Source organism: Pecten maximus, chromosome 4 (genome assembly GCF_902652985.1).
Source record: "Pecten maximus chromosome 4, xPecMax1.1, whole genome shotgun sequence".
Taxonomy (NCBI): domain Eukaryota; kingdom Metazoa; phylum Mollusca; class Bivalvia; order Pectinida; family Pectinidae; genus Pecten; species Pecten maximus.
The window spans coordinates 12,263,593-12,537,835 of record NC_047018.1 but is presented as its reverse complement, the minus strand read 5'-3'; the positions used below and the strand labels follow the sequence as shown (position 1 = coordinate 12,537,835).

Here is a 274,243-nt window from a genome sequence, read left to right as displayed (position 1 = left end):
TGACAGATCTAATGCTCTAAGTGTAACTGGACATGCCATTCCTATAAAGGATTCCAAACGGCGAGCTTGGTCAGTTGACGATGTCGTGCTGAGACTGAACAGGCGGAAGTAAGACTAACATGAAATGACATTTGCCTTGGATATTTGTATAATATCTATCATCAGTATAATTGTAAAAGTATTCAGACTGATGTCTCTTTGATATCCTATTTTGTATATTTTGTTCGGTGCACTAACATCCTACTAAGTATGGATGCCAAGTTTGTACTATGGTCTGAAGATTATATTTTTGTCGTAGTTTTACCAGTTTATTGTTTCAATGGTAGTTGCTTTTAATTCTCCATACCGACAACTGTATATATGTTAGTATGTTTACTTGTGTTTAAATGATTTTCACACATATTGATTGTTATTCTTCTTCCATTAAATATGACGGTTTAGAGTTATGGTTTATGATATATGTTGGTTTTCATCTCGGCTCAATCCTCAATGTTGTGAAAACAGTATATGTGCCTTAAAGGTATCAGTCGAAATTTCCATATTGCTATTTTTCATCAAGTATTTAAAAATGAATGTGTATTAATGGTATGATACTCGAATAATACCATTCTTCATTTTTTCTAAGAACTGTTTTGTCTTTGCGATGCCTGATAGTGTTTTTACATATTCATATTACATATTTTAGTCCCTAGGAGTCCTTTGCTTGTCGAAAATTTCTGTCACTGACCCTTGACCTAGTATTATAGTAACATTTCTGTTCCTGTATTTTTTATTGTAAGAACATTTCGTTTAATGTTCATTTACCTATTATTGTAGCAACATTTCTGTTCCTGTTCCTATACGAAGCATTAAGGAACATTTCTATACTTGATCCTTTATCTAGTATTATTGTAACATTTTTGTTCCTGATCCTTTATCTAGTATTATAGTAAAATTTCTGTTCCTGATCCTTTATCTAGTACTATAGTTACATTTCTGTTCCTGATCCTTTATCTAGTATTATAGTTACATTTCTGTTCCTGATCCTTTATCTAGTATTATAGTAACATTTCTGTTCCTGATCCTTTATCTAGTACTATAGTTACATTTCTGTTCCTGATCCTTTATCTAGTATTATAGTAACATTTCTGTTCCTGATCCTTTATCTAGTATTATAGTAACATTTCTGTTCCTGATCCTTTATCTAGTATTATAGTTACATTTCTGTTCCTGATCCTTTATCTAGTACTATAGTTACATTTCTGTTCCTGATCCTTTATCTAGTATTATAGTAAAATTTCTGTTCCTGATCCTTTATCTAGTATTATAGTTACATTTCTGTTCCTGATCCTTTATCTAGTATTATAGTAACAATTCTGTTCCTGATCCTTTATCTATTATTATAGTAACATTTCTGTTCCTGGACCTTTATCTAGTATTGTAGGAAACTACTTTTTATCTGACTCAATGTTTTTTTAGGAATGTGTCGCTATCCTTCTGTTGTGAACTAGTATTAGGTAATGTTCTTTATTTGAAGTAACTACGTTATCTTAATTGGTAAATTATATATTTATTGTTTACTTATGTACTTAATTGTTTCAATAGTCGTGTAATTTCAATTTCGTTCATATTTTTATTTTTTCCAAAATTTATATGTTGTAACAGGAATGAATCGAAGAATTGAATGTGTACGATATTACTACGATTTTTTTCTTGCAGTCTTTATGTAATAATTCTAATTAAGAGAATTTTATTATCGACGAAAGAATTCTATTTTTTTCAAGATGATATCAATTTAAAAATGTAATAAACAATTTTATATCAAGATTGCTTATTTTGGTCTTCATTACAATGCTATAAAACAAAAAGGAAGAACTATGACTTTGTTGTTACACCACAACAACTGGTTTCACGGGAAAACTGGCCTTACGAAACAACCAGTCTAACGAAACAACATGTCTAACGAAACAACAGGTCTAAAGGAACAACTCGTCTTACTCTAACGAAACAACTGGTCTAACGAAACAACTGGTCTAACGAAACAAATGGTCTAACGAAACAGTTGGTCTAACGAAACAGCTGGTCTAACGAAACAACATGTCTAACGAAACAACAGGTCTAAAGGAACAACTTGTCTTACTCTAACGAAACAACTGGTCTAACGAAACAACTGGTCTAACGAAACAACTGGTCTAACGAAACAACTGGTCTAACGAAACAACTGGTCTAACGAAACAACATGTCTAACGAAACAACAGGTCTAAAGGAACAACTTGTCTTACTCTAACGAAACAGTTGGTCTAACGAAACAGTTGGTCTAACGAAACAACTGGTCTAACGAAACAACTAGTCTAACGAAACAACTGGTCTAACGAAACAACATGTCTAACGAAACAACAGGTCTAAAGGAACAACTCGTCTTACTCTAACGAAACAACTGGTCTAACGAAACAACTAGTCTAACGAAACAACTGGTCTAACGAAACAACTACTCTAACGAAACAACTAGTCTAACGAAACAACTGGTCTAACGAAACAACTGGTCTAACGAAACCTAGATGTGATTTTACTGACGGATATTTTTTTGATATTTCCTTGTGATCTTCGTGTGTTTGTCTGATAATGTGATAAGATTCTTAATATACAAATAGAACAACAATTATATACAATTAAACATCCATCAATGTGTATTTGTAACACTGATAATCGGCGATCACTGGTGATTTCCGCGTGATTTCCTCTGTGTAGAACAATAGCTGTACAAATAATAACGTCATCATATCAGACAGCCTACGCAAATAGAGATGATTATAGCTCTCAAATGTACAGCTGGTCTAGTCTAAAGCATTGCTGATTGGAGAACAGTATGTATTCATATATCTATTGACAGATGAAGGTATTTCTAAGATTTATCAAACGTTTAGGTATGTTTCCATGGTTCGTGGGTATTAATTTAGTGTATAGAAGTAGCCTTGCATAATTCCTGTTCATCTGAATGACCAATAAGTGACAAACCGATAAAAGACTAATTGGTAGCTAGCTGATCAATGACTAACTGTTGGTTAGCTGAGTAATTGGTGGCTAGCTGATTTATACCTAACTGTTGGTTAGCTGATTAATTGGTGGCTAGCTGATTTATACCTAACTGTTGGTTAGCTGATTAATTGGTGGCTAGCTGATTTATACCTAACTGTTGGTTAGCTGATTAATTGGTGGCTAGCTGATTTATACCTAACTGGTGGCTACTTAATTTTAACTAACTAGTGGCAAGCTGATTTATACCTAACTGGTGGCTAGTTAATTTTAACTAACTAGTGGCAAGCTGATTAATAACTAACTGGTGGCTAGCTGATTTATACCTAACTGGTGGCTAGTTAATTTTAACTAACTAGTGGCAAGCTGATTAATAACTAACTGGTGGCTAGCTGATTTATACCTAACTGGTGGCTAGTTAATTTTAACTAACTGGTTGCTAGCTGATTAATGAATTAGACACCTCACAAAACGTCGGAACCCTGCCGTCGTTCTAATCAGTATTAACGGTCTAACACAGGAACTAGACGAGTCGCAAATTGGAATACTGATTTGAAACATACATATTCCTTGTACATATATCATCAACGGATAATACTTGTGTAGATGGAGACATCAACTCTAGTGCATCCTTTTACTGATATGGAAAGATTGACAATGGGAAATACAAAATATCGCTCGGTCAAGAACAAATTTCAACTGAAAGCCCAAAATATACGCTGGTATTACTTTAACGAAATTCGAGAAGTTCTCTAACGATATGTAAATCCATTTGTAGGAATAGAAAGAAATTGAACAACTTCATATCAATACTAGTTCACCAAAATGGAATGATTCCCTTAACCAGCGTTTAAATATGGGAAAGAGTAGGTTTACCATATCTTTTATTTGGATGTGAATTGTAGAAAAACTTTTCGAACTCAAAGTTGAACGACATTGAAGTAATTCAAAGTAGATCAGCGCGACGAAAACAAGAGTTTGATACACGTTCTCAAAATGCCGTAACAATCTTTTCGTTAGGATTACGTAGGTTTATAGGAGAGGACCACAGACCATAGCCGCTCTAAACACTGTACAGGAGAGATTCGAGGCAAGATTTAGATATAGTATGTCGATCTCTTGGGTCCCCACCGGACGAGATTATGAAAAAAAATACAACATTGAAACGTTTTTTTAGAATATTTCACCATGATGACGAAATTCCACTTAAAGCTTCATGGAAAAAAGTTTGTAAAACAAGTAATACAGACGCATGCAGAGAAAAAAATGGAGATACACCCTTGCAGCAAAAGATAATCTGCATATTTTCTCAATTATTCATTTAAAGCTAGATATGTATACTTGTGGAGTTTATCCAAACTTCAAAGGAAACGTAACAATGTCTTATCAGAATCTGCTCCTGGTAGTCTTCAAACTGTGTGAGAACCGTTATTGACTTAGATATAAGATGTAGCAGGAATAATAATAAGTCACACAAATAATCAAACCTGAAAAATGCATATTTCATTCAAACTCAGCAGTTGAACATTTTCCCTACAAACAGTCTTGTTCAGAGTTGTTTGAAATGCTTTCCTATATACCATATTTGTTCCATATTATTTACTACCGCCTTTGCGTTCCAATATCAAAATAGAATCAGTGTTTATACAGGCATGAAGTAAAACCCGGTCAAACCAAAGCTCCTATTGTGTGCTGTAGAAACGACATGTTTATATGTGATGCAAATGAACTAATTTGTCTCTCCGAGACATTCATTTTTGCATGTTTTGTTGAAATCTACAAAGACCTTTACAAATTAAATGTGAACAGCAAGGCCCGTGGTTAGCCATAATGCATACTTACAATTGATAGGTTACTTCTTAAATTGCACGATAATAGTGATTTACAGGCTTGTAAAACATCACTGATATCACAGGATTTGCTATTTAGAAGACCCTTAAAGAACATCACCTAGTCTTCAAACGCATGAAGTTTATAATTCATATCAATATGCCCTAATGATCGATACTTTGCTATTGTCCTCGTGGAACAAAGCGAGGACATTAGTTGTTGTACGTCATACTCAGGTAATATGAAGAACTTGGGCGTTTAATAACAATCGATAATATACAGGTGGGAACCACAGACATCGAGACGTATCAGTATGTGTGATGCGTGCCGAATGTCTACAGTGACTACTGATCAAGGTCATCTTTTGACCACGGATCAAGGTCATCGTTTGTACTGTTGATTTGATTAGAAATGACACAAACGTACAATGGACCGGCACAAGGTATTTCTATAGCGACACATTCCTGGAAGTCACCAGAAAACATTTTAATACTACGTTACTGTGTTTATGGGATTATTGTTTTAGCTGATTCTTAGGTTGACTTATAAACAAAGCGATCTCTGTCTATTAAAATGTCAGCTTATGACAACTCTACAGATATCAGTTACTTAAAGTGGATTTGATTATTGTTATCGGTGATAATAAGACCGACATATTGCAATAATAATGCTCGATTTACCATTATGTTTATATATAATGATTAGTCTAAGGTGACATCAAAAGGGGATGGCGTTAATAATGGACATAGTTTGAACAACATCAAACAAAACCAGTGTACACATGGACAGAACACATTAAAATTCCTACACCATTTGGTAACTGGATCATCCCTCTATCCCATTCTCAATTTGGTAACTGGATCATCCCTCTATCCCATTCTCAATTTGGTAACTGGATCATCCCTCTATCCCATTCTCAATTTGGTAACTGGATCATCCCTCTATCCCATTCTCAATTTGGTAACTGGATCATCCCATTCTCCATTTGGTAACTGGATCATCCCTCTATCCCATTTTCCAGTTTGGTAACTTGCATCCCTTTATCTCATTTTCCAGTTTGGTAACTTGCATCCCTTTATCTCATTTTCCAGTTTGGTAACTAGAGGATCCTCTATCTCATTCTCCATTTGGTAACTTGCATCCCTTTATCTGATTCTCCATTTGGTAACTTGCATCCTCTATCTGATTCTCCATTTCAATAACTGGAGGATCTTCTATCTTATTCTCCAGTTTGTAACTGAATCATTCCTCTATATCATTTTCCAGTTTGGTAACTGTGCACCCCTCTATCTTATTTTCAAGTTTGGTAACTGTGCATCCCTCTATCTCATTCTCCATTTTGTTAACTAGAGCATCCTCTATCTCATTTTCTAGTTTGGTAACTTGCATCCCTCTATCTCATTTTCAAGTTTGGTAACTGGAGCATTCGTCTCTCTCATTTTCCATTTTGTTAACTAGAGGATACTCTATCTCATCCTTCATTTGGTAACTAGAGCATCCTTCTATCTCATTTTCCAGTTTGGTAACTTGCATCCCTCTATCTCATTGTGTAGTTTGGTAACTAGATGATCCTCTATATCATTCTCCACTTGGTAACTAGAGGATCCTCTATCTCATTCTCCACTTGGTAACTAGAGCATCCTTCTATCTCATTTTCCAGTTTGGTAACTTGCATCCCTCTATCTCATTGTGTAGTTTGGTAACTAGAGGATCCTCTATCTCATTTTCCATTTTGGTAACTTGCATCCTCTATCTTATTCTCCAGTTGGTAACTGGAACATCCTTATATCATTCTCTTTTTTATTATTTTTTTTAAACCTTTCTGCAGGTGAAGTATGTCTTATTTTTAAAATTGATTATTGACGAATGATAAGAACGAATACAACACTTTTAAGTATGACAGACACTTTACCATCGATAGTGCCTTCATCCTGCTTGTTATCCGAACGGATTATTTTTCGAAGAAAGGTCAATTACCACAGCAGCTCATGCTTCTTTGGTATAACCACTTTTATCCAATCAGGTTTTTCTACTCAGAGTACGGAATTATGTTCAGTTGTACAGTCCTAACGTGAAATACTCCTATTCCAAATTAACCAGGTGTATTGAAGGAATCGGAGACAGAGATTTCAATATCAAGAAACAAAACAAAGTTACAGATAGTTAAATGAAACCACAAGGACATGAAAGAAATTATTCAGAAGTATTCCCATAGACATCCACTCTCACGATATAGAATTGTAGCTTGTTCAGATCGTCATCAACTAAGCAAAGACATACAGGTAGGTAAGGCCTATAGAGAATAGATAATAGACGCGAGAATACAGAGAGAGAAAGGGTGAGGTATATCACATTTCACTGTTTGCTTATGTGTTTTAAAATCATTCAGATTTATCATAATGTTTGATATTCTAATTCAGTTTAATATGAATACGTTCGACAAGGATGAAGTAGTATAGATAAATAGCACGGCTGTATATAAAAGAAAAAAGAGGCGTATGACAATTGCCTGTCATAAAAAGTCCGCAGTACATAATTACAGACAGTGCAAATATATATAAACAAGTTTTATTAAAAACTCAGTGTATATTATTATCATACATTTGAATTATAATATCAATATTTGTTTTATTTACAATCAGACCAAAACTTATATTTTAATTGCCTCCTCAATAGTAAATTTGTTAGCTCTATGATGATCTTGTTATATTTCTTCCTTTCCATATCATCCATTACATCATACCAATGAAAGTATTGATCAAAATGGAAAACATAATCTTTCTCCGGATATCCCTGAGTTACATTGTCCTCTCTATCGAGTATTTCTGTAACATAACCTGGTACAATATCCTTCATTATGGTTTCTACATGATTCAAAATGCTTTGTTTTGTCTAAATTAATTAAACCTTCCATTCTTTCGAGCAAAGTCTGACATCACTTCTACTACAGTGTGTTTCCTGCAACGCAATTACGTCAATTTTCTATTTGATTAACCAGTAGAAAGAGTATTTCTTTATTGACGTCTTTCAAGTCATTGATGTTAATTAATCGATAGATATAGACATTTTTTGCATTAAGGATTCATATTTCGTGTGATACAACATGTATACAATGTATTGTGTGATAAAACAGGCTAGCAAAACCTGAACTTTGAAAATACATGGCTGACTGGAATAAGCTCCCACCAGATATTGTCTCATCCCACCAAAGATTCAACTCGGCATCTATCACCATTACTCAAGCACCAATTAAATCAAAATGTTTCATCCATGTTTTACCTATATACTTAAAACAAATACTTAAAAGGAAATCTTTTCCAATCCCACTCCTCTGACATTTCAAATTGTTGAAATTCGCCAGTATCATGTCGAAGTAAACGTCGTGGCCTTTCCACTATCTACCTATGAGATCATGTTTGCCTATCTGATGTTTAATAATCAAATATACCCAATAGCCTTGTAATAGATCGTACTGGCAATTAGGTCAATTTAGTAATAAGAGTTTAGAACCACTAATATGTTTTCTTTCGACGTAATCTACACTTAAGAAACTCCCAGTTATTTGACTTCCTCGTGGGTTTCCTTTGTGATTGGAATTTAAGAACCAGTTGAAGGTTCTTTGTCAGCTGTTACTATCGGTGGACAGAATATATCATTAAATTTTGTGTAGGTTGACAACTATTGGTACAATGAGGTGATAATTCTATTGTACCACGCTGTTGTTGATTTATCGAGAATCCAAGTGACAATATCTGCTAATATTAGCATAACAATACTGGAATCAGCGGTATTGTAAGAGTTAGCTTTGGTTTTGTCAGTTAATGTACAGGCCTACACACTTTCCCGAGTGTGCCCTAGCAGTGACCTAGGAACAGCTAACAGCAGCAAGGACAATCAAGGACGAAACATTATACATACCAGTGAAAGAATCCCTGAGACTTTCGGAATCAAATGTTGGAAACCTTAAAATTATATAATGCTTTCCTATGGAAAATTCTCAGTTATTATGGATTTCCGTAAGTCAAGGAATGTTGAAGAAATTGGCCCCAGGTTCTGATCCGACACCACACTTTCATTCTGATGATAACAATAAGGTTACTTTAAATATGAAGTACAGAAAATTTCATCCTTTTTAGACGTTAAGATGTTGACATTATACTACTACTGTATCCTACTTCATCACTGTGTACGAAGTTCAATGACTCACCTCCATTTGTGAAGACAATGAGAGATATATGTGGCACCATACCGGAACGAAATCATCCAGTTTCCGTTTCTTACGTTGGTTCAATAATACGTACCCATGTATACTTGTGCTTATAAGGAAGGGAACTGAGTGGTTTAAATGGGTAAACAGACATTATTACTCATCTGTGCTTCTCAGTAGTGTCTTATAATCTCGATAAAACATAATGACACTCACCATTCCGGAACACCTGGCCTGTTTCTCATTGTACTTTCTCTGTACTTTCTGTTGGTGTATTTGTAAGCGATATCACTTTTTAGTAAGTCGTGTGTATGCTGGCATTCTCTGCGTTTGATTTGGTAGTAATGTGTTTTGATTTAAAGAGAAGTATATTGATGGACAGATGATTATGCCAGTATATTTGATCTTCTTCATGTTTATGTTTAAATATTTTCATTTAGATGGCAAAGTCACGATATAAACAATCTACATGGATTTGAAGTCTACGAGAGCATGACTGACACCCAAATAGTGACATTTTATTTACGCTCAACAGCCATATTTGAATGATCGAAATTTCAAGATGCGACATATTAAATGTTCCGTCTCTGTTAGCAACGTTAAGACCTACATTGACATCCCTGATCAATCGGACCGCGTTCCTGGCTCTTTGTGTAAAACTCGAGCTGTTGTAGCTACTACCTGTTTATAACTCAAGCTATACTTTCAATTCCAAAAAACGACACGGGAGTATGCCAATGACGGCTCGACGGTGTGTAGCGAAATTTTCCGCGTGACCATTGGAAAAAAATATGTATTTCATAATTTATCATCACGTTCTTCAATAAAACACAAGATAATAGATAAACACCATTTATCCTTTTGATGATAGAAAATAAAAACTTTTATATCAAAATCATCATTTCCATGCACTATTTTGTTTATCAATCTGCAAGCAACTACAGACTGTTCTGGACAGTTGTTGAACCCAAACGTTGGAGCTGTCGGTAAGAGGCTGGGATGTTTAACCATAACTTGAATTTTATTGACATATCTTTTCAAAAGTGACTTTGAAAACGTAAACATAAGCATTAAATTGTCCAGATAGCGCGTAATATGAAGTTTGTCTGTATATATCTGGTATTAAAATCGACCATATATACCGTATCAGAACAGTTTGATGCTTAAAGGATCATAACAACTGTTGATTCAAAATGCAGTAGTAAAGGAAAGTTATGCCATGTATGGAAACAGAATTATTCTCTATTTAATATCAGTACATGGAATTTAACATAAACAATGGTAAAACATTTTAAAAGAAAATTTCCATGAATTCCTGAAGATAATATGTTTTCAATAAAAAGGCGTCACGTCATGTTGTCAATGCCATAAACAATATGTGTACTATCTGTCATTACACTGCTGGGACTACACCTTCGCAGTTCTTCTTCATGTACGTCAAAGTATTCCTAACGTATGTCACCACGAGAAATTATACAATATACGTCGCGTTGAGAGCTCCATTATGTCAAATCTTCGCACGTAACACTTGAAACAGTAGAGGAATATTTACATTTACTCAAACGATTTGACACTGTCATGAAATCGTTACGGAAACAGTTATGCGATACAAGGATAATATCAGTGGAAACCCCAGACCTTGAATGTGTGATGCAATATGTTCTTTCTGGATGTAATGCCGCAAGTCAAATTAATTCAATTTGACAGAAATTAGTTTGACTCAGTAAAATAAAGAACGGCATCATGAGTGCTGTCAACAATTACCATATTTTACAGCATTGTGATTACAATGGGAAGGGCTGTAACATGATCGAGTACGACAAATTACAACTAACCGCACCTAACTGCCCCAAGAGAAACAGTAAAGTACACATAACGTATTGAAATAAATGACTTCTCTTGTCATCAGGTCATGTAATGAAGTACTTGACAATAATCGGATGTAGGATGACACCGATACCGAATGGGTTCGCCGTTAATCCCTATCTGCTTTCGTCCAATTAGACCTGTTTGAATTAGACTTAATTCGTAGAAGATTAACCCTGGAAATTGAACTTTCATTTCGATATTGCTTAGTAATATGCTATTTTACATTGTAGAGTGCCAGAGGACGTGTGCTATAGGAAGGAGAGGAAGATGAATTGATATGAACTGGGTTAAACAGCGTGCATTCTCTGATTAGGATTAAGGATATTGTCCAAAGGTATCGAACGAGTGAAAGGGCATTGTTCTGAGCAGAAATCCATGACCAACTCCAGGGACTGGTACATGTAGTATGGCGGCCTACTCATTAACAGAACAAGCAAACGCTAGATGACGAATATCGCTGATTTCAGCATTTCATTGTTACCCTAATCCGACATTCATTTGGTTGAAAATTCGATCAATCAATAGTTGAAACTAGAATTCGAAAGGAAGACATCATCTTAGCTGTAGGAATTTGGTATGTCAAGCTCAGCATATTGCATTGTATTAGTGATTGATTGGAACCTCCCGCAATCCCCGCAACCTCCCGGGACAGACAGAATGAAATAATTTACAGGAAAAAAAGAGATAAGGATCCCATACGCCGCAGAAAATGATAACATAGGATATAAAGTAGATCCAATTCTGCAACGGGTTGGGTGGTACACTTTAAGATATGCTGCAGAAAACAGCAGACTTAGGTTGTCTCTGCTCCTTAACAGATATTTTCTTTACAATATCTACAGGAACTGATATAAGAATAACATATTTTGCGGATACCCATCAGTAAAAACATTGCTTACCAGGTGTTAATTGGTAACAGGTTGGTATTAACAAGCCGTGTCCGACAATCCTGGTTAAACATTACGCACAACAGAATCTTTAAGATCCTTTTCAGAAAGCATTAATTTAACCAGCATTTAGGGCTGTAGGTAAAATTCGGTACAATTATGACTATGTGAGTATGCTAAGTCATAATAGACCAACACGTCAGCGCTAAAGAGGACCAAACCTTCATAAGGTTTTAATCAGCAGAGGTTTGGCGAAAGATTCAAACATTTCATAAACATTGAATGGAATCAAAGGTTACTGAGGTGAAAGATACCTAGTTTATCTCAGCACGTTATCGACGATGGCCTGTCCTCCGAGGCCGATTCCAATTGATATCCGACACATGGAATGTGTAGTATCGTTATCGTGAATATTAAAGACCTATCACCCTTCAGCACAGGCGACCCACATCCGGTGACAGACACTGACAGGGAAATAATCAGGCATGCATAACTAGCTAGGTGAGTCGGTGCATATTTCCTGTATAGTTAATCACTAACTCGAGCGGATGGTGGGTATTAGACATACGACACCAACCATGGAGCAAATACTATACCAACATGGGGCAAATGTTATACCAGCATAGGGACAAATAAATGTACCAACATAGGGACAAATAAATGTAGAAACATGGGGCAAATGCATGTACCAACATGGGGGAAATACTATACCAACATGGGGACAAATAAATGTACCAACACAGGGACAAATAAATGTACAAACATAAGGACGAATAAATGTACAAACATGGGGCAAATGCTATACCAACATGGGGACAAATAAATGTACCAACATGGGGAGAAACAGATATACAAACATGGGGACAAATAAATGTACTAACATGGGGCAAATGCATGTACCAACATGGGGGAAATACTATACCAACATGGAGACAAATAAATGTACAAACATGGGGCAAATGCTATACCAACATGGAGACAAATAAATGTACAAACATGGGGCAAATGCTATACCAACATGGGGACAAATAAATGTACAAACATGGGGCAAATGCTATACCAACATGGAGACAAATAAATGTACAAACATGGGGCAAATACTATACCAACATGGGGACAAATAAATGTACAAACATGGGGCAAATGCTATACCAACATGGAGACAAATAAATGTACAAACATGGGGCAAATGCTATACCAACATGGGGACAAATAAATGTACCAACATGGGGAGAAACAGATATATATACATGAGGCAAATACATGTACCAACATGGGGAAAATACATTTATCAACATGGGGACAAATTACCGTGCAAAAATGGAGCAAATACATGTAGCAACATGGGGCAAATACATTCATCAACATGGGGACAAATAAATGTACAAACATGGGGCAAATGCTATACCAATATGGGGTAAATGCATGTACCAACATGGGGCAAATACTATACCAACATGGAGACAAATAAATGTACCAACATGGGGCAAATACTATACCAACATGGAGACAAATAAATGTACAAACATGAGGACGAATAAATGTACAAACATGGGGACGAATAAATGTACAAACATGGGACAAATGCTATGCCAACATGGGGACAAATAAATGTACCAACATGGGGAGAAATAGATATACAAACATGAGGCAAATACATGTACCAACATGAGGAAAACACATTTATCAAAATGGGGACAAATTACCGTGCAAAAATGGAGCAAATACATGTAGCAACATGGGGCAAATAAATGTACCAACATGGGGTAAATACATTCATCAACATGGGGACAAATAAATGTACAAACATGGGGCAAATACATGTACCAACATGGGGACAGATACATGTATCTACTGGTAACTTGCGAGTATTCAAGTTAAACAAACATGGGGCAAAAACCAACTGTCAGTTTTCGGGCATTACTTGTTATAACGACACGTACCTACTGGCGGGTTGCGGATACGGGGTTGCAATAAGGGACAACAACTTTTACCGGATCAAACAAATGCATCAAATCCATATATTTCAATGAGAACCAGGACAGTGACCACGAACATCGAGAACGTCTGAATTCATATTGCATGTCTTTGAATCTGTCAAAATCATTGTTATCTAATTTCGAAATTTCGCTCCAAAATTGAAATGCCAACCCCGATTTCAATGAAAGTTAGTAAATCGGTGATTTAGGGATTGCGAACTTAATCGCATGGGGTTCGTAGCCGTAGACACATCACTAGCATCTTCTGGACTATGGGGCGGGGGGGGGGGGGGGGGGGGGGGCGTTTTGGGGACTTCTGTAATGATTTCCCATCACAATTAGCACTTGTGTAACGTGCAAGTAAAGTCTCCCATAACTAAATAGTTTGCTTTTGTTAAAAAATAGTCCTATCTGCACACGTATTTGGTGTGTAAGAATTTAGAACTTAGATACAGGGACGTCGTCTATTTAATAAAAAAAAACATTCCAAAAGTCTTCCTTCAACGTCTTGATTTGATTAAGAAACGTTATAAATATGTTTTTCCTCTTGACAATTTAGAACTTATGTCATAATTATGAGGCTAACAAGTGTAGGACAAGAATACCTAGTCTGACAGGTACAGTCTATAGGCAAGATTTAACTTCGGCCAGACTCTCTGATGTTTTATGTACTCATTTGAAATACAGGCAAGATTTTTACCTAGCCAGACTCTCTACTGGTTTATGTATTCAGTTGAAATACATATTGTAATTTTGGACGCTTGCAGTGTTTTCTTACAATTTTCTTGCTAATGTGTACTACAAGGATATTACAATGGTACTTCATAAGATCATGTATGTAATATCATTTCATAACTTGTAATAGTGAGGCCAACTCTTTAAACACATCATTTTTTGAAATTAAGAGTTGTGCGTCAATATCAATTATTGCTTCCATTAGAAATAAAATTAGCTAAAACTAAACGGAATACCTTACGTTATACCTTAGTACCGTTGTGGAGAAGTATAAAAATCAAAAATCGATCTGGGATTTGCTATGACATGTATATCTGAAGTATACAAGCCAAGCCTATACTAATTACAACCGATATGGAAGCTAAAATCATTCCAAGTTTTGATAAACCTGCCAGTGTTTCTCCTTTTATGGCAGAAAAGGTTCGTGATGAAAAGGCTGGTGATGAGAAGGCTCACAACGAAAATGCTCGCAATGAAAAGGCTCGTGATGAGGGTATGATATGTCATTGCGGTTGTCCTTTAATTCTTTTGTTGTTGCTTTTTGTTTATTTGTCTGTTCGGTTTTTTTTAGTTTATATTTGTCAGTTGCCCTTTCCCTGTCATATTATTACCACGAGAATATCCTCAATCTTATCCAGAAGAAACGCAATAACCTTTACTACTGCTATATATAACATATTACCAGCCCTACACTACATTTACAATGTTTGTAGTCAGCAATGTTATGGACGTTATCTTATCAGAAGACTCCGGCTATTTCAAAGATACTTGTTTTCCTTATCTCTTTATATATACGTATGCTATGCTTTGCAGTGCAACTATATCTAGTTCGACTCTTATCGCCGCCTTTCCATACACTGCATATATAACTGTATGTCTACACCGAGACTGAGTAATAAAAAGAAATTAGGAATCATCATCTGATATCTCCTCTAAAATCATCATCTGATATCTCCTCTAAAATCAATATCTTTGGTCATACCGGTGATATATTAAAGAATATTCATTGTCAGAAGTGCATATCTATAAAACGCCAATAACGTTTTAATGTCAGACGCGCTGAATGTTAACATCTGTCATTTCATAAAGAAGACTAGTGGGTAGAAGTAATGTCGATACCTCACACTGGGTATAGCAACAGAGAAAAATCATCCTACATTGAATCCATTAATGATTTCAATTTTGAAAGTGATACTCATTTGTATCTTTGGTAAACTATCAATATGGCACCAATTAAGTTAACCATACGGCGACGTATGTATCATGCAAAACTTATCTAGAGCAATCTGGTATTTTATCAAATACAAACTGAAACTTCATCTAGAACAAACCGGTATTTCATTAATTCCAAGCTAAAACTTCATCTAGACGCAATCTAATATTTTATTAAAGACAAACAGAAACTTCGTCCAGAGCAATCTGATATTTTATTAAAGACAAACTGAAACTTCATCCAGAGCAATCTGATATTTTTGTGATAGTTGAGCGCGTGATTGATTATGCGTCTGTGTGACAGGTTAACGGTACGGTTATGGCCGGAAACGTGAGGCGACATTGTGTACAAGGTCAATACCGCCACCAGGTTGTACATACTCTCCTGTGGCCTCTGGAGTTCCGTTTATTGTTAGGAGAGTACAAATTTGCCTGGCTGGTCAACTTAAACCACATATTCTATCGTGAAGTAATACCACTGTTTACTCTGGTTTCACTATAATCATTTGCTCCAGTTATAGATGTTTCATTATAAGTATTTAACTACTGTTTCTAACAAGTTTCCACAGAAAAAAAAGTAAAATTATTCATTTTCAAAATCAGCATGATGGGAATGTTAAGCATAAAATTCATTTCTTACATTCGTAAATCAGGATGTTGTGTTTACCGATCGTTATGTGAAAATGTCGATTCCACTGCCAGTAAAAATATTATGACAGGAAAACAAATATTACTGCTGCTTTGTTATTTAGCTTTTTTTCTCCATTTATGATCCTGGTGGAAGCAGCCTATCCAGAAATGATTAAACGAATACCAATGGGACCTGTAGTGTGTTATAAAGTTAAGCATTGGTCGAAGTTTATATAACCTTGTCTTTCATTGGCTAGATGCTGTTTAAATTATTTGTATTAACTGAATACGCTTGAGATGTATAGATAACTTATAGATGAAAGGTTCGCTCCATCAATACAAGGTTTTGAATTCGCAATTTCATCAGGGAATATGCCATTTTTAGATACGAAGGTCAACGTTTTGATAATGTTGACGCAACTTATTACACGTGTTGCATAATATTGTTTCAATCTAATTTACTAGTGGTTGTAATCCATGGAAGGATGGCTGATAGCCTTCCGGGGACCTGATGAATAGTTAATCAATCCAAAGTTGTTAATATTTCCTTTACTCAAATAAGATTATTTAAAAGACACTTATTTTATTATTTAAGCATAAATCTTAGGGTACTGTTATAATTGCTTGGATTGCTTAATAGTCTACAAAGCAGAATGGATAAATCGAGTACATGTTGGATTGTACTCGTTTTCAGAGAGGAATAGGATCATCGAGAGCAAAATATAGTCTAGAATATGTGTTTGGTCAATGAAACGAGGGAACCACATAAACAAACATGCTGTCTTACTCATATCAATATTGGAATATAACAGTTCAGAGAAGGCCGAGATGGATTGTTTACCGTTCTTGATTATAGAACACGACAAATTCTAATATGGCAAAGGTAGGGTTCTATGTAAAACGAGAACATGCAACATTGGATTCGTAATTAGTATTTCAAACAGACGAAAGTTGGTATTTATTGATCCTTAAAATCACACATGATAATCTACATGCAAGGTACATGGTAATGTCTTCTGATAAATATCCAAATTCTTCACCCTTTATCTGCAGAAATGATCAAACTACGTTGATTGCTTACTAAAGTAAAGTAAAGTAATACTTACGGCTACATCTTTTTCAGATAACTGATTAATGAATGATCATGCGAGTCTGTTTCGTTTACACAAGATTTCCAAAACCCATATAATTACTTATAAACCCCATATTATTACTTATAAACCCCATATAATTACTTATAAACCCCATATAGTTACTTATAAATCCCATATAGTTACTTATAAACCCCATATAGTTACTTATAAACCCCATATAGTTACTTATAAACCCCATATAGTTACTTATAAACCCCATATAATTACTTATAAACCCCATATAGTTACTTATAAACCCCATATATTTGCTTATAAACAACTTCTCATTGATTACTCGGCCTGGTCCTCAATTCAAACCTTCATATTTGATATAAATCCAACTACAAACATCTTACAAAATTCAAGGAAGTAGTCGCCTTGTGATACTATTTTCTCTAGCAGTGAATAACTGGACCTGGATATCTCGGTAGATATATAATAACTTTTGAACACCCCCGATTGTAAAACGTCTCTTTTATTAAATATTGTACACTATCATACCCAATTACAAACTTAAGGTAAGTCTACATCATGTACACTACCATAGCCACACCTACATGTACCACGGTTTCGTCTTTCTAGGACTCATCAGTGATTCTAGGGGCTCAAAAGTGATATTAAAGTATTAAGTACTTAAATAAAGAAATGGTAAATTAATACTGTATTACTCAAATAAATGGTAAATCAATACAGTATTACACTAATAAATGGTAAATTAATACAGTATTACACAAATAAATGGTAAATCAATACAGAAGTAATCAAATAAATGGTAAATCAATAGAGTATGGTAAATCAATATAATACTACTCAAATAAATGGCAAATCAATACTGTATTACTTAAATAAATGGTAAATCAATACAGTATTAAATAAAGAAATGGTAAATTAATACAGTATTACACAAATAAATGGTAAATAAATACAGTATTACACAAATAAATGGTAAATAAATACAGTATTACTCAAATAAATGGTAAATCAATACAGAATTAATCAAATAAATGGTAAATCAATACAGTATTACACTAATAAATGGTAAATCAAAATAGTATTACACAAATAAATATGAATCAATGCAGTATTACACTAATAAATGGTAAATCAATACAGTATTACACTAATAAATGGTAAATAAATACAGTATTACACTAATAAATGGTAAATCAATACAGTATTACACTAATAAATGGTAAATCAATACAGTATTACACTAATAAATGGTAAATCAATACAGTATCACACAAATAAATATGAATCAATGCAGTATTACACTATTACAGTATAATTCAAATCAATGGTTAATTCATACTTTATTACACAAATAAATGTTAAATCAATAATGTATAACTCAAATGAACGGTAAATCAATACAACATTGAGAAAATCAACTTATATATGCACTGATATAAATCACTCTGTAGCTGGCTCGGTACGCGACCTTTAGCGCGAGCCGTACATTTATTCCGTTATTCATATCAAATATGCCTGAACGTAATAGTCAATGGGTGTTATCTCGTTTACCTGGTTTGGTTTTAGTCCACAGACATATCCTTTGCATTAACATATCCCATGTTGTCACAATTAATTGATATCATGTCTCTAGCTGTTGTCGTATCAAAACAATTCGACTTGTGTTTGCCAGATAAGATCCAGCTAATTGCTTTGAAATCAGATATGGTATACTCTCGTGACAGTTGACGTATTCTAATTGATTATTAAACAAATATATTGTCGCATGTTGTCTATCATACTGTAATCTATTCTCGACAGATGCATGCATGTTCCTTAGAACTACATGCGAGATGGAAAAACGATGATTCGTATACATGTTAAAGGAACAATAGATCATGTGTTGAGGAGACATGTCGATGACGGGAAATAAGGGAAATATCAGTAAAGTTAGAATGGTGAAGCGTATATAGAAAGCTCCAGGAGGTATTGTTTATACAATACTCGTCACTTGTAAATTTGTGTGACGGAAATTGTGATATTGACAATATCGCTTACCTCGATATTTACTTACAACGTAACCAACAGGGACAGCTTACGTCTAAAATGTTTGATGAGCATAATGATTTCAATTTCCTACTTGTCATTTTATCCATTTCTGAATTGTAACATCCCTGCTTCCCCTACCTTTGACGTTTGCATGTCACTGTTGATTCGATATTCAAGATGTTTGATAGTCAACATTTATTATGTTATTTACAAATATTCTATTTTCTTGTACGATAAGAAGTAAGACGTGATACGCATGCTGAAATGTCCTGGGGTTCCGTTGTACCCACTGTTGGTCCAATTCTGAGGATGTCACTAAACCCGGGTACGTCCTCTCGTTTTATCGATACGTCCTTAAACTTAGTGAACACAAAGTTTTGTCACACGAAAATGATAATATATGATTTATATAAAGTGTTCCAAGCAATCAGGGAAAGTTTTATTTCGATCCTCATTCAATTGGCTTTAACACAAAGAAAGCAAGTGAATACAAAGAACATTGATGACCGCAGTTTTTATATTGTAAAAATAATGCTTCCCGATGCTTTACATTGAAATATGGTATCTTGATGGCTTGTTGTCATCAACTCACTAGCCGTTGGTAGTGTGATATAACTCGATACAGTAATGTGAGGTTATCCTTATTCTCGTACTTCTCTCACCCTGGACAGGGATATCCGCAGTTTTACCGAGATGAGATTTTCTTACCTCATCCTAGGGAAAAGACAAGCTGCGCGTGCGTGCTCTTTGAACGTGCTCATGTTCTCGATAGGGTGACGTCACTATGACCTGACCCGGAACGTTTGAATGCTAAATATCAATATTATTCACAAAAGAAATTAAAATAAGTATTAATTATCAGAGTGAACTGAGTGTTTGGTGTTCTTTTTGGCAAGCTAATCGGAACTATATTTTATATGAAATCAACATCGTAAGGTGTAAAGCGTCTGCTACAGCCTTATCACAACTGTCATCCACCGTCCACGTGTTGTTGTTTACATACGTTTGGATGCGGTTCACACTTCGATTGGAAAACAGGGTAAGAGAAAAATAATCATTCACTCCTTTTTGGGATGAGATAGGGGGATCTCAACCCTCGGGGGAGATTGTTTACTTCCCAAACACCCGGCAAGTCTCGTGTTTGGGAATTTAACAATCTCCCCCCGAAGGTTGAGATCCCCCTATCTCACCACAAAAAGGAGTGAATGATTATTTTTCTCTTACCCTGTTTTCCAATCGAAGTGTGAACCGCATCCAAACGTATGTAAACAACAACACGTGGACGGTGGATGACAGTTGTGATAAGGCTGTAGCAGACGCTTTACACCTTACGATGTTGATTTCATATAAAATATAGTTCCGTAGTGCTGGGAGGGCATCATCATTCCAGTAACAATTGAGGATAGGCTTGTCTCTCGTAGTGTTGGGAGGGCATAATTATTCTCTTACTGATATAACACGCTACAATTGAGGACATACTAGTCTCTTGTAGTGCTGGGCGGGCATCATCATTCCAGTAACAATTGAGGATAGACTAGACTCTTGTAGTGCTGGGCGGGCATCATCATTCCAGTAACAATTGAGGATAGACTAGTATCGTGTAGTGCTGGGCGGGCATCATCATTCCAGTAACAATTGAGGATAGACTAGACTCTTGTAGTGCTGGGCGGGCATCATCATTCCAGTAACAATTGAGGATAGACTAGTATCGTGTAGTGTTGGGAGGCCGTCTTTATTCCCGTACCGATATCACTCACTACAAGCATCCACAATGTTGTCTTTGACCGTCAACACAGAGTCTGTAAATAACTCCTGCTGTCTCCCGTTTTAATCTGTCATGTCTGATGCCTCGGGGTTGTAATTCCATTTTATGGGCCACTAATGCATTATTGTAGGATAAGAGGTCGTTGTATTGGTACCGCAGTCGCGATGGAACGGATGTGCAGGGTCTCCATGCACGATTACGTTTCATTAAATAAAACACCAGTAGGTAGACGTCGGATTAGACCCCAAGTCCACATCGGAACGAAGACCTATTTCCTTGCGTAGTCAGCTAGAAAGAGGCACGCTGTACAGACTGGTACCTGTAAGTCCAGACGATATATTGACGTGGAGGTCGATACGTTAATTGGCTCGTGCTTTGTTTACCTGCTATCTTACTTATTTGCAGGTCGATAATTCATTCTTTTTATACGCCCTTGGTTTCTATTTTAGTGTGGTGTTTTCTCTAATATCCCGTCAATTACGCACAACACATATAAAGAAACATTCTACTGATAAAAATAAAACGCAGAAAACAATACCTGGTCTACAGAGACCATATACCTTGTCTACACAGAGCTTTGTCAGTAGTCATAAATAGAGAAATATTTTCATTTAGAATGTTTTTTAATTTTCGATTACATCTTCAGTTATTAACTTGGGTCATACCACAAATCAATAAACAATATAGTATAGGTGTTCTTTTTTCTGAAATATCCCATAGTGTAAAGGTAAATTCCAAGATAAAGGGTTGTATAATCTTTACTTGAGCCTGAAGGTTTCGTATGGTTAAAGATTGTATAATCTTTACTTTAGACTGAAGGTTTCGTATAGGTAAAGGTTGTATAATCTTTAATTGAGACTGAAGGTTTCGTATATGTAAAGGTTGTATAATCTTTCCCTGAGACTGAAGGTTTCGTATAGGTAAAGGTTGTATAATCTTTACTTGAGCCTGAAGGTTTCGTATAGGTAAAGGTTGTATAATCTTTAATTGAGACTGAAGGTTTCGTATAGGTAAAGGTTGTATAATCTTTCCCTGAGACTGAAGGTTTCGTATAGGTAAAGGTTGTATAATCTTTAATTGAGACTGAAGGTTTCGTATAGGTAAAGGTTGTATAATCTTTAATTGAGACTGAAGGTTTCGTATAGGTAAAGGTTGTATAATCTTTCCCTGAGACTGAAGGTTTCGTATAGGTAAAGGTTGTATAATCTTTAATTGAGACTGAAGGTTTCGTATAGGTAAAGACTTTTTATAGCTAGATGTTGTATATTCTTTAATTGAGACAGAAGGCTTTGTATAGCTAGATGTTGTTTATTCTCTGATTCAACTGACAGTTTGTCGTTACACATTGTATAAGTTTAATGAGTTCGTTTTGTGATACGAGACCTTTCAATTTATCTGACTTTACATAATGGATCGATAATCGTGGAGTGATCATAATGATAATGTAATTTCCCGAAAGTTATTTGTTCAGGCAAACGACATGAAAATTAATAAATAGATATAAATGAAATGTATTGATAAATAGCTTTACTTCATCTAACAGCGCTCGGGATAAGTCATTAATTCAATATTGGTATTAATCGATAATATTGATATATTAAAACGCCAATCTTCTGCGTGCTATCGACATGTAGGGTAAATGCATCATAACGTCCTCCTTCCAACTTCTCTACTTTTTTCAGTCAACTCTCAACATTTATGTTTTTATTTACTACAAATATTAAATTATTTGATAGTTATATAACGTCAAGTAACGGAGTCCTAGTTTCGATGGAAGACCTGTATACTACCAAATCCACCGTCACCAGGTAATATCAGATATAATATACATCCCGAAATAAACGTGGTTGTATAGTCGAATGTCGTTTAGGTAGGTTATATTTTTGGCAAATTTAATTGTTTTCAAGACTTTGAAAACCCAAATTCTATGATATAATTACTAAGAATAAGATAACAAAAGAGTATATGTAGATTGAAAAGCTGCCATTGCTTACAAACTGACTTTATGTTAGTGATATCCACTTCAAGTTCAAGGTATTGGTGCTTTCTGATTGCACACACTTGGTATTCCTTTTTTGAGTTGTAATGCTAAGCCAATAATAAATGGGATGTATTGTTCATTACACTTGTAACCAGTTGTGTTCCAACCACATACAATGTACTATACATGTATGGTCTCATACTGATTATTTTCATATTGCACTATGGGATATGTTGCTTAGCCAGTAAATTTGAGGTGGTTAAGGTATGGTTTTATTCATGATATATTACTATGTTATGATTGTGAATACTGACGCTGTTTGTTACTCAGTTACAGGTTGTCGTGTTTATCCAATAAATATATATGGTGCTTAATATACAATGTAGTCACTAATGCTGTGCTACATGGTATGATGCTTATCCGATAAACCTTTGGTGCCTAATATGGTCACTGATGCGGTTAGTTACTGGGTTACAGCTTAAAGTAGGTTATGGCGCTTATCCGATAAACCTTTGGTGCCTAATATGGTCACTGATGCGGTTAGTTACTGGGTTACAGCTTAAAGTAGGTTATGGTGCTTATCCGATAAACCTTTGGTGCCTAATATGGTCACTGATGCGGTTAGTTACTGGGTTACAGCTTAAAGTAGGTTATGGTGCTTATCCGATAAACCAATGGTGCCTAAGGTATGGTCACTGATGTGGTTTGTTAGTGTGTTACGCGTTATGGTGCTTATCCAATAAACCAATGGTGCCTAAGAACTGTGTTGTAGATTATGGTGCTTATCCGATAAACCCATGTTGCCTAAGGTATGGTCACTGATGTGGTTTGTTAGTGTGTTATGCGTTATGGCGCTTATCCGATAAACCAATGGTGCCTAAGGTATGGTCACTGATGTGGTTTGTTAGTGTGTTACAGGATATACTCCCAAAAGACAGGCAAAATAATTATAGACCGGTATTGCTTTTTGCGTCTTATTTAAACTTCCGGAGAAGGTGATATAAACATGCGTGATACGATGGGAAATGAAACCATTACGTTTCCTAAACAACAACAACACCAACAACAACACCAACACCACCACCACCACCAACAACAACAACAACAACAACACCAACAACAACAACAACAACAACAGGGATTCCAAAGAGTTGTATAAACGCGTCATTGAACCTACACGAAATCATAAACAAGGCCCTCGAACAGGCAAGGTGGAATTACTTTAAAATGTCTAATCCACGTAAACGGCAATCATTAAATGCATGCTGTAGTCCATGTAGAACAGTCGATATTACCGAAGGCATTGCAGACTCTCCCAGGTAATTACTAAGGTAGAACTTCAAACAATACCAGTCCATATGCTCTGTACTTGACTTTAGCGGTAATTGCTGTATCTAACTTGAAGTGTTCTGCCGCAATTGAAAAACTCATAACACGCCATAACAAGAATATGTACATTTGTACTTGTGTGTATGTGTATATAATTTCATTAACTCTTACACTCTGTAAAAGAATTTATAATACAATCATTTTGTCATCAGTATCGTATAGTTGTACAATATGGACGAAATGGGATATACAGAAAATTAGAAATTTCCAACGTTATGTTACGAATATGAACACGAGACCATCCACATACTTAGACATTCAATTTTTAGACTTAAGGCCTTACTGCCCATCAGTTCACATTATATAATACGGATGTGAAACGGCCAGACAAAAGTGGAGTACGAGCTAAAAAATACAGGTCTTATATTATTTGCTTAAAGAATATTTGCCGAGACGGATTAATCCTGTATTGGTATTGACACATAATAACTGTGTTTATTTAAAGGTTAAGTATACCAGTCTTCTAATATATTTATAACGACCGGTTTCAATTGCTAAAGAGTTTGCAGACATACGAAGTTTTGTTGAGCATATTCTAAATGTCTTCTGCGTGTACTTGGTTATGCTTGTATAAAAACCAACAATCACCAGACTCTGAAATACCTTCTTCTCGGAAACTGTCTTAATGCTTTTAAAGATTCTTTACATAGAAAATACAAATATCCTCCGCACTTTTTTTACCTCGCCACCTTCATCTTAAAATTCTACTTACTAAGCTAAGACACCATTGCAGTGCATCAAACAGTGATTTCCATCGTGAACATTTAACTGATTCTCCTTTTTGTGCTTGTAGTTATCCCTCTGAAAATTCGTATCATTCTTTGTGGGAATGTCAACTGTATAAAAACATAAGAAATGATATGTTTATTCAGTTGCGTTGGTATCACCCATTCTATCTTGATATGTAAGAAAACAAAGCTATTGTTAAAACCGTCCAAATATTTATTCAAAGAAGTGATACATTTTAATATGGTCTTGAAGCGCAGGTGGGTTATCCTATAAACTATCCTCTTGTTCTCTGTCTTTCTATACCACATTCCTATCTTATCACTACCTCCCCTGAAACACTGTATCACAAAAATAGAGAGGACAACAAATTGAAATCGATTTTCCGCCTGGCACAAGGAAACGATACCTAGAAGTAACACGAGTGTGCATTAGAGAAAGATTACTATGTATGGGCATTTACATGGACAATTTGAACAGAGAAAGTAACTGGAGTGTGTAGCTAGTATGTGCCAGGCAGATATCTTATTTTGCATTTTGTATATTATACATAACTATACAAAAAATTGTTGTAAATGATAAGAATTTCTTTATGATATCATTGCCATCTCCTTGCACTTTCAATCTCTTCTTTCACTCCACTGATTTCAAAATTTGTTTCAATGTTTGCAATATACATATATGTGAAATTGTAGAGGAGAGGGCTTCTATAAGTTGCCATAACTTGTGTCTAATTATCTTACTTGATTTTAAGAACCAATAAAATATGTTTAATTTTAAGTAAACTCTTTGAGAAATAAATATGTACATATTCAATATCCACCCCTTTAGTCAAACCCCACACAAAGTGGTACGATAAATATACTATCTAAACTAAACTGGAAATATATTGTCAGAGGTTGGGGTAATTAGGATCGATTTAAAAAGGACAGACTGTTTTATTCGATAGCCAAAACGCTTTTCCCATCAACGAAATGTCTGAGCTTCTAATTCATCTTACTTTAAAAGTTAGAAAGGAATTAATAGGATCCAGAAGAATTTATATAATATGTTTGCCGTGTCGACTTTTTTGTGGGATGTGTGTATGTATGTCAACTTGTTAAAATTATAAATATTTCCCAAATAAAAACAAAAGGATCTTAATGAATTAATTTTGAATTATAAAATAACATAAAGCTTACTTAGTCACATTTGTTGGTGTTGATTAGATATTTTTATACCGTGGGTACCAATATATGTTGTTGATTAGATATTTGTGGTAGATCATGGGTGGAATTGTATGCATTTTGTGACAAACATTTTATAGACTCTCGACGATGTAGCATCTCTAAAGAAAATGAGTACTTATCCTGTTGTCTGGAATTCCACGGAATGTACATATCACAATAAATATGTTACTTCAAAAGATATTGGTATCAATTGTGCGTAACGTTGTTGAATCGTTGAGTATGTCCGCTTTCACTTGCTCCAAACTCCGATAGCCGATCATGAAGCAATTTGACATTGCAGTTCCTCGATCTGTAATACCTCTGGATGGGATACAAGAACTTCCTCTGAAGGAAGGAAGTGCTCGCTTATACCAAATCTATGTCACTAAGGACATATCCTATTTTCTCTTGCATGTCTGTCTGCGAGGGAAATGACCGAACGACTATGGGACTACGTATCTTTATTTATGCTGATGACCTCACAGTTTATTCCAATGGACATGAAAACGTAAAGTCAAATCTCAACAGTGTTTAATGATCACTGGGCCCGATGAATATCCTCACATCAAGATACAATACCCTCATAGTAAGACACAATACCCTCATATTCAGATAAAATACACTTATACTTAGTTACCATACCCTCACATTCAGATACCATACCCTGATACTATGTTACCATACCACCGTAGTTAGATACCATACCCTCATACTACGTTTCTATACTCTCATTACCATTTCTCGTACCAAGATATCAGCCTAGTTTGAGACTTTGGTATTAATGGAGGACAACATTTGATACATTGGTATAAATGAAATAAACGTTTGGAAGAATGCACAATATTTTTATGTCTGTGACAACGTTTTCTACAAATATTATATTACCGTTCTCGATGAATTTCGGAAAAGCGTGGGTTGCCGAAGGGTAGACAATAACTGTCTCCTGTAGGTTATTGTCTTCTTTTCTGGTAATACGATACATTCGATAATGAGCTATCAGTCCCTTGTTGTAGATTCGTCGTGATATTGACACATTACGAACCTAACAAAGGGTAAACGCCCTTAGTACCTTGTTATTTAAGACATGTTTTCTCATTATCTTGTAAAAGTAGGGTTCATATGTGAAACATCTACAACCTTAAAACAAATATTGAATACGCCCACACGGAACTCATATTCCGTTCCTGAAGTAAAAGAAGATAAGGATAAAGGTGGTCCTCAAAAAACAATATCGGTAAGTAAGTATATATTTGCAAAAGCCGTCAATGGCTCCAATTCTGCCGTTATATTTCACAGGAAGAATCAAGATTGTATCAATATTAAATGTACATGGATTTCATGAAACATGATATTCTGTCAAGAATTTTTTATATTGATGTAAGAAATGCAATTTTCTAACGACATTCTTTGAAGTTTTTACCTATTTTTAATATGCATATAATGTTCATGTATTCAAGGGTGAAACTCATTTCGACCCTGTTCATAATGTTGTTTTTGACGAAGCAATGCTGAAAAAAATAACAATAAAAAAATAATAAAAAATGGTGCCCGAAATATTGACAAGACAATGGTGCCCGAAATATCGAGATCGACAGCAAAAGCAAGGATTGTTTTTGTTTCATCGAGATACACCTTATGAATTGATGAAATTAGACTGTTAAACTACAGACGTGGAGTATACGGGGGTATCGATATCTAATGATAGCCTTCCACATTCTCAATCTTAAACAATTGCCGCATAGAAAAATACAACATGGTTTGCCAAAATTAACTATAAACATATTCCCAATTTTCCTGACTTCAAATAAATTATATATCCCTATATGTTGATAGAATGAACACATGTAGAGTTAGTAACATGGAAAGTAAAATTGTAACCAGACACTGCGATTTCATAGCCACAAAGATGTAAATTATAGTTTTCAAAACAAGTATAAAAAACTGATTATATTATTAAAGTTTTTGAAACATACTAAAGTAGGTACCAATAATAGATGAACAATTAGCACTTCTCAGCCTGCCAGGTAACTAGAAACTCAACTAATATGATGGTTAACACGTTGTGCCAGCATATCAAAATAGTGATAACTGTGAAATTGAGACATATCTTTGCTAACAAAAAGGTTTTATTAAAAACAAGTCAAATACAAAAGGCCATTATTAAATTCCACACCATTTGCTTACGAATTAAATACATGAATCTATTTGCTCTATTTGACAAAACAAAATGCAAATTCAAATCTCCTAAAATACATACAAAACAAAACATGAAAGGACTGAGTATGTACGAACGATACAATTAAATTCAATCTAAAAAAAAGTTTAAAAAATGTTGAACATTTTTATCACATTGCCGATATATTGTTTTTAAATATTACGGCAGGTGGTTTATTTGTTCCTTTACCTTATTTCGAAAACTTAGAGTACCGTGTTATGACGTCGCTGTTCTATTTTCGTGATTTTCCTGTCATGGGAGTTTTACGTTACAAGGGATGATGAAATTGACAGCGTTGGACGGGAGTTTTGTGTTACAAGAGTTGAAATTGAAAACACCGGACGGGAATTCGTGGTTTGTTTTTTTTTTAGATTGAAATTGACAGCGTTGGACGAGAGTTTTTGTTATAAGGGTAACTTTGCAGTGGTAGCTTTGTACTACAAAGGTCGACATTGACAGCATTGGACGTGAGTTTTATTCCGCTCCTTTTAGCTAATTAAGTGTTCACATAAAGCAGTACATTGTCATCCATGCCAATGTTGGGGAAAAATTCTAAGAAAGTCACCATTTGAGGTCGTAGTATTGAGTGACCGTGTTGCCCATTAAAACACCGAGTAATGACTCCCTACATTATACACTTCAACGGCCTGGGAAAAGGTAAATTGTCTCTAACGGAAAGCCAATAAGGACACACTTGGATTTCCTTAAATCGATTTATATTGAAAGCAAAAAGCAGAATAAAAGAAAGTGTGATAGCTTTGAGGCGCCACATTTAAAACATTGTCCGTAGTGCTAGTGGTGCTGGAAATGGACAGTTTAGTGTTAGCAATATTACTCCATATGAATACCTATGTTGCTACTACAAAATTAATAGATGCAATTTATTAGTATGAATGTAGGGTGAGAAATTATCACGTGTTTTGTTGTGTGTATTTTGAATCTTTCTGTGATGGCGTTAGATCCCTATGCCTATCAGGGCCCTGCCAACACCTCGGCTTCTACAACACGACTGGTTATAGGTCCAGGTCAGTTACAAGGAGTTTGTCACCTTACTACGGTAATCTATTTACCTGTATCACGTGATCTATCACACGCACGGCGCGAGTAGTTCGAGCCGTTTATATAACATTTCCCGGCTTATACTAGCAAAACGCGAGAAAATTTAATTGTATCCTCTTTGATGTTTTAAAAGTGAGGGACCATTGACATCACCTTGACATACAACTTTGATTATTTGAATGTTTTGCCTCTGACTTTTGGGCCGAAATGACCTAATTACATTGCATTGCACAATGTTGAAGTGTGATATGAGTATACCACAGGTTCAGTTTAATCACTTTATTTTTTACATAAATGAATTTATTGTCCAAAGAAGAAGTAGTGAAAAAATAGCATTTATTCGACCTTTGACCTTGTTATGGTCATAGTGACCTAATAGAAGTACACTGCATATCCTCTTTAGGTGATGCAATTATGCCTTTCAAGTTCTGTCCAGATCTCTTCAACGATTTGGAAGTTATGGTCCGGACAAACATCACTATAAGAACCAGAAACAGATAAAGAAACAGAACCAAAATTTAGCAAAATACGAACGGAGATATTATTAGAACATGGCATGATATATGCAGTTGTGTATTGTTTATATGTGTCTTTAGGCACCAAACATAATATATATGACATAATTGGCATTTATCAAATTGGGTCACTTTGACATTCTTTTTGACTATGGGTTGAATTGGTTTTATTTAAAACATATCTTAATGCAACATAATAATGATGAAAGATTCTAAAAACATCATTAAATTTTGTCAAAATCGAGAAATTGACCCTCCACTATAACCTCTCATAACTCGAAATGGTCTCTGACCTTACCTTAATTTCATGTCATTTCTTGACCACCTAGCCTCAGGGTAATTGGCACTACCCCTTTAGTTTATGTACGAGTCGTTAAACACAGCCAATTTCATGCGTGAGGATCATTGAAAGATGAACGCCTCTAAATATCATATTTTGTTTTTTGCAGCAGTTTGTGCCTTTTCAGAACCCATTCAATATATATATATATATATATGTGTGTGTGAGTGTGTGTGTGAGAGTGTGCGTGTGTGTTGCACATCTTAAAAATGGTATCATGCCAGACCCTCCCGCAATCGTTTCTATTGTCACCAGCATATTTATTGATTCCATGGTAAAATAATGTGTAAAAGTTTTTGAGCGAGGTTTAGTATTTAAGACACGTGCACCAGCTGTTTTTGAGATAACAGCTAAAGGTATGAATTCTTATCTATAGTTCACCTTGAACCCCCTAGCTTCAACATGTAGGCACAGTGGATCTACAAATGGTATTAGGGTATTACTTTACATGATGTACACTTTGTTATGTAACCAGAGATTGTATACACCTAAAACTTAACGTGTCTACAAAAACAACAAAGAACGCCGACACAATTACGAAATCATCAGTTAAAACAGTGCAAAATATAAAAGAAATATAGATTCACATGGAGACTCCTGAAAAAGTACAAGGACACGTTCCCTGTCTCATCAAATTCAAGTAAAGAATTGGCACCTATCACCCTAATGACCATATTACTAAATATATGATATTTGGTATAGTTCTTGAAAAATAAGTACACGGGTGAACAGACAACCAAAGTTATTGTACTACCAAGCTAATCAAAGAGCATATCTAAGATTGGAAACAGAAAGATAAAAAAGAAAAAATATTGATCCTATCTGTAAGTATTTATAATTTGTCTTTAGTTTCACAGCAATCTGGCTCGGTTTGAGATCTGTCGTGAATTAAAGAAGGATCGTTTTCCAATAATTGTAATACATTTTAATGACGAGTGTTGACGTACCCACCAAATGAAATCATGAAATTCATATTAACAGGAAACTCACACATTATTATTAGTGACTGTTTACTCATCAGAATGATCGCTTGCTTTTACATCTCACTCGTCAACGTGCAATTCAATATTTAAGTTCATTCAAAAATGTCAAAATCATCTAAGCATGAAAACTTTAAATAGGTTTGGTTTTTATCATTATAAGAGGTCAATCAAAATAGTAAATCAATACAATAAACAATGACGTAATCAAACCTAGAAGAACTAAAACGAAATGGAACTCTTTTATTCACGGAAAGTGTCAGGTGTGCACTTTGTACTCTGGACTTTGACCAGACAGATAGTGATAGCCTTGTCTCTCTCTCTCTGGTCGGCAGACACGACGTACCAAAGACATGAAGCCTCTACTCCTCGTCTCACTCTCCCTTCTCCTTACGACAAGCCATGGTAAGGCAGTTTCATTAGAATTCCTAATTTGTATTTGAAAGAATACCTCTTTAGAATATTTTTCTCGAAACTAAATTGCCCATCGGAGTAGATAGATATATTTCAGTAGGTTGAATATCTGGTGATTATATTTTTGAATTTTTATCCAAATGAAAAAGGTTGTGTTAGAAACATGTCGTTAAAGCCCAGCCTATCAAAAGCTATTGTGTCATGGTATATAAAGCATTGCTATGGTTTTTTAACATGAGGAAACTTAAATCCTTACTTACGAGATATCAGACTTGTCTAGCACCAGTGCCAGATTATCAGCATACAGGGCAATGCATAGCCTGGAACCACTGTCGTAGTGCTCTGGTAATCTCCTAGTTGGTGCGGTGAACGTTCTCTCGTAGTTGGTACTGTGACCGTTCTCTCTCAGTTGGTACTGTGACCGTTCTCTCTCAGTTGGTACTGTGAACGTACTCAGTCAGTTGGTACTGTGAACGTTCTCTCTCAGTTGGTACTGTGAACGTTCTCTCTCAGTTGGTACTGTGAAGGTACTCTCTCAGTTGGTACTGTGACGGTACTCTCTCAGTTGGTACTGTGACGGTACTCTCTCAGTTTGTACTGTGAATTTACTCTCTCAGTTGATACTGTGACCGTTCTCTCTCAGTTGGTACTGTGAACGTTCTCTCTCAGTTGGTACTGTGACCGTTCTCTCTCAGTTGGTACTGTGAACGTTCTCTCTCAGTTGGTACTGTGAACGTTCTCTCTCAGTTGGTACTGTGACCGTTCTCTCTCAGTTGGTACTGTGAACGTTCTCTCTCAGTTGATACTGTGAACATTCTCTCTCAGTTGGTACTGTGAACGTTCTCTCTCAGTTGGTACTGTGAACGTTCTCTCTCAGTTGGTACTTTGACCGTTCTCTCTCAGTTGGTACTGTGAACGTTCTCTCTCAGTTGGTACTGTGAACGTTCTCTCTCAGTTGGTACTGTGAACGTTCTCTCTCAGTTGGTACTGTGAACGTTCTCTCTCAGTTGGTACTGTGAACGTTCTCTCTCAGTTGGTACTGTGACCGTTCTCTCTCAGTTGGGATTGTGAACGTTCTCTCTCAGTTGGTACTGTGACCGTTCTCTCTCAGTGGGTACTGGCTCTCTCAGTTGGTACTGTGACCGTTCTCTCTCAGTTGGTACTGTGACCGTTCCGTATGGTCTTGATGTATGTTTGACCGCTCAAACATGTCTATGGAACGCTATAACTTCCACATATGGCATAAAATATCTGGCTTGAAATTTTCAATATATTATATGATGCTATCTTTAAATGATTTGGTTTGCCAAATGATACTTGCTAATAATATAATGACGAGATGGTTTAACGATACAATATTGAATGGTATAACGATTACACTAAATCATCAAATTAACCAATTATATAATATAACGTTTACACAAAATAATATAACCATGGAAAAAATATTTTAAAGAAACCGAAATATAATTAGAAGTTTTGTTCTAAAGATAATTTCAGAACATATGATATTGAAATGCATGGTAATACATGATGTAGAAAACTGGCGTACAACAACTAGATTGAAGTTAACTGACAACCAGTCAATATTCTAATTAAAATTTCTACACTCGCAAAACAGCACATAGACTTTGAAACATGTTTTGGAAATCCAAACGACCTTGAGTCAGCCTTAAGCTACAGACACGTGTCGTATTCGCTAGGTCGTCAGATAACGTATACTGTTACAAACAGTTAATATACTGGAATAGGTGACCTTTCAGAATGTATTTTTACAATGATAGTATGTGAATAAGGAAAAAATATCTTGTCTTAGAACATTTAAAACCTGAGAATATATAAAGACTAGCTGGTTGATGATGAACTTCTTTATAAACTAGAACAATGGGAATGAGTACAGAAAGGAAAATAAGCAAGCCCCCAGATAACTCCTTAACGATGAGCTGTTGTGATTATCAGATAGAAGCTCAACCTGAGGCATATTAGCGTACGTTTAAATGTAGAATTACCTGCAGCTGGTGAATTAATTGTTAATGATAGTACTTAGATAGCGAAACGAGTTATTTTACTATTTAAGGGACATAGTAACCCTATATAGTATATATATTGTGTGTAGGGGGCTACATATTACCATACTGGGCAGATATAAACAAGTGATTGGACAAAACAAGTTTTAGCACATTTTTAAACAAACTGAGAAAAAGAAAATTATACAGACGTTTAAGGGTAACGATGTTATATTCGTATTCTGTGTGGGTTAGTAGCGACATTGTGGATATCATTGTTGATATTGACAACTTGATATACTATATATTGTTGATTGTTATCTATATAGGACAATAATGTTGAATTTCAAACACGAATAAATCTCTACACATTTGCACCCAAATAGTCATGTAATATACCAAAATGTTTAGACAGGTAGTTTCTAACAATCACCAATTGTTTTCTGTAGATGCTAACAGTTGCTTCTATAGAGTAACGTTATAGTAAGATGCATGTAGAATGGAATGATTCCAAGTCACCTAAATAATAAAACCTGAAAAAAATAGCCATTCTCTTATGCTCACGAGTGTCTATAACACACGATATAGGAACATTTGTTTGACCGGATTTAACTTAAATCTTAAACTTAAACTATGAATAATATTGCACAAATATGGCATATAAGGAGGCATTTCAATCAAGAAAAATGCTTCAACATCATACTTTTAAGACATCTGATTATAATATTAAGAAGAACGTTTTTAAGACAAACTAGCGAGTATGGGACCTTTTTTCAGAAATATGCATCTTTAACCCCAAATCAGCGGTTGATTCCCCCCCCCCCCCCCCCCCCCCCCTAAAAGCAGTCTTCTTGCCATGTCTAGGGTTCTTGATAGCGTATAAACAGAGCATTTTTGATGTTTGAAATACCTCCTTATATGCAAAACTGTCATGTACATACATATCATAAATTCAAATTTTGTCAAACCAGTTTGTGAGAAAAACGGCATGGCTATTTTGTGTGCATTGTATTTTCGAATGTTTTGCTGAAACTTACAAACATAACGTATTGCACAAATAAGGCATATATGGAGGCATTTTATACTATTTATACTATCTGGGCATCTGAGCACAGTAAGAGGAATGTTTTCGAGACAAATAGTTAAACCGTGGAGTTTGGGGCTATTTTCAGAAATCTGCATAGTTCACCTCATAATATTTACATTTACACTGCAGCCCCACTATATAACTCTACCAAGCTCACTTGAAGGTTACGAGTCCATAACTTCCTAAATCTTTATTATGACGTCATTACTATAGTGACGTCATAATTGTTACGTCGGCGATAACGAAAGATGGCTGTTGAAAAGGCTGTTCCGTCTTTGACGATAATAAATTGTTCATTCATCGTCGGAGAAAAATTCCTGGATATAGGCTTTAAAATCTTTATCAAATGTAAATATAAGAATTGAACTGCTTTCATTTGGAAGTTATGGGCTGATGAATGCCAACTGGACAAAGGCAAATATGATTAAATATCATTAAATTTGCCTTTGTCCAGTTAGCATTCATCAGCCCATAACTTCCAAATGAAAGCAGTTCAATGCTTAACTCTGCGGGTTTGTTGCTATACGTCATAGTGTCTAATAAGAAAGTTTTTGGTGATCGAAATACCTCCCTATATGCCATAATTGTTTTGTATTATTCACAGCCGCCATTTACACTTCAAGGTCAAAAGAGAATCGATGTTTGTGCTTTAATAAAATCAAATCTGGTCAAACAAACGCACGAACTACCTGCTATAGACACTTGTGCGCATAACGACATGGTTATTTTATGCAATATGTCTGATCCACATGGGCTTTCTGTGTTCTACTGAATCATATTTTGCCAAAATTAAAAGGTTGCTTCACAAATAAAGTTCAAAAAGAAGACCCACTGATAGCCATATTAACAATATGACAAGTTACTTAAAATAGTGATTTATAAGATTGAAAAATATCACTCTATTTGCTTTTTACATGAACCTTAAATTGTATATTAGTATGATTTTTTTAGGCTTGTAAAATATCACTGTTTTACTAGATTTGCAGTTTAGATACTCTTTAACGTTGTGATCATCCCATATACACTGTTTTAACCCTTGATTTTGATGGTTATAGGTTTTATATTGGATAGTATCACCAATAAGAAGGTTTGTTATGGAGAACTAGGATGTTTCACCACAGACGCACCTTTTAATGGCCTACAGCGACCTATCACTGTGGTACCGGCGTCACCAGCCGACATTCAGACCAAGTTCCTCCTCTACACCAGGTCAGTATGGGGTAGTTATATATCGCATGGTAGTTTATATACTATAACATGACAAAACTAAATCATTTTCATCATAACCACAACAAGTAGTAGGACGAAACATCTTTAAGATGAAGTTTTATTATCATTCTCCGACATACAGAACATCTATTAGTTAGTTCTTATCATTTAAATTTGTAAAACCATAAGACGTCACACTATATTACATGCCAACCTCATAACGTAATAAACAATAATGAATGAAAAATACTCGAGTGTGGTATTCGGGGAGGTGAATGTTTACAGGAGAGTGGAATTCTGGGGGGTGCATGTTTATACGAGAGTGGAATTCTGGGAGGTGAATGTTTATACGAGAGTGGAATTCGGGGACGTGAATGTTTATATCAGAATGAAATTCGTGGAGTTGAATGTTTATACGAGAGTAGAATTCGGGGAGGTGATCAGAAAAGGACACATTCATTGAGATAAAGTTTACATGTTATACCAATCATTCTCAGCGAATTTCTTTTTTAATTTTCAGGATTTTACATTTTTACATTTTACATCAAAGTCTTCTAACTACTAAATGTCTACTTTCAGTTGTCTGGTAAAAATCTAGCCTATCAAATGCATTGATAATTAATGTCCGTGACATTTCCAGAGACAATCCTACATCAGCCGAAGAGCAGGTATTGTCATACACAGACGCGTCGACTATAGCGACGTCCTTTTACGACGGCTACAAACCTACTAAGTTCATCATTCACGGCTTCACACACAATGGTCACCGCCAATGGATCCTAAATATGAAACAGGCCCTCCTGAAAAAGGTTGGTAATGTCCTTAGCCTGCAAACTCACGGTAGTCCTGGATGTAGATAGAAAAGGCCCCGTAATTTCAAATAGAAATAAGCCTGTTTGGCGTATACAAGGATGCTTTTTGCTTTCTTCATTACGTGTATAATGAGAAGGCGTGCTCTTAGACAATTCAAAGCTGTATTTTTGTGAATTCGTAATGAATTTAAGTAAATATAAGTATTAAATGTCACTATTTGGTCACCACCTTAATTTTCAACTGAAATGCATTCCGATTGGGGAACCCACCGCCATGTTTGCAAGTCTACGTGCTTACGTGACAAGTGATCGTGACATGTAACAGTGATTTGTTACAGGAGGATATGAACGTGATTGTGGTTGACTGGGGCCATGGGGCGGCTATCCCGTACGCTCAGGCCACTGCTAATACCCGTGTAGTGGGCGCACAGACTGGCCTACTCATCCTCAAACTCATCAACGTCACGAGTACCACAGCTGCACGGGTGCACGTCATCGGCCATAGCCTCGGAGCCCACATTTCAGGGTATGCTGGGGACAGGGTGCCACACCTCGGTAGGATAACAGGTAAGAAATATAGAGGTGACAAATGTGAGAATAGGCAAAAGATATTGCGGTCAGGCACGTGATAACAGGTCAATAAGACTGAGGTAAAGTACGTGATAACAGGTAAAATAAGACTGAGGTAAAGCACGTGATAACAGGTCAATAAGACTAAGGTATGACACGTGATAACAGGTAAAATAAGACTGAGGTAAGGCACGTGATAATAGGTAAAATAAGACTGAGGTCTGACACGTGATAACAGGTAAATTAAGACTGAGGTAAGGCACGTGATAACAGGTAAAATAAGACTGAGGTCTGACACGTGATAACAGGTAAATTAAGACTGAGGTAAGGCACGTGACAACAGGTAAAATAAGACTGAGGTATGACACGTGATAACAGGAAAAATAAGACTGAGGTAAGGCACGTGATAACAGGTAAAATATGACTGAGGTAAGGCACGTGATAACTGGTAAAATAAGACTGAGGTAAGGCACGTGATAACAGGTAAAATATGACTGAGGTAAGGCACGTGATAACTGGTAAAATAAGACTGAGGTAAGGCACGTGATAACAGGTAAAATATGAGGTAAGACACGTGATAGCAGGTAAAATAAGACTGAGGTAAGGCACGTGATAACTGGTAAAATAAGACTGAGGTAAGGCACGTGATAACAGGTAAAATAGGAGGTAAGGCACGTGATAACAGGTAAAATAAGACTGAGGTAAAGCACGTGATAATAGGAAAAATATGAGGTAAGACACGTGATAACTGGTAAAATAAGACTGAGGTAAGGCACGTGATAACAGGTTAAATAAGACTGAGGTAAGGCACGTGATAACAGGTAAAATAAGACTGAGGTGAGGCACGTGATAACAGATAAAATAGGAGGTAAGGCACGTGATAACTGGTAAAATATGAGGTAAGACACGTGATAACAGGTAAAATAAGACTGAGGTAAGGCACGTGATAACTGGTAAAATAAGACTGAGGTGAGGCACGTGATAACAGATAAAATAGGAGGTAAGGCACGTGATAACTGGTAAAATAAGACTGAGGTAAGGCACGTGATAACTGGTAAAATAAGACTGAGGTAAGGCACGTGATAACAGGTAAAATAAGACTTAGGTAAGGCACGTGATACCTGGTAAAATAAGGGGATCCTGAAGTTGGTTCCGAGTCCGAGTTCCGAGTTCCGTTTAAGTAAAACGGAACTCGGAACTGGTTAAACGGAACTCGGAACTGGTTAAACGGAACTCGGAACTGGTTCCGAGTTCCGTTTATCATAAACGGAACTGGGACCAAAACCAATAAAGCTAATACATAGTATTTCAGTTTTTCTTAAACGGAACTCGGAACTGGGACCTTAATCAATAAAGCTAATACATAGTATTTCAGTTTTTCTTAAACGGAACTCGGAACTAGGAAACAACTTCAGGCTCCCAAAATAAGATTGAGGTAAGCCACATGATAACTAGTAAAATAATATTGAAGTTAAGCACTTAAAAACAGGTAAAATAGTCTGACATGATTACAGGTAAAATTGATAATATAGATATGTTGATATATATATAAAGGCACGTAATAACAGGTAAAATAACATTTGGGTAAGGCACGCGAGAACAGGTAAAGCAATATCAAATCGGGTTAAGGCACGTGATGACACGTAAAATGATATTTAGGCAAGGCACGTGATGACCGGTGAATTAAGATTTGGGTAAGGCAAGTGACAACAATAAAATAAATCACAGATTATAATTGTTTCAAAGTAACAAGAGGCGAACTTATATCAGGTAGAAGCGAACTTCATAACACTTTACTCAAGGTACAGACGACCTTACCACATTATATAAGGTGCAGGCGACCTTACCACGTTATATAAGGTACAGGCGACCTTACGACATTATATAAGGTGCAGGCGACCTTACCACGTTATATAAGGTACAGGCGACCTTACCACATTATATAAGGTACAGGCGACCTTACCACATTATATAAGGTGCAGGCGACCTAACCACGTTATATTAGGTACAGGCGACCTTACCACATTATATAAGGTACAGGCGACCTTACGACATCATGTAAGGTACAGGCGACCTTACGACATCATGTAAGGTACAGGCGACCTTACCACATTATATAAGGTACACGCGACCTTACTACATTATATAAGGTACAGGCAAACTTACGACATTATATAAGGTACAGGCGACCTTACGACATTATATAAGGTACAGGCGACCTTACGACATTATATAAGGTACAGGCAACCTTACGACATCATGTAAGGTACAGGCGACCTTACCACATTATATAAGGTACAGGCGACCTTACCACATTATATAAGGTACAGGCGACCTTACGACATCATGTAAGGTACATGCGACCTTACCACATTATATAAGGTACAGGCGACCTTACCACATTATATAAGGTACAGGCGACCTTACCACATTATATAAGGTACAGGCGACCTTACCACATTATATAAGGTACAGGCGACCTTACCACATTATATAAGGTACAGGCGACCTTACCACATTATATAAGGTACAGGCGACCTTACCACATTATATAAGGTACAGGCGACCTTACCACATTATATAAGGTACAGGCGACCTCACGACATTATATAAGGTACAGGCGACCTTACCACATTATATAAGGTACAGGCGACCTTACCACATTATATAAGGTACAGGCGACCTTACCACATTATATAAGGTACAGGCGACCTTACGACATCATGTAAGGTACAGGCGACCTTACCACATTATATAAGGTACAGACGACCTTACCACATTATATAAGGTACAGGCGACCTTACCACATTATATAAGGTACAGACGACCTTACCACATTATATAAGGTACAGGCGACCTTACGACATCATGTAAGGTACAGGCGACCTTACGACATTATATAAGGTACAGGCAAACTTACCACATTATATAAGGTACAGGCGACCTTACGACATTATATAAGGTACAGGCGATATTACTACATTATATAAGGTACAGGCGACCTTACCACATTATATAAGGTACAGGCAAACTTACCACATTATATAAGGTACAGGCGACCTTACGACATTATATAAGGTACAGGCAAACTTACGACATTATATAAGGTACACGCGAACTTACCAAATTATATAAGGTACAGAAGACCTTACGACATTATATAATGTACAAGCGAACTTACCAAATTATATAAGGTACAGAAAACCTTACCACGTTATTTAAGGTACAAGCAACCTTACCACATTATATAAGGTACAGGCGACATTACGACATTATATAAGATACAGAAGACCTTGCCAATTATTTAAGGTAGAGGCATCCTTACGACATTTTTTCAAGTAGAGGCAAACTTACAACATTTTATAAGGTACAAGCGAACTTACAACATTATATAGGGTCAAAGCGAGCCTACCACATTATTCTGGACAAGGGACCTTAAAACGTTATTCAAGGTAAAGGCGAACATACATCTGGTGTCCAGATGCTGCATTGTGATTGGAGACATGTATTACGCAGGACTAGAGAGTTTGTTGCGATTGGGGACATGTATTGTAACAGGGAGCGGCTCGTAAAACGGGTAATAATGACAGCACACAGCCAGTGTGTAATGATGTCATCGCGGAAATGAATGATAGATAACGAAGGGAGAACAATATCGTTGTGTTTTGAAGGAAGAATCAAATATTGAAGATGGTTTAGACAGGAAGAAAGCTGACGAAACAGAAGTCAAACAAATGCTGGCAACATGTAACCTGAAATACGAAGAAAGGATTCAGAAAGTCATTAGACGTGGGAAATATAAAAGGACAAATGAGAAAGCTAGACAAGTATTAGTGACTTTTGCATCCTCAGAGGACAAGAAGGATTTCTTTGAAAAAGGATGAGAAATATACCAAAATTAGGATCAGTAACGATCTTACAAAAAAGGAAAGTGAACAGAAAAATGCATAAAGGAATGAGGCAAAACAAAAATAAATAAATAAAACGCGATGGGGACATTCATGTTTCAGGTACGGGGGCCGCTCTGAGACCGACAAATTGTCAGACTGGCGAAAAACAAAGACAGTCGTGCTTAAAAGAAATTGATGAACAAAACTTCTTCCTGATCAGTATCGTACAAATATAGGAACAATTTAGAATGCTTATTTACTAATGCGGATTCACTAACAAACAAATTAGAAGAGTTTAGATCTAGAAACAGACTGGAAAAATAATGATTATTGGTATGAAGTACTCTTTAAAACAGTAGATTTGTGCCAATTATCTTTGAGATGTCGATAGAAGGATATGACTTATTTATAAATTACCTAAGCGGGGAAAGCGGAATTCGAGAAACATCAATTCAGATCTTCAAGCAACCGCAGTATTCATTTCAACGGCTTTTAAAGAACACATCTTTGTAAACGTCGACTTGACCAAAGGAAATAACTTTTTGATTGGTTATATATACCAAAGTCCTGGCAGTAGGGAAGAAAACAATGACACATTAAATAATCTTTTAATTGGAGTCGGAAATACAAAATACGAGGAAAGATTGATTTGTTGTGAGCCTCGTATTGAGATTCGTACTCCAGGATGTTCTTTTTAAGTTCTACTATTCTCTGACTATATAGGGCCGTGTACCCAAGGACTGGTCTCATTTGGTTAGTTTATATAGACGAGGTGGCACTCTAAAGCGGCTTTTGCAAAAAAGGATAAAATCGGTGAAAGAACAGTGATCCAATATTTGCACAGCACATAAGGATATCCATAATGATATGGTAGCAACACTAGGGAAAGATGCCCCTTCATATGCTACAGTGAAAACGTAGATGGCGGAATTTAAGCGAGGCCGACACAGCCTTAAGGATGACCTCCGTCCTGGAAGGCCTGTCAATGTTGCAACTCCAGAAATGGTCAAAAAAGCTCATGATATTGTTATGACTGACAGACGAGTCACAGAAAGATACATAGCCAGGAGTTGGCATTTCACAGAAAAGAGTACATTCTATTCTGACCGAGGATCTTTCGGCCAGATGGGTACCAAGACTTCTGACAGTTGATCAGAAGCACCCAGGTGCACATTTTTTTTATCGCGTGCTGATCTTAATCTTTTTGAGGAAGATGCTTCCAACTGTCTTCAGAGATTTGTCACTATGGATGAAACAAGGGTCCATTATTTTACCCCACAGGCCAAACAACAATCGAAACAATGGAAGCACCCTGGCTCTCCCTCGCGAAAGAAGTCAAAGACTGTTCCATCAGCTGGGAAGGTTATCGACTCGCTTTCTGGGATAAGATTTATTTTGCTGAGAGATTATTTCCAAAAGGTACAAACAATCAATGACACATACATGTATTATGCTTCACTTCTGAGGCAGTTACGGGAAAATATTAAACTTGAGCGCCGCGAAAAGCTCACTAAAGGTGGTTTATTCAATCAGGACAATACTTCTATTTACAAGTCTGGCACTGCCATAGCTGCCATTCACGATCATTGTGGCTTTAAATTGATTGAGCATCCGCCGTATTCACCTGATCTCGCTCCATTAGACTTTCATATATTTCAAAGACTGAAAACAGCTATTTCAGGCACCAACTCTCAGTCCGATGATGTCGTCATACATGCAGTGGATGACTTTCTGAACAGCCAAGAAAAGGAGTTCTATAAAAGTGGTATTGGGGCCCTTAAACGCCCGCTGGCAAAAGTGTATAGATACTGAAGTATGTTGAAAAATAATACAATATGTCCGGCCAAATTCAAATCCTTCAATATGAGGCTCACAACATATCAATAAGCTCTCATACTCACATAAGCTGATCATGGGAAATTTCAAATGTAAGAATATCAATTAGGAGAACTACACAACGGAGCACAAAAACAAGGCTGAGACAAAATTCATCGAAACCATCAGGGACACGTACCTCTTTCAACACGTGCAAATTCCAACGGGAATTAGAATAAATCAAGAGCCAAACGTATTGGACCTCATACTCACAAACGAGGCAAATATGGTTGCCAGGCTAGAAGTAAAAAGTGTCCTGGGCAAAAGTGACCATGGCTGAATAGCATTCCAGTTCTTATGTGAACATATTACACAATCTAGTGATACAGTGAAACTTAATTATAACCGTGAAAACTGTACTACGATTAGGAAAGAGTTAAACATATATTGGGAAGCATGTCTAAGACTCGATAACCTGGATGATAACTTCACTGCGATCGAAATTCACATTCCACAAATAAATGTAGGAGAGAAGAAACGTTAACTGCCATTAGATCTCGAAACAGTGGAATCGGACAGGAAAAAGCAAAAATGTTGGAGAATGTTCAAAGGATCACAACAAGTATGTAGACTACGTGAAGGCTAGGAACAAAGTAAAGTACTTGGTGAGGAAAGCTAAAAAACAGCAGGAACAAAACATCGCAAATGAGGTAAAATCAAATCCAAAGAAATTCTGGAAATACCCAAATTCCAAATCAAAAACTAGGACCAAGATACCGTAAATACAGGTAAAGGAAAATGATGAAACTCGTATTGCGAAAAGCGACAGTGGAAAGGCGAGCATATTGCCATATTTTTTCAGCAGTGATTTTACAAGAGAACCAGGAGACGTACCTCAGCTACCTTTGAAACATAATGAAACAAAGTTTGTTTGGAAGAAAATTGAGGAACAGGATATTGTTAAACTAATTAAAAATCTGAATTCAAACAAATCTGAAGGCCAAGACAACATATATCCAAAAATGTTAAAAGGACTTAAACCTGTAATAACTAAACCACTCCAAATACTTTTCAATCAATGAATGCGTACTGGCTGTGTGCCATCAGCTTGGGAAGCGGGGAAGAAAACAGCATTTTTTAAGAAAGGAGATAAGCGTTATGCTGGCAACTACAGACCAGCTAGCTTAACAGGTATCGTAGGAAAAATCGGCAAAATTAAGTCGTATGGTTTTTCAGATGATTCAATACGTTGGACAGAAGATTTTTTGTCTGAAAGAAGACACCAATTTGCTGTAAATGGCCACACTTCCAAATGGAATCAAGTCACCAGTGGTATACCTCAAGGCAGTGCACTGGGGGCCTTCGTTGTTTGTTATGTACATCAATGACCTGGCAGATGTCGTCGATACCAACGCCCTACTGTTTGCCGACGATACGACATTTATAAAGACCACGGGTTAAATGGGGATCTTCAGTGGGGCCTAGACAACTCACAAGAATGGTCAGATACCTAGCTGCTAAAATTCCATCAGGACAAATATAAAGCAATGAATTAAGGATTGAAGAGTAGATCAAACAATTTACATTGATATCAGGATGTTGATGGTCTGAGAACAACAGTAAATTTATTAGAGGTAACGGCAAAGAAAGACCTTTGAATATGACCTTTGGACATGAGGAAATATTCGTTCGCTCTTTTACAGAAAATGTAGTTCAAGCCCCAAATTTAATCAATTTCGAAAACCGTCTAGACAAATTTTGGAGTAACATCACAACATAAACCCTTATAGATATTTGATTATTATATGGACAACGATCTGTACATAGAGGCAATTATGCCTGCGTTCAGAGTATACTAAGCAATACTAAGTTAGGACTAGATTGGGGACATGTATTGTAGCAGGACAAGAAAATGCGTTGTGGTAGGGGAACATATATTGTAACATGATAAGACAATGTGTTGTGATTAGGGAAATGTATTGCAACATGACTAGACAATGTGATGTGGTTGGGGACATGTATTGTAGCAGGACTAGACAATGTGTTGTGATTGGGGACATGTATTGTAACATGACTAGACAATGTGCTTTGATTTGGGCCTACATTTTCGTAGGACTAGACAATGTGTTGTGATTGGGGACATGTATTGTATCATGACTAGACAATGTGATGTGGTAGAGGACATGTATTGTACCATGACTAGACAATGTGATGTGGTAAAGGACATGTATTGTATCATGACTAGACAGTGTGTTGCGGTAAAGGACATGTATTGTATCATGACTAGACAATGTGATGTGGTAAAGGACATGTATTGTATCATGACTAGATAGTGTGTTGTGGTATGGGAACATGTATTGTAACAGAACTACACATTTCATCCTTGTTGGAAACGTGACTTTTTCTTGTAGCAAGGCTAGAAAATGCGTGTAGGAGACGATGGATTTTTGCATTAAAATAAAAAATTCAAAACTTCTGTAACAAGAATAGTTTACAAGTGACCTAAGATATATTTACATTCTTTAGTAAAGATTGTGTTGTTAACATACTTAGGTCATTTGCCCATGCTGAAGTCACAAGCCAATACCACGTGTTTACCATACTCATGGCACGGCTACGACAAATACAGTCGTAAACAACATGCAATTTTAATGAGCGAATAATTAGAATGACAGTTGCTGTCGTAATGATCACCATTTACGTGAGTTTGCTTAGATAATGAACATAGTGATGTCGACAGTACGACGTCTTAATGCCACAACAGTCTCAAGTAAACAATTGGTATTGTGTGGAAGACAATATCGGTCCATAAAGTACATAGGGAAAATTCAAGTAGATTAGTAAAGGTGTACCACGTAGGCTTTGTAGTCAGGTTATTAACGGAACATGTTTCTATCTGCTCAGCATTGTGACTATATAACCTTACCAAACAAAGAAGGTTATTAGATGAGTCTTCCCAAGTAATTCCTTTGGTGTATTGATAGGGGGAACAATGGAATCGTGACGTCTAACTGAATGACTTCGTTTTGTTTGACGTCACTATATTTAAAAGTTTAATTTTGATGTCACGAAATTTCTTGATTCCGGATTAAAATAACCGATTGATCAATATAGCTCCCAAAAGGTTTTGTTGTTATGGTGGATAAAAGGTGAATATCTTCATGATGGAATATATTGATGAAAACGTTAAAATTAAATTCATGATTTTGTGTTTATTTCACAAACAACATTTTTGTCGGGAAAGGTTGCGTCTACACGTGCAAGCACTGCCAGCGACACAGCCCTTAGATAATTAGTGTCAAAATGGACCTTTCTGATATGTTTTACTGCTTTTTATGAAATATAAATACCTTTCATTTAATGAACTGCAGTATGTAATTATAAATATTAAGAACAAACGTCGAATGTTAAAAAATTCTCGACTGATACACATACTTAAGAAAATGATGGATTTTGCAGTGGGTCACTACAGCAAAGACAAATATGCATCTACCTTCATCCTGCTAGTCGTTTTACTGTGTTAACTCCATGAAAGAAAATTATTTTTACCGTGATCCATTTTAGGGATTGAACGTCGCAACAACCGGGGAGATTTCGTTTTATAATTATATTGTTCATTAAATCATTGAAACAGGAACATCTTGTGATGCAACAAGTGTCCGCCATTTTACCTAGATTTATATACACTTGTATTATAACTGTTATAAATGTGTTTTAACTTATACCTTAAATGCCTTTTGAAGGTCTTGACCCCGCTGACCCCTACTTCCAAGGCGGCGATCCTATAATTCGCCTTGATGCCACTGATGCTGACTTCGTTGACGTCATACATACGGATGCCTCCAGTATTTTGGAACTGGGAATGGGAGCCATTCAGCAGATGGGTCACGTGGATTTCTACCCTAATGGCGGGATGGACCAGCCCGGATGTGACTCGGGTTTGCTGGGAAAGGTATCACACACCGTCTGGAACGCCGTCACACAACTTGATTACTATGGTAAAGTGCCACGACATCGAGGCTATGTTACATTATTCTTTTCTTCACCGAGTTAAAAACCAAACACTGAGCACTCTAAAACAAAAATGTACAATTGGGGCAGCAAATAAGTCGATTCTCCCAAAATGTCTTATTGTGTATTAAGCTCGATAACAATCCTACGCAATGTGGCAATAGTGTAGAATAACAGTAGTAAAAATATATCAGTATACAAAAAAAAAAAATCTAATGGGAACACATCAGGATTATAACAGCTTCTATAGGTAAGTCCGAATACATTACTAATCAGTCATTATACATGGCATGCTCTGGGGATTAACATTGTCTAGAGACAAGTGACAAGTACGGTCGTACTTATAATTAAATCATGTATACCGCGTGCTGGTATTAATAAGGCGACCTGGTGTCCAGTACCGTAGACTGGGTCGATTGGAGGTCGATCGGAGTGTGGCAGATAAAGGTCATCGTACTTCAGTTGATTCAAGGAAAGCGACATGGTTCGATCACATGTACAGTTCACAGGCTAACATAACTGTACATGGTTGTCATGGTAAAACAGAGATTCAATACTGACTTTTAACTTGTTTGCTTAAAGTTCTAATTGCCACCTGTCATACAAGATACAAAAAACTTTATTTTACGTCGAATATACACAACAGAGTAGCATATGCTCGAAAGAACTTGTATTTAGATAAACATAAATTAAAACAGATATACAAGCAAGAACATAAATATAACACAGTGCTAGTTAATTATATAATAATTAAGATAGTTAACAAGTTAGGAAAGTGATCACAACTTTAGTTTGTATCTACATCACAGATTTATGGATGAAGAAGAGTAAATCTAAGAATGAACACGTGTATAACGTGTTAATTAAAACACTATTGAAAAGTGTGTACTATACATAAATTATATGCTAATGAAGCGAAAAGAAAAACTTTCCAAAATACACACTTGTTTATTGTACATAATAATAATCTTAATAGTAATTTAAATAAACGAAATTAAACTAAAATGCAGAAGAATAAAGTTAAGACTTGGAGACAAATCTATGAGACAAAAGCATAAAATATTTAAACCAATACATCACAAATAATATAAATCAAGTATAAAAGAATATATGAAAGCACACTTCAAAAGCATATGGAATAGATTAAAAGTCGTACCCCGCAGGACAAAAAATAAGTTAATCATATTGTACACTTACAGTCCTGGCCGTCCCACATACGGAGCAGCCTCCGAAATTCTGAGTAGTTTTCAATCTTTGGCAGGGTATCAGTTAGGCTGTTCCATATGAAAGACGCCTCGTACATGAAGGACATGTTGCCATACCTGGTGGTGTTTACCTTGGGAAGGTGTGCTTTGTTATCTGCCCTAAAATTATACAAAGTTTCTTGTATGTGAAAGAGGTTGCAAATATAGTATGGAGCATATTATTAAAAATTTTAAAAAATGATAAAAAACAAAACAAGAACAAAACATCACAGGCCTTAAGTTTCATCCTGTGAATATATAGGTAAGATAAATTTAACAAACGGTTCTCTATGGTCAGAAGTATGGTCATTTAAGACAAATCGCAAGCCCCCTTTTTGCACCTTTTCAATTTTTCTTTGTGACAGAAATATTGCAGAAATGCCAAATCAGGAGACAACAATCGAAATTAGATAAAACAAAACATTTGTAGATCAAAATGTTGGTTGATGTTTACCATCTAAATAATTATATATACAGAAAGGCTACCTTAATGTAATAAAAATATCATTCATAAAAATATTAAAAATGAGAGGCACGAGGATGGAGCCATCGGGTACCCATTTGATGAGAGATATCCGCTGGCTGATGTTGATTCCCTGTCCCACTCGCTGCTTCCTGTTCCCAAGATAGCTACTCATGATGAGAGATTCCTGAGGAACAGGTCATGTGGAAGATAGCTACTCATGATGAGAGATTCCTGAGGAACAGGTCATGTGGAAGATAGCTACTCATGATGAGAGATTCCTGAGGAACAGGTCATGTGGAAGACGGTCAAAGGCCTTGTGGTGATCCATAAGAATGGCCCCAACCCAATTGTGACCATCCAAGGCCTATCGCCAGTCCTCCAGTATGCGCAGCAATGTAGTTTGGTACCCAAAGCCGGTCCTATAGACTGGTTAATAAGGATGAAAAGTGTCTAAAATACATAGACAGCTGATCATGCAGAATTCTTTCATAAAAAATGTTAATACTGAGAAGCATGCTGACTGGCCTTTTATCCAAAAGGGTATTTTTTCCTGAATACTGGTGTTACTTGAGCATAATTCAAACGATATGAACAGGTACATTTGAAATAGATCCGAAAGAATTGGACTAAGGGCATTACTACAAGATTTAAGCATTCTACATTCTCTGAACTATAGACGAAATATCTGGTCACCTGTGATCGGCAGTGTCCATTCTGCTTCTCTGCAACATATATACATTAGTAAACGTCTGCTAATTCCTTATGCCTTCCGTAATGAGAGGAATGTATAGACACGAACGGGGGTACACCCATATTACTGGTTTGTACAGTATTTCTACTGTGATGCGTGTACTGGTCAAGAAAGAGTATAGGCTCCTAGCATGCAGTGTAAACATATATATATTGTCGTGCTTTCTCTCTAGTGACATTTGTTTCCTTTGTTAAAACAAAGAAACCCTCCTGCTCAAAATTCAATAAAATTATTGTTTACACCGAAAAATCAGCCAATGATCGCAAAAACTCTTGTATTTTATACGTTTCTTTCCAGCTGGAGAAGCAACCGTCGCGTGCAGTCATGAGCGTTCGTACGAACTGTTTACAGAGTCCATCTCCAGCACATGTCCATTCAAAGCCTATCCTTGCACGAGTGCAGCTGAATTTAACCTAGGTCACTGTCTTAGGTGTAATGGCGACGAATGCTCCGATATGGGTTACAATTCAATCAACTTTACCGCGCGAGGGTCTGTGTACCTTCAAACTCAGGGCACTGCACCATTCTGTAGTAGGTATCTTATTACTTTATTTCCTATTTTGGATATCTTAAGATGACAATACGGTATGTTTAAAGGCCATCTAAATAGAAGAACGTTTAGAATCCTTATAAGTCTGATTTCGCTATTAGCGACAAATTTCACAGAAATAACTTAATCAATTCTTAGCATGCATCAGGCTTTTTACCCAGTATTTCCATTACTTTCTTCTCGAGTTTGCTATTATAAATACATTCTGTGTATTTGGCATTGATAATTGTTGTTCTTCATTCCATACTATTGTAGCATTGAAGAATCGGCCAGTAGAATACCCTCACCTGTATGACTATTAGCCATATGCATGTGTTAACAATCTTTCCTTTTGAAACATGTATTTCTATCATTTTCCAATTTCCAGCAGCTATGCGTGTATACAAGTCACGTGTGTTATGTATCTGTTACATTCCCTGTTTCATTAATAATGCCCTAACAATGCTTGTTTTTCGTATTTTTGTTTTTGGTTTAACATCTCTCTAACAATTGTCTGATAATTACTTTACATGTCCCCACCCACTGTTAACAATCATATAGTATTTGCCTCGCATATTTTTTACAACGATACGTTTATTTTTGACAATAATACACGTCTATATCATCCTCGTCCGTATGAACAACGATATGATGGGTGTTTCTTACCTGTCGATTACCTTCTTCTTCCTGCTTTTCTTTTCCTTCTCTAACTGTTCTGAGTGGGCAGCATTAATTCACTGATGTCCATTACATATTTATACAGCATGATGTATTGAAGAGAGGGCGTTACTAAGTTGACCAAACCTGTGCCCAATCCTGATTATCTTTGTTTATGTTTATTATGTTTAATATTATATTAAAACTAAATCACATTTGTTTTTCTGGCAATGTTGTAACTACTTTTCCTCGCCTATGTCACATATGGATAAAAGTTCCGTTGTCGCGATCTCGGATTTACTTTTCAGAAACTTACATTACCAGTGTTGGTGTGGTCGTCGATGAATCAGAAAAACATTTACTCTTCTAGAACACCTGGTTTAATACTCCTTGTTACAAATATTTACGTATCAAACTATAATTCTGATATTTCGAGTAAAGAATAACGGCTCCATTAACAAGCCGGTGTTGTCTGTTTACAGATTACCACTATCAGTTCAATGTGACGGGGAAGAACAACATGGACGGTGTACTGACTGTAGTACTACAAGGTCAAAACGGCAACTCAAGCCCGGTCAAACTGATGAGGTATGGCTAGTTATACAGAGTAAAGGTCAAACTGATGAGGTATGGTTACTTCTTATACAGAGTAAAGGTCAAACTGATGAGGTATGGCTAGTTATACAGAGTAAAGGTCAAACTGATGAGGTATGGCTAGTTATACAGAGTAAAGGTCAAACTGATGAGGTATTAGTTCTAGTTATACAGAGTAAAGGTCAAACTGATGAGGTATGACGACTAGTTATACAGAGTAAAGGTCAAACTGATGAGGTATGGTTACTAGTTATACAGAGTAAAGGTCAAACTGATGAGGTATGGCTAGTGATACAGAGTAAAGGTCAAACTGATGAGGTATGGCTAGTTATACAGAGTAAAGGTCAATTGATGAAGTATGATAACTAGTTATACAGAGTAAAGGTCAAACTGATGAGGTATGACGACTAGTTATACAGAGTAAAGGTCAAACTGATGAGGTATGATTACTAGTTATACAGAGTAAAGGTCAAACTGATGATGTATGATTACTAGTTATACAGAGTAAAGGTCAAACTGATGAGGTATGACGACTAGTTATACAGAGTAAAGGTCAAACTGATGAGGTATGGTTACTAGTTATACAGAGTAAAGGTCAAACTGATGAGGTATGGCTAGTTATACAGAGTAAAGGTCAAACTGATGAGGTATGGCTAGTTATACAGAGTAAAGGTCAAACTGATGAGGTATGACGACTAGTGATACAGAGTAAAGGTCAAACTGATGAGGTATGACGACAAATGATACAGAGTAAAGGTCAAACTGATGAGGTATGACGACTAGTTATACAGAGTAAAGGTCAAACTGATGAGGTATGACGACAAGTGATACAGAGTAAAGGTCAAACTGATGAGGTATGACGACAAGTGATACAGAGTAAAGGTCAAACTGATGAGGTATGACGACAAGTGATACAGAGTAAAGGTCAAACTGATGAGGTATGACGACAAGTGATACAGAGTAAAGGTCAAACTGATGAGGTATGACGACAAGTGATACAGAGTAAAGGTCAAACTGATGAGGTATGACGACAAGTGATACAGAGTAAAGGTCAAACTGATGAGGTATGACGACAAGTGACACAGAGTAAAGGTCAAACTGATGAGGTATGACGACTAGTTATACAGAGTAAAGGTCAAACTGATGAGGTATGACGACAAGTGATACAGAGTAAAGGTCAAACTGATGAGGTATGACGACAAGTGATACAGAGTAAAGGTCAAACTGATGAGGTATGACGACAAGTGATACAGAGTAAAGGTCAAACTGATGAGGTATGGTTACTAGTTATACAGAGTAAAGGTCAAACTGATGAGGTATGACTAGTTATACAGAGTAAAGGTCAAACTGATGAGGTATGACGACTAGTGATACAGAGTAAAGGTCAAACTCATGAGGTATGACGACTAGTGATACAGAGTAAAGGTCAATTGATGAGGTATGACGACTAGTTATACAGAGTAAAGGTCAAACTCATGAGGTATGACGACTAGTGATACAGAGTAAAGGTCAAACTCATGAGGTATGACGACTAGTTATACAGAGTAAAGGTCAAACTCATGAGGTATGACGACTAGTGATACAGAGTAAAGGTCAATTGATGAGGTATGACGACAAGTGATACAGAGTAAAGGTCAAACTGATGAGGTATGACGACAGGTGATACAGAGTAAAGGTCAAACTGATGAGGTATGGCTAGTGATACAGAGTAAAGGTCAATTGATGAGGTATGACGACTAGTTATACAGAGTAAAGGTCAAACTCATGAGGTATGACGACTAGTGATACAGAGTAAAGGTCAATTGATGAGGTATGACGACAGGTGATACAGAGTAAAGGTCAAACTCATGAGGTATGACGACTAGTGATACAGAGTAAAGGTCAATTGATGAGGTATGACGACTAGTTATACAGAGTAAAGGTCAAACTCATGAGGTATGACGACTAGTGATACAGAGTAAAGGTCAATTGATAGAGGTAAGAGTAGTGTCTTCCTGCAATATGGCGCATGTAAGCAGTGTAAGTGAAACTGATGAGGTACAATCTCGACCCTCAATGCCTTCTATGCAAAATCATTATTTCGTTATCCCAAATTGTATCTAAAAATAAGTCCAAATTTTGACATAGAACTGTTTCATAATCCTTGGGCCGGAGATGAGTTCCCACGACTAGATTTTTTATTGACCAGTTCTGTAATTAGGGCATGGTTATTAATGAGTAGAAATATAACATGTGGTTAACTAATAGTGATTGATATATCTTAATCACCAGCTGATGACCATGATGTCATCTAGCAAAATTAGTGACAATTCATCAAATAAGCTTATACATATAATACGGATCCATAACTCTGGTATAATGCTTTACTGCAGTGACAACGAGGTCCACACACAAGGGCACACGATCTCCAAATTCATCACGATCAAAGAGGATATTGGGGAGATCGTGGCTGTAGCTATGCAGTACGATAAAACATCCAGTACACTGACAGGCTGGGCGTATCCGGAGGAATGGGTCCTGTTAGGGGTCTCTCTCATGGACGGTTCTACCCAGCAACTGTGAGTAGAAAATAATGTCATATTCTGAACATATATTAACAAGATTTAAAGATTTATTCATAAACTCAGACACCCTGTTGTGTACAACAAGAGGTCACATACAGTATAGTCCATTGTAATTAACAATTTATAACATATTATACAATGGTATTATGTATACTATTACAATCATCATAAAATCATACACTGACATAGACACAACTGCCATCCATTATCATCATACAATAATATAAAGTATTACACTTTTAATACCATTTCACTTTATACCATACAGTATTATTGACGACACAAGGTTTTCATACTGTGGTATAATATACACACTTACATTCCTAATACAATCCTACACCGACATGTGTACATTAACAAGATAGATATAGATATCCCTGATTGTTATCAGAGCTCGCATTTAAATGTTGATGGGAGACGAATTATTGATACATCGTGATAACTGTTAATGGTCATAAAGCTGTGATATAATAGTGTTCATCAATAACAGCCATCTGTAACAAGGATAATGTGATGATCGTCAAAACATCCATACAAAGTAAGAAATCACATGATCCGGTGTCATTAACCCGATGTAGAATGCAAAGAAATGTCAAAAGAATGAGAAAAATAAACAAAAATAAACAGTTTCTAGGTCTTCTGTGAATAAGTAAAGCAAAAAGGAAATACTAAAACAACTTCTAGGAGCCCATCAGAGAATGTAATGCGTTTTTTTACGTGAGTGGTAGGGATGGCTATCTTCATGATAAGTAACGAATTAAACTATCCTATTAGTACCCCTCCTACGACAACAACGGCGGACGTGTGACCCGTCTCGTTGATATTTTTTGAGGAATTTACCTATTGTTACCTGAATATATGCAACAAAGATTTGACAACGCATATTCCATATCACTTGTCAGGTGTGTAGATAACATTATGTAATGTAATTCTCTATTTCTGGTTTTCAGATCATCGTTTTGTGGCTATGGTAAGAGCGTGAGTAACCACAAAGCTATCAGCATGGGTGTCTCAGGCACCTGTTAGACGGACACTCTTTGGACGGACACCTGTAAGATCTACACCTGTTAGACTGACACTCCTTAGACGGACACTCTTTGGACGGACACCTGTAAGATCTACACCTGTTAGACGGACACTCTTTGGATGGACACCTGTAAGATCTACACCTGTTAGACTGACACTCCTTAGACGGACACTCTTTGGACGGACACCTGTAAGATCTACATCTGTTAGACGGACACTCTTTGGATGGACACCTATACGACCTGCACCTGTTACACAGACACCTGTTACACGACACCTGTTATACAGACACCTGTTACACGACACCTGTTACACAGACACCTGTTACACGACACCTGTTACACAGACACCTGTTACACAGACACCTGTTACACGACACCTGTTACACAGACACCTGTTACACAGACACCTGTTACACGACACCTGTTATACAGACACCTGTTACACGACACCTGTTATACAGACACCTGTTACACGACACCTGTTATACAGACACCTGTTACACGACACCTGTTACACGACACCTGTTACACGACACCTGTTACACAGACACCTGTTACACAGACACCTGTTACACGACACCTTTTAGACGGGCACCTTTCATAGAGACACTAAAGTAACACTCGTTAAACGAATACCTTTTGGACGGACACCTATCAGACGGACACCTATCAGACGGACACCTATCGGACGGACACTTGTTAGACAGACATTTGTAAGACGGACACCTGCCAGACGTACGCCTGTTTGACTGAAACTTTTAGGGCTGTACCTGTTAGGAGGACACCGGTTGGACGGACAGCTGTTAGAGAATGACTCAGTAACTGACACCTGTTAGACGGACGCATGCTTTACAGACACTTATTAGACGGACCCCTGTTAGACAGACATCTATTGTATGGACACCTGTGAGACGAACACCTGTTGGAGGACACCTGTTAGACAGACATCTATTGTATGGACACCTGTGAGACGAACACCTGTTGGAGGACACCTGTTAGAACATAGCACATGTAACTACACTCCAATAAAACACTTTCATACTTGAATTTTAGTGTTTCTTATCAATGTTCGCTCAACAGGGTTTCCCCTTAATAACAGAGAATTCTCCATCTCAGAACTAATAGCCGGTACCAATATTTCGCAATGTTCTGATCGACAAAGTAACATCGAAGTAACTAACACTAATTAAACTGTTCAGTAACTTCCCTTTGTCCTACAGTTCAATGTCTCAGTTCACTATTGTTTGTCTGCAATGGGTACTTGTGCTTGCCATTTTAGTGTCAACATCCTCATTTCTCCACATAGTATACCACCATCCTCACTTCTCCACATTGTATACCACCATCCTCACCTCTCCACATTGTATACCACCATCCTCACCTCTCCACATTGTATACCACCATCCTCACCTCTCCACATTGTATACCACCATCCTCATTTCTCCACATTGTATACCACCATCCTCACTTCTCCACATTGTATACCACCATCCTCACCTCTCCACATTGTATACCACCATCCTCACCTCTCCACATTGTATACCACCATCCTCACCTCTCCACATTGTATACCACCATCCTCACCTCTCCACATTGTATACCACCATCCTCACCTCTCCACATTGTATACCACCATCCTCACCTCTCCACATTGTATACCACCATCCTCACCTCTCCACATTGTATACCACCATCATCACCTCTCCACATTGTATACCACCATCCTCACTTCTCCACATTGTATACCACCATCATCACCTCTCCACATTGTATACCACCACCTCACCTCTCCACATTGTATACCACCATCCTCACCTCTCCACATTGTATACCACCATCCTCACCTCTCCACATTGTATACCACCATCCTCACTTCTCCACATTATATACCACCATCCTCACCTCTCCACATTGTATACCACCATCCTCACCTCTCCACATTGTATACCACCATCCTCACTTCTCCACATTGTATACCACCATCCTCACCTCTCCACATTGTATACCACCATCCTCACCTCTCCACATTGTATACCACCATCCTCACCTCTCCACATTGTATACCACCATCCTCACCTCTCCACATTGTATACCACCATCCTCACCTCTCCACATTGTATACCACCATCCTCACCTCTCCCACATTGTATACCACCATCCTCACCTCTCCACATTGTATACCACCATCCTCACCTCTCCACATGTATACCACCATCCTCACCTCTCCACATTGTATACCACCATCCTCACTTCTCCACATTGTATACCACCATCCTCACCTCTCCACATTGTATACCACCATCCTCACCTCTCCACATTGTATACCACCATCCTCACCTCTCCACATTGTATACCACCATCCTCACTTCTCCACATTGTATACCACCATCCTCACCTCTCCACATTGTATACCACCATCCTCACCTCTCCACATTGTATACCACCATCCTCACTCTCCACATTGTATACCACCATCCTCACTTCTCCACATTGTATACCACCATCCTCACTTCTCCACATTGTATACCACCATCCTCACCTCTCCACATTGTATACCACCATCCTCACCTCTCCACATTGTATACCACCATCCTCACTTCTCCACATTGTATACCACCATCCTCACTTCTCCACATTGTATACCACCATCCTCACTTCTCCACATTGTATACCACCATCCTCACTTCTCCACATTGTATACCACCATCCTCACCTCTCCACATTGTATACCACCATCCTCACCTCTCCACATTGTATACCACCATCCTCACCTCTCCACATTGTATACCACCATCCTCACCTCTCCACATTGTATACCACCATCCTCACCTCTCCACATTGTATACCACCATCCTCACCTCTCCACATTGTATACCACCATCCTCACCTCTCCACATTGTATACCACCATCCTCACCTCTCCACATTGTATACCACCATCCTCACCTCTCCACATTGTATACCACCATCCTCACCTTCTCCACATTGTATACCACCATCCTCACCTCTCCACATTGTATACCACCATCCTCACCTCTCCACATTGTATACCACCATCCTCACCTCTCCACATTATATACCACCATCCTCACCTCTCCACATAGTATACCACCATCCTCACCTCTCCACATTGTATACCACCATCCTCACCTCTCCACATTGTATACCACCATCCTCACCTCTCCACATTGTATACCACCATCCTCACCTCTCCACATTGTATACCACCATCCTCACCTCTCCACATTGTATACCACCATCCTCACCTCTCCACATTGTATACCACCATCCTCACCTCTCCACATTGTATACCACCATCCTCACCTCTCCACATTGTATACCACCATCCTCACCTCTCCACATTGTATACCACCATCCTCACCTCTCCACATTGTATACCACCATCCTCACCTCTCCACATTGTATACCACCATCCTCACCTCTCCACATTGTATACCACCATCCTCACCTCTCCACATTGTATACCACCATCCTCACCTCTCCACATTGTATACCACCATCCTCACCTCTCCACATTGTATACCACCATCCTCACCTCTCCACATTGTATACCACCATCCTCACCTCTCCACATTGTATACCACCATCCTCACCTCTCCACATTGTATACCACCATCCTCACTTCTCCACATTGTATACCACCATCCTCACCTCTCCACATTGTATACCACCATCCTCACTTCTCCACATTGTATACCACCATCCTCACCTCTCCACATTGTATACCACCATCCTCACCTCTCCACATTGTATACCACCATCCTCACTTCTCCACATTGTATACCACCATCCTCACCTCTCCACATTGTATACCACCATCCTCACCTCTCCACATTGTATACCACCATCCTCACCTCTCCACATTGTATACCACCATCCTCACCTCTCCACATTGTATACCACCATCCTCACTTCTCCACATAGTATACCACCATCCTCACTTCTCCACATAGTATACCACCATCCTCACTTCTCCACATTGTATACCACCATCCTCACTTCTCCACATAGTATACCACCATCCTCACTTCTCCACATTGTATACCACCATCCTCACTTCTCCACATAGTATACCACCATCCTCACTTCTCCACATTGTATACCACCATCCTCACTTCTCCACATAGTATACCACCATCCTCACTTCTCCACATAGTATACCACCATCCTCATTTCTCCACATTGTATACCACCATCATCACCTCTCCACATTGTATACCACCATCCTCACCTCTCCACATTGTATACCACCATCCTCACTTCTCCACATAGTATACCACCATCATCACCTCTCCACATTGTATACCACCATCATCACCTCTCCACATTGTATACCACCATCCTCACTTCTCCACATTGTATACCACCATCCTCACCTCTCCACATTGTATACCACCATCCTCACTTCTCCACATTGTATACCACCATCCTCACCTCTCCACATTGTATACCACCATCCTCACCTCTCCACATTGTATACCACCATCCTCACTTCTCCACATAGTATACCACCATCCTCACTTCTCCACATTGTATACCACCATCCTCACCTCTCCACATTGTATACCACCATCCTCACTTCTCCACATAGTATACCACCATCCTCACCTCTCCACATTGTATACCACCATCCTCACCTCTCCACATTGTATACCACCATCCTCGCTTCTCCACATAGTATACCAGCATCCTCACTTCTCCACATTATATACCACCATCCTCACCTCTCCACATTGTATACCACCATCCTCACCTCCCCACATTGTATACCACCATCCTCACCTCTCCACATTGTATACCACCATCCTCACCTCTCCACATTGTATACCACCATCCTCACTTCTCCACATTGTATACCACCATCCTCACCTCTCCACATTGTATACCACCATCCTCACCTCTCCACATTGTATACCACCATCCTCACTTCTCCACATTGTATACCACCATCCTCACCTCTCCACATTGTATACCACCATCCTCACCTCTCCACATTGTATACCACCATCCTCACTTCTCCACATAGTATACCACCATCCTCACCTCTCCACATTGTATACCACCATCCTCACTTCTCCACATTGTATACCACCATCCTCACTTCTCCACATTGTATACCACTATCCTCGCCTCTCCATATTGTAACATTCCAATTTCCCGGTGTGAAGTAACATTCCAATTTCCCTGTGTGTAGTAAAATTCCAATTTCCCAGTGTGTAATAACATTCTAATCTCTCTGTGTGTAGTAACATTCCAATTTCCCTGTGTGTAGTAACATTCCAATTTCCCTGTGTGTACTAACATTCCAATTTCCCAGTGTGTAGTAAAATTCCAATTCCCCGGTGTGAAGTAACATTCCAATTTCCCAGTGTGTTGTAACATTCCGATCACCCAGTGTGTAGTAACATTCCAATTTCCCAGTATGTAGTAACATTCCAATTTCCCAGTCGGTAGTCGCATTCCAATTTCCCTGTGTGTAGTAACATTCTAATCTCTCTGTGTGTAGTAACATTCTAATCTCTCTGTGTGTAGTTACATTCCGATCTCCCTGTGTGTAGTAACATTCCAATCTCCCTGTGTGTAGTAACATTCCAATATCGCTGTTTGTAGTAACATTCCAGTCTCCCAGTGTGTAGTAACATTCCAATCTCCCTGTGTGTAGTAACATTCCAATCTCCCTGTGTGTAGTAACATTCCAATCTCCCTGTGTGTAGTAACATTCCAATCTCCCCGTGTGTAGTAACATTCCAATCTCCCTGTGTGTAGTAACATTCCAATCTCCCTGAGTGTAGTAACATTCCAATCTCCCTGTGTGTAGTAACATTCCAATCTCCCTGTGTGTAGTAACATTCCAGTCTCCCAGTGTGTAGTAACATTCCAATCTCCCTGTGTGTAGTAACATTCCAATCTCCCTGTGTGTAGTAACATTCCAATCTCCCTGAGTGTAGTAACATTCCAATCTCCCTGTGTGTAGTAACATTCCAATCTCCCTGTGTGTAGTAACATTCCAATCTCCCTGTGTGTAGTAACATTCAATCTCCCTGTGTGTAGCAACATTCCAATCTCCCCGTGTGTAGTAACATTCCAATCTCCCTGTGTGTAGTAACATTCCTGTCTCCCTGAGTGTAGTAACATTCCAATCTCCCAGTGTGTAGTAACATTCCAGTCTCCATGTGTGTAGTAACATTCCAATCTCCCTGAGTGTAGTAACATTCCAGTCTCCCTGTGTGTAGTAACATTCCAATCACCCTGTGTGTAGTAACATTCTAGTTTGTCTAATCGTCATGTGTAAAATACAATATAAGGGAGAACACTCTTATACAAACTGATTACATTTCCTGAAAGATCGCAAACAGCAGCTAAGGAGACACAATTAACGTGACATGTTTCCGCAATCGTGTTATTTTAGTTTGTTCCCAAAAAAAAAACGATTATTACATTTTGATATGGTCATCCTTTTTTGTTTACTTACCCTATTTGGACCAAATTTCGAGAACGCTTGTCGCGATAAATGATACGGTAACTGGTGACCACGATTCTATTTATCAACAAACTTCCAGACGTTTCGGGGCTAGATCTTCCTCAACACTGTAGGTGAATCGTTGTGAGCCTGTAGAGCATAGAACATCAACATGTTATATCGTTTGGTAATTTTATCCGCAACTAGATAATGTGGAATGATATTTATATTTAACACAAACATTGATCGAAACCTGTGTTTTCGGCGATGGGACTAAGTGTAAAGTCAGCTGTCAAATGTAAGACGTATACTAGTGGATGATGTGTTGTATCCATTAGTCGCCTTATTGGATATTAAAGTGGCATAATTAAGACGATCCTTGAGACCTGTGCCGAAGCTTCGTCCAGTTTAACCATATTTCTGTGATTGCAGCTGTTGACACCCCGGTGACGTATGGTCGCGGTGAAATGTCTCGGACACCCTTGTGCCGTTTCGATGACTACACTGTCACCTTCATCATACTAATGACAATGTGAAGCGTACTAGCATTGTCTTACTTAGTGTCCGAGATGGTAAAAGATTCGATCTACTCTGAAAGTGTTTTGTCTTTATCATGTTCCTATTGACACGAAGTTCGAAAATAGTGTGACGAGATGGTAAAAATGAAATAGAATCAAACAATTGAGTTCAGCCTTTCGGAAGATAAGTTTCAACTTTTTAAATGACCAAGAAAATAAGGAAATCACATATCTGATCATTTTTGAAGCGTATTGTATAAAATAAACTGTATAACAAGCCCAAATAAACTGTAGTACAGATATTTACCAAAATTTACAGCAGAGATGTTGTTACTAAAATTTACAGCAGAGATGTTGTTACTAAAATGTTACAGCAGATATGTTGTTACTAAAATGTTACAGCACAGGTGTTGTTACCAAAATGTTACAGCAGAGATGTTACTAAAATGTTACAGCAGAGATGTTGTTACTAAAATGTTACAGCAGAGATGTTGTTACCAAAATGTTACAGCAGAGATGTTGTTACTAAAATGTTACAGCAGAGATGTTGTTACCAAAATGTTACAGCAGAGATGTTGTTACTAAAATGTTACAGCAGATATGTTGTTACCAAAATGTTACAGCAGAGATGTTGTTACTAAAATGTTACAGCAGAGATGTTGTTACCAAAATGTTACAGCAGAGATGTTGTTACTAAAATGTTACTGCAGAGATGTTGTTACCAAAATGTTACAGCAGAGATGTTGTTACCACAATGTTACAGCAGAGATGTTGTTACCACAATGTTACTGCAGAGATGTTGTTACCAAAATGTTACAGCAGCGATATTGTTACCACAATGTTACTGCAGAGGTGTTTTTACCAAAATGTTACAGCAGAGATGTTGTTACCAAAATGTTACTGCAGAGATGTTGTTACCACAATGTTACAGCAGAGATGTTGTTACCACAATGTTACAGCAGAGATATTGTTACCACAATGTTACTGCAGAGGTGTTTTTACCACAATGTTACTGCAGAGGTGTTTTTACCAAAACGTTACTGCAGAAGACCAAAAAGGCAGCTATTCTGCGCGCGCGAAGGAGTTTGAAAGGGACACGAACTGTGATTTTTGAAGATCTCACCAGAGTTAACCAGGGAAAATTGCATTAAATATTGAACTATCAAAATGGCTCACAAGCTTTTAGAACTTGGCAATAACGACTTTTGTTGTCTTTTTAAATGCCGAAAATGCTATTATTTACTCTCAGTAACAACATGAGAATATATTTAGCTTCTTACAACATAATATTATATCTAATTCTAATGTATTAAAAATCATACATTCACATACAAAATGAAAATATATCAAACATCTTATTTCAGCAATTGTGCAGATTTTGGCTGATTTCGTGTTATCTTAAACTGAACAAAAAAACTATTCTGTAACATCTTATTTGAAAAAGGTTATTACGCAAATAATAGCAAGTAGATTAATTAGATCCGTTGCATTTGTGTATTTGCAGCATATATTTGATATAAATATCAGATAGCCCTGTAGGTCAACGTTGAACCTTCATGAAACTTAAATACGCAAATAGTCTTTCAGAGTATTTCTGTAAAGCCAGTGTATTCTGTCTTACAGATATACAACAAAACCTAATTTGTCCGACATTTGAACGACTTATAGCGATATTCATTGCGTGTGACATTTTTTTCAGCGTGATGGATCTTATCGATGTTTTGGCTAACTGTATTGTACATTGGTGGGTCTTTCAATAGAGTTAATTTCTTCTAACCTGAGACCCACAAGAGATAGAAAACCAAACTTCATAGTCCAATAAGCAATTATTCTTATTTTTTCCGAACCTACATCTTTTAATCCGTGCGAGAAAAAAATCATTATTTATTGATACGTGTTTCCTGTTACAGAAATACCAATCCGTGTAAAAAAGTGTTGCAATTTGTATACTTGAAATCGATGTACATGCCAACAATGTATTTGAGGTCCTTTTCAAAATTATCCGTGATCCCAAACTTACTAGATTTATTCAATTAGGGTTGGATTTCTATACGAGAAAATTGATCAGTAATATGTTTCAAACATTTGTTCAGGCCCGTTACACGATTCGATCACGGGCTTTCAAGATTTGCTCATATTCCTTTCTGTTTGTTCTCGTGACATTGGCGAGGAATATCATTATCTTTTCAAATGTGACCATGTAAATGTTAAACAATTTAGACAAAACTTGATTCCTAATTATTACCGTACTAATCCTAATATAAACAAAATGCAAGGCCTTTTTACCATATCCAATGTTAAAGTTTTGTCAAATGTGAGCAATTTTTTGTTGTTGTTGAAAAATAGAGGCATTACTAGAATAACATTAGGACAAAGAATTACCTTAGATATACAATACTTAAACATACAATATATCACTATTATTAGTAGTACTGTGTTGCGCCATGTTTAAAGTACCTTGTAAATGTAGCACCTCTTGTTGCGCACAAGAGCGCGCCTGAGTTGAATAAAAAAAATCTTGGATTTTCACATTTTTGCCCAAATTAGTTCTAGGAGGCCGACAAAGCTTGATGGGGAGGTTTCGCGTGTACTCTTCAGGTCAGTAATGTACATATAGGCCTAAGTTATGGGAAGAAGAAAAAAAATCCGTGTGTGACATAGAACATTCAATTGTTTATTTCAATAACATTATTAGCATAACACAGAAAAGCTTATTAATGTGTAAAACAATAAAATAAATGTTTATTTAATTGGTCATGGACTTCTACAATAATAAGAGCGCAGCTCATCGCGCCCGAAGGGCGCGAGAGCGAAGCTCTCTTTAAGACAACACGTGTATAAGCTATATTTCCAATAAATTCTATACCCCTTCAACTTTGAAATCGTGTCCCGCGGGAAAAGTCTCGCACCTCCAGCATTCGGAACACCTCGGCCGATTCTCTACGGTTAGATGACCGTAGAGAATCGGCCGAGATGTTCCGAATGCTCCAGTAGAGGCGGCCATGTTTGAAATCTCGTTCCCTACACGACGAGATCTAAATGATTTTTCTCTCTGGTCGAAACAAGTAACTGAAAGATAGTTCAAATCGCTTAAAAGTTACCATTTCTATTTTTCTTTTATCTGACGAGGTAAATGTATTTTGCGAATTTGATTGACTTGAGATCATGATTTCGTTGGTTACCTAAATCGGAACCTTCCCACGTTCGGTGCTGATCAAATTGGATCCGAGAGTAGAATAAGAGTTTATTTTGCTGCATATGTGCATGATCATTGGATAACAACATTATAAGCTCAATTTTCCAGGTTACAACCGAAAACCCTGAAATATTACTGAGTTGAACATCCCATTCAGAATGGTGCTGTCGTTAAGCGTGACGTCATAAGAATTCAACGTCAAAGATTATGCCACGGATTCCCGCGCTTTATCAGCACATATATTTTAAGAGTTTTTCGTCTTCCAGATGTCTGAAATATGTGATATTTTACAGGAAACTATTCAATCTCTTCTGTATTTTCTTAGTGGGTATAGCCTGTTTAACTGCAGTAGTTGCTGCAAATTTTTGTCATAAAATTTTATCAAAACTTGTATTCAAATAATAAAATACAGTTCATAATTTTAAAAATATCTTACTGTGTCGATCTCTTTACACCTTGAACTTAAATTACTGGATATTATGATTAACAAGGCATCGTAAAAAGGAAAGGATAAGTTATCATTGTACAATGTACAGCGTGTATCAAAGCATTTACGTGAATGAGGAGTTTCCATTCTGTTTATATTAGTCTAACTTTCCAAAATCTATGTGATGTTCAATTACAAACTTCCACATTATAGTTCTCATTGTATAAGTATACAGTGAGGACGTTAAGTATACCAAACATTCACAGGAGTAAACAGACTTTGCAATTTGGTTCTTTATGTAGAAAATGAAGCCCACTCACCTTCAGATTTAAATAAAAACATACTTGTTTATAATATATCTCAAAAAATAGTTAAAGCGAGTGATTTTGCTTCTTGTTACTACAACCATTGACTTTGATATACATACTAATATATGCCCGTGCTTCAATAAAAACAAAACAAATACCAAACCCATACACGTGAATAAAATGAAAGATATAGATAAACGTCGCTAGTTTTAATTGTAAGTAGTTTATAGTGATACGATTGCCTTCTAGCATCGCGTTAGTCCCCTTTAGCTCAGTCGGTAAAGCAGCTGTCCAGTAAAGCCGTGGGTCGCGGTTCGATGTCGGTGGAGGCACATATTACTTGCTTTTCTGTTACATCGGTTAACCACTCCAAGTGCAAGCTATATGAAAATGAGAGGCTTCGTTGTGGATAAAAACTGGGTTAATGTGCGTTCGGGATGAACACGTTTGAAAAGTGAGTAGTGAGGCAGGTTTAATTTTAAATTGTGTATGTATAGCGATTTCTAGTGGGGGATTTCCCTTTAGCTCAGCCGATAGAGCGTCGGACCAGTAAGCAGAGAGTCACAGGTTCGATCCCCTGTGGAGACAATATATTCGCTTTCCCGTTATATATGAAAATCTTGTTGTATCGTCTGCCCTTTTATGTTGTTAGTAGCATATGAAATGTGGCAGTAGAATAGTGATGCCATTATTCAGTGCACATGTCATCACGGACGGGATATGATCGATATGTACGATCATTTGGAATTCGGCAAACTAAAGACAATGACAGTCACATCGGGACAAACAATAAGAATTTCAGGTGATATACGTCTTGATGTAATACATTGTTAATTTTGAAAGGTGTTTACATGTTTTTGTTTTTTTTAATGGGGATGTATAATTAACAGTCTATATGACATTGTATTGTATTAGGACTTAATATTTGCCTTGTTTTAGTTTGTAGCATATTTTGCAGACGCGTTGTGTCATTTTTTAAATTAACATCCCCCCCCCCCAAAAAAAAAAAAAATTAATTAAATCAAAGAAAATATGGTACATGTTCTTAGACTGTTATTCTCATGTCCCTGTGTTTCCTTCTTGATTAACGGTGAGTGAGTCAGGTGATTATAGCTGCGCTCTTCTAAGGCTTTGCCTTCATTCATATTATCTTATAACACGGATATAGATTGATAGATCCGTAATACATAGCTGGGGAGCTTCGCAAGGGCGAGAGCCTGAACACGTTGTATTCTTCAGGATATCGTTCGATGTTCAATGAGTGTCAACCTTTAGAGTTAATACGCTTTCGGAAGTACATAAGATTATATATGATAACACCCGAGAACATCGAAAATATTCCACTATGGCGGCGGAGGGAAATTCTGAATCTCCGGATATATTTTTGTTACCGGCTTATACGTCTGACAACCCGTTCGACAATGTTGGGAAAGAAATCACGGATGAAAATTGGATGGCATGGAGCGAGGCAAGTTATCTATTTACATTAACTTTTGAAAGTGGACTGGTACAGTAAGGTCTTACTCTAGAATAGTAAACATTCGGATGTCATTTCGACAGATTGGTGCCTCGGTAGCCGGGGTTACTAATTATATAATGAGCTGACAGTTCGTTCGTTCAATTACCCAGGCGTTTTCCTCTCCTTTCCATGTAAGAGCTGACCCTGAAGATATATAAACAGGTTGGACACAACCCCGTATATGGGTAATAGTCCTGCATTTGAGTAACAGTTACTAGCTACTTTGAAGAATACATGATTATGATGCATCAGACCCATGCCATGTAATCCCTCTTGGAGTAGACTGGGTATATGTGATATCGTTATACCGTTGACCATAAACAGAATATAAAGAATAAGGTTTAGGACAAACTTAAAATGTGCACTCTGCATAAATATATACATGTCCATTGCAGACTCCAAATGTAAAAGTTTAATATATTGTGACAAATGCTGTTGTCATCATATTGAATTGGACTCGGCCAGTGGCCATGTTTCATGGGACGAATAGTTGTATATCGGAATAACGACTCAAAGGCCTGTGTGTTACTTAAAATAATGTGTATTCAGTAAAACATGTACGAATACAATGTCATAAGCATGGGCGCAATAGGATAAGACATGAGCAATGATAAAACAGAGTGTCAAAAACACGTCAATTCATCACAACGAACAGGCTCAGTCTGTCTGAACAAAGGCAGACGATTTACAAAGAAAACTCTGACGACTTGACCTCACACTATTACACACGTTACGACTTGACTTCACACTATTACGTTAAAGAACACAAGACATCTCGACCTCATAGATTGACATCTCTCTCTCGTGACAAGACATTCCGGCCCACACACACGCTAACAATGAACAGCTACCATAGCCGGTTATCTAGGTGTGACGGCTAAATATAGATCGCCTCACCTAGAGAGCGGCACGTGCACATGTACACGACAATAAATAAAGGCACTCGTTCACTCACATAAACACACGTATCTATACATACATACACAGACTAATAATTACATGTCATACATAATTAAAAACTAACTACGTGACAATATATATGAATACACGGTTTGGCAAGAAAAGAATCTACAGAAACAGGATACAATGTACTTGCAATTGCCCAACAATAGGTTGATAATTATTATAAACAGCAACACTTATAAATGGCACTAGAATTCTGCTGTCATGATCATGATGACGCAGTCATCTTGTCAAGTGTGAGCTTTAGATAACCCTCCCATTAACATGTAACATTTATCAAAAATAGCTCTGAAAGATAATGTTATCTGATTTTTTTTTTAAATAACCAGGTCTGATTTTTTTTAAATAATCAGCTTTTAGGTAAAATTTCTTGTATCTTTACTTGTAACATGGGTTTGAGATACATGTACACTGGCGACAGGGGGTCTGTTGGCTAATTAGTTTCCCCACTCATCATGTCATGTTGATTTCTCCCGTGGGTGATCTTCCTCTATCATCCCAAAAAATATTAGTTTCCTTTACAGCGTTGTAATGTAAGCTCTACATTATTCTATAGACTCCTGTACCATCTTAACTCAGCATGATGATCAATATTGTGAACTTATTTGATGTTAGTTATAAACATCTGTTAACTTTTTAAAAAATATATTTGTAGATTTGTACCGAATAACTGATATTATATATAAAGTAAGAAATCAATCTTTTGACAAATTTGGTTATTTTGACAGACTGGGGGGTTAGTGGAAGTTCATTATGATGATGTGGAAAATACAGCAGACGAGGTATCAACGAACCTGGACCTGCTGGCATCCCTGTCTGTGTCTGAAGAGGTTGTTCCTAGTACATCACGCATGATGGAGGTGTCAACAGAGTCTGGCAGTAAGACTGTGGAACTCATCATTCCTCCTTCCACCATTCAGGCTGAAAGTCAGCCATCAGCATCTCAGAAACTTCCCCCTAATGACTTGGTTATGTTGTATTTATCAGGTGAGGAGGATAATACAATGTTAAGATTATACAAGGGTATGTGGAACCCTTTAAATGGTATGGGTTATCATGATCACCAGGTGGCACAGATTCTGTTAACATTAAGCGAATGGAGTGAGCCAATATCATAAATTTAATTTTGATTTTGAAGCATGAGAGATAAAGTTATCATATCATATCCCTAATGAAGTGATTGTATTTGATTACTAATTGAAGTACTGTCTGTATTGCAGATACATGTCGGTATAATTTGAAAGGAAGTTTATTCTATTGATTTTTTAGAAATGAGTTTTTTTAAATATCACTATACAAACTTAAAACCTACATGTTATTTGAAAAGAACAGTCTCTTACAGAGCCAGTGGTACATTGCTGACCAGATCTTGTACAGTATCTTACAGAGACAGTGGTACATTGCTGACCAGATCTTGTACAGTATCTTACAGAGACAGTGGTACATTGCTGACCAGATCTTGTACAGTATCTTACAGAGACAGTGGTACATTGCTGACCAGATCTTGTACAGTCTATTACAGAGACAGTGGTACATTACTGACCACATCTTGTACAGTCTTTTACAGAGACAATGGTACATTACTGACCAGATCTTGTACAGTTTCTTACAGAGCCAATGGTACATTGCTGACCAGATCTTGTACAGTATCTTACAGAGTCAGTGGTACATTGCTGACCAGATCATGTACAGTTTCTTACAGAGGCAGTGGTACATTGCTGACCAGATCATGTACAGTCTATTACAGAGGCAATGGTACATTGCTGACCAGATCTTGTACAGTCTATTACAGAGACAGTGGTACATTGCTGACCAGATCATGTACAGTCTATTACAGAGGCAATGGTACATTGCTGACCAGATCTTGTACAGTCTATTACAGAGACAGTGGTACATTGCTGACCAGATCATGTACAGTCTATTACAGAGGCAATGGTACATTGCTGACCAGATCTTGTACAGTCTATTACAGAGACAGTGGTACATTACTGACCAGATCTTGTACAGTATCTTACAGAGACAGTGGTACATTACTGACCAGATCTTGTACAGTCTCTTACAGAGCCAGTGGTACATTACTGACCAGATCTTGTAGTCTCTTACAGAGCCAGTGGTACATTACTGACCAGATCTTGTACAGTCTCTTACAGAGCCAGTGGTACATTACTGACCAGATCTTGTACAGTATCTTACAGAGCCAGTGGTACATTACTGACCAGATCTTGTACAGTATCTTACAGAGACAGTGGTACATTACTGACCAGATCTTGTAGTCTCTTACAGAGCCAGTGGTACATTACTGACCAGATCTTGTACAGTCTCTTACAGAGCCAGTGGTACATTACTGACCAGATCTTGTACAGTATCTTACAGAGACAGTGGTACATTACTGACCAGATCTTGTACAGTATCTTACAGAGACAGTGGTACATTACTGACCAGATCTTGTACAGTCTCTTACAGAGTCAGTGATACATTACTGACCAGATCTTGTACAGTCTCTTACAGAGTCAGTGATACATTGCAATTGCTGACCAGATCTTGTAGTCTCTTACAGAGCCAGTGGTACATTACTGACCAGATCTTGTACAGTCTCTTACAGAGTCAGTGATACATTGCAATTGCTGACCAGATCTTGTAGTCTCTTACAGAGCCAGTGATACATTACTGACCAGATCTTGTACAGTCTCTTACAGAGTCAGTGATACACTGCTGACCAGATCTTGTATAGTCTCTTACAGAGCCAGTGGTACATTACTGACCAGATCTTGTACAGTCTCTTACAGAGTCAGTGATACACTGCTGACCAGATCTTGTACAGTCTCTTACAGAGTCAGTGATACACTGCTGACCAGATCTTGTATAGTCTCTTACAGAGTCAGTGATACACTGCTGACCAGATCTTGTATAGTCTCTTACAGAGTCAGTGATACACTGCTGACCAGATCTTGTACAGTCTCTTACAGAGACAGTGGTACATTACTGACCAGATCTTGTACAGTATCTTACAGAGACAGTGGTACATTGCTGACCAGATCTTGTACAGTATCTTACAGAGTCAGTGGTACATTACTGACCAGATCTTGTAGTCTCTTACAGAGCCAGTGGTACATTACTGACCAGATCTTGTACAGTCTCTTACAGAGTCAGTGATACACTGCTGACCAGATCTTGTACAGTATCTTACAGAGCCAGTGGTACATTGCTGACCAGATCTTGTACAGATTCTTACAGAGCCAGTGGTACATTACTGACCAGATCTTGTACAGTATCTTACAGAGACAGTGGTACACTGCTGACCAGATCTTGTACAGTATCTTACAGAGACAGTGGTACACTGCTGACCAGATCTTGTACAGTATCTTACAGAGCCAGTGGTACATTGCTGACCAGATCTTGTACAGATTCTTACAGAGCCAGTGGTACATTACTGACCAGATCTTGTACAGTATCTTACAGAGGCAGTGGTACATTGCTGACCAGATCTTGTACAGATTCTTACAGAGCCAGTGGTACATTACTGACCAGATCTTGTACAGTATCTTACAGAGACAGTGGTACACTGCTGACCAGATCTTGTACAGTATCTTACAGAGACAGTGGTACACTGCTGACCAGATCTTGTACAGTATCTTACAGAGCCAGTGGTACATTGCTGACCAGATCTTGTACAGATTCTTACAGAGCCAGTGGTACATTACTGACCAGATCTTGTATAGTCTCTTACAGAGGCAGTGGTACATTACTGACCAGATCTTGTACAGTATCTTACAGAGCCAATGGTGCTTTGCTGACCAGATCTTGTATAGTCTCTTACAGAGACATGTACAGTGGTACATTGCTGACCAGATCTTGTACAGTATCTTACAGAGCCAGTGGTACATTACTGACCAGATCTTGTACAGTTTCTTACAGAGACAGTGGTACATTACTGACCAGATCTTGTAGTCTCTTACAGAGCCAGTGGTACATTACTGACCAGATCTTGTACAGTCTCTTACAGAGTCAGTGATACACTGCTGACCAGATCTTGTACAGTTTCTTACAGAGACAGTGGTACATTACTGACCAGATCTTGTACAGTATCTTGTACAGTATCTTACAGAGCCAGTGGTACATTACTGACCAGATCTTGTACAGTTTCTTACAGAGACAGTGGTACATTACTGACCAGATCTTGTAGTCTCTTACAGAGCCAGCGGTACATTACTGACCAGATCTTGTACAGTATCTTACAGAGCCAGTGGTACATTACTGACCAGATCTTGTACAATCTCTTACAGAGTCAGTGATACATTGCAATTGCTGACCAGATCTTGTATAGTCTCTTACAGAGCCAGTGGTACATTACTGACCAGATCTTGTACAGCCTCTTACAGAGTCAGTGATACACTGCTGACCAGATCTTGTACAGTCTCTTACAGAGTCAGTGATACACTGCTGACCAGATCTTGTACAGTCTCTTACAGAGTCAGTGATACACTGCTGACCAGATCTTGTATAGTCTCTTACAGAGCCACTGGTGCTTTGCTGACCAGATCTTGTACAGTTTCTTACAGACCCAGCGGTACATTACTGACCAGATCTTGTACAGTATCTTACAGAGTCAGTGGTACATTACTGACCAGATCTTGTACAGTTTCTTACAGAGCCAGTGGTACATTACTGACCAGATCTTGTACAGTATCTTACAGAGACAGTGGTACATTACTGACCAGATCTTGTACAGTTTCTTACAGAGACAGTGGTACATTGCTGACCAGATCTTGTAGTCTCTTACAGAGCCAGTGGTACATTACTGACCAGATCTTGTACAGTATCTTACAGAGACAATGGTACATTACTGACCACATCTTGTACAGTATCTTACAGAGACAGTGGTACATTACTGACCAGATCTTGTACAGTATCTTACAGAGACAGTGGTACATTGCTGACCAGATCTTGTAGTCTCTTACAGAGCCAGTGGTACATTACTGACCAGATCTTGTACAGTATCTTACAGAGCCAGTGGTACATTACTGACCAGATCTTGTACAGTATCTTGTACAGTATCTTACAGAGACAGTGGTACACTGCTGACCAGATCTTGTACAGTTTCTTACAGAGGCAGTGGTACATTGCTGACCAGATCATGTACAGTCTATTACAGAGGCAGTGGTACATTGCTGACCAGATCTTGTACAGTATCTTACAGAGACAGTGGTACATTGCTGACCAGATCTTGTACAGTCTCTTACGTATACAGAGACAGTGGTGTTGTACACATGGAAGCATCTGGCAATGTTATTATTATATTATTACGGCCTAGATATTCTGTCCTGGTTGAGTGAAATTAATTTATTGTATTTCCTGGCTACAATGTTTTATAAAATTTTATCATCAACAGAATATTCTAATATGGATATGGATTGAAATAAATAAAAACAATCTGCATTTTTAAAATCCACCTGTTGTATGTATCACTACACTTTTTTTCACTATCAGGTAAAATTAGCTTCCTGGAATTCAATGAAATGGTAAACAATGCAAAGGAACAAGACGACGATGAAAAGGATGATGACAACGATGATGATGATGATGAAGATGATGATGATGAAGATGAGATTGGAATTAATCAAGATGATGACCCTGACTATAAACCAAGTACAAGTTCTCTCCCTTCACAATCAAAGAAGAAAATGGAAGACAGTCAGACATCAGATGGCTCACTATCTCCCGTGAAGAAAAGTAAGCTATACACTTTTTTGTCTTTCAGTACTATATTTAATCTATTAGAGATGCAGTGATTTTAACTAATTGTAAAAATTCAGCATAATACCTGAGTTAAGAGCCTTAATAATGCTATTTAGATCCTTCATGAGGAATAGGTTTCATCTTAAAAGATCTGATTACAGTAAATTTAAAGTATCTATGAAATGTGATAATCTTACTGTAATTGCCAGTAAGTATCCACTGGTCAAAATAGCTTAATGGCCCAATGCACTAGGAGTAGAAAGCTGGGGTTGAAAAGTGAAAGTATTGATTAATATTTCATAGAATACTTCAGTCTGAAGATGCGTGAAGGAATGTTGATTTGATTTTCATGACTGATTTAAAACAATTGCATGACATGAAAATATTCAAAGAGTTACCTTAACTTATTAAAATTAGATGCTGATAATGTCTGTATTCTCAAAGAGAAAATTGTGATAATCATAACAAAACACAAAAAAGATGTGATAAGATTATTAAAAAAAAAGGTAATGACAGCAAAATAATTTATACCTCCCATTTAACTTACATGTCATATGGAGATTTGACAGAGTCCCTTTTGAATCACTGTTCTGATGAGCCAAGGTCAATCATTCACCAACCAATCAAATTTGTACTGTCAGTACCAGATAAGTTCATATGAATTATTGTTGCTAACAAAGCCTATGAAGCAGTGGTCAATTTGGTCATGTGGCTACACCAATGAAATTGTGTTTGAAAAAAAACACATCTATTTTTATCTGCTGGTTAAATTTGATAAAAACTTATTTTTTACTGGATGATATGTCAGAGCTTTCGACTGAAAGCTTTAGGAAGACAATCGTTTGCCTTCTAGATCATTTTTTCTTACTGGTAAGCTCATCTTGAAGTCAGAGTGGAAGAGAAGTATGATTGGTTAATACTGGAATTCATAACTTACATTGATTATAAAGTCTTCAGAGCAATGATTCCCACAGGGCTGTGTCAGATCTTCATGTATAGAAGACTAGGAAAACAGTGGAACGAGAGATCTTGTAATTAGATAAAGAAGTAGAATTAGAATTTTTTAATCAGATTGTCACACAAAACATTGAGATCAAAATGGCTGCCATAAAACTCCTTAGTCATTGACCAGTAAGTGTTGTTAGTTTGTTGTCAGTGTTCAGTATTTTCTATGGTTGTGATATAGATAACTCTTGTAAGGTAGATAGAAAAAATGTTTTCTTTGTTTCTTCTGTTTACAGCTGTGTATCATTAAATATAGTTTCGGCTTATAATATTACTCTTAGGTATTGAATCGTAGTGACAATAGTAAAATACAACAGTTTGTATGTATGAGTAGTTAACCATGTGCCTTCCTGTATTTCAGGAAAGTATGTCAGAAAAAATGTAAGTACAAATAACAGTTTTCTGTCAAATTATCTTACAAAGATCTTTATATTTCAGAAAGTAATACAAGTAAGAAGTTGAGTAAAACAAGCAGAAATTCACAATGTTTTCAAGATTTGAAAAATACACTCTGTCTCCGTGACTGTATTCTTATAGCTACCATGTGTTTAAAGACGAACCAGCAGTTTAATAGCTATAAATGTATAATTAATTAGATTGACATTTAAATGTTGAATAACATAACATTCCTTAGAATCATTTATTGAGTGCTGTCACTGTCTGCAGTCAAACAAGATGATCCCAAAGCACTTGAAGGGCTTGATGGGAGAAGCGAACCTGAAATTTGCTCGAGGAGAAACTGAAGAAGCTATCCAGATTTGTATGGACATCATTAAAGAAGGTACATTACAACTGGCATACAACATACACGTTTATTATAGTAGTCAAGTATGAGCATTTGAATCAAGAATCAACGAGGTTACCTCTGCTCATGCATTTTGTTAACATTTACAATGATGTTAGCTTATCAGTATTGTCATAGTTAAAGAAATGTCAGAAAATTGATATATAGCTTTCACAAAGTTTATGTTGTCACTGTTTCTGTGAATCTGCTGACTCTAAATAGGCTATGTCACATGGAATTCAGTAATTTAAAAGATTCAGTTTATCACTTAAAAACCTGAGAATGTAATTAGTGAAATATCGCAAATAAAAAAGTCATATTAAAAAAAAATTGAATTTTCACTTGTAAATTGGACAGTATTATTTAAGAAAGGTGAATTTTGGCTTCTAAATTGGATAGTATTATTTAAGAAAAGTGAAGTTTGACTCGTAAATTAGACAGTATTATTTAAGAAAGGTAAATTTTTACTTGTAAATTGGACATTATTATTTAAGAAAGGTGAGTTTTAACTCATAAATTGGGCCAAATTATTTAAGCAAGGTGAATTTTGACTCATAAATTGGTCAGTATTATTAAAGAAAGGTGAATTTTAACTCATAAATTGGGCCAAATTATTTAAGCAAGGTGAATTTTGACTCATAAATTGGACAGTATTATTTAAGTAAGGTGAATTTTGACTCATAAATTGGACAATATTATTTAAGCAAGGTGAATTTTGACTCAGACATTGGACAGTATTATTTAAGTAAGGTGAATTTTGACTCATAAATTGGACAATATTATTTTAAAAAGGTGGATACTATTATTGCACATGTGTCTTTGGATATTTTTGACATAGCTATATTACAGCATGTAACACGGGTTATTTTTTAGAGACTATGCCTAGGATATATAGTATGTGACTATGGTATAGGGAGAGAGTAAGTGCTGTGCATTGTTTTCACAGTGATTATGATGATTTAACGTACTGATGTTAAACTTTAACAAAAGTATGAACTGTAAGTGGTAGATAATATCTGTATGAATGATTCATTCAACATACAGCATCAACATATTTTGCTTTTGAATTTTTGTATCAGCTCCTCGGGCCATCCTTCCCTATCAGACATTGGCTGTGATATATGAGACTACTGGTGACATGCAGAAGGCTTTAGAGGTTTGTACACTGTTTTTCTAGATTAATATTTCTATTGTTTACTAGAAAGGCAAAGAAGTGTTCAGTTTTCTTAACGTATATGTATAGTCATAAAATCTATGTAACAAACTTTGCAAGATTCATGTTAAAAAACAAAACAAAAAACACACCAATTACTAAACAAAAAATAAAAACATTCGTGAAATGATGTTGATCTAGAAATAAGAAGACGATTGCATGATAAGTTTTTATGTTTTGATCAGTTTCATACTCTGGCTGCGTACCTGAACCCTAAAGATGCTGAACAATGGGGTCGTTTAGCTGAGATGTTTCTGGACCAGAACCAGACTTCACAAGCTGTTATAGCTTATTCTCAAGGTATGAAATTGCTCGAATAAACTGTAGTCGAGAGCTATCTGTAATCTTCTCTACAGTAACAAACAAATCACTCATTATATATGTATAACTAGGTTGTTGGAAATGTCTTTTACAGTTGTAACCTTTGGTATTCGTATTGACAGAAACTACAACATATATAACATGGACGCAGTACATTGACTGGAACAATAACAATGTATTTAAACGACAATGGTACACTACACGACACGGTTACAATACCGGAACAATTACAATGTATTTAAACGACAATGGTACACTACACGACACGGTTACAATGATGTAATGTAGATATATTAAAAGTTACATTTATGAAATTTACATGAAGACAGACTTACCAGGGCTTGTCGTCTGTACTGTCTGATGGCATGATGGAGAATGAACTGGGAGCGGGGGACAGGAATGATATGTGCAGGTAATAGAACAAAAGTCAATGCAACACTCTCATCCTATCAAACCTCTCTACAATGACATTCGACACAAATCCTTGCACGGATGGGACGTACATGTAGTTGACACATACATGTCTCGAGCGCCCAAGGGCTACATAGTGATACGTAGTGACCCTAAGAACACCCACTACATACTGACTGTGTTACAGCGATACTTAGTGACCCTATGAACCCCCACTACATGCTGTGTTACAGCGATACGTAGCGACCCTAAGAACCCCCACTACATACTGCCTGTTACAGCGATACGTAGTGACCCTAAGAACCCCCACTACATACTGCCTGTGTTACAGCGGTACGTAGTGACCCTAAGAACACCCACTACATACCGACTGTGTTACAGCGATACTTAGTGACCCTATGAACCCCCACTACATAGTGCCTGTGTTACAGTGATACATAGTGACCCTAAGAACCCCCACTACATACTGCCTGTGTTACAGCGATACGTAGTGACCCTAAGAACCCCCACTACATACTGACTGTGTTACAGTGATACATAGTGACCCTAAGAACCCCCACTACATACTGCCTGTGTTACAGCGATACGTAGTGACCCTAAGAACCCCCACTACATACTGCCTGTGTTACAGCGATACGTAGTGACCCTAAGAACCCCCACTACATACTGCCTGTGTTACAGCGATACGTAGTGACCCTAAGAACCCCCACTACATACTGCCTGTGTTACAGCGATACGTAGTGACCCTAAGAACCCCCACTACATACTGCCTGTGTTACAGCGGTACGTAGTGACCCTAAGAACACCCACTACATACTGACTGTGTTACAGCGATACGTAGTGACCCTAAGAACCCCCACTACATACTGTGTTACAGCGGTACGTAGTGACCCTAAGAACCCCCACTACATACTGACTGTTACAGCGATACGTAGTGACCCTAAGAACCCCCACTACATACTGACTGTGTTACAGCGATACTTAGTGACCCTAAGAACCCCCACTACCTACTGCCTGTGTTACAGTGATACGTAGCGACCCTAAGAACCCCCACTACATACTGCCTGTTACAGCGATACGTAGTGACCCTAAGAACCCCCAACTACATACTCCCTGTTACAGCGATACGTAGTGACCCTAAGAACCCCAACTACATACTCCCTGTTACAGCGATACGTAGTGACCCTAATAACCCCCACTACATACTGTGTTACAGCGATACGTAGTGACCCTAAGAACCCCCACTACATACTGACTGTGTTACAGCGGTACGTAGTGACCCTAAGAACACCCACTACATACTGCCTGTGTTACAGCGATACTTAGTGACCCTAAGAACCCCCACTCCATACTGTGTTACAGCGGTACGTAGCGACCCTAAGAACCCCAACTACATACTGACTGTTACAGCGATACGTAGTGACCCTAAGAACCCCCACTACATACTGACTGTGTTACAGCGATACATAGTGACCCTAAGAACCCCCACTACATACTGACTGTTACAGCGATACGTAGTGACCCTAAGAACCCCCACTACATAATGACTGTGTTACAGCGATACGTAGTGACCCTAAGAACCCCCACTACATCATGGAGAGGATTAAGCTGTATGAAGAGCTTGGAGAGACAAAGCGAGTTATGGAGGGCTACAGGACAGTGCTCAGTCTGATCCCACCAGAGGAGGGAGAGAAGTATATAGAACTGGCCAGGGACCTGTCCATGGTAATTCTGTGCTATAATCAATCTTTATACATCCTCCAGGAGGACACTGTTTTAGAACTAATCCTGCTGATGTTCTGGATCTCATTGGATCAATGAAAATGGCGATGGTTTATATATAGTAATAAAAAACAACAAAGAATGCCGACATAATAAGGAAACCATGACAATTCTAGCACATATTCGATAAAGCAAAGGCAAAAATATAGACAAAAATGATTTTGCATGGAGACTCCTGAAAAAAAGTAGACCAGGTATTCTGCAAAATTCTTCATTAATGACACGTACCATACAAATCACGAAATGAAGAAGTTCTGTGGTAGATGATGTGCTTTTTTCTATTTAGCTCAATGTTGTTTTAATAGTATTTGTTGCATCTTAAAATTGATTTAAAATGAGCTTTGGTCTCATTTCAGCAATACTTTAATCTAGCTGACAGGCAGAATGCCATAAAGATAATGAAGAGTGCATTTCAGCTTCATCCTGACAATGTGACATCAGAAGGTAACATTGTTAATGTTTGATGATCCTGTGATTAATCAGTTTTTATACTCCGCATCTACCTGGCCCTCAGTTGGTGATCTGTTTTCATACTCAACATCTACCTGGCCCTCAGTTGGTGATCTGTTTTCATACTCAGCTTCTACCTGGTCCTCAGTTGGTGATCTTCAATATTTAAAGCCTCTCTATGTTTTTGTTTATAGATCTAAAACTTTATCAATTATCTTTAAATCTGCTGAGTTAAGTCAACAATTTACAAGTAAAATATGTAATAAACATCTAAAAACAGAATTTGAATCCCCAGATGAGAAACAGAAAAACATGGGTTTGTTCATCAAATGCTGAGAAGTTTCACTGCCAATTCATGGTGGCTTTTCACTTTTAACCTAGCTATCTGAATTTTTTGTCTAACAGACTCATAATTTGAAAAACAAGATGGTCAGCATGCAACCATCTTGGATTTTTAAAATGCCAGATTATTACCTCTACTTCTTAGAAAGAATTGGATAGATATCATTTTATATAAATTTAAAAAGTTTTCCCTTGGTTGGTACTGTATCATATCATATTAATTCCTCATAAATTATAGATAATGAATACATATTGACACAATAGTAATACAGTTGACAAGTCAAACATACTATGGCCGAAGCAGGTCCCTCTGGAATTATTCATTAACATGCAATTAAATATGGCTGTTTGTTTAGATTATGTGAGTTTGTGTTTGGTTCTGTTTATACAGATGTGAACTTGTACCTGGAGTTACTGATAGTAGAGAAACTGTTTATGGAGTGTGTTGAGGTAAACAAATATTATTGATAAGTGTGTTCATTACCTATATTCCTTTGACTTTTGTAATAATAAGTACATTGATTTTGTTTTGTATTTCTGATCATTGAAATACTCATGTACATTTCCATGGTTTAATAATATATACCAAATCAGTCAAAGTCACACATTGGATGTGCAGACTGTGTGTATTTGATAACTACAGGTAGACATTCATTTGTTTTATCTTTTATTTGAATATTTGTTAGTTATTGTAACCAAAAATCACTGAACCTTGAACAGTTATACTCCCAAAATTTCATTCCATTTCATAGCCATATCTTATGGCTATTTATCTTATGGCTATTTATCTTATGGCTATTTATCTTATATCTTATGGCTATTTATCTTATATCTTATGGCTATTTATCTTATGGCTATTTCAGCATTAATCTAGTCTCTAGAGGACAATATTTCAACCCTGAGCACCCATAAATCTAGAATTGTGGAGCGTTTGATTGAATGTTAGGCGAAAAGCCTTTTAAACATACTGTATTGCAATTGGACTGAGGAATGCTGAAACAACTAAATTTCTACTGTAGAGTATTTTGAAGATATTGCTGTATGATTCGTCCATTAGAACATGTGTTAGGTCATATATAGAACCCGCAAATAGTCAGGTGTAGTCTCTGATCAGGACATCACTGAGTAGGAACTAAATATTCCTAATGATAAAAGAAGTCAATGTCACCTCGAATTATGTGAGCAATTCAATAACTTTTACTAAAATATAACTTTGACTTGTTTATGTTTGGTAGGTGTTGGTGAAGCACTGTGGCGTGAGCCTGATATTCAACAACAAGGCAGTTTGGGAGAAGAACCATATTGACACTGTTGACCCTGATGCTCTAGTCAGTGGTCAGGTAGCCATAGAAACGTAAGACAAAGAAACTCTATACTATGTAATTACTTTTCCTGCATATTATTGTGTAGAGTTGTAATATAAAACTCAATGTAGAGTTGTAATATAAAACTCAGTGTAGAATTGTACTATAAAACTCAGTGTAGAGTTGTATTATAAAACTCAATGTAGAGTTGTATTATAAAACTCAATGTAGAGTTGTACTATAAAACTCAGTGTAGAGTTGTACTATAAAACTCAGTGTAGAGTTGTACTATAAAACTCAGTGTAGAGTTGTACTATAAAACTCAGTGTAGAGTTATATTATAAAACTCAATGTAGAGTTGTACTATAAATCTCAGTGTAGAGTTGTACTAAAAAACTCAGTGTAAAGTTGTACTATCATAAAACTCAGTGTAGAGTTGTACTATAAAACTCAGTGTAGAGTTGTACTGTAAAACTCAGTGTAAAGTTGTATTATAAAACTCAGTGTAGAGTTGTACTATAAAACTCAGTGTAGAGTTGTACTATAAAACTCAGTGTAAAGTTGTACTATAAAACTCAGTGTAAAGTTGTACTATAAATCTCAGTGTAGAGTTGTACTAAAAAACTCAGTGTAAAGTTGTACTATCATAAAACTCAGTGTAGAGTTGTACTATAAAACTAAGTCAGTGTAAAGTTGTACTATAAAACTCAGTGTAGAGTTGTACTATAAAACACAGTGTAGAGTTGTACTATAAAACTCAGTGTAGAGTTGTACTATAAAACTCAGTGTAGAGTTGTACTATAAAACTGAGTGTAAAGTTGTCCTATAAAACTCATTGTAAAGTTGTAATATAAAACTCAGTGTAGAGTTGTAATATAAAACTCAGTGTAGAGTTGTAATATAAAACTCATTGTAAAGTTGTAATATAAAACTCAGTGTAAAGTTTTACTATAAAACTCAGTGTAAAGTTTTACTATAAAACTCATTGTAAAGTTGTAATATAAAACTCAGTGTAGAGTTGTAATATAAAACTCAGTGTAAAGTTGTACTGTTTACAGGTGTAAGATCCCAGAGCTGCTGCCTATTGATCTAGGTGTAAAGTTGTCTGTGTGTATGATTCACCAGCGACAGAAAGCCATTGTGTCGGTGAGTGTTATAGAGGTAGTTCATTTTAATGTAGAATTTTTTTTTTTTTAATCTTTTTTATTTCTTCGTAGTTAGAACACATGAAATTTCTCACTCGAGATTAATGTAGAGATTAGAATTAACCTTAATCGATATTTCTGGAGAAAATACGTAATATATTGTGTTACATATAGATGAAAGAAATACTACAGAATATTACATTTAAATGAGTATCTTGAAAGGAAATGATTCAGTGAATAATGTCTGTTGCGGTTATTTTAGCCCATCATCAGCCAACTGACCTCAGAGAGTATAGATGATATGGGCGACCTTTACATCGATATAGCTGAAGCCTTGATGGAGTCTCATTACTTCAAAGATGCTAAACCTCTGCTCGTAAAGTTGATCAAATCCTCACGTTACAGCACAGTAAGAATGAACTCTAAATTTCCTTTATTCTCCAAAATATAAATCCATACTTACTCTAGATTGTCTTATATCGGATCCCATTTTAATATACAGAATTATTATACACCTTGATATTTTAAATTTGTTTTTTCGTTGGTTACCTGTTCTGTTTGTTTTTTCATTGGTTACCTGTTCTGTTTGTTTTTTCATTGGTTACCTGTTCTGTTTGTTTTTTCATTGGTTACCTGTTCTGTTTGTTTTTTCATTGGTTACCTGTTCTGTTTGTTTTTTCATTGGTTACCTGTTCTGTAAGTGTTTATCAGGCTATATTGAAATGACGTAAGATATTAGGTAGCTTGTAGCATTAAGAGATTTTATTTGTACGGTGGCAGGTAAGAAATAAGGTAGGGACCATCATATTTGTGTAAACAGATAGGTGTAAGGATACTGATAATCTTTCCTTTGTTTCATCACTACTCTGTCTTTGTATGCTTTGTTTTACTCTATAGGTATCTCATTGACAACCTTCCTCTTATGACCCTGGCTGTTGCTAGGACGTTAAACAACTAAAAAAAAACTCTGTACTGATAATCATCAGTTTGTATTTCAAGGATTCAGTAACAAATATTTAATAGCTTTGTTTTAACTGCTTTACCTAGGCTGCAGCTGTGTGGCTGAAGATGGCTGAGTGTTTGAACAACCTTGGCGACCTGGAGGAGGCAGTACAGGCCTATGGTAATGTGGTCGAGATGGCTCCACAACATGTGGGGGCCAGGATGGCTCTCTCATCTCTCAATCAACAGCTAGGGAAACATGAGGAGGCTCTCATGGCCCTCTCTCAGGGTAAGGGTGTATTTTGTAGATTTTGACATCATAACACTTGTGTAATTATCAAACCTGGAGCTCCTGTAAGGGATAGAAACTGATTATATGATACCGTAATACCTTGTCTGACCCCTAATATAAACCTGGACACTCTGTAAAACTGATTATAGAGGTATGATACCGTAATACCTTGTCTGACCCCTAATATAAACCTGGACACCCTGTAACTGATTATAGAGGTATAATACCGTAATACCTTGTCTAACCCCTAATATAAACCTGGACACACTGTATAACTGATTACAGAGGAATGATACTGTAATACCTTGTCTGACCTGGACACCCTGTAATACTGATTATAGAGGTATGATACTGTAATACCTTGTCTAACCCCTAATATAAACCAGGACACCCTGTTTAACTGATTATAGAGGTATGATACCGTAATACCTTGTCTGACCCCTAATATTAACCTGGACACCCTGTATAACTGATTATAGAGGTATGATACTGTAATACCTTGTCTGACCCCTAATATAAACCTGGACACCCTGTATAACTGATTATAGAGGTATGATACTGTAATACCTTGTCTAACCCCTAATATAAACCTGGACACTCTGTAAAACTGATTATAGAGGTATGATACCGTAATACCTTGTCTGACCCCTAATATAAACCTGGACACTCTGTATAACTGATTATAGAGGTATGATACTGTAATACCTTGTCTAACCCCTAATATAAACCTGGACACTCTGTATAACTGATTATAGAGGTATGATACCGTAATACCTTGTCAGACCCCTAATATAAACCTGGACACCCTGTAATACTGATTATAGAGGTATGATACTGTAATACCTTGTCTGACCCCTAATATAAACCTGGACACCCTGTATAACTGATTATAGAGGTATGATACCGTAATACCTTGTCTGACCCCTAATATAAACCTGGACACCCTGTAATACTGATTATAAATGTATGATACTGTAATACCTTGTCTAACCTTTGTGTTTTACTCCTTACAGGTGATTTGGGGGAAGCACTGATGTCTAAACAGGTAAAGAAACATGTGACTTGATGTCAGACCTGTTTACACGACACTATAAACTTACAGGTGTATTAAAGTATAAATTCACCGGGTCTGTCTGTACATATTACCCATTTTGACCATTATCTACTGTTTCAAAAGAACATTTACTGTCACAGTGGCTAATCTTCCGGATAACATCTGCTTCCATTACAGTTAATGTTCAATGTTGATACAACTTCTAATGATACTGTAATCCAGAAAAGACCTGACACCATGAGATACTTAGCTGTTTTTATAACCTCAAGCCATGGTTAGAATGTCTTTATATTAATACCTATATCTATGTTGACAGTACATGTAATGTCTATATCTATGTTGACAGTTTATATAATGCCTAAATCTGTGTTGACAGGAACAGATTCTTCTGCTACAAAAGTGCCATCTTTTGCACTCTCAAAGTCGACATGATGAGTTCATATTTGCCTGCAAACAACTTCTCTTTCACCAGTTCAAGGACATTACAAAAGCCTCGTTCCTAAAAGGTAAATAGTCTTCTCACTCGAGACACTTTAAAGTCAAATAGTAATACCAAGTTACAACATATTTTGTATCATTATCATTGTAACTGTCCTCAAATATTTATATGAAACAGTCATGAAAAAGACATTTTCTATAAATTTATCTTGTGGAGCGTATTTACAGAATAATTATAATTAGTTGTTTGGAAAAAAATGTGTTTGAAAAAAAGAATAGAAAGCAAACCTAGAACTAGTGTTTGAAAACAGTACTTTAAATAGAAAGGAAAACAAGAACTACAGGAATGACTTGTTGGACCTTAATATGACCTACTGTGCACTCCAATTAGGCTGTTCTCTTTTAATTATCAAAAAAAGAGATTAATGTATTGGCAAGGGAAGTAAATTTAAGTCGCAAAAATCCTGAAGATTTCCTCTGTATTACATACCTATAGATAATGATAGCTAACGTAGTGACAAAGACATCAATCTATCTTCAGTTCCAACATTTAGGTTCTTCCTCAGATATTTATAGATTTATTCTCTTTCCTGGTAAGTATGATTTACGGACACTTAAGAGACATACCCACTTCTGTTGAAGATAAAATCTAAATGTGATATTTATATCTTAATTTCCAGTTGTGTTTACCTATAAAACTCCTAAACACAAGATGGAGGATGTGGTGAAGCATATGAAGGAAGGTTGTCAAGTTCAAACAGAGCGCAATGGTAATTGTTGTGAAAAGCTTAAATGCTTTATGCTTTATTAAAAACTGGAACACTTAAGAGTAATTGTCATTATACACCCAGCACACAACTTGAGTTCTGTTGGGTCAATTTCACTCAGACTATCTAGTACTTTAACAGAGAATGTGCTTCCTTGGAATAGCTTTTTAGACTTGTAGGTCAAAGTTAAATGTCACTGTTACTAAAAATTGAAAATAAAACAATTCTTGCATGGGACAATACCTTGAATTCTGAAGTGCCAATAGCATTTCACTTTATTCAGGGCCCTTAGAAGGTCTGAAGGTCAAGGTCACTGTTACTGAAAATAGAACTAGGAACATACTGTGAAAAGGGTCAAATTTTCTGAAGTTCTACATGATGATAAACTGATCTACAGGTGTACAATTTGTATATTTGGGGAAATGAAGCAGCAATTGAGTGTCAATGTAACACTTTGGTTCAGATTTAGAGACACATGTTGCAGAGACATTAGTGATGTGTCAGTATTCTAGTTGTTATGTAAGTCCCCATATAACCATATAACACATTCATTTGTTAACCTTTATCAAAGTAGAATACCAAATTATTGTAGTCCATACCAGGTATCAGTGATGAAATGTTTATAATATCTATACATATTTCAGGGATATACAAAACTGACTTGCCAGTTGATGATCTGTGGGATTTATTTGTCAAGGTAAGTGTAGACAAGCTCCAGACCTTCTCAGTGAAGTGATGTAACTATAACAGGTAATTTAAGAGAGAGGTTTCCTATTTATAGGATATAAGTACAATATCTGATTATATGTTCATTGTTAGTAATGATACACTTTATTGTATTTGCCAGCCTTCTCTACAATGTTAGTGTATTTACAGTTATGTGACCTACTGATGGATCTTCAGAAGTACCATGAACTGATGGAAGTGACCGGAATAGCAATGTCCTGTCCATTCTTCATGGCTGATCCAAGGAAACTCAAGGTAGAATTGATTATGCATACCCAATATAACAGGAGCTAGCTATATTTCTCTCAGCTTACAGCGCTGCGCGCTGAAGTGTGTACGGTCAAAGTGTAACACAAGTACGACAGGTATTGGTACTACATTACTGTGTATCGACAGTACTCTAACAAAGTCGATTGCGCTGAGTAAGCGTTGATTTGATTGGTCGAACTGAATGCACACACCTTTCTCAGCACTCGTGTGCACATGAGTAAACTTGCGAGAATGGCGGGTTATGAAAATGTTCTACAAGTGAAATATTCAGTGACAAGTTTATAAATGAAGGTCCATATATGAATTTATCCTGCAACTGCCACCGCATTGTCGGAATACACCCACCGTATATATATTTTTGCTGTATATACGGCAGTGACGGAAAACAGCTGTATTTTGGAATCTTAGCACGTGCGTCAGTTCGACTGACCTACTTCAAAGTGAAACTACGTTTAAAAGACGAACATATTTATGTGATATTTGACACCGTTTCACATAAAAATGATTATTTTTGATGATTATTTTCATGACTGTTGGAGAATAAGTAGAATACATAGTCAGTGTTTTAAAATATAAGCTGTATTTCTGGCTCGGGACAGAAAGACAAAAGTGGCGATTTCTTTACCCTCGCCAAAATACAGCTTATATTTTAAGACACTGACCATGTATTCTTTATGTATATACTATACATACATATATGGAACGTCATCACCATCGTGCCAAGCCCCTGTGCTCCGGAACCCAGTTTTGTCTGATGTTTGACCCTTCCAAATTACATGTAAACTGAATCGCTATCGTGACCCAGATAGTTTAGCTTGTACACGAGGTGTGAAAGGAAGTGCAAATGCTATCTACCCTATACAATGGACTTTCCCACTCTCAAATCAGTGTATTGCGAAAATATATCACCGAACTGAAGGGTCGACCTGGTCAGCTGGTGACAAAGTTCGAAGGGCTGGTTAGCTTGACGATCATCAATCAATACGTGCGTAATTTTCAAAATACACTGACTGTGTTGTCCATATTGAAAGAACATCTGCATAATAAACATTTAAATGTATAAATATTAGATATATTGTAAATTTAGCTGGTTAAACCTTGCAAGTTGCAGTTATACACATGTAGTTGTGAGCTTATACATGTAATGCAAATCACCTTGGTTAGTTACATGTCTGACAAAAAAACAGGGAAACTATAGGTCTAGACGGTGTACACGACGGTACGCATATAACGTACTACTTCAAACATGTAAAATTCCAAGGGCCGTGTTTACACCAGAGGGAAAAGTGAAGATAAAAAAACGAGAAAAAACTGTTTATAATCTACATTCAGAAGGACTCTCATATTCAGCCATCAGTGATAAGACCGGTTTGTCTAATCAGGATGTCGCAAAATTATGAAGATTTTTTATGCAACTAAGTCTTTAGCGCCCATCGTCAAACGGAAACCACTGAAAAGTAAAAAGGTGACTCAAGATGTTATGGAATTCATCGAATTCAAAAAGAAATGTAAGCCAAGTATTTAAGATGCTCTGGATTTCCCTGCTTCGTTCTTGTCTGGATTTTTCCGACAGTGTGGATATGTATAATCACGGAAGGTATCATATAAGTTGTTCATAACAACATGGCATATATATGTGTGTAACAACCCATGTGTTCAACGAGTACCAGATCTTTATTAAATGCTTAAAACTTAACGTAAAAGTTGTCGTTGTTTTGCATAGTCATGTAATTATATATAATCGCACACGTGTGTATACACAGCCACGGTCCTGGTACAGTACATACTCCGTGTTCGCCCCGCCCCTTTCGGCATAGAACCAATCAGGAAGGTCGATACATTGTTTCAAGCTTATCAGTTGGCGATTCAATACAATCAACAGTTGCTGTACTACTATTGAAAAAGTACCGTACACACTTCAGCGCGCAGCGCTGTAACAGTATAAATAGTTATATTTCACTCACAGAGCATTCCTTGTTGTATGCTAATATTTTATACCCCCATATCCCTATCAGACAATTGCACTCACTGCATTCTTTTATCATGATGTGTTACAAATGTCCAAAATCATCATTTTATTAGATATTTGTCAAAACGATTATTACTAGAAAAGTTATAATGTAGATTTTGTTCCCATTACTTGCTTTAGTTAAAACACTAATTGTTATCATTAGCATTAATTTGCTGCTTAAAGTCCAGTATTTATTGTAATATAAACCCATCACAAATAAAGTCCTGTTAAAGCTTTTGAGATTAAGAGAGTTGTCTCCTCTTTGACCAGCACGTAACAGTATTATGGCAGGTGTTTCTATTTGTCATCAACATTGACATTAAATTTTCATTAAATTTGAAATCTTCATTTGTTTTCTGTTGTTAGTCCAGACATTACGGGTTAAATGCTGATGCCAACAGAGGGTACATATATATGTACCATGTACATACTGTCGTGTGAATTATCAATACATATTTTGTGTGAATTAACAAGACAACTACAGTCATGATAATGCACACTACAGTATATAGATATACATGTCGGTAGATATATATGTCTTGTTAATTCACAGAACAGTATATAGATTTGCATGTCTGTAGGAATTAATGAGACATGTGCATTTGCATGTATACTGTCATGTTTATTATCCCTATGTATTCAAGTGATTAATGAAAGGAATCTGTTTTACAGCAAGCAGAGTTCATGTGTTTGGTGGCCTGTATCATGACAAAAAATGGATTGATGGCTTTCACATTTGTACGTGAGATGTGCCAGAAGGTAGGTTACCTAAACCATACTACAACTAGTTATCAAACATCACACATTTATCACCAGGATTTCCATTGTTTTTATAGAGGCTGTATTGATCCTGTATCTTATAGAAGCTTTTTTGATTCTGTATGTTTAGCCCACCATCATCAGATAGTGGGCTACTCAAATTGCCCTGCTTCTGTGATCCGTCCGTCCATCCATCAGTCCGTCCTTCCGTAAACAATTCTTGTTATCACTATTTATAGAAGGTCCTAAAGTGATCTTTCTCATATTTCATATGTAAGTTTCCCTTGGTCTGTAGTTGTGCATATTGTATTTTGGGACCGATCGGATATCAACATGGCCGACAGGTGGCCATCTTGGATCTTGAAAATTGAGGTATGTTGGTGCTATTTTTTAGAAAGTACTAAAGGGATCTTTCTCAAATTTCTTATGTAAATTCCTCTTGGTCCCTTCTTTTGCATATTGCATTTTGAGACCGATTGGAAAACAACATGGGCGACAGGCTGCCATCTTCGATTTTGATAATTGAAGTTTGTTATCCTATTTATAGAGGCTGTTCTGATCCTGTTATTCATGAAGTTTTCTCCATAATGAACATAAGCTATTTCATTTCAAATAACATATCAATAATTAGGGACTTTCACCAACTGGTGAAAAGACCTATTGTTTCTGTTCTGTTGGATGGCATATGTCAAAGGGATGTGGTCATCTTTTATGAAGTAGGTCAAGAATCCAATATGGCCACCATGACGTCCTACCTAAAAAGTTTTTAAATGGCCATAACTTGAAAACCATTGAATTAACAGGGTTCATGCAATCATATTATTTGTAGAATATCTTCGGGGCTAACCATGTCATGTAAATACAAAATATGTTTAATTAAAAGACTTGTTAAGAGGTTCAGTTCATCTATTTTTCAACATTTTTCAAAAATTCTTTCATAGATTGATGCAGTATGTTATTCCGATGTCTTTTGTTTTTCAGTAACATTTGCCTTTAACATGGTATGCCATTTTTGATATTTCCTTTGATCTTTGAGTTTGCCAACCATTCACATTTTAAACTTCTTCTCATGTTCCATCAGTTAGATTCAGCACAAACTTTTATAACATGCCTATGAGATGGTCATGATTAAGTTTATTATTTTAGGGTCTATCTTAAATCCAATATGGCCTCCATGACATTGTACCTAAAAAGTTTTAAATGGCATAACTCAAACATACAGCATACAGAGGTCATGTAATCATATTATTTGTAGATGATGTCTTGGGCTAATTTTTTCTCATTAAAACTGTTAAGGTCAGAGGTCAAATAAAAAAGGTCACTATGGGGTGAAAGGTCACCAATTTTTCAAAACTTTTAGAACGATGCGGTTTATGTCATTCCAATGATTTTGATGCCTTTGGCTTTTCGATAGCACTTCTGGTTCAGGTAGTACACCATTTTGAAAATTTCTAGATTGTGCAATCATTATTTAACCAAGAGGCCCATGCACTTGATAATGGGCCTGAAGTATGCTTGGGTGAAGGGCTTCCAAGTTTGATCAAATGATTGACCTTGACCTACATTCAAGGTAACAGGGGTCAAATAGGGTTAAATTTTCAATCAAATTGTTAATAACCAAGAGACCCAGGGAATTGATATTGGGTCGGTAGCATACGAGGATTAAGAGCTATAAGGTTTGTTCAAATGAATAACCTTGACTTACATTCAAGGTCACAGGCGTCAAATAGGCAAAAATCTTTAAACATTGATTTCTTGGTAGCCAACAGACTCCCCAGACCTGCTATTGTGCCAATAGTATGCTGGAATTAAGGCTTACAAAATTTACTTTTATGAATATCTAGCCTTCTCTGATTATTTAGTAAAGTGGTAATTAGCATCACTTAGTATCTGTATATAGATGACCTAGATCAACTTCAAAGTTGCTCTAGAAGCAGATGAGCAATTCAAGCCTATTGGGCCTCTTGTTGTATTTATAGGAAGGGGATAAGAATCAAGTTTGGAATCTACTAAACCAGCTGCTGACACTCTCTACAGAAAACAAATACAACAAGTTCTGTCTGCGCTATCTTCTGTCTGTAAGTACAAACTATTATTATATCTACAGAAAAAAAGAGTCCATGGACAATATTTCAAATTCTGTTTGGCTGATTGCACTCAAAAATCAGGTTCTTTCTCAAAGAAAGTGCTTGCTTGGAATAGGGCCACTGTTACTATAGTATAGGCAATCGGTTTAACTCGTTGTTCTCAGACTTTATCCAGTGCTTTCTCAAGAAAGACCTTGTTTTGGACAGCTTTTCTAGTGTGATGGTCAAGGGTCAAGGTCAGTTACTATTGATAGAAAAAAAAAATTGCACAGTAACTTGAGTTCTGTTAGTGGCATTTGCTATGTAACTCTCAAGATTAGCACAGGTGTAGAGAAGGACATTGTGGGTCCCTTTCTGACTTGTCAGCTATTTGAGTATCTACAGAAAACAAGTAGGTAGGAGTCTTATGGGATAGGTAGATGTTCTCAAAGTTGATATCAATACACACATCTAGTTGAAACCTTTCATGTATTTGCAGCATCCGGACCATACTGCCATCTGCTTGTTGAATGGACATAATGCAACTTTATCAGGGACATACAAATATGCTTTAGGTAAGTATTGTTTACACAGATATCTGGAAATGTGTACAATAGGTAAAGTATTGTTTACTTAGATATCTAGAAATGTGTACAATAGGTAAAGTATTGTTTACTTAGATATCTAGAAATGTGTACAATAGGTAAGTATTGTTTACTTAGATATCTAGAAATGTGTACAATTATAGGTAAAGTATTGTTTACACTGACATCTAGAAATGTGTACAATTATAGGTAATGTATTGTTTACTTAGACATCTAGAAATGTGTACAATAGGTAAGTATTGTTTACACTGACATCTAGAAATGTGTACAATAGGTAAGTATTGTTTACACTGACATCTAGAAATGTGTACAATTATAGGTAAAGTATTGTTTACTTCAACATCTAGAAATGTGTACAATAGGTAAGTATTGTTTACACTGACATCTAGAAATGTGTACAATAGGTAAAGTATTGTTTACTCCAACATCTAGAAATGTGTACAATAGGTAAGTATTGTTTACACTGACTTCTAGAAATATGTACAATAGGTAAGTATTGTTTACACTGACATCTAGAAATGTGTACAATAGGTAAAGTATTGTTTACTCCAACATCTGGAAATGTGTACAATAGGTAAGTATTGTTTTATAAGTTGGTACATTTGTTTGAAAGTTTGAAGAATTTTTCACAAAATAAAACCATTTTTTGTAACATCTGGAATTGTATTTTGTCTAGCGATTCCAATTTCTGGTAAACAAGAATTCAGTTGGTGCATGTGTTTGTATGCTTGTCATTACATTAAAGAATGATAGTTATAGATCATAATAACATATAATGCTAGTATGTAATTGGGAGATGATTGTAAGGTGATCTTTTTACAGGGGAGTATGTGTCAGTTCTAAGGACTTGTCCTAAAGACCCCCTAGTCAGTCTGTGTATTGGGCTGACTTTCATACATCTGGCTGCCCAGAAGTTTTCTGCTAAGAAACATTTTCTGCTGACTCAGGTAGGCCATTTACTACTTCTAATTTTGATATATTCTATATTCCATTCACTCAACGTCCATTGTCTGTTCATAATTAATCCTTGTTATCACTATTTCTTAATGAGAAGTCCTGAAGGATATTTCTCAAACTTCACAATTTTGAGTTAATTGGGATGAGAAAATGGCCGACAGGCTGCCAAATGGATGTAAACAATTGTCTCTTAAATGGAAAACAGCTGTCGCCTTTGGTAATGAAATGCAGGATCCATGGCCAAAAGTTTGGTTTTTTTTCCCTTTGGTAAAGAAATGCAGGATCGATGGCCAAAAAGGGAGGCTTTTGTCCCCTTTGGTAAAGAAAGGCAGGATCCATGGCCAAAAGGAAGGCTTTTGTCCCCTTTGGTAATGAATGGCAGGATCCATGGCCAAAAGGAAGGCTTTTGTCCCCTTTGGTAATGAAAGGCAGGATCCACGGCCAAAAGGGAGACCTTTGTCCCCTTTGGTAATGAAAGGAAAGATCCATGGCCAAAAGGGAGGCCTTTGTCCCCTTTAGTAATGAAAGTCAGGATCCATGGCCAAAAGGGAGGCCTTTGTCCCCTTTGGTAATGAATGGAAGGATCCACAGCCAAAAGGGAGGCCTTTGTCCCCTTTGGTAATGAATGGCAGAATCCATTGCCAAAAGGGAGGCCTTTGTCCCCTTTGGTAATGAAAGGCAAGATCCATGGCCAAAAGGGAGGCCTTTGTCCCCTTTGGTAATGAAAGGCAAGATCCATGGCCAAAAGGGAGACCTTTGTCCCCTTTGGTAATGAAAGGCAGGATCCATGGCCAATAGGGAGGCTTTTGTCCCCTTTGGTAATGAATGGAAGGATCCACAGCCAAAAGGGAGGCTTTTGTCCCCTTTGGTAATGAAAGGCAGGATCCACAGCCAAAAGGGTGACCTTTGTTCCCTTTAGTATTGAAAGGCAGGATTGATGGCCAAAAGGGTGGCCTTTGTCCCCTTTAGTATTGAAAGGCAGGATCCATGGCCAAAAGGAAGGCCTTTGTTCCCTTTAGTATTGAAAGGCAGGATCCATGGCCAAAAGGAAGGCCTTTGTTCCCTTTAGTATTGAAAGGCAGGATCCATGGCCAAAAGGGAGACCTTTGTCCCCTTTGGTAATGAATGGCAGGATCCATGGCCAAAAGGGAGGCCTTTGTCCCCTTTGGTAATGAATGGCAGGATCCATGGCCAAAAGGGAGGCCTTTGTCCCCTTTAGTATTGAAAGGCAGGATCCATGGCCAAAAGGGAGACCTTTGTCCCCTTTGGTAATGAAATGCAGGATCCATGGCCAAAAGGGAGACCTTTGTCCCCTTTGGTAATGAAAGGCAGGATTGATGGCCAAAAGGGAGGCCTTTGTCCCCTTTAGTATTGAAAGGCAGGATCCATGGCCAAAAGGGAGACCTTTGTCCCCTTTTGTAATGAAATGCAGGATCCATGGCCAAAAGGGAGACCTTCGTCCCCTTTTGTAATGAAAGGTAGGATCCATGGCCAAAAGGGTGGCCTTTGTCCCCTTTGGTAATGAAATGCAGGATCCATGGCCAAAAGGGAGACCTTTGTCCCCTTTGGTAATGAAAGGCAGGATTGATGGCCAAAAGGGAGACCTTTGTCCCCTTTGGTAATGAAATGCAGGATCCATGGCCAAAAGGGAGACCTTTGTCCCCTTTAGTATTTAAATGCAGGATTGATGGCCAAAAGGGAGGCCTTTGTCCCCTTTAGTATTGAAAGACAGGATCCATGGCCAAAAGGGAGACCTTTGTCCCCTTTAGTAATGAAAGACAGGATCCATGGCCAAAAGGGAGACCTTTGTCCCCTTTAGTATTTAAATGCAGGATTGATGGCCAAAAGGGAGGCCTTTGTCCCCTTTAGTATTGAAAGGCAAGCTCCATGGCCAAAAGGGAGACCTTTGTCCCCTTTAGTATTGAAAGACAGGATCCATGGCCAAAAGGGAGACCTTTGTCCCCTTTAGTAATGAAAGACAGGATCCATGGCCAAAAGGGAGACCTTTGTCCCCTTTGGTAATGAAAAGCGGGACAGAAATGTATTGTTAAGAATGTATAAAGTGGGAATACTTTGAAAAGATTATTATTATTATTAAGATACCCAGGTGAGCAATGCATGTCATCTGTGCCTCTTTTTAGGTCATCTGACCCAAAGGGTCAGGATGACCTATAGTCATCGTGCTTCGTCCGTCGTCGTCCGCCGTCCGCCGTGCGTCGTGCGCCGTGCGCCGTCCGTAAACTTTTTCTTTCAAAACGCTACTCCTCCTTAACGCTTGGGTGGATTACTTCCAAATTTGGTTTGAAGCATCATTGGGGGAGGGCAATCATATTTTATATAAATGAGGCTGGTCTGACCCCTGGGGCCAGAAGGGCGGGGTGCCAAAAAGGGAACTTAGGTGAATATTGCTATAAAATCCTACTCCTCCTTTACCCTTGGGTGGATTACAACTAAATTTGGTGTGAAACATCATTGGGGGAGGGCGGTCATATTTTATATAAATGAAGTTGGTGTGACCCCTGGGGCCTGAGGGGGCGGGGCCCGAAAAGGGGAACTTTGATGAAATTTTGCTATAAAATCCTACTCCTCCTTAACCCTTTGGTGAATTTCAACCAGATATTGTGTGAAACATCATTTGGGGAGGTTGATCATATTTTATATAAATGAGGCTGATGTGACCCCTAGGGCCTGAGGGGCGGGGCCCCAAATGGGGAACTTTGATGAAATTTTGCTATAAAATCCTACTCCTCCTTAACCCTTTAGTGGATTTCAACCAGATATGTTGTGTAACATCATTTGGGGAGGGCGGTCATATTTTATATAAATGAGGCTAGTGTGACCCCTGGGGCCTGAGGGGCGGAGCCCCAAAAGGGGAACTTTGATGAAATTTTGCTATAAAATCCTACTCCTCCTTAACCCTTTAGTGGATTTCAACCAGATATGTTGTGAAACATCATTTGGGGAGGGCGGTCATATTTTATATAAATGAGGCTAGTGTGACCCCTGGGGCCTGAGGGGCGGGGCCCCAAATGGGAAAACTTTGATGAAATTTTGCTATAAAATCCTACTCCTCCTTAACCCTTTAGTAGATTTCAACCAGATATGTTGTGAAACATCATTTGGGGAGGGTGGTCATATTTTATATAAATGAGGCTAGTGTGACCCCTGGGGCCAGAGATGCGGGGCCCCAAAAAGACAACTTTGATGAAATTTTGCTTTAAAATACTACTCCTCCAAAACCCAAAAGTAGATTATTACAAAATTTGGTGTGGAACATCGTTGGAGGAGGACAATCATATTTTATATAAACGAGGCTGGTCTGACCCCTAGGGCCAGAGGGGCCGCGCCGGCCCTAAATAGGGAACTTTGGTGGATATTTGCTATAAAATCCTACTCCTCCTTTACCCTTTGGTGGATTACAACTAAATTTGATGTGAAACATCATTGGGGGAGGGTGGTCATATTTTATATAAATTAGGCTGGTGTGAGCCCTGGGGCCAGAGTGACGGGCCCAAAAAAGGGAACTTTGATGAAATTTTGCTATAAAATCCTACTCGTCCTTAACCCTTTGGTGGATTTCAACCAGATATTGTGTGAAACATCATTGGGGGAGGGTGGTCATATTTTATATAAATGAGGCTGGTGTGGCCCCTGGGGCCTGAGGGGCGGGCCCCAAAAGGGGAACTTTGATGAAATTTTGCTATAAAATCCTACTCCTCCTTAACCCTTTGGTGGATTTCAGCAAGATATGGTGTGAAACATCATTGGGGAGGGTGGTCATATTTTATATAAATTAGGCTGGTGTGGCCCCTGGGGCCAGAAGGGCGCGGCCCCAAAAGGGGAACTTTGATGAAATTTTGCTTTAAAATACTACTCCTCCTAACCCCCATAGTGAATTATTACCAAATTTGGTGTGAAACATCATTGGAGGAGGACAATCATATTTTATATAAATGAGGCTGGTTTGACCCCTAGGGCCAGAGGGGCGGGGCCCCAAAAGGGGAACTTTGGTGAATTTTTGCTATAAATCCTACTTCTCTCTAACCCTTGGATGGATTAATACGAAATATGGTGTGAAACATCATTGGGGGAGGGTGGTCATATTTTATATAAATGAGGCTGGTGTGAGCCCTGGGGCCAGAGTGACGGGCCCAAAAAAGGGAACTTTGATGAAATTTTGCTATAAAATCCTACTCGTCCTTAACCCTTTGGTGGATTTCAACCAGATATTGTGTGAAACATCATTGGGGGAGGGTGGTCATATTTTATATAAATTAGGCTGGTGTGGCCCCTGGGGCCAGAAGGGCGCGGCCCCAAAAGGGGAACTTTGATGAAATTTTGCTTTAAAATACTACTCCTCCTAACCCCCATAGTGAATTATTACCAAATTTGGTGTGAAACATCATTGGAGGAGGACAATCATATTTTATATAAATGAGGCTGGTTTGACCCCTAGGGCCAGAGGGGCGGGGCCCCAAAAGGGGAACTTTGGTGAATTTTTGCTATAAATCCTACTTCTCTCTAACCCTTGGGTGGATTAATACGAAATATGGTGTGAAACATCCTTTGGGAAGGGTGGTCATATTTTACATAAACGAGGCTAGTTTGACCCCTGGGGCCTGAGGGGCAGGGCCCCAAAAGGGGAACTTTGGTGAATATTTGCTGTTAAATCCTAATCCTCCCTAACCTTTTGGTGGATTACAACCTAATTTGATGTGAAACATAAGGTGACGGCAATCATATTTTTTAATGAGACAGGTTTGACCCCTGGGGAAAAAAAGATGGGGCAAAAGGAGCGCTTAGGTTAAACATTTCTTTAAAATGCAATTCCTCCTTAATGCCTTAATTGATTACAACCATATTTAGTATGAAACATCATTGGGGAAAGGCAATCCTAATTAATATAAATGAGTCTTGTCTGACCCATTGGGACAGAGGGGCATGCCCCAAAAATGGGAACTTGGCTAAAATTTTGCTTTATGATGCTGCTCTTCCTGGACAAGCTAAATGGATAAAAACCAAATTTGATCTAAAACATAACTGGCTGCGATAAATAATTTATGGTAATAATGCTGGATTGAGGGGTGTGTCCCTGCTGTAAGTGTAAGTGTTTGTCAGATGACCGTTAAGGCCCATGGGCCTCTTGTTTTTTTTTAAATACCATTTACAGTATTGTAGAAGTTGAACATTGTTGATAGAGACAATTTTATTCATGTTGAAGGGAGGGGGGATTTATTGACCAGCAGTGATTCACCACAGAGAAAACAATGTGTGGGTAGAATGTTATCAGCTGCATACAGGATGTTCTCATTATCTCAATATGATCTCTATCTGTCCGTATTATGCCAAAGAGCTGAACCGTAAAAGTTATATCTTTTTTATTATAGCAATCAATGGCAGTTATTTTGTATTAATTTTGTTTGTTTCATCAAAATCTCAGTATTGTATTCATTTTGCCAGAATCGTTCTACAACAATTCACTTCATCAGAATCATACATATTATTCTCTAGGTCTTAAATGTAGGGAATTGGATTTATGACAAGGTATACATTATGACTTTTAACTAAATATAAAAAGTAGTGATAATCAATAATAACCAGTTGTTACTGTGGTATTACCAACCGTTATTGTGTAATTAAAAATGATTCATATGGATTAATTAAAAATGATTCATATGGATGTTGGATATTAATATCAATAAAGGAACAGCTGACATATATAATGTTGAACCAATGTACTATGAACAGAAAAAATTTAAGTAGATAAAACACTTATTAAAACTCCTGAAATTCATCAGTGATTACTTGTCAGACATTTCCATCACTGATGACCCACTGGTGATAGGTAATCTGGATTATATCTGTTGTGATTTTGTAGGGCCTGGTGTTTCTACACAACTATGCAGAACTACGAGGAGAGTGTCAGGAAACTAACTTCAATATTGGGAGAGCTCTCCACCAGTTAGGTAAGTCGGCTTTCCATACAATTCTCCATGATGGAAGTAGAACAAGTTGATCCAACTGCATTCATAGTCCTATAGACATCCATTTCTTCTGGTACTGTTGATAAAAGCATTTTGGCCATGTGTTTTGTTCACTAACTAGTAACTGCTTCACCCAAGATTTGTATACATTTTGATAATGGCAATGTATGACTTGTTGTGTCCCACTGAAGACGAGGTCATGATCTTGATTAACTTTATTAATACATTACATAATTATATAAGTTATCAAGGATCAAGGTCTACATTAAAATTGGTTTGGTTTCAGGTTTGACATATGCTGCCATACACTACTACAGGAAAGTGCTGGATATGAAGCCAGTTTTAGAAGACCCAGATGTAAGTTTGTAAATGACATACCTAATTAAAAAAGTGTCCCCCTAATGTATATAATGTTACAGGGTATCCTGGACCTGACATCCCCCCTTGGTGTCCCCCTAATGTATATAATGTTACAGGGTATCCTGGACCTGACATCCCCCCTTGGTGTCCCCCTAATGTATATAATGTTACAGGGTATCCTGGACCTGACATCCCCCCTTGGTGTCCCCCTAATGTATATAATGTTACAGGGTATCCTGGACCTGACACCCCCCTTGGTGTCCCCCTCATGTATATAATGTTACAGGTTATCCTGGACCTGACATCCCCCCTTGGTGTCCCCCCTAATGTATATAATGTTACAGGGTATCCTGGACCTGACATCCCCCTTGGTGTCCCCCTAATGTATATAATGTTACAGGGTATCCTGGATCTGACATCCCCCCTTGGTGTCCCCCCCTAATGTATATAATGTTACAGGGTATCCTGGACCTGACCTCCCCCTTGGTGTCCCCCTAATGTATATAATGTTACAGGGTATCCTGGACCTGACATCCCCCCTTGGTGTCCCCCTAATGTATATAATGTTACAGGGTATCCTGGACCTGACATCCCCCCTTGGTGTCCCCCTAATGTATATAATGTTACAGGGTATCCTGGACCTGACATCCCCCTTGGTGTCCCCCTAATGTATATAATGTTACAGGGTATCCTGGACCTGCCATCCCCCCTTGGTGTCCCCCTAATGTATATAATGTTACAGGGTAGCCTGGACCTGACATCCCCCCTTGGTGTCCCCCTAATGTATATAATGTTACAGGGTATCCTGGACCTGACATCTCCCCTTGGTGTCCCCCCTAATGTATATAATGTTAAAGGGTGTCCTGGACCTGACTCCCCCCTTGGTGTCCCCCTAATGTATATGATGTTACAGGGTATCCCGGACCTGACATCCCCCCTTGGTGTCCCCCTAATGTATATAATGTTACAGTGTATCCCGGACCTGACATCCCCCCTTGGTGTCCCCTAATGTATATAATGTTACAGGGTATCCTGGACCTGACATCCCCCCTTGGTGTCCCCCTAATGTATATAATGTTACAGGGTATCCCGGACCTGACATCCCCCCTTGGTGTCCCCCTAATGTATATAATGTTACAGGGTATCCTGGACCTGACATCCCCCTTGGTGTCCCCCTAATGTATATAATGTTACAGGGTCTCCCGGACCTGACATCCCCCCTTGGTGTCCCCCTAATGTATATAATGTTACAGGGTATCCCGGACCTGACATCCCCCTTGGTGTCCCCCTAATGTATATAATGTTACAGGGTATCCTGGACCTGACATCCCCCCTTGGTGTCCCCCTAATGTATATAATGTTACAGGGTATCCTGGACCTGCCATCCCCCCTTGGTGTCCCCCTAATGTATATAATGTTAAAGGGTATCCTGGACCTGACATCCCCCCTTGGTGTCCCCCTAATGTATATAATGTTACAGGGTATCCTGGACCTGACATCCCCCCTTGGTGTCCCCCTAATGTATATAATGTTAAAGGGTATCCTGGACCTGACATCCCCCCTTGGTGTCCCCCTAATGTATATAATGTTACAGTGTATCCCGGACCTGACATCCCCCCTTGGTGTCCCCCTAATGTATATAATGTTACAGGGTATCCTGGACCTGACATCCCCCTTGGTGTCCCCCTAATGTATATAATGTTACAGAGTATCCTGGATCTGACATCCCCCTAATGTATATAATGTTACAGTGTATCCCGGACCTGACATCCCCCCTTGGTGTCCCCCTAATGTATATAATGTTACAGTGTATCCCGGACCTGACATCCCCCCTTGGTGTCCCCCTAATGTATATAATGTTACAGGGTATCCTGGACCTGACATCCCCCCTTGGTGTCCCCCTAATGTATATAATGTTACAGGGTATCCTGGACCTGACTTCCCCCCTTGGTGTCCCCCTAATGTATATAATGTTACAGGGTATCCTGGACCTGACATCCCCCTTTGGTGTCCCCCTAATGTATATAATGTTACAGGGTATCCTGGATCTTACCTATGAAGCTGCCTACAATCTGTCCCTGATTTATCAGACCAGTGAGTCCCATGACCTGGCCACCCTCCTCGTCAACAAGTACCTTGTCATATGACATATGAACAGTAAGTCACTTTATTTTACTTGTATCGGTATTTTTGATGTATTATTATATTTCATTAGAAGATATAAAAGTGTGGGGGATAGTTTTGATTAAACTTGCAGAAAGAAAAAAAAAAGAAAAAATTGTGAGAATAGTTCTACTGCTTTGGACATGAATTGATAAGTGACACAGGAAGAAACGGTTGATCACCAGAAACCACCGTAGATAGATGAATGAGAAAGTGAATTATGTGTCTCATCTTATCTCTGTTGGCAGAGGTGACAGTATCATTGACAATACTTGTAACCTGTTAGATGGTTATAGTGATTACTTCTATTCCTCTGATAAAATAAATCATTGACTTTGTAATGAAAGAAGTGAAAGATGAGGCTTAATTCAAGTCATCATTTTAGACATCTCCAGTTATAGACGTACGCGGACTACGTGCACGGAGACGGAGACGTACTAGGCAGATTTCGGGGGTCGTATCAAAAGTGAAGAACACTTTCCTCGACGTCTAACTTAATAGGGATTTGTTAGAATTAAAACGCATTCTGAATTTCAATGTAATATGTGATATTTGTATAGAAAAAAGTTTCACTTCTTCTTATTGCAGCGTAACCAGTAGCAGCTTGTTTGCTTGTATTTAATATCATATTAGCAGCCTATTGAAAATTCGATGTTCATTATCTACTCCGTATCGGCGTATGGACATCTAAAAACATCCCATACGAGTCATGTCAGGATGAACATTTCTTCACTAAGAAGACGAAATTGTGTTTGACAATGTCACACACATTAAGTTGTTTTGTAAACACTTGCAGATAACTGCATATGTCACTTGGAATGACTTAACAAACAAATATGATTCATATTGTCTATGCAATTCATTTCGCCAGACCAAATTCACTCTAAGATTCTGGAATTAGCAATTTGATTGGTCAATTCAAAAGTTCATCCTTACTTGACCCTCAATGGGATATAGTTATTTTATTAACATCTCAAATTTTAATTAGATTGGTTAAAAGCAAGAGACGTTTAAGGGCATGTCAGGTTTTTTAGGTGACGGAAAGCCGGAGGACCCCCCGAAAAAAACCCATCTCCGCAACAGTCCCACGTGGTAAATAGTGGTGTAGCTAAACAATATAGCTAATTTTGAAAAGATCGAACATGATGATTCTAAACAGATTAAGAATAAAATACACATTTTTTTTTTATAAACTCCCGAGTCCTTATGTGAAATCGTCGGAGACTTGCATATGCGTAGGAGGTCTAGACAAAGACATATTTTGTCTCCGCGAAATAGAATTATACTATTCATGTTGTGGCTTCGGTCTTATCCTTGTTATGCTGTTTTGTCATTATTGTTTGATGTTTCTCCTGCGACAATCGGGTGTGAACTAGATGAACTGTGTCCTATCATGCACAATACATACGTAAATGCTATCAGGTGGCCATCGGTAGCAGAGTGGAGAGATGCTCGGGGAATCTGGCAGAAAATTCCTGATGCAGTGGCTGCCATCGACGGTACATCACATCATATCTATAGACCCCAAAATGAACCACAACAAGTTTACTATAGTGGCCATAGACATCAACATTGCATGCACACTATAATCATCATAGACAATACAAATACACTGCGATATGTACATACTTTACTTGGTGACAAGATTTTCCCGAACCGATACCCTTTGATGACGAGTGTAGGACAAAAGCCCCCCCCCCCTCGGACATTAGCCCCTAGGACAAAAGCCCCTCCGGACGAAAGCCCCCCTGGACCCTGGACATTAGCCCCCCCCCCCCCCCCCCCCCCCCGCCGTTCTTTATAGCTGGTATACTTTATATAAATCTGTACTTTTGAAAAACAGAAACTGTATATATATATTGTTATTTTATCTCTGAAATTTGGAGAATAATTGTGTGGAAAATGAAAGTCCTTGGTTCAATGTCAGAGTGGCATTATATGTCTGTGGTTAAACATCATAATTTATTTTTTTCAAACTTTATATGATTAAGTAAGCTGAAAATTTCAGGAAAGTTCTCCAGGGTGAACAAATTGTTACTGATTACACATAATTTCTGACCTCCTAATATATTACAAATATTGATAACCAAAGAAATGCCTACAAAAGCAATAAACATTTCATACCTATTTGCAGTGTCTCAAATTATAATATAATAAGTACCTAACCAAACATGTTGCACTGTGTTGTAATAATTTTAATTTTAGGAATGATTTTTTGTCCGTACCTCTTTGATGACACCAGACCGGAAATAGCCCGGCAACCTGCACATCACCAACAATTATCCCGGAAATTTAATCAAATCCATAGTACCTATAGAGTAACAATTGAACATGTAATACGTGAAGTAAAATTGTATAGAGCGATAGGGACACTTTGGCGCCATCCACGTTATAAAATTCGACAAACTGTGCAGCTATGGCATACAGACGAAAAAACCTGTTTTCGTAAAAGAAAACCCAAGCTTGGCACCGACGTTCTGTCGTAGATCCATATGGTTCAGTGCACGTGATAGTTACCGATTGATCAGACACTACAGTACAATTATGTTACCGTGCACGCTCTGAGTCTATATATGTCTCTGGTCTAAGTGACAATTTGCTGTTATTATTCTGTCAACTTTATTGACATAATTCTCCTTATACATAGAAAATATAAAAGACATTTGTTACCTTTATAACGTAAAGGAGGACAATTTATTTTATTTTTTTTAAACACTATCACTTCTTATTTCAGAAAATCATTATGTATCATAATATAGCCAAAGACTGTAATAGCCAGGTATACATGATAATTATTCGTATGTGTGTCTCGGATATACACATTTACTAATGTAATTTAGGAAAACCTTATTTTATACTTTGTGTTAATTGACGTATATGTATTGTAATGTGGAAATATTCTATTCTGACGTACACCACGTGTTTGTTTACTTTTTATTTTGATACGACCCCCAGAAACTACCTAGTACGTCTCCGTCTCCGCGCACGTAGTCCGCGTACGTCTATAACTGGAGATGTCTACAAGTTGTGCTCCCCAAAATACATTTTGATCAGACCATGTTTGTTAAACTTACTACCCCACATGTTCATGTCTTTATAGACTTTGCTCTGACATGAAATTCTACTTTCTTAGTGGCATTTAGATTTAATCTTGCTTTTCAATGCATGTATTTTTATTCATTTGATACAATAAAACCTATCTACGGTCTGTCTAGAGCCTATCTATGGCTTGTCTATGGTCTATCTAGAACCTGTATATGGTCTATCTAGAACCTGTCTACGGTCTGTCTAGAGACTATCTACGGTCTGTCTTGTCCTGTCTACGGTCTATCTATGGCCTGTCTATGGTCTATCTATGGTCTATCTATGGCCTATCTATGGCATATCTATGGTCTATCTATGGCCTATCTATGGTCTATCTACAACCTGTCTATGGCCTATCTATGGCCTATCTATGGTCTATCTATGGCCTGTCTATGGCCTATCTATGGTCTATCTATGGCCTGTCTATGGTCTATCTTTGGCCATTCTATGGTCTATCTATGGTCTATCTATGGTCTATCTATGACCTGTCTGTGGTCTATCTATGGTCTGTCTATGGTCTATCTATGGCCTGTCTATGGCCTATCTATGGTCTATCTATGGCCTGTCTATGGTATATCTCTGGTCTATCTATGGTCTATATATGGCCTATCTATGGTCTAACTTTGGCCTGTCTATGGTCTATCTATGGTCTATGGCCTATCTATGGTCTATCTACAGCCTATCTATGGCCTGTCTATGGTCTGTCTATGCTCTTTCTATAGCCTGTCTATGGTCTATCTATGGTCTATCTACAGCCTGTCTATGGCCTGTCTATGACCTGTCTATGGTCTATCTATGGCCTGTCTATGGCCGATCCATGGTCTATCTATGGTCCATCTATGGCCTGTCTATGGTCTATCTATGGTCTATCGATGGTCTATCTACAGCCTATCTATGGCCTGTCACGGGTCTATCTACAGCCTATATATGGCCATCTTCGCTAGCCAAGGCTTCTGATTATGTTACACTCCACGAACCCTTGGCAGATATAGGCGTCAGTTCTGGCCCTCTAGCGGAGATTCGAAATTACCCCCCTTTACGCGTGAAATTTTCTACCAATCACAACGAGCGTTACCGATTAACTTCATCGGTGATGTTTACACGCACACATGGAGGCTTGTGTCATTTTGATGAGATTTGTGATCAATGACTTATATAAATTGATCAAACACTGTGAATATTTCCCCAATGATTGTACGTCTCTGTATTTAGGTAAAATGCAATGACATAGTCGACAATGTAGCTCAGTACTGGGTGCCGCAATTTTTGTTTACTGCAGAACCTAAATATAAAATGGGATTTGATTGGATGCCCTGGGATTCCAGGGCATGATAGTTTAAACACTACTATATCTGCCAAGGTTTCATGGAGTGTAACGTAATCAGAAGCCTTGGCTAGTGAAGATGATATATGACCTGTCTATGGTCTATCTATGGCCTGTCTATGGCCTGTCTATGGTCTATCTACGGTCTATCTATGGCCTGTCTATGGTCTATCTATGGCCTGTCTGTGGTCTATCTATGGCCTGTCTATGGTCTATCTACGGTCTATCTATGGCCTGTCTATGCCATATATATGGCCTGTCTATGGTCTATCTATGCCATATATATGGCCTGTCTATGGTCTATATATGGTCTATATATGGCCTGTCTATGGTCTATCTATGCCATATATATGGCCTGTCTATGGTCTATATATGGTCTATATATGGCCTGTCTATGGTCTATCTATGGTCTATCTATGGTCTTTCTATGGCCTGTCTATGACCTGTCTATGGTCTATCTATGCCATATATATGGCCTGTCTATGACCTGTCTATGGCCTATCTATGGTATATCTATGGTCTGTCTATGATCTTTCTATAGCCTATCTATGGTCTATCTACAGCCTGTCTATGGCCTGTCTAAAGCCTGTCTATGGTCTATCTATGGTCTATCTATGGCCTGTCTATGGTCAATCTATGCCATATATATGGCCTGTCTATGATCTTCTATGCCATATATATGACCTGTCTATGATCTATCTAAGGTCTGTCTATGGCCTGTCTATGGTCTATCTATGGTCTATCTATGGTCTGTCTATGACCTGTCTATGATCTATCTAAGGTCTGTCTATGGCCTGTCTATGGTCTATCTATGGTCTATCTATGGTCTATCTATGACCTGTCTACAGTCTATCTATGGCCTGTCTATGGCCTATCTATGGCCTGTCTATGGCCTGTCTATGGTCTATCTATGGTCTGTCTATGACCTGTCTATGATCTATCTAAGGTCTATCTATGGTCTATCTACGGTCTATCTATGACCTGTCTATGATTTATCTATGGTCTATCTATGGTCTATCTATGGTCTATCTATACATATCTATGGCCTATTTATGGCCCTGTCTATGGTCTACATATGGCTTATCGATGGCCTGTCTATGGCCTATCTAAGGCTTTAAGGTCAGAAGAAATTGATGGTAGAAATGAGAACATCCACCATGGCACCGATACAAATAGTAAAAAATGCTCCTTGCATGGTGAAGAAATGGCTAAAATGATAATACTAGCCCTGTACGTAGTGGATATCTGAAAAGGACCTGACCATATTTTAGTTTTCCTTGTGTATCAATATAAATCCTTTGTAACATAGCCTGTTTTGTGTTTTATGTCAATGTTTTCATGTTTCTGCTATATTTACCGTTACATACTACAATGGTAATAAAAACTTCACACAAAATAGGCAAGAACTATATTCAAATTAGAATTTCAGAAGAAAGGTGAAATCATCAAATTGGTATACAGTTCCAGTAACATGATAGGACTTAGGTAATTTTGATTTTGAAGCATAATTTGTATCAATATTGATCCAACTTATTGTCTATCTAATATGTGGAGATAAAGACACTGGCTCATTAGATTGTGGGCAGCTAAGGGCTGAATAATATGAGCCTGTTGATCTATTGAACAGAGGGCGCCTGTTGTTTGTCCACGTTAGTTAATGACTCTGTCTATCCAACATTGATTTTCTTGTGAGGCAATTACTGTGTTGACATTTGTCATGCCACCAGTGGCTAATCATTGATTGTTTTATCTCTCATTGTCCCAGAGTATTATCTTCAGTTTCACAGATTCTTAAACATTGGCCTCTGGTGAGCTCTATATATGTGCAGGATTATATTGCAGTTTGATGTTACTTGTTAGTATTCTCAGCAATGCCTCTATGGCCCTCAGAAAAGTTAAAAAAAAAAAAAAAAAAAAAACAGCCAACACTACAATGATGGCAGCAAGCTCTGTCTGTAGTGATAAGCCTACTACATTCAATAATGCTGTTCAGTACAAAATATGAATGCTGTTTTGTTGGCCTGTGATAAGCTCAAATTTTAAGTTAAATTAATCTAATTAGTATGCAGCATCAATAAATGAAGAGGACTAGGCATAGAGCAAGGATTTGTTGTATGTAAAAGTATTAACACATCACATCACTTAATAAGGGCAAAAAATGAATTGCTGAAAAATACTGGTAACTTTAACTGAAAACGACAAATCAATGACAGGGTTAATCACACTGACAGCCTTCATCAAGTAAAAAAAAAAAAAAACATGCAACATCGTATATTTTTTAATAAGATAAGTTAATTAAAGTTTTATTCTGATTCAGGACTACATAAAGTCCTCTATACCAGACTCACAATACATACATAATAGATCAATACTTTTTCAGATCACATGTATATTGTTCTCTATGTTCTGATGGTAGCTTTATAATTGAAATAAAGTTCTTGATTTTTCCAGTGGTTGTCCAACTTATTTTTAAAAGAATTAATATTTATTGCTGACACCACATGTTCTGGCGGTTCATTCCATATTGTTACTGTTCTGATCAAATTTTTTTTTTCTTAGTTTGTAGTTTGGTAGTTGCTTGTTTAGGGAATATTCTTTTTGTGTGTCCTCTACAGCTGTGGCAATTGGTTACATCTTTCCAGAGTGATATGGCAGTAAAACATTCCTTATCATAAATCTGACTTGTTATTTTGTTTAGTTCAACCATATCGCCTCTGATTCTCCAAAAGGCCAGTGTTAGTAACTTTAGTTTCTCCAGCCTCTCTTGATTCTCCAAAAGGCCAGTGTCAGTAACTTTAGTTTCTCCAGCCTCTCTTGATTCTCCAAAAGGCCAGTGTTAGTAACTTTAGTTTCTCCAGCCTCTCTTGATTCTCCAAAAGGCCAGTGTTAGTAACTTTAGTTTCTCCAGCCTCTCTTGATTCTCCAAAAGGCCAAACTTTAGTTTCTCCAGCCTCTCACTTTAGGTTAGGTTCTTCATTCCTAGTACATACTTTGTTGCTCTCCTTTGAACTCCATTTACTTTATCAAATTGTTTTTGTAGGTGTGGTGCCCACACAGAACTATCATAGTCGAGCTGCGATCTTACTAAACATTTAAAAAGTGGAATGAAGGACTTTATGTCCATGAACTGAAAGGTTCTTCTAAGAAGTGCAAATATAGAAGTTTAAAAAAAAAAAAAAAAACATTTTCCGATATCTGTTCATCCAATGCGAGATCTGAGTCTATAATTACACTGATGTCTTTATCTTGGTTGGACCTCTGCATACTGTTCCCGTTCAGATGATATACTGGTTCAGCATCATTATGACAAATGTTTCTTCTCCTGCCTATCCTCATTTAATTAATTTTCCATTGTTTGTACGCAAAATGCGGCTTTCTGATTGGTTGAGATTTTTTTTTCATACCACTATGAAAAAAATTCCGAGATTGGCGCGAAAAATGTGACATTACAATACGACAATTGACGTTGCGTATTGATTTGAGAAAAAGAATCCCATATGAAACCAGTAAGATTGTACATAAAACATGTTTTAAATTAGAAGATTATTTTCAAAAATTAATTATACACGGATTCATACAGTTTGCAAACAAAAATTTTTTCATACCCCAATGAAACTAAAAAAAATTGACATCAATGCTTAAATGTTTACACTTTTCTGGATGCATTTTCAGTAGCCAGGTGTCCCTTCACTTACACATAGTATCAAAATCTTTCTGAAGCTCTAAACTGTCTTGTTCGTTTTCTATTATTCGAAATATTTTTGTATCGTCTGCAAATAAGTACACATCAGATTTAACTGCTCCTGAGAGGTCATTAACGTAAATTACAAACATCAGAGGTCCTTGTACTGAGCCTTGTGGTATTCCTGATGTAACGTTGATCCATTCGGAATCTGCACAATTTACAGATAATCAATTATTAAAATTAATAACTTGATTTTACCATCAGAGACAAGTCTGAAAATGGTGATATGTAAAAATAGAACAGCCCTGTGAAATATTCTTTGCTACTTACCAGTAATATGTTCCTGTGCCTTTTGCATACATTGAGATATTTCGCCTTTTTTTTATTTTGAACAAAATATATCAATAAAAAATATTTTGTTTAATTTTGAAATTACAATAATTATTTTTTAAAGTTCAAATGAGTAAACTTTCTGAAATTGCTTTATTTTGGAAGGACCACTTGGAAATGCAACGTACCATTTGTTTGGATGATAACAATGAGACCCGCTGTCTTATGTGGCTTTTTTTATCTGTTCTTTCGGGAGGTCGTTGATGAATGATTTTTTATTAAGCAGAGTTTCAATATTACCTGGCATTAGCATGTTGTGAGGCATCATGATATAGAATATAGGTATAGTCTGTATACACTGTCATTATACAGCTGTACAGGTAATATCACCACAGGAAATTAAACTGTATTATTGGTACCCTGCAGATAAAATATAATAACCCGTCTTTATCTCGCCACAATTTGAATGTCAATACAAATCAATGTAGTGTGTGTACAGCCGTCGCTGACTGCCTGGTAAGTCAGCTGAATGCAGTAGAAAAGAAAGCTCTATCATATTAACACTGTTTGTACATACATAATTATTTAGACATTACCCTCATTGTGTATGCTGGAGATCATCAGTATAGCAATGGTTAAATTGTCACACTAATACAGTTTATAGAAACCCTGAATATGTGGTGAAGCTGACCAAATCTCCTACATTAGTCTGGGCCCTGTTACCATGCTGGCGTGTCGTCGGTAAAATTGCCTGGCTTCCTAGTAAAAAGTTACTGGCTTGAAAACAAATTAATTCATCATTCCTGGTCATATACAGTCAAACAGGATCAAAGATCACCCATAGCTTGTGTTTCAAGGCAGATAAAGGGAAGCTGAGTATTAGCACAAACCCTCGATGGTATTGATGAATTTAGATTCAGTGTAGGTTTAGGTGAAGAACAGACCTGCCTATTCAACTGCATGATTGTATATGTTGATTGAAATGTGGGCCCTGTTTATGTTTATTGAAATGTGGGCCCTGTTTATGTTGATTGAAATGTGGGGCCTGTTTATGTTGATTGACATTTGGGCCCTGTTTATGTTTATTGAAATGTGGTCCCTGTTTATGTTGATTGACATGTGGGCCCTGTTTATGTTTATTGAAATGTGGGGCCTGTATATGTTGATTGAAATGTGGGGCCTGTATATGTTGATTGACATGTGGGGCCTGTATGTTGATTGAAATCTGGGGCCTGTTTATATTGATTGAAATGTGGGGCCTGTTTATGTTGATTGAAATGTGGGGCCTGTTTATATTGATTGAAATGTGGGGCCTGTTTATGTTGATTGAAATGTGGGGCCTGTTTATGTTGATTGAAATGTGGGGCCTGTTTATGTTGATTGACATGTGGGGCCTGTTTATGTTGATTGAAATGTGGGGCCTGTTTATGTTGATTGAAATGTGGGGCCTGTATATGTTGATTGACATGTGGGGCCTGTTTATGTTGATTGACATGTGGGGCCTGTATATGTTGATTGACATGTGGGGCCTGTTTATGTTGATTGAAATGTGGGGCCTGTATATGTTGATTGAAATGTGGGGCCTGTATATGTTGATTGACATGTGGGGCCTGTATATGTTGATTGACATGTGGGGCCTGTATATGTTGATTGACATGTGGGGCCTGTATATGTTGATTGACATGTGGGGCCTGTTTATGTTGATTGAAATGTGGGGCCTGTATATGTTGATTGAAATGTGGGGCCTGTATATGTTGATTGACATGTGGGGCCTGTATATGTTGATTGACATGTGGGGCCTGTTTATGTTGATTGACATGTGGGGCCTGTATATGTTGATTGACATGTGGGGCCTGTATATGTTGATTGACATGTGGGGCCTGTATATGTTGATTGACATGTGGGGCCTGTATATGTTGATTGACATGTGGGGCCTGTATATGTTCATTGACATGTGGGGCCTGTTTATGTTGATTGACATGTGGGGCCCTATCCCTTTGCAGAGTCAGCTGTCTTTCTCAGAATGTCCTACTTGGGAGACATTTAAAGACAACAAAAACAATTGGCTATGCCTGATGTAACACTACAGAATTCTCATATATATATTTTTTTCTTTCCTACCAACTACTTCTTTTTAGTGTTGCCTTCAAGGTCATTTGATAAGATCACCTTAGGAATAATGTGACCATTGTAATGTACTGTTATACAATGCCCATGAGGTTGTGTCATTGTCATGAGATGGTACTTTTGAGTTGTCCTCGAGTGGCATCTTCTATTGTGTATATATGGATACTGTCTTCATATTCATATAACTGGATACCCTGTAACTGGATACCATATAACACTAACCAAGAGACCTAACGTCATGATATTTGGTGTATAGGTCCATCAGATGAAGCCCTACAAATTGTGGGAAAATAAATGACTTTGACCCATATTCAAGGTCACAGGATCCAAATTTCTGAAAACCTTTAATCAACGTCTTCTCACTAATCAGGTGTCATACAGTCCTGATACATGGCTGATAGGTTAGGCCTGACAAAGTTTGAGAAATGGCCTTGACCCATATTCAAGGTCACAGGAGTTATTTTTTTAAAGCCCATAATTTCTCTTGATTAGCTAAAACATGTCAAGAATAAAATGCCCAATAGAATTTGTTAATGAAATGGCCTTGACCCATTTTAGGTAGCAGTGAGGAATTTGTTAAAATACAAAATCAGGTTCTTTTGATGAATGCCTCTTGTGTAATTGAATATGATATACAATATGTATTTATATAAATGGATAACGTATTCATATTACTCCAGGATACCCATTTTATTTAATTGATACCATTTTTATATAACTGGATGCCATATTAAATTATAAGTCCAAGATACCATATTCACTAGGTATTACTGGATTCCTTATTAATATAACTGAATTATGTACCATCCTGGATTGCTAGATCTCTTCCTTTTTTAAAGGTACAGGATTCAATTAACGTTGAAATCACTTCAAAGATAATGTTGTAAATAGGTATTGATAAATGAACACATTATTTCCATGAATTAAAGCAATGACTTGATGGCTCATTATAAATATCTGGATAGTCCGTCTGATTTAGTAAGAAGGGATGTTTTGAAACTTAAATCTGAAGCTGTACCTAAATTATGGTGTATTGATTTTGTGAGACGGCCTCCATTCGTCACTGTGTGGTGTTTCTGAACACACTGCTGCTATCTAACAAAAAAAACGCTTGGGTCATCTCTGTCTCCAAATCTCGGCAGCCAGATCCACCAAGCTGTTGCTTGACAGACAAGCTTTCTCCGATATTCTCCAGGGAAAATAACTCTTTATACAGGTAAGGTGATTTGTGTCTGACATTATAAGTACAATAGTTTGATTCCCTGTAGTACAGGTAAGGTGATTTGTGTCTGACATTATAAGTACAATAGTTTGATTCCCTGTAGAACAGGTAAGGTGATTTGTATCTGACATTATAAGTACAATAGTTTGATTCCTAGTAAAATAACTGTAGTACAGGTAAGGTGATTTATGTCTGACATTATAAGTACAATAGTTTGATTCCTAGTAAAATAACTGTAGTACAGGTAAGGTGATTTGTATCTGACATTATAAGTACAATAGTTTGATTCCTAGTAAAATAACTGTAGTACAGGTAAGGTGATTTATGTCTGACATTATAAGTACAATAGTTTGATTCCTGTAGTACAGGTAAGGTGATTTGTGTCTGACATTATAAGTACAATAGTTTGGCTCCTAGTAAAATAACTGTAGTACAGGTAAGGTGATTTGTGCCTGACATTATAAGTACAACAGTTTGATTCCTAGTAAAATAACTGTAGTACAGGTAAGGTGATTTATGTCTGACATTATAAGTACAATAGTTTGATTCCTAGTAAAATAACTGTAGTACAGGTAAGGTGATTTGTGTCTGACATTATAAGTACAATAGTTTGACTCCTTGTAGTAAAATAACTTTAATATCTATTTTAACAGTGAATTGGTTAACTACTCATTTTTATCAAAAGATAAAACTGCTAATATTGGGGAAGTCACCAGCCAGTTAAGAATACTACTTTATTTTGGTGAAGAATGCATGAGGAGAGAAGTTTTGTGAGAATGGTATTCTTCACAGTAGAGGAATATTAAATTGTGGGTATTATAAATATGATGACTTCACTTCTGTAATGATAATATCAAATTCATTGTGATTACATTGAAGTAATATTGTTAGCTTGTCTCTTCGAAGAGGAAGAGTTAATGTTGTGTTGGCGTTGGTTTTCTGTTATTAACATTTTCATGCAAGTGTTAAAAGGCATATTGATATTTTATATTAGGGTCCCTGCAGGGTTTTACTATCCCATCTCCCGGCGTCAAACTAAAGATTTTTTGTGGACAAAATTCTTTTTGACATATTTTAGACTTAAACTCTTTATGCGGATAAAAACTTCAAGTACCAGGGAGAGGAACACAAATTAATTCTGTCAACTACACAATGTAAATCTTATTTATTCAATATGCAAAAAAATACCAATTTTTATCATTAATTATTTATTGACAAACATTTGCAAGACAAGCTATGCTGTTCTACAACAGCTCTTGTTTAAGCTCATTGGCAATATTCCGTCATTTTAGGGGAAAACAATAGGTTAGAGTGGCAAGTACTCTTTCATGACAGATTTAAAATCTGTTTGTACTTCAGGTACTCAATATGCCAGAACCATATGTGGAAGTTGTGAACTGTATATTTATATTAATATGCATTTAACCTATATCATTGTATGTATTGTAATTATTTCAATGAACAAAATATTAATAGAGTAATCAGAAATAAAGAAGTTTTGCACTCCTGCTACCTTGATGATCTTCAGCGTCAGCCTTTGAGAACTAAAAGTGTTTGGGTCATAACAGTTCAAAGTTCAACCCTTTAAGCAAAATAAATGCTTAGCATCAAGAGACAAATAAACTCATGCTACCATGACTGCCCTACAAGGTTCTGTGGTGTCTGAAGACCAAAATATAGTAAAAATAAGTCCTTGGTTATCTGTATACCGTTAACAATTCATACTTTATATCAAAAGATTAACTCATGCTATCTATGGTCCTCTTCAAGAAGCAGGTCCTGCGGAACATGAGGACAGAAAAAAAAAATCTTAATTATAAGGTGAGAATAGACTTGAAATGACAAACACACTCCATATGGTTGCCTCCCAAGGTCCTGCAGTACATGAGGACCAAAAAAGTCCTTAGTTATCAGCTGAGACCAGACATTTAACACACTCATGCCTCCATTGGTTGCCTCCCAAGGTCCTGCAATTATTATAATTGTAAGAACTAGGATCAGATAAAGATGCAAATACGTTTAAATTGACAAGATTGATCCTGTGGTATATGCCTTATGACTTAGTTGACAGGGCGATACAGCTCTTTCAAGTTTGAGTACAGTTATGTCAAAAATAAAATTACTAATACTTAAAAAGTCCATTAAACTGGCATCATACTAATATTGCACTGGTAGTGTTATGTACACATTGACAGGGGAGATAATTCTAAACCAGGAGAGCAGACAGAGGAGATAATTCTATACCAGGAGAGCAGACAGGGGAGATAATTCTATACCAGGAGAGCAGACAGGGGAGATAATTCTAAACCAGGAGGGCATTTTGTTATTGGTATACCTTGTGTGTATAAGGGAGAACTCTTTTCAGTAAAAACCTCTGTATATAATAGTATCTAATGTTTTAATAGAAAACTGTGTTACGTTATACTTTGAAGATAGATTCATTTGCATTTCTATTATTCTTGTCTTATTTGCAATTCAAGTTCTCCACATTTTCCCAGACTGCCGAGTAGTGTTAAATTCCCAGATGATCAGGAACATTTCTAAAGAGTGAAAACCTTTCATCCTATCCAATAAGTGCATTGGTGTGTTATATGGTGTGTTAAATCTGAATGTAGGTGGAGGTGTGGGGGTCTCATTACACAGGTTACACACAGGAAGTTTAATTCTATCTGACTGATGTGTTGGAGGTCTCATTACACAGGTTCCACACAGGATGTTTAATTCTATCTGACTGGTGTGTCGGAGGTGTGGGGGTCTCATTACACAGGTTACATACAGGAAGTTTAATTTTATCTGACTGGTGTGTTGGAGGTGTGGGGGTTTTATTACACAGGAAGTTTAATTCTATCTGACTGGTGTGTTGGAGGTGTGGGGGTCTCATTACACAGGAAGTTTAATTCTATCTGACTGGTGTGTTGGAGGTGTGGGGGTCTCATTACACAGGTTACATACAGGAAGTTTAATTTTATCTGACTGATGTGTTGGAGGTGTGGGGGTTTCATTACACAGGTTCCACACAGGATGTTTAATTCTATCTGACTGATGTGTTGGAGGTGTGGGGGTTTCATTACACAGGTTACATACAGGAAGTTTAAATCTATCTGACTGATGAGTTGGAGGTGTGGGGGGTCTCATTACACAGGTTACATACAGGAAGTTTAAATCTATCTGACTGGTGTGTTGGAGGTGTGGGGGTCTCATTACACAGGAAGTTTAATTCTATCTGACTGGTGTGTTGGAGGTGTGGGGGTCTCATTACACAGGTTACATACGGGAAGTTTAATTTTATCTGACTGGTGTGTTGGAGGTGTGGGGGTTTTATTACACAGGAAGTTTAATTCTATCTGACTGATGTGTTGGAGGTCTCATTACACAGGTTCCACACAGGATGTTTAATTCTATCTGACTGATGTGTTGGAGGTGTGGGGGTTTCATTACACAGGTTACATACAGGAAGTTTAAATCTATCTGACTGGTGTGTTGGAGGTGTGGGGGGTCTCATTACACAGGTTACATACAGGAAGTTTAAATCTATCTGACTGGTGTGTTGGAGGTGTGGGGGTCTCATTACACAGGTTACATACAGGAAGTTTATATCTATCTGACTGATGTGTTGGAGGTGTGGGGGGGTCTCATTACACAGGTTACATACAGGAAGTTTATATCTATCTGACTGGTGTGTTGAAGGTGTGGGGGTCTCATTACACAGGTTACATACAGGAAGTTTATATCTATCTGACTGGTGTGTTGGAGGTGTGGGGGTCTCATTACACAGGTTACATACAGGAAGTTTATATCTATCTGACTGGTGTGTTGAAGGTGTGGGGGTCTCATTACACAGGTTACATACAGGAAGTTTATATCTATCTGACTGATGTGTTGGAGGTGTGGGGGGTCTCATTACACAGGTTACATACAGGAAGTTTATATCTATCTGACTGGTGTGTTGGAGGTGTGGGGGTCTCATTACACAGGTTACATACAGGAAGTTTATATCTATCTGACTGGTGTGTTGAAGGTGTGGGGGGTCTCATTACACAGGTTACATACAGGAAGTTTATATCTATCTGACTGGTGTGTTGAAGGTTTGGGGGTCTCATTACACAGGTTACATACAGGAAGTTTAATTCTATCTGACTGGTGTGTTGGAGGTGTGGAGGTCTCATTACACAGGTTACATACAGGAAGTTTAAATCTATCTGACTGGTGTGTTGGAGGTGTGGGGGTCTCATTACACAGGTTACATACAGGAAGTTTATATCTATCTGACTGGTGTGTTGGAGGTGTGGGGGTCTCATTACACAGGTTACATACAGGAAGTTTAAATCTATCTGACTGGTGTTTTGGAGGTGTGGGGGTCTCATTACACAGGTTACATACAGGAGGTTTTCCACACAGGAAGTTTATATCTATCTGACTGATGTGTTGAAGGTGTGGAGGTCCCATTACACAGGTTACATACAGGAAGTTTATATCTATCTGACTGGTGTGTTGGAGGTGTGGGGGTCTCATTACACAGGTTACATACAGGAAGTTTAAATCTATCTGACTGATGAGTTGGAGGTGTGGGGGTCTTACTACACAGGTTACATACAGGAAGTTTATATCTATCTGACTGGTGTGTTGGAGGTTTCGGGGTCTCATTACACAGGTTACATACAGGAAGTTTAAATCTATCTGACTGGTGTGTTGGAGGTGTGGGGGTCTCATTACACAGGTTACATACAGGAAGTTTAAATCTATCTGACTGATGAGTTGGAGGTGTGGGGGTCTTACTACACAGGTTACATACAGGAAGTTTATATCTATCTGACTGGTGTGTTGAATGTGTGGGGGTCTCATTACACAGGTTACATACAGGAAGTTTAAATCTATCTGACTGGTGTGTTGGAGGTGTGGGGGTCTCATTACACAGGTTACACACAGGAAGTTTAATTCTATCTGACTGGTGTGTTGGAGGTGTGGGGGTCTCATTACACAGGTTACACAGTTTGTCATTCTACCCTTGAATTTGTACGAGTGCCATCTCCTACATTACTCCTACATAAGTAGAACTTCATACTTGAGTCATGGGTTCACTTAGGTGTGGTGAGGGGGGTTGTGTTCCATGTACCAAAAGTAGGTCACTCTGACCTAAATTTTAACCTTCGACCTACTTCAAAGAAAAGTTTGTCTAGGCCTGATCTGCCCCTCTTCTTGGGCCATAGGTCTTACTTGGGATTCACATACATTGAATTTCTGATAGTGCTAATAAGTATGTAGAATCAGTTCCAACACAAATTCATTATCTGTGAATTCTTGGCTTATAATTTCACATCTGGTGGGGACTGTAATTCTCTGAATTGTCTTGTTTAGTATGTGTGTCTCTGTATAGACTGGTGGTCCCCTGTATTGATTACTATGTTGTACACAGTTTACCATAACAACCAGTCAGATTTACAACAGGTCTCTGCTGCCTTATGTAGGTATAGGTGACTGAAGGCATTTTAGTTTGGCAATGAATTTTATAGGGAACGATGAATCCATCAGTTTTGGATCAAGGCATTTCCTGTGATGAATAGCTTGATATCACCTGTCAGTATGTACTTTACAGTGTAGTTTGGATGTTTGTGTGATTGATTATTCACAAATTTTACAGTTCCCTTTCATTGCTATTGATCAATATTTTGACTCTCAAATCTATCTTGCCATTTGATCATCGTCGTTTTAGAATCTATGATCTAGGTTTCCTGATCTGTACAAAGTATGACACTTATTGATCATTAGGTCACCAGGGCTGCTGAACAGGATGTTAGATACAATGTATTTGATGGTTATGGAATGACAGTCGGCTGCACATTTACAGCGAAGACAGTTGACTGTTGATGGGATTTAGATGCAAGTTAAAAAAAGAGACAATTTTGTACAGCCTATACTGCTCCAAGGTTTATGGATGGATTTCAACGAAACTTTGTACACATATTATTCATGACATGTTTTTGTATTTCGCTGAAGTTCTATCAATTTTCATCTATTTAAGGTGTTTCCAGAACTGTTACTGAGGAATCATTATGGAGGCTTCTGATTGGTGAAAATTATAATATTGTTGGATTAAGCTGAAAATTGCTTAAGATTTTGAGGTTTGGCAAATACAATGGTACTATTTTCCGAAATGATTGATGTCATTTGGTTGCCTTGGTAACCAAGTCACCACAGGTTTTGTGTACTAGCTAGTATATATCTCATCAGTCCTGGGATTAATTTTATTCAAGCTTGGTCCATTGGTGTATTTACTAATGCCAATTGTTTGAGATATAGGGTGTTTCCAAATTAAAACCGTTACTATTGAAACATGATGGAGCCAAAATTGAGATATTGTCTCATTAACCTGAAAATTGGTATAAAAGTGTTTTGAGGGGTAACTATTTTCCAAAACAAAGAGGTCATTTGGTTACCATGAAGTTGCAAATGAAGGTTAGTGGAGGTTATTAGTCAGGCATTGGCTTATAGTTCTAGTTGTATACCAATACCTACCTATGTTATGGATTCTAAGTTCTTTTGACAGTTTGTATTTCTCAGACTTCCAAGATTTTGGGGTAAGGTTTGCCAGAAACAATGTTATACATTGTAATAGTATAAGGAGATGCTTTCACCAGGGGCAACATTGATTATGTAAAATGAGTTGTTTTCTCTCAATATTCTTTTTTGGGGTCAGATTTTATGTTAAAGTTGATGTAATAATGATATTGAAACATCCTTTGTATTTTTAATTCATTTGAGGGTGTTACAATCCCAAAATTAATCAGGATTTTTTTTTTTGTCGTATTTTTCAGGGATACACTCGATGCAAGCACTGAAACCTAAAACAAAAGTGATATACGGCCAACAGGACCAGACTGACGAGGCAAAACTATCCAGACCTGGGCAAAGTCTTCCCATTAAAACCTAACAGCCCTGGAGGGACTTACTACCAGCGACTGATTACTTGGTCACGCTGAGTTTTGGTTAGATCTGTCGGTCATCGGCCAGCCAAGGTCGGGTGAGTTGTGAAGGTGTCTGAAGTGGAAGCCCCAAGCGTGTTCAATTACAGACTTGTTGCCTATAAGTGGAGAAAAGTTGGAGTGTTCTGTCACTACAATCCCAGAAATACAATTTCCCGGGAGAAGTTCTTCTTAAGAAGACAGCTAGCTATGAGTGGTAATCCACTGGGCATGATTATCATCGTTATGGAAGGTAAAATGTGTGTGTTACACAGTCGTTACATAGAAAAGGATACACAGTGTCTGTGTGTTACATTGTCTTCACCTTATGTACGATGATCGACTTTATACCAATGGAGAACACAACAACAACAAAATGTGGTTCTCTGCTGATAGAAGCAATGACAAAAGACCTAGTTACTTCCCCTGAGATAGGAATCTCCACGACGCGACCTACCAAAGATGCAAATGATGCTCTGTTTTACATCATTACAGTACTGCTGTTTTATGCTTGTAGCATTGTGATCTTGATGGTGAAGTACATACGACGCGATAGACAAGAGGCAGACTTTAGCAGTTACATGTATTACATGTATCATGACTGTGTTTTAAAAGACCAATTTCATCAGCCTCAGTACCAAAATTTAGGATACATGTGTCATAGTAAAATATCTCCAATACTTGAAACAAAATCAAATGAAAATCCTCGCGACATTTCAGAAGTGCAACGAAATCCTAGTGACATTTCAGAAGTGAAACAGACATTTCTTAATGAAACACCTGTTTAATATGCTATCTTTCCCTCATACATATGGTTTATAATAAATAGTCTTTATCCAATTATGTCTTCTCATCTTTGTATGACAAGAGCTGAGGGTGCTTTTATTGCACTCCACTCTGGAAGTGTTGTCAGAAAAAATAAAATAAAAAGCTCTCTTGACTGGAGGAAACCCTAACTAGCTAATTTCAGGAACTGCTGATGCGATCCTCACCAAACTGTTTCGGGTGTGTCAAGTGGCAGCGGGGCATTAATGTCCTACAGACATTCTAGTTATGTTGGAAGTCACTGTCAGCAGGTCTGCCAATGTAGTATCAATAGAAAGGTCTTTTGACAAGGAGCACACATCAAGTATGAAAGCCCTATCTGGTACAGTTAATAAACTGTGGTCTACACTTAACGGTGGTCTGCTTAATGTCATGTCCGTCTTCTGTTTCCAACTTTACACTTATTAATATCATGTCTACATTTCTGTTTCCAACTCTACACTTATTAATATCATGTCTACTTTAACTCTACACTGGTTAATATCATGTCTACTTTAACTCTACACTGGTTAATATCATGTCTACATTTCTGTTTCCAAATCTACACTGATTAATGTCCAACTCTACACTGGTTAATACCATGTCTACATTTCTGTTTCCAACTCTACACTGGTTAATACCATGTCTACATTTCTGTTTCCAACTCTTCACTGGTTAATATCATGTCTACACTTCTGTGTGCAACTCTACACTGGTTAATATCATGTCTACACTTCTGTGTCCCAACTCTACACTGGTTAATATCATGTTTACACTTCATTTCCAACTCTACACTGGTTAATATCATGTTTACACTTCTGTTTTCAAATCTACACTGGTTAATATCATGTCTACACTTCTGTTACCAACTCTACACTGGTTAATATCATGTCTACACTTCTGTGTCCAACTCTACACTGGTTAATATCATGTCTACACTTCTGTATGATAAAGGAAAGTGACAAGTAAAATACAATATAAGATGTGTTGAAATGTAAAATCTTGTATTTTTGACAAACATTTAAAAGTTTCAATAGACATGTATTTGTATGATGGTTTTATTTGACACCCTGATCTGTGGATCATGGTAGTTTGGCAAACATTATACAATAGAAGGTCCATCATTCCACAATGGAAACAAACTTGCTACAGAATTAGATCATTGAGTTTCTTGCTGCTACATTTTACAAGTTAAAGAACATGCACGTTTTCTTCTCCTGGTTTTTCCCTGTCTATCAGTTAATTTTAGATACATTTAAAATAACAATGTGAGTTACACCAGGAAAACATTATTGCATAATTTGATATAAAATGATTTGGTTGGTGATGAACACAGATGGGAACACAACCCATTCCATATATAAAGATGGGGATGAAGTATCAGGAGATCTCCATCGTTAATAGTTGTATTCGCCATGATTAATTCAACCCATTCTAAGTTGACTGAAAACATAACGCTTCCCTTGCTAAGATTTTTGTTTTGGTGGAATTCCAAGGATGGCAAAACTTCATTTTTGAAATTGATAATGCTTTCTATGTATGAGTTCTAAATTAAAAGCTGATAACTGAGTAATATGAATACTGTTCTTTGAACATAATGAGACACGGATGTGGCGAGATACAACAATGATAATTATCCTCACTACACACTAACCATATAGTACATGTACTACATCAATTGCTGCCCATGATTAAACTTACATTCTTCATATGGAAAGTTATAGATATTAAAACAGTACATTGGAATATTATTCTACAGCCAACCTTAAAAGGCTTACAAATACACAAACTACATATAGAATTGCTTCTTACAGACATAAAACACGGACACTGTATTAATGTAAAAATGTACATACTCATGGGTATTTACATGCATGTACGTATACGACACAATTTGAAAACACTTAAAATGACATTATACTAAAAAAATAAAAATTGTTTCTCCGAGCTCTAATTGACTCTGTATTTTAGTTTATAAATAGTGTGCCCTCTATGAAAGACATGTGATGAATGTACTTGTGATATTTATAACTATATTCAGAAATGTATTTCAAAAACTTCCTTACAGAGTTCTAGGAGCAGTAAAATGCTCATTGAAATTCTGTAAACTACCGGAAGCCTTTGCTAGATGTTTACTAAATTACTACCCAAAATCCACATGCGCTATACCAGAATGTGTGATCCCAAAACAGAACATCAGAACATGTGGGTGCTGACCTTAATGAAAAACCTGACCCCACGCTCCAAAATATATCACTTCTTTTGTAATGTTTCCTGCTTATTTCAGCTATGCAAATGTTAAAAATTTAATGTACAATTAGTAAACAAAGCCCGAAGTCTTGGGTTGAACCATTGTTTTACTAGAAATAGGCCTTGTATTTTGGAAAACTAAAAGCTCTTATACAAAGAGGAGCAACAAATGAACTGCAAGCTGTTATAATTGTAAAAAAAAAAAAAAAAATATAGAAAAATAAAATAAAAAAAAATTCTTTGCAACATTTTATAAAAGTACATATTAAATCTAACCTACCAGAATAAGCAGAGTTTCTCTACAGCATAACACAGCAATAGCTGACATAATCCTCTTTCTTTTGCATTCTATTTTTCAGGTAAAACCAATTTGAAATTTACACTAAACCGTTCATAGCTTTAACCCAATTTTCCTCATAACAATTCTTAAGATTTTAAAGGTCATGATCTTTATAGTAGAAGTCCAATATTGGCACAATTATGCATTTTCGTTATATCAAATATTCTATCATTTAAGCATTTATGGATTCATGATCGATGAATTCCATATGGAGTGGTTTTACTGAAGTATTTATATGCTGACTTGGTTGATATGAGTTAAAAGTGTAAAGCCCTATACTTTTACAGTACTCCCTTGATGTTTATCACGACCTTACTTCACGGTACACTTTCACTGAGAAGTTACTCCTATATCCAGGCATGTTGACATGCTAGCTAATTCCTCTGAGGAAGGAATGAAGAAAAGAGATGTGGCCGAGGAGATATTTGAAGACAGAAGTGCAGTCATCAGAGGAATCAGCTAGATATCTGTTCCTTTTTCTATTCCCCGGGGCCGTAACTCATGGATGGAGAACTTTCTTGTGTGGTGAATGGTGAGCTCTCAAATCATACATCATGTTATTAACTGCAAGTAAGGAACACATAGATCAACTGAATGTTATTAATGAAAATCAGATTGACAAATCTGGTATAAACTATGAACTCCTAGTCAACTATAAAATGTGAATTACAGTAATTACCTACACACAGTAAAATGTAAAACTACAGAAAGGATTAATGTATCACTTTGTACCTTACACATAGTAAAATGTAAAACTATAGAAAGGATTAATGTATTACTTTGTGCCAACCTTGTGATGTCACCTATCTAGTACACTACAATAAACATCCCTAAGACAGACAGATGTAACAACAGAGACGACCTTGTGATGTCATCATTCTATGCTACAATAGTTTAATTACAGAAGAAACAATGTCTATGACTTGACAATTAAGGCCAGTTATATACTAAAATATATTTACTACAGTTTAATATTTGGAATAGGAGTATTACCTTATAACTGTTTTGTATACAACTTGTTAGATTAACTTTCCATCATTAATATATGTAGAGCATACCTGTTTCACTGTCTTCTTAATATAGTCTTTTCTATCTGACAAGTCAAATGCTGGATATTTTTCATAAACCTACAAAATAGAACAATCAACCTATATCAAAGGATGCATTGTGGAGGTTTCATATCCAAAAAACCTAGAGGCCAATAGGCCTTAATAGTCTTAACATATTTATTTTTTTTGTTAATTTATAACCCATTTTGGCCCCGCCCATCAGACCCTGGGGTCAGTCAGGGCCAATATGTGCATACCATCCCATAATGATCAGTCTAACCAAGTTTGAATCATTTCCAATGGCAAATTTAACAAAAGATGCAAACAATTGTGATTTCCCTTAATCAATTATAGAAATGTATCCTCCTCCTCAGAGGGAAATGCAAGACCCCAGGGGCATGAAATTTAGAATTTTGGAAAAAAACCTTATGACCCTTCTATCTCTGTTAAAAAGGTTTCTTTTTTTATCTATCATATCTGGGTCTTGAGAAGATTTTTGAAATTTCAGTTAAATTCACATTAGGAAGAAAATTTTGTTTGTGTTTGCATAAAAACAGGATTATCAGTTTCAATGCTACTCATCACTTCATTTCAATCAAAAAACATACAGATAAATATCTTAGACAATATAAATTAAAAAAGTTTTATTACTTACCTCTTTAATAACTGATTTCATTGTGACTTCTTCAAGGTTAGCTTTGTCTAGTATTTTCTTTATCACTGTCTTTAAGTCGTCATTCTGCAGCAATAGAGCATCATCAATCATCACGACTTTGTTTATGTCTCACTATTGAGTTAAAAAAGAAGCTGAAATACCCCTATACACCCTTCACGACCCCCTCAACCTTCATGACATCATACCCTGACATATCTACCTGTGTGACATTATACCTTACAACATATGACACCTCTTCCTGTATGACATACTTTAGCTAACTATACTTATGACATCACACTCCAACACCTCTTCCTGTATGACATCATACCCTGACATATCTACCTGTATGACATTATACCCTAACAGCTATCTGTATGACATCATACCCTGACGTATCTACCTGTATGATATCATACCCCAACTATCTGTATGACATCATACCCTGACATATCTACCTGTATGACATCATAACCTGACATATCTACCTGTATGACATCATACCCTGACCTATATACCTGTATGACATCATACCCTGATATATCTACCTGTATGACATCATACCGACATATCTACCTGCATGACATCATACCGACATATCTACCTGCATGACATCATACCCTGACATATCTACCTGTATGACACCATACCCTGACATATCTACCTGTGTGACATCATACACTGACACATCTTCCTGTATATCATACCCTGACATATCTACCTGTATGACATCATACCCTGACATATCTACCTGTATGACATCATACCCTGACATATCTACCTGTATGACATCATACCCTGACATATCTACCTGTATGACATCATACCCTGACATATCTACCTGTATGACCTCATACCCTGACATATCTACCTGTATGACATCATACCCTGACATATCTACCTGTATGACATCATACGTACCCTGACATATCTACCTGTATGACATCATATGTACCGACATATCTACCTGTCAACATCATACCCTGACATATCTACCCGTATGATATACCCTGACATATCTACCTGTATGACATCATACGTACCCTGACATATCTACCTGTATATCATACCCAAACAACTATCTGTATGACATCATACCCTGACATATCTACCTGTATGACATCATACCCCGACATATCTACCTGTATGACATCATACCCTGACATATCTACCTGTATGACATCATACGTACCCTGACATATCTACCTGTATGACATCATACCCTGACATATCTACCCGTATGATATACCCTGACATATCTACCTGTATGACATCATACGTACCCCGACATATCTACCTGTATATCATACCCAAACAACTATCTGTATGACATCATACCCTGACATATCTACCTGTATATCATACCCAAACAATTATCTGTATGACATCATACCCTGACGTATCTACCTGTATGACATCATACCCTGACATATCTACCCGTATGATATACCCCGACATATCTACCTGTATGACATCATACGTACCCCGACATATCTACCTGTATATCATACCCAAACAACTATCTGTATGACATCATACCCTGACATATCTACCTGTATGACACCATAACCCGACATATCTACCTGTATGACATCATACCCCGACATATCTACCTGTATGACATCATACCCTGACATATCTACCTGTATGACATCATACGTACCCTGACATATCTACCTGTATGATATCATACCCAAACAACTATCTGTATGACATCATTCCCTGACATATCTACATGTATGACATCATACCCTGACATTCCTACCTGTATGACATCATACCCTGACATTCCTACCTGTATGACATCATACCCTGACATATCTACATGTATGACATCATACCCTGACATATCTACCTGTATGACATCATACCCTGACATATCTACCTGTATTACATCATACCCTGACATATCTACATGTATGACATCATACCCTGACATATCTACATGTATGACATCATACCCTGACATTTCTACCTGTATGACATCATACCCTGACATATCTACCTGTATGACATCATACCCTGACATATCTACATGTATGACATCATACCCTGACATATCTACCTGTATGACATCATACCCTGACATATCTACCTGTATGACATCATACCACAGCTAACTATACTTATGACATCATACCCCACAACATATATGACACCTCTACCTGTATGACATCATACCCCAACTTTTATCTGTATATCATACCCCCATTCATATATATGGATTGAATAGATTTTTTAAATTTTCATTGCGGCTATGAATACCAGTAGCTAGCTACATATCCTCCGAGGCGCGCCTGAATAAATATTCATATATTTACATAACCTTGATTTAAAAAATTTATATCGAGAAAACGAGAAATTTTATTAAAAAGAAAAATTTGTCATGTATACAACGAAATGCCAAATTATTAGAACAGCCGGGAGATCCCGCCTATGCACCACGCCATTGTTTTAATGTCGTTCCGCATTTTCCGGTATTTTTTGTTTAATTTTGTATAAAACAAAAAGAAAGAAGTATTAAAGTAAAAATAATATTAAATACAATCATTCAATATTTTTAACACTTATCTCGTACCAACGTTATCGATCCAAGGGAAGCAACTCTTCCTGTCTTACTGTCGATGGCGTATTAATATGACCCGATTAATCAGGTGATTTGCATGAGAGGCAATGTTTTCATACGGTTTTCATGGTCATATGTTTGTTGTTTTCACTTGGTATGTTCATATCAGCAAACCACATTAGAAATGTAAATATATACCAATGACATCACATCCGGAGACTTCTATGACATCATACCTTGCCCCACTTGCTTTGACCCAGGCCCTGAAACATATACCTGGATGAGATCTTACCCCTAAATCCCCATTAACTGTATGACACCATACCCCAACACCTCTGCCTGCATAACACCATACCCCAACACAGGTAGACTGCATAGCACAATACCACAACACATCTACCTGCATGACAACACACTCCTAACCCCTGTACTTGTAGGACAACACACCAAAAGCCCTTCTACCACTAATACATACTGTTGGTGGTGACGGTTTAGGTTTCCCCTCTACCACTAATACATACTGTTGGTGGTGACGGTTTAGGTTTCCCCTCTACCACTAATACATACTGTTGGTGGTGACGGTTTAGGTTCCCCTCTACCACTAATACATACTGTTGGTGGCGACGGTTTAGGCTTCCCCTCTACCACTAATACATACCGTTGGTGGTGACGGTTTAAGTTCCCCCTCTACCACTAATACATAATTTCCCCTCTACCACTAATACATACTGTTGGTGGTGACGGTTTAGGTTTCCCCTCTACCACTAATACATACTGTTGGTGGTGACGGTTTAGGTTTCCCCTCTACCACTAATACATACTGTTGGTGGCGACGGTTTAGGTTTCCCCTCTACCACTAATACATACTGTTGGTGGTGACGGTTTAGGTTCCCCTCTACCACTAATACATACTGTTGGTGGTGACGGTTTAGGTTCCCCTCTACCACTAATACATACTGTTGGTGGTGACGGTTTAGGTTTCCCCTCTACCACTAATACATACTGTTGGTGGTGACGGTTTAGGTTTCCCCTCTACCACTAATACATACTGTTGGTGGTGACGGTTTAGGTTTCCCCTCTACCACTAATACATACTGTTGGTGGTGACGGTTTAGCTTTCCCCTCTACCACTAATACATACTGTTGGTGGTGACGGTTTAGGTTTCCCCTCTACCACTAATACATACTGTTGGTGGTGACGGTTTAGGTTTCCCCTCTACCACTAATACATACTGTTGGTGGTGACGGTTTAGGTTCCCCCTCTACCACTAATACATACTGTTGGTGGTGACGGTTTAGGTTTCCCCTCTACCACTAATACATACTGTTGGTGGTGACGGTTTAGGTTTCCCCTCTACCACTAATACATACTGTTGGTGGTGACGGTTTAGGTTTCCCCTCTACCACTAATACATACTGTTGGTGGTGACGGTTTAGGTTTCCCCTCTACCACTAATACATACTGTTGGTGGTGACGGTTTAGGCTTCCCCTCTACCACTCATACATACTGTTGGTGGTGACGGTTTAGGTTCCCCTCTACCACTAATACATACTGTTGGTGGTGACGGTTTAGGCTTCCCCTCTACCACTAATACATACTGTTGGTGACGGTTTAGGTTTCCCCTCTACCACTAATACATACTGTTGGTGGTGACGGTTTAGGTTTCCCCTCTACCACTAATACATACTGTTGGTGGTGACGGTTTAGGTTTCCCCTCTACCACTAATACATAATGTTGGTGGCGACGGTTTAGGTTCCCCTCTACCACTAATACATACTGTTGGTGGTGACGGTTTAGGTTTCCCCTCTACCACTAATACATACTGTTGGTGGTGACAGTTTAGGTTTCCCCTCTACCACTAATACATACTGTTGGTGGTGACGGTTTAGGCTTCCCCTCTACCACTCATACATACTGTTGGTGGTGACGGTTTAGGTTCCCCTCTACCACTAATACATACTGTTGGTGGTGACGGTTTAGGTTTCCCCTCTACCACTAATACATACTGTTGGTGGTGACGGTTTAGGTTTCCCCTCTACCACTAATACATACTGTTGGTGGTGACGGTTTAGGTTTCCCCTCTACCACTAGTACATAATGTTGGTGGCGACGGTTTAGGTTCCCCTCTACCACTAATACATACTGTTGGTGGTGACGGTTTAGGTTTCCCCTCTACCACTAATACATACTGTTGGTGGTGACGGTTTAGGTTTCCCCTCTACCATTAATACATACTGTTGGTGGTGACGGTTTACGTTTCCCCTCTACCACTAATACATACTGTTGGTGGTGACAGTTTAGGTTCCCCTCTACCACTAATACATACTGTTGGTGGTGACGGTTTTACATTTCCCCTCTACCACTAATACATACTGTTGGTGGTGACGGTTTAGGTTTCCCCTCTACCACTAATACATACTGTTGTTGGTGACGGTTTAGGTTTCCCCTCTACCACTAATACATACTGTGCGTGGTGACGGTTTAGGTTCCCCTCTACCACTAATACATACTGTTGGTGGTGACGGTTTAGGTTTCCCCTCTACCACTAATACATACAGTTGGTGGTGACGGTTGAGGTTTCCCCTAAACCACTAATACATACTGTTGGTGGTGACGGTTTAGGTTTTGCCTTCTTTTGAAGTGGTTCATCATCAGAATCATCGCTGTCTTCTGAGTCAGAGTCAGATACCACTGGAGCTGCAACTGATTTACAAAACAAACATTTATTAAATATCCAGATAACTTGTCATAAGACAAATGTTAAACTTGGATATGTTTTTAAAACAAATGAAGTTAAATGCAAAATGTTTTGTAAAAACTTTTTATTACAAATGAGGTGAACTTTCATTTCATCTTTGACCATCAAAATCCAATAAGCTGTAGACCTTCCCATTATAAAGGTGAATCTAGTGCTAGGATCTGAGATAAGTTGAACACCAGCTTTGTGACAGACACATGTGTACCTTGACTATTTTGCAGTTGGGCATAAAATCAGTTTATACCTTTAAGTATGCAAGTTTCTGATCATATTGGGGTTTTTTTCTTAATTATTTTATATAACGAAGACAAACTAGAGATTGTTTTTGTTCACAAAAAGATGTCTCCCTTTCTCCTTCACTAGGCATTTATTTTTTTGCACTCACCTGACCTATGAAGTCACACTGAACATTGTCAGTGAGGTGATAAAGGTATACAGTTTCACTGGGATATTTGACCTTATTTGACCTTGAGGCCAAGATCATAGTGACCTACTGGATATTTGACCTTATTTGACCTTGAAGTCAAGATTGTAGTGACCTAATGGCAATACACTGCTCATTGGATTTAAGTGGTGCAAATATCCTCCAAGTTCAACGGAGAAGAACTAGAACCAGTGCCCAGTACTGATACACAATGTCTCCCTTCAATAGAAGGGGAGACATGCATCACCTTATCAAATCCATATCTCCAAAGGGTAGAATTCATTTGATCAACATGTCCACCATTGAATGATCCATATTGATCAGTCAAATGAAAGACTGATATTTTTCCTTCTTTCACTCTTCTTTCAAAACATTTAATTACTTTATATAACATGATATAGCAGGAGCAATCTGCAATTGTCAAAATCCAATGTTGTTTTCTGAACACTTTCGGAGAAATAGTGATAACAAGAATTGTTTACGGAGGGATGGATGGACAACGGACCACAGATGCAGGGCGATTTGAATAGCCTACCATCTGAGGATGGTGGGCTAATAAAAATAAGGAGTGTGCAATACTATCATCAATACTGGATATCGCGATATTTTGTTTAGCTATGATGTATCTACCGGATATCGCGATATTTTCTTTAGCTATGATATATCTACCGGATATCGCGATATTTTGTTAAGCTATGCGCAGTCCAGGAAATGCTGATAACATTCCAATATAAGACTGGCTTATGATTCATTACTAGACAGCGCAGTACAATTTATACATAAAATGATGCAGATTTGTACGATTCTTAAAAAAAAAAAAAAAAAAAATGAATATCTACATTCCTAATATCTAAATGAATAACATAAATTCTTCTTTCATTTTTTACTTAAATATTCTGAAGTCTTTAAACTTCCGAAATGGCAGACAGATCAATTATAACTGGTAATAATTCGAGTTTTCCGAGTTATTTTTACTAGGATAAAGAGAGAATTCGGCCGGTACTGACGAAGTACTTCGAGTTAAGCGGGGTATTCGAGTTTTCCGAGTTCGAGTTAACGAAGTTCCACTGTAAGTTAAGTTTGCTTAAATCAACGGGGATCCATTTGAGATACACAGACTGTGTATTGTACCCTGAAGTCAGGTAATCTTGTTGACTTTTCGTCCTTTCCCATTACACTGCAATATATTGCAATATTGAAAAGGGTGGCAATATCCATCTCTAATGTAAATGTTGACTGAGGGTGGCTATGTTGCCGAACATTGCCAAAACTGAAACATTTTTATAGATATCCAAGAGATTATGACAAGTATTTCTGGAATGTTACGACTACAAGAATAAAATGATACCTTTCTTGGGTGTAACTTTTGGCTTTTTTGTTTCTTTCTTGGCAGCAGGTTTTTTAGCTTTGGCTTCTGTTGGAGACTTTTTCTTTGGAGTTTCTATTTTTCTCTTTTTCTTTTTGGGAGCCTGCAAAATTAAATACAACAATTCAGCTTTTTGGGGGCCTGTAAATTTAAATATAAAAATTCAGCTATTTGGGAGTCTGTAAAATTAGATATAGAAATTCAGCTTTTTTGGGAGCAGGCCCTGTAAAATTAAATACAGAAATTCAGTATTTTTGGGAGCAGGCCCTGTAAAATTGAATACAGAAATTCAGTATTTTTGGGAGCAGGCCCTGTTAAACCAAAAACAGAAATCCTTCTTTTTGGAAGCCTGTAAAGTTTAATAAAGAAACTCTGTCGTTTTGGAGCCTGTAAAATTTAAAACAGGAAATGCAGCTTTCCAAATTCAAAGGCAGGATATTTCTAACACCTGACCTTTCAGTAGCCAAAGGATACATCTTTTTTGAAAAGCAATTACAATCATTAGGTGTTTTTTCAAAATGACTATTTTGCCATCAATATTCAGAATCAGTCTGACTTCTTGACACACATGGCACAATTGTAAAACAAACCTCTATTATGTGATTGGGCACAATCTAAAACACAAAATTTTGTAATGTGAACTTTTGTAAAAAAAATCTTTAATAATGACAAAATTTGGAACAATTACCAGACAATCTACCTTACATTAAAATTTATGTTTTGTACATAAATGCAGTTTTTGAACTAAGACGATCTATTGCTATTCTCTACGATCCATGTATCATGTATGTTTATTTAGTAGTAAGACACTTAGTAGTGCAGAAATAGTAGAGGATAGTGATTGGTCACTTTGATAGTAAGTAACATGATTGGTCAGTCCAGTCATGTGATCGGTCAGTCTCTTCAGCAGTTTTTTTTCCAGTGAAGGAAGACTAAGGGGCTATACCAGCTGTGGTGCTTAACTCTCTCTAGTATATGACCTGGCAAACATAAAATTTATAAGATATACACTACGAACCCAATGTAAGCTAGCGTGAATGTTATGGTAGCTAAAGTGAATAGCTGTTCCTGTTGGCCAAGACAGGTAACTGAATCGAGTAAACTTATTAGAAGAGATAAACAAATTCTTGGGGGACTTACGCATTACAAATGATGTAAAATGTCCAAATTGAAGATGTACCACAACTGAAATACACCCAAGAATAGAAGTCCCCCAAGAATTTGTATAGAAAAATGTCTCAAGGTCTGGATATTCACCAAGCTAAAGTCAAATGTTGTAAAATATGGAGAAAGAGTGTCATGAAAAACTATCAACAGGATGGCTAAAACAAAGTCAGACATAGACATAGCCATCTTGTTATATATATTCCATCTAACAACATAAATTGTGAATAATATGATTTTTTAAGGATGATTATTGCGAGCATGTCACCTGCCAGTGCCAGGCATGGAAGTGAATACTTTTACACTGTTGCCCTGATAATCAGGTTATCAGCTACAGTTAGCAGTAAAACTTGACTGGTCCAACAATCTCTAATTTTAATACATATTATCATTCTCTGTCCATCATACAGATATTCTCAATAAATCATCATTACAGCCCTAAGGGTTATATCAAACTTAGCTATTCAAAGTGATTTTGCCTCTTTTACCTCCTCCTCCTCAGATTCTTCCTCGTCGCTCTCTGATTTTTCAGATTCTTTGTCTTCTTCTTCCTTCTCATCACTATCCTCTGCACTCTCTACATCATCATCATCCTCATCATCATCCTCATCATCTTCTTCTTGTGCTTTTTCAGCATTCTTTCTCCTTTCTTCCATCTCTTTTTTTGATGCTCTTTTCCGTTTCACACCCGTTTCTTTCTTTGCTCTTGGTCCTCCTAACAGTAAAATATGTACCAAACAATGAATTACCATTTAAGGATCCAACTTCACAGTGGTCAGTTTCCACTAATGGTTATATAGCTAATGATAACAACATGTTCGAGACAATATTACACACCAAGAACAAACAGGCACTTTTACTTCATTAGTAACTAAGCGGAAACCTTTTAACAAACAGCACCCAAACCGAACTTAATCGGAAATGAATTCCATCATTAATCAGTCTATTTCATAACTTACCAAAATGCAAGCATGTTAGAGGTAAATTCTGAAAAAGTCTGAAATGTTTTTGAGCTGTGGGTGAGTTTGGGAATTTTTTGTATTTTGGGGGCGTTTTGGAGCAATTTACAGTGACTGTAATAGTTTGGTTTTATTTGTTTAACGTCCTATAACCAGCTAAATTGGATAAATTTACAGTTTTAGTTTATATATAAAAGACAATTCAATGCATGAAAACATAACATAGACAATAATTAAAAAATATTATTGATCTAAACGATTATATCGCAAATTCACTCAAAACACATCACTTAAATAACACGGCTTAATTGTCACACACAGCTCAATTCAAATTATCAGTTTAATAATGTTTTCTGTCTGCATTATTAATTTCCTTTTTACAAATTCGGCAATGTGCTTTTCCAGGAGCCTCAATTTTGTAGATGCATGACAACAACAAATTCCTATCTACTTATTTATCAACCAACCCCATTTCCATGTGCTTTTCACGCCTTCGTCAACTGATTCTGTACTTCCCCTTTGTTAATGTCTTTACGATGAGACCCTTAATATATTGTTTATAAATAGCGTGTGTTACAGGTCAAAGATTTTGATAGAACTCGAGGTCATTTTTCTTCCTTTGTTCAAAATTGCTTGTGTGTGTAACTGTTATCAAAGTGCTTGCGGTGTAATGCTAGTACAACTAAGTGCAAGAAGCTTCTGTACAACTGCGGCATGCAGCGACAGTGTATAAAAGAAAAACAGACGGATCCAAATTTTTTTTTTCGGGCAGAAAAAGTCCCGTTTTTGTTTTTAGAAATTTGATTGTTCTTTTCAAAAAGTCAAATTTCCGCCAATCATCGGACCTCTCACAGGCCTGAATATGAATAGCAGATAATCAAAACACTTTTAAACAATCAAATAAAGAACTGAGAATTATCTTTTTCAGTATACTCACTTTTATCAAAACAATATGTATTATTATGTGTTTTAACTGTCACAGTAAGTTTTAAACAAACTAATTTTTAGAATTTTTTTGAATTTCTGTATTTTTTCCCTCATAAACAACCAAACAAAGCTTCAAATGAAAGTGGTAACATGTTAGCACTCTTATCCCTATAGACATGGATGGTTGAAACACGATCTCGCTCAATAAATGATGGTTGTGAGAAAGTATATACTAGCTTCAGGACAATTGCATTATTAATGAAGTTGGAACAGTGTTCGAAAGTGAAGGTGGTCCGATGACCAGAGGCTATTGAAAACCTGGTAGGTCTATGTAAAATTTCAAAGTGTTGGCCCCATTGGCTATGAAAAGTTTGAGTCCTGACATACATATTACAATTCATGTAAACAACATTCCAATATTTTCTAACAAATGATCATATGAAATCAGAGCTTACAATAGAGTTTATTTTACCCATATGATAATTACTTGATGATGCAAGTGTTTGCATGAGTTATGCTACTTTCAACAATATGTTTACAAAATGGGTCTATGGAAAAATGACTTGGGCTATGGGATTTCAATTTTCTGTAGACATATTGTCTAAGGAATTTTCATATATACTTTCATACACTGTTGGAAGAGCAAGAACATACAAATTTATTTATAGTAACAGTGACCTAATTTTTACCCCAGGTGATTGAAATACCAGCTCATACAAGAGTTTGGTTTGGTTTGTTTTTGTTTAACGTCCTATTAACAGCCAGGGTCATTTAAGGACATGCCAGGATTTGGAGGTGGAGGAAAGCCGGAGTACCCAGAGAAAAACCACCAGCCTACGGTCAGTACCTGGCAACTGCCCCGCGTGGGTTTCGAACTCGCGACCCAGAGGTGGAGGACTAGTGATAAAGTGTCGGGACACCTTAACCACTCTGCCACCGCGGCCCCTACATACAAGAAATGATAGTTGTAAATATCGGAAATATCAGGGAAATTGTATCATCAATAAGAGCCTATTGCTATATCCCCTTACCGACATGTCATGAGGAATAATACCAGTTAGAGGTAAGCTTTGAATAGTAATAATAAAAAACAAGAGGCCCATGGGCCTGAACGGTCACCTGATTTTTGAAATATTTCAGTAAATTTGAATGAAAGAATGAATTTCAAAACAAATAAAACAAATGATAGTCAAAAATGTGATTTCCCTTTAACTATAGTAAAGTTTATCTCCTCCCATGGGGCAAACGCGAGACCCCAGGGCTAGGAAATTCACAATTATGGTAAAGCACCTTAAGACCCTTCGATCTGTGAAGAATATTTAATTCTACCTTATTTGGGTTGTAAGAAGAAGATTTTTGAAATTTCAGTTAATTTGACCCTTTTTGGCCCCGCCCATCAGCCCCTGGGGGTCAGTCAGGGCCAACATGTACATCAAACTGTCATCCCAAGCTGATAATGTTAACGAAGTTAGAATGAATTCCAATAAAAATCCAACAAATAATAGTCAAAAATGTGATTTCCCTATATAAACTATAGTAAAGTTTACCCCCTACCCAGGGGCAAACGTGAGACCCCAGGGTCATGAAATTCACATTTTTGGTAAAGCATCATAAGACCCCTTCATCTATGATGAGTATTTGATTCTAACATATCTGAGAGCAGAGAAGAAGATTTTTGAAATTTTAGTCAATTTGACCCTTTTTGGCCCCGCCCACCAGCCCCTGGGGGTCAACCAGTGCGAACATGTACATACGATCAAACTGTCATCCTATGCTGATAATTTGAACAAAGTTAGAATAAATTCCAATAGAAATCCAACAAATAATAGTCAAAAATGTGATTTCCCTATATAAACTATAGTAAAGTTTACCCCCTACCCAGGGGCAAACGTGAGACCCCAGGGTCATGAAATTCACAATTTTGGTAAAGCACCTTAAGAGCCTTCCATCTATGAAGAGTATTTGATTCTAATACATCTGAGAGTATAAAAGATTTTTGAAATTTCAGTCAATTTGACCCTTTTTGGCCCCGCTCCTTCAGCCCCGGGGGGTCAACCAGGGCCAACATGTACATAACATCAAACTGTAATCCCATGCTGATAATTTGAACCAAGTTAGAATAAATTCCAATAGAAATCCAACAAATAATAGTCAAAAATGTGATTTCCCTATATAAACTATAGTAAAGTTTACCCCCTACCCAGGGGCAAACGTGAGACCCCAGGGTCATGAAATTCACAATTTTGGTAACGTACCTTAAGATCCTTCCATCTATGAAGAGTATTTGATTCTGACATATCTGAGAGTAGAGAAGAAGATTTTTGAAATTTTAGTCAATTTGACCCTTTTTGGCCCCGCCCACCAGCCCCTGGGGGTCAACCAGGGCCAACATGTACATACCATCAAACTGTTATCCTATGCTGATAATTTGAACCAAGTTAGAATAAATTCCAATAGAAATCCAACAAATAATAGTCAAAAATGTGATTTCCCTATATAAACTATAGTAAAGTTTACCCCCTACCCAGGGGCAAACGTGAGACCCCAGGGTCATGAAATTCACAATTTTGGTAAAGCACCTTAAGAGCCTTCCATCTATGAAGAGTATTTGATTCTAATACATCTGAGAGTAGAAAAGAAGATTTTTGAAATTTCAGTCATTTTGACCCTTTTTGGCCCCGCCCACCAGCCCCTGGGGGTCAACCAGGGCCAACATGTACATACCATCAAACTGTCATCCCATGCTGATAATTTGAACCAAGTTAGAGTGTATTCCAATAGATATCCAACAAATAATAGTCAAAAATGTGATTTCCCTATATAAACTATAGTAAAGTTTACCCCCTACCCAGGGGCAAACGTGAGACCCCAGGGTCATGAAATTCACAATTTTGGTAAAGCACCTTAAGACCCTTCCATCTATGAAAAGTATTTGATTCTACCATATCTGAGAGCAGAGAAGATTTTTGAAATTTTAGTCAATTTGACCCTTTTTGGCCCCGCCCCTCAGGCCCCTGGGGGGTGGGGACCATATAATTCACAATTTTGGTTCACCCTCAGCCATGGAAGCTTCCTGTAAAATTTCATTGAATTTAGTTCAGCAGTTTTTAAGAAGAAGTTGAAAATGTAAATTGTTTATGACGCACGACGCCGGACAAAAGGCGATTGCAATAGGTCAACTGAGACTTCGTCTCAGGTGATCTAAAAAACACACAATTTACAAATAAAAATTTTCATTAAGTAAACTCAGGGATTGTTTTAGAAATTGAAGTGTCCAGGCTTTTTAAGTATTTTTTTTTAATGATTCACTGGTTTTCTTTCTTCTGTAAATATGTTAATGGTTTCTTTTGATAAGTTAATGGTTTCTGTGAATACATTAAAGATTTCATTTGAGAGGTTAATCGGTTTCTGTGAATATATTAATGGTTTCTGTGAATATATAAAAGGTTTCTTTGGATAAGTTAATGGTTTCTGTGAACATGCTAATGGTTTCTGTCAAAACATTTTTGGTTGCTGTAAATATGTTAATGGTTTCTGTGAATATGTCAATGGTTTCTATGAATATGTTAATGGTTTCTGTGAATACATTAATGGTTTCTGTGAATATACTAATGGTTTCTGTGATAATGTTTATGGTTTCTGTGAATACATCAATGGTTTTCGTGAATATGTCAATAGTTTCTATGAATATGTTAATGGTTTCTGTGAATACATTAATGGTTTCTGTGAATATACTAATGGTTTCTGTGAATATGTTAATGGTTTCTGTGAATATGTCAATGGTTTCTGTGAATATGTTAATAGTTTCTATGAATATGTCAATGGTTTCTGTGAATACGTTAATGGTTTCTGTGAATATACTAATGGTTTCTGTGAATATACTAATGGTTTCTGTGAATATGTCAATGGTTTCTGTGAATACGTTAATGGTTTCTGTGAACATGTTAATAGTTTCTGTGAATATGTCAATGGTTTCTGTTATATAATGAACCCTTCACTAATCAGCAAGCATTGCATCTAACCATTATTGCACGTTCAGAAATAACTTACTTTTTCTTTTTGGTTTAGGGACTTTTTTGCCAGAATCTTTGGGTGCCATACAAAAAGTCATTAATCTTTCAATGACTTGTTCTTTTGAACCCTGTCTCTCCAGATCAAGTATTGCACACAACTGTCTTAACATTGTCATTGTATATCTACAAAAGAAAACACATTTCTAAATACATGTCAAACATAACTTCATTAACACAGGAGCTAAGGAATTCAAACGAACTAATTCAACATTATAAACATATTACATACATATCTTTATTTTCATAGATTTCATGTTGTATACAAGAAATCCAAGAGGGATCTTGGCATCCACCATTAACTGATCTTTAGTGGGTCTGTGCAAGACTTTTTCTCTTCTTTTCTAATCTTTCTCTTCATCATTTGATTATATTTAAAATGTGTTGGAAAACTTTATGACAGAAAGTGAAAGATGAAAGATAAAGAAGAATAAGAAATAGGGTAAAAGTGATAAGTCCCCAAATTTAGCGTAGCGGATTCTTACAGAAGTTTGCAAACAAAATTGGTTTCATACCCTGATGAAACTAAAAAATAATTGACATCAACGCTTATAATTAATTTTTGAAAATGATTTTCTAATTTAAAACATGTTTTATGTACAATTTTGCTGGTTTAAAATGGGATTCTTTTTCTCAAATCAATACGCAACGTCAATTGTCGTATTTTGACGTCACATTTTTCGTGCCATTCTCGGAATTTCTTTCATAGAAGAATGAAAAGAATTTTTGACCAATCACATTTGAGTATTTACCATGAAAACAAAGAAAAATTAATTATATATATATAAGGAATATCACGTGAGAGATTGGATTTGTTAAGAGTTTCCTCCACTAGTACTGGTGAAGTTTGAGCTTTGTCAAACAGATTATGTACAGAGCTCAGTGACCCCCCCTAGGTGCCTCTGTGGCACTTACTTTGAAAGAAAAAATGTTAGACGCCAAGCTACTTACAAAGTTTAGGTTTTAAATGTAACAGTTGGACAGCCCTGTATTGATTAGATTTTTATGACGCCTCTAAAGATTCACAGGGGATCCAGAGGGCTGGCAAAATTATCAGGATTTCAGGCAATTTTGATGGTAGCCAGTCTGGCGCCCTTTGGCACAAAAGCTGGACGATAATAGAAATTTTAAGTTGAAATGACGACCAATGTAGGTGCCACTTTGAGTCTTGATGCCTTGAATTTTACATACTTGATCAGTACGGCAGTCTTCTTCTCGTATTCTTTGTCATCTTTTTCAAAGCTAAACCCATTGAAGTTGCGCAGATTTTTCTTTACAGTATTAGTCTGAAAAATAAAGATTTCCAGACATACTTTTAAACTGTTCACTTGTAATTACAACTTGACACTGGATTTAAAGGAACAACATGGTTTTTTTTAAATGACACATTATATAACTTAATGCTATACTGGGATAAGAATGTTCAACTTATTCTCATACTTGACATCTGAATCAGATTTTGATTAGCATACTGACGTAAATAGAACAATGACAGGCTTAGAAAAATTACTTGGTTCTCAGGCATGCATACATCTCTGATAAGGATGCCGCTTTGTCAATTTTATCGTAAAATTAATGTTAAAAATTGCGAATTCATCAGCCACCATCTTAAAAATCCGGAAAAACGTAACTGCATGTTGGTTTTACCAGTTAGCCAATCAAATCACAAAAACAGTTTGAAAGGAAGTAAAATAAAGGCAAGCGTTTAGATGATTATGATTTATTCACCTTGTCTTAATGACAGAACATTACACAAAGAATGGCACTTATTTGGGCCGAAGATATCAAAATAAAAGTAAAATACTTAGATTTTTCTTTTTTTTTAAATTATTATTCAGTTACTAGTTGTGGTTAATTAATAAAATATATGCTAATTATTTTTGTCGTAAAAAGCCTCCCTGTCAAATCCCATACCCACCATTAACTAGAGGCCCATGGAGTTTAACAGTCACCTGAGTTCTATATATAAATACAGATAGTTGATTTTTTTTCTTCAAAATATGAACAAGATAATCAAAGCGTCAAAAAAAATAAATAAAAAACATGGGGGCCATTTAATTCACTTTTGGTTGACCTTTTACCATGGAAGATTTCTGCAAAGCTTAATTGAAATTGGTAAAGGGGGCTTAATTGAAATTGGTTCAGGGGTTTCAGAGATGTAAATTGTTTACGGTTGCAAGACGGACGGCACACAACCGACAAAATGCAATTAAAAAAGGTCACTTAGAAGAGCAGAAATAAAAAAAATCTAAAACTTACTGCACCACGTAATCCAAACAAATATTTATGCAACACTTTCAAATCATCAGCTTTATTCTTCTGTATCTGCAACTCAACTGAAAATCCAAGAAAATTAAGTTCATGTTTTCTTAAAAATTGCTTTTCGTATACTTTTTGAGCAACATATCAAAATACATAACTTCATAGTGAAATGTTGACAAAGAGCACACCTTTCCCAGAAAAGTAACATAGTCTTAATTTTGCGAATTTCATCATGGAAAAAGACAAAATTCATGCTATCCAATCTACTTTAAATGAACAAATTACTTCATATTCAGAAAAGCAAAAGTGCTTGGAAAACCTTTACAAGTACCTACTTCTGGGACAGTCTCCAAGTTTCAAACCAGCACCATCAAATTCAATTTGTTTCTTTTCTTTTGGAGTTGCATTGCCAGATATGTCTAAGCGTTCAACTTTCTTCTTCTGCCTTTTTCCAGATTCTATAACAACGGGTCGCTCTAAAAGTCCAACTATTAAAAAAAGACAGTATTTACCTTAAAACCAAAGCCATCAAGCCAGTCCATACCTGCCAAAATACTTTGTATCTGTAAAGGTAAATAAACCATTTTTTGTACTTCATTGTCACTCATGCTTCTTTTTCTTACTTTAAAGATTGATAAATAAATCTTACGCTTCGGTTCACCATCACTTTCCTCTTCACTTTCCTCTTCCCCATCCTCCTCTTCTTGTTCCTCGTCTTTCTTAGCTGGCTGCTTCTTTTTCTTGGGACTTGGACTTTTATTTAAGGATTCATTTACAGCAGCAGTTGAGGATTCTGATTTTGTAGGAGATGGTTCATCTGAGTCACCATGACTTTCATCTTCATCAATGTCCGATTCCTCTTTCTTAACATCTTCTTCCTATAATCAAGAAAATCTAAAGATATATTACAAATAGCTGTGCTTTACTTGGAGCTTGGAGCTATGTTAAAATTTTCATTTCTTTCTTTTTTATCCCCGTTAGGGTCTACTAGTGTGGAATTTTGACCAGCGTAAAGCAAGGATCTATATATATACAGATGGAACAGAATATTGATATCGGACTAAATGAGTGCTTTTGGATAAACATAAGGTAGGTGTTCTGTCATAGATTTATTTTGTTGGGACTAAAATCATAAGTGACACCAAACAGTTATATATCAGTTAAATAGCAGGATTGGCAGAAATGAGAACATAAGTCGAGTTTCGGGTTTAAAGTTGTTGATGAGCACTTTTTAGAAACCTTACTTACGGTTTTAGAAATTCAAAATTGTCTTATCCATGTTAAAAAAAAATCAATGCTTAAGGTTCACAGGCTGTCATGCTCAATTACGGTATATGCCATCAATTTCTTTCCCTGTCAGTCTTAATGAAGGAGACAGGGTAAAATGATTGATACTAACTACTAGTCTAGGTGCCTTGGGAATTCCACATTGACATAATTACCACAATCTTGTCACCACAGACAGATGTATATATGTCAAAATATCCCTTGTTTGGTATTGAGGCACGGAAACAAACTTGGGCAAAAATCTGACCAGTACATTGCAAATGCACTCTTTGAGCCAGAGGAAGGATATGAGAAGTTTTTTTGGGGTGTTTAAAATACAATGTGGAAGGTTGTAACTGTTAATACATTTAATACATTGTGTACATAGTGATACTGTCTTCTAGCTTCATGCTAGAGGGAGTTTCCCATTTGTTCATGATCAGTCGTTAAGACTAGCGATGTTTTATTATAGTTAATAGTTATAGTGTACTTAGTGATAATGTTGCCTTCTAGCTATGCACTGACGGGAATTTCTCCAACTCATGCAGTTGTCGAGCATTGGATCAGAAATCTCAGGGCTGTGGTTTGATACCTGGTGGAGGCACACTACTTGCTTTCCTGTTACACACGGCACAAAGGTTTTTTTTTTTTTTTTTTTTTTTAAATTGATTCCACATAGTCATAGACGCAATCAACTAGATCTACATCACATACGTACAACCATAATGCGAGATGAAGTAAACATATGTATGAACCCCCTCCTTAACAAAATTTACGAAAGGATACTGGTATTAGTAAAACCTCTTTCATGGTATAATAATAATAATAAAGATCCTGCTAAGACAGGATTTGAGACTGACTGTGGATGAATACACCGCATTGAAATAATAAAGGTGTACTCGATGTAGCACATTTACGAGTTCATTTTTTCACAACACTACAGTCCAATACTCGGCCATAGTGCCGTTTTTACCAATATCTCAATTAAGCGCCTTCTACCATTACATGCTGAGTCACAATGCAAATGCTGTTATTTATTTTTGTTGTATACCTCTTTGGAAACAGGAGAATTCTCTCTTTCTTCGGTGTCCGACATTGTAGGTTTAAATTTTCAAAATGGCGGTAAAGCGCACCCGGTAGTTCAACCAATCAAGACTCACGACAGGAAATATTGACTGAATGTATTACCTTCCGTAATTGGCTGAAATAAATTTCACGTTCATGGTAACTCGTATTTTTTCATCATTAACACGACAATTCTAGAAGCATTCCGAAAAACTAAACGTCTTTCCGATCCAGATTTTCCCGGGATTTTACGCATGTGTTCACATTCCATGCACAAAAACAATGTCCGAAATAATAGAAATTCTTCCAATTATTACATTCTCAATTGATATTACATGCTCCAGAAATAATCCAATTCAAACATCGACGATTTTCGACGATAAAGTAATACATTTATACATATTCCAAATGATTATCTACTGGTTGTTTACAAACGTCTGTTTCACCCCGATAAGTTTTTTCCATAATATGAGAAGACGTCGATGTCGGTAAACAATACAGAGGAAACGATCACTAGGACGAAATGAGCGAAGAATATGGTTCAATGGCGCTGTGACCATCAATATATCGTTGTTAAACGTTCCTGGATTATGATACATTGATTTACCAAATGACGAGGAATGTAAAAGGTATCCGTCGTTGAATGATTTTGTTAGTACACATCTGTTTTTGCTTTCATCAGATCACCGTTCCGGGGCAATACACAATAGCCTTTTATGAGGCATGGCTAATCCTTTAAATCGACTTATCGGTTGAAAGACTATGCTGTTTGTAAAATAATGTATAACAACAGGTGTATAGTAGTTGTTGAAGCAGGTCAGAGTAGTTGTGTTGAGAGAAAAAAATCGGCTGCTGAAGGGATACAGACATATATATGGTTATAATTAGTCGAATTACATGGTGTTATAACAGGTCCTACATGTTAACATAAAATCTATTTAACACAAGTCACGAAGGTAAGTGTGTCTTTTTTTCTGCACTGAACCATGTGGTTAAAAAAAAAGTGGATAATATAGAGCACCTTGTGTAAGCATTTGACACTTTTGACTTACAATGTAGTCTACATGAATTTTCTGACGATCTTAATAGAGAGCGCAGCTCGAACGGGCAAAGTCCGTTCGCGTAGCGAACTTAATGGTAGAGATGTCTCGGAAACCCCCCTTTTCCCCCCAATATACTTAGAGTTCAAAAATTTTCTCAGTAACCGGAAACAGGAAGTCACGACAAGATCCAGTGTTGCGCAAGACTGTATTCAAAGTCACATTCTCACGAGATTACAAAATATCAAGATTTTAAAAATATGCAAATGTTTGACTTCACACTAGTTAGAATTTGTTAATAAAATTAATCACGAACAAGTTCTTAATTTTTCATATTCAAAACATAACGGTATAATTTTCAACGAAAATATTTCCGGTGTTTTACAAGTGCAGCTCCGGTCCGTTCGAGTTGCATACAAGTTTACCAAATATAGCACATAAAATAAAGAGGACTTCCAAATTTTTTTGTTGTTGTCTGCTGCTCATCTGCGAGATCTGCTGTCCCGTCACCTTGTCATCGCTTAATCAGTCTATTTTAAGACTTATTCTACGATTAGTTTTTGTAGTAAGTTATCTAAATCATAATTCTTGTTGATATATTACAAACCAGTGTATAGATCTGTTGGCAATATATTCATTTTGTAACGTGGGATTTACTATTCTAGTACACTAGATTATGTGTGCTTGTTTCTCGAATTCCATGGGCACCGGGATTGCTGCGCTCTCACATAGGCCATGCCTAAAATTATATTATGTAGACAGCTTTAAAGGCGTTATTAACATCAGAACTCTTTGGATTACTTTTGACTATATGTGTTGTGTCAAATGCTTTTCCACTACAATAGTAGCTAGTCACATCACTACCTCAAACTTGTGGGAATTTCCATTTTGCATATAGGCCATAGTACCTTAGTCAGGTACAAGTAGTGTAATAAAGGAGAGGAAAAATGCATGGCCAGGCTGGGGTTCTAACCTGGGACCTCAGAAGACTAGCCAGATGTTCTACCAATTCAGTTACTTGGTTGCCTATGATCGACTCAGTACAGTTCAGCTACATTCCTCCCTCCTTCAACAAAGTCTTCGACCCCACTCCAGATTGCACAGATTATTAAACATACCAAACTTACATTTATTTTCAATATAATTTATTAAAAAAAAAAATGTGAATGACCATTTATCACCGAATCCAAGAACGGATATACCGTACTATAGGCCTAATGTGATTGTCAAGAAAAGAAAACATTGGGCATCCTCAGGGGCTGCTCATTCTTACAACTAAATTACATCAACACAACTTACAAAATTACTTAAGACGAAACAATCTAGGGCAAAAGACCCGGATTCCTCCTTCCTATCGTAATAGGAAGGATTCGTGAAAATACTGTGCCTGTGCTGAGCCTAGAACTAGGGACTGTTTGCTTTCTGAGTGGACATCCTAACACTTAGAAATAAACGGAAATTCCAGCTATACTGAGCTGTGACCGATGCTCTCCTACTCTACTACCTCATTCAAAGAGTCTTTGCCCCGGAAGACAACCACAATGCAGGTTCTTTAACTTTCAGTTTTCTATATATCTTACACTTGGAATGGTCTGTAATAGGAAGGATTAATGACAAATTCCCTGCCAGGACTGGAGCTTGAACTAGTGGCCTCTCGCTCTTTGAGTGGACATCCTACAACTGTACTAAAAGGGAAATGCCCGCTAACCTGAGCTAGTAATATAAGGTGACCTATACTGTTCCCAAAGAATGGGTTTAGGGTGTTTTAAACTTTGTTGTTCTTTGTTCCTGTAGGTATTGTGACAAAAAAATAAACGAACCATAAATATGAAAGTATAAAAATCAATTGAATCCAAATCTTAAGAAACTAACCATACTGACTAAATATCAAACTCTGTAGAACACAATGGGGATGGAATGGATTGTTTTAATTTTCACTGCAGCCATGAATAACATATCTACATATCCTGTGGTGCACGTAATTAGTGCATCTCGGAAGATATGTAAATAGCTACTGTTATTCATAGCCGCAATGAAAATTTAAAAAAATCCATTCAATTATATATGTTTACAGTTAATCATAATAAAGTGATTAGGAATAAAAACATTAAGAACAGAGTCATTTTTTTAAATTTTTTACTGTTGATTTCAGATAGCTATATACGAAAAGATGCAAAAAGATGTAAAATTGAAGGCCGGTGATCCCGCCAATGCACCATGCCATCGTTTACCATGTCCTTCCACACTTTCCAGTCATTTTTTTTTTTTTTTTCCTTTAATTTTTTTTTCAGAACAAAAAGACATCAAATAACATCAAGTAAAATAATTCAATAATTTGTGTTAAATTAGATTTATTTTATGTGAATAGATGGCAAGGAAAACAAAATTCATGAGATTTTTGTGTATAGATGGCAAAGAAAACAAAATTCATGAGATTTATTGGAATAACTGGCAAAGAAAACACAATTTATGGAAATGAAACGGGGACTATTTTTCCAACGTATTAATATTTTACTGATGTATTTTGTGGAAAATCAGCATGTGAAACAATGTTTTCATCCTGTCAAATGTTTGTTGCATTCAACACTCAGAATGTAATATAAACAAGTAAATTTTAAAGAACTACACCCGGTAGCCTGATAGATGCTACGTATACATCTTCAGCAATTAGTACCTGCAGACAACAAAATTAACATCCTTACACCTCAGAGCTAACTTTAAACGAGACAAAGACAAACAAACTGACTGCCAACATCGTAAATGAAACAATACTGGACTTGACCAGGAAACATTATAACAGTAACCCACTTTGTAACACCATATTAACATTAAAAACATGTAAAATTTTGCATAAAACAGATAAAATACAGGTAAACAATTTTACATGCTTGCACATGTATATGATTTACATAATTTATGTTCACTAGATTGACAACAGCTTAAAATAGAAATTAAAATAAATGTGCAACTTTATTATAACACTAATTTTTACATACTGTTACACATTCACACCGTGTGAGTAAAGGTATATAGGAGATTGAGACCATTTTTGGAGCTAAACAATATTGTGGATTGTGGTTGTAAGAGGAACAGAAAGATGTAGACCTACACTATATATTTTTCATACACAAACATATGGGCAATTCATGGAGAAACACCCTGATAGATGTGGCTTTAATTGAGAGTCTTTGAGGTTGTACATCAAATTCATATCTGTTAATAGTATAGCTTTCTTTTTACAGTGTCATTTTTGTTTTAGCATTTCAAGTTAACACTATAAAGTGCCAAACAATTTACATACATCTCTCGAATATCAATTTTAATCCAATTTCTAACATGTATATGTTCATCCAATTATAATATTGGACTGTTTGTATATTACATGTTTACAGATTTGTTATTAGTGCTCAGAACTTACATAATTTAGCAAAATTAAAAATAATCAAATATTTTCATGGGGGCAAAAGTAACAATAACCCATCTTTGAAAACTATATCCAGTCTGAAATAGTTCCTCCACCCAGAACCCTATCAACCCTTCTTGATTGTTGCTGGTATAAAAATCTGAATTACATTGTAGTCATACTCTGCTTTTATTTGTTCATTTAAGTTCTAACATGCATCTTTTGAAAGTTCACTTGATAATTGACTGTAATTTCTAAGTATTAAATTAGTTATTAGTATGCTATACAGTACTATCATCTACATTTTAATTTAATAATATTTCAAAGGATGGAACCATTTTCATCTTAATCTCATAAATATTAAGATGACAATATTTCTTATTTTTCAGATTTGAAAAAAATGTTGACATTAAATGTCTTTGAACTGATGGGGAAACCATACATGTGGTAGTTGACATCAGGATGCAGCATCCAAGTAGCCAGAAGCGTCTGGCCAGTTTGAGACAAGGATGGGTCAAAGAAAAGGATAAAACACTCCCAAGTAAACTCACAGATGCTGTATCAGATCAGAAGTGAGTAACATTCTTCATTTGTTGTTTTAAAGTACCCACTTCCCTTGTGATTTTTATTTCAATGTCAAAATTGTGTAATTGAAGCATCAAGAGGACCCATGATCTCTGCCAAACTTGGGAACAGTAGTGTAATATGAAATTATTATTGATTCATTCCATGAAGTTGACAGAGGGATATACAGGCCCTGTCTGTCTATCTGTTCATGCAGAATTAAGGAGAATTTATATTGTGAACAGTCAATATCTGGGAAAATTTAGTGTTATCATGGAAAATATGCCTTACTTGTGTGAGATATACCGTACTGGGTTTGGTCTACATAGTACATGTTGTGGACGCTGAGTTGCACCAATACATTTCATGCTTTAGCTGCTTAGTGCCTCATGTCTTCACTCTAAATGACTGAACCACATATATACAGATACAGGTATATCACCCTCGTCCCACTGACAAGATATATCATACCACTGAACCACATATATACAGATACAGGTATATCACCCTCGTCCCACTGACAAGATATATCATACCACTGAACCACATACAGACACAGGTATATCACCCTCGTCCCACTGACAAGATATATCATACCACTGAACCACATAGACACAGGTATATCACCCTCGTCCCACTGACAAGATATATCATACCACTGAACCACATACAGATACAGGTATATCACCCTCGTCCCACTGACAAGATATATCATACCACTGAACCACATAGACACAGGTATATCACCCTCGTCCCACTGACAAGATATATCATACCACTGAACCACATAGACACAGGTATATCACCCTCGTCCCACTGACAAGATATATCATACCACTGAACCACATACAGATACAGGTATATCACCCTCGTCCCACTGACAAGATATATCATACCACTGAACCACATACAGATACAGGTATATCCCCCTCTCTAACAAGATATATCACACCACTGAACCACATAGACACAGGTATATCACCCTCGTCCCACTGATAAGGTATATCATACCACTGAACCACATACAGATACAGGTATATCACCCTCTCTAACAAGGTATATCATACCACTGAACCACATAGACACAGGTATATCACCCTCGTCCCACTGACAAGATATATCATACCACTGAACCACATAGACACAGGTACATGTATATCACCCTCGTCCCACTGACAAGATATATCATACCACTGAACCACATACAGATACAGGTATATCACCCTCGTCCCACTGATAAGATATATCACACCACTGAACCACATACAGATACAGGTATATCACCCTCGTCCCACTGACAAGATATATCATACTACTGAACCACATACGGATACAGGTATATCACCCTCGTCGAACTGACAAGATATATCATACCACTGAACCACATACAGATACAGGTATATCACCCTCGTCCCACTGATAAGGTATATCATACCACTGAACCACATAGACACAGGTATATCACCCTCGTCCCACTGACAAGATATATCATACCACTGAACCACATAGACACAGGTATATCACCCTCGTCCCACTGACAAGATATATCATACCACTGACCCAGAAAGATGTCCGTTGTCAGTTGTCACCCTACTAAACCAGATATTCCCCCACTAAACCAGATAAAGGTATCACACCACAGAACCAGATAAAGGTATCACACCACAGAACCAGATAAAGGTATCACACCACTGAACCAGATAGAGATATCACACCACTGAACCAGATAGATATATCACACCACTGAACCAGATAGAGATATCACAACACTGAACCAGATAGAGATATCACACCACTGAACCAGATAGAGATATCACACCACAGAACCAGATAGATATATCACACCACTGAACCAGATAGAGGTATCGCACCACTGAACCAGAAAGAGATATCACACCAATGAACCAGATAGAGATATCACACCACAGAACCAGATAGAGATATCACACCACAGAACCAGATAGAGATATCACACCACTGAACCAGATAGAGATAACACACCACTGAACCAGATAGAGATATCACACCACTGAACCAGATAGAGGTATCACATCACTGAACCAGATAGAGATATCACACTACTGAACCAGATAGAGATATCACACCACTGAACCAGATAGAGATATCACATCACTGAACCAGATAGAGGTAACACACCACAGAACCAGATAGAGAGGGGGGGGGGGGGGGGGGGGGGGCTAAAAAGAGTCAAATTGACTGAAATTTCAAAAATCTTCTTCTCAAGACCCAAATAAGGTAGAATAAAACATTCTTTATAAATGAAAGGGTGTTATGGTGCTTTACTAAATTTATGAATTTCATGACCCTGGGGTCTCACGTTTGCCCGTGGGGAGGGGGTAAATTTTACTATAGTTTATATAGGGAAATCACATTTTTGACTGATTTGTTTGATTTCTATTGGAATTCATTCTAACTTTGTTAACATTATTAGCATTGGATGACAGCTTAATGGTATACACATGTTGGCCCTGACAGACCCCTAGGGGCTGATTGGCGGGGCCAAAAGGGGACAATTAAATTAACTGAAATATTTCAAATTTCAGGTGTCCGTTAAGGCCCATGGGCCTCTTGTTTTAATTAATAAAACTGCTCTATTTTATCATAAAATAAAAAGCCCTTATTGTACCAATAAGCATGCAAAGAGTGACAGGCCGGATGCAGATCAGTGTCAATGATAAGCTTTGTAAAATGATAAGTGAAATGATATAATTATGGCTTAGGTTTGCAATCAGTATTATAACTTATTTTGTTAGTTGAAGTTTTACAGATTCTACATTCTATACATCATTAACTTCCATAATGTTAACACTGCTTCAAAGATACAAAATGTCACCTGATCTATATTATACCCTGATCATGACCGGTTCATGTACCTTTGTATGACCGTTTTAGAGATGTTCCACTGTAATTAGTTGAGTTGACTGTTATCACACATGTGTACAGTTTCCCCCGAGAGACCTGGTACATTAGTCAAGTTGACTGCTAGCACACAGCTGCCCCCAGAGACTGTTGTACATTAGTTGGGAGATCATGATGATATTGACTACTAAATCTGGGGTTTGTGTAAACAGAATCAGAATTATCAGAAAATGTGTAGGATAAGTCACAGTTCAGTGTGGGAATTTCTGATTTGTAATTAGCTGGGGTTCTACAACAACACTTCTATATATAATATTTGGGCTTTAATTTCATGTTTGTCATATTTACTGTTGCTTTGTGAATTGTGAAGAACCACACGGACGAACTGTAATTAAAATTACCATGTTCATGCTGTTGGTATAATAACTGGCATATCCATATGAATTTTTCTGATCCTCGTTATGCATATTCCATTTTCAGACTGATCTGAAAACAATTATTACTGACTGTAAGTAGCTTTTAAAGGCCATTTTGAATTTTGACATTTGAAGATTATTATTACTATTTGTCAGAAAGCTTTTGACAATCTTTCTCAAATTTCACATGCTGGTCCCCCTTGGTAGCTAGTTGTACATGTTCCATTTGGAGATTTATCTGAAAACAAGATGACCAACAGGTGGCCATTTTGATATTTTGACAAGTTTGTTATCATTATTTCTCAGAATTTCTTAAGGTATCTTTCTCAAATTCCATATGTAGGTTCCCCTTAGGACCTTCTTGTACCAATTCAACTTTGAGCGTGATTGGGAAAACAAAATGGCCGACAGACAACCATCTTGGATTTTGACAGTTTAAATTGGTTTTTGATATATTTTTCAGAAAGTTATTCTTAGATCTTTCTGTTACTTCTTATGTATGTATTCAAATGATTAATAATTAATTGTAGCAAAGAATTTATGTACTATATTCCCTGACTTAGACAAGCCAAGTTAATTAGCTAAGATCAGTATAATGTACTGAATTGAGTACCATGTGACTTTGTTAAGGTTATGAAATTTCAGTATGATGAAACTATAATGTGGCCTTTCATCCCATTATCTTTGTATGTGCATATTTTTGTCACAATGTTTTTTTTTATTGCGATAAGTTATCGGACTGATATCACAAACTGTCGCTATCATTTCTATTTGATTGCCTGTCAGAGTTCATTTTGCTCATTTTATTTTATTTTTCATTAATATTCACTGACGATGTAGTTGAACTGTATATACATTTACACAAAATATCAAGGCTACAAGTAAGATGTATACTAAGCAAAAATTTCATTTTCTGTCCAATGATTTTACAGTAAAACCTCGCTTTATCACCACCTGTTCTCCCTGATTTTGGCAATTAATAATAACGAGTTTGGCTGTATATCGGATTTGCCACTCAAACCCGAGTTTGCTGTCCAAACACTATAAATAATGTTTCCATAACAACTATAGACTTTGAAAATCAAAAACAATTTATTCATATCAAAATATTGCATTGAATTGTACATAGATATGCTTTGATAAGATTCTGTCCAAACACTATAAATAGTGTTTCCATAACAACTATAGACTTTGAAAATCAAAAACAATTTATTCATATCAAAATATTGCATTGAATTGTACATAGATATGCTTTGATAAGATTCTGTCCAAACACTATAAATAGTGTTTCCATAACAACTATAGACTTTGAAAATCAAAAACAATTTATTCATATCAAAATATTGCATTGAATTGTACATAGATATGCTTTGATAAGAAATTAATATTGAATTAAATTTTTTTCCTATGAATGTCATCGTAACTTGCATCATATAATCTACAGTTATCATAACGTAACATGATTTTCAATGTTACCTTGTTTAAATGTGTGCATGTTCTACCCGGCACTGAAAAATATATAAATTGTCGTTTGTTTTGCCTTCAACTGACAAACTGACAAAATAATATCCAGATGAGTTATGCAGGCCCTCTAGGCCTCTTGTTTCCTATGTTACAAATATTGGCTCAACTAGTACTTGATTATATACATGAACAAGTGGTTGGAGCATAGTGGAAACCAGACCGATTTCTAGGGGTTTTGGGCACCCATCCTGGAGACATTTCTAATTGAAAACAATCTGAAATTCCAGTGTTTGATAAATGGATAGCTGTGATGGTTTTCGTTCTAAATTTAAGAATAAGCACTGTCTCATTCTTGAATGTATATTAATAAATATCATGTCATCATCAATAACTGCTGACTATTTCAAAGACCATTTACAGTTAATTCTTTTCCATGTTCAAATATCTGACTTTAATGCCTCCTTCAGTAATATCTCAAAGTCATAATTATATGCCTTTTATGACAACTCAGCGGAGAGAAAGTCACAAGACATGGTAGTAATGTAATATTTGTATACTTATAGTATTTGTAAGTTTTTAGCAAAGATTCTAATACTAAGTATTATATAGAATGTCAGACATATATAATAAAAATGTGTATTGCCTTTTGAAGTGTTTATCCAGGAAAAGTCATTTGTTGATTCTAAGGTAATATCAGTCATGAACCAAGTCATCCGTCATGACCTGTACGAAGGTGCCTTCAATTACCTTTCCTAAATGTCAATCACAGTAATCACTCAGACATGCTAGAGCTGTTAATTGGCTGCCCCTACCAGTATAGATTGAACCTGGCTTTTAAACACATGCATATGATAGTAGTTCATTCTGTGGAGAGTGTTGTAGCTACTGTTTGACAGGATAATATAGACTCCACTCTCCTATGCACTTGTTTTTGGGTGTGTTTTTTTTTACAGAAATGAAGGTAAGAATCTTGTAATATGGTTGGTATTTGAAATTAAATCACAGATTGTACTGCTTTTACAACAGTGCTTGTCAGATATAACTTACTTGGGAAAACTACATATATATACATGTACTTTAATTGTAATGATGAATGTCCATTTCATTTTGATTTATTACCAAGATCTGTTATTCAGCAATAGATTATGTATTTGTAGAGTGAATAGGTTTGAGATTTCCCACTTTTACTGGTTCTAATGAAAGTTTTTTGAGGTCAGTATCTTATAAAAGGCATAAGAATCTTACAAACAGGCTCAGCATCTAAAAGAAATCAGATAATACAAGAGTTCAAAGGTTACTGGAAGCTATGAGTGTTAGAAGAGAGAGACCAGAGATCAACAAAAGTCATAATATTAAGAGGTCAGGATTTTACAGGTGAAGTCATCAGTTAAAGAGGTCCGAGATTACATCATCACAATAGTTGATATAAGGTCCAGGTGAAATACATTTTAATTGTGCGGTGTCCATTGTCTGGTCGTTTGTCTGTCCATCTGGCTGTCCGGCATTAACTTTTTCCTTGAAACAATTTCTCAATAACCATGAAGTACACAGACCTGATATAGGTCCTGTTGCATGCTGAGGTGAAGGGCTACCAAGTTTGTTCAAATGAATGACCTTGACCTACATTCAAAGTCAAAGGGGGAAAAATAGGCTAAAATCTTTAAACATCATCTTCTCAATAATGTAAAGGTGCAGGGAGATGATATTGGGTCTGTAGCAATTGTTCAAATGAATGATCTCAACCTATATTCAAGGTCACAGAGGTCAAATAGGCTAACGTTTTAAACAATGATTTCTTGAAAGCCAAGAGAATCTGAAACCTGATTATGTAGTATGCTGGAATGAAGGACTAAAAAAAATATTGACATGAATAAACCTAGCCTACTCCAATATTTGAATAAAGTGGTAATCAGCTTCAAGTTAGTATATGTAAAAATGACCTAGATCAACTTCGAAGTTGCTGTAGAATAAGGTGAGCAATAAAGGCCCATTTAGCCTATTGTTTAAAGTTGGGACAGTGTTTTTGACTACCTAGGTGGGATCTTCACACTACTGTACAAACCCCGATTTGATATAAAGGTGACACTGAAGGACTGATATACTGTTGTTTTTTCCAGTACAAACATACAAATGGCCGCCTATCGAGGCAATAAGAACAGTATGGACTTGGCTATTGACCCATTGATCAGCTGTCGATTATGCCTGTCCGAGTGCACTCTCCCAGAAATGTACGAACTGCATGACTGCAAGTGCTTGTATTGTGAAAAGGTAAGAGAAAGTTATATTCATATGTTTTAATTGTTATTTTATTCATTGTCTATAAAATGTTTGTCTAATTTTCATGCTTTAAAGTTTCCACTTTATTGTAATATAAATTTTAAAAGATGTCAGCACTGAAAATTTACAATGCTGCATAAATTTATGGTATTAAATTCATGTGCAATTCTTAGGGCTGTTTAAGAAGTCAGTATGATCTCTGTGGTCTCTTTAAGTAACGATAGGTCAAATCAACACACTGTACGGGGTCTATCTAGGTCAAATCAACACACTGTACAGGGTCTATCTAGGTCAAATCAACACACTGTACAGGGTCTATCTTAGGGAACAAGGTCGTACATGTCTGTAGATAACAATAATGTATTTCTGTTAAATATTATAATTACAAAGATACAGGAAAAAGGTCGTACATGTCTGTATGTTACAGTAATGTATTTCTGTTAAATATTGTAATTATAAAGATTCAGGAACAAGGTCGTACATGTCTGTATATTACAGTAATGTATTTCTGTTAAATATTGTACTTACAAAGATACAGAAACAAGGTCGTACAGGAACAAGGTCGTACATGTCTGTATATTACAGTAATGTATTTCTGTAATTAGATATTGTAATTACAAAGATACAGGAAAAAGGTCGTACATGTCTGTATGTTACAGTAATGTATTTCTGTTAAATATTGTACTTACAAAGATACAAGAAAAAGGTCGTACATGTCTGTATGTTATAGTAATGTATTTCTGTTAAATATTATAATTACAAAGATACAGGAAAAAGGTCGTACATGTCTGTATGTTACAGTAATGTATTTCTGTTAAATATTATAATTACAAAGATACAGGAACAAGGTCGTACATGTCTGTATGTTACAGTAATGTATTTCTGTTAAATATTATAATTACAAAGATACAGGAAAAAGGTCGTACATGTCTGTATGTTACAGTAATGTATTCCTGTTAAATATTGTAATTATAAAGATTCAGGGAACAAGGTCGTACATGCCTGTAGATTTTCTTTTACATTGTATATACACTACAGTAATCATCCTTCATATGTATAATAGTTTCAAACAAAATCTGATATTTGACGGACTACTCTGACAAATATGTTAATTAAACTGGTACTGCAAGTTTATAGCAATGCATTCTGTGCTATGGCAAAATCTACTGAATATTAGAGAATAGGTTGTCTATTTTTGTATGATGTCACCAATTAATATTTAAACCATGTAGTCTGTGTTTGTTAGAACATAATGATGACATCTACATGATATACTGGTAGTTGGTAGTGCACTACACTTTTATATAGGGGCCACTTGACAGATACTGTCTGTATGGTGATGCTGGTATATATATATAGTCTCCGTATCACCCCCACCCACCCTAAAAAAAAACCTCCAACTTATAAACAGAAATTATGTAGTTTAGAAAAGAATGTTTTTTTAGCCCACATGAATCATAAGATGGTGGGCAGTTCATTCAAATTGCTCTTCAACCAAGGGTTTATTGTCACTCCGTTAGTCATCCGTCCATAATCTGTCCATCATCCGTCCATCATCTGTCCATTCGTAAACAATCATTGTTAACACTATTTCTCAGAAAGTTCTTTATGAATGTTCCATTTTGAGACTGATCAGAAAACAAGATGGTGGAAATGTGACCATTTTGAATTTTGACAGTGGAAGATTGCTATCACTATTTCTCAAATTGTATTCATGGATCTCTCTTGAATTTCATCAGTAGGTTTGTCTTGTGTTAGCTGAAGCTGTTATCAGTACTTCTCAGATTTCAGATGTAGGTTCTCGTTGTTTTCAAATGATTAAGAGGAAGAAGAGAAAAGTATAGAACAGTTGAGTCTAACAGAGATCCAATAAAGGTCTTTCGCTGTTTGGCACCACAACCTCTCTGACCTGGCCTTGTTATTTATTTCCCTTGGTGCTGAGACGCAAGACCAACATTCATTACTTTGAATGAGAATGCTTTCGTTATCTTAATTCCTTAGATTTTCTGGTGGTTGTTACAGACCTTGTGGGCCTCTTGGTTATTGTCTCACCTGCAATGAAGTTGATATAAAATCTTAATCAATTGCTTCTCCAATTGATTTACAAATTAATTTATAGCCAAAACTGAAATGAATTATATAATCATATATCGGATATTATTTCTTCTTTCTTATCAGTTTAAATGACATTTAAGGTAAAATGATATATTTAGGTCAACTTTGAGAATTAGTGATCTTGCAAAAGTTGCTTTGCAATACATCAATGTACATGTCTATAATGTGTACAGGGTTCCATACTTCGAGGTGGAGGTTTTCTTGGTTGTTAATAGAAAAAACACTGAAATTTTAGTTCAGTTTAGATTTTGCTTAAAACTTACTATACTGACAAAGTGGTATATAGGAGAGACATAAAATTACATGTAGCTGCAACTCTTGTTAATATACATTCAGTTTCCTTAAAGAAAGAATCATGGATCGGGTTTTCCTTTACTAATCATATTACAAACTTTGATGACAGCATACCACCCATATCACATCAATGACTTAATCTAACATATAACCTATAACAGTGTTAGGTACCACGTCCATGTCGGCAATCCTCCTGTATCTCACTAACTTACGTCATTGCTGACCTGTATCAATCAATATAGTGTCAATACTACAGGTATCACTTTACTCACCAAACATTAAATGTCAATATTGGAAAAACAGTTGAGTAAAACCGTACACTGACTGACTGGAAAAACATGTCGGGTCAGATATGGTATCAAGACTGACTAGGAAACACATGTTGGGTGATACCTTACCTTGATAGACAGGAAACACGTGGCGGGTGATACCTTACCTTGACTGACAGAAAACACGTGTTGGGTGATACCTTACCTTGACTGACAGAAAACACGTGTTGGGTGATACCTTACCTTGACTGACAGGAAACACATGTTGGGTGATACCTTACCTTGACTGGTCCACCTGTTCCCTACCTTATGTAAACTACAGGTCACTAGTCTACATGTTCCCTACCTGGTGTAAACTACAGGTCACTGGTCCACCTGTTCCCTACCTGGTGTAAACTACAGGTCACTAGTCTACATGTTCCCTACCTGGTGTAAACTACAGACCACTGGTCCACCTGTTCCCTACCTGGTGTAAACTACAGGCCACTGGTCCACCTGTTCCCTACCTGGTGTAAACTACAGGTCACTAGTCTACATGTTCCCTACCTTATGTAAACTACAGGCCATTGGTTCACCTGTTCTCTACCTGGTGTAAACTACAGGCCACTGATACACCTGTTCCCTACCTGGTGTAAACTACAGGTCACTAGTCTACATGTTCCCTACCTGGTGTAAACTACAGACCACTGGTCCACCTGTTCCCTACCTGGTGTAAACTACAGGTCACTAGTCTACATGTTCCCTACCTTATGTAAACTACAGGCCATTGGTTCACCTGTTCTCTACCTGATGTAAACTACAGGCCATTGGTTCACCTGTTCTCTACCTGATGTAAACTACAGGCCATTGGTTCACCTGTTCTCTACCTGGTGTAAACTACAGGCCACTGATACACCTGTTCCCTACCTGGTGTAAACTACAGGCCACTAGTCCACCTGTTCCCTTACCTGGTGTTAACTGCAGGTCACTGGCCGTCCACCTGTTCCCTTACCTGGTGTAAACTACAGGTCACTGGCCCACCTGTTCCCCTTACCTGGTGTAAACTACTGGTCACTAGTCTACATGTTCCCTTACCTGGTGTAAACTACAGGTCACTGGCCCACCTGTTCCCCTTACCTGGTGTAAACTACTGGTCACTAGTCTACATGTCCCCTACCTGGTGTAAACTACAGGTCACTGGCCCACCTGTTCCCTTACCTGGTGTAAACTACTGGTCACTGGTCTACCTGTTCCCTACGTGGTGTAACTACAGGTCGCTGGTCTACCTGTTCCCTCACCTGGTGTAAACTTCCAGCCTTATATATGTAATTGACAAATGTGTACTTACAGTCATAACCTCTGTACTGGTTTCTGATATAGTCGAGTAGCTTTTTATTGATCAATAAAAAGAAAATGAATTGACTCATTGTAAGCCTGTGTTTTTAACCCTTTGTGTTCCTAATCAGTGTTTTGGGCAGATTGACATGCTTTCTGGATAATGATAAAGGCCTGCTTTACTCTGCATTGTATTGTGGAGTGATTAATGAAATCTAATTCCTGACTTCTTAAAAGACATTTAAATTATGACAATCCTTTTATTAAGTAATCTATTTTTTTTCAGCTACACATGAGTAACCAGTTAGTTGTTTCAGTAGTTCAAGTCATATTCACTTTGTTTTAAAGTACAACTTACAAATTGTGAATAAATATTGTTTACATTTCCACTATTTATGAAGTTGGGAATTCCTAGTTGAATGGTCTCGACATTTTAACACACCATACACATACATTTGGCTTTTCAAATCAACCAAATCAATCCTTGCTATAACTTTTTTGACATACAACATAAAGGTCATTCCCTTCCGATCTCTTCATAGTTATGATTATACCCCCGCAACGAAGTTAGGGGGGTATACTGGAATCAGGTTGTCCGTCCGTCCGTCCGGCCGTCCGTCCGTCCGTCCGTCTGTCTGTAGACGCATTTTTTCCGGACAACTCCTAAACCGATGGGCCAATTACTATGAAACTTCACACAAATATTAATGATCATGTGTAGATGTGCATGCCACTTTATTTTTCTCAAAATTATGGTTGCTATGGCAACTGGTCACTATAAACAGGTTTTCTGATAAGAACCATAACTTTAAGTTTGTCCGGAAAACTCCTCCTAAACCAAAGGGCCTATTTCAATGAAACTTCACACAAATATAGAGGACCATGTGTAGATGTGCATGCCACTTTCTTTTTTTTTCAAAATTATGGTTGCTATGGCAACTGGTCACTATAAACAGGTTTTCTGATAAGAACCATAACTTTAAGTTTGTCCGGAAAACTCCTCCTAAACCGAAGGGCCGATTTCAATGAAACTTCACACAAATATAGAGGACCATGTGTAGATGTGCATGCCACTTTCTTTTTTTTCAAAATTATGGTTGCTATGGCAACTGGTCACTATAAACAGGTTTTCTGATAAGAACCATAACTTTAAGTTTGTCCGGAAAACTCCTCCTAAACCGAAGGGCCGATTTCTATGAAACTTCACACAAATATAGAGGACCATGTGTAGATGTGCATGCCACTTTCTTTCTTTTCAAAATTATGGTTGCTATGGCAACTGGTCACTATAAACAGATTTTCTGATAAGAACCATAACTTTAAGTTTGTCCGGACAACTCCTCCTAAAGCAAAGGGCCAATTTCAATGAAACTTCACACAAATATAGAGGACCATGTGTAGATGTGCATGCCACTTTATTTTTTTTTCAAAATTATGGTTGCTATGGCAACTGGTCACTATATTACTGGGTTATCTTAGTTAGCTAATTAACAGTTCCAGTTCACCATTGACTCGTGCAGATTGCGGGGGTATAAGTCAGCCTTCCTGGCGACAGTTCTAGTTGTTTTTAGGTCACCTGAGACAAAGTCTCAAGTGACCTATTCTAATCGCCTTTTGACCGCTGTCGTACGACATGCGTCCGTAAAAAATTTACATTTTCAACTTCTTCTCCAAAACCCCTAAGCCAAATTCAATGAAATTTTACAGGAAGCTTCTATGGCTAAAGGTCAGGGGCCTGAGGGGCGGGGCTAAAAATGGTCAAATTCACTAAAACTTCAAAAATTTTCTTCTCTACTCTCAGATATGGTGGAATCAAACACTCTTCATAGATGGAAGGGTCTTAAGGTGCTTTACCTAAATAGTGAATTTCATGACCCAGGGGTCTCACGTTTGCCCCTGGGGAGGGGGTAAACCTTACCATAGTTTATATAAGGAAGTCACATTTTTTACTTTTATTTGTTTCATTTCTATTGGAATTCATTCTAATTTGATAAACATTATCAGCATGGGATGACAGTTTGATGGCATGCACATATTTGGCCCTGACTGACCCCCAGGGGCTTATGGGCGGGGCTAAAAAGGGTCAAATTGACTGAAATTTCAAAAAACTTCTTCTCTACTCTCAGATATGATGGAATCAAACACTCTTCATAGATGGAAGGGTCTTAAGGTGCTTTACCAAAATTATGAATTTCATGACCCAGAGGTCTCAAGTTTGCCCCAGGGGAGGGGGGTAAACTTTACTATAGTTTGTATTGAGAAATCACATGTTTGACTATAATTTGTTTGATTTCTATTGGAATTCATTCTAACTTGGTTAACATTATATATATTAATTATCAGCTTGTGAAGGGAGTTTGATGGTATACACATGTTGGTCCTGACTGACCCCCAGGGGCTGATGGGCGAGGATAAAAAGGGCCAAATTGACATAAATTTCAAAAATCTTCTTCTTAAGACCCAAATAAGGTGGAATCAAATACTCTTCATAGATGGAATGGTCTTAAGGTGCTTTACTAAAATTATGAATTTCTTGATCCTGGGGTCTCAAGTTTGCCCCTGGGGAGGGGGTAAATTTTACTATAGTGTGTATTGGGAAATCACATTTTTGACTATGATTTGTTTGATTTCTATTGGAATTCATTCTAACTTTGTTAACATTATCAGCATTGGATGACAGCTTAATGGTATACACATATTGGCCCTGACTGACCCCTAGGGGCTGATGGTTGGGGCCAAAAAGGGTCAATTAAATTAACTGAAATTTTTTAAATCTCAGGTGACCGTTAATTAAGGCCCATGGGCCTCTTGTCAGTTTTGAGACTGATTAGAAAAAAGAAGTGGCTGATGTGAAGTGGTAGATATGGTCGTCATGGATTTTGACAGTTGATTTTTCATCACTATTCCTCAAAAAATATTTCACGGACTTTTTAGATCACCTGAAACAAAGTCTGGAGTGACAGATTCTAATAAACTTTTGTCTGCCCTCATATGCCATCTGTCCTTAAAAAATTGAAATTTTCTAATTCTCCTCTAAAACCCCTGGACTATAATTTCAATAAAATTTTGAAGAAGCCTTCCATGGCCAGAAGTCAACCAAAATTGTGAGAGCCTGAGGGTCGGGGAAAAAGGGACGTGAAAATGTTCTTTGCAAGACCCAGATGAGGTAGAATCAAATAGTCTTCCTAAGACACTCTATCAAAATTGTGAATTTCAGGACCCTGGGATCACACATTTTGTCCTGGGGAGGGACAGAATTTGCTCAATTTATACAGGGAGTTTCATGGTATATGCACATATTGGCCCTGACTAATGCCCAGGGACTGATTGGTGGAGCCAAAAAGGGTCAAATTGACTGAAATAAGGAAAATAATTATAGCAAATCATATTGTAAAATCAGTGTTTCCCCATATTTACTGCCATATCCACATGAATGGTAAAGGCCCTCTGGGCCTGTTGTTCTCAAATTAACCATATAGATTTTCTTAGAATATAATTGTCAGTAAGATCAGCAGTTTTGATTCAGGTTGATTGGGAAAACCTGAATGACCTACAGGAGGTTGTTTTCAAGGAGTTTCAGAGCTTCATTTGAAGTTTATTTGGTTTTCATTGTTTCTTAGAATGCTCTGTTCTTAAGAACAAAATTTAGGTCATATTTGTTTTACACAAAATGCAAAAGAACAGATAAATATAAGGTGAAAGAGGACAAAGCTAGTAGACAAGATATTAAACATGCAATATAAAGGTGGGTACTTGCAGAGTTAGACTTACAAGGAGCTTTCATTTAGCTTGCAGCAAGCTTTATCTGCAAGGTAAAATTAAAATGTTGCAGTAAGCTAGTAATTGAAACCATGTAACATGCTTGTTTTGCAAGCTTGTGGCAAGCATCATTGAGTGCAAGCTTGTGGTGAGCTTTCCCCTGGCATGCTACAAGTGAGCTTGTATTAATGGTGATTGAAAGTTTGTAATTTCTGTTTGGGGTGATTCATGTATATGTTGTTGATCGGGTCTGTACACTCTATCTGTAACATTAAAAAAAATATTGTTTTGAGCAGTTTTTCAATACTTGATATATTTCACAGCTTGTAATTCTGTGAACAACAATGACAGAAGCTATTTAACCTGTGAAATGTGTCCAAACAAATGTTTACAATAAATCCTAATGTGCTGTAGTTCAACACTAACTTTCTAAGTATCCTGTTTGATTCCACAGTGTATGAAACAATACCTACAAGTGATGATAGTGGAGGGCAACATTATGGCCATCACCTGTCCTGATGCCACCTGTAAAAAACAAGGCCGCCTCGAGGCATCTGAGGTAGGTATTAAGGTTTCACATAATTAACTCCCACAATTAGTTCTCGACAGATATTGATGAATAATTACACCCATGAAATTGCAACACCTATACAATGTACAATAGTTAGCAAATTCTGGATAAAGTTCAAATGTTATATTAACTTAGAAATATTGTAATATATAAGACCTTTTTCTACACTGATATAAATACATAGAGGTTGGCAGTCCCACATAGGGGCTCATTTTGTCTGACTGGATAAAGAGTAATGACCAGTACAAAATAAAGAAATGGAGAACTACAGACAAGAGCCACTTATACTCAACTTTCTCTCATCCCTACCGGTATCATACTGGTCTGTCCAGGTAAATACACCCATGCTTGCTGTGTGTGTATTACCTCGCTTCCGGTGTAGGATAGCCACGCGCGCGCAATGATACAAAAGTAGGTCGCCAAACCGAAAGTAGATCTATCATGATTTAAACATTTCAACAATACATTGAATAAAGATATGTAATCAGATAATAATTTTTTTTATTTATGATATAAATTATGTAAAAAAACATGTTCTTTTATTGTCTTCGCTTGCAATGACAGGGCTGCTGAAACAACATTAGACTGTGGAAATGAATGGTTTCCTTCGTTTTTAGAACAGCAAACGGTGTTTGCATATATGGGGTATGGTAAATCGATTGGCGCTGTTCTTTTTTTATCATATGCAGTAGAAAAAAAGTTTGGATTGAGAAAAAATGGCGTCTATCTGAGAAAGCTATCGACAGATAGTGCCTATTTTTGCATATTTTAGGTTGGGGAATGAGAGAAAAATACTCAATCATATGTAGTTCATGTAGGATAGGGATATTTCACCCTCTGGGTCACAAAATGTGGTAAAACCCTCGGCAGAGCCTCGGGTTTTACCACATTTTGTGACCCCTCGGGTGGAATATCCCTATCCTACATAACCACATATGATAGAGTCTTATAATAAAACATACCTGAGGAGTAAGGCATATAGATCATCTGTTGAATTTACAAAAAAATACTGAACCATCGTAAAAAAAAATCTGCACTTTCAAACCAGGTGGCAAATAAGCCAAAATAATACCACACCAGTTTTGCCAGAGTGGCAACCTGAGGTAAAAACAAAATAATACCTCATCAGTTTTGCTGTTGTGACACCCTCTAGTAAAACAAAATAATACCACATTAGTTTGGAGATGGTGGCATCCTACCATGGAAACAAAATAATACCACATTAGTTTTGCTGTGGTGACACCCTCCAGTAGGCATACATACTTATTACATTAGCTCTATCATTTTCAATTCATCTGTGTTTACACTTTTTTTCAGATTGCAAATTTAGTGGAAGCCAAATTGTTTGATCGCTATAAACGATTACGACACCAAAGAGGTATGTCTGCCATATTGATTCGTGCTTCCTGTAACAGAAACTATAGATCTCTGGACAAAAAGGCAGGAAGCTGGACATTTAAAATATAGATTAATTGAAGTCTACAGTAAAAATTTTCATGTGGTGGTTGTATTGACGTATTTATTATGGCCTAACAATAGGAATCTACTGAAAATCATCTATTTATCTTGGCAAACTCCTTTGATTGTCAATGATATCTATTAGTTAACTATCATCAGATGATGGGCTATTCAAATATCCCTGCCTCCATGTTCCATCCATCTATCTATTCCTCTGTAAACAATTTTTGATAATTCTGTTTCTCAGAAAGTACTCAAGGGATCTTTCTGAATTTGTTCGTTCCCTTTGGTAACTCTTTCCATAAGGCATATACTCAATTAGACATCTCCCAATGAAACAATTATTCCAGAAGTAAATCCAATGGAAAAGGCTTCAAAATCTATGGCAATAAGATAAATTTATGCTCAAGTTTTTTTTCATTCTTTTCAGAAAGATATGTATATATGATACATGTATTTCATTTCAAAATATATATCTTCTCTACACATATTCATTAGCTATAAAGCATGTAGTGTTGTTCAGGGACACAGAGTATACATCCTTGGCATGTTTCTCTTTGTAATAATGTGATAATACTATTATAACACAACATAGAGAATAAGTTTCCTTACTTAAACAATTATATTAGTCTGTTGCAGATAGAAATCAGCATTTCTTCATATATATTCAGATATATTAAATGTCACATAAAATATGTAGCCTTTTGATTTGAATAAACAGATACACTGTATTTGATTTAACAAAATAAAATATATACAGAAGATGGGAGATCGAATGTCTGAGTGAGTGTGTAAAAGGTTTGGTGTGGTTCTGTGTTACCCAGCCGACGGATTCCACAAGAAGTACAAGAGACGGCCAAGAGTCGGGCCATAAAGTTGAGTAGTCAAAGGGTAAAGATGACCATAACAACGTTGTGTTGGATGGATTAGCTTTAATCAAGTAGTTGACTAGTTTCAACACTTATGCGTGTCGTCATATTGTCATCAGAACAAATTTTGAATACAAACATTCAGGTATAAAATGCCTGGTGTCTGGCTTAGTAACAATAACAAGTTATAATGAATGACATAATGCATAGTACACAATAAAATGACGTCATCAATAACAGTGAGAGCTGGTAGCGTGGACATTATATCAAGCTGTTCCTCATGGGTTACACATAGTCTATACTAACTGTACTATGCTATAAAATACAGAAAATAAATTCTGATCTCGCACGTAAAAATACTAAATCATAAAACTACTTTATAATTTCATAGAATCCATAGAATATAATGGCTATCGATAGAATTAAATATTCTATTCATATAAGTAGTTACATGTACAATTAAATTAGTAGAATACAAAATATAGTTTGTTGATATTATCACTATGAAGATAGACTTGTAGAGGTTCCTGAGATGATATATGTTCAACGGCCCGTTTCTGGTAAGATAGAGACAGGATGAATCACATTATAGGTTAGTGTTTTATTAAAAACATACAATACATGCAGTGAATATTATGGCTTGCCACATAGCTCCTTCATGATCATGTAGTATCCAAGAAGTAACAGGCGGAACTGTCCTCATAAGTTCAGTTGATGGTGCGATGGTTTCGGTTAAGACTAAATCATGAAGGAATAATGTCCTCACATGGGAAAGTCCAAATCATGAATACACCGTCGAGATACCTATGGAGGTTATATGATAAAATAAAATTCTGAAATGTCACTATCATGTAAATCTCTCAAAAATTGAAAATAATTACATGCTACTATTCATTTTGTCTGCTGACAAGCAATTCAATCTAGGTTACAAATAGTTTATAACAATGGATATATGAAACAATATGGAACAATATGCATGCTAAACAATTAACCCTGGATTTAAAAGTTGTAACTAGGGTCCAGGCCTACACCAAACAATGATGTAGTCAGTGTGATAAGATGTTATCTCTTAGAAAGTACTTGATAGGTTTTTGTCAAATCTTGTTCACCTGTTCCTCTATGGTCCCAGTTGTGACTTCATATGTAGGGAGTTTCCCATATGACCAAACGATTTAAAGTAAGAAGGAAATGAAGAAAAAAGTAGAGAAGATCAGTCTTTCATCGGACTGATAAAGATCATTCAGTGGTTGGCACCAAGATCTCCTGGGATCTTGTTTTGTTATTGACCTACTTCAAAGGTCACAGGGGTCAATTGTGTTAATGTCTTTTCAAAACGAAGGTGTCTAGAGTCATGATATTGGATCAATACCATGCTGGGATGAAGGGCTACATGTACCAAATTTATTCAATTGAATGATCTTGACCTACTCTTAAAGCCAAGGGTAGTAAATTCAGTAAAAATCTTTTAAGTGCCATGCTAGGATGAAGGGCTACCATACATTTTTAGCTCGTCTCTTCGAAGAAGAGTGAGAGCTTATGTTGTCACTCTGGCGCCGGTGTCGGCATTGGTTTTTCAAATGTTAAGGTTTTGGTGCAAGTGTTGAAAGGCATAGTAATTTATGGTAATATGGTCCCTGTGGGGGTTAAACTATCCCCTGCCGGAGTTAAACTGAAAGATTTTTTGGGGAAAAAAACAAATTTTTCGAATTGTTGGACTTACAATATTTTTGCGTTAAGTTTTTGGTGCAAGTCATGAAAGGTATTAATACATCACTTTATGATTGTACTAGGGTGCTGATATTTGGCAATAGAGTCCCTCTGGAGTAAGACTATCCCTTCTTGGAGTAAAACTAAAAAAAATGTTGTTGTTTTTTTTTAATCTTTGGACTTAGAACATTCTTGTGAGTTTATGTTGTGAATGTTGAAAGGCATAGTAATACATGGTATACATGCTATTAACACATAACTTTATGATTGTACAAGGGTGCTGATATTTTGTAAAAGAGTCCATCTGGAGTTACACTATCCCTTCTTGGAGTAAACTGAAAAAAAAAATGTAAAAATGCTCACATTAGACAATTTAAATACTGGATCACATTTTTCAAGGGAGACAACTCTCATTAGGATAATATTTTATCAAAATAATGAAGAAATAGGTCCAAAAGCAATTACATTTGTAGTTAATATATTTATTCAATCTACAACAGCATAGCTTGTCTCTCGAATGTTTGTCAATAAATAATTTACATATATACATGTATATAAATTGGTATGGCTTTGAAAATTGCATGAATACACAAAACACAATCTGATCAAGTAAACAATATAAATATTATTAATACAATTTGCGAAACCATACCAATTGATATATTTTGATTATTTATTGACAAACATTTGCGAGACGAGCTATGCTGTTCTCCAACAGCTCTTGTTTAAATGAATGACCTTGATCTACATTCAAGGTTCCAAGGGTCAAATATGCAAAATTATTTAAATGTTTGTTCATGAATGACAAATTTCTTGGCTTACGATATTGAAACAAATAATTACTGAAAAGAAAGAGTATGATTTGGTTAAGCTGCAGAACAGGTTTTTGTTTCAGAAGACATTCCTATATGCTAAAGCTATATGACAGTTTCAAGAAATTTTATACATTGAAAAAAATAAAAGTCTGTAGGAGACATACACATATTCTAACTTTTTCTCAGGATAAACAAAGTTCATCTTTATTTCAGAGGTAGATCTAGACCCTAATCGAACTTTCTGTCCAGAGGCTGGATGTGAAACAGTGTGTCATGTATGCAGTACATCGAGTGGAGAAAGTTCCAAACCGATCGCTGTTGACTGCCCAACTGTAAGTATCTGTGTGTACCTGTGTTAAGAGACCTGATGTAGCCATAATGACAGCCAGGTGGATATCAAAGGCTCTCTTAGGTTATCATTTCATATATTTAATTTACTTTTGGATAATTTTCTTATGTCTGACTTAAATGTATGCTTGCAGTGTGGACTGAAGTTCTGCTCCATCTGTAAGTCTGGGTGGCACACAACCAAAACCTGTGATGAGATGATGCTTAGCGGGAGATTGGAGGATGCTGGGTAAGTGAGAGATGAAAGGATGCTGGGCGAGTGGGAGACTAGATAATGTTTGGAAAGTAGGAGGCTACAGGATGCCAAGTAAGTTTTGGGCTTGAGGAGGCTGAAGTGGAAGGCTAGAGAATACTGGGTTAGTGGCAGGCTTGAGGGGGCTGGGTAAGTGGCAGGCTAGAGAATACTGGGTTAGTGGCAGGCTTGAGGAGGCTGGGTAAGTGGCAGGCTAGAGAATACTGGGTTAGTGGCAGGCTTGAGGAGGCTGGGTAAGTGGCAGGCTAGAGAATACTGGGTTAGTGGCAGGCTTGAGGCTGGGTAGGTGGGAGGCTAGACAATACTGGATTAGTGGCAGGCTTGAGGAGGCTGGGTAAATGGAAGGCTAGAGGATGTCAGGTAATTGGGAGACTACAGGGCGCTACGTATGCGAGAGGTGTGAGGATGCTGGATAAGTTGTGGACCAGAGGAGGCTGGGTAAGATGGGGACAAAAGGATGCTGAGCAAGTTGGAGGCCAGTGGGAGACTAAAGGATGCTAGGTAAGTAGGGTGCCAGAGGATACTGGGTAAGTTAGGACTGGAGGACGCTGGGTAATTTGGGGGCCAGAGAAGTCTGGGTTGGTAATGTGAGACTAAAGGTTGCTAGGTAAGAGGGAGACAAAGTATGCTAGGTAAGTTGGGGGCAGAGATGCTGGGTAAGATGACGACTAGATGATGCTGGGTAAGTTTAAAGGCTAGAAAGGCTGGGTGGGTAATGGGAGACTAAAGGATGCTGGGTAAGTAGGGAGCTATATGATATTGGGTAATTTGGGGACCTGAAAATGCTGGGTAAGTGGGTGAATAGAGGATGCTGGGTAAATTGGGGGCCAGAGGCGGCTAGCTAAGTTTGATGCAAAAGGATGCTGGGTAATTTGGGGACAAAGGATGCTTGGTAAGTTGGAAACTAGAATATGCTGTGTAAGTGGGTGACTAAAGGATGCTTCGTAAGTTAGGGGCCAGATGATATTGGGTAATTTGGGGCTGCAGATAATGTGTAAGTGGAAGACTAATCTGAAGTTTTCTGATGTTTTATCTGCCTTTTGAAATCTGATACGGGCCAACTATAATCAGAACTCCTGCCATAGTGGGGATAAAAATTGACTTACCCTTGGTTTGGCACTTCATGTTAGGTTTTCAACTGTTCAATACTGTCGTGAATAGAACAGGCACATAAATCAAAATATTGATCATTTTTCGGAAGACAAGAGGATGCTGGGTAAGTGTTATATGTAACTCAAGCTGCCATCAAATCAGTTTTTCCAATTTAAATTTAAAAAATCAAAATTAGCTTAAAAGCTTGCACTCTACAATATGACTAGAGAAGTATCCTAAAGCTGTGTCAATAGGAAGTGAATAGTATATACATTTGTATTATTTGTATCAATATCAATATGAATTTATTGTAATATATACATGCAACTACGTTCACATTACAGGATTCCCTACAGTAGTGCAGAGGATGCATGTATCAAGCGATGTCCAGTGTGTCACGTGCCGATAGAGAGAAATGATGGTTGTGCACAGATGATGTGCAAGAGATGTAAACATGTGTTCTGCTGGTACTGCTTGGCGTCACTTGATGTTAGTATAATCGAAAATCTCCTTTTCCTTGAGTAGACTAAAATCCCCTTGTCCTCCTGATGTTAGTAGACTAAAATCCCCTTGTCCTCCTGATGTTAGTAGACTAAAATCCCCGTTGTCCTCCTGATGTTAGTAGACTAAAATCCCCTTGTCCTCCTGATGTTATTAGACTAAAATCCTCTTGTCCTCCTGATGTTATTAGACTAAAATCCCCATGTTCTCCTGATGTTAAAAGACTAAAATCTCCTTGTCCTCCTGATGTTAGTAGACTAAAATCCCCATGTCCCCATATGTTAGTAGACTAAAATCTCCTTGTCCTCCTGATGTTAATAGACTAAAATCCCCTGGTCCTCCTGATGTTTGTAGACTAAAATCCCCTGGTCCTCCTGATGTTTGTAGACTAAAATCCTCTTGTCCCCATATGTTAGTAGACTAAAATCCCCTTGTCCTCCTGATGTTATTAGACTAAAATCCCCTTGTCCCAATATGTAAGTAGACTAAAATCTCCTTGTCCTCCTGATGTTAATAGACTAAAATCCCCGGGTCCTCCTGATGTTAGTAGACTAAAATCCCCGTTGTTCTCCTGATGTTAATAGACTAAAATCTCCTTGTCCTTCTGATGTTAATAGACTAAAATCCCCGTTGTTCTCCTGATGTTAATAGACTAAAATCTCCTTGTCCCCATATGTTAGTAGACTAAAATCCCCTTGTCCTCCTGATGTTAGTAGACTAAAATCCCCTTGTCCTTCTGATGTTATTAGACTAAAATCCCCATGTTCTCCTGATGTTAATAGACTAAAATCTCCTTGTCCTCCTGATGTTATTAGACTAAAATCCCCATGTCCCCATATGTTAGTAGACTAAAATCTCCTTGTCCTCCTGATGTTAATAGACTAAAATCTCCTGGTCCTCCTGATGTTTGTAGACTAAAATCCCCTGGTCCTCCTGATGTTTGTAGACTAAAATCCTCTTGTCCCCATATGTTAGTAGACTAAAATCCCCTTGTCCTCCTGATGTTATTAGACTAAAATCCCCTTGTCCCAATATGTTAGTAGACTAAAATCTCCTTGTCCTCCTGATGTTAATAGACTAAAATCCCCTGGTTCCCCTGATGTTAATAGACTAAAATCTCCTTGTCCCCATATGTTAGTAGACTAAAATCCCCTTGTCCTCCTGATGTTAGTAGACTAAAATCCCCTTGTCCTTCTGATGTTATTAGACTAAAATCCCCATGTTCTCCTGATGTTAATAGACTAAAATCTCCTTGTCCCCATATGTTAGCAGACTAAAATCTCCTTGTCCCCATATGTTAGTAGACTAAAATCCCCATGTTCTCCTGATGTTAGTAGACTAAAATCCCCGGGTCCTCCTGATGTTAGTAGACTAAAATCCTCTTGTCCCATATGTTAGTAGACTAAAATCCTCTTGTCCTCCTGATGTTAGTAGACTAAAATCCCCGGGTCCTCCTGATGTTAGTAGACTAAAATCCTCTTGTCCCCATATGTTAATAGACTAAAATCCCCATGTTCTCCTGATGTTAATAGACTAAAATCTCCTTGTCCCCATATGTTAGTAGACTAAAATCTCCTTGTCCTCCTGATGTTAGTAGACTAAAATCTCCTTGTCCTCCTGATGTTAGTAGACTAAAATCCCCTCTTCCTCCTGATGTTTGTAGACTAAAATCCCCTTGTCCTCCTGATGTTATTAGACTAAAATCCCCGGGTCCTCCTGATGTTTGTAGACTAAAAACCCCTTGTCCTCCTGATGTTAGTAGACTAAAATCCTCTTGTCCCCATATTTTAATAGACTAAAATCTCCTTGTCCCCATATGTTAGTAGACTAAAATCCCCTGGTCCTCCTGATGTTAATAGACTAAAATCCTCTTGTCCCCATATGTTATTAGACTAAAATCCCCTTGACCTCTTGATGTTATTAGACTAAAATCCACATGTTCTCCTGATGTTAGTAGACTAAAATCTCCTTGTCCTTCTGATGTTTGTAGACTAAAATCCCCTTGTCCCCATATCTTAGTAAACTAAAATCCCCTTGTCCCCATATCTTAGTAAACTTAAATCCCCTTGTCCCACAATGGCCCTTGTCCCTTGCTTGTCTTTAGATAGAGGTCACTTGTTTTTGTGTGTCTGGTGAGATGTTGATTATAAGCCCGATATTTATTTGTAGGATGACTTTTTGCTGAGACACTATGACAAAGGGCCATGTAAAAACAAGTTAGGACACTCCAGGGCCTCTGTCATCTGGCACAGGACACAGGTAAGTTACTACAGGTAGAACTGTTATCTGGCACAGGACATAGGTAAGTTACTACAGGTAGAACTGTGATCTGGTTCAGGACACAGGTAAGTTACTACAGGTAGAACTGTTATCTGGCACAGGACACAGGTAAGTTACTACAGGTAGAACTGTTATCTGGCACAGGACATAGGTAAGTTACTACAGGTAGAACTGTTATCTGGCACAGGACATAGGTAAGTTACTACAGGTAGAACTGTTATCTGGCACAGGACATAGGTAAGTTACTACAGGTAGAACTGTGATCTGGTTCAGGACACAGGTAAGTTACTACAGGTAGAACTGTTATCTGGCACAGGACACAGGTAAGTTACTACAGGTAGAACTGTTATCTGGCACAGGACATAGGTAAGTTACTACAGGTAGAACTGTTATCTGGCACAGGACATAGGTAAGTTACTACAGGTAGAACTGTTATCTGGTTCAGGACACAGGTAAGTTACTACAGGTAGAACTGTTATCTGGCACAGGACACAGGTAAATTACTACAGGTAGAACTGTCCATCTGATCGGGTATGTGATTACATACAACTGAATTTATACTGTTAAACAAGCTTATATCTGTCCCTATACACATTTGTTATTGTATCATTATAGAAGAACAATAAAGTTTCAATAAATTTAATATGTATGTGTTGGATGGAGAAATAACAACTTCCCATCTATTTCCTTAAAAAACGTATCAAGAATTAAAAAGTAAAATAAAATGAAATAAAAGATGAGTTTACTTCTGAATCAGTAGCTCGACCTGCTTAACTGAAGACGGAAATATGTTAATATAAACAAATTGTATTTCAGGTAGTGGGTATTTTTGCGGGGTTTGGTGTTCTACTCTTGGTTGCCTCCCCTTTCCTGCTGTTGGCTGCCCCTTGCATTCTCTGTTGCAAGTGTAAGATATGTAAGTGCTGTGAAGATGACGATGAACCTCAGCCCCCATTATGACATTCCAACGGGACATCGCCATGGTAGCCCAAGATGTTTGGCTGATGCTCAAGAAAGAAATCCAAAGAGTTGAATTTATTTGCGAGTTACCTGTAGACAGGAACTCGAGTCCGCCATGTGATAGTAAGGAGGGTGATACAATGTGATATACAGTAAGATGATCAATGCTTTTTGAGTAAGTGTAATATACGTTTTCTACATATATTATTTTTTCAAACTAAATATGAATGATCATATGTTCGTATTAACGTGATCTTATTGTTCCCAAAGTGTAATTGTACCTTATATGTGTTCTATTCTTAACTTAATATCTGTTTAAGAAATTTTTATGTTATTAAGTGTGTCTGAATATCGCAGAAATCAATATCATTTATGACATTATTACATGCGTACATAGCATGACAACTCATGTTAAAGTAACCAACTGGATGTTAGAAGTTTTTTTATTTGTTTTTTGGCTTTATGTGTAGAAAATATGGAATTATCTGCCAGAAACTGTAATATCTGTATCAGCAGTGAATTCTCAGGCATTGGGCAGATCAAGAACTTTCATAGAATTATTGTAACAGAGTGCATGATCGGTTAAATTTAAATCACTGCCTCTACTAAGGATCGAACTGGGACCTCTGACTTACTACTAGTCTTACGCTCAACCGATCTAGCTAAAGAGAAGATCTCCCTAGCTGAGTGGTATATTGCAGCTAGTATTTACCAGGGCTACGTACTCCCCTCCAGGATAGAAATTGCCCTTGAATTATCCAGGTGTAACAACAATGCTTATGCAAGTAGCGATGAGTATAATTCTCGAGTCTCTACATGAGGAAGAAGATCTCTCTAGCCCAGTGGTATATTGCAACTTGTATTTACCAGGGTTACATTATTAATCAGAAATTCTATAGAAATTGGGACTGAAACAATTGATTCATTTTTTCTGGTGTAGAGGATCTTCATTAAACCAGGAATAAAATTAACTCCAAATTCTTCATTGGTTTAGGAGTCTGATAGCTCCAGAAATTTTGTCCTTGGGCCATCATTAAAAAATTCTTTGTTTGCTGTTGCCTACCCACCCCTTCTAGGAGTGGGTAGGTAGGTAGGCTTTTTTTTTTTTTTTTAAGTTGAGACATTTTATAGCATAATTTTGTGAAATATTACAAAACAACTGAAACATCATGTGGACATGTAGTGTAGTGTGTTAAAGGTACAAATTTATTGTCCCGATTGTACTGATGGGCTTAATGCCTAAAGTTTGAATAAAAACTTGAAAACTTGATTGTCTATGTGTTATATTTACCCTGGATGTTTTTCTTGGTAGATTGGTTACTGCATGCGCACTGTATTGCCACTTATCTTTAACAATGCACCCTTTGGTTCTTAATCTGACATCCTCTGCTTAATGCTAGCTGGCTTTGTAACATATATATGCATGGTGAGTGTCAGATATGATGTCTTTTTCAAATGTACATGTACCATATATCATATGAATCATTTAGCCAGGATGTTCAAGCAACCTGGGGGTTCCAGCTAGTGTTTAAATAATAACACACACATATATATATAACTTAAATAATTGAACAATTTTATTTAACACTTGAATTAATAAATTGAAATCTCATTGAACACAAAAATATGTTAAAACACAACAAAACTGAAGTTGACACGATATGAGAAAATTGTTAATAATGACATTGGATGGAATGGATTTTTTTTAGATCTGGACTAGTAGATATTGATAGTGTGGGTATTGCACAAAAAATATAAAAATACAAAAACATAAAAATATGTTAAAACACAACAAAACTGAAAATGACACGATATGAGAAAATTGTTAATAATGACATTGGATGGAATGGATTTTTTTTAGATCTGGACTAGTAGATATTGATAGTGTGGGTATTGCACAAAAAATATAAAAATACAAAAACATAAAAATATGTTAAAACACAACAAAACTGAAAATGACACGATATGAGAAATTGGAATGGATTTTTGATAGTGTGGGTATTGCAAGCAATGTTCATATTGCAATATTTGGGGGCATATTGCGATATGTTAAGAAATTTTGTCGATTAACATGTTACAAAAATGTACAGGAAAACGGACAGATATAATAAAACATCAGGTAATCAAGTTTCAATGACAAATTTAAAAATGACAAACTGTATCTATCTATCCCTAAAAATTATCACAGCAAACAAGTTTAATTTGGCTGATATACTTTTGCTATAACATTATTTCTAAATAATTAGTTAATAATTGTACTTAAACAACATTAAAATGACTAGAACAAAATTCAAAATCACATTGCTATATAGTATTGCAAGAAAAATACTGTAAGTGCAATATATTGCCCACCCCTACTAAGTATTGATACTGTGTATGTTACTATGTATCTGTTATACAATATTTCATAAACAGACAAATTGTCATTAATACAAAATTAACAAAAGGACAGGTCAGGGTGGACATGATCTGCTCGACTAAATTCAACCAGTGGTACCGAGTGGTACTATATAAAGGCGAGTCTGTAGTCGAGGACTCTGTCAGACAAAATCGTTAGAATGGGGTTTCAACTTCCTACCCCCTCGCCTGCATCTGCCAGGTTTGCATCTCCGCAACATGCCAGGCGGAACGGGCTACCTGCCTATCTGAATATTTCAATTTTTTATTGGATTCCTTTTCACACTGTCTTTGCCTGCCAATAAACAATCCGCACAAACAGGCAGAACAACACGATACTGTTTGAGCAAGTTGGCATCTCGCTGTACTCCATCAACAGCGCAGTGACAACACACGTCTTTCCTTGTGGCAAATCCTGTAGCATAGTATGCAAATTCGATGTGGGTGTTGCAGGCTAGTTGCAACTTGACGAATACCATACCTTGCAAAGCATCACCTGAAATTAAATAATGATGGATACTTCACAGTGAAATAATTTGCAAATGCATACTATTAAAGATGAAATCCTTTTACATTATAAAGTTGATGCTTCAATATATTGATTCAAACTACTTTTTAAAAAAAATATCAGAGAACAATAATACACTGAGGTTAGTCTTTTGCATGTTTACATTTTGTAGGCTAACCTCTACCACAAAATGTGACTTACCTGTGAATTTTTGCCCTGTAGCATCCTTGTGTTTCGCAAATTTCGACAATTCGGTCGCTGACGACATCAGGACACTGAAGGCATTCCTTTTACTAGTACTAGTCGGGTTACTCTCGGATTCTGTTGTTGTGGTAGATTTGATCACTTTAAAAGTCGCATATTTCAAAGTGTTGTCGAGGTTTTGGGCTACCTCGAAAGCCTCATCCATATGGGGGTGGAAGACAGTGATCGAGTTTTTTGCCGCAAGAGATAACTCAACCACATCTGTTTTCCCCGGCAGTGACGGCGAGTGTGTGCCGGTATGTAATAGCTCATCAAGCACTTCATTCCACGTGTCCCCGACACCAAACTCCATAATATAGTTGTTCTTGTTATGTTTATGCATATCTGGTTCTCCTTCATACACCAAACTACAGCACAGCGATACGTAATCATTGCTGACTGCAGCCAACTTTCGTTTTAGCGTAGCGACGTCCATGGCGGCTCCGAGCCCACAACGTCAGCAAGGTGCTTTGCACGCTTTAACAACTCGCTATTATAAAGCGTTTGAGCGACGAAGAGTCAAAACTAAAACCGAAACGAATCCGGTAAATCCGGAATCCGGAAATGACGATTTATAAAAAAAAAATGACCGAAAAAAACGTAAAAAAATAATTCCAGCGGGACCATTTTTTTTGGGTAGGGCGGCAGCAGCAAACAATTAATTTTTTATTTTAGGCCTTGATTGGTTTACTGAAACTTCGAATTCTTATTTTGAAATATGTTGATACCATTGAAATATGTCTTGTTTCTATCTGAAGACAATGATGTTTAAAGACATGCTGTCATTGAGTATTTCTAGTTGTTAAATGAGGTATTTTCTGTTTAACATAATGTGTTTTCAGTATTGGACTATGTATTTTATTGTGTATTTTATGTTTTATGAATACTATTTTAGTGCGGACATATTTTGTTTCCATATTGATACACTTTACCAGATTTAACTGTGATAAACCCAAGCTTATCACACCAGATTTTTTATCAGCATCACGACTCCAACAATGATATCGATAAAATCCAAGAGAAAAAAAAATCTTGATTATTTATATCTCCAGGTTTCAATCTGGTACAAAATTTTATTAAAAATGGAGTCCAGTAAATACAAAAATGGAATGTAAAATAAGCAAAAACTAACAAAAGTTTTTTTTCTTCATACTCTATATTTGTTCCACTTGGTACAATCATTCCTTTTAAACAACCAAGGCTTCCATGTTTGAAATAGGTCAACAAAGTGGAGGAATGATGCTGCAAAGTGTTTCTTAACAAATTATTGTTAATTTGGTGCAAATTAATGATTGTTTAAACCTAAAATGTAGGTACACACTTTTGTCATCAAGTTTAGAGAGATGAAAACTGATATTATTGTTTCTTTTTTCTCCTCTCTGAAATCAGAACGGAACTTGTGCATTGTCATATAGGGTTTGGTTGCTAAAGGTCAGGTGGCATCAAACAAAAACAAATCAGACAATGGTCTATTCAACTCACTCTTCATGCATGGTCCGCTCTTCGTCCGTCTGTAAACAATTCTTGGTACTGAAAGTTCTCAGATTTCATATGTGGGTTCCCCTCAGTCCACAGTCATGCCCATTTAATTTTGAGTAGGATTATAATACAAAATGACTGACAGGCAGCCATCTTGGGTTTTGGCAGATGGAGTTTGTAGTATTTAAGAAGTACTGGAAAGATCTTTAGCTCACCTAGCCCAAGCTTATGCCACACTGCATCATCCTGTGCATCAACATTTCCTTTAAATCACTACTTGCCTTGAACAACTGAATGATTTTGATGAAATATGGTCTGGAAGATCATTCAGCAAAGGAGATCCATTGTTTCTAAACAAAGCATGTGGCTCCCCTTGGGCTGGGGGGACAAGGCCCAAAAGATGAAATTCCTACTTGTTCTGAATGCCTGAATAGATTTTGATGAAATATAGTCTGGAGCATTATTAGCCAAAAGGAAATCTATTGTTGTATAAATGGAGGGTGTGGCTCCCACTTGGGTCTGGACCCAATAGGGAAAATTGAGATAAATCCTTTAATTTGTTACTAGTCCTGAATGACTGAATAGATTTTCATGAAATTTGGTCTGGAGCATAATTCAGTTCCTGTGTTCTGAAGGTGGAGGGGTGACCTCCCCTGGAACTGGAAGGACAGGGTCAAATAGGGGAAATTGAGATAATTCCTTTAAGTTTCTACTACATTTAGTCCTGAACATATCTCGAACATTATTGGGCAAAGAAGACCAAATATTGTATAAATTGATGGTGGCTCCTCTGGGGCCAGAGGGGTAGGGCCCTCTAGGGGAAATAGAGGTAAATCCCTTGAATCACTATTATTGTCCAACTAAATGGATTTTGATGAAATTTGATCTGGAGCATTACTTCATTGAGCAAAGGAGATCCAAATGTAAAGGGAGGGTGTTGCTTCCCTGGAGGCAGGTAGATGGGGCCAATACGGAAAATATAGCAAAACAAATTTAAAATTCTTCTTCTTAATGACAGGATTTGGTCCAGATTTTATTTGAACCATTAATAGGAGAGCCAGCTAAGAAAATAATTGTTATATTAACTTCCATTATTTTCCATGATTACTGAAATATCCAGGTGAGCGATGCAGGCCCTCTGGGCCTGTTGTTACATCATAATCAATTATGTCGAGACCATGTCATGTGATTATTTTTGCATTTGAAAATTTCCAATTTGGGACGAAATATGCCAGTATTATTAATAGGAAATTATCAAACTGTTCACTTCACTGCTACTCAGTGAATTCCATAATTCATCAATGCTCGTGTAAGATTGCTGTTAAAAAACAATTATGAAACAAATTCTTTTACATTCTGGCTGGTCCAGATGGAAGATGCTGCAGGTTTTAGCATGAAATAAGTATCCAGAGACAACCAGATAGACACATGACCAATTTTTTGTGTAAGATTGTGGAATTTAGCCCCATCATCTTGACGGAAAGGAAATGTTACATTGATGCATTGATATTATAACCCCATTTACAGAACATTCAAAATTGTCATAAAACAAGATCTGTAGGTATAGAAATGAAAACATCATATTGATGATAGAAGTCATGCTGATGTTACATACACTGATTTCAGTAGGTGTACCTGCATTACACTATTTTCAGCGGAAGGTGTGTCTGTGTTACACTATTTTTAGGTCATCTGACCCGAAGTGTATATTATTGGTCATTCACAATGCATTAGCTTTTCACATTTCAAACTTCTCAAGTTCTACATGTAGGATCTAAGATGGTAAGCATCTTTTGAAAAATATTTGAAACTACTCCAGTTAAACTTGTGTCATTAAACTTGAAATTGGTGAGGATGTTAAGGAAGGGAAGTCAACAAAGTGTTGTTAGTTTTCATCCTTGTACTAAATACTTTGACATGGTGGCCATTTTGTAGCATGATTGTGCAACCATTGTTTTCCTGAACAACAATTATTTTAACCTCCTCCTGAACACCCACAAGTGAGATTCGGCTCTAACCTTCCTGATCCAGAGATGACTCTGACCAAGTGTTGTTACTTTTTGGTTTTGTCAGTAATCCAAGATGGCTGCCATGGCAAATATACAAGAAAAGTATTGCACGATCCCAACCACTTTACAGCTACTGAATATGTATGCTACAATAGTACTCGGATCTATTAATATCAGATGACCATTCAGGCCCATGGGCCTCTTGTTAATGGAAGGTACATGTACCTGCATTACACCATAATCTGTGAAAGTTGTGTCTGCATTACACCATAATCTGTGAAAGTTGTCTACATTACACCATAATCTGTGAAAGTTGTTTACATTACACCATAATCTGTGAAATTTATCTACATTACACCATAATCAGTGAAAGGTGTGTCTGTATTACACTCTAATCAGTGAAAGGTGTGTCTGTATTACACTCTAATCAGTGAAAGGTGTGTCTGTATTACACTATAATCTGTGAAAGGTGTGTCCGTATTACACTATAATCTGTGAAAGGTGTGTCTGTATTACACCATAATCAGTGAAAGGTGTGTCTGTATTACACCATAACCAGTGAAAGGTGTGTCTGTATTACACTCTAATCAGTGAAAGGTGTGTCTACATTACACCATAATCAGTGAAAGTTTTGTCTACATTACACCATAATCAGTGAAAGGTGTGTCTGTATTACACTATTTTCAGTGAAAGGTGTGTCTGTATTACACCATAATCTGTGATAAGGTGTGTCTGTATTACACCATAATCTGTGATAAGGTGTGTCTGTATTACACTCTAATCAGTGAAAGGTGTGTCTGCATTACACTATAATCTGTGAAAGGTGTGTCTGTATTACACTCTTATTAGTGAAAGGTGTGTCTGTATTACACCATAATCAGTGAAAGGTGTGTCTGTATTCCACTCTAATCAGTGAAAGGTGTGTCTGTATTACACTATAATCTGTGAAAGGTGTGTCTGTATTACACTATAATCTGTGAAAGGTGTGTCTGTATTACACTCTAATCAGTGAAAGGTGTGTCTGTATTACACTATAATCTGTGAAAGGTGTGTCTGTATTACACCATAATCAGTGAAAGGTGTGTCTGCATTACACCATAATCAGTGAAAGGTGTGTCTACATTACACTATTTTCAGTGAAAGGTGTGTCTGTATTACACTCTAATCAGTGAAAGGTGTGTCTGTATTACACTATAATCAGTGAAAGGTGTGTCTGTATTACACTATAATCAGTGAAAGGTGTGTCTGTATTACACTCTAATCAGTGAAAGGTGTGTCTGTATTACACCATAATCAGTGAAAGGTGTGTCTGTATTACACTATAATCAGTGAAAGGTGTGTCTACATTACACCATAATCAGTGAAAGTTTTGTCTACATTACACCATAATCAGTGAAAGGTGTGTCTGCATTACACTATAATCTGTGAAAGGTGTGTCTGTATTACACCATAATCAGTGAAAGGTGTGTCTGCCTTACACTATAATCTGTGAAAGGTGTGTCTGTATTACACCATAATCAGTGAAAGGTGTGTCTGCATTACACTATAATCTGTGAAAGGTGTGTCTGTATTACACTCTAATCAGTGAAAGGTGTGTCTGTATTACACCATAATCAGTGAAAGGTGTGTCTGTATTACACCATAATCAGTGAAAGGTGTGTCTGTATTACACCATTATCAGTGAAAGGTGTGTCTACATTACACTCTAATCAGTGAAAGGTGTGTCTGTATTACACTCTAATCAGTGAAAGGTGTGTCTGTATTACACTATAATCAGTGAAAGGTGTGTCTACATTACACCATAATCAGTGAAAGGTGTGTCTGTATTACACTCTAATCAGTGAAAGGTGTGTCTGTATTCCACTCTAATCAGTGAAAGGTGTGTCTGTATTACACTATAATCAGTGAAAGGTGTGTCTACATTACACCATAATCAGTGAAAGGTGTGTCTGTATTACACTATAATCAGTGAAAGGTGTGTCTGTATTACACCATAATCAGTGAAAGGTGTGTCTGCATTACACTATAATCAGTGAAAGGTGTGTCTGTATTACACTATAATCAGTGAAAGGTGTGTCTACATTACACCATAATCAGTGAAAGGTGTGTCTGTATTCCACTCTAATCAGTGAAAGGTGTGTCTGTATTCCACTCTAATCAGTGAAAGGTGTGTCTGTATTACACTCTAATCAGTGAAAGGTGTGTCTGTATTCCACTCTAATCAGTGAAAGGTGTGTCTACATTACACCATAATCTGTGAAAGGTGTGTCTGTATTACACTATAATCTGTGAAAGGTGTGTCTGTATTACACTATAATCTGTGAAAGGTGTGTCTGCATTACACTATAATCTGTGAAAGGTGTGTCTGTATTACACTCTAATCAGTGAAAGGTGTGTCTACATTACACCATAATCTGTGAAAGGTGTGTCTGTATTACACTCTAATCAGTGAAAGGTGTGTCTGCATTACACTATAATCAGTGAAAGGTGTGTCTGTATTACACTCTAATCAGTGAAAGGTGTGTCTGTATTACACTCTAATCTGTGAAAGGTGTGTCTGTATTACACTATAATCTGTGAAAGGTGTGTCTGTATTACACTATAATCTGTGAAAGGTGTGTCTGTATTACACTATAATCAGTGAAAGGTGTGTCTGTATTACACCATTATCAGTGAAAGGTGTGTCTGTATTACACCATTATCAGTGAAAGGTGTGTCTACATTACACCATAATCAGTGAAAGGTGTGTCTGCATTACACTATAATCTGTGAAAGGTGTGTCTGCATTACACTATAATCAGTGAAAGGTGTGTCTGTATTACACTATAATCTGTGAAAGGTGTGTCTGTATTACACTCTAATCAGTGAAAGGTGTGTCTGCATTACACCATAATCTGTGAAAGTTGTCTGCATTACACCATAATCTGTGAAATTTGTCTACATTACACCATAATCAGTGAAAGGTGTGTCTGTATTACACTATAATATGTGAAAGGTGTGTCTGTATTACACTCTAATCAGTGAAAGGTGTGTCTGTATTACACTCTAATCAGTGAAAGGTGTGTCTGTATAAGACTCTTATTAGTGAAAGGTGTGTCTACATTACACCATAATCAGTGAAAGGTGTGTCTGTATTACACTCTTATTAGTGAAAGGTGTGTCTGTATTACACCATAATCAGTGAAAGGTGTGTCTGTATTACACTCTAATCAGTGAAAGGTGTGTCTGTATTACACTCTAATCAGTGAAAGGTGTGTCTGTATTACACCATTATCAGTGAAAGGTGTGTCTGTATTACACTCTAATCAGTGAAAGGTGTGTCTGTATTACACTCTAATCAGTGAAAGGTGTGTCTGTATTACACTATAATCAGTGAAAGGTGTGTCTGTATTACACTCTAATCAGTGAAAGGTGTGTCTGTATTACACTCTAATCAGTGAAAGGTGTGTCTGCATTACACTATAATCAGTGAAAGGTGTGTCTGTATTACACTCTAATCAGTGAAAGGTGTGTCTGTATTACACTATAATCAGTGAAAGGTGTGTCTACATTACACCATAATCAGTGAAAGGTGTGTCTGTATTACACTATAATCAGTGAAAGGTGTGTCTGTATTACACTATAATCAGTGAAAGGTGTGTCTGTATTACACTATAATCAGTGAAAGGTGTGTCTGTATTACACTATAATCAGTGAAAGGTGTGTCTGTATTACACCATAATCAGTGAAAGGTGTGTCTGTATTACACTATAATCTGTGAAAGGTGTGTCTGCATTACACTATAATCAGTGAAAGGTGTGTCTGTATTACACTCTAATCAGTGAAAGGTGTGTCTGTATTACACTCTAATCAGTGAAAGGTGTGTCTGTATTACACTATAATCAGTGAAAGGTGTGTCTGCATTACACTATAATCAGTGAAAGGTGTGTCTGTATTACACTATAATCTGTGAAAGGTGTGTCTGTATTACACCATAATCTGTGAAAGGTGTGTCTGTATTACACTCTAATCAGTGAAAGGTGTGTCTACATTACACCATAATCAGTGAAAGTTTTGTCTACATTACACCATAATCAGTGAAAGGTGTGTCTGCATTACACTATAATCTGTGAAAGGTGTGTCTGTATTACACTATAATCTGTGAAAGGTGTGTCTGCATTACACTATAATCTGTGAAAGGTGTGTCTGCATTACACTATAATCTGTGAAAGGTGTGTCTGTATTACACTATAATCTGTGAAAGGTGTGTCTGCATTACACTATAATCTGTGAAAGGTGTGTCTGCATTACACTATAATCAGTGAAAGGTGTGTCTGTATTACACTATTTTCAGCAGAAAGTGTTTGCATTACAATTAGTGATTTTACATAATTTTCTGGGGTGGGTTTTTTTCCAATATTTCAATACCAGGTAGTTTTACATGTGTCTATAAGGCATGCAGGATGTTACCTTACTTGATAAACAGGATTTTTTACAGAAAAAAATTATCTGCCATAAATTTCTGAAAATGGGGTGCTTTGTGACAAGTACACAGGAAATAGCATGGTTGCCATTGTAGTTATCGGTTATCATTAAAGACTCTGAGACACTCAAGGTTTGTCAAACTGGGACCACTGAAAGATGTTAAGATGTTATGTATACTTCAAATTACAATAATGTATTTCCAAAGCACTCACAATGGATAGATTGTTTTACATTGGATATATCATGGCTTACTGGAATGTAGTACATTGTAATAATGTCTTGTTTAGTATGTTGTTCAATACTTTAATTATTAAAGGTTGACTCATTGGATTTTAAAGTCCGGGGAAGTGACTCATTTTCACTACTTTAATTTGATCTGATGTCCATGCATATTAAGGCCAATTTTAGTAGCTGACAATTTTATACAGCATCAACACACCTATAACTTTTGATGTTTAGAGTGTACACATGAGACTGCTGGATGAAACAACTGCACAAGACTCGCATAATGTATCAAGAATACAGACATGTTTTTTTACATAATGTGAGAAAAGTTAATTGACCATTTACATCATGTATACTTGGTATATTCCATTAAGACACTGAAATAACAGTATTTGTATTATATATATATATATATGTTAGTATTGTATGAACTATTTTACTAAATTAACAAGCATATAAAAAGAATTCTGACAAGTTATCCCAGTATTTACTTTAATTTTTGTTAATTTTTGAAAAGATAAGATGGCCTTATTAACGAACATGACAGTAATAATGGAAACATATCATCTGGAGAGTTACTGACACATGTTTGATTTAGTGAGGGAAGATTTAGTGTAAAATGTTTTGTCTGCACCCCCTTGGTGATTGTTCCCAATTTCTGAGAATATGGAGCTTAGATTAGGATCAGTACACAGGAAATAGCATGGCTGCTCTTCTGGTTTAATATTGTCACTTGAAGTGATTGTGAAAAAACTTATCGTCATCAAAACTTATCGTCATCAAGGAGTTGCAGTAAGAATCTTCTCAAAGCTCAAAGTAAACATTTCAGCGACTATAACTTGATAAGAAACATTTTTATGTTGGTATGTATGACATGTTCTTGTGATTGTGTTTTCTGATGCTTCTGTCAGAAATATTATAATATCATTTATATGATTGTTCGGGGGCTTATGCCAAATTTTTGACTTTTACGTTACAGATATTCATGAGGTAACGGTACAAATTACATGTATACATATTACTTTATTTGATATATCACATATTGTTACCTTGTAGCATGTCAAAGGTCAGAAATTGACTTTATAGCATGTCAAAGGTAAGAGTCTAGGTGAAGTTTTGTTTTGTTTTCTCAATATTATCTAATTTTTTATTCATTGACCATTTCAGTTTAGCAGATTCACAGATTATCAGAAAGAATGTTTTAAATCATGACTCTATTGTTTGTGTGATGTTTATTGTCAAAGGATATATTTTGTACTAATTGGTGAAGACTGTGTTATAGATTATTGTGATAATTAGCCTGTCTCAGAAAGTGCTTTCATACTAGTCAGAATCATCAGTAGCTACTATTTATTTGTGTATTGTTATATAAATTATATTATCAACACAGAAACTTGGTAGTCGGTCTGAAAGTGTGACATGATATTCAAAGCTGCTTTCATTTAATAAAATGTCCATATATGTATTGGAAGCAATTTAGTCGCATAAAATTCAACCTCCTTTACAGTGATTTGCATTATAAACTTCAGTCCCTGCACAGACAACATCCTATACTCAAAAATGATCACTGGATCTGTTTTTATTCAAAATCAACAACGCTTTGTTTCCACTGCACTGGACATAACAGCAAGATATACTCTTAGTAAACAAATTACTAAATCAATTCATTATACAAATTTAAATCCCAGTTTCAACTGTGGTATAAATCTGAACATTACTCTGAATTTTGTCTTGATGGAAGGAAACCACTGTACTTTATCATCAAACAAAGATGTGGAATTTGACTTGTCATATGTGGTATGTAACTTAGTACAATCCTTATGTCCATCATAAAAGTAGTCACAAGAATGGTTTGATATTTAAGCACATATCAATTTCTGGATACAGATATTACATAGAAGATGTATTCCATTGAATGATAAATCAAAGGACCAACAATTATTTTACCAACAGGTACCCTAGTCAGAGTGACTTTACATCACATATTTTGACAGATGTCTGATGTCTTGTCCATATCACCTTGAAGTGATGACCTTAATATCACAATATTCATGATCACTTTAAGCCAAAATCTGCACATTGTACCAATTAGCCAAATAAAACGCTGTAGTGACTTATAATGGGTCTTACAAAGCATGAAGATATTGGCATTGAATTCGGAATTACAATCAATTTTCCCAATATTGTTGACTGTCTAGTGTTAACACTTGAATCTTCAGGAAAATCAGTTTACAAAGTAAACCATTTAATCCTTATCACAGTTTTTTGTTGTATCACTTGCATAAGTTATTTATATATACCAGGCTGTTTATTTATAGTTCATGTTCATTTCAAACATTGCTTGCTTTGTCTGCAAAATATCAATAAATGTAATTAAAATGAAATTTCTTGTTGGTTTCTCCATGATTTAAGTTCCAAATATCTGCCATGAATTTGTCATCATCAGATGGAGGGCTGTCCAAATTGTCCTAAACTTCCATGATGGTCCATTGTCACACTTTCATCCATTAAGAAGCCTTATCACTATTCCTCGTGAAACTCCAGAAGGATCTTCCTAAAATATGTGCATAGAAAGTTTAACATTGCAAATCTCAGTGTTTATTGTGCACTATGACTGAAGGTCATTCTGACCCTTTTAGTAAGATGACACCATGGTATGGCATAAGCTCCCCTTAGTCCTTTTGTTGAGCTAACAAGAGCTCTTAACAGTTCTGAGTTTTGATATATCTTTGCAGATTTGATTCCTGTTACATTGAATTTGAGGTCAATGTTGTTCACCCCAGCATACTTAAGACCAAATATCAGGCCTCTGGGACGCTTGCTTTAATAGTAAGAAGTTGTTAAAAACTTTTTACATATTTGACCTATGACCTTGGTTGAAAGTTAAGGTCATTCATTTCAACTATCTAGATAGCTCTTCATCTCAATTTGCTCAAGTCCAAAATCTGCTCTCTGGGTCTCTTGCTAGAATCGTTTTAAGATTTTGGAATATTTGACTCCTTTGACCTTGAATGAAGGCCAGGGTCACACATTTTAACAATCTTGATAGCCCTTTACCCCAGCATTCTACAGTCCCAATATCGGGACTCTAGGCCTTTATTATACCCCCGCAATGAAGTTTGGGGGGTATACTGGAATCAGGTTGTCCGTCTGTCCGTCTGTAGACACATGTTGTCCGGACAACTCCTCCTAAACCGATGGGCCAATTCCAATGAAACTTCACACAAATATTAATGATCATGTGTAGATGTGCATGCCACTTTATTTTTCTCAAAATTATGGTTGCTATGGCAACTGGTCACTATAAACAGGTTTTCCGATAAGAACCATAACTTTAAGTTTGTCCGGACAACTCCTCCTAAACTGAATGGCCGATTTCAATGAAACTTCACACAAATATAGAGGACCATGTGTAGATGTGCATCTCACTTTTTTTCCCTCAAAATTATGGTTGCTATGGCAACTGGTCACTATAAACAGGTTTTCTGATAAGAACCATAACTTTAAGTTTGTCTGGACAACTCCTCCTAAACCGAAGGGCCAATTTCAATGAAACTTCACACAAATATTGACTGTGTAGATGTGCATGCCACTTTATTTTTCTCAAAATTATGGTTGCTATGGCAACTGGTCACTATAAACAGGTTTTCCGATAAGAACTATAACTTTAAGATTGTCTGGACAACTCCTAAACGGAAGGGCCAATTTCAATGAAACTTCACACAAATATAGAGGACCATGTGTAGAGACCATTGACTCGTGCGGATTGCGGGGGTATTAGTCGGCCATCCTGGCAACAGTTCTAGTTGTTATTGTGAAATTGTCCAAAATCTTAATTGTTTCCGAATGGTCAGAGAAGAAAAGGTCACTTGAAACTTTGTCTCAGGTGACCTTAAAATAAAAGATAATCAATATCTTCAAACAAGAACAATTAACATATCCCATTTTGTCAGTATTCAGATTTAACATTTCATAGGTATGTTAAGATATTCCATCTAAATGTTTGAATCAAAATACATGTAATGCTCTGTAAAATCACTGCAGAGAATACTCCCTTCAAGTAAGGCTATTCCAGTGTTCTGATCATCAACCCACCACTAGAATTCAAACAGCACCATAAGGCATATTATTTACAGCTCAAACAATGCATTTTTTTTGAGTGGGCTGGGGGTTTAGTCAATGTTAAGCTTCTTACAATACAAATTTTGCTGGAATAGCCTTGAAAATATACACATCTATTTTTGAATCAATGTCTGTTGACGATTTTCAAAAAGAATGCCACAGAGAAATAAAAGTAATTTCATTTTATTTCAAGTCATAAATATATAAAACTAAGGATGTTACTAAAATGATCATAAAACATTCACCATCATAAAACTTTCACAACTTAATCTCTTTCAAACCTTAAAATTACACACAACTTAAAATCTCAAAACATTCATTCAAAGCACATAAAATATTCAAATACGTAGATGATAATGGATTAAATTAAAATTATTCTTGCAGTAAAATATCATTACAGCACGACATAATTGCACAAAAGTTCTGGGCAGTTTCATAGCTTGAGATCACAACCGAATATTACATCACATTTTTAAAAGTCTTCATCAAGTGAGAAGGAATGGCTTCCTGATGAGCCACCACTCATAACTCCCATCTTCTGATACTCTCCAACTCTTTTCTCAAAGAAATTTGTTTTTCCTTCCAAAGAAATCTGCTCCATGAAGTCAAATGGGTTTTCTACATTATACAGCTGAAAATAGAAAGGAGTAACTTAGTTCAATCTGTTAAGGAAACGGTCCACAAGTCTGAGGAGTACTCCAAAGCAGAACTCCATATAGATATACCGTAGATGCATATAAACACCGTTGGTTGGCAAAATGACAATTAGGTGTACAAATTTTTATGTGTCAATAATGAACTTACAAAGATGAAAATTGATCAGAACTAGACAAACCCCCATCAGACAAGTAGAAAAAAGGAACAATCTCCCAGTGAACTAAAAGTATGCTTGTGAAACATCAATGCAGTTCAAACTGCTTTGATGATCACCAGGAAATTTAAATCATTTTTTTTCTAATTTGACTACAGAGTATTGATATACGGTCCCAAAACTACCATGAAAGAGAAAAACCACTGAACCATTAATATTGGCCTACCACAAACAAAACTTTATAATCCAAATATGTGACAATAAAAAAATCGAATTACCTTTTCACACTTCAACTCCACGAGTAGTCTGTCGGCCACAAACTCAATGTATTGCCGCATCAACACACAGTTCATGCCAATCAGGTTGACTGGAAGAGCATCCGTTAGGAATTCTTGCTCAATTTTTACAGCATCATCAATGATCTCTTGCACTCGTTCTTGTGATGGTCTATTTGCAAGGTGGTTAAACATCAGACAGGCAAAGTCACAGTGCAGGCCCTGAAAAACAAATCAATTACACTTGTTTATTAACCGTTTCATGAATACAACTGTTTTGAAATTGTAATTTTATTAACCGAAATGGAATGATTTTACAGAGAAATGAAGGGCAAAAATTTGGTTCATAATCATTACTGTTTAAGTGGTTCGACAATTCAATCCATTTCATGGACTGTGACGGGTCAAGTGGTCTAAAGTTTCTATTAGATGATCTTTGACAAAGTACACATTAACATTTGCAGGTCTTGTCAAGATTTCAAAAATATAGCTCCAAATGTACTTTATGAAAAGGTTTGTCAGCATAAACAATATGGTCCTTGTTTGGACTCTCAATCATACCTCATCCCTGCTGATCAACTCATTGCTGAATGTGAGACCAGGCATGATTCCTCTCTTCTTGAGCCAGAATATAGCTGCAAAGCTCCCAGAAAAGAAGATCCCTTCCACAGCTGCAAATGCTACAACTCTCTCGCCATAGTCTGCATCCTGGTCGCCGATCCATCGCAAGGCCCAGTCAGCCTTCTGTTTCACACATGGCATTGTTTCAATGGCATTGAATAGGAATTCCCTGTTAAAACAACGCCAACAAAATATATCCAAATGACTAACTTGTTAATTTAGAGTTAAGTGTTATTTTATTAACTTATAATTTGGGAAAAAACTTATTTCACAGAATAATCCATCTTGCAGAAAAAATGCATTTTCTAAGTTTATTTCAATCATAAACACATTACTTCATCACAACCAAGTCTTACCTTTGAACAGGATCTTTGATGTAGGTGTCAATAAGTAAACTGTACATTTCAGAGTGAATGTTTTCCATGGCTATTTGGAAACCGTAGAAACACCTAGCTTCTGTTGCTTGGACCTCTTTGCTGAATCTTTCAACCTAAAACGACAGAATTTTTCTCTGCAAAAATCTGCAAAATGGCAAAGCTTACTTTACAGGAATTTTCAACAAAACAACCAGTTGGTGTGTGGACAAATCCAATTTATTTGTTGTTTAAAATACTGAAATATTTACCAAGTTTTCATTAACAATTCCGTCGCTGGCAGCAAAGAATGCAAGCACATGTGAGATGAAGTGTTTCTCATCATCCTTCAGGTTTTCCCAGTGGTTCATGTCTTTGGACAAATCCACCTCCTCTGCAGTCCAGAAGGAGGCTTCTGCCTTTTTATACATCTTCCATATATCATGGTACTCAATAGGAAACACTACAAAGCGACGAGGATTTTCCTTCAGCAGTGGTTCTTCTTTGAGGACTTTCCTTCTGGGCGCTGGTTGTACCATCTTTTTGATTGGCTGCAATTATAAATGAGAATTATTAATAAATATTTGAAGTGAAAGTGCTAAAGCTGCATTGTATGGTAAATAGTAATTTTATTAAAAATTATACCATGAATGGTGATCCAAAAATGTGCATTTTGATAAATTCAACAATAGTAGAACAGAACTACAGTAGATTTTATCACTCCAGCAGCTGAATATGAATATTTTAAATTCAAATAAAAATTACAGAAATTTCAAGACTTATAGTTTTAATTTGGGTTCTCACCTCGCTTACTGGCTTTGTCATGATGTTCTGTAAAGAAAAAGATGATTAAAGATATAAAATTCTATGAAAGATTTACAGTAAAAATATACTGCGTAGCCACAAGAACCAAGAGACAAACAAATTTATCCATTACATCTTTTAGGTATATATATATTAAATGCTTTTTCTTTAGTTGCAAACAAATGGAGCTTTTTATTATGTACTGATTGGTAACTTCTTCAGAGAGTTGAGACAGTCCCAATGTTAGAAAACGACATCATACTTTTAAAAAAATAAATAATTACATAATTTCGAAATCAGTAGCTATAAGTGTTCTTTCACATTTTTTGGTTATCATTTGAATTTAGCCAACTTCATAACAAAATCATGTATTCATAACAAATTCATGTACAGTTGTATAGCATTTCTCATTTGAAAACAAAGGAATATAAAAATGTTGATAGCCTATTTCACTAGTACGAGACTCGTTTTGATGCCAATGGAAAATCTCTTAATCCTCCAATATGGTCAGCAATTACTTGAACTTACGATATACATTTGTCTGAAGGAAAATGGGCCAATAAAATTTTGAAACCATGTCCATAATAGTTGTGATCATTTAGCTTTTACCTGCTTTTGACTGTCTCCTAAAACTTTAGGCTTGAGACCATCTTGGGCCTGAAACAGAAAATGGTAAGTAACATTGAATAAAAAGGAAAAAAAATAGCCTGCCATCTCCTGAATAAAATCACAACTTTCATGACCTGGATATTTCTAGAATAATACTTTACCGCACTGCATGAAGGGCCTAGGCTAATTAAATTGTCCCAATGTAATAGGTCCTTTAGGCCTACTCTCGTGCATATTATACATTCCCGCCATTAGCCGAACAAAGAGTGAGAGGAGTGAAGAATTAAAATCAGCATTAGTTGTACCATATATATACACAATGATACACCACTAACTTGGAATACTTCTCGCAACTTAACTGTATTGTTAGGCCTATATGATTAAATGATTTTCGCAGACTCAACTCCTTATGCAAGTTATGGTTTCCCCGATAGTTTTGTACACAAGTGCATAAATCATCATGTGCAGCGTCAAATTGCTAAAGGACGGCAACTAAATTTTATATAATGTTAAATCCTAATGTAACTTACATTTTATTCGCACAATTATGAAAACAATACAAAAATGCGAACTGCAAGTTTGTTGCACAACACCTTACGTAAACATTTTTATATAACTTTTGGCGGGACTCCTTTGGGTGTTGTCACCAAAGATTTTCAAAAGCAACATTTTTTTAAAGCTTACGTTATTTCTTATTCTGCGAAATAAGCAACATTCAGGTTTATCTCAAAATTATCCTTCCAATATACATATGTTGTCATTCCAAAACAGATAACGCGCCATTTCTACTCACCTTGTTTTCGTCGTTGAGATGCGTTTTCTTCATTAGAGCAGCAGTTGAAACTTGAGTAGTTCTTGGAGAGTTTGCAGACAACATAATTCTTAAATTTATAAAACAGGGTTATTAAAAATTAAGTGAAATAAAGTGATGTAAAATTCAATGTGAATAAAATACGTCTGCACCAGTCTGCAAGTTCACGAGCTACTCACAAATTACTCCGGGAAACTCCTTCATATTATGGCGCTTGTTTGTAAACACACCAATCAGTGACGAGAACGGCAACGATTGGGCTAAATGGAATCGCCCATAGGGATAACAGGTTTTTACCAAAATGTATGTTTTGCTAGCAATTTATGTTTTCATGTTTACGATAACTATCATTGAAGCACAACAGATACCAAGTTCTAATCTGAAATTAGTCATGCATTGGCCTTAGCTGAGAAATCTATAGATTTTCCGTATCTAATATTTTTCTAAGCGTAGGGATGATTCTATTTCCAATAGCATAGCAACCTGTGCGAAAATTATTAAATTATATTATTACGCACTGATAAGAATAGAGTAGTTGAAGTACTTTTTGATGTCTTATTTTTTCAATCAAATAAAAAGTAGTGATATAGTTGCATATTGCAATGAAAAAAACTGGCCATATTAGTAAATGGTTCCTTAATATAACGAACTATTTTTGTGGAAGTATTTCCTGTAAAATGTAAACAACACTATAGTTTAGAAATGGCCGCCGCTGACAGCATCCGCGTGGTTGATGATGATTATGTGAAGAGAATCCATAGTAGAAATCCGTCAGGGCATTTACATAAGGGTATGAACTATTATTAGTATTCATTGATCGTTACGTATTCTCAATAGGCAGGATAAACAGTTGTATTTATCAGTTTTGGGTAGATATCGTAGAACCGCAGACGGGAAATTTGATACAATCTTGGTTCGTTTGTATCTCGATGTGAACATAACACTATTAGACATTTTATGAGTGTTAGGTTAACAGAAACAATCCGTTCTCGGACTCTCACCACCTATTATAGCTGATTGACGAGACAAATTGTAAATCTCGGAATAGTACTGGAGATAGTTAACAGTGAGGTGTCGTACTAAATTAAGAATGAAACTACGACCATCAGTCAAAAATCTGTTTCTGTCTCTGTACTGTAGGCCTACATGTAATACTGACACATATCCTATACAGTATTTTTTGGTCAGGCATGCGTGGCAGCTGCACTTAAAATTGTATATGTTTATGTACATGTTCATGTGATGTTAAAAACAAGATGGTGTGGTTAAGGCATAGAGTACACTTACACGTACTGCTTTTGAAGGCAATGGGGGTGAGAACATGAATACAATTGATAGATAGGTAGTTCCAGTCATGTATGGTCCTAGGTATGAAAGAATATTGGAAGACATTTGTGAAGTTTTTTGGACTTAAGTATCCAAAATTATTATGTTGGCATGTGCGCCCCGATAGTGGTGGTGTAAAAGTGATGATTGTATGGATACTAAGTTGTGTGGGATTTTGTACGTTTGCCAGTCTATTCACAGTTCTCCTGTCTTCTAGAGATTGCCATTGTAATTCACCTAGTATATGTGTTACTGTTCCTGATGCTCTTTCATAGAAGTTTAAAATGATATATGCTGCCTGTCCATGTATATTTCTATATGCTTTGTGTCTTGCACTGTATGAGGGTCCCAAATACTACTACAAAACTCGAGATAAGGTCAGACAAGGATTTTACAAGCGTTTTCCTTGATGTTTCTAGGTGCTTTCCATAGTTTCCTCCTCAGAAATCTTTGTCTGGTTTGCTTTAGTAGTGATTTTGTTGATAATTTTTCTCAAAAGAAAGAGTTGAGATTTCCACACCAAGATATATATAGTAGATGACAAGTTAAACTTTTTGTTGTTAAAACCCATTTGTCATCAAATTGTTCATCAGTCCTGAGCTACATTATCACAGCTCTAATTATACCATAGAAAAAAATAACAAACTTGCCTTTTAATTTAAAAATCTATCATGTTTAGGCAGACTTAACGATACACATAAGAAGTGTGCACTATTCACAAATATCCACCAAAAATGGTAAACTCAACAGTTGTACCATTTTTGTTTTGTCCAACCTGTACCATTTTTGTTTTGTCCAACCTGTACCTGTTAATTTCAACTGATACAAGTTAATAACTTTAATTTAAGTATTCAATACTCCATATGCTTTCTCCAGAAAAGAATGAACATTACAATTAAGAATAGAATTAATAAAAATTAATAAATAGAACAAAGGAATGCCCATGCATGCAGTCAGTGAAAAGTCAATATTAAAAATATTGATTAAAACTATTTGAAATTAAAAACAATAGCTTAGATCTATTTTTGGTTTCCAATTTCAACTTCAAAAGCTTTCTTTCATTCTTAATTGATTTCAATTTTGCTATTTCTGTAATACAAAATGCATATGATCATATGCCATCAGAACAAAAGAAAATATATGACTATTAGGCCAGAAATAACCAGTTTAAATGGTTGAAACTTTGATTTTATGTGTGAAGTTATATCGCACTATATTTAAACATGGTTATAGCAGTCGCTAGCATTAATATACTGCTGTCTGATTTTGATTTATTTTAATTTCTTCAGGGCATGGTATTGTAGCAGCCACAGCATCAATTCCTAGCAAGTACCAGACTATTGTAACTGACAATGCTGACAAGCGAGGATTTCTTTCCAAAGCCAAAAGATTTAAATATGATGCATTTATTGTAAGTTCCTTTTACAATGTCAAATATTTTGATTTTATTTATTTTTGTTTTAGTTGATAATACATACATTTAAAGGTTTAACAACATGGACTTGGCACAATTTCTCCATATATCCCATGATCCATATTAATTTTGTAGCTTCCATGGCTCATAGTGCTAGTGAGCTTATGGTATGGTGCAGGAGTGGGTGTCCATCCATCAACTTTTAAGTCCTAAACAACTTTTGGACTTGTTTTAAGGTCACAGAGTCAAAAAGTAAAACATTCCTTTTCAAATCATCTTCTAATATTCTAAAAGAGCCAGGGTACCCGTCTTTGGTATTGAGTGCATTTCCCTTTTGATGTGGGATAAGTGTATAACGTACTGTATAATGTTTTGACCTGCGTTAAATCTTCTAGCACTGGACAGAACTCATTCTTGTGAATTTATACACTTTGTCATGTTCTGATAAATCAGAGATTCATGTTATTAGAAAATGAAAACATACTACCAAAAGATTTTCAAAAATTTCATTGTGTAAACAGTACGTTATGTATGATCGAAGTGGTCATCATGTTATTCAATGAAATATTAAATTTACACCAAGCATAGTGTTGAACATGTAAAGCAGATTCTTTATTACCAGTTCATCAAAATGGTGATTATTGATGCCAGAATATCATCATAAGAAGTTGATTTATTAATATTTCAGACAGATGCACCTGGCCCTGGTGGTTATGTTGGACATAATAAAATGGACAATGAGTCTGTGTCATATTCAAAAAAAGGAACTGGAAGTTTTGCCTCAAAGGTAACCAGTATTGTCAAACTTAAAAGCACATTCATTTTCTTTGTCTTGTTGCTTAAAATTACATTGGTAACTTGATTATGCTAATTATTGTACACCTTAATTTTCACATAAGTATACTTGTGTATTTTCTGAAAATTGATAATTTTTTAATATAGTAGATAAGACTTTAAAATTTTAAACTAATTGCTTTACAATTGTAATTTTCTCTGATGGACTTCAGCTGACATTTTAAGAATGAACAATCTTGAAACAAAAATATGAAAACAATAACCTACAGACATCAATATGAACTGCTCTGAACCAGACCTTCCAACAATCTGAATGTAGGTCACACTACTGTTTTGGAAGAATTATATCACTATTGTGACTGTTTCTACATATTGTCAGTATTAATTTTAGTCCAAAAAAGGTCTAAAGTACCAGTTGACAAGTGCCCCAGGTCCCGGTATCTATGGTCTCCCAAGCATGCTTCGGACTCAGCGAGATTACAACCAGGCCACATGTACCAGTGCCTTCCACAAACCAATAGCTCAACCATCCAACAAAACAGAGGCACGGCCAGCACCTAATCAATACGATGTAAGTCACTGTGTCTCGGAGAGCACGTCATCAATACAATTAGTCAACGTGTCTCAGAGAGCACCTAATAAATACAATTAGTCAATGTGTCTCAGAGAGCACCTAATAAATACAATTAGTCAATGTGTCTCAGAGAGCACCTAATAAATACAATTAGTCAATGTGTCTCAGAGAGCACCTAATAAATACAATTAGTCAATGTGTCTCAGACAACACCTTATCAATAAGATGTAAGTGAATGGGTCTCGGAGAGCACCTCATCAATACGATTAGTTAATGTGTCTCGGACAACACCTTCTCAGTACAATGTTAGACACTATTACCAACTAGCGTGCATTTCTTTTTTCAGATATTGAAAGTTAAATATGGAAAGGCAAACAATGTAACAGCTAATGCGGGATTCAAATCACAGTCTAAAAGAGAAGTGATAAAAGTTGATGATTTGGCAAGAAACCCTGCCCCAGGTTAGTATGAGGCCTCCACTTTATAACTGGGTAAACCCTGTCCTAGGTTAGTATGAGACATCCACTTTAATTACCCAAATTCCTGTTGAAACCAATTGCTTACCAATTTTCATGCCTGCATCCCAGCTTTCAGCAATATACTCATATTTATCCTAAAATAAGCCCCCTTCCCAAATGTGAAATTTTGGGAGAGTTTATTTGTGAACCACTTCAAGCTTACTGTCTACATTGTATTTATAAATTGATGATTCTGTAAAAATGAAGAAGGGGGTCTATTTGTGGGCAGGGGCTTCAGTATGATGGAAGTTTTGTAGGTTTAAATTGATTTAGATTTTGTGACATATTTTTCACTTTGCAGGTCATTACGAGGTTAAAGATGATCTTCTCCATGACAGTGCTAAAATTCCTCTCTCAAGTTTCAAGTCAAAGTCAAAGCGACAGATGCATCCAGACCCAGCTCCGGTAAATGTGTACTATAACTAGGACACTGGGCTATATATAGCTTCATGATTCCCTATCCTAGATTTGATATTGTTAAAGTAATGTACAAAAAATATGTCTTCCATTATTCCAGATTTAGTAATGTGATTTACTAAATTTCGTTATCTTTTATTTCCCACATGCATTTATGAAACCTCATTACCAGGTATTCAAGATATTATTTTTAGCTATGGTTTCCAATAGACTTTTGAGAGTGTGCCTTGACTCCCCAAACTTGGGATTAACTATTGGATTAGAAGGGGTATGTCTATTTGACTTATTTTTTTGACAATTCAGATTTAAAAGGGATTAGTTGACTTCTGAAAATCAAATGTAACTAGAAGCCTGAGATGGTTTAAACTCAATTTCTTTTCAGAGAAATGGTATTTCTGACAAAATTTGTCCACAGAATTCATTTTTATAGTTGCACTTTAATATTGCCTCTAAATTAATTACACAATTTTCCATATATTACAATAAGATAAAAAAAACCTCTGAAAATACCAGTTCATTGTTCCCACAGGTGCCGGGTCCTGGGGCCTACAGACCTGGAGAGACTGTGGATCCAGCAAAGAAACAGCTGTTCCCGTAAGTACTGTCCAATTTGTCTTTATTTTTCAATAGAAAGGGTCATTATATTTGATCAGTGAGATCCTAGACAAATGATTGCAAGTTTTTTTTTGTTTTTTTTTTCGCATGACCTTGACACACTTTTAAGGAATGTAAATAGCTATCACTTACATAATAGTAGAATGGAACTAAATGTCATTGCAGTGGAATCTTGATATGATATTTCTACTAAAAGTTATTCTGTTTGCTCTTTCCCTATTTATATACTCATGTATGCTAAGAAAAGATGGTATACAGCAAATGTTCTCTATAAGACCACCATTTTTGTCTCGGTTGCAACATAGTCATTAGGAGAGAATATGGGGTTCAAGCAGCAACAGTGGCATTGTTATAGTCATTGCTTCACATATAAGTTTTGTGTTTATATCAGTTGTTCAAAAAGTATGAGTTCAACTTCAACCAAACTCAATATACCTTTACAGTATTTCATTTGGTGGACACATTGCTTCAAATCTGGACTTTATAAAGGATTGTGTTTCTCTCAAAAGTATCAATTTATTCCAATTGCATTGTAGTGTTAAAAACCTTAGATTTTGAGAAATTAAAATAAAACCTTCATTGCTTCTGCAATTGATTTACAAATTAGTTTATAGAAAAATTGGAATTAATTTTAAAATATGAGGTGTGTTTTCTCTCACTCATCAAAAAGAGTGACAATCGGGCAAAAATGACTTATTTACATATAGCTCAATCATCTGTCCGAATTTTGAAAATAAGAAATTTTGCAAAATTAAATGTTTGTTTTGCAATGCATCAATATTTGCATGTCCGTAATGTACACAGGGTGTTTCTATACTATTAAATAGAGTTTTTTGGGGTTGTTTTTGGAAAAAATACTGAAATTTGAGTGAATATTAGAGTTTGCTTAAATCTTACTACATCTGTATACTGACAGTAGAGACATATGATTACATGCAATTCTTGTTCTCTATCAGCCTTGTATTGGAAATAGGTGATGCCTGGCCAGTGGTGCCTTATTTTCACATTTCACTGATACTTGTTTTGCCGATGTCAACTTAGTTTTATTTTCTGAAGCATAATTTTATATAATTAGGACATGTTTGTCAATATTTTATTGGAACTGACTGAAAGTTTACTGTATTTGAATATATGAAAAACAGCTGTAAAATCTGTGTTTTGGGAAAAAAGTAATAGGCTGATTTTGTGTGTCTACTTTTAGGAGAAAGCATTATCTGTGTATATCTGCACCTGCGATGCCCTTGCCTTCTACCCCACCCCTGCCTGGCCCTGGAAGCTATGAGGTGGTGGATTATGAAGGACCCCCTAAACACTATATGTCCAGTGCTGCCTTTGTGTCTACATGTAGTAGATGGACAGGAGCTGGTCATGCCATGGAACAGCCTGGTCCAGGTAAATACATCTGTATGGTGTTCTTAATGTACCGGAACTTCAATACAAATCTTATGTAATTACATGTTTATAATATCTAACGACACATTGGGTATATTTTCATCAGATGCTGTAGAAAACATGTGGATGGAAAGCAACATTGATTACAGTAGTGACACCTGCATTTCTATACTGTCCATCCATCTGTCCAGTGTTTGTACCTACAGTGATAAGGTTTTTAGTCCATCCATCTGTCCAGTGTTTGTACTACAGTAATAATGTTTTTAGTCCGTCCATCAGTCCAGTGTTTGTACCTACAGTGATGAGGTTTTTAGTCCTTCCATCAGTCCAGTGTTTGTATCTACAGTGATGAGGTTTTTAGTCCATCCATCTGTCCAGTGTTTGTACCTACAGTGATGAGGTTTTAAGTCCATCCATCTGTCCAGTGTTTGTACCTACAGTGATAAGGTGTTTAGTAGTGGTGCGCCGATCATCGATTATAATCGGTTGACGAATCGAATGCACCTTCGATTTCGACCATCGATTTCCGTTTTTCAAGAATCGATCATCGAACGCGCCCGAATCAAGGAAAGTCACTCTAATGTTATAACCTTAGAATAAAGATGGCGGACGGCTGCCTCGTCGTCGACGACTCCGTTGCAATTGCCACTACAACGGATACTGATACAGAGCTTATAATTCGACCACCCGGGGTTGGAAAGGCAAAGTCAAAAGTATGGAATATATATGCATTTCGCAAAATAAAAAAAAGAATGGGGTCCTTCTAGAAAAAACCTTGACATGACGGTCGCTGTTTGCCGCCTTTGTAAGAAATGTTACAAAAATACAAGTAGCTACATTTCGGTATTTGATAGTATTAGATAGTGAAAGACTTATAAAATGACTCCATCTGTTTATTATTTTCGATAATAAGTAGCCCTGGAGGAATCATTTGGTTTCTTAATGATAAGTTTTAGCATATTTTATATATATTAGCTGAGTAATGAGGTATGTTTTGCTAGGTATAAGGGAAACAGTCCAGCCACATTGCTCAATCCCTGCATACTTATATAATCTGAGTCTGGTACAATTACAATGTAAATATCCAATGCAAATAATGGCAATATCCATCAATGCATATTCAATGGGATATAAGCTCTATGGCATCGCATCATTGCTCTTTTGTAATACTTGATTTTATATGTGTACCTGCTCATATTGTATTCTTCTACTTTTGCATCTAGAATTCAACGAACAAAAGTTACAAAGACCATGTAGAAAATGAAAATGTCAATTTATTAACAAAAGTATATAATCATGGACAATTTCATGTTTTATAAACAAATCTGTGAAATCCAGATACTTTTACTGGACTTCATTCTTCTTGGATCATTAATATCTATTTTTTAAGTCATAGCTGTTGACCAAAAGTACAGTTGTAACTGTCTTAATCATTCAATCATACATTCATGTGCACCATCAACTAAGAAATAGGAATAATTACACTTACAAAAGATAATTATTGATACACATTACATAACAAAATGATGATTAATAACTGAAACAAAACACTTGTGATTTAACCGATTATTAATCGGTTGACTACATCGGTTGTCCTATCCGATGCGATCCGATAATCGAAACAGATTTTCAACCGATGTCCCATCACTAGTGTTTAGTCCATCCATCTGTCCATTGTTTGTACCTACAGTGATAAGGTTTTAAGTCCATCCATCTGTCCAGTGTTTGTACCTACAGTGATGAGGTTTTTAGTCCGTCTATCTGTCCAGTGTTTGTACAGGTCTACAGTTATAAGGTTTTAAGTCCGTCTATCTGTCCAGTGTTTGTACCTACAGTGATAAGGTTTTTAGTCCGTCCATCTGTCCAGTGTTTGTACCTACAGTGATGAGGTTTTAAGTCCATCCATCTGTCCAGTGTTTATACCTACAGTGATAAGGTGTTTAGGCCATCCATCTGTCCAGTGTTTGTACCTACAGTGATGAGGTTTTAAGTCCATCCATCTGTCCAGTGTTTATACCTACAGTGATAAGGTGTTTAGTCCATCCATCTGTCCAGTGTTTGTACCTACAGTGATAAGGTTTTTAGTCCGTCCATCTGTCCAGTGTTTATACCTACAGTGATAAGGTGTTTAGTCCATCCATCTGTCCAGTGTTTGTACCTACAGTGATGAGGTTTTAAGTCCATCCATCTGTCCAGTGTTTATACCTACAGTGATAGGTGTTTAGTCCATCCATCTGTCCAGTGTTTGTACCTACAGTGATGAGGTTTTAAGTCCATCCATCTGTCCAGTGTTTATACCTACAGTGATAAGGTTTTAAGTCCATCCATCTGTCTAGTGTTTATACCTACAGTGATAAGGTTTATAGTCCATCCATCTGTCCAGTGTTTGTACCTACAGTGATAAGGTTTTAATCCGTCCATCTGTCCAGTGTTTGTACTACAGTGATAAGGTTTTTAGTCCGTCCATCTGTCCAGTGTTTGTACCTACAGTGATAAGGTTTTTAGTCCGTCCATCTGTCCAGTGTTTGTACCTACAGTGATAAGGTTTTTAGTCCATCCATCTGTCCAGCGTTTGCTTTTTATGTTAAGAACATTTGTATTAGGATGGTGTTTCTGAAATTTTACATGAAGATTTCTTCTGGACACTAAATGAGAAAAAGTCCATGTTTTTACTGGTAATTAAAGACAAATTTTCACTATTTTGTAATCTTATCATGAAAACAAAAATGCAATATCTCTATCTTTCCTAGTGTGCTTCCTAATCATATCACAAAAACTGTTCCTTCATTAATCTGGCCCCAATTTCATCAATGCATGACAGTGCCTGGATGTCCTATTAACATTTTTTAAAACTATGCAAGATAAGCATAACTTCAATCAGACATCAGTGTTATGGTCTAGCTAGCTGTGTCTTTTGTTATGTTAAAATTGTATGTGATATTCCATTACCATGGAAACTAATAGTAATGTCATAAATGTTGTTGTTTCCAGCTTATTAGCCTGTTTCATATCTTGGGCGAATGTAGTAAAGTTTATCAGAAATTAACGAGGAGTCTAAATAGTTGAACTTGTTGATGAAATCTATCCTTCCTTTTGTATCACTCCAGTGGAGTCCTTCTGTTGCTGACATTGATACACTGTGATGACAGAATAAATGTTGTTGTCATCCTTGAAACAGTTAGATGACTTTAAAAGTACTGTTGTTAAAATTGAAATATATGCTGATGTAATAAGTACTAGTATTGTCATCATCATTAAAACTTGTGTTGACTTAATAAGTTCTGTTATCATTAAAATGTTATTTTGACTAAATAAGTACTGCCATCATTAAAACTTTATGTTGACTTAATAAGTACTGTCGTCATTAAAATGTTGACTAAATAAGTACCACCATCATTAAAACGTTGTGTTGACTTACTAAGTACTGCCATCATTAGAACGTTATGTTGACTTAATAAGTACTGTCGTCATCATTAGAATGTTATGTTGACTTAATAAGTACTGTCGTCATCATTAAAACATTATGTTGACTTAATAAGTACTGTCGTCATCATTAAAACATTATGTTGACTTAATAAGTACTGTCGTCATCATTAAAACGTTATGTTGACTTAATAAGTACTGTCGTCATTAAAATGTTGACTAATAAGTACCGCCATCATTAAAACGTGTTGACTTACTAAGTACTGCCATCATTAGAACGTTATGTTGTCTTAATAAGTACTGTTGTCATCATTAGAAAGTTATGTTGACTTAATAAGTACTGTCGTCATCATTAGAATGTTATGTTGACTTAATAAGTACTGTCGTCATCATTAAAACATTATGTTGACTTAATAAGTACTGTCGTCATCATTAGAAAGTTATGTTGACTTAATAAGTACTGTCGTCATCATTAGAATGTTATGTTGACTTAATAAGTACTGTCGTCATCATTAAAACATTATGTTGACTTAATAAGTACTGTCGTCATCATTAAAACGTTATGTTGACTTACTAAGTACTGTCGTCATCATTAAAACGTTATGTTGACTTACTAAGTACTGCCATCATTAAAATGTTATGTTGACTTTATAAGTACTGCCGTCATCATTAAAACATTACGTTGACTTCATAAGTACTGTTGTCATCATAAAAATGTTATGTTGACTAGATAAGTACTGTTGTCATTAAAATGTTATGTTGGTCTTAATAGGTATTTCATTTGTGTTAAACCAATTATTGCCATATTTAAAAAAAGAAAAAGAAAATATATTTAACCAATAAAAGTGTACTGTTTGAGGGATTTATTTTGTTTTTATAGCCCACTATCGACCTGTTGGAACTGGAAAACAGTCTTTTATCTACAATGCAGCAGGGAAATGGATATAGAGTCTGCGGTGCCATCACCGTGGAAACAGTGTGGGAGGATGGAGGCTGACAGGTTGTATGTGTCTGTGACTACATGAGTGTATAGTAGGGAGCCTGACTGCTTTAACTAATGACTGGTTCTCTATCGTAATTGGAGGTAGGACTGGGTTACCAACCCTGGTAGTAGTACCAGAACTGGAGGAGGTGTGTTTTAAGTTACCATTAGAAGCCAGCCTAATTAAACTATAATGACATGTGTCCACCACTGGGAGGCTGACTACAGTGTAAACAAGGAAACAGCAGAACCAGTGGGAGTAATTAAATGTGAGATGATGATCAGTAGACCTTGATATCACCACTGGGTCATTGGTTGGTTCAGCTGTGATTTTCTGGATAATTTTACACTTTTTTTCTTTTGTTGTAAACATCTAAATGTAATTTGTCAGTGTGTGAGACAAACTGTGATTGATATTAGTGATATTGATACATAAGGGGATATATTTGCAAGTGTAAAAATTGTTTTTCAAAAGAATATTCATAATTATTTTTCATGTTAATGATTGTTAGAGCTTTTGTAGATTTTTTGTGGTTTCATAAGTTGTCTGTTTTCTTGCTTACATAAATTTTGAAAAATCAGCTTATATAACTCTGACTCAGGTTTTGCCTTACATAATGTGAGTGTTATCACTGTCCCCAAACAAAGCCTGCCTTTGAGGTAGGATTAGGGTGCACATCCACACCCCTGGCCCTGCTTGTGTAACCTACACACAAAGGCATGATCCAGTCCTGTTACATAACCTCTGACCCAAGCAGTTCAGGTGTCAATAAATACCTACCAGGAATGCAGATTGAATGGGAGTAGTGTGTATGATGTTGAGAGTGGAAATACTGGTGTAATTAAAGTTAATTACTATAACTCATGGTCGATTATAATTGTTTGTCAGATGTTTCATAACCAGGTTTGACAGGCGTTTCATAACCTTCCTGAAAGCCTGTCACCTATGTTGTTATAATGGAATCTCCCAGTAGTGTGTATGATTGGGCAATCATGTTTGTATAGGGAGATCAGGTTAGTCCATTCAGCATTTTATGTAACTTTTTTCACTTCTCTTTGTGATTATGTCATAAAGAATGTTATGTAAAATCAACGATTGCAATCATATATAGTACCAGAAACATATACAACACATTTCTAATAGTACAAACAATATGTATGAAAATTATTAGGGTTTTGTATTTTAAATATAATTTGCATTTTAAAAATTGATTTAAATGAGCAAATTATTTCTATGAAGTAGATGGATATAATTGTTCTTAGCTCATTAAAGAATTTTTATAAATTTGACTACAATAAAGTGGACTGTAGTTTTATTTATTTTACTAAGAATATAAGTGTACTTAAGTTTCCATGTTATGTTCCTGTGTTATTACTTGGTATCAGGATAATCAATATCTTGGTGTTACCACAATTCTTATATTTATTTGTTAGTTATGTTCACTGACAGTGTTAACAAGTCCAGGGTTTTAACTGCACTTATATATACTACCACATGGTATAATGCCAAATTTGAATAAATCAGGTGAATTGTTTAGTTATTAAATCATGAATATTTTAGAACTTGTCCTTTATTGTGACTTTTGTAAAGTCTTTTGGATGTGTCCACAGGTCAGAATTTTTACAAGTGGGCGTTTTCTGTGCCTATGTGTGTTATATAGAGGCCTTTATCTCTGATATATGTGTCGAGGTCTGTGTTGTGTATTCTTATTCAGGTTATAAAAACCTTCCGTGTAACTGTGATATTTACTATTATTAAATTGCTAAACATGTCAAAGATTGCAGAACTGTTATCAAGAAATAAAATGAAAATAAACTGTAACAAATCTTTGTTCTCTCTCCTGCCCTGTTAAAGACATCAACACTTTAATATCTTACTTCCGATATGTTTAATTTATTTGAAATATATCCTTTTTTTCACTGTCACCCTGTGATGGTGGCGTTTTTCTCTGTCACCCTGTGATTGTAACGTTTTTCTCTGTCACCCTGTGATTTTGACGTTTTTCTCTGTCACCCTATGATTGTGACGTTTTTAGCTCACCTGGACCGAAGGTCCGGTGAGCTTATGCCATGGTGCAGCGTCCGGCGTCCGTCGTCCGTCCGTCAACATTTGCTTCAAATCGCTACTAGTCAAAAAGTTATTATTGGATTTTGACCAAATTTGGTCAGAAACATCCTTGGCAGAAGGGGATCAGATTTTGCATAAATGGTGACTCTGACCCCCAAGGGGCCTGAGGGGCGGGGCCCAATAGGGGAAATTGAGGCAATTCCTTTAAATCGCTACTAGTCATAAAGTTATGAATGGATTTGAACCCAATTTGGTCAGAAACATCCTTTGGAGAAGGGGAACAGATTTTGCATAAATGGTGACTCTGACCCCCAAGGGGCCAAAGGGGCGGGGCCTAATGGGGAAATAGAGGTTATTCCTTCAAATCGCTACTAGTCATAAAGTTATGAATGGATTTGAACCCAATTTGGTCAGAAACATCCTTTGGGGAAGGGGAACAGATTTTGCATAAATAGTGACTCTGACCCCGAAGGGGCCAAAGGGGCGGGGCCCCATATGGGAAATAGAGGTAATTCCTTCAAATCGCTACTAGTCATAAAGTTATGAATGGATTTGAACCCAATTTGGTCAGAAACATCCTCTGGGGAAGGGGAACAGATTTTGCATAAATGGTTACTCTGACCCCCAAGGGGCCAAAGGAGCGGGCCCATTAGGGGAAATAGAGGTAATTCCTTCAAATCGCTACTAGTCATAAAGTTATGAATGGATTTGAACCCAATTTGGTCAGAAACATCCTTCAGGAAAGGGGAACAGATTTTGCATAAATGGTTACTCTGACCCCCAAGGGGCCAAAGGGGCGGGGCCTAATGGGGAAATAGAGGTAATTCCTTCAAATCGCTACTAGTCATAAAGTTATGAATGGATTTGATCCCAATTTGGTAAGAAACATTCTTGGGGGAAGGGGAACAGATTTTGCATAAATGGTGACTCTGACCCCCAAGGGGCCTGAGGGGCAGGGCCCAATAGGGGAAATTGAGGCAATTCCTTTAAATCGCTACAAGTCATAAAGTTATGAATGGATTTGAACCCAATTTGGTCAGAAACATCCTTTGGGGATGGGGAATAGATTTTGCATAAATGGTGACTCTGACCCCCAAGGGGCCAAAGAGGCGGGGCCTAATGGGGAAATAGAGGTAATTCCTTCAAATCTCTACTAGTCATAAATTTATCAATGGATTTGAACCCAATTTAGTCAGAAACATTCTTTGGGGAAGGGGAACGGATTTTGCATAAATGGTGACTTTGACCCCCCAAGGGGCCAAGGGGCGGGGCCCCATATGGGAAACAGAGGTAATTCCTTTAAATCGCTACTAGTCATAAAGTTATGAATGGATTTGAACCCAATTAAGTAAGAAACATCCTTTGGGGAAGGGGAACAGATTTTGCATAAATGGTGACTCTGACCCCTAAGGGGCCAAAGGGGCGGGGCCTAATGGGGAAATAGAGGTAATAACTTCAAATCGCTACTAGTCATAAAGGTATGAATGGATTTGAACCCAATTTAGTCAGAAACATTTTTATGTGAAGGGGAACAGATTTTGCATAAATGGTTACTCTGACCCCCAAAGGACCAAAGGGGCGGGGCCTAATGGGGAAACAGAGGTAATATCTTTAAATCGCTACTAGTCATAAAGTTATGAAAGGATTTGAACCGAATTTGGTCAAAAACATCATAGGGGGAAGGGGAACAGATTTTGCATAAATGGTGACACTGACCCCCGAGGGGCCAAAGGGGCAGGGCCCCATATGGGAAATAGAGGTAATTCCTTTAAATCGCTACTAGTCATAAAGTTATGAATGGTTTTTAACACAATTTAGTAAGAAACATCCTTTGGGAAAAGGGAACAGATTTTGCATAAATGGTGACTCTGACCCCCAAGGGGCCAAAGGGGCGGGGCCTTATGGGGAAATAGAGGTAATTCCTTCAAATGGCTACTAGTCATAAAGTTATGAATGGATTTGAACCCAATTTAATAAGAAACATCCTTTGGGGAAGGGGAACAGATTTTGCATAAATGGTGACTCTGACCCCCGAGGGGCCAAAGGGGCAGGGCCCCATATGGGAAATAGAGGTAATTCCTTTAAATCGCTACTAGTCATAAATTTATCAATGGATTTGAACCCAATTTAGTAAGAAACATTCTTTGGGGAAGGGGAACAGATTTTGCATAAATGGTGACTCTGACCCCCAAGGGGCCAAAGGTGCGGGGCCTAATGGGGAAATAGAGGTAATTCCTTGAAATCACTACTTGTCATAAAGTTATGAATGGATTTGAACCCAATTTGGTAAGAAACATTCTTGGGGGAAGGGGAACAGATTTTGCATAAATGGTGACTCTGACCCCCGAGGGGCAAAAGGGGCGGGGCCCCATATGGGAAATAGAGGTAATTCCTTTAAATCACTACTAGTCATAAAGTTATAAATGCATGTTGTAAACTCAGAGGGTCTGGACTTCATTATTTCTTTAAAGCAGTTGGGATCCCCACGCTATAACCATAAATAGCATTGTTTGAGGTTAACAAACAAAAGGAATTGAACATGAACATTATTTTGACATTTGGTCAAATCCAACCAGGTGAGCGATACAGGCCCCATGGGCCTCTTGTTCTCTGTCACCCTATGATTGTGACGTTTTTCTCTTGTCACCTTGTGATTGTGACGTTTTTCTCTGTCACCCGTGACGTTTTTCTCTGTCACCCTATGATTGTGACGTTTTTCTCTGTCACCCTGTAATTGTGACGTTTTTCTCTGTCACCCTGTGATTGTGACGTTTTTCTCTGTCACCCTATGATTGTGGCGTTTTTCTCTGTCACCCTATGATTGTGACGTTTTTCACTGTCACCTTGTGATTGTGACGTTTTTCTCTGTCACCCTGTGATTGTGACGTTTTACACTGTCACCCTGTGATTGTGACGTTTTTCAATGTCACTATATGATTGTGACGTTTTTCACGGTCACCCTATGATTGTGACGTTTTTCACTGTCACCTTGTGATTGTGACGTATTTCACTGTCACTCTGTGATTGTGACGTATTTCACGGTCACCCTGTGATTGTGACGTTTTTCAATGTCACTATATGATTGTGACGTTTTTCACGGTCACCCTATGATTGTGACATTTTTCACGGTCACCCTATAATTGTTACGTTTTTCACGGTCACCCTGTGATTGTGACGTTTTTCACTGTCACCCTATGGTTGTGACGTTTTTCTGTCACCCTGTGATTGTGACGTTTTTCTCTGTCACCCTGTGATTGTGACGTTTTTCACTGTCACCCTGTGATTGTGACGTTTTTCACTGTCACCTTGTGATTGTGACGTTTTTCTCTGTCACTCTGTGATTGTGACGTTTTACACTGTCACCTTGTGATTGTGACTTTTTAATGTAACCTTTGATCAAGTCAACACGTTTTTCAATGAATTGCATCTACCTGCTACGTTACACCCGCAAAAACAATTACGGGATTGTTGGTTTCAATGGTATGGAATATTGTGCCAGCTCGACACGCGATATTCGATCATTTGAATGTTGTCCAATTCGACGTGCGACATCCAGAGATTGGATGTTGCCCAATTCGACATACGACATGCAGAATCTAAATGATGCCCTGTTCGACATACGACATTCAACATTTATAATTTGACTTGTCCTGTTGGGAATGCGACATTCAGCAGTTCACCAAACTTTGAGAATGGTTCACAGTTGTCTATGAACTCAACATCAGCAGACAAATATTGTAACATAAAATCCAACTATACTTGTCTGCCAGGGGGTCCTATAGATTCCTGATAAATAAGTGATACTTTAGCTATATATGTGATATATATAGCCTAAACCAGAGACATATACAAGTCTCTGCCTAAACCTATTTTTTGTGATACCCCTGCTCCGCCATCTTGAAAAGACCTTCCCTTACGGCTTCCAGACAGTATTCCTATGGGGAAACCTCTGACAACACATATTTGACTACCACTAAGATCACGTTCTTCTGTTTTCACACTTAAAACGTTGGGGTTAACAATGACGAATATACGATTATCATTTCATCAATATGTGTTGATATTGCGTGAAATGATCCTTGGTCGTACATCCGAGTTAGTATTTACACGCGTCCTCGGTAGGTGTATTGCGCCGAATACATCACACCAATCTATGTTTCCCAATTCTGTCTCTATTTTTGGTAATGACGTAATACGTCACTGATTTCGCCCGACCTTTACCTTGTCCTATACTCTTTAGTTTACCTTTTACATTGACCAGTCAATATACGGTGAAGTAGTTCGAAAATCGATGGCTGTGAAAAGTAATTAGATACATATGACATTATTTAATCCCGTTTGTCACGAACTCATCAACCTCTCGTCACGAACACAGGAAGCTATTCTGTCAGGATGTGTTGGAATATTAAGAATGGATTTCTTTGATTAACACTTAACAACAGGGACATTATCATTCCGTGTGGTGTAACAGTATAAATAGTCGACTGGGACCTGACAAAAAACGCCTACCTCCGACAAAGTAAAAACGTACTTAATGGAACACCATTACCAGATACCATATCCGGAAACAATATATAATGCGGCGAATTGAGTTGAGAAACTAAAACCTTGGTAGGACCATTTTACGAAACATGTATACATTGTATATGTATATACCAAAACATAAACGTACCACAGAACGGAACAATATATACGTCCGTCTAATGCCACATAATATGTTGTTATATAACCATATTGTATTAAAACTTTGCATTACCTTCCGAGTGGCTATCTTGCATGTTATTAATCTCGATTTTAACTACAAAATCAATGTCTGATTATCTGACAGATTGAGGAAAACAAGTACATGTATTTAAGTCTTCAGCGTCAGAAACTGACAGCGATAATTTTGGAAAAATAGCGTCAAAAGTTTTTCGGGGAACATAATTTGATAAAAGGACTCATTCTATGTTTCTAAGAAATCGGTCGAAAAATATAGGAGGACATCTCCAGAAAAAAATTAAATAGCGAAATAAACAAAGAGCAATAACTTTCGAAACACTGTTGAATCAAAATTCTTTTGGGGGAACACACCGACATATCATGGCAGTAAAGCCTACCAAGAAATTGGTTGAGAATTGGAAGAGTAGATCTCCGGACAAAAAAAAAAGAATACTGAAATAAACTAAGGGCAACAACTTTTGCAAAGCCAATTGAATCAAAATTCTTTTCAAGCAAACACAACTCCAGTTTAAAAGAGTAATAACAAATTGGGTCATTGTGACCTAGTTTTTGACTATGGGCTATTTCGATTTGTTTCATTTTCAACATATCAATGCATCATAATTATGAAGAAAGATTCCAAAAATATCATTAAGTTTCGTCAAAATCGAGTCAATCGGGAAATTGACCCTCACTTTACCCCTCACAACTAAAAATTGGCCTCTGACCTGACCATAATTTTATGTCATATTAACCTCAAGGTATTTCTATACAAAAAAAAACAAACTTACCGGTGATAGCCACCAGAGCGTCCAAATTGGCACCCTTCCTTTGACGTGCGCATAAAAAATCATACGAAAATGTCAAGCTACAGAAAATTTCTACATCTACACATATACAAATTATAACGGGAACATATAAGGAAGTCTCAGTCCTACCACACGTCATGTCACATTTACAGTTACATCACACGTCATGTCACATTTACAGTTACACCACACGTCATGTCACATTCTCAGTTACACCGCACGTCATGTCACATTTACAGTTACATCACGTCATGTCACATTTACAGTTACATCACGTCATGTCACATTTACAGTTACACCACACATCATGTCACATTTACAGTTACATCACACGTCATGTCATATTTATAGTTACACCACACGTCATGTCACATTCACAGTTACACCACACGTCATGTCACATTTACAGTTACACCACACGTCATGTCACATTATACAATTATTGCCCTTGTTCCGGGTTGACATGAATATTTGACCACCCGAGAGGTGTCATGTCACCCGAGGGCGTAGCCCGAGGGTGACATGACACCTCAAGGGTGGGCAAATATTCATGTCAACTCGGAACAAGGGCAGTAATTGTTTTATTATACCGAAAAAAACATAAGTGAATTAATTTTGGTATCAATAAGTTTATTTATTACTATCAACAGTTTTTAAGAAAAGTTTTTAAGAGGTACCCCATCGTCTTTCTGGACCCGGCATAAAATTCTCCCAGTTGAACTTTCAATGTATGGACGTCGAAGTTTTCACAATCCTTTGGTCTAGGCCTACCTGTTGCAGATAGGAAATGTCTAAAGGAATCCACGGCCACATTGATGACCCTTTTGGTGTTTTTAGAATCCTTTTCTTGCAATAATTTCGCCAATTCCTCCTCTGTTGGCAGACGATAGCGTCCGCCGGCAGCCATTGTTGTTGTCAAGCAGAATACTCGGAACTTCTCTGATTCGACTACTTTTGAAGACGTTACGGAAGAGAGTTCCGAGTTGGGGCTCACGAGAGGGTGACATAACGATTTTGGAGGGCTCACGAGAGGGTGACATAACGAATGTTTTTAATCACGTGACATGGTTTTCACTAATCAGAAGCTGTGATACAAGTCTGAGGTATAATAATTACAGTTACACCACACGTCATGTCACATTCTCAGTTACACCACACGTCATGTCACATTCACAGTTACATCACACGTCATGTCACATTCACAGTTACACCACACGTCATGTCACATTTACAGTTACACCACACGTCATGTCACATTCACAGTTACACCACACGTCAGGTCACATTCACAGTTACACCACACGTCATGTCACATTCACAGTTACATCACACGTCATGTCACATTCACAGTTACACCACACGTCATGTCACATTCTCAGTTACATCACACGTCATGTCACATTCACAGTAACTTCACACGTCATGTCACATTTACAGTTACATCACACGTCATGTCACATTCACAGTTACACCACACGTCATGTCACATTCTCAGTTACACCACACGTCATGTCACATTTACAGTTACACCACACGTCATGTCACATTCTCAGTTAAATCACACGTCATGTCACATTCACAGTTACATCACACGTCATGTCACATTTACAGTTACATCACACGTCATGTCACATTTACAGTTACACCTGACACCATGTCACATTCACAGTTACACCACACGTCATGTCACATTTACACTTACACCACACGTCATGTCACATTTACAGTTACATCACACCTCATGTCACATTCACAGTTATACCACACGTCATGTCACATTTACAGCTACACCACACGTCATGTCACATTCACAGTTACATCACACCTCATGTCACATTCACAGTTATACCACACGTCAAGTCACATTTACAGTTACACCACACGTCATGTCACATTCTCAGTTACACCACACGTCATGTCACATTCACAGTTACACCACACGTCATGTCACATTCTCAGTTACACCACACGTCATGTCACATTCTCAGTTACACCACACGTCATGTCACATTCACAGTTACATCACACGTCATGTCACATTCACAGTTACACCACACGTCATGTCACATTTACAGTTACATCACACGTCATGTCACATTTACAGTTACACCACACGTCATGTCACATTTACAGTTACACCACACGTCATGTCACATTTACAGTTACACCACACGTCATGTCACATTCAGTTACACCACACGTCATGTCACATTCACAGTTACACCACACGTCATGTCACATTTACAGTTACATCACACGTCATGTCACATTTACAGTTACACCACACGTCATGTCACATTCACAGTTACACCACACGTCATGTCACATTTACAGTTACACCACACGTCATGTCACATTCACAGTTACACCACACGTCATGTCACATTTACAGTTACACCACACGTCATGTCACATTTACACAGTTACACCACACGTCATGTCACATTTACAGTTACACCACACGTCATGTCACATTCACACAGTTACACCACACGTCATGTCACATTCACAGTTACACCACACGTCATGTCACATTTACAGTTACACCACACGTCATGTCACATTCACAGTTACACCACACGTCAGGTCACATTCACAGTTACACCACACGTCATGTCACATTCACAGTTACATCACACGTCATGTCACATTCACAGTTACACCACACGTCATGTCACATTCTCAGTTACATCACACGTCATGTCACATTCACAGTTACACCACACGTCATGTCACATTCTCAGTTAAATCACACGTCATGTCACATTCACAGTTACATCACACGTCATGTCACATTCACAGTTACATCACACGTCATGTCACATTTACAGTTACACCTGACACCATGTCACATTCACAGTTACACCACACGTCATGTCACATTCTCAGTTACATCACACGTCATGTCACATTCACAGTAACTTCACACGTCATGTCACATTTACAGTTACATCACACGTCATGTCACATTCACAGTTACACCACACGTCATGTCACATTCTCAGTTACACCACACGTCATGTCACATTTACAGTTACACCACACGTCATGTCACATTCTCAGTTAAATCACACGTCATGTCACATTCACAGTTACATCACACGTCATGTCACATTTACAGTTACATCACACGTCATGTCACATTTACAGTTACACCTGACACCATGTCACATTCACAGTTACACCACACGTCATGTCACATTTACACTTACACCACACGTCATGTCACATTTACAGTTACATCACACCTCATGTCACATTCACAGTTATACCACACGTCATGTCACATTTACAGCTACACCACACGTCATGTCACATTCACAGTTACATCACACCTCATGTCACATTCACAGTTATACCACACGTCAAGTCACATTTACAGTTACACCACACGTCATGTCACATTCTCAGTTACACCACACGTCATGTCACATTCACAGTTACACCACACGTCATGTCACATTCTCAGTTACACCACACGTCATGTCACATTCACAGTTACACCACACGTCATGTCACATTTCACAGTTACATCACACGTCATGTCACATTCACAGTTACACCACACGTCATGTCACATTTACAGTTACATCACACGTCATGTCACATTTACAGTTACACCACACGTCATGTCACATTACAGTTACACCACACGTCATGTCACATTTACAGTTACACCACACGTCATGTCACATTTACAGTTACACCACACGTCATGTCACATTCACAGTTACACCACACGTCATGTCACATTTACAGTTACATCACACGTCATGTCACATTTACAGTTACACCACACGTCATGTCACATTCACAGTTACACCACACGTCATGTCACATTTACAGTTACACCACACGTCATGTCACATTCACAGTTACACCACACGTCATGTCACATTTACAGTTACACCACACGTCATGTCACATTTACACAGTTACACCACACGTCATGTCACATTCACAGTTACACCACACGTCATGTCACATTTACAGTTACACCACACGTCATGTCACATTCACAGTTACACCACACGTCAGGTCACATTCACAGTTACACCACACGTCATGTCACATTCACAGTTACATCACACGTCATGTCACATTCACAGTTACACCACACGTCATGTCACATTCTCAGTTACATCACACGTCATGTCACATTCACAGTTACACCACACGTCATGTCACATTCTCAGTTAAATCACACGTCATGTCACATTCACAGTTACATCACACGTCATGTCACATTCACAGTTACATCACACGTCATGTCACATTTACAGTTACACCTGACACCATGTCACATTCACAGTTACACCACACGTCATGTCACATTTACACTTACACCACACGTCATGTCACATTTACAGTTACATCACACCTCATGTCACATTCACAGTTATACCACACGTCATGTCACATTTACAGCTACACCACACGTCATGTCACATTCACAGTTACATCACACCTCATGTCACATTCACAGTTATACCACACGTCAAGTCACATTTACAGTTACACCACACGTCATGTCACATTCTCAGTTACACCACACGTCATGTCACATTCACAGTTACACCACACGTCATGTCACATTCTCAGTTACACCACACGTCATGTCACATTCTCAGTTACACCACACGTCATGTCACATTCACAGTTACATCACACGTCATGTCACATTCACAGTTACACCACACGTCATGTCACATTTACAGTTACATCACACGTCATGTCACATTTACAGTTACACCACACGTCATGTCACATTTACAGTTACACCACACGTCATGTCACATTTACAGTTACACCACACGTCATGTCACATTCAGTTACACCACACGTCATCCCACACGTCATGTCACATTCACAGTTACACCACACGTCATGTCACATTTACAGTTACATCACACGTCATGTCACATTTACAGTTACACCACACGTCATGTCACATTCACAGTTACACCACACGTCATGTCACATTTACAGTTACACCACACGTCATGTCACATTCACAGTTACACCACACGTCATGTCACATTTACAGTTACACCACACGTCATGTCACATTTACAGTTACACCACACGTCATGTCACATTTACAGTTACACCACACGTCATGTCACATTCACACAGTTACACCACACGTCATGTCACATTCACAGTTACACCACACGTCATGTCACATTCACAGTTACACCACACGTCATGTCACATTTACAGTTACACCACACGTCATGTCACATTTACAGTTACACCACACGTCATGTCACATTCACACAGTTACACCACACGTCATGTCACATTTACAGTTACACCACACGTCATGTCACATTCACAGTTACACCACACGTCATGTCACATTTACAGTTACACCACACGTCATGTCACATTCTCAGTTACACCACACGTCATGTCACATTTACAGTTACACCTGACGTCATGTCATATTCACAGTTACACCTGACGTCATGTCATATTCACAGGTACACCACACGTCATGTCACATTTACAGTTACATCACACGTCATGTCACATTTACAGTTACATCACACGACATGTCACATTCACAGTTACACCACACGTCATGTCACATTTACAGCTACATCACACGTCATGTCACATTTACAGTTACACCACACGTCATGTCACATTCAGTTACACCACACGTCATGTCACATTCACAGTTACACCACACGTCATGTCACATTTACAGTTACATCACACGTCATGTCACATTTACAGTTACACCACACGTCATGTCACATTCACAGTTACACCACACGTCATGTCACATTTACAGTTACACCACACGTCATGTCACATTCACAGTTACACCACACGTCATGTCACATTTACAGTTACACCACACGTCATGTCACATTTACAGTTACACCACACGTCATGTCACATTCTCAGTTACACCACACGTCATGTCACATTCTCAGTTACACCGCACGTCATGTCACATTTACAGTTACATCACACGTCATGTCACATTCACAGTTACACCACACGTCATGTCACATTTACAGTTACATCACACGTCATGTCACATTCACACAGTTACACCACACGTCATGTCACATTTACAGTTACACCACACGTCATGTCACATTTACAGTTACACCACACGTCATGTCACATTCTCAGTTACACCACACGTCATGTCACATTTACAGTTACACCACACGTCATGTCACATTAACAGTTACATCACACGTCATGTCACATTTACAGTTACACCACACGTCATGTCACACTCAGTTACACCACACGTCATGTCACATTTACAGTTACATCACACGTCATGTCACATTTACAGTTACACCACACGTCATGTCACACTCAGTTACATCACACGTCATGTCACATTTACAGTTACACCACACGTCTTGTCACATTTACAGTTACACCACACGTCATGTCACATTTACAGTTACACCACACGTCATGTCACATTTACAGTTACACCACACGTCATGTCACATTTACAGTTACACCACACGTCATGTCACATTTACTGTTATACCACACGTCATGTCACATTTACAGTTACACCACACGTCATGTCACATTTACTGTTATACCACACGTCATGTCACATTTACAGTTACACCACACGTCATGTCACATTTACAGTTACACCACACGTCATGTCACACTCACAGTTACACCACACGTCATGTCACACTCACAGTTACACCACACGTCATGTCACATTCACACAGTTACACCACACGTCATGTCACATTTACAGTTACACCACACGTCATGTCACACTCACAGTTACACCACACGTCATGTCACATTTACAGTTACACCACACGTCATGTCGCGTTCTCAGTTACACCACACGTCATGTCGCGTTCTCAGTTACAACACACGTCATGTCACATTTACAGTTACACCACACGTCATGTCACATTTACAGTTACACCACACGTCATGTCACATTCTCAGTTACACCACACGTCATGTCGCGTTCTCAGTTACACCACACGTCATGTCGCGTTCTCAGTTACAACACACGTCATGTCACATTTACAGTTACACCACACGTCATGTCACATTTACTGTTATACCACACGTCATGTCACATTTACAGTTACACCACACGTCATGTCACATTTACTGTTATACCACACGTCATGTCACATTTACAGTTACACCACACGTCATGTCACATTTACAGTTACACCACACGTCATGTCACACTCACAGTTACACCACACGTCATGTCACACTCACAGTTACACCACACGTCATGTCACATTTACAGTTACACCACACGTCATGTCGCGTTCTCAGTTACACCACACGTCATGTCACACCCACAGTTACATCACACGTCATGTCACATTTACAGTTACACCACACGTCATGTCACACTCACAGTTACATCACACGTCATGTCACATTTACAGTTACACCACACGTCATGTCACATTTACTGTTATACCACACGTCATGTCGCGTTCTCAGTTACATCACACGTCATGTCACACTCTCAGTTACACCACACGTCATGTCACATTTACAGTTACACCACACGTCATGTCACATTTACAGTTACACCACACGTCATGTCGCGTTCTCAGTTACAACATACGATTTTCTTGATAATGCTCACATCCGCAGTAAACCTTTCACACATTGACATTGTCGGTAAGTAGAGCCCTATGGGTGATTCGCTGATGATGTCGCTAGTGGTAGGAGTTTTACGGTTTAATTGTCTCAGTTAAGATTCCACGGATATGACCTTTTAAATGAAAATCCCATCCTAACTCAGCCGTGATTAAATAGCTGGTATTGTGAATCTTGATTAATGTCACCTACTGTTGTCACGATAATAATACATGTCACGCCATAATACGACACTGTTTCCAAGGTAACCATAGTGAAGTACATTGAAATACGTCATTGGCAACAAAGTACTTTCAAATGGATTATTTTTACCAAGTTAATCCTTTTATATGCTACAAAACTTCCAGAATGCAAAAATTGTATACCGAATTGACCACTCTGTCAATTACAATCGTTATATTTACAAACCGGTACTCCATGTAGTAGTTGGTTGCTGTCTCACGGAACATCCTGCGTGAGGCGGATCAATTGGATGTAAATTATTTCAACCAGGGACACAACCATGGTCCGTGATCTAGGTTTCCTGGGATCTAAAGGATCAAGGTCAGATAAAACTGAAGACAAACAATGTTTGTTGCATGCATGAAGTGACGTGTACGTTTCTACAATAACGCCATTCTATGACGTCATATTGTTACTACTATAACGGTTGTATTCTTACTCCTACGATACCGTTGTATGACGTCATATAATTGCTCCGCTTCAGTCATTTTGTCCGCCATTTGTTCGTGATGTTTTTAGAGACGTGAAAGTCTTCTTTATTTAACGTTATGTATTGAAACATATCTAGTTTAATCACAGAGCCACGTCACTATCGTAGTGTTTACAAAACGATACGACAGTGACGTGGCCCTGTGGTTTCAATGGTATAGTTATTCCCTCCTGTTTTGTATTAGAAGGTGGAATTGACTGACCATTCGTAGTAACGGCGTGATTACTGTGTATGTACCAGACATCATGTCGACCTGTAGTACTGTCCACGGTTACCCTATATAATCGATCCCATCATTGTCAATAGATGGTCAGAAATGGAACGACATCTGGTATAGATACGTAGACTCATCAGACAAGGTTTTCTGATTTTCGAGGTTATTACTTACGAGTACACAACCTGGTTGAACCAACACAATAATTTACCAGAATACAGAAAATAGATTAAGTAAACATATAGATATTTATCGACAAAAACCTTTGAATGTATTAAGTTTTTATGAACTATTTTCAGAAAATTCGATCGAAAGGAACGAAAAACATCTCATAAAGACATTAAAACCAAAATAGAATAGATTATTATAAAAATAATAAATTTCTCCCATTTCTATGACGTCATAATAGATCAAGCCATTATTGATGACATCTTATTGTGTTACTACTTAGACAGTTAATGTAGGCTTTACTGAGGTAACATAACTAATGGTAAATCGGCTGAAGACACTTATACTTTACCCTTCAGAGTGTTTCCAGTTTTATTATTGTTCATATATACATGTATGTAGATAGAGGAAAGACAACCAACGAAGGCGATAGTTATACACAATTATATAGCACGAGTTTCACCTCCGAAGAGAAGATTTGCTTTCTTACAATATAACTTCTTAAAATGCGTTTGTCTATTTTGTGTGAGTAATAGATGTTCTATACACACGACCGCCAATCCACCCACTCAAGTGGGTTTCCGCTTTCCGTACTTAAACCTGGAGAGTACAGGTGTCCAAGCCGTCGTGTATCTAAGGTAATGTCTGAATAAAGATATCTCTATGCCCTGCTATGACTAAGGCTTCAATCTAACTGTATAAATTACAACATACTTGGAATCTTCGACAATTTTCTGTAAAATGTTTGTAACCTCGACACAAGGTCAATTTTTTTTCTGCCGCATTGAATTCAACAAAAGGTTTGAGCAGTTTTTGGAAGGATTTTTGAGAGATAACTCAAATTAAAAACGTGGGATTGTATCCATAGTGAATAGAAATTATAATTGACATGAAGTTAAATGTATTTTGGTATTTCTGAGGCAAAAGAAAAAAAGTAGCAAAAATAAAGTTACGGATAAAATGAGTGGGTTGCGGCAGTAAGGAGTAAATGGCCAAAATCAGATGTTTCATCTATACACTTGTAATATAGTCATTATATCTGTACACTTGTAATATAGTCATTATATCTGTACACTTGTAATATAGTCATTATATCTGTACACTTGTAATATAGTCATTATATCTGTACACTTGTAATTTAGTCATTATATCTGTACACTTGTAATATAGTCAGTATATCTTTACACTTGTAATATAGTCATTGTATCTGTACACTTGTAATATAGTCATTATATCTGTACAGTTGTAATATAGTCAGTATATCTGTACACTTGTAATATAGTCATTGTATATGTACACTTGTAATATAGTCATTATATCTGTACACTTGTAATTTAGTCATTATATATGTACACTTGTAATATAAACATTGTATCTGTACACTTGTAATATAGTCATTATATCTATACACTTGTAATATAGTCAGTATATCTGTACACTTGTAATATAGTCATTATATCTGTACACTTGTAATATAGTCATTGTATCTGTACACTTGTAATATAGTCATTGTATATGTACACTTGTAATATAGTCATTATATCTGTACACTTGTAATATAGTCATTGTATATGTACACTTGTAATATAGTCATTATATCTATACACTTGTAATATAGTCAGTATATCTATACACTTTAAATATAGTCATTGTATCTGTACACTTGTAATATAGTCATTATATCTGTACAGTTGTAATATAGTCATTATATCTGTACACTTTTAATATAGTCATTATATCTGTACACTTGTAATATAGTCATTATATCTGTACACTTGTAATATAGTCATTATATCTGTACACTTGTAATATAGTCATATCTGTACACTTGTAATATAGTCATTATATCTGTACACTTGTAATATAATCAGTATATCTGTACACTTGTAATATAATCAGTATATCTGTACACTTGTAATATAGTCAGTATATCTGTACACTTGTAATATAGTCATTATATCTGTACACGTTTAATATAGTCATTATATCTGTACACTTGTAATTTAGTCATTATATATGTACACTTGTAATATAAACATTGTATCTGTACACTTGTAATATAGTCATTATATCTGTACACTTGTAATATAGTCATTGTATATGTACACTTGTAATATAGTCATTATATCTATACACTTGTAATATAGTCAGTATATCTATACACTTTAAATATAGTCATTGTATCTGTACACTTGTAATATAGTCATTATATCTATACACTTGTAATATAGTCAGTATATCTGTACACTTGTAATATAGTCATTATATCTGTACACTTGTAATATAGTCATTATATCTGTACACTTGTAATATAGTCATTATATCTGTACACTTGTAATATAGTCATTATATCTGTACACTTGTTATATAGTCAGTATATCTGTACACTTGTAATATAGTCATTATATCTGTACACTTGTAATATAGTCATTATATCTGTACACTTGTAATATAGACATTATATCTGTACACTTGTAATATAGTCATTATATCTATACACTTGTAATATAGTCATTATATCTGTACACTTGTAATATAGTCATTATATCTGTACACTTGTAATATAGTCATTGTATCTGTACACTTGTAATATAGTCAGTATATATGTACACTTGTAATATAGTCATTGTATCTGTACACTTGTAATATAGTCATTATGTCTGTACACTTGTAATATAGTCATTATATCTGTACACTTGTAATATAGTCAGTATATCTTTACACTTGTAATATAGTCATTATGTCTGTACACTTGTAATATAGTCAGTATATCTGTACACTTGTAATATAGTCAGTATATCTGTACACTTTAAATATAGACATTATATATGTACATGTACACTTTAATATTCGTTTGGAATATCTCCCTTATATTCATATTTGTGACTGTTTCCATTTCATTTCTCTTAAGCAGACAGATATGAGTTTAGCTTTCTATTGTCAGACAATATGAGGAAAATCGAATTTTACATATTGCATTCTATATTTCAATAAAATTGGCTTCTTTGAATGGTGTTGCATGCTAAGTGAAATTTTGAAGAAGAAATTCAATAATCTGTCCAAGTTATGACTCTTTCCTGTCTTTAACTTAGAAATTCCTAATTCGGTTTCTCTTAAAGATAACATCACTGTCGGGTTCATTAATGGGGAGGTAAGTAGCACATCCAGTGACATTTCAACAAGCCTTTAAATCAATACTCTGGTACCATTTAACAGAGATATCTCGATCAATTGTTAGTATGAATGATAGTGAACCATGGACCTTGATCTGACATGTAAATTGCTAAGGTTTTTTTTTAATTTTTGGCAAAACATGCGAACAAATGCATGTTTCTGGAAAACTTGTGCACCTTGTGTGGTCATATATGCGTCACAAAACAATCTTTCCACGATGCCAGCAAGTGTCAATCTGACTACTTTGGGCGCATTGCCTTGGAGAGTTTACAATCAAGTAGGAAACATTTTAAATTTAAAAAAAAACTCTACCTAAAGCTACCACTTTCCTGTATAATTAAATTTTCCCGCGTTTCGCTAGTATAAGCCGGGGAAATGTTGTATAAACGGCTCGTGCTACTCGCTCCGTACGTGTAATAGATCACGTGATACAGGTGAAATAGGGTATTGAAGTAAGGTGAACTATCATTATCTAACTGCCCACAGTACGGTTAACACCAAAACTTGACAAGTTTTGCAATGCACTTGTATTCGTTATATATATATATATATATAATTTTTATTGTGTACTAGTCTAATTTCCGAATATTTTTTATATGTGCTGTACATCTTGGTAATTAGGGATAAAACATTTGTTTCCATAATTTTGTCCATCCCGGATCAGTCCAAGGTTTTCCAGAGTTTTTTTATATACATATTTCAAAAAGAAAACGATTAATTCTGAAACATACTATTGAGAAAAATATGTTTTTATCTCTGGTTTTTAGCCCAGGACTCGATCTTTAATTTCAATTTCTACAATAAACGTCACATATGAGGATAGGAGTGCAAGTGAGGGACGGGTATATATACGTGCGAGGTCATGTTACATTTGTAATTTGCTCAAAATGCAAAATTAAAATAAACCCTGGCTACCGTACTCTACGCGGCAGGCTAGTCGGCAAAATATAGTATTTGTGTCGGTGTTGTTTATAATGGAGTAGATAGAGGAGTTTTATACATTATAGCAAAGTTCGCCGGATCCGCAGGAGAAACGTGAAGTCAGAGGTCAACTCGATTTGCAATATTCTCGGAAGAGAAGCCTTCTCAGAAGATCGTATTCCGTTATATGTAAATCGAGTAAACCGGAAGAACATAACCGAAAACAAACAAGTTTTTAAGTTTTCTCGAACACTGTGACACACACCTGTACACGTATGTGCCATAAATCCTTATCCAGTGAAACTAATCACTCGCACACTTAAACATGGTCGCCGCCATCTTGGGAGATAAATCTTCCAGCTTCAAGACGGAAGAAGCAGAATATCCTCCGGAAGCAGAAGAGCTGCAAATCGAGTGACCAGAAGTAATATTCTAGAAGAAAAGGAGTGCAAATCGAGCTGGATTTAAGGCGTTAAATAAAACACCATAAGGCTCTATATCGTAACCTTACCACCCTTCAGTCTACGGAGAGTACTTTTTTTTTATTCAAGTATAGTGGAGTCTAAAGAAAGCTCCAATTTGGCCCATCCAACCCCACTGCTAATAAACCTCATTATTCACAATGTTGGTGCAGGCAATGAAGGTTACTGAATACTTTTTTTTTGTTTTGTTTTGTGAAGAAGTAGAACATTTCAATTGTTTACGGACGCACACCACATGACGTAAATCCAGGTCACTTGAGACTCGTCCCAATCGATCGATTGTCCGTCAAGGAAATCAGTTATCTCGCTATTAATGTTTACACAAAGAAAACTAGTGTTTCCTTGTAGGAAATGGTCTATCAATGTTTACACAAGGTAACTAGTTTTCTCTTGTAGGAAATGGCCTATCAATGTTTACACAAGGAAACTAGTTTTCTCTCTAGGAAATGGTCTATCAATGTTTACACATAGAAACTAGTTTTCTCTCTAGGAAATGGTCTATCAATGTTTACACATAAAAACTAGTTTTCTCTCTAGGAAATGGTCTATCAAAGTTTACACAAGAAAACGAGTTTTCTCTCTAGGAAATGACCTATCAATGTTTACACATAAAAACTAGTTTTCTCTCCAGGAAATGGCCTGTCATTATTCACAATTTTGGTACAAACCATGGAAGGTTTCTGCAATACTTAGTTTTTTGAAGTAGAAAATGTCCGTCGTTTCGGACGCATCACGACGGACAAAAGGTGATTAAATCTAGGTCACTTGAGACTTCGTCTCTGGTTGTCTTAAAGCCGATCGATTGTCCGTCAAGGAAATTAGTTATCCCACTATTAATGTTTACATAGGAAATGGCCTATCAATGTTTACACAAGGAAATTAGTTTTCGCTCTAGGAGATGGTCTATCAAAGTTTACACAACCAAACTAGTTTTCAGTCTGGGAAATGATCTTTCAGTGGTTTCACAAGGAAACTAGTTTTCTCTCAGGGAAATGGCCTATCAATGTTTACACAAGGAAACTAGTTTTCTCTCAGGGAAATGGCCTATCAATGTTTACGCAAGGAAACTAGTTTTCTCTCAGGGAAATGGCCTATCAATGTTTACGCAAGGAAACTAGTTTTCTCTCAGGGAAATGGCCTATCAATGTTTACACAAGGAAACTAGTTTTCTCTCAGGGAAATGGCCTATCAATGTTTACGCAAGGAAACTAGTTTTCTCTCAGGGAAATGGCCTATCAATGTTTACACAAGGAAACTAGTTTTCTCTCAGGGAAATGGCCTATCAATGTTTACACAAGAAAACTAGTTTTCTCTCTAGGAAATGGTCTATCAATGTTTACACAAGAAAACTAGTTTTCTCTCTAGGGAATGGTCTATCAATGTTTACACAAGAAAACTAGTTTTCTCTCTAGGGAATGGTCTATCAATGTTTACACAAGAAAACTAGTTTTCTCTCTAGGGAATGGTCTATCAATGTTTACACAAGGTAACTAGTTTTCTCTCTAGGAAATGGTCTATCAATGTTTACACATAAAAACGAGTTTTCTCTCTAGGGAATGGTCTATCAAAGTTTACACAAGAAAACTAGTTTTCTCTCTAGGAAATGGTCTATCAATGTTTACACAAGGTAACTAGTTTTCTCTCTAGGAAATGGTCTATCAATGTTTACACAAGGTAACTAGTTTTCTCTCTAGGAAATGGTCTATCAATGTTTACACATAAAAACTAGTTTTCTCTCTAGGAAATGGTCTATCAATGTTTACACAAGAAAACTAGTTTTCTCTCAGGGAAATGGTCTATCAATGTTTACACAAGAAAACTAGTTTTCTCTCTAGGAAATGGTCTATCAATGTTTACACAAGGAAACGAGTTTTCTCTCAGGGAAATGGTCTATCAATGTTTACACAAGAAAACTAGTTTTCTCTCAGGGAAATGGTCTATCAATGTTTACACAAGGAAACTAGTTTTCTCTCTAGGAAATGGTCTATCAATGTTTACACAAGAAAACTAGTTTTCTCTCAGGGAAATGGTCAATCAATGTTTACACAAGGAAATTAGTTTTCTCTCTAGGAAATGGTCTATCAATGTTTACACAAGGAAACTAGTTTTCTCTCTAGGAAATGGCCTATCAATGTTTACACAAGGTAACTAGTTTTCTCTCTAGGAAATGGTCTATCAATGTTTACACAAGGTAACTAGTTTTCTCTCTAGGAAATGGTCTATCAATGTTTACACAAGGTAACTAGTTTTCTCTCTAGGAAATGGTCTATCAATGTTTACACAAGGTAACTAGTTTTCTCTCTAGGAAATGGTCTATCAATGTTTACACAAGGTAACTAGTTTTCTCTCTAGGAAATGGCCTATCAATGTTTACACAAGGTAACTAGTTTTCTCTCTAGGAAATGGTCTATCAATGTTTACACAAGGTAACTAGTTTTCTCTCTAGGAAATGGCCTATCAATGTTTACACAAGAAAACTAGTTTTCTCTCTAGGAAATGGTCTATCAATGTTTACACAAGAAAACTAGTTTTCTCTCTAGGAAATGGTCTATCAATGTTTACACAAGGAAACTAGTTTTCTCTCCAGGAAATGGTCTATCAATGTTTACACAAGGTAACTAGTTTTCCTTGTAGGAAATGGTCTATCAATGTTTACACAAGGTAACTAGTTTTCTCTCCAGGAAATGGTCTATCAATGTTTACACAAGGTAACTAGTTTTCTCTCTAGGAAATGGTCTATCAATGTTTACACAAGGTAACTAGTTTTCTCTCCAGGAAATGGTCTATCAATGTTTACACAAGGTAACTAGTTTTCTCTCCAGGAAATGGTCTATCAATGTTTACACAAGGTAACGAGTTTTCTCTCTAGGAAATGGTCTATCAATGTTTACACAAGGTAACTAGTTTTCTCTCTAGGAAATGGCCTATCAATGTTTACACAAGAAAACTAGTTTTCTCTCTAGGAAATGGTCTATCAATGTTTACACAAGAAAACTAGTTTTCTCTCTAGGAAATGGTCTATCAATGTTTACACAAGGAAACTAGTTTTCTCTCCAGGAAATGGTCTATCAATGTTTACACAAGGTAACTAGTTTTCCTTGTAGGAAATGGTCTATCAATGTTTACACAAGGTAACTAGTTTTCTCTCCAGGAAATGGTCTATCAATGTTTACACAAGGTAACTAGTTTTCTCTCTAGGAAATGGTCTATCAATGTTTACACAAGGTAACTAGTTTTCTCTCCAGGAAATGGTCTATCAATGTTTACACAAGGTAACTAGTTTTCTCTCCAGGAAATGGTCTATCAATGTTTACACAAGGTAACTAGTTTTCCTTGTAGGAAATGGTCTATCAATGTTTACACAAGGTAACTAGTTTTCTCTCCAGGAAATGGTCTATCAATGTTTACACAAGGTAACTAGTTTTCTCTCTAGGAAATGGTCTATCAATGTTTACACAAGGTAACTAGTTTTCTCTCCAGGAAATGGTCTATCAATGTTTACACAAGGTAACTAGTTTTCTCTCCAGGAAATGGTCTATCAATGTTTACACAAGGTAACGAGTTTTCTCTCCAGGAAATGGTCTATCAATGTTTACACAAGGTAACTAGTTTTCTCTCTAGGAAATGGTAAATCAATGTTTACACAAGGTAACTAGTTTTCTCTCCAGGAAATGGTCTATCAATGTTTACACAAGGTAACTAGTTTTCTCTCCAGGAAATGGTCTGTCAATGTTTACACAAGGTAACGAGTTTTCTCTCTAGGAAATGGTCTATCAATGTTTACACAAGGTAACTAGTTTTCTCTCTAGGAAATGGTCTATCAATGTTTACACAAGGTAACTAGTTTTCTCTCTAGGAAATGGTCTATCAATGTTTACACAAGGTAACTAGTTTTCTCTCCAGGAAATGGTCTATCAATGTTTACACAAGGTAACGAGTTTTCTCTCTAGGAAATGGTCTATCAATGTTTACACAAGGTAACTAGTTTTCTCTCTAGGAAATGGTCTATCAATGTTTACACAAGGAAACTAGTTTTCTCTCCAGGAAATGGTCTATCAATGTTTACACAAGGTAACTAGTTTTCTCTCTAGGAAATGGTCTATCAATGTTTACACAAGGTAACTAGTTTTCTCTCTAGGAAATGGTCTATCAATGTTTACACAAGGAAACTAGTTTTCTCTCCAGGAAATGGTCTATCAATGTTTACACAAGGTAACTAGTTTTCTCTCTAGGAAATGGTCTATCAATGTTTACACAAGGAAACTAGTTTTCTCTCCAGGAAATGGTCTATCAATGTTTACACAAGGTAACTAGTTTTCTCTCTAGGAAATGGTCTATCAATGTTTACACAAGGTAACTAGTTTTCTCTCTAGGAAATGGTCTATCAATGTTTACACAAGGTAACTAGTTTTCTCTCTAGGAAATGGTCTATCAATGTTTACACAAGGTAACTAGTTTTCTCTCCAGGAAATGGTCTATCAATGTTTACACAAGGTAACTAGTTTTCTCTCCAGGAAATGGTCTATCAATGTTTACACAAGGTAACTAGTTTTCTCTCCAGGAAATGGTCTATCAATGTTTACAAAAGGTAACTAGTTTTCTCTCCAGGAAATGGTCTATCAATGTTTACACAAGGTAACTAGTTTTCTCTCCAGGAAATGGTCTATCAATGTTTACACAAGGTAACTAGTTTTCTCTCCAGGAAATGGTCTATCAATGTTTACACAAGGTAACTAGTTTTCTCTCCAGGAAATGGTCTATCAATGTTTACACAAGGTAACTAGTTTTCTCTCCAGGAAATGGTCTATCAATGTTTACACAAGGTAACTAGTTTTCTCTCCAGGAAATGGTCTATCAATGTTTACACAAGGTAACTAGTTTTCTCTCTAGGAAATGGTCTATCAATGTTTACACAAGGTAACTAGTTTTCTCTCCAGGAAATGGTCTATCAATGTTTACACAAGGAAACTAGTTTTCTCTCTAGGAAATGGTAAATCAATGTTTACACAAGGTAACTAGTTTTCTCTCCAGGAAATGGTCTATCAATGTTTACACAAGGTAACTAGTTTTCTCTCCAGGAAATGGTCTATCAATGTTTACACAAGGTAACTAGTTTTCTCTCCAGGAAATGGTCTATCAATGTTTACACAAGGTAACTAGTTTTCTCTCTAGGAAATGGTCTATCAATGTTTACACAAGGTAACTAGTTTTCTCTCTAGGAAATGGTCTATCAATGTTTACACCAGGAAATTAGTTTTCTCTCTAGGAAATGGTCTATCAATGTTTACACAAGGAAATTAGTTTTCTCTCTAGGAAATGGTCTATCAATGTTTACACAAGGTAACTAGTTTTCTCTCTAGGAAATGGTCTATCAATGTTTACACAAGGTAACTAGTTTTCTCTCTAGGAAATGGTCTATCAATGTTTACACAAGGTAACTAGTTTTCTCTCTAGGAAATGGTCTATCAATGTTTACACAAGGTAACTAGTTTTCTCTCTAGGAAATGGTCTATCAATGTTTACACAAGGTAACTAGTTTTCTCTCTAGGAAATGGTCTATCAATGTTTACACAAGGTAACTAGTTTTCTCTCTAGGAAATGGTCTACCAATGTTTACACAAGGTAACTAGTTTTCTCTCTAGGAAATGGTCTATCAATGTTTACACAAGGTAACTAGTTTTCTCTCTAGGAAATGGTCTATCAATGTTTACACAAGGTAACTAGTTTTCTCTCTAGGAAATGGTCTATCAATGTTTACACAAGGTAACTAGTTTTCTCTCTAGGAAATGGTCTATCAATGTTTACACAAGAAAACTAGTTTTCTCTCTAGGAAATGGTCTACCAATGTTTACACAAGGTAACTAGTTTTCTCTCTAGGAAATGGTCTATCAATGTTTACACAAGGTAACTAGTTTTCTCTCTAGGAAATGGTCTATCAATGTTTACACAAGGTAACTAGTTTTCTCTCTAGGAAATGGTCTATCAATGTTTACACAAGGTAACTAGTTTTCTCTCTAGGAAATGGTCTATCAATGTTTACACAAGGTAACTAGTTTTCTCTCTAGGAAATGGTCTGTCAATGTTTACACAAGGTAACTAGTTTTCTCTCTAGGAAATGGTCTATCAATTTACCCAAGGTCTTATTCGTTTCTCTGTAAAGCGGTTTCTGTCGGGCCAAGCAAAGGAATGGCCAGTCTCTATAAAAGTCGGGGTAATTGTAGTATTGGTAAATAACTATCCAGGTAACAGAATGATGATTTAAATCTAAACCATTACATCACCTGATTAGGTGGTAAAATTATACAAAATGGCAAAGATATTTTTTTTCTCATAAACTGTACGTTGTCATTATTCCATTTCGAGCATAATGTGTGCTTTTCTTCCAAATGAACCCGACGCAAAGAAAAAAAAGTTCTATTTTAGGAATTCACAAATTGAAAGCTTAAATCAACTATTTGTCCAATACAGTAGGATAACTGATGTTCCATTTACGTAGTAGGAAAATATAGTCAGAACTACATTAGTCCCGATCACTTTATATTACATAGGAGGAACTGTCTTTGATAAGAATGTGTGGTCCTGACGTCTCTTTAACCACGTACTTTGATATCGTTTACGACTTCAGAGATAATAGATCACGATATCGATTCAAAGACTCCTCCTCCTACAGTCATCGATCTTGTCTGATGTCTCTGTATACATGGAACACTATATACATGTATATGTTATCTAACTCGGAGGTCACGTGACCTAATGCCGGGAATCTGACGTCTGTCCGTCGCACCAACTGTTTAAAACGGCTTGTAAATAAGACAACCGTAGACTCCTCAGAAGCATGCTCGGATGGAGGAATGGAAAGATTGTTGAAATAAATGACCTTGACCCACTTTTAAGATCACAATGTAAAGCAATCTTAGATAACGAAGGCCGATTACGTATAGCAACTTTTAACTTCTGTACCTAATTGCGTACCGGCTGGTCTGGGCAATGGTAAATTATTAGTTTGTTTAGTTAAATGCACAGGCGCTTGCATAGACAATGTGATTTTAATTTTTTTTTTTTTATGAGAGTGGTATGTGTAATTTGTTAAGTACAAGGTTGGCAACTCCGCCACGAGCGAAACGACACACCACCACACTTCAATCGACTAAAAAACACATTTATTTAAACGAACACGGCGCATACTATATACTACCGCCATCTAGAAACATTTATCTTTAACCTACCGTGTCACTCAATACGAATTGTTACATCCAAAACACAATAATCCGTGAAAACATCGCCGAATTCCTCCAACAAAACACCATTTTTCAAACTGCTCCCTCAGCCTGTCCATTTACATACGTAGTTGAAAGGTCATGCGCTTATATAATCGTCTGTCGTCAGGTGCACTTTTTGGGGTCATCTCGGAATGCATTTTGTCCGGAAAACGTTGCGGCTCGTTAATAAGTTTCGTCTAATTTACGATTATTTGAAGAGTTTCGGCGAATGAGCGATGATTTATAATCATAAATTATTTATTATTTTGAATGTAAGAATACCGTGCACCGAATATGACAGTACACAGGAAAATCACACTTTCTATGCAAACGCCTGTGGTTAAATGCGTACCTGGCACATTTTTGTGGTACATATTTAACTACGTTTACTGTAAATACGGGTTTAAAAATAGAAGTGTTAATGTGGCCTGGCGAGATCTTGCGTGGCACATGATAATTCTTATGCAGAAAATTGTTTCCTGTGAGACATTAATCACGTGATTCCAACATAGGTGCTTAGTACGTTTATAAGTCCAAGACCGATTATAGACTAATATATAGAGAAAGGTCTGGAACTCCTCCGACCTGGAAAAAATGGTCAATTTCATTCAAAGTGTCGACAAATTTTACCAGAAAAGATTTGTCAATGGCGATAGTCTTAATCAAAAGTTAAGATAGTAACCTTTAACATGACACCAAGAAATCATACCAAAATAGTCCATTTCTTTTACGCGAAGCTTCGAAAATCTGAAAAGGGATGGATTTTCTTTAATCGGACACGATCGAGCACATTTTTTTCAAACGAAAATGTCTATTCGCTACACAGAAAACGTGACGGTCTACAATTACAGGGTTCGGTGTTAACCGATATAAGGTCAAAACAACTTATTTACTTGTCTAACGCTTCACCCTTTTTCTCCTTTCGTGCTCCCCATGGTTGTTTTCTGTATCGACAGGTATCGGTGTCAATTCGACGGCCATCTTGCCACTACCAATAGCCGACCAATGAAAACACGGTTTACAAAACTTGAATGACAAGTGACAAGATGGCCGCCGACTTGACACTGATACCTGTCTAATGACATCGCTAACGTAGTGTACGTTTATGATTTTAGGACCTACTGAGGTTGAAATTGACAAAAGTAGGATTATGATTTTAGAATCCACCGAAGTTGAAATGGACCAAAGTAGAATTATGATTTCTGGACCTACTGAGGTTGAAATGGACAAAAGTAGGATTCTGATTTTAGGATCTACTGAGGATGAAGTGGGCCAACATAGGGCTATGATTTTAGGATATACTGAGGTTGAAATGGACCAAAGCAGGATAATGATTTTAGGATCTACTGAGGATGAAATGATATAAACGTAGAATTATAATTTTAGTATCTACTAAGGATGAAATGGGCCAACGTAGGATTATGATTTTATGGATCTACTGAGGATGAAATGGGCCAACGTAGGATTATGAATTTAGGATCTACTTGGGAAGAAATGGGCCAACGTAGGATTATGATCTTATGGATCTACTGAGGATGAAATGGGCCAACGTAGGATTATGAATTTAGGATCTACTTAGGAAGAAATGGGCCAACGTAGGATTATGATCTTATGGATCTACTGAGGATGAAATGGGCCAACGTGGGATTATGAATTTAGGATCTACTTTGGAAGAAATGGGCCAACGTGGGATTATGAATTTAGGATCTACTGAGAATGAAATTTCCAACATCACCTGTATCTTCTGTAAGCACAGCTCTAGTTGGAATTTAAACTATTTCAAAGTTGAGAAAGGCTTTGCTACATTTTGACAAAATATGAAGTAATTCGACTATTGAGTGCATTATTAACTTTCGTGGTATTCTTACAAGGAAAGTTTCATTGGGATCATAAAACAGCAACATATTAACATAACAAAAATAGTAACATATTATCATGAAACAATGACATATAATAAAGCTGAAACATATTCGTCTTTTGCTTGTTTTTGTTTTTATCTAGGATTGTTGGTATTTCGGCTTCAGAAAGCATACTTCCAGATTAATTTTTGAGGTGATTGAGAGACGGAGTCTTTTTGTTATTGATATGAATTGCATATCGCCAAATAAAACACGAAGATAGGTTTTCTCTGTAAACTATACATATGTATTGTGTTTTGTAGTTCTGAACTGTTAATGAAAACGTTAGGAAATTAAAGGGCGTGAGTATTTCTATAGAGGCTATTGGGTAACCGCCTTCGACAGTCACGAGAGTATAACTCCGGAGTAAGTGTTGATTACGACATCAAATAAATATTAAACTGTTACATTAATTCAGTAGCTGTATATGATTTACCTGATCGTATTTCATCCGCACACTTCCTCAGCGAAAAACCCAAACAAACGATTGAAAAACAACAAAACAAAAAATCAAAAACAAAAAACAAACATCAGTTTTCATTTGCAAGTTGTACTGAGTTGTTACGCGGCTTGGCGTTGACATAACATATGACATTGAGAACCATACCTTTTCCGAATTCTGATTCCACAAATTCTATACACAATCCAATTTACACTCGTTCTGGGTACTAGGTTCATTTTAGTGATCACTAGAGTCTCTCTATCAGCTTTCGACACATTTTGGCTCTGTCAAGTTACACCTCTGCTATCACGCAAGTTTCATATAGTTCGCTCCTTAAGTAAAATACATTTATATATATTTCAATCTTTTACTTGTACCGCGTCATCTTGTACTGGGGGCTGGTGGAACGTGACCTTTCCGGGGGCAGGCTGGACATTTTTCAATTTGGATGTGGCAGGGATAGTCATTTCAATTGGACTCTTTGGACCTGGTTCCTCGCCGAGATTCACAGGAATGGCGTCATCACAATCGTCTTCGCATGAGCACCGACTCGTCAGGATACTGGGTAAGAGTAGGGCTGAGGCTAGTAAGACCCCTCCAGTACAGAAGAGAATCAGGCCGACCAGCTTACACAGGTCCAGCACTGCGTTGTAGGACATGGCTCGGTGATCCACCATCGCCACGTTTTCGCCGTGGATCAGTTTCCGTATGATGGGTTTCTGTGGTACGAAATAGCCTACCAGGATACCTATCATTCCGAACAGAAGAAGGTTGACCCCGCACCAGACACAAACTTTCAGCCATATCGGTGGACAGCGGCGACGACGTTTGGCCGACGGATTCAGTAACAGTCGGATGTCGTCATCCTCCTCGTAAATCTGTGGGTCCTTGTACACATGGTTGTCATAGAAATCGTGAAGATAGGATTTCACTCCGAAATAATCTGGACAAACATGTCTGCGTTTCGACTGACTTGAATCCGTGTACTGTTTGCTTGTTTTTTTACTTCCGGTTCCGCCGCCACTAGATTTCTTTAAAAGTTCATGCTTTTCCTCCGCATGACTTGCGGCTGAAGCGCTTGGGACTTCCTGGTTTTGTAGTTTTGTTTGTTCCGAAGTTTGAACGTTTTCGGACATGACACTCCTCTTAGGGAGCGTAGATACTCCACGTGCAGTCAGCACCACACGGCGCTAACTATGGAACCTGATATTCCATTACCTGAAACGAGAGAATGTAACATAGAGACTGTATGCTGTGTAGTAAAGTCACGAGGGAACTGAAATACCTAGCATGTCATCGCTTTTACGTCAATGTCGCCTGTTTGATGTATAGCGAATCCGTTTAATGCTAAGCTAATTGGCACGTGGGCATCACCCCTGCCTAGCCTATAACGCGAAAACACCTATCGATTTTGGACTACAGTGGGAAAGTGTCGGTTCCACGCCTACGCATCGACATGGTTTATCAAAACATTTCTCCCCTGTCTGCCCTTACAAACATATTTTTGCCAACCATTTCTATGGATTTTACCACGAACAAAATTGTAACACAAATGATGTTAACGAGCGTGAAAGTATTATCAGTTCTCGCGAGGGTACATCCATGTGATCGACAGGTTATCGAGTGTAAAAGTCTTGACGTCAGTCGTTATTTATCATTGGGAGTGGCCGTGTCTCTATTGTTAGCGGGTCGAACTTTGTCTCTGGTGGACTCATGGCTTACCATGTTTAAGATGATTTTAGAAGAAACCTAGTTTTAGGGTTGTTTTTGATAATTAAGGGATGGAGTACGCGGCAATGACGGCTATATGTTCGACCCCTTTATCTTGTTTATCCCATAGTTTACAAATGAAGGACACTGACAATTACCTTACATCATATAGTCGCTATTTTTTCCCTATCAAATAACCCGACAATACCATAACTGTTGTTCGTAGCCAGCTCATTAAAGACGCTGTTTATCTTCTCTGACATGTCCCTCTTTAGGGTACCGTACATGTTATAGGAATTTAATTAGAATATCTGACAAGATGTCCTTCCCACGGCCACCGTGTTCTGAATTGATTATATATGATTTGTTTCTGTACTAATGAGCCTAGAGCTCTGGGAAATAAATGTTGATTGCAATTGTAGGTTTGGAAATTTCAACAAGATCTGACAAAATTTACAATTTCAAGGCTTGTTTCTCCACTCCCGTCATACATACACTTAGTTATACGTGATCGAACTGAATATCTTTGTTGAAACAGACCAATCTTAAAGAATTATTTAACCATTGTTTTGATCGACAACAATTTTTATAATGTTTCATTAATGCGTTTATTTTTTTACTACTTATTAAATTTCAAAGGCAAAGCGATGGAACAGATGGACTAATCTACCCGCTAACAGGGACCGGATTCTGTTGATGCCCGCACGGCCCTCCATAGGCCAAGTTCTGGACATATATACATCCCTGTCTCTAACTTCGATTTAAATGGAATAGAACACGCAATATTATTGTATGATAATATCTGACGTTAAACTATGATATTTGTTTTCCAATTATCGATATTTGTGATCGATGGAGTACACACATGTATGATATCCATAAACCATTGTGACATTTCGACAGCACAGATTTAGATGAAAAGCTCATTGGTTTACCCTTTAACACAAGATAGGGGCTCTCCTCTAGAGACATAGACACTATATTATATTGTATGGATGATTTCACGAACCGATTTAATTTGTATATATATGACATTCCGTGGTTTCCCTACAACGTGCGTGGGCAGTTTACGGCTGTTAAACATAAATGCTTTGGAAGTATTTGTCATGGAAATCAATTCCATCAGGAGAGTAGTTATATAAACCATACACACTGATGTTAATATAGAGTGACGAGAAACAAATGTTTACTTACAGGAGAAGGTAAAATGTTGATTCCTCTTAAGATCCGCTCTATCTTGTGTCGGCCATGTTGGATGAGCAGATTCAGTGTAACTGACGGGAACTGCAGATCGATATTCCTGGGAGGTCAGGTTCGATATCACAGCTCCGTCGTGGACAGCCTTTGGTGTTTATTCTGAGAGCTATGTCAGAGCAAAAGGCAGGCGTGTTTCAAATGTGGCGTGAAATCCGATAAGTTTAGAAAGACTGGTTCGTCTCCAATGTACCATGATTATAGCGAAAGTTTAGATTTACACGAATCCGGTTATATGTTATGCCTAGATTGAACAGGAAACATACAGGAATCGAATCTGGGGCTCTGGTGTGATATCTATCACTAGTACTTACAGTGTATATTAGTTTGAATGATGGTTTCACAACAAAAATAAATGTATAACAATATACAACGTTTTTTCACAAACATATATATTCATGTGCGAGATATGTTTTTAGTTTCCTGGCCTAATATCTTTAACTGTCACATGTTCATTGATCAAGTCTTCATCCCATGATAACTGACCCTTTCCAATCATATCGATCCAACGAGAACAGATAGATTTCCGAAGCCGATTGATTTTCTTGACTAAAACAAGAGATTCCATCCTGAACACAAAGGGACCCACACAACATCAAAGTTTGTTTACAGTCGATCATGTAAGCATGTGTTTCACTGAAGTCTGACAGTGCTGTGGGGTCAAGGAAGGAAGTTTTAGTGTTGGGCCATATAGTTCCATAGCTTGGCTCGCGGTAAACTAATGGATTGCCTTCGATTGAGAATTTAAAGATTCACCACGATGTTTTTTTTTCTGGAGCTAGTATCAATGGTGTTTGTTTTACAATTATGTTGACAATGATTTGAGCAGCCCCGCCCTCTCTCCTCCCTTCTCGTGTCAGAACCAGAAACAATCGATTTATACTGATTGTTACGTATGTAATCATGTGGAGTTCGAACTGTTGTTAAGCAAGCTGCTTTTCCGGGCATCGACACGAGCCAATGAGGGTGACGTCTCTGTTCATGTCAACAATGATCGGGTTGCAATGGTACTGCCATCTAAGCACAACGTTTGATCGACAGTCGACTTTGGAGGTCTGTTTCTATAGATACGGGAGGCGTCCACCTTCGCGACCAAACACATTATTTTCAATATTTTCGCCCCCGGTTCCTAGCTGTAGATAGTTAACAGCAGAAAGATAATTTTGTCGCTGGATGATTCCCTCAGTGAATCGACAATTCTCGTATGATTACCCCCAAGGTAAACATTGCATACTAACACCCCATAAATCGGTGATGGTATGGGATCGCGAGCTGGTACGGTTGGTTTCTGATGTTTGCACATGCGTCGTACCTCTTGGTGGTATTTTCGAAGTTTTACTACTACATTTCAGGATGTCTGTTTCAAAGGAATCGAAAATGTCCAGAATTGGTGTTAAAACGATAATGTCTATTAAATACCAGGAATAATCAAGATAATCTGCCACCAATGACACATACAAGAATATTGACATTAAAAGCACCAAGCATGCAAATCTACCAACAAGTGTATGTAACGACATGTAGAATTTTTCACATCAGGTTGTCGCCTGTCTATTATCCCCACGTAACGATTAAACAATGGGATATAGAGGATAGGTTACTACGTAACCAAATGATGTCCTCGCTCTTCCGACTTCATTAATGATCCAATTTAGTTCTCCTGGGGTCAATCATGAAGTCACTGCTAGTGTTAGTCTGATACTATAAATAGATGTTCGACTTCCTCACTCCACCAACTTCATCAAGTATGTCTAATTGCCCTTAAGCTTCATAAAAGTAATCACATATGATCTTCTTAATGTATCTACTGGGATCCAAATCGAGGTCACTCTTATCAAAAATAGATTTCCATCTTCTCCCTCTACCAACTCCGTTAATTATCAGATATCTGTAGTTGTATTTTTTAAAGGGCTACAACTATTACCTCTTATTATGATATTTATGGTGTTTTCCTAAGGGACATTGTGATAAGACAATTCTCACCATTTTTTGTTACACACTGGTCCATGTTGAATACAAGGGGATTCGTATCGCTGAAGACAACTTGTTTATGATTAAAATGAGACCAGGCTCAATCATGTGACTTTTCAAATAAGTGCTTCTCCTTACGATCAATGACCTAATTATCCAAATGACCTCATATATTTGCTTTAACATAATTACATATACTAAGTAACCATAAAACGGTATATGCGGTACAAGTAAAATAAAATGTAAAAACCGAACTTAATTCTGTAATATTTCCCCACCAAAGCCTTCAGCTCCAAATCGCCCATATTTTCGTAAATGAATGCTCCACCTTTCATGTTAAAATAGAGGAGGTGTTACGTCAGCTCTACTTATCCCAGTATACCAATGGAAGCCATTCTGAAGTTTGTTGGGTTGACGTTCGGTAAGTTCGAATTGTTTTATGGTCGATATACAATAGAATACATAATGGACGCAGGCCTCTTTTTAAGCGTTTAACTGTTTTTGTATGGTATTTATGATCTATTTGAATGCCTGAGCTTTGCAAGCAAGCAACATAATATGCGTTAGCTTTTTGGCAAACAAAATAGTACTAAGTAGTTAGACTTAATTATCCTGGATATTGTAGTTCCGGTTTGTGTTGTATTACTACGCTGATAAGTGTAGCGCGTGATGGATGGCATTTAAACGTACATCGATGCCAGAGCTCTCAAACAGACTATATATAGTGACAAAGCCAGACAAATGTAAATTTATCTATATAAATAATTACACATAAAATAAAATAAAATTACTGTTCACCTCTGGAAATAGATTTGAAGCTAGCAAAATGGCCAAATATTCCAGTGGTAACTTTATTATCATGAAAATTGCTCATAATTTTGTAACTTTTGTCCTAATTATCCCCTCTTTGTTGCCTATATGTGAGTGTTGGAATCTTCAGCTTCTTCAAACGGTCGCTATATGGTAGATCTTTGGAGACCAGAAATTAGCTTTGTCACCCTTCTTTTTACTCTCTCGATTGATTCAATATCTTTCACCTTATATGCGTTCCATGCACCTGCGGCTTATTCCAAATGTGGGCGAACCTACGCCTTGGATAGTTGTATAAAGACTGTTTTATCTCAGTATACCTCGGTCTTTCATCTCCAGTTACCTATTTACTTCAATTAATGGTATATGAAAACGTCCGTGAATTATTTCTACAAATTATCCTCATCGCCTGTCTAGGCCTTGTCCCGTTTAATTCTCTCCGGATCTTTTCTCACTGAACAGGGTACTTATTACAACATATGTATTCAATTATCAATACAAAATCGCCGCTATGACCGAGAGGACTTTCAAACTTTGTCTTTTATCATTTCAGTCTCGTTTGTTACTATCGGAATCGGAATACTCGATTCACAACCCACGCTCATTCTTGTGAAGTTCCTCTCATCACTTCTTGCTGATTGTGAATTCTAATCAAATTTTGGAAGGTAGAAATCCCTCGTTATTAGTATATGAGTGTTTTCTTTTATCAACATTGCTGTTAATTTAAAAGCTTATACAGTTCTTCGATAAATTCGGGCTTATAGATACAACCCATTGATGGACAGTGTCATTATCATTTGATTAAATCTTAACACTATATGCTTTCTTTCAATGATGTACCCATACCAATTCATGTACTGTTACACTCTGATGTGTTCATATCCATCTGTACAGAATTCCCTTTGTTTGTTGAGAATCTATCATTTTTAGATTAGATTTCTGTTACTCTGACCATGTATTTCTTTCAATGGTAATTATATAGTATATTTCGTATTATTTGGGGTATTATTCATTTGTGGTTTTTCTTTTGGCGTCTTCCTTGAGCGATTTTTCATTCTCTCGTTCAGTGTTTTTTTAAGTCATTACTAATCCCGACCTCCTTGTATATTCTTCTTTTCGAAGTTCTTTCATGTTCTTGAAACGAATCTTTTAGCTCCTGAGGATGAAAACAAAACCAAAATAGCTAGGTCTGCAAGACTTTCATGATCCTCCGGTTTAGTCCTTTGTTATTTCCCCAGTCGGATTATTTTTGATATTATGCCTGCTTAGATTTTAACTTTAAAAGACCTTGCTATATCGCGGTATAAGTTTTACACGTGCCCTTTTACAGGCCTAGCTGTCTGCTCCGTTCTGCTCCTCAAATCCATAAACAACTATGTTGTTCTTCCTCTTCACTAACTTATAACCTCTAGAGTAGCTGTGTTTGACCTTTTTATGTAGTCTGGAACACTGTAACAATATACATGGCCTATGCATATCAGCCTTGACGGACCTACTTCACTTCACAGAAGAATATGATTTATTTTCAAAGGTTACAATATATATTCCAAATTATTTGATTGACAAATTTTTTCCTTGGACAAGCAATGTTAGCTGTAAAAGTGCTAAGAATAACTAGCAATATTGACATTAAATTGCCTGTTTATATCAATAACGCTTCCAATTTTCCGTCACAATATCATAATCATCACTTTTATCTTAGATTGCCGTCAATTCAAATTATTATTTCAGATTCCTATTGAAGATATAACCTCAGAAAACGTTTCTTGGCGCCCACCATTACATGCTCTTTATTCATTCTATGTAAAACTGATCTTTTCTCTACTTTTACCTCTTCCCTCTCCTTTCTCCTTCATAATTTGAGGTACCTTCATATGGATCGAAGAAAGATATAAGAATCGTCTTTCTTTTTTTGTCTATCGGCCATTTTGTTTTCCTGATCAAGCTCATAGGCACAACTAGGGATAAAGAGTATTTCTCCAATACTTCTCATGAAATAGTGATAACTATCTTTAACTGTCAAAATCAAAGTGACTGTCGGCCATTTTGTCTTATCAATCAAACTCAAAATTAAATGGGCCAAACTAGGGACCAAAGGGAACCTGCATTGGAAGTTTGAGACATATCCCTCTCGAAATAGCGATCACCATTATTGTTTACGGACGAATGGACCATTAACCACGGACCACGGACGCATGTCGATTTGGAAAGCCCACTATCAGATAATGGGCTAAAAAGTTGACTAGGTAGTTAAACTCCGTTTACATTGCTCCAATCTACGCGAGAGAGAGTTGTGTTTTCAACTATATGATGACATTATATGAAGACGGTACCATCTCCTCCACAACATTATGTCTGTAAACATTGATGGCTCCATTGTCCTCCAGTGGATTGGAACAGCTTCCTCCTCTATAGATTAATATGTCTGTAAACATTGATGGCTCCATTGTCCTTAGGTGGTACAGCCTACCACATGTCCCCCGGGATAATTGTGTTGATTTTCTTTCATTCCAACGATCCAAGTGCCAGTGTCGTTACCGCAGATTCACTAATTTGCTTATATAAATTATCAGACTACTGCACGTGAGCCACACGCTTTCAGAGTAAGGTTCACGTATACATGTGATGTTGATGTCGGATTACGTCGCGTTGTAGGTGTTATTAGTAGGTATATAGTTACACTCGTACTGTATCAAACCGTCATCGTTCTGATCAATGTCTGCTGCCAGGTATTCCTGAAACCAGACATCTTACATACCAAATGCCGAAATAGCATTATCATAAAGGTCAACATCAAATACAGAAATTACAAATATTCCCTATCAGTGCGAGCGATTCATGTCCTCTGGGCCTCTTGGTTTCCCTTTAGACTTATTGTTAAGATTTTACTCTGATCTCCTATATTAGTGGAAAAGGTTTGGGATAAATACAACTATCTTAAATGTTGTATACAGTCCTATGAGTATCACGAATTTGATGCGAAACAAGCACATTTTATTTTACATTACCGGTATGTTTTTGTAAAGGTAAAGTCGGGACCAAACCGAACTAGTACCGCCGCTCTCTACACCAACATTACTCTCATTTTACCTACAACAGTTGTTGATTGATATAAATAGCGGGACAATAGCATATTAAAACAGTACTCAGAGTATCAAACAACTTCAGTGTACATGTAGTAGGTTTAGATTCTATAGATACAGGCGAAGGGACATAACCACTGAAGCTTTCGAAAAAGAAAGGCATCAGAATTGTCATGAAAATGTACAGCTGAAGTGTAAAAAACAGTATCTATGGAAACATCAGGAAGAGTTGTACGGACAAAATTCTATCTATCCGTTGACTTAAATTACGATATGAATTGATATTGAACGAAAATAGAGATTTGAACAGATTTTCAGTGCTCAAACCAAGTTCTTTGCTTGACAACACCTTAAACAATTCAATTTTTTGTTAGATGCACTTAAGTATTTTTTTCGGTGACGTACCCTTTTCTCAAATACAAAATTTAAATTTGGAGGTTGTCATTGATTTAAATTTGCTGCTTCAAGGAAATGAAAATCAGCCGGAAGATGTTAACTCAAACATTTTAAGAAGTGTGCAAAATTATATAAAATCCAGCCAAAGGTTTAGCTACTGTGAAACATAGGTTTTTTATTGTTATTTTTAGTTCAATAATTTGTATAAAAATGATATTCATTGTGATCATATCATGGTATTTCTCAATTTATACAGTATAGGAGGAGACTTTTGTAATGTTCTAATAACTTGTGTCTAATCCTTTATGTTTTTGAAGCAAATAAAATATGTTGACTGAAATGATATATCTGTATCCAAACAATGAAAACCAGGTAGACAAAATGAAGATACATGGAATAGCTTTCACAAAAATCACTTTTTTCATTAGCAGCCTTGATACAGCGACAACTAAATGAAAACTACGGCATTAAGTTTTTCTTAACCTCCTAATTTTAATGATTAATTTTATAAAATATCACAGTCAGTATTCACTTAAATCGACTTCAGGTACATGTAAATAATAACCCATTCGAATGATTGAGTAAATATGATTTATTGTACATCTTAAAAGATATATTTTTATGTATACAATCTTATAGATATCATATAAACCCTTTAGACACATTACAATTAGAACATCTAGTTCGATATAATTCATAAGTATGATTGTATCTCAAACATAAAACTGCTCGATGAAGAACAAAAGTCATCGCGGGTTATCTCCCCTTAGACCGTGTAATGGAGCCAGGTACGGCGTACTGTCTCTCTTTTCCTGCTCTGTGGAATTTTGGAAATTAAACACATCCGGGTTGAGTATAGGATCAAGTTGAACTAGGCACTACACCTGAGGAGTTGTAGGCACTCACCATGTTCCGAGTGTTTTCATCATTCACACTAAGAGGGGGAAAACTACAGGTATGGGTGAGTAATAATTCATCGATTCTCATTTCAATTATATCGAACATTCTTCAATTGGAGGGTAAAACTGAAAATGATCCCTACCAGTCACATTGTACTCCACGTCCATCCACAGGCGGGCCGTTAACACCTACCAGGCTACCTGTGTTGTAAAGTCAGTAACACTATTGATTGCTAGATTTCATACCGTGTTCTTATCTGACGGGAGATTTTGTTTCTGTGTCATGACACTTTTTTTATCTACCCATTAGAATTTAGATGGACAATTGTGAACTTTGGGAGTTGTTTAACAAGGAAAGAAGTGGGAAATATAGTCCTGATACTAGTCCTGTTTTAATAAATAAATGGTCAGATATATCTATTTATTAGCACAATGTATCATATACACTATGTGTTGGTGATCCGAAGATATAGATTTGAATTTCCTGTCGTAGTTGTACCGAGAGAAATATATATAATATATGTACAATTCGTATCCATGTATGTAAATACACTGCGATCCAGGTATTCATATATCATCTTATAGACGACTTCCACAATGATCATGTCAGGGTATCGGGCCGACCATCAATGCGCCATTGAAACGTTCTTTTTTCAGAACGCCGATGTGGCGCAGCGGTATAGGCTGCGGATATTTCTGGCTAGGCGATTGGGTGCCGTACATCGTGAGTTCGAGGCTCGGTCAGGGCACCAGTCAAAAAGTTGTCTTCCTTCGTCATTTGTGTTTCTAAGCTATATATATATATATATATATTATGTCATCATAAAACTGATAATTGACAAAAGAAGACGTTACATTTTGCACTAGCGCTTTCACTCTATTAGATCTTCAGGTGCATAGTAACAGTCAATTATCAGTTTTATATATATTTTACTTGCATGTCGTCAACTTAAACATTTTCTAAATATATATATATATATACCCCAACATCCTAGCTGCAAAAGTTGGGTCATTGTATACACCTGTATTATTTAACTGTCTTGTTGTTATAACATTTTAATGTTCCTTTATCGATTCATCGTGTAATTGGTCTTTACTATACGTAATCATGTAAACGAGGTTCAATTGTTTGTCCCTCAGATTAATGATCGTGTTGTCACATGACTCGCAGGGACACAACATTACGCGTCCTCATCACCGCCATATTCTCATTAGTGTAGATACGGAGAAACAGGTTACGTAGCCGATCGATCTCATATTTCTGTTACCTTACAGCTATTATTTAACTATCCATTTCACAGAATACATGTGCTCTAAAGTCTCTGCGACTAGCCAGCGGGTTTTCTGTCAACCGACTTGACCACTTCGTCATCACAGTCAAGGATGTAGAGAAAACTTGTGATTTCTACTCCCGAGTTCTGGGTATGGAGGTGTCGACCTTCAAGGTAAGTTTTTGTGAATATGGAGACGTCGTCCGTCAAGGTTAGTAGTTGTGGGTATGGAGGTGTCGACCTTCAATGTTAGTAGTAGTGTGTATAGAGGTGTCGACCTTCAAGGTTAGTAGTTGTGGGGTATGGAAGTGACGACCTTCAAGGTTAGTAGTTGTGGGTATGGAAGTGACGACCTTCAAGGTTAGTAGTTGTGAGTATAGAGGTGTCGACCTTCAAGGTTAGTAGTTGTGGGTATGGAGGTGTCGACCTTCAAGGTTAGTAGTTGTGGGTATGGAGGTGTCGACCTTCAAGGTTAGTAGGTGTGGGTATAGAGGTGTCGACCTTCAATGTTAGTAGTTTTGGGGTATAGAGGTATCGACCTTCAAGGTTAGTAGTTGTGGGTATGGAGGTGTCGACCTTCAATGTTAGTAGTTTTGGGGTATGGAGGTGTCGACCTTCAAGGTTAGTAGTTTTGGGGTTTTGATGTGTCGAGACATTTGTTCCTGGGCGAGACTGATTGTTATACCCATGCCCACCTATATCTCTGGAGATGTTGACTTCAAATCATGGATATAGTCTTCCATAACGAATTATTTATTCCACATGAAGTCAGTATTGGTGACTCACATAGACATAGATACATTCTTCATTAACACACAGTGTTTTATATTTCAGGGTGGGAGGAAAGCTTTGAATTTCGGTCAACAGAAGATTAATATTCACGAACATAAGAAAGAGTTCGAACCGAAGGCCCACGTCCCAACCCCCGGGTCATCAGATGTCTGCTTCATTACACAGGAAACGTTGGACAGCGTCATACAGCACCTCAAGGTCAGTCACCTTAGATCCGTCTGTGTGTCATTTGATACTTTATCCAATCAAGCATAAACACTACATTTGTATTTCTAAGCGTTTGTTCGTCGAAGACAACAAAGTTTGCCCAAACCGAAGCTTCTAAACTAACGTTTTCTCTTAGGAAACCCTACGCGGTGTTCTTTACACAAATCTTACATTAACTTCATTCACAACCAAGAATTATAGTTCTCCAATCATACTCACTTTACACTTACAATCCATCTGAGCTTTCGTTCGTTATATCTACACTACTCGCAATATATCTACCTGGAGTTGTCGTTCCTTATAATCATACCACAAAAACATGTTAGGTCACGTTATTTTCTACAAGTCGTTTGGACTTTTGTCAAGAACCAGGTGCTTCTTAAATGATAACGATATATATATACGGGTTTGCGATGGCGATTGTTTAAGGTGTCCCGTCACTTGATCACTAGTCCTCCACGTCTGGGTTGCAAGTTCAAAACCCACGTTGGGCAATTGCCTGGTACTGACCGTAGGCTGGTGGTTTTTCAGCGGGTACTCCGACTTTCCCTCACATCCAAAACCTTGCACGTCTTTAAATGACACTGGTTGTTAATAGGACGTTAAACAAAAATAAACCAATAAACCTGTCATGTAGCTGTTTTATCGTTTCTTTCTTTCAAGAACTGTTGGGAAATCAAGTGTCAAGTGCTATCGATCACCTGTTGTTTACAGCCCCTTTCGAAACATTAATGTATCATTGAGTAATTGTTAATAGCTAAATTTCACGATGTGACCTTTCCTTTACAGAATTGTGAAGTACCTGTATTGGAGGGACCAGTAGACAGAACCGGAGCTGTCGGTCCTATCCGGTCGGTATATTTCAGAGATCCGGATAACAATCTCATAGAAGTGTCCAACTATCTGAAGGAGTCCTGACCCTCGTCTCCAGCTGTAACCTTTCAGATCAGCCAGTTGTTACATTGGACTAAGTCACTGTACATAAAACATACGTTATACCGAGTCACAACGACTGTCTACACGCGCTCATAACATTAGGAATGCACATTGCTGTTGCTGAAAATGTTTCGTAACTAAGTTCTCTAAGCCTAATAGTTACTTTTGTGAAAACACAAGTGAAGGAAATGGCACGAACCAATTCTATCTATTGTTTCACGACAGTACAGTAAACAAAGCACAGGAAGTTGATTTTTAGGCATAATAAGATTGAAGGAAATCCGATGTGTTTTCGTTGATATTTCGTACCTTTTGAAAGAACGTTGTATAATTGTTAATTAAATACTTTTTTGTATAATACAAGCTTAGGTTGAGTGTTTTTATAAGTATATATTCTTGTCTTTTCCATTACTTTCCGACATTGATATTTGTTGAGAATAGGTCTAATGTTCCTGCTCTCGGAATATAAATCTCGAAAAAATCAATGTAACTGTCGAACATTGTATGGTTTTTCCTTATCACAACTTCTTTATAGCACCTTGGTTATATGCATTTTTACATGGAAATACTTAACTTATTTTAATGCAATTGGATCAAAAAGAAAGAAAGAAAAAAAGGAATTGTGTGAAAATGTAAAACGAGAATTAGACCATGTGTTCCTGTTGAGTAAGCGTCTTCTGCTTCATTGACGACACCCGCCATACAAATCTAGGTCACGACGACACTTCATGCAAATCTAGGTCACGACGACACCCGCCATACAAATCTAGGTCACGACGACACCCGCCATACAAATCTAGGTCACGACGACACCCGCCATACAAATCTAGGTACGACGACACCCATCATACAAATCTAGGTCACGACGACGCCCGCCATACAAATCTAGGTCACGACGACACCCGCCATACAAATCTAGGTCACGACGACACCCGCCACGCAAATCTAGGTCACGACGACACCCGCCATACAAATCTAGGTCATGACGACACTCGCCATACAAATCTAGGTCACGACGACATCCGTCATACAAATCTAGGTCACGACGACACCCGCCATACAAATCTAGGTCACGAAGACACCCGTCATACAAATCTAGGTCACGACGACACCCGCCATACAAATCTAGTTCAAATCCTGGTAAAAACATGTCCATTTCTGATTAACGGTTCTTGTACTTGTTTTGTAATGCACCATCTCTGGCTGTATATTAATGATTACTATACTTCACAACGAGGGCAGGTGATATAGCGTGCGTATGTACTCTAAATTTTCCATTTTTAACTAGATTGTCAAATGTATTGGTCAAGCATGGAAATACCTCGAGCGAATGTATGTGTCGGGGGGCTATGGGTAAGGACAGTGTCATATTAACCCTTTGTCATCACTGTAGCGACAATATCTCTGAAGCAAAAGTTTAAAAAGTGGACAACTATAAAAATACCTTGATAGAATTCGTTGCTCAGAGTCTCGTATCACGGTCATAGTTACTATCTACAGAAAATATGTTCATTTCTGTAGTGACTTCAGTTTTAAACCAATGTTTATCTTGCTTCAAATATTGGTCATGAAAACATTTCGTTTTAGTTTGTGTTTCAGGGTGCTGAGGTTAGGGCAGTGGTAACTATATATAGAAAATCTCCGACGACAATTATCAGGAAGTGTTGGACGTAGTTCAGTATTCATCCTGCAAAAAGTCCATGCCTGGTAATTTGTACACCCATATCTATTGCAGTTCAGTGGAAGTTATGACTTATGTCATTTCCTGTAATTAGGCTATGCCTTACTTTTCGTGAAAGATTATGTGTTGTCATATATACTTGGCATATATTTGGAACGCGATTGGATTTGTATCACTTGCTTTTCCATCCAGCTCTTATAGAATTGTCCATTCCCGAACCGTATTGCTTGCATTTCTCTTAACCTCCCTTATCTCTGATAATTAGTCATTGTTTAAATTTGTTAATTGAGTGTTTATTATTGCTCGTGGACAATTTCCCAGCGCTAAAACCAGATTATGACGTAATAACATGTTGCTTTATGCATCTCCATTTTTCACTCGCAATGAAAGATAAGGTATAAAATTGAACAACATTTATAGGATTGTTGACAAATGCATTTTCAAAAACTGCTTACAAATTACTGAGACAAACCTTACTTGTAGACTGTGTTGTGTAGTGATATTATCACATCTATATCGACAGACAATTCAAAATCAAATTTGTTCAACAAAACTTTAATATCAATAATTTAAACAACAAATCAACTTTAACAATACAAAATCTGCATAGACAGCCACATGTATCCTCTCGCCTGGCGATTTAGCTAACCTGACATGCTGCCGCCACTCATTGAGACACTATTCACTGATAATTGGATAATGTTAACTTTAGTCGTTTCTCCATTGATTTCTGATTTCACCTGTTCGAATAACTGGTCAACTTGCTCCTTCGGTACGCAGCCTATCCGAAAGTAGGAAATCACACCTAAAAATACGTAAGATAAAACATGATAATCAAATCTTAAAGGTAAATGACAAAGCATTTAGCTACAGTTAATACAAACGTTCACTGCATCAAAACAACTGGTACCTTTACCGTACCAGAATATATCTTTACCTATTTCAACTATAATGTGTTAATATTAATCTACTATAAAGCGTCAAGTTTACGTGAAGAGGTATGTCTAAAAACAATTGAACTTTATTGAGTGACTAGTGGTATTCACCTTCGTCTATCTTGGCACAGTTGACCACTGTCGAGGCCACTATTTCGTTAGATTCATCATCACAGATTACCGCCGCTAATTTGTGTCCTACAAAAGAAAACAACAAAATAACAACATTACGAAGCATGGTACAAGTTATCACCAATATATGTTTGTTTATATATTTGCATAAAACATAACTTGATATGGAAGGAGAAAAGATAAAGATTTCAGTAACCGTAATTATATAGGTATGTCTAGTAGTCGCTATTGAATATAACCTATCATTGACCTCAGGTAATCATCAAATAGGTCATTGAGTGTTCCAAAGATTGTACAAAAGACCCCCAAAACATTGGTTTTTAAATTAGAGTTAGCACATTAGAGCCACAGCTAAATTAAATTGCATCATACGGCCATTTTGTTATTCAAGGACTTATCATGGTATAACAAGGACCTTACTCGTTGACACCTAATTGGCGACTGAAAAATGGCTGAGTAAACTGTCAAAATCTGGATGTGCCGATCCAAAAACCCTATTGCATACCTAGTGTGTCTATAACAGCATCATGATGTAAACTGTCAGGTTCTCCGCTCGGGTTGGCCGAGGTCAAGGCCACAGGACCGGAAATGCTTGTTAGGTATGACAGCACCGAAGAGTCTGGTACTCGTATGGCCAGACTTTCTTTAGTTCCAATGTAATCTACAGCATCCCCCACCCCTAATCTCGCTAGCCACTCCCCCTTGGGTACGACACAGGTAATTCCCCCGGGGTAACAGGCATCCATGAACTTCCACAGTAGAACGCTTAAAACAGAACCAAAGAGCAGGTAATACGGTTTGAAAATTATGTTTCAAAAGAATTTAATTTGGAATCAAGTCAGATCCGTACAATGTTATTGCAGTACGTAATTCCCAAATTATTGTATTTTGATTAGATTTTAAAGCTAAACCGGGAATCATTTATTTCGGAAAAATATTTTATTCACATGGAGGTTTAAAATATTTTATGAAAACGGTACCTGAATGGAGGATTTGCGTCTTTCAATTGTTCCAGGTTAGATATACAGAGACATATCGGTTTCTCTGATGGCCTTCCCTTGATGTGGTAGATGTCACTTACAGACTTTGGCACCTTACATGATGAAGCTAGGGCGTATACCGTGTCTGTTGGTACACCGATCACGTGGCCTTCGTCAAGGAGTTTGGCGGCCCTCCAGAGGGCAGAAGCTTTTCGAGAGGGAAACAGTTGGCAAGGGAATTTCTCCCCCTCCTTCTGTACTTTTGGCTAGATTAGAATAAGTGTTTTTATAATTATTGACCAAAAATTAAAGAAGAAAATGTTAAAGGTATGTCAGATATATAGAGGATATTGAATTATTTCCCGTTCAACTGTCATACGAGTGAAATATGTGTTTTATTCAACGGGTAACTATTCATTTTTCTTTTTATTGCATTTCTATGCTAAAAACAAAATCAATAACATCGAAGAATTAGTAGTGTCAAAATGTGCGGGAATCAGTTACATAATTCATGACGTCCTCTCTTTGTGATGTTGCGCAACGTTAACTTGACGGCGCCATTTTGAAAGGACTGATTAACGCAATTTAAGCTTAGACTGGATTACCTGCCGTAGTTTTTCTACTCTCCGCTAGGCTTCGCTTCGAAAACTAGTATTCATGAGCGCAGCCTAGCGGAGAGAAATGGTACTAAGGCATGTAATCCAGTCTAGTTCTGCTGTTATCGGATAATCTGTGCTTGAAAAACTAACATAAAGTGAAGACTTTGTCGAAAAACTAGCCAAATATTTCAGAAATACAGCAAAATAACCCATTTACCCCCTCTATCGTTGCTTCGATTTGGAAAATCGGCAAGCGTTAATGAGGTGAATACAAAGGTTCACTCTGATTGGTCAAAAACGAAAAAGAAATTCACTGCAAAATCTTAAATTTTCACTGTTCATCGCTCTTTATTCATTTTTTTTAATTTGATAGATTTCTACATTTTACTGGAAAAAAATCAATAATATCTCGTTACGTCATGTACATTGTGAAATTTTAAACTAGAGATAATTGTCTGCGTTTTATGAAGGATGTATTGTTGGTACCAAACCTGTATTGTACCTTTAGGACGGGTTGACCTGTCGGTAACGCGTCACTGTCAATAACTCCCTTCAGGATACCCGAGAGAGTTCCATACAACCCGACCAAACCTACAACGAACACACAGGGGAGTATCACACCTAAATATCGTACACTTACAGATATAATTTTATTATTATTTATCTTCATTTACACTTCTCGTGGATTGTGTTGTTATTCGGTTTAATAAAAAAAATAATTCAACAAAAAAGCCCGGTCCAATTTGCCGGTTGGTTGAAACACTTACCTACAAAAAGTGACGTGATAAGGCACATGTACTGACTGCTGATGGAGAACACTTGGAACACTAGGGCGAGGATGTTCACCTCTACACTCAGACTGAATACCATCCACACCCTGGAGAATGTGGTCGTCATCAGCATGGCACATGTGTGTAGACACATCACACCTATCGCCGCACCCCTCATCTGCGACTCCTCGATGCCTAAAAGCACAAAAAAGAGAGATCTTTTCGTGATGATTGTATGGGTCACGATTACAAAATCATCTTAACTTGCATAGTTTATACACATTATTTGACAATTTGTCATTATAAATATATAAATATGATGTATCTCTTTTCTACACGTACCTCCAAAAAACACCAGGGACCACGTTCCCCACAGAAGTGCCAGCGTCACCATCATAAACGCTCGAGCTAAACTTCTTGCGGCATATGCAAGCCGAGCACAGTAAAAGTTTGTGAGTACTCCCGCTACGAGAAGCCAGGGTAGAGCAATTTTTCCATCCGAAACCTCGGCGGGAGATAAGGCAATGGCGGCCACCATGTTACCAAGAAAGGCTACAGAGTCCACCACATTCAGGTCCTTGTCATGAGCAGAGGACGATCCCTCGTTTTCCTCTGTCTTCCTTTTTTCATAAAAAATGTATGTAATTTAAATGTGTTGATATTACCTCATGAAATAATTTCATATCATATAATAAGCCTTTTATCCACCGACTTCATCCATTCATTCATGTCACTAGTGTTGACTTTAAACATATTTTATTTACACATATTTGCAAATAGGATTTGGCACAAGTTATTACAACTTATGAAGCCATTTCCTTACAATAGTTACATAGACAACAGATGATATTACAGACTGATCAACTGCTGTACGAAAGAGATATAGGCCTACATAACATTAGGCACTCACACAAAATAATATAACAAAGTCAATAAAATTTTCACTAGTGTTACAGACCCTGGAACGTTTATCAATCACTACACCTGTCAGAAACCAATAGTGACGTTATTATATAGGCTATGACATAACGTCATTACTTATGAATGGCTGAACAAAATAACATTTGACATTCACAATTGTTCATTCAGCGTTGAATGTTTTCAATCTTAAATTTCAAAAATAATTTATGAAAGGAAAATCTATATTATAGTGGATATAATTGCGAGAACTTTATAAAATTAAATATCGCTTGAAGTAATGAACACCGAAATGGTGGAATTGCCGTACAACAGTAAATAAAATGAACAGAGAAAACGTGGTAAATTGGTATTGGGAAACAAATAAATAAACCACTTAAAATGTTCCCTTTCATACTCACTGAAGACATGCAAAAGTGCGTTGAAGTTTATCGGCAGCTATGATTTCTGGCCCCACGTAGACGACGGCTTTCTCCGCCACTGAGTTCAGTAGATGTGCAATTGAGATGTAGATGCTGACGAGGGCAAGAACAGCAGACGACACACCGAACGTGTAGTTACGGGCTGATCCAGGTATGTGCTCCACTGAGAGAATTGCGATGATTGTTAGAAGTAGATTGTATAGGAAAACGACTACACTCTGTGTGGTCGAAACTACCAACAAAGCAACGAGGACCAGCACCATACCCCACAATCCGTAATAACCTGTCATCGAGTCTGTATCACCACTAATGTCAAAAGTCACGAGAAACGCCCCGACACCCCGACTGATCCAGAAGATAAAGTAAGTGATGAATTGTACAGAATGGAAGTAGTCCTGTCTGAGGAAGGCGTAATAACTTGACACAATATGACAAAGACTGCTGCACATCAAGGCCCCCATGGCGGGCCGGAAGTCAGTGAAGTATCCGAGGCTATAAAAACTCAGTACCAGAGCTGGGACGATATTGGCGGTGTACCCCAAACCCATCGGCTCGGCATACTTTGAGTTCTTTTTCTTCTCGTTCTTTTTCTTACCTTTGGCAGATGTTTGGATCAGAAGGGGGTCGATGGGTGCATTTCCAAATCCAGGTAATACATATCTCTGGCTGACTCCTTTGGTTGTCATGACTACGACAGCATAGACCGCCGTAAGGACAATGACTATCTCAAAGGCAGCAGCGACCCTCTTTGCCCACACATGATATAAGCCGACTGCCTCAAATATCAGCGTTAGTATCATGGCCGCCAGAACTGGAGGCAATATGTAATTAACAAAAAGAGAGCAGACAAAGAGAGACACCGCTACAGCCATGTAGCCTACCAGACCAGACAGTGCGGCACCATGTAGATCTGGTATGTCGGTGGTTAGTATATATGTTATTCCTTGGAACGACCAAAGGGAGGCAAATACCACAAACGCTGTTCCCGTAAGGTGGTCATTTCTTCTGAAGGACAAAAGACCAGCGACCAGTTGTAGAAATCCTCCAATCACAATCAAATGGACTCCTACAAATTAAAGTGCAATGCTTATAGAAGAATTGATAATATTTTTGTAAGGGAAATGACGTTTGGGAAATGACATGTGGGAAATGGTTGATACCTTATAATATTAGTATTATCGGTGGTTTACCAAAATAATATAAAGCAATACTCTAACAGTAATTGTGCTCCAAATATTTTTACAATCAATTAATCGTTAGAATTAGAAATAAAGGACATACTAAATTCAATATGGCGTCGATACGATCAGACGATGTACAGTGCTCCGATGTTTTCAAGATTTAATCATCGCTTTACACATATTTGTACACCCAAAATGTGCAGTTCGCTGCGGAAACTTCGTCGCAACGGACAGGTATCAGTGAAATTAAGATTGATGCTGAAATTTCCGATGAAATGAACATTTATTTGACACAGTCGTATCATTACATATATGTAAATATATATATACCCACATATATTGCATAACAAACCAGTTCCTTTGTGTTGACTCGCTCTACGCGGAAAATCGTCACGCTCTAATGGGTTCTCGCTTTTTCCTGTATAAGTTACCTGTGTTGCCTTGGTCATCGTGACAGTGACAGTCTGATATAAGTGATATATTGATATGGCCAAGCCTACATCCGAGGTTGTTGGAGGAGCCCATGATGTGTTATACTCAGAAGATTTTAGTAACTCCTCAACTGACCGTAAACTTGATGCAATATTGGATCTTATCTCTAAAATGGATACCCGATTGAACAATAAAGTTGACAAAGTACAGGATACACTGTCCGCCTTGTCTATTAAAGTAAATAAATTGGAACACGAGTTGGGCAATGTAAAGGTGAAAAACGTTGAGTTGGAAAAAAAAATTCATGATATTGGTTCCCAATCTCGTGACATAGAGGAAAGCACCAAATACCTTAGTGACAAGTATGACACCGTGAGTAGTGAAATTAAAGTTATCAAAACCTCTGTGAGTGATGTTAAGAAGAACACTGAAATCGATCTATCTACAATAAGGAGTAGTGTTGAAAGTATGAGAAAAGAAAATGACGCCATGAACGAAGAGATCCTAGATATTCGTTGTCGTTCGATGAAGAACAATCTCATATTTAATGGATTGCATGGTGATCAGAAAGATGAGAATACGGAAGCATTATTACGTAATTTTGTACGTGCTGAACTTGGTGTGGACTTCCACGTCGAATTCGGGAACGTACATCGCTTTGGTCGATCCAGGAACGGTAAACCACGACCAATAGTTGCACGTTTTCTCTATCACAAAGAGTTGGAGTACGTTCTTGGCCAGGCCTACAAGTTACGAGGTTCTTCCTTTAGCATTAATGAACAGTTCCCTGCTGAAGTTGAAAGCGTGCGTCGCAACCTGTATCCCGTGAGGAAACAAGCCAAGGCTAATGGACATAATACTCGTTTAGTCCGCGACAAACTTTATATTGACGGTAAACTTTACACAACTGGACAAACTGGTGATACTGCGGCAAAAGGTAATCGCGAACGAAATGGTAGGAATGCTGGAACCGCGCCTGATCATGGACGTTCATACCGCGACGCGCTGGAGGCCACTCCGACAACTAGTCGCCCCGACAATAAGAGGAGGCGTAAATCTTCCACTCCCAGATAGGGGTGTCGGGAGGAGTCACATAGACAGTCTGTTCCCGATAGTGACTTGAAAATATTATCATGGAATATAAATGGTGGTTTTGACAAGAAGCTAAATGAACCAAATTTTAAAAGTTACATTTTGTCGTATGATATTGTATTTTTATCCGAATGTTGGATCTCCAATGATTATTCTGTAACCATTGACGGTTTTAGTTCTGTTTTCATACCTAGAAAATTAACTCGTTGTACCCAAGGTGGAGGTAATGTACTATTGATAAGTGATCGGATATCTAAATATGTATCGGTTGGAAATCCTTTGTTTGACACGCTAATACCGGTCACTATCGATAGCCGATTAATAGCTCAAGATAAAGACATTACTGTTATTTTTACATATATCCCTCCATGCTCGTCACAATATTATGTACAGTATAACTGTGATATTTTCCAGGAGTTAGAATCATTAGTACTAGAACTTTCAGATACCAAAAGTGTTATTTTGATTGGTGATTTTAATAGCCGTACACGTACGATTGATGATTTTATCTTATACGACACCATTCAGGAAAATGTGAGAAATCATATTGAGTCTATTTTTCAATACAATGGTGATGATGCTGATGAAAATCTGTCTGTAAGGGTCAACCCAGATCCTGGTATAAACGTTTTTGGTAATAGGTTGATAAATTTGTGTAAATCTACTGGTATTCGTATCAGAAATGGCAGAGATACTATTGGATCTGCTTCTAGTGACTTTACTTTTTGTGGTACAAATGGAATGAGTGTAATTGATTATATGTTAATGCCTTTCACTCTATTTGATTTGGTCAAAAAGTTTAATGTTGGTAGTTTTACAAGTTTTTCTGACCACGCCCCGTTACATGTAGAACTTTTTGTTAAACATTTACGCAATGAGGCAATTTATTACGAAGATAAATTTAATGGGAAAATTAATATTAAGTATGTATGGAATGATGATTTGAAATATCAATTTATTGAATCTCTGAATATCAACTCTGATAAATTAAAGGATAATGTCAAAATCGCAGGGGAAGTTAATCAAGAATCAATTGATACCTGTACAAAAAATTTTACCAAAGAATTACAGAATTTGATGGATCCATTTTTCCGAAAGGTTGTTGTAGATGATATATCCAAAAAAACTCCAATTGATGTAAATTTTTTAAAAGATAAGACCATGGATGATAAACCATGGTTTAACGATGAAGTTCGAAAATTTCGTAAACTATACTTGAAAGCATTAAATGATTTTAATAATACCAAAAATGAAAGAACCCATACAGAACTAACCCTTAGAAAAAGACAATATAAATTATTGGAATCTAGATTGAAAAGACAATATTTAAATTACGAGGGTGACAGGCTGGAGTTTTTACGGAAATACAATCCAAAATGTTTTTATAAAAACTTTGCCAAAAACAAGCCCAATAAACCAAAAATGTCCATGGCGGAAATTTTTGATCACTTTAAGCAAGTAGCAAATTCTGGTAGTAGTAATGTTGAGGAAGCGATAGATGACGTCATCAGTGATGACGTCATATTCGACGAACTAGATCACCCAATTTCACTCCATGAAATAACAACATCAATCATTAATCTTAAAAAGGGAAAATCCCACGGTCCAGACGGATTGTTAAATGAATGTTTCATTGAGGGAAAATTGTTTTTACTTCCGGTTTTAAATTTACTATTTAATAATATATTAGATTCAGGATGTATCCCAAGTGAATGGTCCTCTGCAATTATTGTACCTGTACATAAAAAAGGTGTCTGTACGGACCCAAATAACTTTAGAGGCATAAGTTTGATAAGTTGTCTATGTAAACTTTTTACCTCTATACTTAATAAACGTCTCTTGGACGTATGTACAAAACAAAATATTTTAACTGACGCTCAATTTGGATTTCGTCCTGGAGTTAGTACTGTGGACGCTATCTTTGCTTTGCAATCAATTATTTCAAAAACTTTGTCAGAAAAAAAGAGATTATATTGTTGTTTTGTTGATTTTCGTAAGGCATTTGATTACGTTGATAGGGTAAGTCTGTGGTATAAATTATCAAAGTTGGGCATCAGAGGTAAATTCCTAAAGACAGTTAAGTCCCTTTATTCTTTGGTAAAGTCGTGTGTATTAATTAATGGCAGATGCTCAAATTATTTCACAAACAATGTCGGATTGATGCAAGGCGAAATATTGTCCCCGTTACTTTTTTCTTTATTTGTTAATGATTTTGAAAATAGTTTTATTGAAAACGGTGCCACCAATTACGACTTTGGAGAACTGAGTTTATTCCTACTACTGTATGCAGATGATTTAGTATTAATCTCTGAAACAATCGATGGTCTTCAAAATCTCTTAAATAACTTATATGAATACTCCGAAAAATGGAAACTAGAAGTGAATACGGATAAAACCAAGATAGTTGTTTTCAGAAATGGTGGTCGTATAAAAGACAATGAATTTTGGAAATATAATGGCTGTAACATTGATATAGTAGACAATTTTTGTTATCTCGGTGCCCTGTTCAGATTTAATAATAAGTTTACCCATATGGTTAAGCACGTGGCTGATCAGGGTCGTAAAGCACTTTTTGCTTTACGGTCCAAATGCAACCGTTTTCAATTAAATATTAAGACATTGTTAAATCTTTTTGATACATTTGTTGGAAGTGTTTTAAATTACTCTTGTGAAATATGGGGGAGGTATAATTCTACAGTAATAGAAAAAATTCATTTGGAATTTTGTAAAAATATACTTGGTGTTAAGAAATCTACCTGTAATGCTATGGTTTATGTTGAATTAGGTCGATTGCCACTGGCAAATGAGCACATATTTAGGATGATAAAATATTGGTTTAAGTTTTTAAGTCATGAAAATTGTATCTTGAATGAAGTTTACAGTTTTTTGTTACTAGAAACTGGAAAAGTTTATCCAAAATCTAATTGGTTAGTATTTGTAAAACAGAAACTTTTTGAACTTGGGTTGGGTTTTATATGGGTGAGGCATACTCCTTCCGACATCAGATTATTACCTTTGATTAAACAGCGTCTTGAGGATCAGGCTAAGCAGACGATATTTAATTCTTTAAGTATTTCTAGTAAGTGTGACTTATATAAGTATCTTGTAGACAATGTCACTATAAAATATTATTTAACCAAGTCATTACATAAACAACATAGAATTGCAATAACTAAGTTACGCTTGTCTGCACACAATCTTGCTATAGAAGTTGGTAGAAGTAGAAATATTGACAGGAAAAATAGACTTTGTATAAACTGTACTCAAAACGAGGTTGAGGATGAATTTCACTTTTTACTTATATGTCCTAAATATTCAGAGATAAGGAAGAAATTTATCAAAAAATATTACTGGTACAAACCTTCTGTCTTTAAAGTTTTAAATTTACTGAACTCAAATAAAATAAAGGAACTACACAGATTAGGTAAATTCATTATACACGCAAATAAACAGAGAATGATGTAATATGTGTTTAATTATGTTGCAAATGTATTGATAAATGTATATATAGATTAATCGTAAATATTATAATGTACCTTATGTAATATGTATATTATAATGTTAATGTTCATCTTCATATGTTATCCTTTAATTGTATTCTGTACAATATGTAATATTATGTAATATGTTTTGTACACCACTGATTGGCTGTCAAGCCAAAAGTAATAAAATGAATTGAATTGAATTGAATTATAAATCCTGTACATTGATATTTCTGATGCATTGTGTACAACTGCTTCGTAAACAAGATTAGTTATATATGTATTATTATTCGTAATGTATAGCAGGTAATTGCAGGCTTTAGTTATATAACTATCAATTGGGAGTTGACCAAGTTCACCACGGGATGCAAAATTAACTTTTCTTCTATAAATCCTCATGGAAATTAGCTGTTCTTGTTTGAGGGGATTGTCAATGTAGGATAGGTATTTTACTTTACCATTTGTACTTGTTAGAGGGGAGATCTGTCAAGTAGTCAAAAGCATTACCTATTTGTACTTGTTAGAAGGGGGTTTGTCAATGTAGGACAGGTAGTCAAAAAGCTTTACCATTTGTACTTACTAGAGGAGATTATCAATGTAGGATAGGTAGATCTAGTCAAAAATCTTTTTCATCAACCCTTACCTTGCTCCCAGAAAAACTTTTGATACATATCCATGTAAATTATTTCGCAGTTGTAAGCTGTATCGTTTTAATTAACGAATTGAATCATTAAGATTGGACTTCGACTGGGAATGCTTCTATCTTTTGATAATTTTCATCGCGAAAAGTGCATTAAGCCCTTAGTTCGACAAATCTTTAACATGTGGTAGGAATGGGCCTAAGATCACTGCTGTCATTAATGTCGCTGTTGTAAAGTTATATACATTATTGATACGAGCAAAGGGCTGGACGATCCGGAATTTAGTCTTATCAGGGTTAACAGTCAAGTTCCATTCTGTACTGTACGGATGGAACTTTTTAAAGAGAACTGGATTCCCTCGTCAGTTTCTGACAATATTGACAAGTCAGTATTCTAATACTATAAGAAATAGTATTGTAATACTACAATATAGAGTATTACAATACCTCAATGTAAAGCATTATAATACTACAATATACAATAGTATGATACTACAAGGTACATAATTACAATACTACAACCTAAAGAAATTTAATTCAACAATGTACAGTATTATAATACTACACGATACAGTATTACAACACTTCAAAATACATTATCATAATACTACATTGTACAGTATCATACTATTACAATGTACAATATTTTAATAATACCATGTACAGTATTATAATGCTACAATGTGCAGTATTATAATACTACAATGTACAGTATTATAACACTACAAGGCACAGCATTATAATATCACAATATACAGTATTATAGAGGTAATATAATACAATAATAATAATGTGCAGTATTATGATATGTAAACAACAATGTATAGTATTGTAATACTACAAAGTACAGTATTATAATATTACAATATTCTGTATTATGTTATCTTAACGACAATGTGCAGTATTATAATATATAAACTACAATGTATAGTATTGTAATACTACACAGTACAGTAATAAAATATTACAATATTCTGTATTATATTATCTTAACGACAATGTGCAGTATTATAATATGTAAACTACAATGTATAGTATTGTAATACTACAAAGTACAGTAATACTACAAAGTACAGTATTATAATATTACAATATCCCGTATTATATTATCTTAACGACAATGTGCAGTATTATGATATGAAAATTATATTTGTATACCTCATGTTTGTAACAGTATCCGTGATTAGTTGAAATGCAACACGTGACAGGGAAATAAAACATCGTATATTCATGTCGCGAATGAAATACAATTTCATATCTCACTGGAGCGCGTGCCCCGATGGTGACCCTCATATTCTGCGCGGAGATGTCTCCCTTCCGGTTGAAAACAAATGATAGAGGAACAGAAACACAAACGTTTTCGAGGGTCGAAGAAGCAGACATAGATGAAATAATGTTAAACAATAAGGTTCAAAACACGAAAATGTCAACAAATGTACCAGACAATTGTTTCCGAGAGTTTCTTAGTAATCTGGTGCGTGAAATAAAACCTGGCGACTTAGATCTCAGGAGTTTGTAATACAATAATATCTATATATCATCTTGACTCTGGTTTTTGATATCATCAAATAATACTATTTTTTGGTAAAATGAATACATTATTGCCCTGGTTGCAGGACAATATGAAAGTTCATTATCTCGAAGGTAGAGTCATAGTTCCCTCGCCCTCCCAGCAACCAGAATCATAAATGCATAACATACAGTTTTACACAAAGACAGTATATCTACCGCATGTATATTCTCGACTTTACAATATTATGTACACCGGTAGCGCGAAAAATAAATAGAAATGAAAAGAAAGTACAAATTAAATCAAGCTTTTCATCAATGTATGCATTTTTATCATGTATATCTTCGTAAGAAGGAAAATAGACATTATTTGTGATAACTAACCATTCATTACTATGTCTTGTTTTTACACTCAGTTTCATGATATATATCAAAGTATTTTTGTTATCGACTACCATTCATACTCTACATCGCATTTAGAACAGTTCTCACACTTACCTGCTATAACGAGAGTGAGTTTTGTTTCGTCTCCTATCACCATGTTACTGATGGCTACAATCAGAGCGGACATGATGTTGGCCATGAGTCCCAGGGCCCCGGGCTCACTGTAGAGTAGGGACGCGAAGGGAAGCCCGCGACCGCTCGTTCGAGACTCCTCCATCTTTACACACAAAAGTGATTCTTTTCAGGATAGAAATGGTCAATATAAGTAGCCTGATATCTGTTTCCCGTTTATATACCCCACATTACACGGATTTGCTTTCATCACTGTTTGTTATATCTACCATTCTATCAATGAATATTGATGACCTGAAGGGGGCGTTCCCTGTTGCCAACTACGACCTACAGCTGTACCGCCCCCTGGGTGTCTCGCCACCACGAGGTATATACCAGGAAATCGGTGATAAATAAATATACCTAAATGTACCTGACATACTCCACCCTAATCTTAATACATATGTTTATATATGTGTGTGTACTTTTATGACAGCGACTTTAAGTCCAATCATAGGCCGACTTTCGCAAACCAGGAAGAAGAAAAAAAATCGTCAGTAGTTTGTTTTTCGATACCACATGTCTTCTAACAAATACACACAGTAATAGTGGCTGACTAGGTATTACCTGAACCTGTACTCTACACTGTTTGATATATAAGTGGTACACAAAGTGAAGGGTATCATCAACACTAAACTTTCAACCAAAAGCCTAAGAAAATGAGCGGCATCAACGCGGACTCGACCGCGGCGGCTGGGTTCTTGGTGGCCAGCATTCTCTCAGCTCTCACCACTGTCAATTCTATTACGACATCTCGATCTGTGGCAGTAATAGACAATATACCGTACGGTGCCTCACTGGTAGTCCTCTCCCTGACATTCCTACTTACTGGTAAGTTTGTATTACTGTACATAATGTGATAAATAAATAAATAATTTCATTCAATGCTATTTTTGCACTATTTTCGTTGAATTTATTGCGACAAGTGGTTCGCTGTTGTTATTCATTTTGATATTCGAACTATCTGCGGAGTTTATTTATTTATTTATTTATTTATATTTTTACTTGATTAGCCAGAAAACTGTTGCGTTAATTTATTTTACTTGATCATCCAGAAAACTGGCGCTTTTTAAAAAATTATTTTACTTGATCAGCCAGGAAACTGTGGCGTTTAATTTTTTTTTACTTGATCAGCCAGCAAACTGTGGCATTTATCTATTCGCTTCTTACTTAAGCAGCAAACAAACTGTAGTGTTTATTCGATGTCAAATAAAATCAAAATTATTTTGTCTTCGTTATGATTTTCTTCGTATACAAAACAATGTACGTATGTATCCTGTTTATTAAGATAAATCACTTTCACTTGTGATATATCAATTATTACATTCATCGCATATTACCTGCTCGAGAAGTATTCAATTCTCTTCGGTAAACTTTGTATATAACGGTATTCAATTCTCTTCGGTAAACTTTGTATATAACGTAACTATCTGTTCGATAAGTATTACATTATCACCAACGTACTAAAATATATTTATGCTCTTCACTTTACTTACTGGGTGTTACAGGTGTGACGTCACCCTCCCATCACAGACAGTTGCTTCAGTCAGTCGTCCTTTGTCTGGCAGTGCTCTGGTCAAGCGTTGGGGTCAATCACATATGGACAGAGGTCAATTACTCCCAGAATGTATCGTCTGAGAACTACATATCTCCTCACGAAGCCTTGTTTACTGGTTATGGCGGCTTACTGCTGGTATTTCTCGTTTTCCTGGGCACTTCACTAACTAACAGGGACTTCCGGTCATGTAGTGTTGTCTCAGTAATCTCTGTGGTTCTGGTAACGTTCGAAATCATTAATATGTTTGTTAGTTTACAAGGAACCGCAGTTCTTCAGATTCTACTGTCTTTGTTTTTTCTTTATTTTTCTCTTTCAAATGTAGCCGCTTATTATAAACACTTCAATTCTATTGGCCCGGGCAATTTGGAAACTAATGTGAAAACGTCACATAAATCATTGTTTAAGCATCATCTAATTATGATGTATGCTCTTAATGCTGTTTGTTTTACAACTTTTGCTAGTTATGTTATCAATATCATTTCTGACACACGCTTTTCCTTTCCATGGTTGCTGACTTCCGGTATTTTCCAAATCGTCATCGGTATTGCGTCACTTAGACAGTCTGATCCTCACAATGCAGGCAACGCCATTATATTTGGGTTGTTCTGGCTAGGTGTGGGGTCAAGTTTAATGGCGGAAAACTATTTGTGGAGAGAAATGGATTTCATTATTCCCACATCGGCTGTCTTGGTTTTGTTCTTCTTTTTGATTTCAATAGTAGAAGTGAAACTGGAATTGTTTAGGTCTATATATTTTCTGATGATGTCGCTGTTTGCTCTTTCTTTAGGTGTGGATGGACTACAGGGCACATTTGTAGGGGTGATTGGTTTGTTAGGAGTTCTCCTGTCAATCTACGGGTTAATAGCCACCACCACCAGTCTTGTAGGACTGGAAATAGGGTTTCCATTGGGTAGCAACATCACAGAAAGGGCGAAAGTCAAAGAAATTCTGACAATATTCCAAAACATAGGCAATTCGAGAAAAACTGTAGACGTTTCATCATATTCTAATAAACTTTCAGAAGATATAATGCTTGGTTATTCCAAGTATGTTGACTCCCAAAGTGTAGGATTCGCGGCCAATGCTGTAGCTGCATTTTCTCTAGTATGGATACCCTCGGGTTCAGATCCATTGATCCTTCCTTGGACCGTAGGTTTCGGGGGTCTTATTCAATTTGTCGTAGGTTTTGTAAGTTTCTCTAGAGGGCTGACATTTGAAAGTTGTTCGTTCCTTCTTTATGGGAGTTTTTGGTCAATTTGGGGGTCATTAAGAGCACTAAATGTTATTGAAGGATCAGAGGGAGTTCCTCTGGTGGTTGGCTTGGTTGGTTTCCTAGTGACTGGTCTGCTTTTTCTCGGAATGTCTACCACCGTTAATAAAATTTGGGTGATGAATTCCTCAGTGTTTTGCCTTCTCGTTGTCGCGTTCATGCTGCGTGGGTTAAAAGCTAGTAATTATGGTGGGTTTGAGAAAACAGTTGCTATAGCGTATGTTCTGATCTTTCTATACGGAGTTTTGTCAATAATGCTGAGGAATGTCTGGGGGAGGGATATTCTTCCACTGGGAAAACCTATCCTCCAAGTAAGCAAACTTCACTCGGATCGCTACAGGGCGCTGTTCATGGATCCTAGGCGGGCAACCGGAGTGAAACAAACAGCAGGTACGAGGAAACACAAACATCATATTAGTATAGAAAAAGGTTTTTAAATTAGCGCGAATCAACTCGAGTAATTTAAATTTTATGTTCATTCAGATTTGTTTTTTAAGACAATGGTGTACAAGTTCGTTTTATTTATATTTCACAGAAATTCTGAAAGACGGCGGTATTTGCGGCATTCCCACAGACACCGTGTATGTATTGGTGGCTGCGTGCAACCACCCAAAGGCAGTGGAGGTAAGGTCGCAGACATCGAAAGTAGATATAAATTTAATTTACTAGCCCACAAGTGAAGAAGGTAAATTCAAAATAGATACGATTCAATTAAATCGGTCGTGGTATTAACATGATATTACCGAAAATAGCATAACCTATTTTAATTAATAGTGTACGAAATCAATTGCAAATATCGGCCCACCTGTCAGGCCCAAACTGGACATCAGCATAGTGAAATATTAATCTACTGGTCAGGCCTGAACTGGAGGTCAGCAAAGTGAAATATTAGTCCACTGGTCAGGCCTGAACTGGAGATCACCATAGTGCAATATTAGTCCACTAGTTAGGTCTGAACTTGACGTCAGCATAGTTAAATATTAGTCCACTAGTCAGGCCTGAACTGGAGGTCACCATAGTGCAATATTAGTCCACTAGTAAGGTCTGAACTAATGTCAGCATAGTTAAATATTAATCCACTGGTCAGGCCTGAACTGGAGGTCAGCAAAGTGAAATATTAGTCCACTGGTCAGGCCTGAACTGGAGATCACCATAGTGCAATATTAGTCCACTAGTTAGGTCTGAACTTGACGTCAGCATAGTTAAATATTAGTCCACTAGTCAGGCCTGAACTGGAGGTCACCATAGTGCAATATTAGTCCACTAGTTAGGTCTGAACTAATGTCAGCATAGTTAAATATTAATCCACTGGTCAGGCCTGAACTGGAGGTCAGCAAAGTGAAATATTAGTCCACTGGTCAGGCCTGAACTGGACGTCAGCATAGTGAAATATTAGTCCACTGGTCAGGCCTGAACTGGACATCAGCATAGTGAAATATTAGTCCACTAGTCAGGCCTGAACTGGAGGTCAGCATAGCGAAATATTAGTCCACTGGTCAGGCCTGAACTTGACGTCAGCATAGTGAAATATTAGTCCACTGGTCAGGTCTGAATTTGACGTCAGCATAGTGAAATATTAGTCCAATAGTCAGGCCTGAACTGGAGGTCATCATTCTTTTATAGTTAGCATTTCATCTCAACCTTATTAGAATGTTTGTCACTAAAAGTGTTTTGACAATCTATCTATTTGTCGCATAGCTGATGACAGATGCTAAACTTCAATATTATCGATAAATTGTATTCTGAACTTGAAATATCGTTGACAACACTTAAGTAAGTTCTAGGTAATGAATATAAATCACTTGGTTCTTAATGGAACTTGTTGGGAATTTCCGATTATATTGCTCATCCTGGTTTAAACGTGAGAGGGTTATTTGAAATGTAAACATTACAAACATTGCTGATGTAAGTCTATTGTAAATCTACGATGTCTTATCTATGGTATAGTTTCTATATATGTAAGGAGTACAAACACATCTATAGGAACCAAGATCGTATAAAATGATATGTTCATATTCGTGACAGGACATTCCGTGTTTGTCATGGTGGGGTTAAGAAATATATATGAATTTCAGTTGATATAACCATAGCAATATTTATTACACGTTGTTCTAGAATATAGTTTAGCGATCGTTCATATAAGATTATGCAGATATATAAGTTATAAGAGAGTAAAGCGATGTTACAGAGAGAGTTCAACGTACTACTTATGGGTCTAGGGTCTCACTGGGTAAGATAAGTTTCACAAAGTGACTTACATTATAGTAACGAAGATGTGTGTTTTGTTTCAGAGGGCTTATAATATCAAGAAACTGGCGGAGGATCGGCCAATGTCAGTTTGGATTTCCAACCTCAAACAGATAGAGAATGCTCGCGCCGATTTGGGTGATGTATGTTGGAGATTCATGCAGGAAGTGTGGCCCTCAAATATCAGCTTAGTCCTCAACAAAGGTGCGTAATTGTTATTACATAGTAACTAGTAATTGTTTTAAACATGTAGACAGTAATTGATATTACCCAGTAGATAGTAATTATTATTACCCAGTAGACAGTAATTGATATTACTCAGTAGATAGTAATTATTATTACCCAGTAGATAGTAATTGTTATTACCCAGTAGATAGTAATTGTTATTACCACGTAGATAGTAATTGTTATAATCCAGTAGACAGTAAATGTAATTACAAATTAGATAATTGTTTTTACCCAGTAGACAGTTGTAATTACCAAGTAGATAAAAATGTTATTATACAGTAGACAGTTGTAATTACCAAGTAGACAGTAATTGTAATTACCCAGTAGACAGTTTTTCTTACGTCCTTCCTGTATAGCAGGCACTGAAAACCAAACATAAGATATTACCAGGAAACGATTCCAGGGGATGTCAAAAATTAAACAAAATATTCTTTTTCTGCTTCATCGACGGAACCCGCCATACCAATCTAAATCAAATCCAGGTAAAGTCACAATCTGAAAATGAGAACTAAGCTAATGGCATATCAAGAAGTATAACGTACGCCTGACGTCATACCGCACGCCTGACGTCATACCGCATACTGAGATCCTGACGTCGACGATAACGCCTTTATATGGTCTCCATCAACTAGGACAAGTAAACACGTAAACAGGGGTAGCAGTGATGTTACTAATATAAATTAATAATTGGAAGCTGAAAATACCACGTATCACAGTTTAACTGTTTCCTGCTGGTTATGTGCATATGATTTTTACAACAGGTGAATGGGTCAAGTCACTAGGATTAGGAGGGGCCGAGAGACTTATAGGTAAACCAGACAGTATAGCATTGAGAATTCCGGACAGAACTATCACATGTCATCTGATTGATCAGACCGGTCCTATAGCAGTGACGGCAGCAAATCCTACCGGAGAGGTAGACACCACCCACCACCTTCAGGTTCTAGCCAAACTGGGAGTAAACAATGTAAGAAAACGACACAACACTGTATGTCACTAATATATATGACAGTATATTAACACCTGATAATATTGTAAATGTATTCACTAAATAGTACACCTAATGAATTGTACAAACGACGTCAATGATTTGTCGCATAACCATGACTAAAGACACTAATCCGTTGGTTATAATTGAAGATGTTTATTCTTTTCAGTGTGACGGAATTCTTGCGGACGGTCCATCACCTGAAAATCTTGCTTCCACTGTAGTTGACTGCCGAAAAATCAAGGATGGAAAAATAGGCTTCTTCCGGATAGGTGTGACACCAAAGTTTAAAGTCGAGGAGATGTTCGAGAAAGTCAGAAGTAGCACTCAGGACAGCGCCAGTGACAGCGGTACATCTTCGATTGGCTTTGACAACAACCCGAGTTTGGATGAATCTGGGGTAACAGCGATTAAGATACAGCCACATTTTGAACAGAGCACGGCACTTGTACAAACAGCAAAAACAATTGGCGGCAAGGCCACCGTCAGCGGACAAAAAACAAATCCAGCGTTTATCGATACAAACTGAACATGAGTTTATAGCACGTATGTAGTGACCTTCTAGGTATTACAGTTTCCTAAATATCCTGGTACTGGTATTGGACTGTTTTTAACATTTTGAAAATAATCACATTTCGTCGGAGTTATTGAGATTTTGTCTTACTCGACAATAGTACGTACAAAGTTGAAATAATCATCTATCAACTGGTTTTTATATTTGTGACGGAAACAATATAACCATGATACAGGGTATAGTGTAATGAACGAAAGCATGTCATTCGGCAGCATAAACTCGGGACTAAAGCTAGAAGGATGGTACAATGGACAAACATATATATATATGTGTGTGGACAAAACAAAATTAAAAAAATACGGTGTCATAGCTCCATAACAAATATTGCACGATCGATAAATGCAGACCATATGTATTTACTTATGATATAATGAACACACTTGCTTTAAGATTCAAAATAATAATAAAAAACCATATCATTATCATATTATATTTAGTGTTGGTTGTACATATTAAACAAATAATAAAATCAACCCTTATCTGAGGAATACAAAAATAGAATCAACACATACCTGAGGATTACAAATAATAGAAACAGACTTTACCTAAGGATTACAAATAATAGAAACAGACTTTACCTGAGGATTACAAATAATAGAAACAGACCTTATCTGAGGATTACAAATAATAGAAACAGACCTTATCTGAGAATTACAAATAATAGAAACAGACTTTACCTGAGAATTACAAATAAAAGAAACAGACCTTACCTGAGAATACAATTTATAGAAACACACCTTACCAAAGGAATACACATAATAGAATCGGCCGTACCGTAGAAATGCAACTAATAGAATCAAACTTACCTGAAGAATACTGATAACAGAATCTCCCTTACTCGAGGAATATAAATAATAGCATGAACCCTTACCCGAAGAATACAAATTATAGAATCACCCCTTATCTGAGAAATACAAATAATTTCATAAATCCTTACCTGAGGAATACAATAATAGAATCAACAATTACCTGAGAAATATAAATAATAGAATCAACCCTTATCTGAGGAATACTTTTTATATAATGAGTAAAAGCCATACTCTTCCCTGATGGTATTTTCACCTGACAGGTAGTGTGTTGAAACAATATATATATCATTAATCGACAGGTATT

The 274,243-nt window shown here is 36.9% G+C and overlaps 10 protein-coding genes and 1 long non-coding RNA gene across 12 annotated transcripts; 6 read left to right on the top strand and 5 right to left on the bottom strand.

The window, feature by feature from the left end:
- Positions 1-31,968: 31,968 nt before the first annotated feature.
- LOC117325270 (pancreatic lipase-related protein 2-like) lies at positions 31,969-55,445 on the top strand. The gene is made up of 9 exons (XM_033881382.1): positions 31,969-32,078; positions 36,236-36,389; positions 37,030-37,198; positions 37,540-37,768; positions 47,220-47,474; positions 50,246-50,479; positions 51,617-51,722; positions 54,101-54,286; positions 55,243-55,445. The coding sequence occupies exons 1-9, from the start codon at positions 32,027-32,029 to the stop codon at positions 55,316-55,318; spliced, it is 1,461 nt and encodes a 486-aa protein (XP_033737273.1). The 5' UTR covers positions 31,969-32,026; the 3' UTR covers positions 55,319-55,445.
- A 1-nt stretch (position 55,446) lies between these two features.
- On the bottom strand, positions 55,447-56,367 carry LOC117325271. The gene is made up of 3 exons (XR_004532230.1): positions 56,313-56,367; positions 55,901-56,253; positions 55,447-55,595 (listed from the first exon to the last, which is right to left on the bottom strand). It is a non-coding gene; the product is annotated as an uncharacterized LOC117325271 (long non-coding RNA).
- An 11,201-nt stretch (positions 56,368-67,568) lies between these two features.
- Positions 67,569-122,189, top strand: LOC117325269 (general transcription factor 3C polypeptide 3-like). Its single transcript, XM_033881380.1, has 27 exons — positions 67,569-67,717; positions 69,460-69,718; positions 74,219-74,461; positions 75,834-75,853; positions 76,139-76,253; positions 77,336-77,412; positions 77,655-77,769; positions 79,760-79,926; positions 80,340-80,427; positions 81,167-81,225; positions 82,011-82,129; positions 83,138-83,225; positions 83,487-83,633; positions 84,272-84,455; positions 85,472-85,503; positions 85,889-86,018; positions 86,631-86,720; positions 87,362-87,414; positions 87,594-87,698; positions 90,397-90,483; positions 92,463-92,561; positions 93,049-93,124; positions 93,977-94,101; positions 99,990-100,077; positions 100,382-100,452; positions 102,492-102,612; positions 121,203-122,189. The coding sequence occupies exons 1-26, from the start codon at positions 67,595-67,597 to the stop codon at positions 102,600-102,602; spliced, it is 2,871 nt and encodes a 956-aa protein (XP_033737271.1). The 5' UTR covers positions 67,569-67,594; the 3' UTR covers positions 102,603-102,612; positions 121,203-122,189.
- Positions 122,190-123,140: 951 nt separating this feature from the next.
- On the bottom strand, positions 123,141-145,391 carry LOC117325267 (protein DEK-like). Its single transcript, XM_033881378.1, has 12 exons — positions 145,264-145,391; positions 143,596-143,824; positions 143,282-143,434; positions 142,944-143,020; positions 141,876-141,970; positions 140,665-140,810; positions 135,217-135,443; positions 133,547-133,667; positions 131,619-131,719; positions 126,448-126,531; positions 125,802-125,870; positions 123,141-125,307 (listed from the first exon to the last, which is right to left on the bottom strand). Exons 1-12 carry the CDS (start codon positions 145,306-145,308, stop codon positions 125,296-125,298), a joined length of 1,359 nt encoding a protein of 452 aa, XP_033737269.1. The 5' UTR covers positions 145,309-145,391; the 3' UTR covers positions 123,141-125,295.
- A 103-nt stretch (positions 145,392-145,494) lies between these two features.
- On the top strand, positions 145,495-176,945 carry LOC117325268 (probable E3 ubiquitin-protein ligase RNF144A). Its single transcript, XM_033881379.1, has 10 exons — positions 145,495-145,906; positions 150,110-150,292; positions 157,162-157,312; positions 165,527-165,631; positions 166,961-167,021; positions 170,706-170,824; positions 170,975-171,069; positions 172,530-172,674; positions 174,856-174,945; positions 175,783-176,945. The coding sequence occupies exons 2-10, from the start codon at positions 150,183-150,185 to the stop codon at positions 175,924-175,926; spliced, it is 1,020 nt and encodes a 339-aa protein (XP_033737270.1). The 5' UTR covers positions 145,495-145,906; positions 150,110-150,182; the 3' UTR covers positions 175,927-176,945.
- A 14,614-nt stretch (positions 176,946-191,559) lies between these two features.
- Positions 191,560-195,884, bottom strand: LOC117325265 (ribonucleoside-diphosphate reductase small chain-like). The gene is made up of 8 exons (XM_033881377.1): positions 195,640-195,884; positions 194,847-194,894; positions 194,238-194,264; positions 193,706-193,984; positions 193,437-193,570; positions 193,021-193,249; positions 192,463-192,681; positions 191,560-192,004 (listed from the first exon to the last, which is right to left on the bottom strand). The coding sequence occupies exons 1-8, from the start codon at positions 195,721-195,723 to the stop codon at positions 191,846-191,848; spliced, it is 1,179 nt and encodes a 392-aa protein (XP_033737268.1). The 5' UTR covers positions 195,724-195,884; the 3' UTR covers positions 191,560-191,845.
- A 433-nt stretch (positions 195,885-196,317) lies between these two features.
- On the top strand, positions 196,318-208,935 carry LOC117325264 (O(6)-methylguanine-induced apoptosis 2-like). Its single transcript, XM_033881376.1, has 9 exons — positions 196,318-196,447; positions 198,273-198,394; positions 199,086-199,184; positions 199,584-199,763; positions 200,113-200,227; positions 200,586-200,689; positions 201,231-201,295; positions 202,518-202,708; positions 207,012-208,935. Exons 1-9 carry the CDS (start codon positions 196,360-196,362, stop codon positions 207,077-207,079), a joined length of 1,032 nt encoding a protein of 343 aa, XP_033737267.1. The 5' UTR covers positions 196,318-196,359; the 3' UTR covers positions 207,080-208,935.
- Positions 208,936-237,700: 28,765 nt separating this feature from the next.
- On the bottom strand, positions 237,701-240,841 carry LOC117325263 (neurensin-1-like). Its single transcript, XM_033881375.1, has 2 exons — positions 240,513-240,841; positions 237,701-238,826 (listed from the first exon to the last, which is right to left on the bottom strand). The coding sequence occupies exon 2, from the start codon at positions 238,742-238,744 to the stop codon at positions 237,968-237,970; it is 777 nt and encodes a 258-aa protein (XP_033737266.1). The 5' UTR covers positions 238,745-238,826; positions 240,513-240,841; the 3' UTR covers positions 237,701-237,967.
- Positions 240,842-247,605: 6,764 nt separating this feature from the next.
- LOC117325262 (glyoxalase domain-containing protein 5-like) lies at positions 247,606-251,300 on the top strand. Of its 2 annotated transcripts, none has more exons than XM_033881373.1 (4): positions 247,606-247,793; positions 249,033-249,176; positions 249,837-249,992; positions 250,791-251,300. In XM_033881373.1, exons 1-4 carry the CDS (start codon positions 247,740-247,742, stop codon positions 250,917-250,919), a joined length of 483 nt encoding a protein of 160 aa, XP_033737264.1. In that variant the 5' UTR covers positions 247,606-247,739; the 3' UTR covers positions 250,920-251,300. The 2 variants fall into 2 exon arrangements, with proteins under 2 accessions (XP_033737264.1, XP_033737265.1); XM_033881374.1 differs by having other exon boundaries at positions 247,617-247,787.
- A 1,857-nt stretch (positions 251,301-253,157) lies between these two features.
- Positions 253,158-266,435, bottom strand: LOC117325261. Its single transcript, XM_033881372.1, has 9 exons — positions 266,209-266,435; positions 257,354-258,440; positions 256,377-256,654; positions 256,032-256,229; positions 255,767-255,855; positions 254,666-254,931; positions 254,191-254,450; positions 253,665-253,751; positions 253,158-253,423 (listed from the first exon to the last, which is right to left on the bottom strand). The coding sequence occupies exons 1-9, from the start codon at positions 266,369-266,371 to the stop codon at positions 253,263-253,265; spliced, it is 2,589 nt and encodes an 862-aa protein (XP_033737263.1). The 5' UTR covers positions 266,372-266,435; the 3' UTR covers positions 253,158-253,262.
- Positions 266,436-266,804: 369 nt separating this feature from the next.
- LOC117325260 lies at positions 266,805-273,681 on the top strand. The gene is made up of 6 exons (XM_033881371.1): positions 266,805-267,096; positions 267,774-269,483; positions 269,629-269,717; positions 271,385-271,544; positions 272,330-272,535; positions 272,726-273,681. Exons 1-6 carry the CDS (start codon positions 266,925-266,927, stop codon positions 273,083-273,085), a joined length of 2,697 nt encoding a protein of 898 aa, XP_033737262.1. The 5' UTR covers positions 266,805-266,924; the 3' UTR covers positions 273,086-273,681.
- Positions 273,682-274,243: the final 562 nt, after the last annotated feature.

What these genes read in the sequence shown, in the direction of transcription:
- LOC117325270 (XM_033881382.1), top strand. Translation starts at nt 32,027, where the DNA reads ATGAAGCCTCTACTCCTCGTCTCACTCTCCCTTCTCCTTACGACAAGC. An exon ending in AAGTTCCTCCTCTACACCAG is followed by an intron (nt 36,390 to 37,029) that starts GTCAGTATGGGG and finishes TGACATTTCCAG; the next exon opens with AGACAATCCTACATCAGCCG. An exon ending in AACAGGCCCTCCTGAAAAAG is followed by an intron (nt 37,199 to 37,539) that starts GTTGGTAATGTC and finishes GATTTGTTACAG; the next exon opens with GAGGATATGAACGTGATTGT.
- LOC117325269 (XM_033881380.1), top strand. Translation starts at nt 67,595, where the DNA reads ATGGCGGCGGAGGGAAATTCTGAATCTCCGGATATATTTTTGTTACCG. An exon ending in TGTTATAGCTTATTCTCAAG is followed by an intron (nt 77,770 to 79,759) that starts GTATGAAATTGC and finishes ACTGTGTTACAG; the next exon opens with CGATACGTAGTGACCCTAAG. An exon ending in TGACAATGTGACATCAGAAG is followed by an intron (nt 80,428 to 81,166) that starts GTAACATTGTTA and finishes CTGTTTATACAG; the next exon opens with ATGTGAACTTGTACCTGGAG.
- LOC117325267 (XM_033881378.1), bottom strand. Translation starts at nt 145,308, where the DNA reads ATGTCGGACACCGAAGAAAGAGAGAATTCTCCTGTTTCCAAAGAG. An exon ending in CTAAACCGTCACCACCAACA is followed by an intron (nt 126,532 to 131,618) that starts GTATGTATTAGT and finishes CTATTGCTGCAG; the next exon opens with AATGACGACTTAAAGACAGT. An exon ending in TGAAATCAGTTATTAAAGAG is followed by an intron (nt 125,871 to 126,447) that starts GTAAGTAATAAA and finishes TCTATTTTGTAG; the next exon opens with GTTTATGAAAAATATCCAGC.
- LOC117325268 (XM_033881379.1), top strand. Translation starts at nt 150,183, where the DNA reads ATGCAGCATCCAAGTAGCCAGAAGCGTCTGGCCAGTTTGAGACAAGGA. An exon ending in TCGCTGTTGACTGCCCAACT is followed by an intron (nt 170,825 to 170,974) that starts GTAAGTATCTGT and finishes GTATGCTTGCAG; the next exon opens with TGTGGACTGAAGTTCTGCTC. An exon ending in GGGAGATTGGAGGATGCTGG is followed by an intron (nt 171,070 to 172,529) that starts GTAAGTGAGAGA and finishes TTCACATTACAG; the next exon opens with GATTCCCTACAGTAGTGCAG.
- LOC117325265 (XM_033881377.1), bottom strand. Translation starts at nt 195,723, where the DNA reads ATGTTGTCTGCAAACTCTCCAAGAACTACTCAAGTTTCAACTGCTGCT. An exon ending in TAGGAGACAGTCAAAAGCAG is followed by an intron (nt 194,265 to 194,846) that starts GTAAAAGCTAAA and finishes TTTTCTTTACAG; the next exon opens with AACATCATGACAAAGCCAGT. An exon ending in TGGAGTTGAAGTGTGAAAAG is followed by an intron (nt 192,005 to 192,462) that starts GTAATTCGATTT and finishes TTCTATTTTCAG; the next exon opens with CTGTATAATGTAGAAAACCC.
- LOC117325264 (XM_033881376.1), top strand. Translation starts at nt 196,360, where the DNA reads ATGGCCGCCGCTGACAGCATCCGCGTGGTTGATGATGATTATGTGAAG. An exon ending in GTCAGGGCATTTACATAAGG is followed by an intron (nt 196,448 to 198,272) that starts GTATGAACTATT and finishes TAATTTCTTCAG; the next exon opens with GGCATGGTATTGTAGCAGCC. An exon ending in CATGGAACAGCCTGGTCCAG is followed by an intron (nt 202,709 to 207,011) that starts GTAAATACATCT and finishes TTGTTTTTATAG; the next exon opens with CCCACTATCGACCTGTTGGA.
- LOC117325263 (XM_033881375.1), bottom strand. Translation starts at nt 238,744, where the DNA reads ATGTCCGAAAACGTTCAAACTTCGGAACAAACAAAACTACAAAACCAG.
- LOC117325262 (XM_033881373.1), top strand. Translation starts at nt 247,740, where the DNA reads ATGTTCCGAGTGTTTTCATCATTCACACTAAGAGGGGGAAAACTACAG. An exon ending in GGGGAAAACTACAGGTATGG is followed by an intron (nt 247,794 to 249,032) that starts GTGAGTAATAAT and finishes TCCATTTCACAG; the next exon opens with AATACATGTGCTCTAAAGTC. An exon ending in TGGAGGTGTCGACCTTCAAG is followed by an intron (nt 249,177 to 249,836) that starts GTAAGTTTTTGT and finishes TTTATATTTCAG; the next exon opens with GGTGGGAGGAAAGCTTTGAA.
- LOC117325261 (XM_033881372.1), bottom strand. Translation starts at nt 266,371, where the DNA reads ATGGAGGAGTCTCGAACGAGCGGTCGCGGGCTTCCCTTCGCGTCCCTA. An exon ending in ACTCACTCTCGTTATAGCAG is followed by an intron (nt 258,441 to 266,208) that starts GTAAGTGTGAGA and finishes TTTAATTTGTAG; the next exon opens with GAGTCCATTTGATTGTGATT. An exon ending in CAGGTCAACCCGTCCTAAAG is followed by an intron (nt 254,932 to 255,766) that starts GTACAATACAGG and finishes ATTCTAATCTAG; the next exon opens with CCAAAAGTACAGAAGGAGGG.
- LOC117325260 (XM_033881371.1), top strand. Translation starts at nt 266,925, where the DNA reads ATGAGCGGCATCAACGCGGACTCGACCGCGGCGGCTGGGTTCTTGGTG. An exon ending in CCTGACATTCCTACTTACTG is followed by an intron (nt 267,097 to 267,773) that starts GTAAGTTTGTAT and finishes TGGGTGTTACAG; the next exon opens with GTGTGACGTCACCCTCCCAT. An exon ending in ACCACCCAAAGGCAGTGGAG is followed by an intron (nt 269,718 to 271,384) that starts GTAAGGTCGCAG and finishes GTTTTGTTTCAG; the next exon opens with AGGGCTTATAATATCAAGAA.